General features: G+C 41.5%; 4 protein-coding genes and 1 long non-coding RNA gene across 25 annotated transcripts; 4 read left to right on the forward strand and 1 right to left on the reverse strand.

The window, feature by feature from the left end:
• Positions 1-2,720: 2,720 nt before the first annotated feature.
• Positions 2,721-6,793, forward strand: LOC143438651 (uncharacterized). Its single transcript, XR_013107366.1, has 3 exons — positions 2,721-2,925; positions 6,274-6,328; positions 6,663-6,793. It is a non-coding gene; the product is annotated as an uncharacterized LOC143438651 (long non-coding RNA).
• A 7,230-nt stretch (positions 6,794-14,023) lies between these two features.
• On the forward strand, positions 14,024-46,300 carry Pdcd4 (programmed cell death 4). 8 transcript variants are annotated; one of them, XR_013107408.1, is made up of 14 exons: positions 14,041-14,183; positions 14,742-14,849; positions 17,723-17,829; positions 19,475-19,777; positions 21,285-21,379; positions 23,062-23,175; positions 29,832-30,053; positions 31,425-31,522; positions 32,358-32,472; positions 35,740-35,847; positions 36,070-36,180; positions 36,646-36,785; positions 38,557-38,670; positions 39,210-39,344. XR_013107408.1 is itself a non-coding variant. In XM_076924458.1 (13 exons), the coding sequence occupies exons 3-13, from the start codon at positions 17,787-17,789 to the stop codon at positions 38,615-38,617; spliced, it is 1,410 nt and encodes a 469-aa protein (XP_076780573.1). In that variant the 5' UTR covers positions 14,041-14,183; positions 14,742-14,849; positions 17,723-17,786; the 3' UTR covers positions 38,618-39,344. The 8 variants fall into 8 exon arrangements, 4 of the variants coding, with proteins under 4 accessions (XP_034354517.1, XP_034354542.1, XP_076780573.1 ...); XR_013107407.1 differs by lacking the exons at positions 14,742-14,849; positions 39,210-39,344 and adding an exon at positions 42,317-46,300 and having other exon boundaries at positions 14,024-14,183; XR_004606451.2 differs by lacking the exon at positions 14,742-14,849 and having other exon boundaries at positions 14,024-14,183.
• Bbip1 (BBSome interacting protein 1) lies at positions 38,821-54,198 on the reverse strand. 6 transcript variants are annotated; one of them, XM_076924481.1, is made up of 5 exons: positions 54,017-54,196; positions 53,091-53,184; positions 47,979-48,055; positions 41,409-41,482; positions 38,821-40,792 (listed from the first exon to the last, which is right to left on the reverse strand). In XM_076924481.1, the coding sequence occupies exons 4-5, from the start codon at positions 41,452-41,454 to the stop codon at positions 40,626-40,628; spliced, it is 213 nt and encodes a 70-aa protein (XP_076780596.1). In that variant the 5' UTR covers positions 41,455-41,482; positions 47,979-48,055; positions 53,091-53,184; positions 54,017-54,196; the 3' UTR covers positions 38,821-40,625. The 6 variants fall into 6 exon arrangements, with proteins under 6 accessions (XP_076780596.1, XP_034354564.1, XP_076780590.1 ...); XM_034498673.2 differs by having other exon boundaries at positions 47,979-48,058; positions 54,017-54,195; XM_076924475.1 differs by lacking the exon at positions 54,017-54,196 and adding an exon at positions 53,759-53,896.
• Shoc2 (SHOC2 leucine rich repeat scaffold protein) lies at positions 53,765-135,443 on the forward strand. Of its 9 annotated transcripts, XM_076924446.1 has the most exons (11): positions 54,508-54,613; positions 77,821-77,867; positions 79,201-79,290; positions 91,114-92,041; positions 106,915-107,052; positions 119,199-119,329; positions 127,738-127,926; positions 129,977-130,099; positions 131,697-131,834; positions 132,114-132,231; positions 133,332-135,443. In XM_076924446.1, exons 4-11 carry the CDS (start codon positions 91,339-91,341, stop codon positions 133,538-133,540), a joined length of 1,749 nt encoding a protein of 582 aa, XP_076780561.1. In that variant the 5' UTR covers positions 54,508-54,613; positions 77,821-77,867; positions 79,201-79,290; positions 91,114-91,338; the 3' UTR covers positions 133,541-135,443. The 9 variants fall into 9 exon arrangements, with proteins under 9 accessions (XP_076780563.1, XP_076780562.1, XP_076780560.1 ...); XM_034509091.2 differs by lacking the exons at positions 54,508-54,613; positions 79,201-79,290 and adding an exon at positions 54,437-54,495; XM_076924444.1 differs by lacking the exon at positions 79,201-79,290 and having other exon boundaries at positions 54,507-54,613.
• Positions 135,444-147,481: 12,038 nt separating this feature from the next.
• On the forward strand, positions 147,482-152,111 carry Adra2a (adrenoceptor alpha 2A). The gene is made up of 2 exons (XM_034493691.2): positions 147,482-148,903; positions 149,033-152,111. The coding sequence occupies exon 2, from the start codon at positions 149,340-149,342 to the stop codon at positions 150,735-150,737; it is 1,398 nt and encodes a 465-aa protein (XP_034349582.1). The 5' UTR covers positions 147,482-148,903; positions 149,033-149,339; the 3' UTR covers positions 150,738-152,111.
• Positions 152,112-229,552: the final 77,441 nt, after the last annotated feature.

Raw genomic sequence — 229,552 nt, forward strand, 5'->3', positions numbered from 1 at the left:
AAGTGTCAGGAAGGTGCTTTTATAACCAGGACTTCCCATTAGCCTGGCTGCCTTGTCAAGGAGGCTGGAGATTGTCCAGGACAGCCTTGGGCAGTTTGCTGGGTTTTGATCTCAAACACTGGGCTTGATACAAAGCAGAGATACCTGCTCAGTTGATTCCATTTCTCTAAAAACCCACAGGATTCACACAGATGTAAAGACACCAGATCAACTCATTGAACTTAGGTGTTTGGTCTGGCCACAAATCTTATTTCCTGATCCGCCCCCTCTCCTCCCATACTGGGTAAACCACATGTGTTGGGAGGAAATTCACCTTCTAAAACCATGAGTAAAGGTCAAACAGATTTGCATCCTGGGCCGGCTGATCAAGGAGCATGCTTGTTTGGACTATCCGACCTGTTTGCAGATAGTTGGGCAAGAATATGATTGTCTGTCTGCACCCCAGTGGTTAGCTTGGGTGGCCTTCCTTTTGAGTGACATTCCTTTTGAGTAATGTCTCTGTCTCTGACTTTTTCTATGATCTTTGGGCCACACTTGATATGTAGTCAGCTGACCTAACTGTGGCCAGAACACTGTGAATGAGACTTGCTGCTTCCTGGCTCTGAATGTCAACACTGGAATACTTTAAATACTCAAGCTTTAATACATGGAAATATTTGAAGATAATTTGTTTTCTAAAATAACATTCTGTAAAGTGTTGTCTTGTTAAACTCTGCAGGGTCACCAGTAGAAATGTCCTCCAAACCCCCAGAGCAATCATTCCATTATGACAGTTGAGTGACTGACATATATAGACCTGTTTGTCCCGGAACTAACTGGTCCTGTTGCATTTCAGAGTCTTCCTTCTTCTCTACAGTTTGTTTTCTGTCCTTTTGCCTTTTAACATATCTGTTGATAATCTGTGCGTTTACCTCCAGCAGCCAAACTCTTGCTAATAATCACATGTCACCAAAGGTTGGAAGCCGGAAAACCAAGCCTATTGTCAAGCCTATTGTCAAAGAAAGTACCTTCTCCAGGGGCAAACCTAATGGGACTTTTGGCTGAGTGAGGACTGAGGTGATGGGGGTTCTCTCTCTTGCTCCATCACAAGTCTTTGAGGAAGGGGAATTTTCTTCCTGGTTTTCACAGTGATGAGATATTGTCACTTTACAGCTGAAGAAAGAATATCAGTGGGCCTTGACTCAGGTAAGAACACAAGGCAAGTGAGTGACACACAATAGTGTCTTCCTCAGTCCATGCTCTCTCTCCTGAGGTTGGGGCCTGATGAGGCCTGTGCGGATGGATGCTTGGCTGGAGCAGAGCTCCCTAGAACCCTCCTGGACTATTTGTTGAGCAACACCGGCAGATGTAGACCCCCAGTCTCTGGGAAGCTTAACTAAGTCCTTTGATCCACCTGGATCCCTCCTGCTGATAAGGCAAGGACTGATAAGACTTAGTCAGGAGTTTTCTGAATTGCTGTGTTTACCTCTGGAGTGCTGGTTTGCCGCAGCTGGCTCCTGCAGGGGGCTATTCAAGTTTAGCTTCTCTAGGTAGTCATGTGCTAAGGGCTGTACAAGTTGCCCCAGGCGGAAATCAGCTGCAAAACACCTACTCTGGAACACACGAACACACACACCCCTTACAACCGAGGCCAGCTGCTTCTCAGGGACACATCCTGTCCCCAGAAGGCTCACTTCTTAGAATGTGGAGAGCTGGGCCAAGACATGCTGCTAGGGCAGCAAAAGCCCCACAGGAGTCTGTCTACTAAGAAAGGATTCTCTGGGTGCAATATCCGTTACTTTTACATTTCTCATGCAGGGAGATGGCTGGGTGAGAAAGCAGAGAAGAAAGACGTCACGAGGCTATGGAACTGGCCAGCAACAAGCTGGACAGTCTTAGGTGGCTGGACATTATTTTAGTTTTTTAAATTCTGAGCTATTTCATTCAGGGAACAACAACAACAAAAAAACCCATTGGGAAAATGTTTTCTGGGTTTTTTGTTTGTTTGTTTGTTTTATTTTTGTTTTTCTCAAGTTGGAAAATTCTATAGAGGGCTAACAAAAGGCTCCACCGTGCTCCAACTCCCATGGCCCTGAGCTGCTAACTCTCCATTGGTCCTCTCACGGCTGACCTATCACTTAAGATCATGAGAGATTGGCCTCAACTTTCCCTCCCTCCCCAGCTGTGAGTCCCTCTCTTTGCTTTCGTCCTCCCTAGGCTTTGATCTGTAGAGTTCCTAATGTACTCTTTCCTCCTAACCACACACCATACTTATTTTTGTGGGTCATGTTTTTCCTGCTGGTCTAATCTGTGTGTTCCTTCAGGGTAAGGCCTCTGCTTATCTTTGTACCCAAAGCTTTACTAGGCTATTCACTGTGGGATGCTCAATACAGTTGAAGTAAACTAGAAACAGAGCCACAGGGTTGGGTTCACCCGTAGAGGTGCGGCCAGGCACTCACATTCTCCACTGCAGGAAGAACACCTCCACTCTAGACTGCCCAGAGAACATTGCAGACAGAGACCTCAGTGTCATGTGCCTCAGTTCCTCCAAAAGACAAGGAGACAGAAAGCCAGGGCTGGACAGTTAGTCAGTGTGGTTAGCTTCATTTGTAACCAAGAGAATCAATATTTGGTCAGGAGAAGTCAGGTAGGAGGTGGGAGAGCTGGGATGTAAGCCAGGATCTCCCTGACATAGAAGCCCTTTTTTCCCACTTCCATCAATGAGCCCATAACCTCACACCAGAGGATCCAGCTGCATTGCTGTTTTCCCAGAAAAGGGCTCTGGCTGGCCAGTCCTGGAAGGGTCTAGGCACCCAGACAGGCAGCAGCTGGCTGCAGGCCATTCCTCCAGCTATGTGGCTGGAGAAGCTGTTTGTGAGCTCTGCCTGTCTGAGCCCCAGCCCAGCAAACCCAGCTGGGGCTTTTCACAGATGACCCAGTGGGCAGGTAACTGAACATTACACAGAGCCTTTGTCTGCAGGCCTGTTGTTTTCTGGTGAGGAGTTTGTGTTGGCCAGGGTCCTGGGGAGCAAGGGAAGCGGAGGGTCTCCAGCTTTCTCTGCCTGTGACCCTTTCACTCCAAGAAAGAAAGGGAAGGGATCGGGGCAGCTTGGGCCAAGCAAAGCCTAAGTGGGAATACAGTGGGAATACGAAAGAAAAATGGTCTGGGCTGTATTCAGGGTAAGGGATAAGGGATTCCTTGAGGGCTTGAACTAGGTTTTGTGTCACAAGGCAGCAGAAGACAGCAGAAAACTCAGTGTTGACAGATGGCGTAGAGCCCGGCCCTGCCTGTCACTGCTGGGGTGGGGATAGGCAAGTTGGGGTTTTTTGTTTGTTTTTTGTTTTGTTTTTTAACCTCTTAGCCTTAGTTCCTTTATCTGTTGCATAAAGAGGAGAAGGGCAGCATTTTTCTGGGTTTGGCAAAAAACGCAGACACTGTATCGTGCTAGGCAGTAAGTGGCGGAGTCCCTATGAATTTCTTCTTTAAGTATCTCCTCGGTTCCTAGATTTGTGAACTAATAAAAAGGCCAGGGCTGCAGAGGACGCCCACACAAGAGTGTCTAATGACTATGGATAGAAAAAAGGGAAACAAAATCAGCATGAGCAGACCCACATTTAGAGGAACTATGATCCAGAAGCCGTTGAGTGGGAGACAATCTGTTTCTAGTTAGGGAACAAACAGCCATCGGGAGAACTGTACAGTTGTTGCTTCATAAGTGTCAAAGCTCAACTGAGAGAGAGAGAGGTGTATGTATTGTGCATGATGTACATGTGTGTGGCATATGTGTCTGTACGGTGTGTGCAACTGTATGTCATATGTGCTTGATGTGTGTGTGTGTATGTGTGTATGCATGTTATGTCTACAGTAAGATTGTAGAGACCTTGTTTTTTTTTTTTTTATCACTTTCAGTGTTTAATAATGATGAAAATGTTTTATGTAAATTTTTACTTTTGGCACATGCATGTCTTCTGTAACTCTCCCAATGGCTCCCAGATAAGGAAAGAGAGTCTTAGAGAGGCCACTTGTTGATGATCAACCCAGTTTTCAGGTAGAGGTGGCCCTGAGCCTAGATCTACCCAACAACAGTAGTATTCAGGCTTACCCTCTGACTGAAGGAACTCCTGAGTGCAAATAGACTTCAGGCTTGGCTCTGTGTCTGCTGTCGGTAAGCTTTTCTTGTGGCGAGTCACCTAAACAACTGTGTTCTGTTCTGGCTTCCAGACCCACGACTTCCTGTGCAGCTTGTTGCTACCCTCACTTTTTTTATTTTATTTTTTTATTTTTTTTGTCAGCTCTTCCTCTGATGCAGACCTCACCCCAGTGAGGCAGGCTCACTAGCTGGAAGAAGATTGGCCTCTGGGCTGAGCCAGAACATTCAATTCTGCCTCAGCCCAGGACAGCTGGGTGTGTCAACTTGGTCACCATGCTTGGGATCCAAAGTGGCTAGGTTCCTGGAGAACTTCAGCTTCCTGCCATTCCTGGGGTGGGCCAGCAGAGGAGAGAAAGACCCCAGTCCCTCTCTTTGCATGTTCACAACACAGTAAGGCTTCAACTGCAAGCTGTCTTGAAGGCTGATTGCAGTATTTTTCTCTGAACAGCTCCCTGCAAGCCTAGCAAATGACAGGAATGTCCTGGGCCAAACCCAGAAGTGAAACTGTAAGGAGAGCCCCAGATAGAAAATAGAAGCTTTATTCATTCCTTTACTTTTTTATCAAACATTTATTGACAAGTGCCTATAAGCCTCAAGGTCTGGCCTTTCAGAAATCCACAATTCTGATGGAAGAACCAATGTCAAAACACAAAGCTGAGTCCAGAGGCCAGCATGATGCCACACAGGCAGCTAAGGAATGGTGGAATCTGTCCACCTTGTCTCAGCCAGGGGAAAATCACTCAACTCTGAAGGCTCAGTCAGGATTCAAGAAGTAAATACCTATAGCAACCAAGCGTGATTATTTACTAGGTGCTACAAGATGTCAAGCTTCCCACGAAGAACCTTACAAATATTATTTCATGTAATTAGAACATTGGCCCTAGTGCAGAAGGTGCCGTACTTCTTTCTGTTTTCAGGAGAGGAGACCAAGGACAGTGGGTGTGAGGTAACTGGCTCAAAATGAGGATTTTATTTGTTGAGCAAAGTTCATCTGGGAAGTAACCTGTTTAGATTTCACGAGGCTGAGGTGCAAAGAGAAGATAAGATTGGTGTTTTTAAAAGGTTTCTTGTACGAGGCAGAGGCTGCACCAAGCACAGCCTGCTTGGACATGCGGTCCGCCCTGACTACCAGGTCACATAAACCACCACCGCTGTGGCTGGGAACAAGCTTTTCCATGGAACAAGTGCTAGCTTGTTGCTGGCCCTGCTCCCTTGAGGCCTGCGGCCTCTACTTTCAAATAGGTCTTCCCCCTTCTCTCTGCCTGCAGAAATTTTATAAGGCTTCCTGGACCTAGGATTCAGAAAGCAAACACGGTCTTAATGTACCACCCCAGGCTACTTCCCTACGCATTGTGCAAGAGTTGGGGCTGCTTCACAGGCAGTCATTTTAAATGGTTTCCCAGGCCTGTAGTGTTCCCTGGGAAAGCTGCTCAGGGCTCTCAGTGACTCAGGCATCTTCAAGAGAGCTAGAGTCAGTACCCTGAGGGAGATGTACTTCTAGAGGGTAACAGGAGTTTGGGGAACAACTGCTCCTTTGGAAAAAGTCACATTTGTCTGTTAAGGTCATGTGATCATGTGTGGTAAACTTTGGTTTCAAAGCAGTTATACGGCTTCAAATAAACCGGCTCTATCAATGTCTACGGCCACTAGCCAGCCAGCAGTCACCTTGTGGCTTTGAGCACAAGTATTCACGGCACATAAAGCTGACAGTGTGTTGCAGTGTCGGTTCTTCTCAGGTCTGCTGCCTTCACACTTGCCTTATATCGCTGAAAGATTCTCAAGGCTTATTTTCAGTGTGCATGAGTGTTTTGCCTGTGTGTTAGCATGTGTACCACACATGTACCTGGTGTCTAAGGAAGTCAGAAGGAGGTCTCAGATCCCTGGGAACTGGAGTCACATAAAGTTGTGAGCTGTCTCGTGGGTGCTGGGAATCAGACTCTGGTCCCCTACCTAAAGAACAAGTCCTCTTGCCGGCTGAGTCTGTTCCTGAGGCCTCTAACACAGTGGTTCTCAACCTAATGCTGTGACCCTCCTTATGTTGTGGGGACCCCAACTGTAAAATTACTTTTGTTGCTACTTCATAACTGTAATTTTGCTACTGTTATAAATTATAATCTAAATATCTGTTTCCTGATGGTCTTAGGTGACCCCTGTGAACTGACCCCGGGTTGAGAACTGCTGTCTATAGGGTGTTTAAGGTAAGGAGACTTATGAGTAAAAATTGCCATGTAACCTCCTGGTTGTAAATGTATGTAAATATGGACAAGGGCTGCCTAGAAGCAGACTCTTACATCATCTGCCAACTCAAGAGATTATTTCAGGGGTCTGGAGAGATGGCTCAGTGGTTAAGAATGCACACTGGTCTTCCAGATTATCTGACCTTGGGTCCCTAGCTCCCATAGCAGGAGGCTCACAACTGTCTCTAAGTCTAGCTCTCCCGGATCCAACGTTGTCTTCTGCCTGCATGGGCACTATACAAATGTGCATGTATCCGCACAAAGACATACAAACATACACATTTTTTTTTTTAAGAGCAAGTATTAAGAGAAGATTGTGTGGATGGTGACCTAAGGCCACATACACAAGGAGCCTCCGGTATGAACCTGGAAACATCGTCAAACTCCATTCTCTTGAGTCGGTGCTTTCCAGTGTGCACTCCACAGGGTGTGGAATAGGAAACATGTACAATGAGGGCCAGGATCAGGCGTTTACTCTACACTAGGCAGTAGAAAGTCACAGGAAACCTGTGGAACACTGCGGAGTGTATTTCCAGAGGCATCAAATGATGTTCCTCCCAGGAACGCCAAGGATTTTAAACAATAAGTTCATGTGTGATGTGGTTGTGCCTTTTGTTTAGAAAACTTTCGGAGATTCCACTTCTATTGCCGGCATATTGATTCAGCAGAGGTAGCTGCCATACATAACCAGACTGACTGTTGGGGTGTCCTAAAGCATTTCCACTGTAACGCTAGTAAAGTTGGGGTTCCTTTAAAGATGCTTTGTTGTGATGTAAAATAAATACACCACTCTCGCCTCAAAGGGAATACGAGATAATTTATCCTGGAGGCAAATATGATCATGACCTGAGAACACGAATTTAGGTTACAGTAAATACCAGTTTCAACATGGGAACAGTTCCAGCTAGTTTTTGTTTTGTTTTGTTTTTTGTTGGTCTCAAGACAAAGTTTCTCTATGTAGCACTGGTTATCCTGGAACTTGCTCTGTAGACCAGGCTGGCCTTGAACTCAGAGGTCTGACTGTCTCTGCCCAAAGTGCTGGAATTAAAGTTGTGCACCATCATTGTCCAGCTCCAGGTAGTTTTTTTATGCTGACAGAACAAAGGTCCTAAATTAAACTACTTTTCCAATATATTAGTGAGTTCCTCACGTAAGCGGCTACAGGGAAAGGAAAGCCCTTGATTTAGGTTATGTGATGTCTGAAGGCATTCTCAGCTTTGGGTTGATGGGAAGCCAGGGCGTTGTTTGAACATTCCAAAGAAATTTAACTCAAAGTCACAAGGATGTGCGGTCACACACAGAGGTGGGCAATAAATTGCCACTTAAGGAGTTAACAGCCCGGGACAATTTATCTCTGGACCTGCAGCATTCTAACCTCTCAAGAGTCGCTGGAGAGGAGTTAAGCAGCTTGGTAAGATGTTCACTGTGGGTGCAGCATTTTTCCTGGGAAAGTCAACTACTATTTGGGGCTGCTCCTAGTTTGACCTACAGAGGAAAGGAAAGCATGATAGGCCATGTTGGTGGAGCACTCACTCACCCTGAAACATCCTGGTGGAGCACTAACCCTGAACAGAGGTCCAAATGTTAGAATAGACACTATTTCCCCAAACCTTGACCATTTTGGTGATGTGATTCTTTTCGTTGTCTTTAAAAAAATATTATGAAGCAGCTGTGGCATCAAATGCATATTCATAATTAAACTTGCATAAAATTTAGAATCCTTTTACACTGTTTGAAGTGCATCAATAAATCATTGACCTAGATTCCTTGCCTTCAAAGAGAACTATCTAAAAATTCCACACATATACACTCACATACACACATAGATACAGACACATACATACACACACAGATGCACACAGACACACACAGAGACATACACACTAACAGAAACAAACACAGATACGGACACACACACACAGGCACACACACACAGACACACACAGACACACACAGACACACACAGACACACACACAGACCTAGGCACACACACACAGAGACATACACACTCACAGATACAGACATACACAGATACAGACACACATAGACAGGCACAGACATACATGTACACAGACACACAATCACAGACAGATTCAGACACACACAGACATACATTCATATACAGACACACACGCAGACATATACTAACAGATACAGACAGACACACACAGAGACATACACAGATATAAACAGACAGACAGACAGACAGACAGACAGACAGACAGACACACATACACACACACTGGCAGGGTGTTGCAAACATAAGGAGAGGCACAAAGCCACAAGCAAAGGATCATGTGAGGAAGGAAAGGAAGGCAGCAGCAGTTGGTGAAACCACTCAGTTGCCTGCACTTGCCTGGTGCCATATCACTCTTTCTTTTGGGTTTGGTTTGTTCTTCTGTAATCTGGGCAAATTGTCTTCACTAGGCCACCTCCATGCCCTTCCACTGTGTCTGACCTTCCATGGAGTCTGACATCTAGGGGCTGAGGTTGGTTCAGTCAGGGAAGAGCTTGCTTTGCTCCCATAAAGACCCCAGTTCCATCTCCAGCACTCATACAGGAAGCATGGCATGGTGATATGGCTGGTACTCCCAGAGCTAGGGAGCTGGGGACAGGAATACTGGGGCTTGCTGGCCACCCACCTAGCCCAACTGCTGAGCTCTAGGCCAATGAAAAATCTTGTCTCAAAGGAGGTGGAGAATGTTCTTGAGGATGCCACCTGAGGTTGTCCTCCAGCATGTCCACGTGCATGTATGCACCATGTAAATGCGAGCGCACATACTCATAAAATATGTGTTACAATATAATTTTCTGTCTTTCTTCCTTTTCTAGTCACTAATTTTATCTTTCTCTTCACGATAAATAGATGTTTGATTAACTCTGTTAATCAGCTTCAGTTTGCACCCCTTTCCTTGTGATCCCACCCAGCACCTCTTTCCAGCCTTCTCTGCGTTTCCTAGTAGAGTTGCTTCTTTGAGTCACAACTCTGGGCCATTCATTACTGCTACAAAAAAAAAAAAAAAAAAAAAAAAAAATCTCTTATTTCTCTCCGAGGCTCTCTTGATTTTACTAACCTTATGTTTGGCATGTGGGAGGCGAGGGAGGATAATGGTGACTAAGTGTGCTCAAAAAATGTGACAGAGAGAGGAGAGGGTTAACTCTGAGACAGTGAAGCCTGGCCAAGAACCCACTGTTTCAAATAAAGTCCCCAGGATGCAGTGGGAGGAGCCCAACACCAGTGGCAGTAAACACAGGAAAGCATGGGGTTCCCCAACCAATCATTGCAAGGGCCAGCCGAGCTGAAGTTTGCACAGCCTTGGAAGTCCGGGCAGGTGTAGGTGTAGATGTGGCAAATTTGTATTTTATTTTCTAAGGGAACATGTTTTTCTGGGGTTCCTCATCCCTAGTTGAGCTTGTTTCTAACTTGTTAAGGTAGCAGACAGATTCGGCAAACACGCTGTATAAAAGACAAGATGCCATGGAAGCGTCTCAGAGTCGAACTGCTGAAGTAAAAGCTTCTGGGCTACTCGCCACTTCTGGGTATGCGCTGTGCTGACATGTAGCATCTTACTTACCTGCGCTGTGCTTCTGACCAGACCGTGGTCTTCTTGCCCAGAATGAGGTTCTTAGAAACGTCTGTGAAGGACTTCCTCTCAGCTCCATCCTTCCCTTCACTTCTGGGGCTTTACTTCCGGGAGAAGGCTCTGGGGACCAGACATCTGTCATTTGAAAGACTCAAGGCTGAGCGGTAGAAGGAATCTAGTGCAGCCTGGCTTCCAGACAGCCCGTCTTCCTGTCCATATGATCCCTACATGGGCTGTGCACTGAAACCCTATTTCCTGTCCTGGCTTTGGTTCTAACTGGTTACGAGGGTTTGGACGACTCACTAAATTCCAATGCATGTGTTTCTCTACTCATCAAATGAAAGGTTTGAAGTAGGGAATTCCCCAAACTTGCTTTCCACATAAAAGCCCATGATCACTAGTGACCGACCGGCTTATGCTTCACCTCCATCACCTCTAAAGCACAGAGTGTCCTACCCACATTCTGGGAAGTGGTGAAAGCATTCAGGAGAGGTGCTCAGTAAACCTTAAAGCAATGCAAACGTCGGCTGTCTTCCCTACCATTCTTTCTGCAGCTTCCTCTTCATGCCATGTTTCAAGTTTCACCATTTGTGCCAAAGGAGACATGGCTTCTTGTGGAAATTCCTAAAATCCTGTCTTCCGAAAAAAGGCGGCCAAGAGATCAGTGGGGGCAAGTGGGGCTGGTGCTGATGCCAGTTGGATCTGCAAGTTTTCTGGAAGGAAGAAGACTACTCTCACTGTAGAAAGACAGGTGTTTTTCAGCTTCATGCAAGGGCGAGAACACTGCTAAGAGTCAGATCTCAAATGTGGCTTCATCTTCAGCATGGAAAGGCTGTCAGGAGCCCCGAGGTCCTTGGCGGTCTGCCTTCCGTTCGTCTATCTCTAGGCCGTTTACGCACGTGCCAAACCTAACACCAACCATCTCTCTGTCTTTTTTCTGATTAGGGGATGGCTTCATGTGGTTGCTCAGGCTGGCCCTGGATGCATGGCAGTCCTCTTGCCTCTGCTAACTGCTGGGATCACAGGTGTTACCGCCATGCCTGGCATCTGCTGTCACTCAAGCCTGTGGGATGGCGGGAAGTCTTATTATCAAAGCTTTGCAGCCACAGACAGATCCTAGATTGAGTGTGGTAATTCTTTTGCCCCATCGAGTCCTTTCTGGATACTAGAGGAAAGTTTGGTTGTCTCTTCTTCATTCCCAGGACTTCTGTGGTGCTACCTAAGTTCTTTGCAGAGCCTCTCAAGGTGTCAGGACTTGAAGGAATCCCAGAGGACCCTTGAAGTAGATTATGCCTTCTTTTACAGTCCAGATTATTGGGGCATTCAAGTGATCTGAGGAAGAGAAGTTGAAATACCTAAAGCAATGCAGTTAGGAACAAATCGAATAACTTAAAAGCAAAAATTAGAAACTCTACTTCTCTTCTCACAAACCTTAACAAGCCATATGCCTGCTCTGTGCGTCTTAACACTGTTTAGCCCTGTGGCATACTGGGAAAAGAAGGCATTTAATGCCTATCTGAATACACAGCAAAGGCTCTGCTGTCACTCTGGAATAGGTGGCTTGTCCTTGGTTATTGCTATAGTCTTTCCTTTTCCTCCCTGGAACAAGTTTTTTTAGAGGAAGTGGAAGTTGCAATTTCATTATCCTGGATAGCATGAGTGAAGACAGGAATCTCATCTAACAGCAAACTTACTGTTAAGCTCATAGGCAAAGGGCTTCAAGAGAGAAAAAGTCTGTGAGAGTTTATAACATGAGATGGAAATACACATGGTGGCCCAGAAGTCTGGGAAGTCCTAGGCTTCGGGTACTAGCTCTCCTCAGATAGAAAAATGCCTTTGCCAAGAACACAGCTGGATTAATTCGATGCTTTTCACAGAATAGGCAGCCAATAAATACTTGTAGGTTGATTTGCTAGGCAACGGTTCTTGGCACCTGGTTACTTCCCTATTTCTAGTGCATTTCTTTCATGTTGATTCTTTTAGAACATTTAGCTATAAAAGCACAGGTAGGTGACCAGCGCCCAGTGTGGCTGGAAGGAATGTCGGTGATGGTGGCGGTCATCATCTATATTCCCAAACTGGTTTCTTGCAACACGTTCCAGGATATCTTGAAGAAAATTAGTTCCATGTTCAAATAAATAGAGAGACATAGAGTTTCTTAGGCTGGCCACTAAAGTTGCCAAGCAGTTAGGAGTAAAGGAAAATCTAACTTTGTTGAAAGGTGTTCTTTCCACGATGTGGCCATGAAACAGTTTCTCCCCTATATTTCTTCAGTATACATATTGAAATATCTCAAAATTCATGTATGTCTGAATTTTACTGGTAAAGAAACAGAAGTCTTGAGGAGAGAGAGGGGTTGTTATACAGAGTAGGCAGCTGGGACTAGAACATCATTCCCATCTTGCCCAAACTGGTCAACCACATACTAAGGTGTGTTTGGGGATTTCAGGTATGAGGGTGAGGAGCCAGATGGTGAGCAAAGGAATTCAAATGAATGCTCTCTTCTCTTTTCCTGGGGGGTAGATTTCCTAAACAGACTCTTGAAGGTCTGAGATGCCCTTTTAAAAATGGGAGTTGTATTTTATTCTTATTTACCAATTTTGGGATATTTATCCCATAAAGCCTGGCTGTCGCATGTGCCAAGAGATGCTTCAGATGCTGGCCATGTGATGAAATCCTGAGCAAGAGATGAATGACTGCTGGGATTCTCCGTAAGCTTGCACAAGGCATATTTATTACATAGGTATAATGTATCCACAAAGCACCTCTCAAGCACACGATACAAAGGGTGAGAAAGGCACAGGTCTTGCGAGTCAAGCCAGGACTGGGACTCAGATAAAACAATGCCAGGCAGAACACCATCAGTCCCTGCAGGCTGGTTGGTACTCTGAGGAATCAGGTTTCAGAAAATGGATGATATTCGGCAGGAGACTTGATAAAGACTGGGGGAGGCTGAGAGACTTGGATAAGATAGATGTACCAGGCAGAGAAGGCAGCTAGGAGAGACATTTCAAGATGATACGATAAAGACCCGGCAAGACACCAGGGAGGATGTGGAGCAGTGAGCTCTCCAAGTGGGTTCAGGAGGAGGGGTATCCATGGATTAGGAAGGGTGTGCAGACATGACCTTGAAGCCTGTAAGTCACACTGTGGGTTCTAGGATGTCTGCTGAGAAGCAGGCACCCGAGGGAGGCAGTGAGGTGCTTGTAAAGGTGTGTGTGTGTGTGTGTGTGTGATAGCATTAGATAACACCAGGCTGGAGGAGACTGTGTAGAAGGGCCCACATTATGGTGGCTGCTATTGAGCAGTTCTGAAAAGACCAAGAGAAGAACATTCTGGTATTGTCATTCAGACTAAAGGTAAACAAGGCTGGAGAAAGCAGGTCAGTCCCTTTCCAAGTGCACAGGAAGAACATATGGTACTGCACATAAATTATCTCAGGAGATAACGACCCAGACAAAATGAAGGGTAGAGATGGCAGCCAGAAGGAAAAGTCACAGAAGACAGCTATAGAGGGCTGTTTCAATACACAAACCATAGCCATGGTCGAGAAACCCAGCTTTGGAAAGAATGCAAGCACCAGTGGCCTGGCTGGTTCGCAAAGGGACTTCAGTTTTTGCATCTCTTTATCTGGGAAATGGGAGCGATTTTTATCTCAAAGGGGTTAGGCCTTTGCTGCGAGAAACTTCCGAAGCACGTGGACACACGGTAGGAGCCACGCGGGAGCAAGGGCCAGCGGCAGAAGTAGAGGTTGCAGCTCCGCCCAGAAATGGTGGGGACCTCAGGAAATCCACAGCCCTTGCTTGGGCTGAGACGCCCTGTGGAGAGGGTGGGCCGGTCTGGTCCCCCAGCCGCACCCCAGCCCCCACCCCAGCACAGCCCTCTTTACCTGCCCCCACCCTGGCAGGTGGCCGAGCGGCTCCCAAGCCCAGCGCGCATGCGCCGACGTCGGCGCCCCTCCCCCCGAGCCCCGCCCCTACTTTCCACGTCTCACTTCCCCTGGCTCTGCCTCGCCGCCTCGGCAGCAGCTCCGCCGCCACGATTGGCTACGGGACGTCCTCCTCTCGGCCAATAAACGCCGCGCCGTCGCCCCCGTGTTACTGGGTAGAACAAAACAAAAACAAACAGAGCGAGCGGGGCCAGAGGCGCTCCGAGGCGGCGGCGGAGGCTGAGGAGCGGGGTCGGGGCCCGGCAGACCGGAGACCCGGGCGAGCGGCGGCGGCCCGAGGGGGTCAGTACTGTGGGTGCGGCTCGCACGCTCTGGCGGGCGGCGTCCTCCTCCCGGTGGCCCCGGGTCGGCGGAGGCGGCCGCACGTTGGGAGGGGAGGGGGAGGGGGCGTGGAGGCCTCGCCGCGGAGGTCCGCACCCGCCTCGGAGCCCTCAGGCCACCGGCGCCCGCCCAACGCCCGGGGCTGTGAGGAGCTGCGGGTGCTCGCTTTCCGAGGCTGGGCCTGCCGGGCCGGGGCGCTGCAGCGCGGGCCCGCCCCCTCCTCCGCAGCCCCTTCCCCGGTGGCGGGGCGCGCGTGCGCTCGCGGCCGAGAGGAGCCCCCGGGCGCTCGGCCCGACGCAGTTGAACGCGGGGGCCGGGACGGTAGTAGAGGTGTGTCGAGCGGACGGAGATCCGGTGAGGGGTCTGCGCCACGAGCCCGGGCCCGGCGGCCTCGGTCGGCCCTACCCGCTGCGGGAGGGTCGGGGTCCTGCGGGAAAGGCGCCGGTCGGTGCGAGCACCGGGCGCGGACAGCTGCCCTCCAGGCCCTGTGCCAACCCCTCCTTGCTGTCTCCTGCACAGGGCCCCTTAAAAAAATAGAATACAACCTAGAGAAAACAAAGCCGAGAAGGGAGCCCCCTCTCTGTGAACGCATGCTGTGTCGGCTGCACGTCTGTCCGCTACTGTAATGTACGTAGAGGGCGTGCTTTTTTTTTTTTTTTTTGCCCCCCCCCTCCACCCCCGCCTCAAAACTGCAGACGTAGGTCTTGCCTATCTTCCCCGATCCCCTCCTTGGGAGCTGGCTCGGTAGCCAACCTCTAGTCTCCCATGGGCTATGAATGATTCAAAATGCGGCTCCGGGCCTGGGTGGATGATGGGAGTGAGGCCTACAGTAGGCTGCGTTTTAAGCCATTTTGATAGTTTCACAGTTGTGATATTCTTGATTTAAGAGTTTGAGACATTGGGGAAGGCCCTGTTTATTTATTTCAAAAAACCGAAGTGTTAGCGTGTGTGTGTGTGTGTGTGTGTCTGTGTGTGTATATGTGTGTATGTATGTGCCTGTGCGCGCGCTAGTATATATATCCATAATGGGCTTGCGATATCTATATCTATCTCCTGGTAATAGTCAGGAAAAACACTTGTTACGACTGCAAAAATAAATGCACATGGCTATTCTCTATAGTGGTTGCTTTTGTGTTATTGTCCTAGAGCGCTTTTAGCCTATTGCAAGTTGCTAATTCATGTGACTGTATCCCAGGGAAGAATTAAGGTAATTCTCTAGTTAACATACAGTCTAAACTTGACTTCCAAAATGTCACAGTAATTTATCGGGCATTTAGGAAACGCACTGGAGAACAGTTAATTTCAGCCTCAATCTTTTCTAGCTGTATGCATAGTTTTTATTTTCCTCATAGGAAATGATTTTGTATAGATTAGTGTGCTGCAAATGGAATTTAGATTTTTTTTTTTTTGCTTTGCCTAAGTTTGAGGTGTTTTAAGGATTTTTAAATTAAAAGAAAAAGAAAAGAAAAAGCAAAGCCCACTGAAGAGAGTGTCACATACTGTCTTTTTGAACAGCTGTGATGCTATCTGTATACTGGGTCTTGACTGTTTGATCCAGTTGTTATTGTCAGGATTTAGAACTATTTTTTGGTTGTTATAATTACTTAATAAAACTATATTATGTGTGATAGTTATTTCCCGATAGCTGCTTTCAGTATCATTTTTAGTGATTGAAAAGCAGTATTAACAACTGGTGTACTAAGTCTATGATGTCAAAAGCTTCTTTTTTGTTAACCCTCAGAAGGACTTCCCTAGGAGAGCTTCCTTGTAAGCTCTTGTACTGCATTTATTTACAAGGTCTGAATTCTCGTGGTGGTTCACCAGTGCACTGTGCTGCTGTTTCTCCATGCACAGACCACCCTCTCCTCCTGAACCTCTTGAGTTGTATGCAAAGGGAGTACTCAAATTTCGTAAAATAACGTGTCTAAAATTCATCTTGAATTACGAAGGGTTTGATAAGCACATTATTTATAATATTTTCCCCTTTATTAGCTGGATGTTGCCAAAAATATTTTTTTCAAAGATGATACTTGCATCCAGAATGAAAATAACACTTTACAGTGTAACTTTAGTTAAATCAAACCCCATCCGAGCTGATGGGTTTTCTCTAGCGTGTAATTCATGCATGCACTGAAGGAGAGCAGGATATGGCATTTTCTACCATGGAAGGTAGTAAAAATTTTCATTTCCAAACTACACTTGGCCTTATACTTGTATGAATCTCTATGTATCTATCTTAAAATTCGTTTTTCAAAATCCTAAGTTGTTTAAAATTAACACTGAGAAGTAAGTGGCCAGTTAGACCTACATGTTAGTTAATTCATAATGGGATTAGAGAGTGGTTTTACCATGTTCTGTTTTTCGGGCAGGATGAAAACATCTTGATGTAGCCTAACAGTTATGACATGACTTTAGCATAAGGTGTTATTCTTGTTTCCCAAGTTAATACCCTTTTAGAGAAAAAAACGGTATAAACCTAAAGGGTCCTGCGCATGTTACTGCTAAGTTCTCTCACCTGTCTGCTCTCCACCACAGCACACAAATGTCTCTTATGTAGGTGTTAAACTCCTGACAATCCTTGCTTGTGCTTCCTCTAGTGCTGGGATTACAGATGTGTTTTTACCACATCTGCCTTTTATTTGTTCTGAAAGGAGGTTGTGTGTTTCTCTAAGGAAAATTTAGGATTATAGAAGTGATATGCTGAATATAAAACACACTATAGAAAGGGTTACTTAAAATGTCTTCCTGTCTCAGTGCCTCACAAGAAGACAATGTAATGAGCTGGTTAATGAAATGACAGCTGCATCTGCATTCAGAAAGTCTGTCATGCCAAAGACGCATGCATGAAATACTCTGGCCAAATTTTAGTTTTTGTTAGAGAATTACCCAATACTTATGTCCCTGTATGTGGATTAAATGTGGGCTGGAGAGATGGGTTAAGAGTGTATAATGTTCTTCCAGAGGACGTGAGTTGGGTTCCCAGCATGCATATCTGGTAGCTCACAGCTCCCTGTAAGTCCACCTCTGGGGATCCAGTGCCCTCTTCTACCATGCACTGCTGCCATACACAATGTGGCTGGCGTGTGTGTGTGTGTGTGTGTGTGTGTGTGTGTGTGTGTCTGTGTGTCTGCGCGTGCATATACACGCATGCGTGCGCGTGTGTGTGATGGATCTTAAAAGATTTGGTGTGTGTGTTTTAAGTTAAAAGATATGTGTGTTATAAGCATTTCTTTAAACTTTACATTTAAGGGATTTATTGGCACATACTGAAATCTGATTCATTTTATCTCAATTATTTTCTTTTCTCTCTCTGTCTCAGAAAAGCTTGTGGAGAAATTTGGAGCTAAGTATTAATTGGATTATTTTTGAAAGTATAGCAAACTCTTTAAAAAAGGATTTAGTTTTTTTTTTTTTTTTAACATTCAAGTAAGTTGAATTTACCTTAATTGTGTCAGTTTAGAAGATGTTGAACCTTTTTCTTTTCTCTTTTTACAACATAGATTCTAGAGGAAGACTTCCATTTAGTAATTTGTGTATAATCAGTGCAAGCAAAATTAAGGAAAAATGGATATAGAAAATGAGCAGATACTGAATGTGAACCCCACTGGTAAGTAGCATCCTAAACCCTGTCTTGTGACCAAACTTGAAGCTCTTCCATATTTTATGTGGGAAAATGAGAGTAAAGCTTTTAAAGTACTTTAAGAGGCAACAGAAACTTGTAAAAGATTTTCAAAAGACAAGAAAAGATATCATAGTGAAGTTTGAGTATGTGCATTTCAAAGTGGTCAGCATTGAGTGTGGTGCACTTAGCAGGGACAGGGTGCAGTGACATGCTCACAGTAAGGACTTCACTTCATTCTGAGATAATGTGGAAAGCTTTGAAAGAGTTTTTCAGTAAGGGCATGCTTTAGAAAACCACTCTGTTCACTTCGGAGACTGTGCTGTATCACACTGAGTGTGTTTGTTTTGGATTACAGCATTTTCTTATTAACATTTTTACATTTTTGCTAAGAGTCTAAAAGAATTGAATACATCTGTGCTTTTTAGATTGATTAAATTTTTACTTTTTAAACTCTCAAACTACAATAAAATGTATGTCAACTTTATATCATAATAATTATCATAATTACAATTAGGCACCAGTTTGGGTGATTTGCCTCTGACTTTATAGTTACCCATCTGGAACAAAACTGTTGGAGTGGCAATGAAGTCAGTGGCCTTTCTGACTTAAAACTATTTCCAGAGCAAAGCTGAGGTTTCCATGTGATCTTCACAGACATCTGAGACAGGGAGAGTGGTCTGTTGGGTGCTGTTGACAGAAAGAAAGTGTAGTCTGGTAATAGCCCCTTCTTTGAGGCTGTGAGCCGGGAAAATCATTATAAAAGAAGTAAAGCATTGATTGCTGCAGTGGGCTGAGTGATTGTTGTATGACCATTTAGAGTTCACTGAGGGAATGAGACTGGGGCATCCTTTGAAGAATTCTGATAGCAGGTTAGTTACTAAATGACTTCTAAGCAAAGGACCATTTGGAATTTTAGGTGCTAATGTGCCAACATGTGTAGGCTGTGAACTTTTCAGAGATAGAAGTTTAGGGAAATAATTTAGGAGTTGGAGATGATGACTTTAAGAGCATTCCCTATGTTGAAGGCAGTCAGTTCAACAGTTGTATTTGATTACCTATTTGTCAGATATATATTGCAGACTAATGTCTCCTTAAGCATTTGTAACTGAGCAGGGAATGTTTTGACAGTAGTTTAAATACACTCTGAACCTTGATTTCCTGATTTGTATGAAGTGCTGAACTTGTATTGTCCAGTATAGCCTAAAAAATATGCTAGACACCTTGTGCAGTTTATCTCCTGTCTCAAGATTCTTTATTACCTCTCTCTACTTGATAACTCTTTGCTTACAAATCTACAGTTTAATGTTCTTCATACTAACCTAGATTTTATTATCCAAGCATGTGTAAATAACCTCTTTTTAAAAAACCCTGTTAATTAAAATTCAGTACCTTCATTTACTTTTCTTGGTAATGGGAAAATAATCTTTATTTGTCCTTTATTAGATTATAGATTAAGTCATGTAAAATTGCCAATGTATGACTACTACTAGCTACAAAATGTTAATTTCATGTGAAGTAGCCAAATTAAATTACACCTGACATAACAGTGGATGTTGGAAATACTTAGTTAGTTTTTTTTTTTTTTTTTTTTTTTGTTTGTTTGTTTGTTTTTGTCATTTTCTCTTTTAAGACCCTGACAATTTAAGCGACTCTCTCTTTTCTGGAGATGAAGAAAATGCTGGCACTGAGGACATAAAGAATGAGATAAATGGGAACTGGATCTCCGCGTCTACTATTAATGAAGCCAGAATTAATGCTAAAGCAAAAAGACGCCTGCGGAAAAACTCATCAAGGGACTCTGGCCGAGGCGATTCAGTCAGTGACAATGGAAGTGAAGCCGTGAGAAGTGGAGTCGCTGTGCCCACCAGTCCAAAAGGAAGGTTGCTAGATAGGCGGTCCAGATCTGGGAAAGGAAGGGGGCTGCCAAAGAAAGGTTAGTGTGTGCTGTGCAAAGAAACAACTGGGAGAACCCCAGTTCCTGTGCTAGGAGTTCCTTGTTCTAAACGGACAAAAGCACTAACAGTTCTAGGGCTTTATGAGTTGCTTACATCTTTTTGGTAGAGCTGAAGACCCATACCACATTTTCTTTAGGTTGATTATTTTTTCTTTGGAGTAAACTTTGTCTTTTCCCCTCAGCAAAATATAGTAAACTTTGATGCTTTCAGTTAGGAATTTTATACACACTATGAAGGTAGTCAGGTTTATTATAACTGTTATCAAATGAATCTATGTCCATTGTTTATTTTAGTAACAATGCATTTGGTAACATATATGTAGATTTGGGTCTGAGTTCTTTTTAGTTCTGCTGCTTGAGTGCTGGAGTAGATTGATTTATGTCACTGCTATATCCAGTGCCTAGAATACTGATAGACATTTAAAATTCATTCTGTCTATAGTAGGATTTTGGTAGAGTTTGGAGATTGGACTGAATTTTGAATGGTGTGAGCTTCAGTTATACACTTAAGACACTGATAATTTAAATGGATCTTGTGATGAAAGTGCTTGGAAGGAGGGGGAAACTGAAACATGGAGATTGAATTTTAACATCTTCTATTAATGAACATAGAACTAATGCCAAGACAAATAGTATGGAAAACACTTTTGTTAAGGTGAATAGGAAAAGATAAATATATCAGTATTCAGATAAAGTATAGTGATCTTTGAGAAGTTATTTTGTGACTAGCTGCATAATCATATGAGTTGAAGTGATTCTTAGTTATCTGGTTCTGGTCTGCTGTGTTGGCAAGGATTATACTCCAGGTACAGAATGAAAACTTAAAAAGGGGGCAAGGGCATTATGAAGGCTTTTTAAAAAGTATTATTTTAGACAAATGTGTCCTTGTAAAAATGCCATAGTAAATTGATATGGAAAAGGAACTTCCTGAGTTGAAGTTGTAGTTTTTGGTCTGTTTATAGAAGTAGAGAGAAACAGCTGTCAGTGCTGTTGTCTTTAAAATAGCAATTATTGGTTAAGATACTGCTAATTTCTAAGTATAGTTTAATATGTACTTTTTATGTAAGAAAATATTACATGTTAGCATGATGGTGGTTATTATGGATCTCTGTGGATTTTTTTTAATGTGTTGAGCTTTTAATGCCACATTTGCTGGCCCAGAATGTTTCTCTTCTTTCTTTTTTTTCCTGGTTCCAAGAAATGTCAAAATTTAGAGCTTCACTACAATGTCATGTTCTGTAAGGTCTGTGGTATGGCTGTTGCTCAGATTAAAAAAAATATTTTAAAGATTTCACCTTTGTAGTTTCTATGTAAGTTATTTTGACTCAATGCTTTTGGAAATAGATAATCTATTATCAAAAAAAGTGATCTAAATAGGAGTTTCAAGTGTAATTCTCAACTGGAAAATAATTAGCATAAGAATTTTTACATTTGAAATTATTTCAGATTTCAGTTAATATTTGTGAACTATCAACTGAACTTTCAGGTGGTGCAGGAGGCAAGGGTGTCTGGGGCACACCTGGACAGGTATATGATGTGGAGGAGGTGGATGTGAAAGATCCAAACTATGATGACGACCAGGTATCAGCTATTTTTTATATACTCAATATTTGTAAGATTTCTTAATTTTCACTCATAAGATTGTCAAGTGATACATGGTCATATATCAATACTTCATAGCTATGAAGATTATATATATAACATGTATAGAAAAATAATATATACAGATTAGGGAAACCAGTTTTTTGATAGTTTAGTATACATAATTTCCACTTGGATTTTGAAGTCAAGAGGAGGTCTTTATTGACTTGACTAGTGATAATAAAGCAGGTCTCTTGGGTATCATGGGCTGCAGGTATTAGGTTCCTTTTTAGAGTCACTACTTAACACGAGTACTCGTGTATATGTTGTTCTGAGGACACATGCATTTTTTCTCTCTCATGATAACACTTAGTAAGGAATGTCTTAATGTGTCACTGCAAAGTTTTTGTCTTTTTAGTGGAAAAATTTCAGAAGTACAGTTGGTACAGCGAACCCACTGGTGCTCATCCTGAGCTTCACCACGTCACTGTGTTAACTCACAGGCAGGCTTGCTACTCTATGTCTGTTTACGTGAAAATGTCAGAGTGTGTGTGTGTGTGTTAGCTTGTTTTCTCTGCACATCATTCATATGTATGCATTTATCAGTTTTAACAGATGGATATGGAAAATTCCTAAGAGATTATAAAAATATTTAAAGGCAGTGGGATTGAAATATCATGTACTCTGCTAAATATTAGTCTTTTAATTATATGCTGCAATAAGTGACAAATTGTAGATAAATATTTTAGCTTTTCTGTAGAGGAGACATGGGTTGGTGATAAGCATTTTAATCTTAATGAAATTTCACTTGAACTGTTTTCTCTTAGATTTTCAGTCATTATAGTATTGATCTCTTACTTTTATTATATTAATTTTGAAAATTTCTGCTTTTGACAATGTTAGTACATATTTAAGAACACTTAATCTTGTTTAAAAGTCAAGTTTTAATGAAAGTATATGCGAGGATGCCATCTTAAAGGTTTTGGGTTGAAAAGTTGGTTTTGTGAGGACTATAAAAGTTAACAGGAACGCTGAGATGGCTTAGTAGATAAGGTGCTTGCTATGCAGGCGTGGAACCTGAGTTTGGATTTCCAGCACCTGCATCAAAGCTGGACTTGGTGCTGCCAGCTGTGATCTCAGCATTGGGAAATGGAGGCAAATGGCCTCTGGGGCTTGCTAGATGGGAGTCTCCAGGTTCAGTGAGAGACTGTGTCTCAGAAGATGAGGTGAAAGGGGCAGGGAGATGGCTCAGTAGGGAAAACCACTTTATGTACAAATTGGGCAGCTTGAGTGTAGTCTCCACAGTCAGGAAACCCACATGAAACACTAGCTATGGTAGGTGCATCTGACATCCAGTCCTTCAGTGGGGACATGGGAGGTAGAGGTAACATTGACCTCTGGTCCATGCCCACCACACACATGCATGGCACATACTCCCCCTCCCCACCCAAATAAGTCCGCATGAAATAGACAGTTCGGTAGAAAGTCATATATTTGCTACAGTGAGTGGGCTTAGTCTGTGGCTTGTTGAGGCTTTATAAAGCAGCTGCATGCAGACTATGTGTGATTAAAACAGGAAGCATATCTTTATCTTGCCTTACTGGTAATCACTAACCAGCTGAACTATGAAATGATAATTTCAGTCTATCTGAATATTTAATTTATAATCCCCCTTCTTTCAGGAGAACTGTGTTTATGAAACTGTAGTTTTGCCCCTGGATGAGACTGCATTTGAGAAGACGCTAACACCAATTATACAGGAGTACTTTGAGCACGGAGATACAAATGAAGTTGCGGTAGGTTTTAAGTTGCAGGGGGAAAAAAACAGTTATAAACAAAACCTGTGTAGGACAATTTGGGATTACTCTGGATAAGTTTGTTTTTTCTTTTGTAACAACAACAAATTTTTCAACCAAGACGGGAATGTGCTGGGCATGGTGGTTTACGCCTAAATCCCACTTCTGGAGAGGTGAAGGTCAGTAGGACAGGTCTGTTTTTTTTTTTTTTTTTCTTTCGAGACCAGGCTGGCCTAGAACTCAGAAATCCGCCTGCCTCTGCCTCCCAAGTGCTGGGATTAAAGGCTTGCGCCACCACCGCCCGGCCAGGTCTGGGTTTGAAGCCAGTCTGGGCTGCGTAGGACTTCAGAAGAAAAAAGAAAAAGGGATACAGTTTTTTTTCCTTAAAACATTTTTTTCTTACATATTTCTGGGCTCTGATGTCACATGTATGCTATTTCTTTTTGGAGAAAATGACACAACCACTATTTCTATACATTTAAAGCATCTGGCTTTATAATCTAAACAATTTCCTGGAATTTATAGACCCTGTGTAACCTCTTCAGGGGTCTCAGAATTGTCTGGTTCTTTTGGATGAGATTAAAATGTATTTGTACTCTCTCCAAAAAAACAACATTTATACTGAGATTTGGAAAAGAATGTACATGGGCACCAAGAGAATCAACCTAAGTTTTGAATCGTAGTTTGTGTGGGGATAATTAATGTGTTTGTAGTAAATTGTTCATTAAGTAAATCTTGAAGGGTAAAATAAAGTGACTGGTTTCATTAGAATTATGGGCCTGAACTATACCAGTTACTAATTGGACGTTTGATTTTGTTTGTTATATAGGTTTGGTAGCTTTGGAGTTATAGCAGTGTAGTATATTTGTTTGTTTATTGCATACTGCTATGTGACAGACTTTTTCTGGGGAGACACAACACACATATATCTGCACTCCAGATAGGGAATCCATGACATTCCAAAATACAGGTGCCGCCAGAGTCCAGTTTGTTGAACCACTGAGTTTATTGGGATTATTTACAGGAATATGGATGAGGAGTTACTTACATGAGCAGAAGTGACTCAAAGACATTTGCATCACTAAAGTCCACCCCAACATGAATGACAGCTCACAAAACTGGGAACCTGGAGCACACTGCACAGCCTAAAGGCAGCTCAACAGGTTGGAAAGTGGGTCTAACCCTTATGTAGGGAGGTTGTCTGCTTCTTCCAGTCTGCTGGTCTGGTCACAGAATTCTTGGCAGCTATTCCCTGTGAGTCCTTGCAGCTTGGTTTTGCTTACTCTGGCAGGGAGACATTTAATGAATCTGGTCAGTTTCAGGAACTTTCTCAAGCTGTTTACCTTCTTGCCTGAAGAGCTTCCCTACAGGATGGAATCTTTCAGTCTTAGAGGAAACAGTTACACAAGGCTCCATTTCTTACTCCTGTACCTATAGTCTGTCTGCCTTTCTGTAGTGATCTCTGGGCCTTGGAGGGGTTGACCAGCGATGTCCATCTCTGGCTAAGACGTATGCCACCATAACATGCCACATTAAGTCAGTTCTCAGGAGCTTCGCCAGCGCTTTTGGCTTTTGAGTTAAGCCTGATAACAACAGCAGTCTATAGGTATAAACACAAGTTTAGAAGGCAATTTGACAGACACATTACATCCACTTAGAAAAATCATGTAGGTTGCTTCCCCACTGAAATCTGTGACCTCCTCAGCCACTGGTTTTTGTCCTAGTTTATAGTACCAGAGGTGAACTCCCGTTTGTGGTGAAGGTCTTGAATCTAGTGGAAAATTGTTGGTCTGACCCATGACAGCTGAGGCACTATTGCACAAGCTGGCACATCCTGCCTAGCGTGTTGGTATTCCAGCACACAGGTCCATAACCAAGCAGTAGTGCTGGGGATGGCTGTTCTCCACCAGCAGCCTGCATGCTCCTTGGGCACTGTAAGTGCCAGCCAGCAGGGTTGGGGTTTCCATTTCAGTTCCAGCTTAGTTTCTCCAAGTGCTGCATCAGAACATGCACATGCGGTGTCTTCAGCAACAGGGTCATACCACCTAGTACTGGAATACAGCCAACAGCAGTAGTAATAACTTTAATGATTTGTGGGGCCTTATGGGCTTCCCTAGCCCACTCCTGGCACTGGGGGTTTGTAGTCAGTAATCTTATAGCTTCTGAGAGTATCCTTTTCTACCCCTGCAGGGAACCATTTGGATTTAAACTCTTAGCTGATGGTTCAGTTACTGAGGGATGCTCAGTCCTTCAGATGACAGTGGTCCTAGGGCAGCCTGCATGGCATTTGTGCTGCCACTTGTATATACCATATCGCACTGCAGCAAAATATGCTATCACCTTTATAGAGTTGGATTCTATGCTACACCAGAAAGCAGTTTGGCCAGGTGGCCTTCAGTCCAGCCCTTTATTGGGCAAGCTGTTCTTTATTCACTAGGGTAGTTAGAGGTTCCACCTGCTGCAGTACTTTAAATTCAAGTAAACAGTTGCTTTTCTTTTACTTTCTGCTCTTTTCTATAACAGAGCCAAACCCTATAGGCCCTTTGGTTAGGTTGCTTTTGCCATAGTGCCCAGCTATAGCCTTAACAACTTCTGGTAACTTCTAACAGGAAGAGACGTTGGGTTAATGGGGTATACAGCTGTTTACCTGTCCTACAGTGATCTTAGCCTGGTCAAAAGCAACTTTAGCTTTTCTGTGCTAATCCATGTAACCCCTTTCATTATCAATTTATACCAAGGATGGGCAGCTTGGGCAGATGGACTATGAAAGTCTGCTACTCTTCTCCCCCAATACCTCTAGCACCTTAACACTTACAGGCACAGTCTGTTGTAGGGTTTTGAATGTTGTCAAGTGTCAGATGTATATGTGTCTTCCCATACTAGACCATAGTACTGCCAAGAATTTTACACCTGTGCCTGGTTGGCCCTTGTGTTTGTGGCTTGATCTCTCATCTTCATTGAAGGGACTGGTTGTCTCAGGATCCCCAAGACCAAGTTCTGTAGAGCGATAAAGGTCAGGAAGTAAGAGACGAAGACAGGAGGGAGAGGGAGAAAGGAACAAGAGGGAGGGGAAGGAGTGTTTGTCTGGCGGTGGGGAGTGGGACGATGACCACAAAAGACAGGGACTGGACAGTGGAGACAGATGTGGCCCATAGCAGATGGCAGTTTATAAAGGAAAAGGGAAACTCCATGTTAGGGTGAGCTGTTTTATTTTAATTGGGCATGTTAATTAGGTGAGCCAAAGGGCGATTTTGCTGAACCTCAATACTTTGATAGCTCGACCTTGGTTGTCAGCCTCAGGAGGAGGAAGTGGCCAAAGGTGACCAGACCTTGGTGGTTAGCCTTTGGAATGTATTCTAATGCTTTTTAGTGAGGCAGAGAGAATGGAGGAGAAGGGAAAGGCCTGTCAGAGCCATGTTTGCCATGCTCAGACTGTCTAGAGTCCCTTCACTCGTTCCTTTAGACGCACCTACAGATTGTCTAGGTGCACTCCTAGATGTTCAGAAACACTCAGAAGTTAGCAGTATGTCAGCTATACAACACATGTTTTTCTAGAGGATGGGCGGGACAAGGCAGCATCCTAACGTACCAAGCCAAGGCCCGGGAGGGGGTGGGTGGGTTTACAAAGATAGCCTTGGTGAAGCACTCTGAAAATCTGTATAATCTGTTTTGAGCAAGTGTCAGGTGAGTGCAGAGGTTCACAACTAAGAAGATGTTATAAAGTGTAGCATGAGCAAGGTCTAATACGGAAAGGCTCCATCCCTTCGTATCAGTTGCTTCCTCCACAGATCGAGGTTGGGTACCAAGTGTGGATGGGAGGCGCTAACTTCATTAGCTCTCTGTAATCCTCAGCCATTGTCTCTGAGCCATCGTGTTCCCAGTCCTGGAGCTCTTCCACAAAGTCTCTCTACATTTCTCCAAACCTGATAAACTCAATAGTCTGATTCAGTCTGCTCAAACCTGTTCATGGATAAAGGTGAATGAGGCTCTGCCCTCTCTGCTGTACCTGATGACTCCATAGGTCAGAGTGGCCCTTGGTTGACATGGTGCCTGCAGCCTCCCCATTCACCATACTGGGCTGTTAGGGGAATTCCTGTCTGGGCAAACCATCTCCATCACTAGCATAGCCTTTTGCTGGAGAGAAATATACCCTTCTTACTCTTGGGGATAATTCCCATCCCTGGGGCAGGCTTGATCATCTTCACCTGCACTGTTTTCTCTTGGGTGTCTTCTGTGTACCACTCCTCGGGCTTTAGAGCCTCCCTGAAGCCCCTCAGCACACAGGTGCCTCTTAGTTCCTCTAGGGTGCTCTCTCACATTACAGACTCTTTACATCTTGCTCTTAAGTCACTGAGATCTGTCAAAGCCCCTCCTTCTTTATAAAGATCTTGCCCCACCAAAGGGCTCAGCAAAGCCACTAAAGCTCCACACCAGCCATGAGGTCCCTGCTGGATCAGCCTTTCCTTTGACTCCTCTGTGAACACAGTTCTGTGTGACTCAGTGGACCGGGTTCAAACGCAGCTGCTCTTCTCCTAGTTCCCTCAATAGCACCTTCCCTCCTCTTCAGTCCTCTAGTTCCTGATGTTTATGGGGGCTTCAGACAGAGATCATTAAGTGTTCCTCATGGATTCCGTAAGTCAGTCCACCAGAGACTGGTTTCCATCGCACTGTCTCAGGCCATGCAGCCTTTGCCTTAAGGAGGGATGGGAAGTTACATAACTCAGTTTTTCTGCTTCCACAGCAGCCAGATGGATCCTGTCCACCCCTGTCGTGCCCTCCCCCCCCCCCCCCCCCCCCGTGTCTGACAGCCTCACAAGCCGGGTGGAAACAGGCTCTTTTGTTACTTGTTTGAACTTACCTATTTTCAGCAGTTCAAGTGCTGAGTGTTTCTTGATCACCCTAGTTTCTTGCATGGGACCATATTCTGGATCATAGATTTTTCCTTTTATTCCATTAAAAGTTGGACCTCTACAGTATCTTCTTAATGTGTTTACCATGATCTTCCCCACTCTGACTCTTTCTATGGATCCCAGGCAGGGCTTGAGCGTGGATCTAACTTGCACTCTCTTTTCCTTCTGGCCCCCAACCCTTAAAGAAGTGGCAGGCCAGCAGCCCATCTCATCCTCTTGGATATAATCTGCCAGATTAGTGGCCGACACAGAGGATGGATGCTGCCACATCTTTGTCTTGTTGCAGTTGCTTATTTTTACACAGACAGGTTCCTGTCTGGCAGCCATCTCAGCCTTGGTGCATTTCTAATTCCACGTAAGAATGGCCAGGTAATCTCTGCTGCTGCCTGTCTACACTCCCCACTCTTGTGCTCTAATCTTAAAGACTTCAACTTTTCCTCCAAACCAGTGGTTCTCAAGATTCCTAGTGCTGTGACCCTTTAATGAACTTCTTCATGTTGTGATGATGCCCCAACTATAAAATTATTTCATTGCTACTTGTAATTTTGCTACTCTTATGGATCATAATGTAAATATCTGGTGTGTGGGATATATGACATGACCCCCCAAATGGGTCATGACCCACAGGTTGACAACCAGTGCTAAACTTTAACTGTTTTCAGAGCATCTCCATATTCACACAGTGGACCTCATTTATCAAGCAGGCTTGCCACCTATACCATATAGACAAAGATTGCCATCTGGGATTTCCCCACAGGTATTACTAATTCTGCTGGCTCAGTCTTAGTTGCATGTCTCATAACAAGAACCATGCAACTTCTGGCACATAACCATAGCACAAAAGCACACTAACACTTTCCATAAAGGAAAGGACAGTTGTATGAGAGATCACTGACCAGGATGTCACTTACACGGTTGTGAAAGTAGGCATCTCCTAGTTGTATATCAAGGTTTAAAAATTCCAGGGAAACTTTAAAAGTAGGCAATGTTAAATAACTAAGTTACAGTTAGAACTCTGCCTCTCAGGTTATACTACTGCAAGTATTGGATTATTTTGAGCATTAAATGGAGTGGTATAATGTCTGATAACCTTATTGTGTGGTTAGTAAATGTTTGGTACTATTAATAGGAAAATTTTTTATCCCATCATTTAAAACATTAATCCAAATTAAACACTGGAGATACCGCTTTATATTCACATGAAAGAATAGAGCAAACATTTATTTTAAGAGGAGTCGAGGTCTTACTATGTAGCTCTGGCCGGTTTGGAACTCACTATCTAAGTAAGATCAGGTTGGCCTTGAACTCTGAGGTCTGCTTGCCTCTGCCTCCCTGGGGCTGGGATTTAAGGAATGTGCTACCAAACCCAGTCTTCAAGAGAAAACATTTAAGTAGACTATATAAACAGTCTGTAATATAAAACAAATTTCTCCACAGATGTTCATTAATTATTTGTAGAAATAATCATAATAGATTGTAAAGTAGGGCATTCGTTAGTTGTAGTTGAATGGGCTGTTCAGTAGAGGATCAGTTAGTTATGTAGTTGAATGGGTTGCTCACACTGTTTTTCATATCCTCAGTGTACTGATATTCATGCAGGTAAAGCTTCTATCACTGTTGTACTCCTAAATATGACTACTGATATTTCTAAACTTAAAGGGAGATGTAAAGATAGAGGAGAAGCATGCCTGTAAAAATAAGATTTTACTGAGCTAGAGACAGTAGTCATTTCCTTCTTTCACACAGGAGATGTTAAGAGATTTAAACCTCGGGGAGATGAAGAGCGGCGTGCCTGTGTTGGCAGTGTCCTTAGCCTTGGAGGGGAAGGCCAGCCACCGAGAGATGACATCCAAGCTGCTTTCTGACCTTTGCGGGACAGTGATGAGCACAAATGATGTGGAAAAGTCATTTGACAAGTTGCTGAAGGATCTCCCTGAGCTAGCCTTGGACACTCCTAGAGCACCACAGGTTTGTGTCATTTTCTTTTCACTCCTTTGTCTCCTACACGTACACGCTCCTAGCAAATTAAACAGTTGCAAGGGAATAGTCCACATTTCTTACCATACAAAGATAGCTCTGCACATATTTAGGTCTTTCCGCTTAGCTTTGTTTTTATTTCTGTACTTTGTATTAAATCAAGGGCTACCCACATGGTGGCAGGTGCTCTACCAGTGAGCTGTATAACCTACCTAGGTCTTGATGGAACTAAACCAAACCTCTTTTCTCTCCACCTCTATATAGTTTTTAGGCCATATGTAATACATGTATTTTTGCTCATAGATTTTTTTTTATTATATGTACATTGTTTAAATAGCTAAGAATTTTAAGGATATTATGTTGCTATAACAGATATTGATTTACTTGAGTAGGATTTATTAAAACAGTTATAACTCTTCCTTTTGTAACTTTGAAAACATGCAATTGCTATTAACGTTTGCATAAAAATTTAATTCATAGGGAGTTTGTAAAAGTTGTTTCTATAACAGGAAGTTTCTGAGTCAAAAAGTACTTATTTCCCTTCTGCTGTTTATATATACACTTAAAAAATGGTCATCTGAGTTCATATTAATTATAGAATTTTTGATGAACAAAATCCAAAATGAAGAAAGTCGAGGAACCCCCCTCCCCCCCACAAACCTGTTAACATTTTGTTAACTATTTTTTTTTATTTCTAGGGTTTTTTGTTATTGTTATTTTACTGTTATTTAATTAGAAAATAGAATTGTACTACATACACTGTTTTGTAGAGTTGAATTTTCTTATAAAATGTGACTAATGTTGTCAGTGGCCCCACAGTGTCCCTTGCTTTGTAAGCATATGCATACTTTCACCGTTAGACACTGAAGTTGTTTTCAGATTTTCTAATAAAGTTTGCTGTGATCAGACTTTGAAATGAAAATTTATTTGTGCTTAACTTTCTTTCACAATATATATTTTGTAGTTAGTTGAGAAAACATTCTGGGTATTGAAGAGGAGAGGTTTCTCCTTGACTTTCAGGTCATTTTAACAGATACTATTGAGCATGTGTTGAGAAGGAGGCAGTGTGCAGAGTACTGGGGATTATGTAGTGAGCAAAGCAGAGGTGCCTTTTCCTCCTGATGGCCAAACTAATGGTAAAGGAGTGTGCACCGTGCACTGCACACAGGTGCTTCTGCACATCCCAACACTTGAAGGTCAGTGTAAAGGAGTGCACACCATGCTTAACAAGCAGGTGCTTTTGCATATTTCAACATGTATTTAGGTATTGAGTGTATAATTAGACAGTTTTTATTATTTATGCATTTCAAAAATTGTGTCCAGATTTTAGTTTTTGTATGTTTTTCTCTTTTTTTCTTATAGTTGGTGGGCCAGTTTATTGCTAGAGCTGTTGGAGATGGAATCTTATGTAATACCTATATTGATAGTTACAAAGGAACTGTAGATTGTGTACAGGCTAGGTAAGTAAATTAAGTTTTGCTACTTAGACTTTCAAAATGAGAAATTCTACAATGTCCTGTAAAATGGCATGTGCATGAATCAGACATTGTGAGTGTATATTTGTCTTTATGTATTCTTCATTGTTAAAAGATATTGCTGTGGTATAACAGGAAGATGGCAGTAATAAAAATGCAGAAATCTGAATTAAATCATGAGGTTCCCTCTTTTAAGTCTCCCTTCTCTGGGCCTCAGTTTCCCTCCTTGTAAAATGAAAGCGTTGAATGGGTAGTGTTCATGGTACCTTCTGGTTTGATCAGTTCTTTGGTTTAATGAATTAGAAGCCAAATGTGTTAATTTTCTAAGCTTCCTGGAGACTGATTTAGACAGCCAGACCTCAGACTTTTGATATTAATTTCGAAGGCCTACTTTAGGTCATAGTACGAAAGATCTCTCTGGGTAGGAAGATGTGAATCTATGTAAAAGTTGTATGTGAATTTATATTCCTTCCTGGTTATATAACCATTATTTTACAATGTATTTTGATGAGAAGTGGTTGTAAAAGAATATGAGAATGTTAAACATTTAAAAAAATACCTAATTTTTATTTGAAAAGTTATCTTTAGAACCTACATATTTTTGTTACATTAAAGTTGTCAATACATGTACAGTTTTACAAACTTTATTGACAGTGTGGTAACCATCAGGCATGTCTGTACTATAAGGGAATTTCTTTTCCTTTTCTCACTGTCTTTCAATACATAAACAATCTTGTAAACTTTATTGATAATGTATAACCATCAGTCATGTCTCTATATAATGGAATTTCTCTTCCTTTTCTCACTGTTTCTCTGACAGAGCTGCTCTGGACAAGGCTACTGTGCTCCTGAGCATGTCGAAAGGGGGAAAGCGCAAAGACAGCGTGTGGGGGTCCGGAGGCGGGCAGCAGCCTGTCAATCACCTTGTTAAAGAGGTACTTACTGAGACAAAGCAACTGAGCAACTACTAGATGGTATTTTGTGGGCAGGAATTCAATGTGGTCATACATTTGCAAGTAAAAATCTGAATAACCTATGAATTAGAAAAATTAGGTAGTTGTTCCTGTTTTACTCTGTTTTTGTGATTTAATGGCTCAACTATTAGATCTGTCATGAATATAAGAAGTCTGTGTGTGAACATCTAGGAATGAGTGGTTATAAGAAGTCTTTCTGAATTCTAATGCCCGGAATCTTTTTTATAGTAGTGTTTAGTCTTGAAATGCTGCTGAGGGGAGATCATTTGTAATTATTCAATAAATGTTATTTGTATGAGCAATTTGGGTAATCTGAAATTATAACTTAGGAATTATGGTCTACATTAGAGTAGATCAGAGTGGTAGAGTGGCATGCATGTGTGTGCTTGTCTGGAGGTCAAAATCAAGTCTTATTACTTAGGAAATGTCACTTTGTTTTTTGAGACCAAGTTGGTCACTGAGACCTAACCTATGAGCTAGGCTGGCTGGACAGTGAACCTCTAATTCTGAGATTATAATCATCCCACACCCAGAGTTTTACATGGGCTATGAAGATCAAAGTAAGGTCATTAAGATTGCATAGCAAGCACTTAATTGACTGAACTGTTTCCTCAGTCTCATACATGTAACAGTGTTAAGCAGTTCAAATGGGTAGTTAGAGAAATTAGCATTTTTGCTTTTACCTATGTTAGAATAGATAAGTCAGGACATGAATGCAGTATCTTTTAAACATTTGAAGAATTATAAGGAAAAAATATATGTTTGTTAATATGCCTGGGATATTAGGCAAGGAAGTGCAATAAAGGGCATCCTGACTGGAAAGGATGATGAAGAACTAGCTCAATTCTCAGATGAAGTGATATGTAAATTAGAGGATCCAGGTGATTCCACAGAAGAACTCCAAAAACCCAAACCACGTTATTAGCCAATAGTTTAGCAAATTTTCATGAAACAAGATCAATACATGAAATTCAGTTTTCTATACATTAAGACTGAATGAATAGTCAGAAATCAAAATCATAATAGCATAAAAATAGATTATGATGAGAATAAAGGAAAATTCAGCTAAAATACACTAAAAATAAGATGCCACATTTATAGAGTATTAGATAATACTCTTAATATAGTAATACTCTCTGAAGGTGATATTTTGAGGAATTAACAAACTCTTAAGAGTATGTAAATTATCTCTCAATAAAAAGAGATTTGGAAATAAAACCAACAATATATGACATTGTTTTGTATACTCATTTAAATAGAAACAAAGGTCAAGTGAAAAGATGAGAAATGTTCATGAGGTTTTGTAATTTATCATTTGAAAAAATGCATTGAATCTGATGGGGGACGTTTGTTTCACTTTTTAAAAAATAAGTATTTTTTAAAAAGATTTATGTATATGTATGTGTCCTGTCTGCCTGTGTAGCATGTGTGTGTGTGGAGGCCAGAAGAGGGCTGTGGATCCCGTAGAACTAAAGTTAGGGGCAGTTGTGAGCTACTGTGTGGGTGCTGGGAATTGAACCCAGGTCCTCTACAAGAGCTGCAAGCGCTGTCAGCTACTGAGTTGGCTCCTCAGCCCCATATTTCACTCTCTTAGTGGCACAACAAATAGAATTTAAATAACAAATACACTGTAGTTTTAGTAAAAATACTTCAAATATTAAATATGTGTTATAGTAAAAATACATTAACTGTTCTTTGTGTATGTGTTTAGTGATTGTGTATGTATGCATGAGGTGTGTGTTTTTGTGCACATGCATGAACGTTAGGTGTCTTCCCACTACTCTCCACCATATTGTGTTGAGATAGGTCTTTCTCTGAACCAGAAGCTGGCTATTTTGTCTTAACTTAGTGGCTAGTGAGCTTTTGGGATCTACTTGTTTCTGGCCAGCAGTGCTGGAATTATTTATGCACACCCGTGCCTGGCGAGTGGTGGTCTTCATGCTTGTAGTGCAAGTGCTCTCAGCACTGATACATACATATTTCCTCAGCCTCAGATACATACTGTTTTAAAACAACAACAAACCAAAAGAAAACCAATTCTAATTAGGATATAGTTTAGTGGTAAATTTTACTTACCTTTTATGAAGATATTATAGAAGTTGTAGAGGATATTTAGATAAATAATTTTATTCATCCAGTCAAAATTCATTTAGTGCCACAAGATACAAATGTTTCTTTTCTCAGAAAATTTGTAAGAATATTATTTTTAGCTGAAGCTCTTTTGCTGAAAAAACATTCACCATTTTTTTTCTAGAGCCATAAATGATACCATACAAGTTTTAGTTGGAAATCAAGAATTGTCTCTCTTGTTCAAATACTGAATGTTTTTATTTTTTTCAGGTTGTTGTTTTAATGTGTTTGGGTGGTGTTTTGCTTACATCTAAGTTTGTGTGCCAGATGTGTGCAGTGCTTGCAGAGTCTTAATAGCTAGTAGTAAACCACCATGTGGGTGATGAGAATTGAGCTTTGGTCCTTCAGAAGAGCAACCTGTGTGTTTTTAAGCACTGAACTGTCTCTTTCTCCCCACTGAATGTTTTTAGGTACTGAGTTTTAAATCCTCAATTAATAGAAAAAAGAGAACTGTAGAGAGTCTTGCCCTTGTAGTAATGCCCCATTATCTCTTACTTTTGGGATTCCATTGCATTAAGATTATCCTGATGTTTTGTGGCATTCTAAAAGTGAGGAGACTTTAGGTTAGTGCCCTCTAGTGGCATTAAAAAATTCTCTACTCTTTTTAAAGATTTATTTTAATTATATGTATGTGTGTAGGTATGTGCGTATGAGTTACGGTGCCCATGGAGGATAGAGCTGCAGGATCCCAGAGCTGGAGTTTCAGTGGTTGTGAGTTGTGTAAAATAGGTGCTGGGCACTGACCTCAGGTTCTCTGATGAGCAGTACATGCTCTTACCTGCTGAGCCAGCTCTTCAGCCCCTACATCCCTTATTTTTAATAGAATGCATTGAGCATTATAGTCACAAGCAAGGTCACTCATATTATAAAACCTACTTGGAGATACTAGAGATTCCCTAGAAAACCAAGTGCTGCGTTTACTTGATAACTGAACCGTTTTGAAGCCAGGAGTTTACTTTTAAAAAAAGTTTCTTTTATGACACTACTCTGCCAAATACCTATGTTCAATATTGGTACAAATGTTAATAAATTATTTAGGCAAATTCACATCTTTTAAAAATTAGGAATTCTAACATTGCAACTTTTTAAATCTAATAGATTGATATGCTGCTTAAAGAGTATTTACTCTCTGGAGATATATCTGAAGCTGAACACTGCCTTAAGGAACTGGAAGTACCTCATTTTCACCACGAGCTTGTATATGAGGTAAGGTTATATCTCACACCAAAGAGGATTTTCAAGTGTTCCTTTTACAACACAGTAACCAATGTTTCTTTAATAATATAAAGGGTTTTTTCCTTAAAAATATTAATTTGTAAGTTTATATAATCATTACATGTTAGGGGAGGGATTTGATACATTTTTAGGACCAGTTTCTCATACATTGATTACCAAAATTTTATTTACTCTTTTCTGTTCAAACTTTAGGCAATTGTAATGGTTTTAGAATCAACTGGAGAAAGTGCATTCAAGATGATCTTAGATTTATTAAAATCCTTGTGGAAGTCTTCTACTATTACCATAGACCAAATGAAAAGAGTATGTATGACATTATTTTAAATAACTATATGATTGACTAAGAGTTATGACTTGTTAATGAAACTTTTCTTTTAGGGAATGTGTATAGTATTATGCCTACAGATTTTTTTATTTTAGCTCTATATTTTTGGAAAATAACAGAATTTGATTGTTCAGTTTATGTGATGCAATTTTTTTATGTAGAGGAAACATTTAAATTGAATTTTTTCCTACTTAAAATTGTAGATTTTGAAATGTTGGTGAAATTATATTTTTATACAAGGTGGTTAGGTATAGATGGGGAAGTCAATAGTCAGGTAGTCTGACTTTTGCCTGGAGCTCTTTTGAGAATTTTTAAAGAAAGCAAGTATAGGTTGACTTGTTTTGCCAGATTGCACTGTGACAGTTTATGGTATAGTGCTGGGTTGTTTGATGGCATATACTGTTATACAGGCTAACAATTGGATATGTAATTTTTTGTTCTAGGGTTATGAGAGAATTTATAATGAAATTCCAGATATTAATCTGGATGTCCCACACTCATACTCTGTGCTTGAGAGATTTGTAGAGGAATGTTTTCAGGCTGGAATCATTTCCAAACAACTCCGAGATCTTTGTCCATCAAGGTACTTTATTTAAATACTATTTTCTCATTGAAAAATATTGAGGGAGATCCTTAGGGAGCTAAGATAGCCTTTTGTCATTCTGGCTCCTAAAAACATAGTGTCTTTATTGATGTGACTGGAGATGAAGAACCATCTGCTTAGAAACAGGTGTGACTCTTGTCCTCTTGCAACTGTGGACAGAACCGCCAGTCGTAGGGAACTAACTTCATAGTGTACATGTTTACTAGGATGTACTAAATGTTATTTCAGAGTCAATATTATCACCAGTAACAGAGAAAATTGGGGATTTTGTAGTGAACCTTCAAGGTCTCACAACTAGTACATTGTATAGGCAGAGTTTGAATTCATACTTTTTTAGACTTCAAGGTCTAAACTCTGCTGTACTCGGTAGTAGCTTCAAACTACAGGTAGGAGTGATTTTTTTTTGGAGGGAATTAGATTTGTATTTCTAGGATGTAATGTAAGAGTTGATAAGGGCCTTTCCCCTTAAAATAAATAAGCTTGTAATGTAAAAAGTTAAATATTTAGTTGGAGCCAAACTTACATTTTATATACATTTTTAAGTCTGAAAAATGTAAGCTTTGAGTATTTTTGTTTTGCAAAGATTATCAGAAAAACTATTTCTAGGTAGGCTTCCATGCTCTAAAACATTTAGATGCTAAGAGAAGATGGTGGAAAATGTATAGAAGTATCTGGAATGGAGTTGTTGTCTAGCTGTTGTGTCAGCATCAGTCTTTCGTTCTTCACTGTTCAGCCTGCTCCTGATGTAGTCCCCAGCCTTTCTGTTCACGAACACAGTAGGTTTCTCTCAGTACCTTGTGGTTGCTTTTTAAGATTTTTTTTCCTTAAAGCTCATGTTTGAAAGTCGTCATCTTTATTGAAGAATCATTTGAAGAGTTCTTACCGTTGTATAATACCAAACACTTTGACTTTTTTAGCCTCTTATATTTTTGCTTTTCTGTGCTGAGTGTACAATTGTGTGTGACGTGCATGCTTGTACATGTTGTAAGGAGGGAGAGAACAAGGGGTAATCCTGGAGCAGGTCTCTTTGCCTACTAATGTAGGCTGCTGGACAGTTGTAGAGAAAGGTTTCTTGAGTTTTCAAATGACAGTCAAGAATCCCCAAATGGGGCATATAGGCTAGAAAAAAGTAGATTCTTATTTGGTTGTCTACACTTTTTATTAATCATCTATTCAGCCATATTATTTAACACTAATTTGCTATATGTGGATTTGTGTGCTTATGTCACGGTACATGTGTGGAGGTCAGAGCATGCCTTGTGAGAATTCATTCTTTGTTTTGACCATGTTGGTCCCAGGATGGATCATCTGGCTTGTTGGCAAGAGCATTTACCTGCTCTGAACCATCTTGCTGGCCAAATGTGGGTATTTCGATGTTGTCAGTTCCAGCTTTCCTAATTCTCATTGCTGTTTAAAGTTTGTTTGGCTCACTTGCTTTCAAATAAGGTAGAAATAAATGTTAAAGTCTAAAATGTCTTCATTTTCTATTTTAACTTTTACTAGTAACTCCAAGTAGATGAAGAAAGTTCATTAGTAATCATGCATTTATCTACTCATACATGCTTGTTATTTGATGTTTTATAAAACATCTAATGTGTCTATTATGTTAAAAAAAAAAATCTTCAAATAATTCAGACACATTGGCCTTAAACAGAAAAACCCTTTGAAAAGTCAAGGCTTTAGTGTTTTTCAGTAAGTGAGATTTTTAAATGCTTTTTTTTTTTTTTTTTTTTTGTTCTTTTCATTACAGGGGAAGAAAGCGTTTTGTAAGTGAAGGAGATGGAGGCCGTCTTAAACCTGAGAGCTACTGAGCACAGCAACTCTTACAGTCAGTCTTAGGTGTTACCAAGAACAGAGCTCAATTGTAAGAGTTGTCAGCACAGGTTTTCTTTTTTTCCTTTTTCTTTTCTTTTCTTTCCTTTTTTTTTTTTTTTTTTTAAAGAATTTGTTTTGGGTACAAGGCATTTCTAAAATTTTATAAACTTACATTTAATGGGAATTTTTGAAGGATGTATTTTCTTTTTTTTTTTTTTTTTTTTTCTTTGAGGGGAAATTAAAGGAGGGACAGAAGAGTAACCACCTAAGTGGGATGTTCTGATAAGCTACTTTTCTAAGTGCCATGTTTATGACCTAATCATTCCAAGTTTTGCATTCATGTATGACTGCCACTCCTTTCTTTCAAAGACAGTGTTTTTTGTAGTAAAATCACTGGTTTATACAAAGCTTTAGTTAGGGGTGAAGTGAAGCTACTAAACCCCATGTTGGCTGCTGCTGCTGTGGAAATGCTGTGCTTTGAGAGTATAAACACACACACACACACACACACACACACACACATACATTTTTGTTTTAAATAATTAAAAAAAAAAACGAGTTAGTCATGAGACTTTTTCATCTTTCCAGGGAACATATTGATTGGTCTTAAATATTAGACAGTTAAGTAAATGGTGGCTGGAACATCTATTTTTCTACAAAACTGGAAAAACGAACCCGGTTCTACAAGAATGTACAACAAAATAAAACATGTGAAACACTGTTGATTCTTTAGTGGGAGTACATTTATTCTGTCTTTTGAAAGTTCTTTTAGGTTTCCTGTCTGAACCTTACTAGGCCTTGTGTTCAATCCCAACAGTGCAAAACAAGCAAAAATGTTTCACTGTTTCTTGAGACAGAACCTCTCTCTATAGCTCTGGCTGGCCTAATAACTCTTTAGGTAGTGCAGGCTGTCCTCAAACTCACGGTAGTCTTTCTGTCTTGAGGATAAAGGTCTAGGGGATCAGATGTCTTCTTGTGCTTCCATGGGCACCTGCACACATGTGGCATACACACAGACACATAAATCAAAATTTTAAAAAAAGTGTAATAGTTAAAGGCCTTTTAAGGTTATCCTAGGGAAATACACATACACGTTAATCTTGTTTATTAGTATAACTAGAGGTTTAATGAGTGATCTTATCCTTATATTCTGTTAACATGTTTAAAAAATTCTCTTAAGTACTTAAAGCTTTGCATTTAACTAAATAACCAATATATAACTACCAATGAATAAGTTACCTTACAGGGATCACATTACTAGCCTCTTTTATAAAGCCTCATTAACTTAGGAAGGTTTCAACATCTGTGGTAACTGAAAGTGTCTGGTGACTGCAGCAAAATCACTCTATAATTTTCAAAACAGTTCCTTGGTTACAGGGTTAGGTACCATTGTTTAGAAAGAAAACCCTCTGGTGTTCAAACCTCATGGCTCTTTTAGGCTCATATTACTTGAGTTTTTTGCTATAATAAGCATTTTCATGTTTTTGTATGTGGTACTTGAGTAGCAGTTATGTAATTCTCTCTTTCTTAAGATAAGTGTAATTGAGAGCTTAGTTCCACGAGCTTTTAGTTTATAGACAAGTTAGTTGTTACTGCTGTCATTGGTCAGGTTACATAGCAGTAAACATGATGTGGCACACAGTTGGTTTATTTTTGGGTAATGTACAAGCCCAACAATCTATTCACATTAGAGTTTATTTTTAGATTCAGGTTTCTAATAAACAAAGAAATCCTTCATCCATAAAGGATGCATTTAAGTTTTTATACTCATAACAATAGGTACGGTGAATAAGGTGAGAAACTTATAATTTAAAAACTTTCAAAATTCCATAAAACTTGGTTCAAAGATTTCCTTTTAACACAAACCAATGTTTAAACACCCAAATTTTGTGTTTAAAAATTTTGAATGTCCAGTTTAAGTATTTCTAGCCTACAGATGCAGAATAGTTTCTAGTTACTGAACAGTTAAGGGTTAAAATGGGGCATCCTCTAAAGTGGTAGTGGTTAGTGGGTTATTTGCTGGTTGCCTTTTTCTGTCATTTCTTGTTGGCGGACTGTATCCTGTGCTGCTTGCTGCATTTTCTCCAGTTTTTCCAGAGTCAGAGATTTTAAGGGTAAAAGCTTGGGTTTACACAGTACCATTGTGGTTACATCTTCCACAGACAACTGCCCTATTAAAAAGAAATAAAAAATTAATTAATTTGAGGAAGATACCTGGTGATTTAGATTTGCAATTAGAATGTAAGTCTAAAATTTTACTGTCAGTAAAAAAGTGTCTGCTCCTGGACTGACAAAGCAGTAGTCTACAAGCCACACTCTCTACACCCCAGGGCCAGGCAACAGGAGCTGGACTTGGATGCTAGACTCTTCTGTTACCATATAATATAGCTGTTTGGGCCAAATGTTTAATTGGAAGTATATATACAACATAAAAATACAGCAAGGTGCAATATTTAACATGAATGCTCAACTTAAGTTTGACTTAGATTACTTTCCCCAACTTTTAATCTTCCTTTGAATTAATTCCACTTGACAGTTTCACATTGTACATGCATTAAGAATAGAATTTCTAAAAAGGAATGGCACTTAATTTTAATAAAGATAGCCCTTTATTGAGAAAAGTCAAGAGTGTTTTACAGCTTCCTCATGAATAGTGTGGGAGAGTACAGTAGCTGAGGCAAACACCAGCATAGCACAGCTGCAGGCACTTAGCTCCTAGCTATGTCACACTGTCCATCCCCTTGTAAATCTCCAGTAGCCTATGACTCAAACACTTGTGAGATATACCTTGTTTTGGAAGGACTTCTCGGAACATCGACTTCACTTCTGCCATCTGTAAGCTGGATACAGTGTATTTGCTCCTTCAATGAGAATCAATTACCAACATTAAAATTCTCAAAGAATACTACTGGAGACCATAACTGAAACCACAATTCCTGTAGAAAGTGAACTACATTATATACATGAATTTCTCATTAGTTTTCTGTGATCCTCTTCCCAGAAAATCGGGGTAAGATGTTTTATGTGTGTATAGATCTTGTCAATTTTTATTGAGTAGTGAGTAACTGGGATTTCAAGCATTGCCACTTCCCATCCTAGGAAAAATTTTCTTTTTGCCTTTGTTTTTAATTAGTTGAGAAAAGACATTTTATATATAAGTCATGTTGGTTCACTGATTGCTTTTCTTGAAACATAATTACCATCTGAAAATGGAGGTAGCTGGCAAGCAATTCCTAACATTGTTTTTCAGGAATATATTTGAAATGATTTATTTATCTTCTGGTCATCGGTGTTTTGTCTGCATGGCATGTCTGTGTGAGGGTGTCGGGCCCTCTGGAGCTAGAGCTACACAGAGATGTGAGCTGCCTACCATGTCGGTATTGAGAAGAGCAGTTCCTGCTCTTAGCCACCGAGACATCTCTCCAGTCCCAACATTCTTTTTCTTAAACAGCTTATTTCTATTTTGCAATTCCTTTGCTATATAGCAGGAAATACCATAATGCTCACTTCCTGGATGCACAGCTGTAATCTGTATGGAAGCAGCACAGTGGGCCAAAAAGCTACAGAGTGTAGTAGTCCTACTGAGATCCTAGATGATAAAAGGACAGGCTATCCTCTCATGGTAGTATTGTTAGGGCTATCTAAGCACATGCTGTTTGCATAAAGTAACCCTTGCTCCATGTGTTCTATCCCAGATTACTGCTATGCTGTATGCTCTAAGTCTTGTGGATCAAGTTGTAGAATGATGCCTTCCTAAATACACTTTTCCAGACAATGCCACCCATTTAGTGATGTTTGACCACACTGATGCAACCTTACTGCAGTGTTTCACAATGTTACCACCAAGACTTATTATTTATAAAGTGGTGATGCTGGCTCGGTGCCTGCTTTTCCTACCCACTGCAAATTAATTACAGCCAAGTGAAGCTGCTTCTGTTTTTTGTCATTCTTGTTCCACTACTTTGACATTTCTAATAAAAGGATACTTTGTATCCTTCAAGTTGGTTATCTTCTCATTCAAATTACTTTGGAATGTCTAAGAAACTCTCTGCTCTGTAAGGGAGAGATGATGATGTAAGGAATAGGCCAGGAAAGCAACTCCTCATAAATTGAGTATGAGGTAAGTCTACTATGCAATTTCTTTAGAATGTGCAGCTCCTATGACATTTCTTCCTTGCTGTTTACACCTGGCACCTAATCACTGCGGCCTTTTTTCTTCCAGGTTGGATTGAAGGCTGATAGCATTGCATAGCACCAATTAAATATAACTACCGAATATTTTCCATTAAAAATATTTCAGTGTAAACACTGTGCCTGAGCTGGTCAATGGCAGGAGGTATACTCCTTTAATTCCAGCACTTGGGAAGCAGAGGCAGGTGGATCTCTGAGTTTGAGGCCAGCCTGGTCTTTAGAGTAAATGCCAGAACAGCCACAGCTACAACAGAAAAACCTTGTCTTGGTTTAAAAAAAAAAAAAAAAAATCCTGTGCCTGCATCAGGTACAGATCTTCTATGCCACTGAAAAGCATGGGATGTTACTGATTTTGAGAAAAGTAAAGCATAGTAACTATTTTCACACTTAACCAAGATGCTACCTATCATAATAGGTTAAGTTGTAACTGTTTATAGAATGAACAACTCTAGCTTTGTACAATTAAATCACTACCCGTTGTTTTCCTTTAGTTTGTACCTCTTACACATCTGAAATAACAGCCCAAGGCAAACAGTGAAACTTGATGTTCATTTCTCTGTCTGACCAAGTGGAAAGGATGTGGGGCTAAAGGACTGGGAGACAGTGGGTTGGGTCTGGTGTGGGTAAGATCAGTGCCCTCATTTGCTTAGGCAGCTTGACAGGAGAGAAACAGGAAGGGAAGGGCTAAAATAAGCAAGGTGGAGATCCGATGGCCAGCACTGGCCAGGATCCATAGTTTTCATAATTAACTGCCTTGGGAGTCTAGAATAGGAAGGGACACTCATTTTTTTTTTTTTCTCCTAGCAGTCTGCTATTAACCAAACAGAAGTGTTTTTAGGAGTTGTGGCTACTTTTAAATGTATTATCAATGTAGGTGAGATATGTACTAAACCAGAGGCAGATGGATCAAAAGAGAAACATCACAAACAACTATTACTGAAATGTGTATTGAAAAACTGCCATGACCATTCAGTAAATGAGGGCCTATCATGTGCCAGATGAATGTCCCATCAGTGAACAAATAAAAATCTGTTGCCATTTGGTCTCTACAGCCAGGGACAAGGGAAGAGAACAGCAGGAGGTAGTTAAGTACTGCAGATAAAAGTTTAAACTGAGCAATGCTGGAAGAGGGTAATCCAGCTGTAAGAAAATCATGATGGTCTCATTAGGGTGGCCCTTAAGCCAAGCCTTTAGTGTGTGGGTATATGTGCTATGTCTTGGAATTGTAGACAAGTCAAGAGCCTGTTATTTTCTATAGTGAGAAGGTTTAGGGAAATGAGCAGCCTGTTTCAATAGAGCTCCTTTCCTGTATTCTACTAAAACTAAACATTCTATTCAGTAAAACTGCAGTATAATGCTTGAGATAGGGATGCCCATTCAGCACTGCATTAAAAATGACACTGACTAGAAATCGTTGAGCAATACTGAGCCCGCTGATTCACCAATTGGCCAAGAGTTAAAGTAGGGGCTATGTACTGACTAGAATATTATCTTAGATGAAAAACAATCATCCAGATTGTGATGGATTATTAAGAAAGGAATATTAAAAAGCAGGAGTAAACCCACTGTACTGCAACCTAAATTTTTAATACTCAAATAAATGTGATGTCACTAGATCACTATTTGAAGCTCTTAGGGTGATTTTTTTAAAAGTTTGTGATCTACTTTAGAGAATATAGTTCTGCTTCTGTGGTACAGTTCAAAATCCTGAGACAGTATACAAACTCCCATAGTACTGGACTGTCTAAGGTGAATGTAAGAGAAGACGAAGCCTTTGTCATAGTCTATCTTACTGTTGTTAGAGTGTTGAAAGACTTGTCTAAAAATCAGTCCTGTATGTGGACAAGTTGGAAGTCCTTCAGTAGAAAGAGAAGATCACTTCAGTTCTTCCTAACTCCATGAATGTGTGCTGTCTTTAAACTCTTACCTGCAGTCTTAGTATTTTGGAGAAACTAGATTCATCACTTACTTTACACATTTTACATTTTTCATTTGTAATAGTTACAAAGGGAATGATTTCTACACATTAGAGTTTTTAAAATATTCAATGTAAACACTGCAATTTGGTAGCTAACATTTTTTAATAAAAATGAGGTTCTTTCTTAGAAATTTTATATTATTCATACCTAGACCTCTTTATTTCTGTCACAATTTTAATATAACATTTTCATGCTTGATATCTGATCACACTATCTTATTATCTAGCTACAAAAAAATCTATACATTTAGCTTTAAAATATATACTATGCATCTGTTACTAAGGAGACCTTTCTCAGTAAGTTCATGTATGCATGGCTGAGAATTTATTTGGATTGCCACAGTCGGGTTTTTCATTTATACCTGCATAAGTTCTAAGATTAGAATGCAAACATTTTTTGTTCAGGTTTTGAACATTATATATTTAAAAGTCATAGTGATCTTTCATGAATAAGTAGTTTTAAAAAAAGATTTATTTTTATTTTTATGTGTATTGGTGCTTTGCTTGTGTGTGTGTGAAGTTGCCAGATTGCTTGAAATTGGAATTGCAGACAGTTGTGACCTACCATGTGGGTGCTGGGAATTGAACCCAGGTTCTTCTGGAGGAGCAACCAGTGTTCTTAGCCACCGAGTCATTTCTCCAGTCCCATTAATAAGTAGTTTTAATGAACAGCTAACTAATAAATTAAGCTTTCACCATTATGCATGCTAGGCAAGGTTTCTACCATTGCACTGCATTGCTAGTGCAGTTCTATGTCCTTCAGTAGTTCTGGAAATAGCATTCAGCAGTCTTGTAAAGCTCAGCCTCCTCTAATAGCCCCAAGTCCTGTCTTCTTAAGAGCTTTATTTACTTACTGTCTATGGCACCTAAGAGACGTTTGGTCCTTGAAACATTTAATCATAGTAAAATTCTACATTGAATAGAAAATGCCCCCTTTTTTGGTTAGGTGATTGTGAAGGGAGGGGTACGTGAAATGAGACGTACATTTTCTAAAAAAATCTAAAAGATGCATTTTCTCAGGGAATCCAGCATCAGAGACTGAGCATAGAAGTTAATGTCTGCACATTCATTATTCTTAGCCTTGCTGCCTCCTTTCTGCTCTGACTGTCTTTAGGTGTCTTGAAGCATATGAGTACCCTGGCATACGTACTTCTGAGTTGTACAATAAATCACATTATGCTGTCTTTAGACATATTAATAGAGTACCTGAGAGAATAAATTCTGAGATAACCTGGTAAGAAAAGCAGTTAGATTCCTTTTTAACATTAAAACTTTCTTAAAACTTCAACATGACAAAGTATGTAATGAATCTGCAACAGGAGAATTGAAAATGTATTTTTTTCCAAACTTATTTGAACTTGGACTTGTTTCAGAATGTTTATATGGTACAGGATCTACTGTAACATGTTATATGCATGTGTGATAAGACATATCACCATGACTTACAAACAAAGCTAATTGAAAATCACATTTTTTCTGAATAATTAATAAAGATAAATCCAAGATGGTTTATTGTCTTACCTTTAGTGAGATTCATATATTTTATCATTTTATAAAGTGTTCCCTTTGGGTGATAAGAAAATGATCAAAGATGGCTGAAGATGTTAAAATAATTGGATTTTGCAGGTATTAAACACTGGAAGGAATAGTAAAGACCATGTGTAGTGGTTTGAATGAGATTAGCCTCATAGTGTCATAGATTTGAATACTTGGTCATCAGAGAGTGGCACTATTTGAAGGGCTTAGGAGGTGTGGCCTTGTTGGAGGAAGTGTGTCACTGTGGGGTAGGCTTTGATGTTTTAAAAGCCCACGTTAGGACCAGAATCTCTTGGGCAGCAGATACTGACAGTAGCTCTCCGCTACTTCAGCACCATGTCTGCCTGCATGCTGCCATGCTTTCTACCACGATGATAATGGACTAAACCTCTGAAACTAACGAAGTCCTCAATGTCGTGCTTTCTTTATAAGAGTTGCTTTGGTCATGGTGTATCTTCACAGCAGTAGAATACTGACTTAAGACATCACAGTGGAGGTTAGGCTCATTAAGTAGGTAAGTCCAACTGGAAGAAAACAGTGACTGAGGTACAGAGAGTCAGTCGCACACCAGAATGAATGATAGAGTCGCATTGAATTTCTCAAGAGGGTGGACATGGTGGGTGGTGGGATCAGTGCTAAACGACAAGCAGTTAAGAGAAGCATCTTATTTTCTTTTAAAGCACAGTTAGCATTTTGCTTACTTTGTATGTGTGTTGGTGCACATATGCCATAGCAATGCATGGCACTGAATAAAGAATTCATATTACATCAATTTCTAGCACATAAGAGCCCACCGAATATAAGCAGTTCTTACTGTACTGTAATGATGATCACTATAATGGCACACAACTAGATTCTCAGGAAAAAGGTCTACAGCTATGGGGCTTATTACTAATATTTAATGGATAAAAACATACCAACCAGTATGGAGGAAAAACTCAGAATTATTCATCCATTGTTGCATCCATTATCAAACAGACCAGAGCATACATGGCTTCTGAGATCAGTCCTCTTTACAGTGCTACATCTATGGACTCCCGCCATTCTATCTAGAACCATACTCTCGTAGTGATCTAATCTCCAATGCAGATTAGTTTAAATGTATCTAGCTGGGCTGGGGGAGCATGCCTTTAATCCCAGTACTCAGGAGGCAAGCAGGTCTACAGAGTAAGTTTCAGGCCTGCCAGGAACACAGAGAAATGCTGACTTAGAAAAACATCCCCCTCCCATCTCTGTCTGTCTGTCTGTCTGTCTGTCTGTCTGTCTCTTAGCTTTAAAATAGCAGTGTTTAGTGGAAAGCTGTATTATCTAAGACATTTGAACTGTGCATGTGTGTGTGTGTCAATATTATCTCAAAATGCAATTTTAGAATTGAATTAGTTTGGGTATAGCCAAAAAATAAAACTGGAATTACCCACCTCCCATTAATCCCCTAAAAATACATATATTGCAAATGTACAAGACTAGAGAAAAGTAACTATGTCTAAGATTACATAGTTGTTAAGTGAAGCAAAAGGACTTGGATTCTGGTCCACCATACTCTGTTACCTGGTCCTTTTTTCAGCTCTCTATGTTACACCTGGGCAAACAGCTTGGAGACCCTCCAGAAAAACAAACATTCCATATGTTAGAAAGACAAGAGAAGCACTTACAATGAATAGGAACCAATGAAGGCCAAAGTAATGCGCTCTTCCCAGTTGATTGGGATGGGCAGCTCTGATGTCACTGACTGCTGTTAGAAAGTAGGTGAAAAATGAATCAGAAGGAAGTTTAAAAAGGAATGGTGCGGTACAAACTAAAGAATACCTTTTTAAAAATCTCATTAGCAACTGTCACAGATGATATATGTAGCACATAGTGTTCTTTCTTAACTTTTAAGTTGAGAATTCTAGTTGTCATAATTGATACCACCCTGAAAACAGCACAGGATGGCAAGCTGATTTTTGGCCATGGGTTTTATTTACAGATATATTTTTAGTGCTGGTGACCAAATCAGGGTCTTGTTATGCTAAGCAAGTGCTCTATGATGGAGCCTCAGTCCTTAGTGTTATGTTTTAAAAGAATGTGCCATGGGAGTGGTCACATTTTAAGCAGATATATAATATGTTAAATAGATAAACAGGGCTATAAGCTTTATTCATATTTTTGTCTAGCTACTTTGAAAATGCAAATTGTGGTTAAAAGTGGTAGATAGAAAGGGGACTGTTACTAAAACCTAACTCCAGTTCCATGCATATGGGTCAGAAACACGACCCAGTTAAGACCCAGGACAGGGCTTGGATCTGTTTTTAAAACTGTTCTAGCTCACAGGAGTGTTTGTTACTCACAGGTAAATGTCTTTTCTCCTTATTCTGTGCCCAGGACTCCTAACTTGTTACCTGGTCTTCACCATCCCTCCTTTCCCTGTATTAAAGATACCCATCGGCATATTCTAAGCCACATCTCTTAAGTCTGTGATGGAATGCTTCACAGTTTAGGTGTCCACATGTTTTAAACAAAGTTATGACAACAAAAGCTAATCTGTGATTGGGATAAATGAGCTTGAGCTGGAAGTTTTTCCTCTAGTAAGCTACTGTAAAACGAAACACAGACTTGTACCTGGGCTAATGAGCTGGTTTGTTCTGTTGTTTCAGTGTAGACTTTAAATGGGATTCTGAAGTTACACCGATGGGTAACTTAACTGTGTGACCCTGAACACATCTTAACCAATCTGCAGCTTCATTTCCTCATGGATATTATCTATCCAAGATTGTAAGCGTCAGATACAGAGTAGAGAGAAAAAATGTCTGGAAATCCAGTATGGTTCACTATCCTAAGTCAGATTTTCATGTCATGATGGACTTGCTCTACACTGCCATTAAGGGATTTTCCAGGTCCAAAAGTTGTCATCTTTATAGACATCATATCCTATAAGATGGCATGATTTGTTTAAACGTGATTTAACACTTTTTATAAACTTATTTAAAGCAGCATGCACTGCCAAGTCCTTAAGTGTTTTTGAATGTATGATAAAGCAAATGTACACCATAGTATATATAACTCGAGGCTGAAATCATGTCAAAGGTTTTAAGTGATCTGCGAAGAGGAGAAACCTACTCAGACTGTAATCAAGGGAGCAGGAGTCTGTTGTATGTTAAAAATATATCTTGAATTTTTGGTAGAGATGACAAGTTACTTGATTCTTACCAAGAGAAGTAACAGTATAAAGTATTTTGATTGTCTTTATCAAAGTCCTAGTGTTTTTAATGTAAGAAATATAGATATCATAAAGTTATAGCCCTACAGTCCCAAACTAGTTTCATTTTCTTCTGGTCTGCTGGACATTTAAAAAGTATTTGAACCAATTTTGAAAACTTGAAGATTATCTGGCAGTATTTTCTAACTATGTGCTCTCACATTCCCCAGTCCTTACTGTCCCCACTGCTCCCCTTCCCTTCTCAGCTCAGCTGTTAAACATATGTGACACTGACCTGCAGTAAAATATAGAGCCTATGCGATATACGCCCAATTGTCTAACTGCACCAGCTGTACACTAACTGACCCTTTTTTGAGATAGGATCTGGATGCAGTTGCTTAGGTTGCTCTGGGACCCCTGGGCTCAAGGGGTCTCCTGCTTCATCCTCAACAGTAGCTGGTATTACTGGTGCAAACCACTGGATCTGGCCTACTCGTCACTAAGAGTTAAATCCTAAAGACTTAAGCACCAGAAAGAATTCTATAATATAAAGGCTTTTTGTTGTAAGTGCTTTTAAGTAAATTCTTTTGTGAATATTAAGTCATCTCTTTTAAACTAAATTCAGTTTGGTTAGGTGTAGTTTCAAGTGGGCATGGCATAGGATTGTAGGAATAACAAAAATTTTGTTTTAATTCAAAACTTGCAGTTGAATGGTAGATGAATTTTCAAAAGCATAGATTTTGGGTAGTACAAGGGATTAGGGCCTTGTGTACACTAGCCAAGCATTCACTTCTGAGCCACAACCCTAGTCCCCTATGGACTGTCCAATGTAAGCTAATAAGAAAAAGGGGAAAGTGTAGAAAAAAACGTGTTTCCCAGAAGATACACAGTAGTAACACCCAGTTTTACTCAAGGAATTGCCCATATGCCAACAGAGTATTGACTGATAACATTCATGTGGAGAAGCCAACTGACATCAGATATCAGACTGTTGGAGACATAGTAGATTTTATTCTGCATTGCTAGCTGGCATCTGCTAGTATAATTGTGTTGCAACATGCTCAATTTGGTTAATTAACTCAGACTCATGCTAATAAAATGTGTGGTGTCTAGTTTCTGAAATGTGCCCAAGCCTCAGAACAGGCATTGTTCATGTGATATCTGGATGATGCCATAGCATATTCCACTGTTACATTCATATTCATCTCATGTAAAATACTGCTCTTTAATAACCTGCTTCAAAATTCAGTTCTAGGTGACAGTCTTAAAAATACTAATAGCCTTTGTGAAGTTAAATAGTGGCTGAGATAATTGGTTAGCTGTTTCTACAGTATATAAGGAAGAGAACTATTCTGATAGTTTACATTGTTTTCCAAAGCCCAGTCCTCAAATCTCAGAATTTCTGATAAAACCTTGTGTCATCATTAAAAATGTATACTTTCCCCCCCTAAAGCCCTCCAGAATCACTGAATGACAATCTTTTTATGTGTTTGACATTGAACTTGGAGTGCTCTCTCACTCACACACACACTCATTCACTTTCTAAGTATTTTAATGCTCAATATGTGCCTAAAGTAGACACTGCTTTAGAAGTTAATAACAATAAACTCTGACCACATTCTATATGCTATGAGGCAAGCTAAAGTAGTTTACAGAATACTTGAATTCTGTTCAATTTAAACAGCCCACAGACACAGCTAGTGAATGAGCATACTCCTGAAGTCCAGGTCTGATTCTAAAGCCTAGTTTTAGCCTTCCTGAATTTGGTATTAAGTTAAAATTGTTTCACAATTATAGAGGAGCACACTTCCTCTTACACAAAGAATGCAACTATTGAAACATGTTATTTTAACTTTCAGTGTGATGGCTAACAGCATTCTATGCTAACCTAAGAGATTCCTTTTACCTTTAAGATGAAGTGAGTGTGGGGTAGCAGGACTACTCTGCGTTCTTGGAGCTTTCCTCTTGTGATTATAAACTATATCTCACAGTTCTTGATCCACTGGGCAGAGCATGTTCCTAATGAACTAAGGGTTAAGTTTAACCTTGATTTTTGCAATTTTTAATAGGCAATCCTTACTACCAGAAAGCTATCACAGAAACAACAGGACCAATGAGATCTTGTAGAATTTCAGGGACAAAATACCATTGCCTACATTGGATTGTAGCCAGATGGACAATAGTTACCTTGGTATCTGCCAAGATAGCATCAAGATTCACATATTTGAATTACAGAGCCATACATCTTTCAACAACAGTCTGCAGGGTGCCAGGACTTGAAACTCAAGAAACTATGCTGACATCAGTATACTTTGCTGTAGATTTCATTGCATCAGCTTAAAGCATAGGCAAAGTAGCAACATTTATTAAAGGGAGACAGTCTACATTGCCAGCCTAGGGCACTAGTAAATACTCTATACACACAGGCAAATGAAATGCTAAACCCTCAGCTTGACAGGTAGGATGGACTTTACTAGCAACACAAGGCAAGGGTATATGGAGCAGCATTTGAGAACCCAACTGGAAAAAGTTACACAACTATGCACAAAAAAGAATTAAACTTAATCAAGCCTCCAGTCTAACTTGTGGTTTCCATAAAATAAGAAAAGGGTTCCCTTTTCAACAATACCTCTGGGTTGACGTCTTCAAAATGTCAATGTCACAGAGAGGAAGAAGAATGGTCCATGTACAATACAAAACTTTTGATAGGGCTTTATTTGTATATTCTCTGTATTTTATGTTATAAAATTGCTACTTTTCTTGGTTGTGATAATACTATATTTTGCAGTTTCTCTACTTGGAAATTCTTAGGAAATTCATGTTACGGTCTGCCTAACTGCAGACCTATAAATTATTTCCAAATAGTATTAAAGTAGGCATATAAAGAGTAAAGAAATGTGAATAGCAGAATCTTAGCAACCACCAAACATAGGTCAAAGGGTGTGACACTGTGCAGTGTCTTAGCTTCCTGCCTGCCTCCTATTCTGAGATAGGAGTTCACTATGGATCCCTGTGGCATTGAACTTGAGATTCTCTTGCTTCAGCCCCTAAGGGCATCACACCTAGCTTTTTTAGCTTTGTAATGTCTGCACATTTTCACAAACAAACAGTTGGGAGGGGAATTAAGTTGTAAAGACTTCAGAGGGTAGACCTAAGGACTGAGTACCAGGGACTATACTCAAATTTCTGCTACTGAAGGACATTGCTAACAATGTAACCTTTTACTAAAGCACTATTATGTGCAGAGCAGGTGAATCCCACACAAATCATTTTGTTCAGGTGTAAACATATTCATGAAGCGAAAACCACAGAAGCAGCTGATACATGAAATAGTGACTATTATAAGATGTGTAAGAAGTGCTGTAAGGTCAGAGGAAATCACTTCCTGTTGGAGAGACTTTACTACACATCTCCAAGGATAACGGAATAATGGACACAAATCACAAAAGGTGACAGTAATTACAATACAATACAATAATTAACCTCAGGAGAAATAAGATTATTTCATTTTTTTTGTGGAACATAGGTAGAGAAGGTAGATTTGCATTTTAATTTTTGATTGGTTAGGTATAAACATATTTTAATTTACCTGAAAATTGTTATCTTTTTCTTGCAGCTTTAGTAATCCGATTTGTAGTTATCAGAACGATTGACTTCTTGCCTCGAAATACCTACAGAAGGAACTACACGAGACAATGTCTTGGAGACACATCAAACATTTTAGATATTTTAAAATCTTCTTTAAAAGGATATCCACAATCGTAGACACTCAGGACTAACTACTACAATATACCCTAACCCAGAACTCTAGTCAAGGCTTATAAAGAGCCCAGAAAGGTGAGGCAGGACAAAAAGGGAAGACAAGGTTTTGCTTTTGTGGGTTGGTTCAGGGAAGTCATCTTTTTTGATAGGGGTGGAAACTGGTTCCTTTTGGTTCCCGAAATTGAGAGTTTCTAAAGGCCAGGGAGTGAAAGTGCCGTGCTTGACAGGAACTCGTGGAGGCGTGTCGCCTGCCCCACTGTGCAGACCTAGGGTCTGCGGGCCCTCTGGCCCGGCCGGGCGGTGGATCCTGCAGCCTCGCCCTACAGGGAACCTCAGAGGGGCGGAGGGAAGGCTGGCCACCGCCCCACCAGCCGGAAAAGAAACCCTCTGCCGGCGGAAGCGGCCCTGGGCCTTAGCTACTAGTCTTCTCCGAGCTCCCTCCCTGCGGTTCATCCGGCCGGGCCGGCCCCGCTGTAGGGCGTCAGGGACACTTACCTCACTCTTCAGCTCTAGGCGGAGGCAACCCCTGGGGCGCAGGCTGGGGCGACTACTCCCACCTCCTGGCCATGACCCTACTAGGAAGTGCCAAGCGCAACTTCCGGCGCGAGGGAGTTTTGAAGCTCTAAAGTGTAGTTCTAGGTAAGTGATCAGGCGGCTCAGTAAAGAGCCCGAAAACCAAATCTGCAGTTCCTGAGCGCGAATTAACTCGTCCAGTGTGGACTGTCTGTGCACATCTTCCGTAAGTATACTCACAGGTGCATCGCTTTCCAGGCGGCTCTGCTGTTGCCTGGGGTACCGGGGAACCGAATGCAGGAAAAATATACGTCAAACCGGTGACAGGAAACGCCTCTTGCCATTATCAATTATGGCTGCCTGGGCTTCAGCTGTAACTTCCGATTGGGAGTAGTTTCTCTACCCGGCTGGAGGCTTTCTCTGTGGCGGAGCTAGCCAGCGGCGCCCAGTGGGCGGGAGACCGCGCACTGCCGCGGGAGGAAAGGAAAAGGGCGGGGACAGGGAAGCTGGCACCAGTGTTTTGCTCTGATTGGGCAACTGCATTTGCTCTGGCTCCGCCCATCCCTCCTCCCTAGCGAATGCCCAGGCTCGCTCAAGAGGGCCGGGGCGGGGCGACTGGAGCCAGAGTGTGTGGAGGGGCGGGGCGAGTGGGGGAGGGGCGGGGGGGCGGTGGCAGGGGAGCGTCGCTCGGGGAGCGGAGGACGAGGAGGAGGAAGGAGGTGAGCGGGGATGGTGGAGTCAGGGCTCTGGACCGCAGCCTGGGGCGGGAGCGGCACAGGGGCGCCCGCGGGCCGGTCCTCTGCCTTCCTGCCTGTCGGGGGGCCCGGCCGTCCGTCGGTAAGGGGAGGCCCACACGTCCTGACAGGCGCGAGCCGCCGGGGCCGGGGCGAGGCCTGAGGGGTCCGGGCCCTGGGAGGCGCCGCGGCCGCTTTCCGGGGTGCCACGGCCCGGGGCGCCGGGGCCTCGGAGCCGCTGCCCGCGCGGGGCCGGCGGGCGGGGCACGGGGAGCAGCCGGTCGCCCCTGACAGCGCCGGGCTGGGCCTACTGCGGAGCGGGCGGCTGGGACCGAGCCGGGGCTCGGGCGCGGGCCCGGGGCGGCCGGTCAGTCGCGCTCCGGCTGCTCCCGGCTCTCGGCGCTTCCTGGCCGGGACTGCGGGGCTGCCCGGGTCGCAGGGACGCTTGGCGCCGGGCGGGCGGGCGGGCCGGCGGGCGGGCGCGGCCGTGGAGCTGTGGGGCTGTGGGGTGGGGTCTCTGCGCCTCCTCCCCAAAGTCCTCGGCGCTGGGCGGTCTCCTCCGCACGGACCCTGCGGGAAGAGTGGTGGATCGGCGTTGGGTGTGTTGCCGGGTGAAAGGAGTTGTGGCGGCCGAGACCGCCCTGCTAAACACGCCTGATGGCAATCTCCGTGTCGGCTTTGAGGGCTGGAGGAAAAGTAGTGTAACTCCCCGCCCCCAGCCCGGGACGCAGGAGGCTGCAGGGCAAAACGATTTTCCCCCTAGCCCCTCGGTATGCATTGTTTTGTACCATCCCCTCCCCCATGCCTAGGTAGAAGAATAAGGACTCCAAAGCCGTAATTCGCCCGCCTCCCCCTCTCCTCTCTCATCCCCTGTCCCTCTCAGCAGAGGTTCGTTTAACTCTGCAAGTAGGGGTTTACAAACAGGTGGAATGCTTGTCTATTTGGGAATCGGAAAGAAGATGCTTTTGGGGTGTGTTTTTTCATTTCATCTCACCTTTACACTTGGGAGATTCGATTTCCTTCCCACTGATTTGTATCATTATGAGAGTGATGAAAATAAAAGAGGAAACCCTGTTTTGTGACCTATCCCCTCAGATATTTTCGAGGACTCTGGGGAAGTTAAAATCAGCTTGCAAATGGGGACTCTGTGGCACATCGGTCTCCTGCAGGATAATTAGTCTGGGAGCTTACACCTGTGTAATGTAATCTTGTACACTCTTCGTGAATGTCAGAAGTTCTAGCATCTACCCGGAAGGGTTGCCGAATCAAAAACTTAGCTGTTATTCAGAGTCGAAGGGTAGACTTGTGCAAGCAAGTGTTTTTGTGTTTAAGTCATCAGCACTGGCAAAGATGTTTGATTTTTAAAGACCTACATTTATTAGTACACTCATTGGGTACGTCAGTCACCCCTCCTTGGCATGGTCTTTGTAACTGTTCTTTGCTATGTATTTGAAGAAACTTAGAGGTTTAGCTATTCACAATTTGTAATATTCAGTAAGTCTACAAATTAAATTACAACTATATTTGAATTTTTCAAATGTTTTTATTTTTCATATGAGAGTTAAAGATAAACTACCTAAATACTTAAATCATTCACCACAATGGAGCTTAAGCTGAATACTTAAAAAGTCTTTCAGACTTATTAAGACACAAATCATTTTTATTTTAATTTGCGTATGCTTTTGCGAAGTAAAAGAGACAGACAAAGGGCTTTGTTTAAGGTTTGTACCTTTCAAAGGATTAAATGTAACATAAAGGTAACATGAAATCACACTTGAAATCTCAGTTTGGAGTTAGTCTTGACCTCTCTCAGCCAAGTGTATTCCCCCCAGATGCTTGTTTAGTTTCTGAAGAAACTGTATTTATCACAGTTGGCATTTCATTTATGTAAGTCTCAATGTTTTTCTTTAATTATTCAGAAGTTAGTATGGATTGAAAAAGAGATGCATTAGTATTTTGAACCTGGATTACATTTTAGTTTGTTTTTCTAAGATGTCATAATAAGAAATTAGATCAGAGCTGTTTTTGGTAATTGTAGCAAGTATAGATCATAAGTCAGCATGTGAACTTCAAGGCAGTCATAAATTTGAAGCACTTTGTGTTTAAATAGGAATAGGAAAATTATTATTTTTGGTGTGCTTGTAGCAATTTATTTAATATATTATCATATTGGGCTGAGGATGTAGCTTAGTGGTAGAGTGTTTACATAACATGTACAATGCCCTGAGTTTGATTTTTCTTAGCCCTGCAATAAATGAATAAATAAATAAATAAGTAAATAGCTGTTCCTTATGTGACTCGGGACATGGCTTTTCCTCTTCCAGACAGTAACTAATTATATTCTCTATGAAATAATCTCAAGATGGCTTCTGACTTGTTGCTGAGATGTGAGCTTGTTTATTTTTATGTGCACGAGTTTTGCTTGCATGTGTTTATGCAGCACAAGCACACTTGGCAGAGGCCAGAAGATGTCAGATACCCAGGAACTGGAGTTACAGAGGGTTGTGAGTGGATACATGTGTGCTGGGAATAAAACTCTGGTCCTCTTGAAGAGCAGCCAGTGTTCTTAAACTGCTGAACCATCTTTCCAGCCTCAAATATAATTCTTTTTGTCTTCTATTGTCAATATCAATTGTAGATAAAATTGGGATGTTTTGTGCAAGTAATGAAATTTCAGTCATACTTTTTTAAATTTGCTTAATTATCAATATTTTTTGTATATTATGTTTCTGAAAGATTCTTGTTTTTTAAAAGGTAATTCACATATAAAAGTGCTCTTGGCATTTTAGACCAGAACAAGAACTAGACCTCTTGTGTATAGATGTAAGGGTTTGATGTTTGAAGATGGAATGGATGAACTCTGAGATCAGTTGCTATGTCCTTCATGTGTCTTTCATGTATGAAGAAGAATAAAACTTTGCTTTAACCAAGACAATTTAAACCAGAAAACAACCAAATAAGTTCCCTCAGTGAGTTGTGAGTTTTGTAGCTTAGACATGGTGTAAGACTTCTGGAATTTGTTTACAAAACTATCTAAATTAAGGGAGGGGATTTGGATATTAGGAAGTGTCAGTGTTTATTTTTATTAGAGTATTGGTGAGTGGGTAAATGTTTTCTTGTAAATGAATTGACATTGGCTGTATGATTTAGCAGAATGATATGTAAAATGATACTTGAAATGAGTCTTGTAAATAATTGGATTGGTAGATAATATTACTTAATGGTAGGCTTATCATATTCTATGTATTAGACATTTTGTATTATACAGTTTATAATTTAAGGCTAATGAACAAAGCATGAACATAACCATCTGCTAGTTTTACATTTCTCTTAACTGCTGAGCCTTCATAAACATGGTAACACTGCATCAAAGCTGTGCCCTGTAGGTCTTTTCACAAGTATTTTCTCTTAATGAATTCAACTCCCAGTGTTCTTACCTACTTGTCTAAACTTGACTTTTAAAATTTGCAGTTTCATAAGTTACAAGTGTGCTTGAACTTGGCATGTTGCATAGTATCTGAAATGTGCTTGTTAATCAGTACAGGCTGGAGAAAACATTTGTTAAGTCTGAAAAAAAAGTGTTCTAAAATAGGTACTGATTTTAAAGTAAAATAGTTTTTATTGAATGTATTCTCCTTGTCCCCAACTTTTTAGCAAGGCATTGTTAGTTCAGTGAAGCAAAGTTGGAACACATAAAAAGAATATTATAATTACAAAGCGGTCTTAAGCTTTTGAGATGATAACATGTGTTTCTTGAGTAAGTATGTAGTTCTCATTGTCAAGATTGAAAGAGAACTAATTAGATTTCATACTATCTCATTACAACTTAGGACAGTCAGAAATGATAACAAAAAGAAGTGCATTTTGTACAAGCAAGGTTTCTTTTCTAGGGAAGAATGAACACACTGCTTGTTTCTAAACTAAAGGGTGAAATCGGCCCATTTAGTATACCTGAGAGTTTTATGAATTGTTTTTGTGACGTCTTTATGACACTATGAATTTCTAATGTTTCAATATATTACTTACTCTCCATTGCTATCCAGAAGGTCTACCATTTTAATTATATAATTTTATAGCTGATAAATTTTTTATTTGGGTCTAGGGAGATGGCACAACCTTATGTAGCCCAAGTTAGCTTCAAACTCTGAAGTAACAGGTTGGCCTGCAACTCAACCCTTCTGCCTCAGCTTCTGGAGTGCTGGGATTTTATAGGGTGAGCTACTATGCCTTCTTTAAATTTTTTCAATGTTCTAGAAGTAATGATTAAATGACATGTTCTGATAAAAGTAGTTCCTAGATTTTGAAATTAACTTTGTTTCAAATTTTTCAGTTCGTATTTCTTGTCCACTTTGTTTTCAAGCCTTTCTAGTAGTGCAATCTTTAACTTTTCTGTTATATCAGATAGTTCTTAATTATAATGCAAATTATAATTTGAGTATGTCATACTTGTCTTAGGTGCTGATGCAGAGGTAAATAGTCCTTGTTTCCTGCTTTCCTTAAATTATGGTTTGTTGCATGAATTGGAAAAGCCACACTTGCACAATGTGACAAGTGCTGTAACAGCTGAATCATGGCAAACTCGGCTGAGTTCAGATTGAGACTGTCTGTGTGACTGGCAGTGGTCACTGGAGGATATGCCCTGTGTGTGGTAGTTGAAGGTAGAAAAGAGCAAGGGTTAGATATTAGACCTGTTTGAAAATTAGGAGGACTAGTTGTTTGGATTCCAGTAATATCTTTTTAAATCCTTAGAATTTATTTGAGGTGTGTGTGGGTACAGGCGGATGGATGTCACAGTGAAGTGCATATGTGAAGGTCCAAGGGTTACTTGCCATAGTTGGTTCGCTCCTTGCACCATATGGGTTCTTGGATGGAACTCGGGCTCTGTGGCCACCTGCCTTACCCCATCGTACATGTCCTTGGTATGCCATCCAAGATTTTAAGCCTTACAGTAAGTAGATTTTCATTAAAGTTCATATTTTGGTGGTTATTTCTTATGTACCTAATTCAGTTTGGGCCTTGGACTATAGTATAGACCTGTATTAATGTTAAGGGGTACTTAAATTATTACTTAAACATTTACCTAAGTAAATTTTTGGTTAATATTTTAATGAAATACAAAGAGAACATATCAGCCTAGTATGTGATAATTTTGGGGTTTACTGATGATGTTCTTTAAATTTATATTTAAACATTTTTATATATTTTATATATTTTTAGGCAATATATAAAGAATGATATTTATATACTTAGAACATGAACTTAGAACTTAGAAATTTTATTATGTAAATATTCCTTCCGAGTATTATAAAAACCTTATTTTTATATTTGGTGGACAGTGCTAATTTTTTTGGTGACTCTGATTCTGTGGTCAGCAGTGAGATCCTGATGGAGAGCTTTGTACTCTTACTGTTTGAACTTGAGGACTGAGTGATTTTGTTGTTGTCTGAGAAAGGATCTACTTAGGTACTATACACTGCCCTGGAATCCCCATCCCCCACCCTACCCCATCCCCAGTACTGGGATTATAAGCGTGTGCTACCACATCTAGCAGTTAAGTAAGTTTTTATACAGTCTTCCCTCCTCCTCCTTTTCCTCCTTCTTCAGTCAAGTAACATTTTTTTTATAATATTCTTTCCTCTTCCTTCTCCTCCTCCTCCTCCTCCTCCTCCTCCTCCTCCTCCTCCTCCTCCTCCTCCTCCTCCTCTCCTTCCTCTTCCTCCTCCACTTTCTTCTTCTCCTTCTCCTTCCTCTTCTCTCTTCTCCTCCTTCTCCTCCTCCTTCTCCTCCTCCTCCTCCTCCTCCTCCTTCTCTTCTTCTTCCTCCTCCTCCTCTCTCTCTCTCTCTCTCTCTCTCTCTCTCTCTCTCTCTCTTTCTCTCTCTCTCTCTTTGCTTTGCTTTGCTTTGCTTTGCTTTGCTTTGCTTTGCTTTGCTTTGCTTTGCTTTGCTTTGCTTTTTTGGCTTTTTACAACAGGGTTTTTCTGTGTAGTCCTGTTTTGGAACTTATTCCATAGACCAGGCTGGCTTTGAACTCAGAGATCCACCTACCTTTGCCACTATAGTATTTTAAATAAAGGTTTGCACCACCACTGCCCTGTTCAGTATTATTTCTTGAAGGGTATAGAGAGACTTGCAGAAATTTTTTTTTTTTTTTTTTCATTTCAGCAGTCACCTTAAAATGTTATATATCTCATGTATTTCAAAGTTATTAGGGAAACTAAAAATTTCTGATAGTATATGCTTACCCCCAGCATACCCCCCTGCCCCTGCCTCTTTCTGGGATGAACTTGAGGCCTTAGTTTGATATGTCATTTGGAAGATTTTGATCTCCAGATTTAAAGAATCTATATTTTCTCTTTTGTAACATTCATCACTTTTGAAATGATTTGCTTAACGTCTTTTTGCTGAAATATAAGATTTATGTTGAGCACTCACTGTTTGTCTTTATTGTTTTTTCAATTTATTAACACAGTGTTTTGACCTTGTAGCCTTTTAGTAGAAAATTACTTTTAAGTTATTAATAATGCAGAGCTTCAGACAGACTGAATAGGTCATTAAAAGGACAAAGAGAGTTTTGCACATTCTTGTTCTCAAATACACAATTTCTAAATCCTTAGAACCCCTCAGACCTTAATTTAGGCCTTTTTTGCTCTCATACAACTAAAATAAATACCAAATGGTAAAAAGACTGAAATTAATTCCTATTGGCTGTGAGAGAGTTGACAATAAGAGCCTGGGAAACTACTTGTAAACCAGTTGGAAGCTGGGTGTGGTAGCTGCAATCCCAACAATTAATTGTCTTGAGTTCCAGGCCAGTTTGTGCTTTAGAGACCCTGTCTCAAAACAAATAGAAATGATAGTTGGAAGACATTTTAAAAAAGATAGTATTTTATAGTAGCTTAATTTGTAAGCATGTCCAATCTTTCAAGGTACCATTTGTTTCATACATAGAATAATCCAGGGATAGTCAAATTCTATAAAGAAGTCAACTGATAAAATTTGTTAAAGATTACAAAATGTTTATTTCAGAAAGATTTCCAACCTGAATGATATGGTTTAAAGGTTTTAGTGTTAAGCTGTTGTTATTAGCAAATGTTGCTTACTGAGGTCAAACATGACCGGTATCAAGGAGCATTTAGTGGACAGTGAATGGAAACATTATCTGGAAGTATTGGACTAGTACAATAACATATTACTACTGGAACATTTTCGAAGGTGGAATTTTATATTTAACCTCTAGTTGTTTGGTTATATGTGAAATTTTGTAGCGTGTTTTTCTTGATCTGTGTTGTTTGAAAATGTAACCTGTTACAGTAACAAAGTGGCCAAAGTATTTGTTGTCACAGCTTCTTTTGTTTACTGGGAGTGAGCTTTATTTCTCTTGTTTTCTTGGCAGTCATCTGATTGGGAAATTTAGGTTCAGTATTACAGTTATTTGTTTACCAAAATTTAGAGCTGTATAAGAGATTGGATAACCTGGTGGAGAGAGTATTTAATTGTGAAGCTTTAGTTTGTATATGTTTGGGACAGTGGGTTTGACATTTCACTCAGAGCCTTTATGTCTAGTTCAAATATTTGCATTTATATCTTAATAATAATAAAGTATCTTAAATTATGTGACTATATATGTGTAGGCAGAAGAAAAGTTACTTTTTGTTGTTATGACAAATACTGGCTTATCTCCATGTTTTAATCATAGTTCTGAGTTCATAGAAGTGATATGCTTATATACTAGGCAGCTTAAAATAGTAAATTTTATGATTTAACCTTGAAGACATGTATTTCTTTGCTTTGGGAGTAGTGTTTTAAAAAATTCTTAATACTAGAAATATAGCCTCAATTCACAACACCTACTAAGCACCGGTGGGAACTTAGCATCCTAAGTGACTGTAGTGCTGCAGCCTCCTAAAGCTTTCACCTTTCTGTTATATAATAGCTTATAGTAGAACATGCAGAACATGGGATAACAACACAGTATCTAATAATCAAAGACTATATAAGGCTACCAGGTTTTGTTTTTGAGTGCTAAAGACTGAAATATGATCGGTGAAAATTTGCAAAATATTGGATGACAGATGTTTTATGCATGAAATATAAAAATTATTTTGGAGCTTGAGGAAAAGTTTTCAAAATTAGGATCACTATTTTCAAAACAGTTTTAATGTTTTTTGCTAAACCAGGTGCAGTGGTTTATGCCTTACTGCCAGCACTTGGAAGGTGAATCAGAGAAGTCTGGAAGTCCAGTGTCATCCTTGGTGTCATAGTAAATTCAATGCCAGTGAGCCCTGTCTCAAAATTTTTCCTTTCTCTCTTTTTTTAACCAAGGTAATTTTGGTAACTGCAGTGTAAATATTTTCACAGTGCTGTGTAGAGTACTTAAAAAGCTTAGTGAGCAATTTTCATTTTACCTTAACTTTAAAAAAGTATTTGTATGTGGCATGTGCTTGTGAGTGTGTATATCTGTACAGAGACCTGAGGGTGAAGTCAGGTGGTTTTCATCTCACTCTCTAACTTATAGTTTGAGATAGCATCTCTCACTGAGTCTGGAACCTAGCAGTTCAGCTCTGCTGGCTGGCCAGTGAGCTCCATGCTTTGCCTATGTCTGCCTCCCAGTGCTGGGATAATAGACATACCCCTCCATGTTGACTTTTTACTAGAGTGTGGTGGATCTCAACTAAGGTCTTCATGCATGCAAAGCAAGCACTTGATCCACTGAGCCATCTTCCTTCTCTGTGATCTAATCAAATCACATTTACTTACTTACACAGCTTACTTCCCAAAGGCTCCTTCCCTGAAGATGATCATATCATTGTGGGTTAAGCATAAGACACAGCAGCGGGAGCTTACTTCCTAGTGGGGTGGGAGTTGGGAGGGGTGGTTTCTTTTAGAAGGTAGCATGTCCAATTGAAAATTGTGTGGTTCTGTTTAACGTGTTAAATTATAAAGTTTGTAAAATGTCTGTTGCCTTTAAGTATTTTGAGTATCTTTAGATGAGAGAAATTCCTCTTAACCTTGTTAAGTTACTCATGGCTGTTGGATGTTTCTTCTAATCTTATATGAGTGGTTTTGCTTTGCAATATTTGGAAATACACAAATATTTTCCAAGTCTAAAAGATGTCACGTATGTTATATTAATCACTGGGCTTAAGAAAACTCAGCAGTTATGAGCATACTAGCTGCTGTTGCTGCAGACTGGGGATTGGTTCCCAGCTCCCACATGAGTGAGTTCGCAGCCATCTTTAACTCCAGTGCCAAGGGATCCTACACCCTCTTCTGACTTGTGGGCACCAGGCATGTATATGGTGCACGTACATATGGCAAAACACTCATATATATGATTTTTTTTTCTTAGAAAAGTTACATTAAAACCATATACTATACTGTTAGGATAGTGGGCAAATAAAATAGTTGAACATACAATTTTTTTAAAGTCTCAAAAGTGTACTATATAAATGACTGAAAGGCCATTTGTTTTATAGCCATGGCACATTACCTATAAGTTATGTACTTTGAAGACCATATGCTCTGGCCTTTTTGTTTATGGTACTTAATGTTTTTGGGAGGAATCTACACAGTCATTGACATAGTGAAGGACCATGGGGTTATGCATATACAAATGAAACACTAAATATAATTTAATAGCTTAAAAGTACTGAAAGATCTATTAGGTATTAGAGTGACTTTAACATGTGTAATAAAATAGTAATTACATTTATTTCTCTTGTTTTACATTCATCTACCCTCTGGGTTCTTGGTTGGTCTATGAATTAAATTGACATAGTCAGATTAACACGAAAAAAACCCAAAATTTAGTTACATGTTAAAACAGGTATTTTACAAACTACAAAGACAGACCAGATGATTAAAGACATAATAGCATTTTTATATATGGAATATATGTAGAATGTAGAAAGGAAAAGAAGTTGTGGGTCTCTGGAGGTGGTAGGAATTTGTGTTACAGGTATGTGAATGGAGGGATTGTATAGCAATAATAACAGCCTTGCTAGTAAATAGAGTCAGGTACTAGTTATATGAGAAAGGCCTTGGCCTTTAACTCAGTGTTCAAAAGCTTGTTCAGCATGCACAGAGTGATTAGTTCAGTCTCCAGCACTCCAAATAAGCAAGAACATCTCTTCCTGATACTGATAACTTGTCAGTCCTCAGAGTAATCTGATGAAAATATGCCAGTGGAAATTTATTTTAGGTGGCAAACACTGGCCTCCAAAAAGTTATGTTTGGGTCATGTGTTCTGAGCCTCATTGATAAGTGATATTTTAAACTTACTTGTAGTTCATAAGGGAAATTTTGGCAATATGTAGATTGTCTTGGCAAGAAAGACAGTTTAAACAGTATTTATAAGAAATCTTTTTTATAGTGCTTCTGTGGCATAAAGACTTTTTAGATAATGTTTGATTAAAGTATCTGATGTTGAGACTGCTGGGGAAACTTTACAATTTATATATGTGGTAAATTAGCTGTGCAAGAGAGCTGTGGGTCCCAATTAAGGTTATGTTGTGGGTTGTTAAATAGGAATTTTCAGCTCTTAGTTTTAAATCTGTGTGTCTGCAATCTAAGTTAATATATAAAGTAATCTAAATTTCCTGGAAAAACTTCCACATATTTATAGCAGTATGAAATAAATCAATCCTGTCTCTACATCTGCCTAACTATTAGTATTTTATCTTGCTTTTTAAAGAAGGAATAGGGAAAAAGTAAATTTGAAGGTAATGTATATATGTACTGTTGACATGATTCTAACTCATATGGACATGTAGAGGAAACATTCACGGGCAAGAATTCTTTTAAACCGTGAGATGAATCCTATCTCAGATTCACTTAGCTGTGTAAAGAAGCATTTCTTCAGGTCTCTTGAAAACAGTAGTGCCTTTTAAAGCACACTACTATTATCACGTATTTTCTTGTTCTTTGGACTACTGCTTTGGCTTTCTGATTTGGAGGATTCTATTTTTAAACTCTTTACCTCAAAAAATAGTTCTGTGTCATTTGGAATTAAGAATTGTTTATTTTTATACTTAAGTTATTTAAAAGAATAAATAACTTTTCAGATCTTCATAAACAGTGACAAAAAACTACACCTGCTGTCTTGCCATGTTTCATAGATAAAAATCTGAGTGAAAGAGTTGTTTTAAGTAGCCTATAGAAAAATATTATATAAGAAATTTTTTTGTTCAACCACATCCAACAAATGTTTATTGGTATATGCATATTTATGCCAAGCAAATCTATATCTCAGGTTATGAAGTGCTTCATTTGAAAATGCTTCTTTGTGTAAGGATTGAGGTGTCTAGTGTGGTATATAAAACATAGCAAAGCCAGGTGTGGTGGTGCACACTATGGTACATATCTGTAATCCTAACACTGTAGAGACTGAGGGAGCAGGATCATGAATAACATAACCTGCCTGGGTTACATAGCAAATTCCAAATTTCTATATCTTGAGATATAGAAAAGGCCTTGTTCTAAAAGACCCACACAGAAAATCACCACAACCACCAACAAAAATCACAAAGCTTAAGCTGAATATTGTTACTTAATTGATAAAACTACTGTAAGTAGTGTAACTCCTGGGATATAACTGAAAAAGATAGGTTGGTTCTTATTTACTCATTACCTTTAAATAGAAGACTCTTATGTGAGAAGGATAATACAGGGTGCTCAGTGTTCTGACAGTGGGTTGTTATTGTCATTATTATTTTATTAGTGTTTGAGAAAAGGTCTCACTAGGTAGTCCTGGCTGTCCTGGAACTCAACATAAATCTTTAAGTCACTACCTTCCAAGACCTGGGATTAAAGGTGTAGGCCACTGAGCTGTTTTTTTTTTTTTTTTTTTTTAAAGTGGGAGGACAGAAAGGACGGAAAGGCTTTTCAATAATTAGAGTTTGCTTAGTGAAGAACTGTATATATTTCTAGCAGAAGAAATAGTTTGTGCAAACTATTAATTACAAGAAATGGTGAGCCCCAGTGTGGTCTGTGAAAGAGACCATATGACCAGTGTCAAGTGGGAAATACTAGGGTTGTGGCAGAAGTAAGCAGGGGCCAGATCATAAAAGGATTGCAAATTACTGCTGAATTTCTCAGATTTATCTTGAGGGCTGTCTCTAATTGTTTTACTTTGCAGTGACCTCTTAGGTTTGAGTGTTTGAAAGAGCACTAATTACAGTATTATGTTAAGAACTGAGTGGGGGTGGACATGGTGAGGAAGGTAAGAAAGCCATTGTAGGTGAGAAATGCCTATACCTCATTGTGAGTAAGATTAGAGTCTATATTGTGGGCACTGGCTTTGGGAATGCATAGAGGTTGATGAAGTCAGAAGTTTTTGGAGAAGAATTAATAGGATTTGGTAATTGTGGAGATGAAGGAATTGAAGGAGAGAAGAAATCATGATGGTTCAGGATTCCTGGCTACCTTCTACCTTTTTTGGAGGGTGGTTGTGGGGGTTGATTTCTGTTTAAATGTTCTCTCTCAGGAAGACTTTCCTGATCCCCTACTTTGAGGCTTCTGTTGATTACCTTCTCTTTATGCTTATGGATGTATTGTTGCATTGCTTTACCTGCTTGTCTGTAAGTGTATAGGCAATACTGTGCATTGAACTCAACCATAATATGTAAAGAATAATGCAATAAATATTAGCTGAATGAAGATTGTCTTAGTTTGGGCTTTATTGCTGTGAAGAGACCACAGGCACAACAATTTTTATAAGGAAAAACATTTAATTGGGGCTGTTTTAGAGGTTTAGTACATTATCGTCATGGTGAGAAGCATGGCAGTGGGCAGGCAGACATGGTGCTGGAGGAGCTGAGAATTTTAGACCTAGCCCCACAGTGACATACTTCCTCTAACAAGGCCACACTTACTCCAACAATGTCATACGGCTTAATAGTGCCACCCCTATGGACCAACCATTCAAACACAAGAGTGTATTCGGATCATACCTATTCAAATTCCCACAAAGGTATAATTTTTTATTAAAAATTTAATGTTTAAATTGTTTTCTAAACTGTTACTGTCTCCAAACATATTTTGTCCATGTATGAATTACATCATTTTTTGACTTTTAAACACTACTTGTAGAAACAATGTGTATAATTGACTTGAAGTATTAGATAAATTATTTAATTTAATAAAATTCCTATAGACTCTATTATATTGACTTTTATTATATATCCAGGTTTTCTAAGTTTTATTTGGTTTTCTTTGTCAATTTAAAAATCAACATACACAACCTTCAGACTGTAACTTAAGCATAAAGCTTTATCTGTTCCTGTTCTAGTTCCCAAATAATTGAGACAAAGACATTAAGTTTATTAATAAGCTGTAAGCCTAGGCTGGGCAGGTTCTGAGCTATTCTAACCCCCTAAGACTGTTAATACAAGACAAATGTCCTGTTATTTACCAGTCTGGTCTTGCCTGTCTCCCTCTGGTTCCTGTGTGTTCTCATGTCTTTTCTCTCATCTCAGCCATATGGTGAATCCTCCTGGCGGTCTCTCCATGTGTTCACTCTACTTCTTTTTCTCATGGTCCTTTTCCTACTTCTCTCTCTGAGACCCCTGGCTGGGATCAGACGTCCAGCCTTCTGATTTCCTTTGCCCAGCTAATTGGCTGATGGAGCCCTTTATTGACCAATCAGAAGGTGATGGAGAAGAATGTTTACAAACCACTAAGACAGGTGATGCTTCATAGAAATAAAATACCAGAGCCCTGGCTTTCATTCAACTCTCTGCCAGTAAAGAAACTAGCATTTGAATAATATAAGGATAATCTTTACACAGGACATAAAAACATTACTCCCAACACAGCTGGTATTGGATTATTTGTTTAGGAATTTAAAAAGAAGTGTTGATCATTGTAATCTATTTAACAAATGTTCATATAGAGATAAAAGCAAAATTCTTCCTTAATTGAAGGATAATATCACTAACATTTGATAGGTGTTTTCTGCACTTAAAATTTCACATATATTTGTGAATGATTAAAACAGAAATCCCAAATGAGAATGCTTACATGTATGCAAGACATAGTATTAACCTTTCATGCAAAGAATCCTGATAAACATTTTGTAATGAAGTAGGCCAATATAAATGAAGACCTTCGGTCTGTAGAGGCGGCTCAGTAGTTGGCAGTACTTGTTGCTTTTCCAGAGCATCCAAATTCACTTCTCAGCATCCTTGACAGTCAGTTAACTCCATTAGACAGCCATTAGAACTCCAGTTCTAGAGGTTCTGACACCCTCTTCTGGCCTCTGCAGGTACCCACACATCTATAGCATACAGTCATGCAGACATATAAATTGAAAAAAGAAAAAAAAAATCTAAAAGGAAAACTAGGGGGCTCTAACCTTCAGTTCTAATAGGAGAGCAGGCACATTACATAGACATGCATGAACACAGAAAACCTGTATGATGTGAGTCAGAGACCACTCAGGATAGGTTTTTGTGTCAGTTGATTGTTGTCATTGAGAGATATGGACCCAGAAAACCCCAAGTATTTTGATGTTTTTAATGAAAAGAAAGAGTCTAGGTTCTTATGTAAGGCTCTCTGATTAAGCTGTGGTGATTTCAGAAAAATTAAAACTACATTAGATGTTAAGCAGAATGTAGCTATTAGGCATATTTTCTCTGAATATTGCAAAAGTAGGAGAATGAAAAGATCTGCTCATTAATAATATAGATTAAAGTAGTATTTTATCAGGTTGATGATGATAAATAATTTGAAAGACTGGGAATATAAATTAATGGGGGCTCTTTGAAGAAAGAGAAGATACCACCTATAAAAATTTTTTTAAAATGCATATTGGTTTTTAGTTCAACTTTCAGCCATGTGCCTTATAGTGTTTTTTTTTTTTTTTTTTTTTTTTTTTTTTGGTTTTTTTTTTTTTTTTTTTTTTTTTTTTTGGTTTTTTGAGACAGAGTTTCTCAGTGTAGTCTTGGAACTCACTCTGTAGACCAGGCTGGCCTCGAACTCAGAAATCCGCCTGCCTCTGCCTCCCAAGTGCTGGGATTAAAGGCGTGCGCCACCACTGCCCGGCTTGCCTTATAGTTTTGATGAAGGCAGGTTTATGGCCAGTGATGGCATTACCTGTCCTGGTAAAGTATTTTTTTAATATAAATGAAGAAAGTAACTAGAAACAACTTATACATGGGTTGATAAAGGAATAAATTGATGTAACCATATCACAAGCCATGGTCAGCAATAAGAAAGGATGATATATATATATATATATATATATATATATATAAATTTATTTATTTATTTTGAATGAAGTGGGTCCAGGATTTACTGTTTATCATTCACATATGAAATTCTAATGTATTATACTATGTATGATATAATTATATGATGTCTATATAATATTCCAGTGGATTGTACTGTGTATTAATATCTTAAATTTCCAGTGTTTTATTATTTTTATGTACACCATAGTAATAAGTTCCTTTTAACATAGTGACATATTAAACACTCAGCTTTTATAGTTTGAAGAAATATATTTGCATCTGAGAATTGGAATTTATATGACCTGTGAAATACAGAAATATACTTTTGTGCATGGTGGTCAGAAAAAAACTACAAAACAGCACTGTGTGCAACAGCAGATTCCTTAAGGTTTCTAAAGGTACTTAAGTAGTTTTTTTTTTAATCAACACATAGTTAATGCACAATATTCAAAGGAAGAAATGTAAAATCTTTCCTACTCAGAAATTTCTGCTTAGTTATAGTTTCTTTTAAAGTCTAAATTAAAAATATATTTATGTGTATGGTTGTTTTACCAACATGTATGTTTGTGCACCATGTGTATGCTGGGTGCCCACAGAGACCTAAGGAGGGTATTGGATTCCCTGGACCTGAAGTTACAGATGGCTAAGGGTGCTGGGAATGGAGACAGGTCTTTCAGAAGAGCGACAGGTGCTCTATGCTCTAACACTGATATCTCTTCAGCTATCATTTTATTTACTCTGATAATTTCTCATGTGACTACAATGGATTTAGACTCCTCCTCCTCTACAAATCTTCCTGGACTCCCATGACATTTTTTCTTAATCATGTTTTGTTATTTCTCTTTTCTCTCTTTTTTTGCAACTAAATTTACTGAATTTAGTTAGTGATGCCTAAATATGCAGGGCATAGGGCAGCATCCACTGGAGCATGGCTACTACTGTGGCCTGGCTATACTGCAGAGGAAGACTGACTGTCTACCCCAGGACTCATCAGCTGCCAATACTACCTCCAGGAAATGAAGGGCTTTCTGAACATTTTTGCTGGTGCTGGACTGTTGACTGGTTAAGTCTTGTGCAGGTCTTTTCCTAACAACCATAAGTTACTGTGATTTCATGAGTAAGACATCCTGTTAGGTCTTAGAAAACAGTTTTGTAGCAGTCTTCCCTACTCTCTGACTCTTAGAGTCTTTCACACCCTCTTCTGTGGGGGTGAGCCATGTTTGGGAGGAGGTGTGACTTAGGGCTGAGTACTCCACAGACACTTATTCTGTGCAGTTTGGCCAGTTGTGATTCTCTATATTAACTACCATCTGCTGCATAAAAAGCTTCTCTGATAAAGGGTGAGAATTGCACTAGTTTGGATGCAAGGATTTAAATGGCAGTTTAATACTGTGTCCACTGGATAAAATAATAATAGCAGGGTTTATGGTCTCCCAAGCTGTGGGTTCTTGATCAGGTTTATAGTTACAGGTGTGAGTTCCCTCCAGTACAGTGGGCCTTAAGTTTGATTTTAAAAAGATCTCTTGGTTACTCCTGCAGCATTCATGCCACTATTGTATTCAGGAGCAGCTCTTAGCAGGCTGGTCATTATTGTAGCTCACAGGATGTTTTAGCAGGATATGAGTTGGTGGCGTTTTTCTTCCAGTAGCCTGCAAAGCATGTTCTAGCACTGAGAAAGCTACCCAGCAGGGAGGAAGCTTTCAGAACACTTTGATTTTCTATATACTATAATCAAAATCATATGATGTCTTACCATCAGGTGGGTGACCAAGAGCAATGGCAATAGCCTGTATTGCTGGGGCGGTGGTTCTCTAGGACTCTCCCCACGACTAACAAGCCCTGACACTAGGCTTTTGTTTACTAACCTATAGCTTCTGTACAGCAACAATTAATCAGGTAAATATATATTTTTTGCTTGTAAAGTAGTTGGTTTCCTTACACATTTTCAATCATCCTTATTGTTAGTTATTTCCCCTTTTTGCCCTTTCTCCGTTGCATTTCTCTCTCTCTCTCTCTCTCTCTCTCTCTCTCTCTCTCTCTCTCTGTCTCTGTCTCTGTCTCTGTCTCTCTCCTTCCTCTCTCTATATGTATGTGTGTTTATGAGAGAGAAATGACATATGTGTGATCTAGTCTGAGACTTTTAAAATGAGCGTATTAAACTTATCTATATTAGGGCATCTTTTATAATTGATAGAGATAAACTGTAACAAATATATTTAAAGGCATAAAGCAGTTTATCATAAATATGTGAACATGTATCAGTCCCTTATCCTTTTTTTTTGTTCAGCATTCAACATTGACAGGGATTGTAGCATTTACATTGTATTTGGTAGTCACGACTTTTTAATAATCTTGAGACCAATGCTCACAACTTGTCTTTTTGCCTTGGTTTTTGCCTGGTTGAACTTTCAAGGTTAGCTCATAAGAACAGTTTGAGTTTTTCATAACTGCTAGTTTTTAACTGTGTTTACATATCTGTTAGTTTTTAATTGTTTTTAATCATGAACTATAGTTAGTCTGGATATAAATTCTTGGGGCATACTTTCTTCCTTGAAGTGTTTGTAGATATTTCTCTACTGATTTTTATCACTAATTACTCTTTCCTTTCTGTGTTTATAAACTTTAGATGTGTATGAGTTGTTCTTTGTCATTATACTCCTGACATTGTAGTCGGGATTTTCTCCAGTTTATTTACTGAGCAGCATGTCAGAGTCTTACAGTTCGTTTTTAAACACTACCTGGAGTTAGTGTCAGATCACATAGGTTAACAGGGCTCAGTGCCAAAATATTGCCTCCACTTTAAGCACTCAGACTTACAGCCAATTAGCTGTAAACTCTGTCTTTAAGTAAATGAATTGCTAGAAGAGTTCATAGAACTTGGAAAGTTCTTTTTTTGATTACTGGTTTAGTGTAAAGGATATACAGCCCAGAAAGAGTTAAAATGGAAGAGATGTGTTAGACAATATGAGGAAAATGGTATGAATATTTTATTCCTTTATAGCACTTTGGTGTATTTGCCAAACTAGAAATTCTGCAAGCCCTGTAGTTTGGAGATTCTTATGGAGGTGTCATTACAAAGGTGATAATTGATGAAGCTCTTGGCCATTTGTTATTAAGTCAGTACCCAGCCCCCTCTCGTGTATACTCGGAAGTGGCTAGGACTGTTTCAGTAGTAATTGAAGGTGTTCTGTGATACTTCATCAAAACTTGACAGAAGTAATTTCTTGAAGTTTAATGTAGTGTTTATAAGACTGTACCAGTGAACTACTTCTAGCTTCTTATTTAGAAAGAAGAACAAGCTTGTGGGCAATTACAAAAAGAGTATATCACTTGACTTCTCACATAATTATTGGCAGCCTACATAATTATAGTACAAGGTCAGTACCAGTGCAAAAATTGACATCAGTAGCACTATTCATTAAATTATAAAACAACATAAGTTCTTTCATGTACTCATTGGGTGTGTGTAGTTTTACCTATTTTTATCTCATATATTAATTTAGCTACTACCACAGTCAAAATACAGATTGGTTTTTGACCAGAAACCAATTTTCCCTTTCTTGCTTTGTTCCTTCCACTAGGAACCACTACTCTGCTCTCTATTTCTATAGTTTATCATGCTAAGAATGTTCTATAAATGGGATTATAAAGTATACCACCCCTTTTTTTTTTTGATTGGTATTTTTATGAAGCATGATGCCCTTGAGATTCAAGTTGTTACATACATCAGTAGTTTGTTCCTTTTTATTGCTCTGTGGTGTTCCCTTGTATCACTCTATCGGGGTTTGTTTAACTGTTCATTAAAAGACATTTGGGTTATTCCCAGTTTTTGCCATCATAATTAAAATTCATAACAGCAGTGGTGGACAGATTTTTGTGTCAATGTGTTTTAATTTCATAGGAATCAATGTCAAGAGCTGCAGTTACATGTATAAGATAATGTGGTGTGCACAGCTGCAGTTATATGTGTAAGATAATGTGGTGTGCACAGCTGCAGTTACATGTGTAAGATAATATGATGTGCAGAGCTGCAGTTACGTGTGTAAGATAATGTGGTGTGCAGAGCTGCAGTTACGTGTGTAAGATAATGTGGTGTGCAGAGCTGCAGTTACATGTGTAAGATAATGTGGTGTGCAGAGCTGCAGTTACATGTGTAAGATAATATGATGTGCAGAGCTGCAGTTACGTGTGTAAGATAATGTGGTGTGCAGAGCTGCAGTTACGTGTGTAAGATAATGTGGTGTGCACAGCTGCAGTTACATGTGTAAGATAATGTGGTGTGCACAGCTGCAGTTACATGTGTAAGATAATATGATGTGCACAGCTGCAGTTACGTGTGTAAGATAATGTGGTGTGCAGAGCTGCAGTTACGTGTGTAAGATAATGTGGTGTGCACAGCTGCAGTTACGTGTGTAAGATAATGTGGTGTGCACAGCTGCAGTTACGTGTGTAAGATAATGTGGTGTGCACAGCTGCAGTTACGTGTGTAAGATAATGTGGTGTGCAGAGCTGCAGTTACGTGTGTAAGATAATGTGGTGTGCAGAGCTGCAGTTACATGTGTAAGATAATGTGGTGTGCAGAGCTGCAGTTACGTGTGTAAGATAATGTGGTGTGCACAGCTGCAGTTACGTGTGTAAGATAATGTGGTGTGCACAGCACAGTGTCTGGGGTGTTCTAGAGTGGCTGGACCTGCACTGCTTTACCTTCAGATCACAGCTAAAGGTAACATTTGGCTGTGATTCTGATTTTACTTTAGGTGTTCTACTAGATATGTAATGATGTGTCATTATGATTATCATTTTTATAAACTGCTCTGAGTTAGTGTTATGCATATGATTGATACAAATGAGTTCCTTTCTCAGAAAGAGCATCACATTTGTAATAAGGTGTATACCCAATTTCCAATTAGTGCTCTAATTTCGTGTTTTCTCTTTCTTTTGCTGCCTTTTCAACTGTTTTCTTCTTCAGTCTAACCTGCACAGTGTAGTTAATCCTTTATATATTTTTTCCATACTTGGCCTTCTAAATCCTCTCAACTTAATTAATTTAGGAATAAAGTATAGATTACCAAAGACAGTTTGGGAAAAATACCCAACTATAGTTTTAGAGGAGATTGTTATTACAGGTTGTTACCCGAACTTCTCAGCTGCTAAATTTATTTGCCTTTCTTTCATGTCTTTATGTGTTTCTTTTTCTTTCTTCAAAAGCTCTCATCTTGTTGTCAACGAATACGTTTGCTTCTGCCCTTCCACTGTGTATAATTGGAGATAATGATATCTCAACTGCTTTCTGTTGCTCTTATCTCCAAATAAATATGCTTTCTCTGAGTCCATTCTAATCTACTTGAAAAGAAAAAGAATCATCTTTTTTCTCTAAGGCTAAGTTTTATGCTAGTACGTATACCTTGTTCACTACTCCTTGCAAGCTGCAAGTAGCTGAACTGACTGCTTTAAGAATTACTATTACTGTTGTGTGCACATGATGTGTAGTAGAGGATAGAAGTGCGTGGACCATGGTGCATGTGCAGAGGTCAGAAAACAGCTCTGGTAGGCTCTTTGCCTTAATGTGTTGTGGTGCTCAGCTCAGGTTGCTGAGCTTGTATGACAATACCTTTGCTTACCTGCTCCTGTCCCTGCGTCTTTGCCGGTATGTTTACTCAGTCCATGTGTGTTTCTTTATGAGCTTTCTTCATCTATCCATCCAAGGTGTTTACCTTCTCCACAAGTACCAGTATTTTAGTTTTTTTTTGTTGTTGTTGTTGTTGTTTTTTGTTTTTTTGTTTTTTGTTTTTTTTTGTTTTTTCGAGATATGGTTTCTCTGTGTCCTGGCTGTCCTGGAACTCACTCTGTAGACCAGGCTGGCCTGGAACTCAGAAATCCGCCTGTCTCTGCCTCCTAAGTGCTGGGATTAAAGGCGTGCGCCACCACCACCCAGCCATTATTTTAGTTTATACTCTATGTTTATACTTTTTAAAATTATTTGTTAGCAGTTTCATACATGTGTGTAACACACTGTGGTTACACTTACACCCCTGTTCTCTTATCCCTTAGCAAACACCATTAACTCTTCCCACCACTGAGACCCCAGCCTACTTTCATTTTTCTTAATTAAATTTTTTTTTTGAGAAATTCATGCCTGACTACTGTATTTACATCATTTCCACCCCTCTTCCCTACTCCAATTCCTCCCATATGTCAAAGCTTGGTATAGTTGGTCAGTAGTAGATGTATTTTTAGCTTTCTGAGGATTCTCAGCACTGACTTCCATAATGGTATCAGTTTGTAGTCCTACCAGCAATGAACGGGGTTTCTCCTTTTCCTGTATCCCTACTAGCATTTGTTGTTGGTTGTTCTCTTCTCTGACTTTTGTATGATAAACATCTTGAAGGAGCTTTAATTTGTATTTCCCACATTGCTAAGGATATTGAACATTTAAAAGATATATCCATTTAATTGTTTCTTTTGAGAACTCTGTTCAGACCCATAGTCCATTTTTGATTGCACAGTTTATTTAATTTTTATTTTTTAAAACTTTTTAATTGATTCTTTGTGAGTTTCACATCATGCACCCCAATGCCACTTAACTTTCCATCCCTTCATAGCCACCCTCTGCCCTTGCAACCTCCCTACAAAGTACAATAAAAAATAAAAATAAAACAAAGCATGAAAAACACCTTGTCTTAGAATCTGTAATGTCCTGCTATACATTTATACTTGAGATGAGTAGTTTATTTTCTTGATTAGTTTTTGAAGATTTCTGTATATTTTGAATGTAATCCTCCATCAATTGATAGCTGGCAAAAATCTCCACTCTCTGGGCTTTTTCTTCACTTAATTGATTGTTTCTTCTGCTATACAAAAAGAAGCATTTTAGTTTTAAGTGGTCCCATCTATTGGCCTTAATTTCTGAGTGAATGGAATCCTATTCAGCAAATCCTTCCATGTACCTGTATCTTGTGGGGGTACTGCCTGCTTTTTCTTCCAGCAGTTTCAGACTTTCGGATTTCACATTGAGGTCTTTGATCTACTTGGGATTGGTTTTTGTGCAGAGTGATAGATATGGATCTAATTTTATTCTCCCAGATGTGGGTATGCAGATTTTCCATCACCATTTGTTGAAGATGCTGTTTTCCTCTAGTGTATATTTTTGGCATCTTTATCAAATATGAGATGGTTATTGTATGTACTCACTTTTGGGTTTTCTATTTTATTCCACAGACTGATGTCTGTGTCTGAGCCAATCTCATGCTGTTTTTGTTACTATAGCTTTGTGATAACTTGAAATTTGGTATAACAATTGCTCTGTCATCCCCCATTCCCCAAGATTGTTTTGACTACTTGGGGTCTTTTGTGATTCCATGTAAATTTTAGGATTTTTCTTTTTCTGTTTTCAAAGAGTGATTTTTGTTGGCTTGTATAATATTTGTTAACAGCTTTTGGTAGGATGGTCATTTCTACAATTTCTATTGGCATTATGAGCATGGGAGGTCTTTCCATCTTCTAGTGTCTTTCTCAATTTCTTTCTTCAAGACAACATTTTCAATGTAGAGGTCTTTATCTTTTTAGTTAAGTTTATTCATAATAATGTAAATGAGAGTGTTTCCATAATCTTGGGAGTGTTTCCTCCTCAACTTGTCTTTGGTCCTGGTGTTTGATCACAGCAATAGTAATGCTGTCTGTGGCAATATTGTATCCTGCCACTTTGCTGAAAGTATTGATATCCTTTATGTTTGTTTTGAGTCTCTATATAGCCCTGACTCTTCTGGAACTTATGTTGAACAGGCTGGCCTAGAACTCAGAGATTCTCCTGCCTATGCATCTTGAGTGCTGGGATTAAAGGTGTATATCACCATGCCAGTGAGAGTTGATCATTTATAGAAATTTTCTGGTACAAATTTTGGGCTATTTTATGTATTATCATCTGCAAATAGGAATAATTTGACTTCTTTTCCTATTTGTATCCTTTTAATTTTCTTCTCTTATACTAGGTGGCACTATATACTAAAAGGCAAGGGAAGAGCGGCCAGCTGTATTTTGTTCCTGCTTCTCATGAGATTTCTTTGGGCTTTTCTTTGTTTAGGATAGCGATGGCTTGGATCTGTCCTATGGAGTCTTTAATGTGCTGAGGTATGTTCTCTCTAGTTTTACTTTTTACTGTTTTTGTCATGATGGTGTTCATTTCCCACCATGATTGATCAGACTTGAATGATCAGGCAGCCTGTGGGCATGGGTGTAGAAGGAATGTGAATGTTTTACCAGTGGCTTGCCTCTGAAGGCAGTGGCCTCCTTTCTGCTAGCAACAGTCTACTGCTCTTAATCTGTGAGCTCTGATATAACTCTAGGTCTGCGTCATACTTCTATTCAAAAACATCTCATGAAATATTCCCATTTTCTGTTATTTTTATCTGTTTATTTTAAGCCAGTGGTTTTGAACTATATCAAACCTAATATCCCATGTATGTAGTAAACTTTTGTAATGTAACTCTAATAATTTAAAAAAATCAATATAGTAATCCAATTAATTAACAAGTGAAATATAAGAAAATTTGTCAGCATGTGAATGTTTCGACACAGTAACAAGGAACAATGAAACATCTGGAATATATGTTTCATGTTAATATGAGAATGCTTAAGCACAGTACTAGAAAATAATGAAGAACACAACAGTGTACATATATAACCACCAATAGCTGTAAATATAAACTGGAACAGAAGTATTTTATTTGTGACTTAAACTCCAGTGTTAATATGATTGTCAGTCACTGACAGGTAGTGACTAAACCTTAAGTTTCAAGTTCCAGTAGTCTCTCTCTGGATGACCACGTTACTTCTTATAACTTAAGAAGTTCAAAAATAGCTGAAGCTTATAGGTAAGATGGAATTAGGGTCTATGTGATTATTATAAAGTTTTTCATCTAGTTGGCATCTGAAGATTATATAGTATACAAAGAAAGTCTTCGTATGCTTATCTTGTCCATTAAATCCAATTCCTACATATGTCAATGAAAAATAATTGGATTATATACTCTTATTATATTTGACATGGACTGTTGAACTGATTTCCAGACTACTCGTTACCACAGGTACTCATTTGGTTAACATTCTTGGGTTAGTTTCTAGGATCACTAAGATCCTCAAATGGATATCACTGATTGGCATTGAGGGGACATTTGTGAATTTATTATTAGATTATTTTTTTCTTTAACTATTTTGGTGCTTGGAGAATATCTGACTTAGGAAAAACAATTTTGAATTATTAGATATAAATTTAAAAGTATGCTTGTGATTACATACCATTTTTACTTTAGGAAATATATTTACTCTTCTTATTTACCCATGATCATTAGAGTTGGGAGATGATACTTGGAAAATCATAGTGTCTGCAAAAGAAAGTCCAAATTATAAAACTTGTATAACAAGCTTTTCAAGATGTGACAACCTATATTTCCCGTCATTGTAGGCCCTGAGCTCCAGTTGTGGAAAAGTTACCAGTGATTCCACAGTGCTTTCTTGGGTCCTCTCCTGCCCAGGAAGCTGATGCCTGTGTAGGGTGAGCCCTTTGCGTCCTGGGGAGCTCCCCCTCATCCTGTTCCTCATGCCTGCTGGGTTTTCTGTTCTCACAGTTTTGTAACTTGTCGGTTTCTTTTCCTTATTTAAAATCATTGAAAGTAAGAATTTGATCTTTTCCAGTAAGCCCCAGATATAATTTAGTATTTTCTCATAGGTATCTGGTAAACATTTCATATGTGTGAATTGATGGTTGGAAGGATGATAGGTTTGTATTTTTTTTCCTTCCTGGCATTAGCTTGATACATGGTTGCTGATTTTTTTTTTTTTTTAACCAAGAGAAATTAATACGGATTGATTATTCTTTTAAAATTTTTAATGTACAAAAATGGATTTGACTGACACTTTCATGCAAAAATATCATTGCTTCATATTTTCCTTTCTGCTACTCTTTCTTCTTTCTTTCTTGATCAGTTACTTTGCTTTTTGGGGGTGGGAGTGTCAAGACAAGGTCTTACTATGTAGTTTTGGCTGTCCTAGAACTCACATCTACCTGCCTCTGCCTCTCTTGGGATTAAAGGCATTTGTCTCTATGCTTGGCTTGATCAATTACTTTAAGATTTTTGACTTACATAATAAAGCTTTTAATATAAAGCAAAGTGCCATATGTATATGTGTACATATGCATGCCCATATATATGGCATATGGTTTGAACTTTTATATAAATGATTCTCACTATAATGAGCCATTTCATTGAAGTTCAGTTAAGACAGAATATATGAGAAAATCTAGAAGAAAATTCAGCTCTACTTGATGAGAGTTTAGTGTAACAGTTTACCTCTACTTTACATTACAGGAGGCTGCTTTAAATATTTGATGGTTGAGGGTTTTGCCGTTGTGAGTTAGAAGGATTCTGTCTCACCTTTTGCTTTGGTCCTCAAGTGTTTCTAGTTATGGCTAGTGGGAAGAGAGTGCATTCCCATTTTCAACTTTGTTCCCCCCAACCCCCAACCAATCTTTCAGTTTGTGAGCAGAAGGTGAACCCAGAAGTTTCTCAAGTTTCCCTTAGTCACAGCAAGGAAATTTTTCTTACCAATTTTGTTATGTTGCTAGTGACTTTCTGCTAAAGTTTTAAATTATTATTATTATTTTAACCTAGCAACCAGCTGTTCCAGTTTCTTTTTTTCTGATGTAGAAGTTGACTCCATAGATGCTCAAATGGGAGAGTATATGCAGATTTTTCCAAACTTTGAAAATGTGTTAGTAGTTAAACTACTGGTCCCAGGCATTTCAGTGAGGTCTGCTATACTAAACCTGTACGACACATTTGTCAACCAGTGAGAAAACCACGTCTAATGTTGGTATACGCAACAAAGAGACATTATTTTGAATAAAAACTGAAAATTGAGATACGGATGTCAGCACTTTAAGCAAGTGGAACTGAGTTTAAAGAGGGAGTATATCCGGAGTGAGATGAATATGTATATCTTTATAATGTTTGGAAGAAAAGTGGTTGGAGGTAAAGGAAAAGAAGGATGCCTTGATATAATATTATAATTTCATATTTGATTTGTACTTTAATAGATGCCTATAACAACTTTGGGGGCTGGGAATGTAGGTAGTTCAATGGTAGAATGTCTGGTATGTGGGAAACCTAGGTTTGATATCTAGCATAAGAAAAATACAACCCCCAAAACGTACCTATTGTTTTTTAAAAGAAAGTTGAAACAGTGGCCTTTATAAGTTGAGAGGGGTAGGATAAGAGGTAAGTAACAATGAGAATCAAAGTTATATCAGAGTAAATGTGACAAGATTTTAACTTAATTTTTTTTTAAAAAAAGAATAGGCACTTCCCAAAATGGGGCTAAGAATTCACATTTAATGTCTGGTTTAAAATATAGACTTATTATTTTACGTGATAGATTTCAAAGATGATACAGTTTACTCATTTGTGGCAGTCTAGTTTAGTGGATGACATGCAGTTCTCTTTATACTGTCTCTCACGTTTATTTATTCAGTAGGTTAACCACAAGTTTTGAAACTTGCCACTGTTAAAGTTTAATTTTAATCTGTAGGTTGTAACAGCTCCAAAAAGTTCTTTTAAGGTGTAAAGGAACTTAATTCCAGTATGTGACATCAGTGTATGATTTAGGAACTTAAAAAACCTTTGCTGGGGCTCATAAGGAGAAAGAGAAAGAAACAAAATCCGTGGAACACTGGATTCGATCTACTATATGCACACAGAACTGTCTTCTTTGTAGATGAAGAAAAAGATGCCGAATTTACTGAGTTTAGTTGGTTCTTGCTTTTTGTTTTGTGTTATGTCAGTAATGGCTGTGTCCCTGAACACCATTGCCAGCACATGCACATGTTCACACACATATCCTTGCTCCAGCATGCTTGTGGAGGCCACAGGTCAGCCTCCGTCGGGTCAGTCCTCACCTTCCACTGTGTTTGAGATGGGCTGGTGTTGGGGTCCACACTAGCCCCATGTTGGGGCGGCCAAAATAATGTTGGGGTCCACACTAGCCCCACGTTGGGGTGGCCAAAAAATGTTGAGGCCCGGGCCGACCCACGTTTGGGCGGCCACTGTATCCCGGCCCAAGCTGCCGCTCCGATCCGCGGGTCGGGGTTCAGCAAGAGCGAGGGTGAGGGCAGACTCGAAGAATGGAGACCAGACAGGGTGTGATTCAGTCCCGTTTATTCTTCAGTCTCTCTTCCTCTAAGTGTCTCCTCTGTCTCCTCTGTCTGCTGTGTCTGATTCTGTCTGGAGCCAAGTGTCTTCTACCTAATGTCTGATGTGTCTGATTCTCTGATCTCAGTCTGATTCTGATCTGTTCTGTCTCTGCCTTTTATATGTCTCACTTCTAAGCCACGCCTCTAAGTTACACCTTTAATCATGCCCTTAGGTCTTGTCTCTAACTCTGATCTCTATACTTCTAAGTCATACTCTTAAATCACACACCTTTAATCTCACGCACCTTTAATCTCACGCACCTTTAATCTCAAGGTATCTAAACCAAGATTATCGGAGTGTGCTCAGCTGTTGTAGGCTGTTGTAATCCAAGTCTCATGTCAGGGTATATGGCTCAAGATGGCTGCAAAGCTGATAGCCGCTTTCTGCTAAAAGTCGGACCCCAACAGGCTGGTTCTTTACTGCAATGGCAGCTGGGATTGTGTGCTTTTAAGAAGACAGTTCTGTGTGCACGTAGTAGATTTTTTTTTAACAAGTATTTTATTTTCAGAGCTATTGCAAGTGAAATTATCTTTTAAGTTTTGGTATATGTATTTTGTTTCTAGTTTATTGAAATATGGTTTCTGTTAGCCTGGTTTTTAGGGACTGAGGTGGAGTCAGTAGTTTAAGAAGTTTTAAAGATTCCCTTTGCTGTCATAGACAGTATGTCTGCAAAAGAAAGTCTGTTTGCTTGGCATGTATGATCCTGCTCCTTCTCCTTTTTCCTCCCTCCTTTCTTGTGCCAAGCTAGGACTTTCACAGCTGTGTAGAAGTATGGTAAGAGGTGAATTAATTGTCAACCATGTTCTTAAAGATTTTTATTGCTGTTCATTTAAGGTTGTTAGTCTGTATATCTCCCTATATGTGTGTGTTTTTAAACTCATTTGTCTACTTTAAATATAGGGTAATATGTTCTCAAAGTGACTATTTCTTAAAGGAGGCTATATAGAATTGATACTCTTTTGTTTTTTAATTTTTTCAACTTTTTATTGGGATATCATGAAGTGGAACCATCATCTTAGGACATACTCCTGAGTTGATAATATTATTTATTTCTCACAATTCATTGGCACATGTAGTTGATAGTTTCCTCTTTTGGAAAATTTTAAACTGCTTTCAATTTCCTTTTAATTTAGGATTATTCAGATGTAATTAGTCTTGAGTCTTTGTTTATCCCATTTTTTTTCTGTTGTGGAACATAGTTACAGAGTTGTCTTCAGTGTTCCGCTGTCCCTTTAATGTGGGATAAGTGATATCTCCCATGTGCCTGTTTTTAATTTTTGTCAGAGTTAATATATGTTTATCAGTTTTGTGAATTTTTAAAATTGAGTTTCTGCTTTTTTAGTTTTGAGTCATAGGTGTGTTCTTGCATATTTTATTCTACTTTCTTTGGATTTCTTACTTTTTCCTAGCATCTGGAGGTGGGAATTTAAATTACTGGGCTTATATAGTCTCATGTCATACAGGTGTGAATGTTCTCCTCTAATCCTACTAGATTTTGATATATTTTACTTTACTCTGCTCAATAATCCTATTTGAACCATAAATTATTTATTTAGCAGTGTATTTATTTTCATGTGTTTGAAGAATTTTTTTATCTTTCTGCTACTGCTTTTAAGCTTATTTTTTATGGTCAGAGAACATAGATTGTATGATTTTAGTTTTTTAACATTTAATTTTTTTTATGTTTTAGGATAAAGTTATTTTGATATATTTGTGTGAGCCCTTGAAATAAATGTGTATTTTCTAATCACCTAGTTCCAGTTAGTTTTTTTAATAGCTTTTCTGTAGTTGAGGTATTTGAAATTCTCTATATGTTTGTGTGTGTGTGTGAGTGTGTGTGTGTGTGTGTGTGTGTGTGTGTGTATGTATCTGTGTATGGTGGAAGCCAGTGGTCAGTATCAGATATCTTCCCCAGTTGTTCTCCACATTAAATTTTGAGACAAGGACTCTGGCTGGACCTGGATCTTTTTAGCCAGACTAGGATCTATCTTATCCGTGCCAGCACCTGGATCACAGAGTGGATGCTGCCATTTCTAACTTTTATGTAGATCTGAACTTTAGTTCTACTGCTTGGGCAACAGATACCTTACCAACCAAGCCAGCTCAGGTCTTTCTTTTATCATAAATAATGTATTTTAAAGTGATATGATTTTGAGGATATGCATTTAGTAAGTTTTTTAGAGAATTGACTTTTCATATCAACTCTCTTTTTGTTCCTGATAATACTACTTTGATACTAATTTTTTTATTCTAGGTTTCCTTTGATTAATATTTCCATGCTGTCTTTTCCCTCTTTTTTTTTTTTTTAAAAAAAGCAATGTATTTTATTCTTTGAGAATTTCATACATGTATCCCTTCCCCACTCCAATTCTTCCCAGCACTTTTCCCATTTTTCCCTCTCAACTTTTTGTCTTTGTTTTTGTTTGTATTTTTTACTCACAGTCCAATTAGTACAGCTTGTTTGTCCTTGGGTGCGTTGACATCCTCTAGAGCATGGGGAGCCTACCAAGAATATAGCTGTGACAAAAACGGATTCTACTTTGCCCAGCTATCTACTGCCAATAGTTTCTCAGCTAGGGATGGCGATTCATGAGCCCTTCTCCCATTTGTTGTGGCTTGATTGTGTGCTGCTCTTGTGCAGGCAACCATAGCCACTGTGAATTCATGGACAGTGGCTCTGTCAGGCCCAGAAAATACTGTTTCACATCTTCCAACCACTGGCTCTTAAAATTTGGGGCTCTCTCATTTTTAATCGTCCCTGAGTCTTGCAGGGATATAGAGGTTATGGTGTAGATATCTCAGTTAGGGGTGGGTACTCTGCTGGCATTTGTTCTGTGCATAGTGAGTTAGTTGTGACTCTACACTAACTACCATCTACTGCCAAAAGAAGTTTGATCAGGGTTGAGAGCTATACTAATCTTTGGGTATGATAAAAAGCATATTTAAACAGGCAGTGTGCTCCCGTGTTCATTTCTGTGACCTGTTCAGTCACAGAATCCTGGCCCAGTTTATGGTACCAAGTGTGAGGTTAGTCCTCTGTAGTGGGCCGTAAATCTAATTTATAGCTTCCCTGTATGGCTGTAGTGACTTTTTATAGATTATTTATGGTACTTTAAAATCATCCTGTCTTTTAAATTGTATATTGCTATGTTGGAACCCCTTAGATTTAACATTGTTGTTGTGCTTGGATTTAAATGTGCTGGCTTTGTATTATCTTATTTCATTTTTTATATTCTCTGCTGCTTTATGGATTACCTGAACATTGTCTTAAGGATTTCATTTTATATGTATTCATTTTATATTGTCTTTATATTGTCACCACTTCCTCATAATTTATGGGTTACAGTATCTTAAAATTTAATTATTCTTACTTATGTTAGAATTTTACTGATGTAAGTAGAGTGTATTTAACATAGGCTAAGTCTTTTTCTTTTCACTTTATGATATTGTCATACTGACTATTACAGTCCATGTATTAACTTCCATCCTTTTCAACAGTCAAACATAATTTATAAAACTGAAGAAGAGAAGTGCAACTTTATATTTTATCTTCTTCATTTATTTTTATTTCTTTTTAAATTTATTTTTAATTGAAAAATAGATTCTTTCATACAATATATCTCAGCCAGTTTCCTCTCCTTCCACCCCTACCATGCTACCCATCCTCATCTCTTTCAGTTAATTTTGGTTTGAAGTCAGTTTTGTTAGATATTAAAATGGCTACACTAGCTTGCTTCTTAGGTCCATTTGCTCTGAATATCTTTTTAAAAGTCTTTACCCTCAGGTGATGTTTATCCTTGATGCCGAGATGTGTTTCTTGCATTCAGCAGAAGGATGGATCCTGTTTTCACATCCATTCTGTTGATCTGTATTATTTTGTTGGGGAATTGAGATCATTGATACAGAGAGATATCAACACTCAATGATTGTTAATTCTTGTTGTTGTTTTGTGTGTGTGTGCGCGCGAACATGCATGCACACAACTGAGCTTTTCTTTGTTTGGTTTTGCTGCTGTAAGGTTATTTCCTGTGCTTTTTATGAGGTGTAGTTAATGTCCTTGCTTTAGATTTTTTTCTAGTTCCTTCTATAGGGTTGGATTTGTAGATAGATATTTTTAAAATTTGATTTTATTATGAAATAACTCATTTCTCCATCTGTGGCAATTGAATGTTTTGCTGGTCATAGCAATCTGGGCTGGCATCTGTGATCTCGTAGAGTCTGTAGCACATCTGTCTAAACCTTTTAGGCTTTTAGAGTCTCCATTGAGAATTCAGTTGTAATTTTAAAGGTCTGTCTTTATATGTTATTTGATATTTTCCCCTCACAGCTTTTAATTTTTCTTTGTTCACATGTTTAGTGTTTTTATTATTATATGCTGAGCAGCCTTTCTTTTCTGGTCCAGTCTAGTTGGTGTTTTGTATGTTGCCTTTTGTACCTTTATAGGTATGTACTTTATTAAGGTTAGGAAAATTTTCTTCTATGACTGTTGAAAATATTTTCTAGGCTTTTGAGCTGAGTTGTTTATTCCTCTACTTTTATTATACTTAGGATTGGTCTCTTCATAGTGTCCCAGATTTCCTGGGTATCTTGTGTCAGGAATTCTTTCAATATAACATTTTCTTTGACCTATGTATCCACTTTCTCTATAGTTATCTTCAATGCCTGCGATTCTTTTTTGCATCTCTTGTATTCTTGTTTTGCCTTTGTAGCTCCTGTTTGAATTGCTAAATTTTTCATTCCAGAATTTTATTTGTTTCTTTATTGCTTCTATTTCCATTTTTAGATCTTAAACAGTTTTATTAGCTTTCTTTAAGGGATTTATTCATTTCCTTTTTCAGGATCTCTATTATCTTCACATAGTTGGTTTGAAGGTCTTTTTCTTGTGCTTCAGCTGTGTTGGACTATTCAGGATCTGCTGTGGTAGGATAGCTGGGCTCCAGTGGAGACATACTGCTCTGGCTGTTACTGTGTTCTTATGCTGGTATTTAGATATCTGGGTTTGGGGTGATTATAGGTCTAGGAGGTGCTGAATTCTGGGTTTGTCTTTGTTGGTTGGTTGTTTAGTTTCTTGGTTTCTGTTTGCTCTCTGGATTTTCAGAGAGTGTGTTGGCTGTTGCTTGTTTTATTGACCTGTTTAGCTGGTATGTTCAAGGGGGAATGCTTGCTAGTGTTAGAGGCTAGGGAAAGGAGAGGTCCCAGGAGATGGTCTGTTGTAGTGTTAGGCGTAACCCTGAGGATTGGATCTGGGACGACGGAGCAAATGGAGAAAGTCAACAGGCAGCCTACCTGGTTATCTGGAAGGCATAGTCTGTGATTGAGCAGGGGCTGTTGGCACAGCAATGAGATGGGAGGGGAGGCCAGAGCAGGGGTGGTCTACTGGATTCACATAGATGTGGACTGGGTAGTGGGGGCAGGTGGGTCGGGAGGCTGCAGCTGGTTTTCTGTTGCACTCTTAGGAGCAACCTTTAGAATTTGGTGTAGGAGAATAGAGTGGAGAAGGTCTGTGGGTAGCCTAGCTGTTGGTTTCTTTTATTTCTTATAGTGTAAGTTGTAGCCTGTAATTCTCTTCGTTTTGCTTCACCTGAATGCTTCTTCATTTATTTTATTTACATTTCCAGAGGCTGTGTCTTTTAAGTAATCCTGGGTTTTGGGTCTTTTAATACTTGAAAAAAATTTCCACTTCTTTTTGACCAGTATGATTTCTGTTGAAAAGTTTGCTTCTGCTCAAGTCATTGTTAGAGCGTAAGTTTGCATTGGCCAAGAAATGTGATTTTCATGTTCATGCATAGATTTCTTTGAATTTCCTTGGTTTGGAGAGAGTTATCTCCATATTTTCTCTCAACAGATTTATGAAAATATCAGCCATAATCTTTTCACGTATGTTTTAGCCCCCATTCTTTTTCCCTGCCTTGGGTCTTGTTTTCATACACTGCTTGAGCGTCTGTTACGTGTTGAGTTTTACAGAGGAGTAGGGGAGGGGGAATGGGGAAGGATTGTAGGAGGGGTGATTGGGAGGAAGGTAGTGAGCAGGATGGATGTAAAATGAATAGGTTAAAAAAATTAAAAAAATGTTGAGTTTTAGAAATCTTTGTTGAGTGCCAGGTGGTGGTGGCGCACGCCTTTAATCCCAGCACTTGGGAGGCAGAGCAAGGCGGATTTCTGAGTTCAAGGCCAGCCTGGTCTACAGAGTGAGTTCCAGGTCAGCCAAGGCTATACAGAGAAACCCTGTCTCGAAAAAACCAAAAAAAAAAAAAAAAGAAATCTTTGTTGAGATTTCATTGAGCTTTCTGTAATTTCTGTTCTTATATTGACCAGTATGGTAAATTTTATAGTTTTTATTTATTATGATTTTTAATTGTAATTTTTTCAGCCAAGGCTATACAGAGAAACCCTGTCTCGAAAAAACCAAAAAAAAAAAAAAAAAAAAAAAAAAAGAAATCTTTGTTGAGATTTCATTGAGCTTTCTGTAATTTCTGTTCTTATATTGACCAGTATGGTAAATTTTATAGTTTTTATTTATTATGATTTTTAATTGTAATTTTTTCAGATTATTTCTTTATATCTTTTGTTCTGGGCTATTTAATATGTTTGATTTCAAGAGCATTTATTTGTTATAGCATTTTTATTTTAACTGAAGCATTTTATTCTTATGAAATTATTCAACAGGATCTTTTGAGATCTGCTGGTCATCTTTTCTCTTTAGAATCAGTGTTTTCTTAGTTCTTGGTATGAGAAATTTTAGATTGTGTCTTGAACATCTTGAGAAACTAATTTTTATATAAATCTTCAGTTTTCTCAGAGAATCAACCTGTTTGGTTCAAAACAAATGTCCTTTACCCCTTTATGGCCATTGGCTCACTTAGTTTTCTGAGTACTGTTGGTACTCTGCTCTGTCCTGCTAGGTGCCATCCTAAGACTAATCCCAGGTCCTCTGAGCACATGTTTGGATTTTGTTTTTATGCATGAATTACTAGGAGTTATACTTGGGAGTACCAAACATATTGACAGAATCTCTCTGTGGTCTATTCTTCTGTTGAATGTTCTCTGTTGCTGGGAAAGGGTAATATATGGTGTTTTAAGCAGTAGTACCAAAAAATATTAACAGTAATAAAGAATTAGTCACAAAATATGAATTATTTTAAACTATAAAATATTTGAGGTGAATGATTCATTCATAGAGTTTGCCTGTCTTTTCTGTCTTTGTGAATTCTTTTTGCCTGTCATTTCACCAGTAATCTGTACATGCGTGCATGCATGCACATCCGTGCATGGCAGAGGTTGGCTGACTAACAAGTCCTAGAGGTCACTTCCCTAGTACTGGGATTACAGTGTGCACCATCATGCCTCCTTTCACATGGTTGCTGAGGATTGAATTCTGTGTATATGATGTGACAAGCTCTGTATCGACTGAGCTCTCTCCCCAGGCCCCTTTGTACCTAAATGAATCTTGTGCCATTAGTTGTTTGTTTCTAGTTCTTAAAATATAAATATCCACAGAGATTACTTTTTGTTACTGTTTTTCAAAGGTAGTTCTTATATCTATGTGCATCAGAATCAACTACTATGTTTATTATAACTCTCCTGAACTATCCTTCTCCCTTACAAATCTCACTTCATTCATATTGTACTTGTTCTTTCTGCTCTCTACTCAGAGTGTTAGCTTTGAGAGCTTTCCTGTTACCTGAAGCCATTGGTTAGTCATGTAGGTAAAGCAGATTCAGTGTATTTGTTAAGTCTAGCCTATAGATATGCACTACTTCATTTGGATTCTTTAAATTTTTTTTTAGTATTTTATGTGTATGGAAGTGAGCATCTGTACATGAATGCACATGCCCACAAAGGTCAGAGGTGAGAGATCTTCCTGGAGCTGGGGTTACAGGCAGTTGTAAGCTGCCTGATATGGGTGCTGAGAATTGAACTTAGGTTCTCTGGAAAAGCAATATATGCTCTTAACCACTGAGCCATCTCTTCAGCCCCCTAATTTGAATTCTTGATTCTGTTAGTATCCAAAGATTAAAGGGCTAGCTAGTTAAAATACTAGAAATAAAATATTTATGTGCTTTTGTGTCTGTTTGTATAAATTGGCTCATAAGAATTCTCTTTTTTCTTTTAACTAATTAATCTATTTACCTTACATCCCAAATGCAGTGCCCTCTCCCCTGACTCCTCCTGTCTACTCCTTTTTCCTTTCTCTTCAGAAAAAGGGAGGCCTCCCATAGACATCCACCAGCCTTGGTGTATCAAGTTGCAATAAGAGTAGGTACATCTTCTATTTGGGTTAGACCAGGACTCCCATTAGGGGGATTGGGTCTCAAAGGCAGGCAACAGTCAGAGACAACCCCTGCTCCCGCTGTTATTAGTCCCACATGAAGCTATGTAGCTGTTATATATGTGTAGAAGACCTAGATCAGTACCATGCATGCTCCCTGGTTAGCATTTCAGTCTCTCTGGGCCCCTATGGATCCTACAATTCTTCCTACTCCTCTTCCATAAGATTCCCAGAACTCCATCTAATATTTGGAGGCTTCTAGATTGTCCCAGAAGTGCCCCCCTCCCATCCTCATTTTAGTTGTCTGTCCTAGTATTCTTTCACTCAGTCTTCCTGCCACCTGCTCCCTCCTGTTTCCTTCCCTCTTCACCCAATTCCCTCTACCCCCCACATCCATCCACCATGTCTATTCTATTTCACCCTTTCAGGGGAGATTCACATGTCCTCCATTGAGCTCTCCTTGTAATCTAGCTTCTTTGGAAACAATTTATTCCTAAAAGGACTATTTACATATATTAAATGAATAACTACTTTAAAGTCATTGGAATAATCTTTGTACATAGAAAGTACTTAATTATTAGCTACTGTGATTTTATTTACTTTTGAGCTCTCAAAACTTTGTACATAGTTAACTAGAATTTTTTTAACCTTTTCCTTTGAGATTACAAGTTTTATGAAAGGAGGCCTGATGTGCACTGCAGTTTTTGTAGTTTGCAGTGGATGTTTCATGATATAGGGAAATAGAATAATATATAAGGTATAAGGCAAATGGCCAATTCTATAATGATTGTTTTGAGAGACTTTACATAATGTAAATTATAACTTAAGGTAATTTACCACTGTCTGTGTTATGTTTCAGGAATCCTAATGAACTGACCGGCACCATTTTTACCAGCTGGCATGAGTTCTCAGAAATGAGCATAGTGCTTTTAGAGCCACCATGTAACAGACGGATGCCACTCCAAGCCATTACTTTTCCATGCCAACACTCTTGATTGTCCAGGATCTTTGTCTCTTCATCTTTGATCTGGATTGCCCGAAATAACAGGAGTTCATGGAGTGTTTTCTTTAAGCTTGAGTCACCATGAGTAGTAGTTTAGGAAAAGACAAAGACTCTAAAGAGAAAGAGCCCAAAGTGCCGTCTGCCAAGGAACGAGAAAAAGAGGCAAAAGCCTCTGGAGGTTTTGGGAAAGAAAGCAAAGAGAAAGAACCTAAAACCAAAGGAAAAGATGCCAAAGATGGAAAGAAGGAGTCCAGTGCTGCCCAACCAGGTGTGGCTTTTTCAGTTGACAATACCATCAAACGGCCAAATCCAGCACCGGGAACTAGAAAAAAATCCAGCAATGCCGAGGTAATTAAGGAGCTTAACAAATGCCGGGAGGAGAGCTCAATGCGCTTGGACTTATCCAAGAGGTCTATACATATACTGCCACCATCAGTCAAAGAGTTGACTCAACTCACAGAACTTTATTTATACAGTAACAAATTGCAGTCCCTCCCAGCAGAGGTGGGCTGTCTAGTCAATCTCATGACGTTGGCTCTCAGTGAGAATTCACTCACCAGTTTGCCTGACTCTCTTGATAACTTGAAGAAACTGCGGATGCTTGATTTACGGCATAATAAACTGAGAGAAATTCCTTCCGTGGTATATAGGCTAGACTCTCTCACTACTCTCTATCTTCGCTTTAACCGCATCACGACTGTGGAAAAGGACATCCGAAACCTGCCGAAGCTCAGCATGCTCAGCATCCGAGAGAACAAGATCAAGCAGCTCCCTGCTGAGATTGGTGAGAGGACGGGTGGCTATTGCAGCATTTGTTAGCTAGCTAAGTAACTTCCTTGAGTGCTTTCCATGTCAGAAACCTCTCAACTGTGGGAGAACATCTTATTTCTATTTTTTTTCTCATTTATAGTTTATTAACTGAATAGATAAGAGATTATTAAGTGAGTTTCAAAACAAATATAATTAGACTTTTATTAGACAACTGAATCTGCTTTTTCATTGGAGAAAGAATATAAATGAGGTTTCCCTAATTTTTAAGTTGTTATTAATATTTTAATACATGTTTTTATTAAGTATTTTTATAGATATATTTTATGTTAGCTATGTTGTGTCAACTTTTCTATTCTGACTCTCTCTTTGTATGAAAAATGTTTATTTAAATTAATAACACTTTCCACCGAATTACCATGGTCAGTTGTCACATTACAGCTTTGTTAAAGAACACTGCCAGAGGAAAGTAGTGTCCCACCCCCATTTTTGAAAGTACTTACATGCTCGTTAAAAATAAAGTGTAGCAGCTGGGCACCGTGGCGTGCAGTCCTCAGGAAGCCCCATTCTAGGATGACTACAGGAGCCCAGGGTTTGGGTACGTCCTGACCACAAAGCCTCAGAAACAACAAGAAGCAAACAGAAGCCAATATAGAGAGGCAGAAGAGAAACCTATAATACATACAGACATTGCTGCTGGCAGTTTGATACATTTCACTCTAGTCTTATGTACTATACTGAAACAAAGGAAGAACTTAAAATGGTGTGGGAGGAAAGGAACAGAGATGTGCACACAGATCAATAAAAAGAAATCAACTCTGGTCCTTTTGGAATAAATTTTGAACATTTTTTTAAAATGTGGAATACATTTCTGAACAATTTGTAATATATTAACTCATTAACAGTTTTTGAGAAATTGAAAAACATAATGTCTTTGAGCCCTTTTGATAAGATTTTTAAAATATCAAAATAAATAATGGAATTGGGAACTTCAAAGTTTTTCATGTTGTTATAGACAGCTTGTTTGTTTATGAATAACCAAAGATGAGTATTTTGTTGACTGAAGGATTGTCTTATAGTGGATGATACAGGAAACTTGCATATTAGGTTTTGCAGCTTCTTGGTGATAACAGTGTTCTATGTTTAACATTAAAATATTATAGTTAAGTTTCAGATATGTTTTATTATATTTCACTCTATACATTTAAAAGTTGATTTTGTCTTAAATGGCTTCCAGCCCTGATACGCATTCTTACAGTGAACACTGGAGTTGTCCTAGTCAGTGTTCTATTGCAGTGGAGAGACACCATGGCCATGGCATCTCAGTATGGCAGTTTAATAGTTCTGCATCTAGATCCAAAGGCGGCAGGAAGAGACAGACTCTGGGCTTGACATGGGCTTTTGAAACCTAACTGCCCACCTCCACTTCTTCCAACAAAGCCACACCTCTTCCTAATTATTTCAGATAGTGCCATTCCCTGGTGACCAAACCTTCAAATCTGAGCCCATGGAGACCATTCTTATTCAAACTACCACAGGAGCTTACAGAAACTCATTATTGCTGAGGATACAGAAGCCACTGATGGTAGGCCCACCTCTAAACAAATCACTTTACCACCCCTCTTAAGGCTCAGTGAACATAGTAGAAATGGGGTCAGGAAGTCTGTAAGAACCAGAAGACAGGGTGAAGGGCTACAAAAAAGCCATTCCCTGGATTAGATACAGCTGCTGTAACTAAGACAACTACAGTTCCCAGCACTGGGTCCAAACAAGACTGTACTGTGAACATTTAGTCAAGATTCACACTCCCAGCAGATCCTGGGAAAGGAGAAATCACTGTCTTAGTTGTGAGCCCTCTGCTTGATCCACTAGGCTCCAGTGGCTAGTTCCAAAGCCATGGTCACACAGATGGCCCTGGGTATTCTTTTTGGGTCACAAAGCAAACCAAATAGACAAGGCTGAATGAGAGAGATTTGTGGGAAAGGGGAGGATGGGCAGGGTTGGTAAAGACAGAGAAAAGTGGTCAGTATTCAAAGAGTACATGTGCCAAATTAAAATGCCATAATAATAAAAAAGAAAAAAATAACTTTTTCTTAAATATATTTAGACAATCCAATATAGATTTTCTCAAGTAATGTGCATACATGAGATGACTCACTCCTGAGCTATTAAAATAGTCTCAAAAAAAAAAAAATCAGTGGGTGGACATGCTTTATTCCACGTGTCCTATAGGAAAGTAGCTGTGGAGTGACTTGCTTTAGTACTAGCTTCAGTCAGAGTCTGATTTATGCATATAGCTCATTGTCTTTTAGAAGTTTAGTCTTTTAGAAAAATAAATACTAATTTGTTTCTAGAAATATAAAGCATTTTCTGCCTACATCCTCATTGTTTGATCTTTTTGTTATACAGGGTCCCCACTGTTTGACTAATTCACAAGTTTTCTCTCTTAGGACTTGCTTCCATAGCATTGCTATCAGATACCTTGGAAATGAAGAAATCCGTTTTTTTCTGGGCATGGTGGTGTATATCTGTAAGCCCAGTATCTAGGAAGTATTGCCTTTTGGAGGTTGAGGCCAACCTGGGCCATATAGTAGACCTTATCTCAAAACCAAGCAAAAGTCGAATGTTACGTCGGAATGAGAAGCTGGGGGAGGGGAAGCACATGACCTGGAGCAGTTTAAGGTAGGGGCAGGGTGAGAAGAACTAAGAGGCCCACAGGTACCTACCAAGTCAGCCTGGAAGTCAGCACTGGCTTTTGTATACTAAGAGGCACCACAGTCATTTGTCCTGAGTTTTTTTTGGACCTGACACTTTTCTCATTTTTAACCTTGAAACAGACACTTTATTGTACAAAGAGTAATCAAGAACTCATGTTTCCAGAGAGAAATAGGAAATACTAGCAGTTCCCTAACTTTCTCATTGGTTGCTTTGACTGCCCAGTTAAAAACAGGGGTTTGAACCATCATTTACTGGAGGTATGTTGAGGTGGAAGTAAGAGTTAGATGTCAGGTTGAATAATTGGTTTAGCTGAGGATGCTCTAGACAGTGAACTTTTATAAGATGTTATTTTTCCGGGAAAGCCATGGTTATTTATGCTTTGAAACCAGAGATAAAGCCCATCTTTGTGTCATGATTTCTTTTCTCTCATTAAATGAGTTTGGTTTAGAGTTATTTAAAGTAATTAAATAAATTACAATTTTCAAAATAATTATTCTCTAAAAACAGTTGAGTTAGAATGTTTATAAAAGTATTTTTGTATTGCATAAAATGTTACATATTTATTAGTATATAATTTCATATGAATTTGATTGTCAAAAGAACTTTTTTCTGCTAGTAGAATGATCTAATTGTTAAAGGGTACACTTTAAATTATTTGCCTCATTTAAAAAAAATTGTCATAGAGCTGAGGAGGCAGCCATCAGTGAGGACTCCCATGAAAAGGCATGATGGCACTGGCTTGAAGTTTCAGTGCTGAGGAGGCAAAGGTGTAGATCTCCGGGTCTTGTGAACAGCCAGCCTAGCCAAACAGGCTAGTGAGAAATCCTGCCTTAAAGAAGACTGGGTGGGTGGCACCTGAGGAGAAATGACACCCAAAGTTGTCCTCTAGCCTTCATCTTCTTCACTCCCAACCCAACCCAACCCAACCCAACTCAACCCAACCCAACCCAACCCAACCCAACCCAACCCAACCCAACCACCAAACCAAACCAAACCAAACCAACAGCCGTCACATAGATATGTGAGAACATAAAGTCAGTAATATATTTTTTTTACCTGTTTGACATAACATGTATTGAAAACAGTCAATTCATAGTTCTTGGCAGGATTATAGTTTATCTAAGTCAATTGATATATGTAATCAATATGCAATAAATATGTAATCAATTATTTATTCATAGTACAAAATAAACAGAATCAGTGGCTTTTAAAAAATGAATGAACTTAGTATAGATTAACTGTTTCTGATGTGCAATTTTTCTTTGAATTTTTTAGATGCTAAATGTTAGGCTTTTAATACATATGGCTTGAGGGCTGGAGAGATGGCTCGCTCAGCAGTTAAAGGCTGTGCTTACCACCAAAATAATAATAATAATAATAATAATAATAATAATAATAATAATAATATAATGGTAACAATAATATAGTAATACATACGGCTTGAATAGAATTTAATTGAAACTCAATATTTACTTTCCCCCCACTATTTTGGTATTTTATATTTTAGCATTTTTAATATTTTAGTATCATATATTAATATTCTGTATTATAATATTTTAGTATTATTTTCAGTATTACCTTAAATAGTAAGCTTTAATCCCTAAAAGTTTTCAAATTCTTTAAGTTTCCAGGAGCAATAGGATTGCTTTTATGGATCTAGACATTATTTACTAAAAATCTCATTTGAGTGTTTTTTAACAAATGTCAATAAATAACTTTATAGGAACTGGAGAATAGTAAGAAATTTAGACAGTAGGAAGTGAACTATTACGGATTGTCAGGTCTTTTACCAAACAACAAATACCTGGAGGATATCCAGGTATTTATCTCATTGTCTCCTTGTTCAAAGAGATAGAAATAGAAACAGTATGTGAGCCAGAGAAGCATTAAGATTGCCGGTTTCTGTGTTGCCTGAAGTAAGTGGGAGGGAGACATCAATCATACCTTTAGAGCATGTTACCCAGTGAAGGGTGCAGTCCTTGCTACTATTCATGCCCCTTCTTATACAAGTCCTTGCTTAAAGGAGCCCACAGACTAAGTCTTTAAAAGGGGTGAGGAGTGAGGGTTTATCAGATTGTAGATTTCTCTAAGTCTACTTGTTGGTTGATCCTATTTAATCAATACTTCAAACTGTTTTATGTCTGTGTATTATATTTGGGTGAAATTTTTGTTTCATTTTTTTTGTCTTGTGGAGCTCATTTTTTTTTTCTTGGGGAAACTCATTTTTAGTAGTGTTTTCGGTATTCTTACTGTTCTGTTATTTCTTGCTTTTGTTTCTTCATCAGGGATCATACTTTTTATATTTGGATGCTGGGTTACATTTTAATTGGATGTCAGAGCATTGTTACAGCATTGTTGGATCTAGATTTTGTTGAATTACTTTACTTTAGTACTGGACATACAGTTCAGTTACTTGGGAATCAGTTTGATTCTTTGTGTTTTCCTTTTAAGCTTTGGTTACAATTGTACTTTTGTTTAGATCTAAGTTATTTTCAATATGCCTTGCTCAGGACTCTTCCAGATAGACTGTATTTAGTGAGGGTTTTTCTAAATGGCAGATATTTAGACTGTTCCCAGCCTTGCGCCACTACTATTGGGAATTATTGGGTTTCTTTTTATTGGCTCTTTGATACCATCCCTCATTTGCTTTCTATATGATGATCAGAGTGTAGGCAAATTCTAGGTGGGACTTCCTTTCAAGTTGCATGAATCTTAAATACTGCTGTGTGATTGTCTCTTACACTCTGCCTTAAAGCAACTTGTAGGTACTTCAGTTGTCTTGACTAGTCATTTCCTGCTTGTTTTGTAACTTGTATTACTCTTGGGCAGTAACTTGATAAACAGAGGATTCATACAGTTTTCCTTGGTTTTGGAGAACATGGTCATGTTTAGCTCTTGTCTACTGTCCATTTTCCTGTATATTGTGTTCCTTGTCTTCTAGTTCACTGTAGCCATGGTGGTTCTACTGATACCGAGTCACTCTGATTGAATGGCTTGAATGGATTCTGTGTGATGACTGGGGATGAATTCTCTTATCACCCTCTCCTAAGTGTTAACAGTTTGTTTTGCTCCGTAGTTAAATTTCCTTCAAGTCATTGTAATGTTATAGAGATGTAAATTTAGCTCTTAGGGGTTTTTTTAGTTGTGCCCTTAAAAACCTCATAAACATCTTGTATTCTTAAGCTGTGGTTATTTTTTTCCTCTCCTCTGTTATATAGCTCTTTTGATACTCTGTTTCCTAATCCTTCTAATTTGGCAGGGCTAAAGTTCAAAACTGTTTGGTACCATATTAAGTCTGATCTGCTCTTTCTGCTTTTAAACTATTGTTTTCTTCTCAGGCTCCTCATAATCTCCTCTCACACATACTTACTTTTATGTACTGCAAATTTTGGGACTCATTCTTTGTAATTTTTTTTTCCTCTCTGCTACTAAACTTCCAGTTTCTTTAATAACTCTGAACCTTGTCCTCTGGCTTCTCAGACTAATAGAACTCTGGCTTTTGATGAGATTATTTTCCACAAGCATCTTTATGAGAAATGTCATAATAAAAATTGAGGATTTTATATAATTCTTATATTAATTATCTCTTATATAACAAAGCATTATTCTTAAAACAGCAATAATTTGTTCATTAGAAGAAGTATTTTCAGTGGACTTCTGAGTCAAGGTTGTTTTTGCCAGGGTGTCTCATTAGGCTGTTAGCCAAGGTCCTGGGTGGTCTCTGAAGGCTCACTTGAAAAAGGTTCCACACCTAAGTTCAAGATGTCATCGTCAGGATCAGCTGACAGTGGGACCTCATTTCCTCAAGGATGATAGCTTTGAGAAATCAGAAGAGTATAACAAGATAGAAGCCACAGTCTTTTGGCGTGGCATGTTTTACTGTATTTTGCAGTTCAGTCCACTCAAAGGAAAGGGGTAATTATGAATCAGTCTAAAGGAGGAGTCACTGTGGGTTGTTCTAGAAATCTTGTTAAAGTTCTGTGCTTTTGGGGGTTGAGTTCTTTCTACCTCTCTCAGTAGCTCTTATAATAAGTACTGTGTTGATTGCTACCTAGTTGGAATGACTTACCCTACACTCTTAAGGTTTCCCGCCTTCCTGCAGAACATCCATTCAAATCTATGAGAAAATGGGCTTTTGGAACAATTTTCTAACCATCTGTTTGAAAGTCTTATACTTCATTATTTGGTCAAAATAGCTCATATTTCTTAGTTGATATTTAGTACATGCCAGATTTCCCCCTTTCCCCTCCCATGCCCTAAGTTCTAACGTGTACATATTTATGTTGTTTTCCATCCTGACTGTCCTCATCGTTTACATTCTCTATTTCTTTGCCCCATTTTATGTTTGCAGCAGTTACATCCTGTTCTTTTGAGTCCCGATCCCATGCTCTCTCTAGTGTAAGTTTCTGAATATGGAGACTTGCTTTTTTTACTGCTGACTTTCAGTAGATACACAATAAGTTTTTCTTTTAAAAACAAGTTAGTGAAGTCATAAAGTTAAAGATCATTAACTAGTTGGCTGTGTTAGTACATCATGTAATCCTAACACTCAGGAGATCTTGGGCATAAGGGTTTGAGGCCTACCTGGGGCAGCACAGAAAGATTCTATATAAAAACAATCAAACCTAAAGAAATCTTTACCATAAATGGCCCTGAAGATCCAGAAGAATGGCTCTAATGATGAAATTTTATAAGGAAGCAATTAAGGGCCAATTTGGAGTACAGGTTAGCACCCTTTAATAATTTATATGTAGTCTTACTAATTTCCAGTTTCAAAAGAACACCCATTTGATGTATTGTAGTCTGTTTCTTTAGTGTCCAGTGTGGAACCCAGAAAAGAGAATATACATGATTATTGTTTGAATTAATGCCCAGATAATAGTAATTTATCTTCTGTTAAGTTTTAGAAATATGCGTGATTGTATAACAGTCATTAAACTTGTTACTTGAATGTTCATGTGTAAATGTGTGTGTATGAATTAAAGTCAAAGACTATTAGGAAACTGGAAGCCTGGGGATCTGCCAGTTCTCGGGAACTGAGTGTTCAAGCAGCTAATTAGAGGAAGTAGGACTTGTCCTCACTTTTCCTTTCTGCTTGATGGGCGTACGTCTATAGTCTACATCCCGGTTGGTTACCCTTGGACAGCAGAAGTCACATTACCATTGTCTGGATGCTAAAACTGTCTGTATCATAAACTGTCATTTACATTACAGTCTAGTTTGAGTTACCACCTTTGGGAAGAGATATGTCTGGCTTATTTTATTGTCTAGTCAGTGTCATGCTTAGAAAGGACAGAAAACACTTTCTAATTCTTCTCTAGAGAAATAAATCTAAAAAAATATTTTTTAAAAATTGAAATGCAATTATTTTATACTTTAGATAACTTATTTAGAATAAAATATGCTGTAGAATAAAGTGTTTCCACTAAAGTATGTTGAAGATTGTTCATTTTTACAGGTTTTACAAACCAAACCCTCATGTAGTTTTGTTGTCATAGTTTAGATTAAATATTCAAAGCAAAGAATTGAGCATCTCAGTTAAACAGAACACCAGTTCTAACCACTGATGCTGGCCTCAATCATTACCCCAGCTGCTGTGCCTGTGAAGATAACGCAGCATGTGGACTTCTACAGAAGTACATTCATTTTACTTGATTGTATGGGGAGGAAATATATATAATATAACACATACACACACACACACACACACACACACACACACACACACGCCTTCTTGTGTCTCACCTCTTCTACTGGCATTATTTTTCTGTTGTATAGAGTTAGAGCATGTGTATTTTCATTCTTACCTGACCAACAGTATGAAAATACCAACAGTTAATCCTTTTGCCTTTCTTTAGTAGTTTCTAAATAGCAGTTAATACAAATAGTACCCTTGCATAGTAACACTGATTTTGGTAAACCTATGGACTTATTTCTGTTAAACTTAGCAAATAACAATGAAGTTGCTGAGCCTGTGATTTACCCCCTTCCCCTACTTATTTTACTTCTTTTTCTTGTGCTCTCTAGGTAGTTTTTGCTCATTTTGTATATTCTAGCCTTTTAAAATCCACTCAGCCAGACTTGTTTTTCTCTTAACTCATAACTATGTGTATATGTTATATGTGTGTTCTTCAAATATTCAATTCACAATTTGCCACAGTAGATGTTTAAGCTTTTTGAGAACAAACACCATCACATCACTAGCTCCCCTTAGTAAACCCCTTATATCTTATGATTTCCACAATCAAATTGTAAGCACTGCACAATCAGAATGTCAAAAATCAAAAACATGGATAATCTTTAATTTAGCTGAGGATTTTTATCCGTTGTTAATAGGAATGCAAAATGGTTTGACCATTTAGATGACAGTTATCCATGCATTACAAAGTTAAATGGTGTCATCGTATTTAGCCATGTATGCTTCCAAGTGTATACCTGAGTGAGTTAAAATTTATGTTCACATTAAAACTTATATATGATTGTTTTAATTAGCATCTTTATTATTGCTAAGAATAGGAAGCATTGAATAGGAACAGCTGCTCCAAAGTTAACCATGTTCCTTGATCTAACTTGCTCTATTTAGTTGCCCTGTTCATTTTAGATTCGGTGTGCATCTTCCTTTATATTAGTGGAAATTTATTTTAGTTGAAGTTGAAACAACTTTTGAGCATTTACTATTACAAAAGATAGTGACAAGCCAACAGTGGTGGCTCATGCCTATAGCCCCAGTGATTGGGAGGCAGGGGCAGAGGAATGGAGAATTAACAACGGATAATTCCAGGGGAATGGAGAATGAACCACATGAAGAGACTTTGTGTCACACTGCGGAAAGAATGAAATAACAAAAAGTTAAAATAATAATTTGCACTAAGTACTGTAAAAGGTGTATATTTCTGTCTTCTAAGAGTTGTCCCCAGGGAGAAGGAGGGAGAGGATCAGGAGGGGAGGGGGAAAGGAGGACTTTTCAGCTGCTCTTAGCTGCTGCTTACACTTGTGCCATTTTTTCTGGGGAGATCTGGAGGAAAGAACCTGGATCTTGGAGAGTGATAGTAGTTGAGAAGCAAGAAAATGATGCTTCAGATTGAGAACCATTCTCCAAGTGTTAGAATGGCTATTATGATTACTGCTGAATGAAAGGTATTGAAAGACTGAAAAAATAATAAAAGAATTGACCCATTCATTTAGCATTATGTGATACTTTCCTATATCCCTGATAATTTACTTTGTTTCGAAGTATGCTTTCCATGCAGCTGCTCTAGTTTCTTCCTGGTTGTTATTGGCCTTGGGTTTCTGACCATATTTAGTGCAGGCATGCATCACCAGGTCTGGCTCTCAGTGGTTTTTTTTGAAGGGTACTGCTTGCACGTTGTAGAGTTTTAGTATATTTAGGTTAATATTAGTCTGCTTCCAATGAGCACTGTTTGACTCTGTGGCGAGTTTGGATGCCTTATAGCAAATAGGTCCAGTTTCTTCTGTTTTGCCTAAAAACATTTCCATTTCTCATGATCTTACTTACTACTATTAATGTTTTGACCAAACTGATACCTCTTATATTAATTATGAGTTAAAAAAAAAAGTTAGCTGTGTTTTTTCTTTGTTACCTTCTTCATGTCGATTAAGTTTCTGTATATATTATTTTCTTTTTTCCTGAATTTATTTTAGTATTTCTTGTAAATCAGGTCTAGTGAGTACAGATACCCTCAATTTTGTTAGTCTTACAAGTCTTTGTTTGTTTCTCTGTTACTTTTGAAGGATAGTTCTGTTGGTAACAGACCTTTATAGGTGGATGACCCCCCCCCACCCCCCGTGTTTTACTATTTCACTCTACTGCTGTCTTTGCATGGCTTCTGAAGAAAAATCTAACACAATTCTTAGTTTCGTTCTTCTGTATGTAGATTGTTTTTTCTTTTCTTTCAAGACAAAAATTTACTTACTTTCCCTTCTTTGAAAAATTTGCATAATTCCATAAATGTAAACTGGTAAGCTGTTCAATAAAAGCTGTTTCTATTTGTACTTACACACACACCATAGCAAGATACACAAGAAGTACTTTTTTTGCAGTAGAAGAAATCCAGATAATTCCTACCATGTTAGAAGTATAAAGTTCCCCTGTTGCATTATCATGTTCCTTTAAAGCAGGGGCTGCTCAGAATCTTTGAGTTATATATTTTAAAAGGTTCATGCATAATTCTGCCTATATATTCAGGAAAAATAATATTCCTGGTTCAATTCTGTCATGCAAAGAAGCCTTAATTTTCTAAGATCTAATTAAGTTCTATGAACTAATATTGAACAGTTATTTCACCAAAGTGTTAATGATCAGAGAGATGGAGCAGTCAAGTAGCCAAGCCTCACTTCTGCCTTAGCACATCTATTGCTTAATCTGCTTCTTCTATGTATTAGAACTACCGGATATTGACAAAATGAGATTTGTTTTTTTTTTTCTGCAGCAAATGACAGAATATGTTGATAGAGAAAGTCCTAACGTCACAATGACTTTTGGCATCCTGTAATACAATCCTCACAATGTTATGTGTGAATATAGGTGTAGAGAGGGGAACCCTGAGATAGCCATATTGTATTTATTAAAAGACTCACTTGAAGTCTGCCCACTGTACCAACACAAGCAGAGCAGATGTTGTGTCAATTTAACCCAGTAGATTGTGGGGGGACATTGTCTTAGATTTTCTATTGCTTTACATGCTTAGGTGAAATAAAAAACTTTTCTGCCGTCTTTGTTCTGAGAGCCTTCATGAGGCCTGGAGAGAGAAGGGCTGTTCTTGGGAGGCTTCACTCTTGCAGACTCCTCAGTGATCTCATCTGTATCCACAGTCTGGAGCAGCACTTATCTTTGAGCTGCTCCTTCTAAGCTACAGCTTTTATGTTTGCTAAACTGAGTCTTAGAATTCACATCACGTCAGTTTTTAGTCATGAATTTGTCCTTTGTCCTTAAGTCTCTGAAGATTGTAACAGGAGTTGTCAATCCACAGCCTTTTAGTTAGTATTATGAGGACAGGTATGTTGACTTCAAGTTCCTTTTATGTATCAGATTGAAAAATCAGAGCTAAATTAATGTATAAATTCTTTCTCTGTTCTTTATTAGGATTTTTTAACATTAAAAGTATTTTTAATTTTGTCAAGTACATCAGTCATTAAATATTTTTTTGAGTTTAGAACTGTTGATATGGTAAATTACAATTAACTTTTCAAGCACAGAACCTGTAATTGTATATGTGCAATTGAGGAGTCTAACGTTATGTCTCTTAAGTGTCACCTATACATAGTACGCATGATGTTATATAAAGAGGGTATTGGTCGTTAGTGTATAGGTTCCTTTTTTTGTATTGCCTTTGACTCTTTGATATCAAAGTAATGCTGGACTTATAAAATGCTCAATTTGGAAATGCTTCCCCTTTTGCATCTTTTTGTGATAGCGTAAGGGTTAGTTAATTCTTGTCTAAGCATTTGTTATGAGTCTCCAGAGAAACCTTTCGTGTCTGAGGTTTTTAGAAGGAGAACTTTTCAGTTACACATAATATTTATCTAATGTATACAGTATCATTGAAGCTTCATATTTGTTGGGTTTTGGTAATTGAATTTTTTTTTTTTGTGAGGAATTGTTCTGTATAGTCTTAAGTTTTGAATTCACAATTCATGATTATTTTCAACACAGTAGTCCCCCAACCAGAAACAGTAACAACACCAACAATACAAACATCAAAACTGTAAGAACTGGGATGAATATGGTGGTGTATTCTTACAATCTCACCATGTGGGAGAGTGCAAATCATAGGATCACAAGTTCAAGATCAGCTTGGACTATAAGACAAGGTTTATCTCAAAATCCCCCAAACCAAAGCTTGTAGAATATACTCTCTTGTTCATTGTTAATATTTGTAGTATGTGTCTTCTCTTTTTTATCATTTCAGTTTTACAAGTATCAATATTAGTTTTTTCCTAAGCAACCAGCATTTCCACACGTTGATTTGTGTCTAGTCTTTTTAGTTTTATTGATATATATTCTTGTATTTTGATGCATATTCATATTTTTATTGTACTTGCCTAGGTAACCTCCTACCCCCAAGATGAAGGCTCCTTGAGACTCTTCTTACCTAATACAGAAATGAATCTGGCTTTTAGGTTGACCATATATTTTATGTTGTTACATAGTAGATGTGACATAAAATTTATTTAGAGGGTTAGTGGTCTTAAGTGTATTCATCTTGTTCAGCTATCATCATTTTCTGGCTACAGAACCTTTTCATCATCTGAGAACAAAACTGTGTGCCTGTTAAACTGCCATTCCCTTCCTCCTCAAAGCTAGTCCTCTTCGAGCCCAGTAACCACTGTCCACTTTCTGTCTAGAAATAGGGTAGTCTAGGTACCTCATTAAGTAGGATTTTATCATTTATAGCCCTTGTATATGGTTTATTTCACTTAGTATATTTTTTTAAATTTAATCGGTTTTAGCACATATCAGAATTCTGCTCTTCTGTAAAGCTATAGAATATTTACTATTCATATATACAACATTTTGCTTATTCACCGACTTCTGGACATATGACGTTATACTCACTTTTAGACAGTTAATGAATAATGCTTCTATGAGTGCTGTTGTACAGGTGTGCGCTATAAATTTCAGTTAGTCCCTGCTTCCAGTTTTCTGTTTTTTAGGTAGTTCTAAAATTCCCAGAATTTGAATTATGTGGTAATTAAATATTTATTTTCATAGTTTTAAAGAAGCTACCCTACTGGTTGCCACAAAAACTGTACCAGTTCTTATTCCAGTCAGTTGAATCCGAAGTTGTAGTTTTTGTACATGCTCAGCAGTATTTTCTGTTTTCCAGTAATAGCTATCCTAATGGATAAAGTGGTAAATTGTATCTCTTTTAGTGACCTGATATTTAGATGATATGTTGACTACTTTTACCTATGCCATGTGTCTGCCATTTGAACATCTAAACAGTACCTTTAAATCTTTTCATTTTTTATTTTTTTGAATAAACTGGAGACTGGCTTTAAACTTGCAGACTTTCTGTCTTTGTCTCCTAAATGTGAGATTACAGGTTGTGATATTGTGCTCAGCCTGAGCCAGTTTTTAAATTGGCTTCTTTGGGGACTGAGAAGGGTGTTTTATAGTGGCTTCTTATGTGTTTTAAGTATGTATATATTCTGTATCAAATCCACAACCTGTAAATGTCTTCTCTCACTTGGTCTCTTTTCTCTCTCTTGATAGTATCTTTTGATGAGATCAAACTTTGATGTTTTGTTGCCTTTGTCTATTAATGTGTAAATTAGCAATCTGCCCCCCACTCTACAGACTTAGTTTTCCTTTCTTCAGTATCTCCAACCTCTTGCCTCTCAATGTTCAGAGACAGGTGGGTCTCTGAGTTTTAGGCCAGCCTGTTCTACTTAGCAAGCTCCAGGACAGCCAGGGCAACATAGAGAAACCCTGTTGGTTTGTCAAACAAACAAACAAACAAACATTATGTGAAGACCAACAAATCTATTACAAATAGAAAAAGATCTTAACAGATTGTTAGGTGAAATCTGAATTCTCAGTGTACTTCTTCTAACCCAGAAAGGGTGGGGGGAAAAAACGCCTCATTTTCTATTATATTGAGAAGGGATTTTTATTTGAAATACCGATTTAACCATTTATAGAATGTTGGAACATGCATTTTGAAAGCACACATACATTGATGTAGAAGAAGCCTCTAGTATATAGTGAATTTGGTTAATAAGATTAGTCAGTTTTTTAAAAATTTTAGAATTTATTAGCATTTGTGGTCAAAATATCTGCTTAAAAGGAATTGTATAACACAAGCTTAGATGGAGGGTGGTTTGTACATAGCTCAGTGACAAGAGTGCATGCTTAGTATGAGGCCTTGGGTTTAATCCTTAGGACCGAAAGACAGCACCAAGAACACACAGCACAGAACGGTGATGCATTAGCTTATGAGCAGCGTTTTCAGTTCATCAGCTGTCAGTTACTGAAATAATAGTTTGGGATTCTGTGCTTGAGCTGAGCTTTCCACAGCATGAGTGTCTTCAGTAGATAATTTGCCATTTTGAAGAAGTTGAATTTAGAAATCATAAATGTACTCCCTTGCTTACAAGAATTACCTGATATATTCTTTAATGCCTATTATTATGTTGATCAATTTACAGGTGAATTATGTAACCTCATTACCCTGGATGTAGCTCACAATCAACTTGAACACCTTCCAAAGGAGATTGGAAACTGCACACAGATAACCAACCTTGACTTGCAGCACAATGAACTACTAGACCTCCCAGATACAATAGGTATGAGGGGAGGAGGAAGATACTGAGATCTGTTAACTGCGTGCTTATGACAAGGACGATTTTTGGTCCATTTTGGTAATACAAAATCAGAGTTATCAAAGTAGTAATACAACTTTTAAAATAGTCTTTTAAAATCACTGTTCTATTTTTTGATAAAGCAAATAAGTAGATCTTAGGAAATGAACTCATTTGGGATTATAAAGAAGATAAAACATTGTGTTAGTGTATATTTACTGCCGAATGGAGGGATTTCTGTTTAGCTTATTTTACAATGTCACAGGCCATTAATATGAATGTGATTCTTTCTTTATTAAAGTACCTCATTGCAATATAAAGTCATTGCTGTCTAGGTTTTAAAACATGACAGTATAACTTAAGAGTTGTTCATCTGTAATGTTGAGTTGGTGAGAGATGCTTTGAAGATTTTTCTGTATATTGGTTAAAGTATATTCTGAGAATTTTCCCAAATTGCAAACAGTAGAACTAAGCTTTGATAATATTCTATGCTTGCGTAGACTTGTTTCTTTCTAATTGCCTAGACAGGTATATAAGCCAAGAAGGATATTTTTATAAATTCTTTGTTATTTAGAGAAATTTCATCTGTTCTTGATTTATACAATAAATATAATTATATGAGAGGTGCTGTTAATAAAACGTTTTAGGTTTATGGTGATGCTGTCCTTTCCAGTAATCACTGTTTGCTTCTGTCAGGTACTTAGAGGAGCCTTTTTAATACTTTTGTGTTCAATGCATGAGGATTTTTGTAGTCTCTTAGATGACACAGAGGTCTGTTGGTGTCTTGCTAGAGGACTAGCTCACCTCTGGTTCACTTTGTTAAAGGAGCAACCCTGAAGGGCTCTACCTTGGCAGGACTTAGATTTTTAACTCTTCACAGAAACATCCAGCTGCAGCTTCTGTTTGGGGAAGTTCTTCTGGGACAGAATCCCCGTATTCTGATTTTTCTCTGGGTTCTGAGTTTGTTTCCAGGCTACCACTTGTAGCCACTGTTTTGTTGTTTATTTTGGAAGATGTTTTTAGTTTGTTTTTTTGTTTCTGTATTAAATTGGAGGGAGATGTTGAGTTGCCAACCACCAGGTAGTAATCTAAGTCAACAATTTCTTTACAGAAAAACAAGCTGAGACTTAGATATTACATATAACTATATATTGGATAAAATTCTGAGTTTTATACCTTTCTGGTTCTTGGCCCATGGATCTTCCTATCATAATTGAATTTGTATTGGTATTAAGTATTTTGTCTTTAAACTGGAAAGGCAAAATTGTCTGCATTATGTAACAAGTTATAGGGGTGTTGTGTCAAACTTAAAATATAAAAAGAACAGATTGATGATTCAGGATATTGGAAACCATGGTAATTATTTTCTACTTTTTGTTTTTAAAATCACTGAAATCACTAGGATAGTCAGAGCAGTGATCCCAGATGAGAGATCATAGAGGAGCCTGTTCTGTGCTCACATGATCATGTTCAAGCTGATGCAAAAAAGAAACAAAACCACAGTTTTTAGAGATGTCTACCAAGGAGCTGGGGAGATTATGCAGTGGCTAAAGTACTGTACAATTGTGAGGTCCTAGGCTTGGATTCCCAGTACCCATATGTCCAGCTTTTTGCTGGACATGGTGGCACACTCCTGTAATCCCAGTGCTGGGGAGATGGAGACATGGGCATCCCAGAACCTCACTGGCCAGCTGCTCTAGCCAACTAGTGAGAGATAGGTTCACTGAGAAACTGAGAAAATGACAGGGAGAGTATGGAACTCTGGCCTCCAATGGCCCATGGATGGTATATCCTCCTCCCAACATACATGTATATGCAAATTAAAAGGTGTTTAGAAAGGTATGTTCACCAAGTGAAATTAGTTGGAAAATGCTATGTAATACCGGAAACAGAAACCAAAATGTAACCTGTAAGCTAAAGTACAAGAACTACCCCCAAACCAAGAACAGAAAGATAGAAACAATATAAAATAAGTAAAGTTTAAAAGCAACGACAGAGAAAAGTTCTGGAAAGAGATTCAGTTCCCTTCCCTTGAGTAACTTATAGAATTAGGAAGTAGCTCTGCCTTTTGGTTCTGCCCTTTGGAATTTAATGTATTTTCTTTTACATTATAAGTGACAGGTTTTTTTTGTTTTGTTTGTTTGTTTTTGTTTTGTTTTGTTTGTTTTTTTGCCTAACCGTTACTTCTGAAATTTAAGAACTGTATTTTTTTCAGTGTTAATCTTTTATGATGACATTTCCTTAATATACTTCTAGGCCAGCTTAACAGGTGTTTGAATTTTTATCTTAATATCCAGTTTTAAAAATTGCAGAGTGACATAATTAGTTTCTTTTATTGGATATTGCTACATTGAGATAATATGTCTTCAAGTTGGCTTAGTTTTGAACAACTGATTGAATAGTAAAGGGAAGGTAACTGCCTAAGTTTAATCTCTTTTTTCCCCATGGGTTTGTCATGTTAAAAATAATCTTACAAGAACAAACAAAACACAAACTTTCCATAAAATCCAGAAGTTTGTTTAGTTGTAGAAAGAAAAAAGTGTTGCTTTACTCTACTGCAAATAATGCAGGAAGACCAAAGTGTAGCTTAGCCCAGGCTGTAAAACTGTGTACAGACCTCAGGCTGCTGAGTCCCTGGGTTTCTTAGGTTGCTAAATTGTTTCTAGTCTTCTTTACTCATTCCAACAATTAAGTAGATATATAGGAATTGGTCATTGATTGTTTTTTTTTTCTCTCAGATAATCTTAGCAATGTTTAGTGTCTTTATGAATTTATGTGTATCCTGGTTTTGTTCAGGAGTAATAAGCAGATGTTGTGGTCAGCATACTGCAGTATCCTTGCATGTGGAAAGAGCACAGATTGCTGGCTGATAAGAATCTCCTGGGAAGTAGGGCTAGGGTCCCTTTGACACACACACACTTCCTCTGAGAAAGATGATGACCCATGTAATCTTCTTTCTCTTAGTTTTCTTAATTTTACTTACATGCCTCTTTTTTTTTTTAAACAGGTAATTCTGGGTTTTAATTTGTTTGTTGTGTGTCACTGAGAATTTGAACTCCAGGGACTTGCACATGCTATTTTAAAAAAAATCACAAGCAAGTATTATTATAGATATGAAGGCATTTGACTTCATTATGATTTTGTTTTGTGTGGGGGTGTTTTTCCTGGTCCCAGTGGAGGCTGGAAGCGAGGATCAGGTTCCTTGGGACTGGAATTAGAAGTTGTGAGCTGCTGTGTGGGTGCTGGGAATCTTCCAAAAAAGCAGGCAGCCCTTGACTTCATTATTAATCTTTTGCAATTAAGATGATATTGTAGACCTCATGCCTCACATGTTCTATATGATCAGATCACAGGTACGTATTAGAAATCAGTGAGAACGGAAACACTAATAACAAGAACTTAAAATAATACTGCATTTATATGATAAATTTGTTAGTTGCTGGGAGATAAAATAGTTGTATTTTGGGGTGTAATCGAAGTTAAGTATGCATTAGAAGTTATATATTATAACCATTTCTTATGTATTGTTTATTAAATAATTTATTTTGTCTTCTATGGTCCCTTCTATCCCAGTATGTTGATAGTTTATGATTGAGTAGCTAAAGGCTGAGATTTAGTGAGGGACTAGAGATTTGGGTTGTGATCTGTTATATACTTGAATTTTATGGTTTGTTTTGTTTTGTTTTGTAAGTAATTAGGCATGCTGAGGCTTGAAGCCAGGGCCCCACACATGCTAGGCAGGAGGTCACTCATCGTCAGCTCTCCTCAACTGACATTTGAGAGTCTTCTTATTTATTGGAGAAGAGCAACTCACTTGGAATAGTCAACGGCAAGCTTGATCTAATTATGAACATTTTCATTATTTATTATCGTCAGAGCTCATTCTTAAAATGTAGCTCCAGTGAGAAAGCAGAAAAGCTATCCTCTGTCCTGTAGAGTTGCTGTTTTTGTAGCAGCTACCCTCCCTTCTGTTTTCTTGACTAAAAAATCTTGCCCTAAATTCACTTCTGAAACCACGTATCACCTTAAATTTCCAGCAGCCACTCCCACTCCCACCTTTAAGTAGCCAGCTGTTCCCCTGCCTTATTTAATATCAACATTTGTTGTGAGACTGTTCCTTCTTGTCAGTAACCACTGCCATTTGGTTCCTGATCAGCAATGCCAGGGTCACTGCAGCTCCTCCTGAGATGGGTAAAGAGATGGAGGAAGTGGGAAGGGTAGCTGATTTAGTTATATCAGAGTCTTCAGTAAGGCTTACTGAGTGAGTCAGACTACACTGGATTGCTAGAACCCTCATCTACTTCCAGACCTCTCTGGGAACAAACGGAAAACCTTAAAAGACTTAAAGTGTCTTTTCTCTAAAATATTCTGGGATTTCTGATAACCATTAGGAAATTGGAGGAGAAAGGGTCTAAAATAGGATAAACGTTCAACTTTTTATTCCTTTTCAAAATTAGATAAAGAGAGAAGGATGCAACAAAACCTCACATTCAAGGCTGAAGCCTAGGCCAGTCCATAGAGGTCTTTTTGTTGCCATCTGAAGAAATGCAGAGTGATTATGGGTATAGAAACAAAGGCTGTGCCTAGTGTGGTGATACACACCTTTAATCTTAGCACTTGGGAGACAGACAGGTAGATAGATCTCTCTGAGTTCGAGGCCAGCCTGGTTTAGTGGGAGTTCCAGCCACCATACATTACAGCCAATGCTATCACACGGAGAAACCCTGTCTCAAAAGAAAACAGACAGCAGCAGTGACAAAAGAAACAAAGATTATAAGTGACATTTCAGTGTACTGTTGTCTGTAACAAATTTGCTGGATTTTGAAATAGTTGTATTTCTTGTTTATTTTTTTATTTTTGCATTCAAAAATTAAAAAATTTTTTCTGATTTTTTAGTTTGCTTTAAAAATGCACATTTGATGTTATTTCATCTTTAGCATCATAGTTTGTTCTTCCTACTGATTCTTTTATCTACTTTGTTACAATTGAGACTGTTTGGATTAGTCTTGCTTGCAGAGCTAACCTAAAGATGCTGTATATTTGCTGAAACCGAAAGTATCTCGTTTTAATTCCTACCCTTATAATTTCACCATGTTTTAAAACTTTGACAGCATAAGAAAACAAACTGTCAAAGTGGAGCACAGAATAATTTATAGACAAAGCTAAGCATTTAAAAGCCAACTATTGGCCTATGTTTATACAGAGACACTCAGCTCTGGTGGTTTTCTTAGTCTGAATGTCTCAGTATTAAAGCAGACCATTTCTTGGCTTCAAGGTTGTAGGTTAGCATGCAGTTAGAACCACTTGTGAGGAGATGTGAGAGCTGGAACCGCTGCTAAAGAGTCACAGTAAATGTCAAACTCTGGTACCACCTGCCTTTCTCCTGCTCTTCGTATAGCTGGGTTTTGGTATTGCCTACTCTGCTGGAAGTAATAGGACCGTGGCTGAATGCAGACACATCTTTGACATTAGCCTAAATAAGTGGTAAGGCATTTGCAAGTGTAGATTTCTCACAGGCCATGTTTGTAGAAATCCATCTTTCTAACCCTACTGTAAAGGAGAAGGTCAGAGCTTAGGTGCAGGAAAGGCGGAGAGAAGGCACTATGGTGGTCCTAGTTAATGCTGTCCATTAATTGGGAAGGCACTATGGTGGTCCTAGTTAATGCTGTCCATTAATTTCACAACCGTTTTATTCTGACTTTAAGGGTGGGATTTAGTTTGGTTTTATTTACTGGCTTTTGAGATGCTCAGCCTTTAGAAATCCATCACTACACTAACGTTTGTCAATAAAGAATGACTGGGTTTCAGTGGGATTAAGAGAGACTTGAAGCATTGTGTATGTTCTGCTGTGCAGTGATTAGAGGAGGCATGCCAGTTGATGGAACAGAATTAGGACTCTTTCTGTTATTAGTCCTTTCCTCTTCTGGTAGACTTCAGACTCCTTGGCAGATGTTTCTATGGTAGAGAATGGCTTAGTAAGGAGAGAGAGATGCCATATTGACTTCTAGTTCTTTAAAAAAGGTTGGTTGCCTTTTATAGACAGTCACAATCAGTACTTGAAGAAAACTTCCCGTCTTTCGCTAGCTGTGTTGTAACAATGGCTATAGGCAAGCAACACAGTATATTATTACTTCATGTCTTTCAAAGAGTGAGTAAATTAACATCATCTTTGACTTTGTGGAAATAAACTTGATATAGCTGTGTGATTATCATATTCTTAACAGTTTAAAATAACTGACCTCTGACAAACCATGAAATACTCTGATGTGTGCACAGATGTATGAATGAAGGTTTGCATTGCTGAATTCCTTTTAACAGTTAGAAACATGACATTAGTTGAGTCATAGTTGTTAAATAGAATGATTGAGATATATATGTATATATGACCAAATATATCAGCCCTTAATTTCTTTACATATAAATAAGTGTTGAGAGAAAACTCTCAGTAGATACATACTGAACTTAGTACCCATGGTAATCTGGAGAAGAGAATAAGGTTTGTTTATGTGTTTTGTGATTTTAAAAGTATGGCTAAGTAGGAAGAGTGCAGAAAGTGAGAAAAATGACCACTTTCTGTGTGGCTTATACTGGCATGTTTCCTTGTAGATTTTGTAGAGAATGATATTCACATGGATCAGGTAAATATGACATGTGTTTGAAGACCAGGCCCAGAGAAGTCTGATGTTCATTGACCTTTGTTATTCTATAAAGTGAGACTTAGTCAAAGAAGAGAATTTTTTAGGCCTTTTGTAATTTTTTTTTTCTGTATCTTGTTCCTAATAGAAAGAAGGACAGATGAAAGTTTAGCTTTTGTAACTATTAACAAGTATAAATCAGTACTTTTTGTATTCTTAGCACTAAAGTGTATTCTATGATAGGGGAAATATGCCTACTACAGGCCCCCTTAAAAGACTTTCAGTCAATTGAAGGGAATAACCCAATATATGAAAGAGTAAACAATGTGCTACCAAGTACATTTAAGTACCAGTTTGTATGATGCAGACTCTGGCTGAAGTGATGGTGAAAAGCTCCATGAACAAAGGTGGTCACTGTAGTCCCTGAGCTCAGCAGTGTGGACTGGGGAGCAGTTGGGAGTGAGCAAAGCATTCTTCTGTGTCAGTGAGGGAGCCAGAGACCTGAAACACGGTCAGTGAAGATGCTTTTGACTGTTGACTTTCAACTGCACACAGCCTGGAATCACACGGGAAGAGTCTCCATGGGGATTGTCTGATCAGGGTGACCTATAGGGAGTGTCTTAATTAAGCCTGCTGGGCACACTGTTTCTTGTCAGGGAGTCTTAAACTGTGTGAGTGGAGAAACTGGTCTGAGCACAGGCAAGTAAGTGAACACACAGGGACTTAATTTCCCTCTGCTTCTGAATGTGGGTATAATGTTTTACATTTCTGCTGCCCCAACTGCCCAGGAATAGTGAGCTAAAATAAACCTCTTCTCTATTAAGCTGCCTTTTGTTAGGGTATTTTATCACAGCAACAGAAATGAACTAGGACAGCCTTGAAGAAAGATTTGTTGATAGGAAGGAGCCGGAGTTTGAGTTTTTTTCTTTGTGATGTCACTTCACATACCTTATGCTAACTAAGCTCCACACTGATGACTGTCTATGTCTATTGTTCTGACTGGGATGTGAAATGTCCCTACAGTATATGCATTTGAACACTTGGTCCCCATGTGGTGGTGCTGTTTTGGAAAGTTGTGAAACCTTTAAGAGAAAAGGCCTAGCAGAGTAAATGTGTCATAGGGTCACCAGGACACAGGGGACATACTTCTGGTTTATCAAGATGTAAGCAACCACTTCTGTGCTCCTGTGGTTACAGCTACCTCTCTTGCTATCATACCTCCCTTTGCATATCTTCCCTGCCTGAAGGTATCACTAAACCTTCAAATTGTGAGCCAAGATCACTCTGTCTTTCCCTAAGTTGTTTCACACTGGCTATCTGGTTTCAGCCATGAGAAAAGTGACTAAATGCTGCTTCTTAGCTATTCCCACTGAGTGTCATGGAATGGCTGCCTAACGCTTTAGCTCTCGTGTTTGGCCTTCAAGCTCCTGTCTTACATGTAAACATCTCACATCTACATTTTATTTAACAGTTTGTAAATTTTCTCATTCATTCATTCATTCATTCATTCATTCATTCATTCATTCAATGTGTGTGTGTATATACAATGCCTGCTCATGCATGGACACACGCACAAAAGAGGTCAGAGGACAACTTTCAGGACAACTTCTACCATTGTAAAAGATTATGGCTTCTCAGGCATGGTATCCTGTCAGGCCGCTCTATGTTGATCTGGCTCACTGATCCCCTCTATATTTTCACATTTCCTTCTTTGTTCACTTCTTCCATTGTACTAGCCAGGGATGTTCCTTTGTAATAATAACTCTCCCACCTGGTTTATAAGGTCAGCTTTGGTCTTTTCTGCTAGGAGTTGTCCTTTACGTCTATGAATATGCAAAGCATTTTGGTCAGACTTTATCATAGTCTGAGCATAATAGTCATTTGTGGAAGTAAGCATCTTGAGAGCGAGGACTGTGATACTTGGCATTTTATATAGCAGCATCTGGGTCAGCAAGTGAGAGCCAGGAGCCTTAAAATGAGTTGAGGAACTAATGTGAACACATCTGATAGATTAGGGAAAGAAGTGGTAGTTTAGTTTTTCTCAGTTACATGAAAATAAAAGTAGATTTATATCAACTATTATGCTATAAGGCTGAGTAAGAGAAGTTTATCTTCAAAGACAGCATAATAACTTTGTTTTGAGGTGATGAGGGAGAGACTGGCAAAGAGACAGAAGAGAGGAGTATTTTAAGGGTATAGAATTTGAAGAACTTATTTGGAGAAGATAAAACTGGTTAGAAAACATTTTCAATTAATGAAGTAAGTATATGTTTTTATATAATAGTTTTTAGAATTCAGTCTGCCACTTTAGTGCTCCTTGGTATGTGCTTTGCTATGATACAGCTTCCAGTTGCAGTCAACCAACCATGGGTATTCTGTGTCTGACTTTGCACTAGTGTTGCGATAGTAGCATTTATGAGGGTCTGTAAAGGGAAACAGAAGTAGAAGTAAGCATTTATAATTGGTGTGACCCCATTGATCCTAGGAAGGATTAGCACAGTATGAGGGATAGTGTTACAGATACATCAGGAAGCCTGTCAAAGCTGTGTTGTCTCAAGAATAAAGTTGAGTTTTAGGTATCAAGAAACTATTTTTGTGGCTAAAATTGGAACTAAAATTTGTAGATGATTTTACTTTGTTGACTATGCAAATGTATACTATGTACAGGGTTTCTCCTACCCTTGGCCTCACTTTTAGGGCACTGCATATCCAGCTGGAAAACAGATTGACGTACAAGACTCAACTAAATAAAATAGCTATAACAGTTTAATCTGAAATGTTTTATTATGAGTGTTGCATTCTTGAAAACAGATTGAAATGTAAGACTTACAAATGTGTACACAGATTTAACCTCAACCTTGAGTTTAGTGGTCCTGTGGGGTACTATGTAAAGAAGCAGTTTCAGTAAACTGCATGACGAAGATTTAGAACTGGTCTGTTCTAGGATCAAAGGTGGTAATCACTAGTCTATGTGAGAAGAGAACATTTTAGTTCTGAGCATAAAGAGCTGCCATCTGTGATCATACCTGACTCGCTGGGAGATCAGAGTGGCTTGAGGATGTGCCTCAGTTGGTATTAGGGAAAGAAGTGGTAGTTTAGGTTTTCTGTGTACACATTTGTAAGTCTCACCATCTTCCCTTGCATTGAAAGCATGAGGACCTGATTGTGTCTGCAGCGGGTCTAGGTGCAGCAGAGTGTGCTTGAAACCTGGGAAGGTGGAGACGTCCATATGCCCAGGGCTTGCTGGCTATGCCCAGGGCTTGCTGGCCGGCCAGTAGAGTTAAGTCAGCTGATTCCAGGGTCATTAAAAAGCTATCTTTAAAAAAAATGATGTAGGGAATGATTGAGGAAGATACAAAACATCAACCTTTGGCCTACACAGACAAGCACAGGCAAGCCTGTGAACCCATTTGCATGTGTCAGCACATACAACATGTACACAATAAAGTAAAACCTCAAAGTGTGCATAGTTTTTAACTATTTGAACTAATAATTAATAATACCATACTTAAGATTGTCTGTCTTTGAAACATAATTCTTCAGGCTTACTTACTAATCTTATGAGGTTTAGTTTGTAAATGTTGCCATCTGATTACCCAGTTAATTGACAGGCTAAAGGAGGAAAAAACAAAACAAAACAAAACAAAATGCAGCAGTATTTCTGACCCTTCAGGGTTACAGAGTTTATAAGTACATTTTCACTAAATGGTGTATGTTCATGCTGCACATGTTATAAATAATTAAAATACTTTGGTTTTCCTATTGTATTGTGCTATCTCTGATTTTTCTTGTACATGTAGATGTTCCCATTTTTTACCAGTATGTATACAACTTTAACATATTTAGTTATAAAATAGATTCTTTTATTTTTCACTAATCCAGTGTTTTTAAGTAGCAAAAAATATCTTAGTATCATAGAGCAGTAGTAACAATAGTAAAGATTGGTTCTTATTCTTTTTCTGATCTCTGAATTGTCTGGTGCTTTGGAAAATAGTCAGTCCTGTTTTCTTTATTGTTGTGTTTTGTCCCTCCAGCCCTCCTTTAAGTTGATATGTCTTTCAGAGTACCATCAGAAAGATACCAGTTAAGCATCTTGAGTTAATATAGAAATTACTTCAAGACAAGCTCAGCTTATTTTTGCTAAGTGGTAGTTTTTAGTGTTGCTTTTATATTCTATTTTACACCTTTTGGAATCTTACTTAATTAGAACTACAAATTCTTAGCCCAACATCCCAGCAGGATTGTAGAAAGGAAATGTACATGGTGTACCTATAGAGTAGTTGATGTACATGGTGTACCTATAGAGTAGTTGATGTACATGGTGTACCTATAGAGTAGTTGATGTACATGGTGTACCTATAGAGTAGTTGATGTACATGGTGTACCTATAGAGTAGTTGATGTACATGGTGTACCTATAGAGTAGTTGATGTACATGGTGTACCTATAGAGTAGTTGATGTACATGGTGTACCTATAGAGTAGTTGATGTACATGGTGTACCTATAGAGTAGTTGATGTACATGGTGTACCTATAGAGTAGTTGTGCTCTAATGCGAAGGCAGAGATACTTGCCAGGGTTTCTGTGCTATAGTTTATTAGATTTAAGGAGTAGACTCAAAAGACAGTGTAAATGGCAAGAACTGGCTTCAAGTGTATTTACTGAGAAGGGAAGCAGCATGTGAGGACTGGCTGGTGAGGATTGTGGCGTAGTGACTGCTCTCTAACAGTGTCAAGGCTAAGTTGGTGCTGTTAGCTATGCTAATTATCGTAGTAATGTTGCATCTAGAAAGATGGACCATACAATGATGATGAGAGCAAAAGGAAAGAAACAGATGTCAGTAGGCTGAAATACATGCAGTCTCAAATACTAACACATGAGACAGGTATCCATTTCTGTCATTTCTAACATTGGGAAAACTGTTTAATGTAGAAAGAAGGGCAACAGTTGCCATTTTAACCTGACTCACCCAGAATGTCAGAGCATTTAATGGTTGTTACTGATGTCCTTTTAAGTATCAAAACAAATTTATATGTGTTGTTTAGTAAATATTGGGTGAGTGTTTTATGATAATAGACACCACATTCATTCAGGTAGCTTATATGTAGCTTTGTATATTGTCTCGACAATAAAACTAGAAAATAGCTGGGGAGTAAGATGTTTCACTTTGTATTTGCTCAGTAGTGTCTAATGTGTGTTCAAATTGGATATGCTTAGATATCATTGGATGTCATGGTAGCATTTGTGTGAGATGCTCACAACCATGTGCTATAAGTTAAAGATGAACTTGTTAAGTGATGCCAAAGCTTTCTAATAGTTCACTTAAAAATTAACTCAACGTTGTGTATTTCATTATTTTTCTAGTAAACCTCTTGGTTTAAAGATCCACTGAAATAGTACCTCAGAGTGATTAATGAATATCTAGGTTGTAGCTTTATGACAGTGAAAGGCTCATCAGATTTTCTGAATGATAAATTCCTTTTTCTTGTATTTACAGGAAACCTGTCCAGTTTAAATCGCCTTGGCCTGAGATACAATAGATTGTCAGCAATACCCAGATCATTAGCAAAATGCAGTGCACTTGAGGAGTTAAATTTAGAGAACAATAACATTTCTACTCTACCAGAGGTAAGCAGTAGCTTAGAGGAAACAAGGGTAATTGAAACTAATTTGCAGGATAATGGAGGGAGATCTAGGCAGTCTGACAGCTGGATTCATAATTTAGTTATTGGGACTGTTTAATGACTATGCTATCAATGTACAGCTAACCACCACTGAGGTAAATTCCAAAAAAGAAAGGTTGTGTATAAGAGCATTCTGTTGTTTTAATGTGGAGAAGAAGGGGGGACCGAATGCAATTCTCTCTGTGGTCCCTCTTTCCTACTAACAAGCAGTAGTAACTTATGCATCCAAGGAACAGCTATGTGACTTGATTGAGACCTCAGCTTCCCTGTTTAGCTAGAAACAAGACACATCTGATAAGTGGAAAGAATCATCTGTATAGCACTATTTACTATCATGATTAATACTGGCTGCAATTCTTTGTGACCCTAAATTATTACCCTATTAATGCAGTAATATCAAAGCCTATTTACTGTATGACAGCCAACAAATCAGGTATTTTAACACCTTATTTTTAACGTGAATTATGCTGATTCTGCTTGAGAAAACATTTGTTTAGTAGGGAAAAGTCGGTTTTTATCTTGCTATCTGGTCTGCCTGCTCTTGATTGCTTCAGGTCTCAGTAGAAGACAGTTCTTACTGACGTTTGGGCTCTGGAGCCATCCTCTTTTCTGTAACAATGAGTTTGTAGAATAATGGATTTCAGTGTGCCATGTAGTTTACTTCTTGTCTTTCTTGTATTAAACAGTATGCCACTAGGTCTGCATCCTTGGCAATGTATTTGCTTATTATATTCAAGCATACTATAATAGTGTAACAAATGAAATCCAGGAACTCTGGGCTTACCCATTGACTTTTACACAGTCTTTTCTTTTAAATTTATTCATTTATTTACTTATCTCCCAAATGCTGCCCCCTTTACTTCCCCCCAGCTTCCCTCCCCTTTGCCTCTGAGAAGGTGGGGCACCTCCTGGGTATTTCCCCTACCCTGCCTCATCAAGTCTGCAGGATTAGGCACATCCTCTTGCACTGAAGCTAGACAAAGCAGTCCTCTGCTATACATATGTGCCAGGGGGCATCGGTTCAGCTCGTGTATGCTCTTTGGTTGGTGGCTCGGTGTCTGAGAGCTCTCAGGGGTCTAGGTTAGTTGACTCTGTTGGTCTTCCTGTGGGGTTCCTATCCTCTGCAGGGCCTTCAATCCTTCCCCCAACTCTTCCATAAGAGTTCCTGAGCTCCATCTAATGTTTAGCTGTGGCTATCTGTATCTGTTTCAGTCAGCTGCTGGGTGGAACCTCTCAGAAGACAGTTATGTTAAACTCCTGTCTGCAACCATAACAGAGCATTTGGTAGTGTCAGGGATTGGAATTTGCTCATGGGATAGGTTTCAGGTTGTGTTTGTCATTGGTTGGCCATTCCCTCAATCTCTGCTCCATCTTTGTCCCTTCATTTCTTTTAGACAGGACAAAGTTTGTGTCAGAAGTTTTGTGGGTGGGTTTGTGTCCTTATCCCTCCACTGGGGGTCCTGCCTGGCTACAGGAGGTGGCCTCTTCAGGTTCCCACTGTTAGGCATTTTGGCTAAGGTCACCTGTGTTGAGCCCTGGGAACCTCCCCCATCGCTGGAACTTTGTAGAGATCTGGCCCTATGGGGCCTCTCTTGTCTCTCCTCACACCTGATACTGCCCCTCTATTTCTCTCCCCTCCCCTCTTCCACATAAGTATCTTTCTCGGCCTCCCATGACTTTTGCTTCCCCCTCTAAGCAAGATTCAAGCATCCTCTTGAATGGGCTTTCCTTCTTACTGAACTTCTTTGAGTCTGTGGGGTGTATCCTATACTTTATAGCCAGTATCCAATTATCAGTGAGTACATACCATGCATATCCTTTTGGGTCTGGGTTACCTCACTCTGCACAATTCAGTCCAAGGTATCAGATCCAGTTCTAAGAACCAGATTGTCTGGATTTTTATCTTATAATAGTGATAATTCAGAATAGTCAAGATGGAAGAACTCATAGTATTTAATGTTACACGCTTTTTAAATTGTAATACACCCAAAATTGACAACTTAGCACATTAATTAGGCTTTTTCTTCTCAGTACGACTTTTTTTTCCTTTTACAAATAAGACCTTATAGCCTTTTTTTTTTTTAAAAAAGGATTTTATTTATTTATTTATTTATTTATTTATTTATTATATTCGTATGAGTAACTGTCACTGTTTTCAGACACACCAGAAGAGGACATTGATCCCATTACAGATGGTCGTGAGCCACCGTGTGGTTGCTGGGAATCGAATTTAGGAGCTCTAGAAGAGCAGCCAGTGCTCTTTAACTGCTTAGCCATCTCTCTAACCCATATTGTAGCCTTTTTGACCTGGTATTTGCTATGTAGCTGAAGCTGGTCCTGCAAATGTAGCTGGTCCCTTGCCTTAGCTTCCTGACTGCTGAGACTACATGTCTGCCGCTATGTCCAGATAGATTCTAGAGGAGATTCCTTTTTTTTTTTTTTTTTTTCTTTTCACCATATTAGATAAAGACTGAGTCCCTATAAAGTTTAAACATTTGAAAAATATGTTATTTTATATACAAATTTATTCTTAGTGAAGGAAGACTAATCTTGAGCTGCTAGGATATAGATACTATCATAGGTGCTTATTTTTATATTTAATATTTTATAACTGAACTCAGTCAATTTATTGGCATTTATATTATTATATTGCAAATAAAGTAAAATGTCCCACTATCCCTTTCCTTTTGTAATCTCTGATGAGAACTGATCTTTTATCTTATGTTTTTAAATGGACTGGGATCCCATGAAGCTTTTTCCATGTTCTGGTCATGGGAGTGAGTTTTAAACCCTCTTTTTTACTTGTGATAAGAGGATTATTAAAAAGGACAGCTCTCTTTGGACTAAATATGAGAGGTTGTGTGACTATGTATACTTGTGCCTGTTTTCAGGTAGAGACACTGGGGAAGCCTTTGATTGGCCTTGTCCAAGTATGGGAAATCATTAAGTCTTGCTTAAAACCATCTCTATGCTTTTTGGAAGTAGCATATTTTCAGTGTAAATGTGTGATTCTGTTTGTAACATGGATTCAATAGGGAAAACAATAAGATCCATTAGATGCCACTTAGGAAACTTGCAAGCTGAGTAAGAGACATGAATCATGATAGCAGTTTCTAGTAGAGGCCTATTTTATTCTTGAAATCGGAGCTGGTAAAAGTGAGTGCATTTTCTACTTGAAAACATCTGAGACTGTACTAGTGTTGATGCAGACATATAAACAAAAAGAAAAAGCGTTACCAACACTGAGCACATGTGCTCAAAGTCTGAACCTGAGAGCTGTGCACACATGGTTTCATTTGCTCTTAAATAGAACCCTTCAATTTGAGGGCAGACATTGTATAGATAGGAAACATGAATTAAGGGAAGTTTAGGGCCAATTTCAGATAAATTAAGTATTTATCTGAAAATATGAAGAAAATGGATTATCTAATTATCTTCTTCAGAGTTAACAATAGCTGTTAAATTATATGTAAGATTGGAATCTACAGCCCTCAACATTTCCCAGGTGACATTAAGAAATGGAAGTCTGACCAGCTTCTTCTTGCTCCTTCCCAGGGTCTTAGATACTTTTTTTTCCCACTTCAGTAAAGAAAGTCAGTTGTTAGAATAACATTTGTGGCAAAAACCCAGGAAAACTTTAGTATAATAGATTGAAAATGTTTTTCTTGAATTGACAATCATGCAAGGCGTTGTTAATCACCGCTTTTACCAGTTCATCTACAACAGAAGTGTCTAGAGTAGCTTTTTATATTGTATATGAAAAGCAAGTGTCCATTTCTGCCCCATTCCTTCAGTACAGAGCTGTTTCATGCCTTCTGCTGGCCTTGCTGTTCACACCAGTGCACACGTCAGACACCATCTTCAACTGCTGATGTCCAACTGCTTCAAGTTTGAACAAACACATAACTCAGTCCAGAGTTTTTCCTAAACTGTAGTCCAACAATTTTGTCTTTAACTGTCTCTTCTTGACTTCCTCTCTGTTTGCAGGTATTCCAGTGTCTTTACAGGGGTTTAAAGTTTAAGAATTTATTACAGACCAGCAACTCCTTTGTTTTATGGCTTCTAGTCCTCACTTTGGCTTATATGACATCATTATTTTACAGTGAACAAACCATGGTTCAGAAGAATAACTGGTTAAAATCACCAGGTGTTAAAGGTAGAGCTTGGATTTAGAACTGTGTTAGCTGGCAGCAGAGTTTCTCATGCTAGGGAGCATACAGATCTCTACTGAACCTCACAATGAATATTATAATCCTGTGGGTGTGGTCCAGAGCCTATCCACAGGCTGCAGAGGATGCTTGTTTAACATCTCTTGACCCAGACTTTGAACAGCAAGAACATCCTCTGTATACTTCATCACTAGTGATAACACAATTATATAGTATTTCTAATTATTTTTCTTAATCAGTATGATTTATGTATTTATTTTTAAATAGGATTTAGTATTAAATCCAGAGATTCTTTTGTGTCTTCATGCTTGGCACTTCCCTGACATAATAGGAAGCCAAAATAGGAACTGATGGGGTTGTACACCTAGTAAATTTTGTTTGATACTTGCTTGCTACAAATTTTATCATGTAGAAAAGCATCATTATCAGAAAGTATATTGATATTTACATCTACTAAATTTAATATTCTTAGAGGAGCCATTTGATTATTCAGCATCTCACCCAGAGCAGGTATTGAGTTAATCTTACACTAACTTAGAGATAGATATGTTAGGGTTTTTGATCATACAGTGGACTCGGCCCATGTCTTTCTTACACTAAAGTATGTATTGAATTTATAGAGGTCTCAAACTGACTACCCATAAGCACATTACAACCACAAATATGCTTTCTTTACTCCAGTGTTTCAAATAAACTAAGACCAAATAATAAAAATTGGTAGATTTTCCTGTTTCTTATGAAATCTGGAAATCTGACATAGTGAACCCACAATTTCTTTAAGGTGAGGCAACATTTGTTTTTTACATGACAAAATAAAATATGATAAGATAAAACAGACGAACAAAAAAACTAAGAAGTTCCATAAAAACACTAAGCTGAAAGCTAAAATACACACACACACACACACACACACACACACACACACACACACACACACACAGTGGACCTGGTACAGACCCATGTGAGCCTAGCATTTATTGTGAGCTCATGTGAGTCTTACTTAGTTGATAGAGAGGGCCTTGTTTTCCTGGTGTTTTCCGTACCTTCTAGCTCTTTCTGCTCTTTTATTTATTTTATTATTATTATTTCTTAACAAGCTCTTTCTGCCTCCTCTTCCACTGTGTTCCCTGAGCCCCAAGGGTAAGGATTTGATGAAGACACATCCTATTTAGACTTTGTCTGCATCATGTCTAGCCGTGAGTCCCTGCATCTGCTTCCATCTGCTGCTGGAGAAAGCTTCTCTGATGATGGCTGAGGAACACATCGATGAGTATAGCAGAATATCAGGAGGAGTCATTTTATTGATACTGTTATTTTTTTTTCCCAGACTAGTAGTGTTTGGTTTTATCCTGAGTTTTTGGGCTATTGACTATCTAGTTCTTGGTCACCAGGCAGTGTCAGGTGTGGGTTTTGTCTCAGGCAGTGGCCCTTAAATCATACCAGACATTGGTTGGCTGCTTCCATAAGCTCTGTGCCACCATTGCCCTAGCATATCTTGCAGACAGGACAGACTATAGGTCAAAGGTTTTGTGGCTGGGTTGTTGTTTACCTTTCTCTTTCAGTAGCCTCCAGATACCTTCCCGCACCAAAGACACTAGAAAATATAGTGAAGGCTCCATGTGGGCACCATCTTCTCTGTGTGAGAAGTGAGTTGTGTGGGTGTTGTTCTTGGCAGTGTGGCCCTGCTATCAGTTTGAGAGGAAACAACCCCATTGTCTTAGCACTAGCCTGGGTCATTTTGGGGTTTCCATGGGATCCCTTTTGTCAACAACTCAGTTGAATACAACCTAGTTCCTAGTACTGGAAGTCTCATTTGGTGACAGGCCACTTGAGACTCTGTATCCTCCATTATTTGGAGACCTTATTAGGATTTCCTTCATATAGTTTAGAAAGTTTCTACTGCACTAGGTTTCCATACCACTCCTTCAGTGCCCCTCAGTTTTATCTTTCTCTCCTCATTCCCTCCCTCAGCCCCATCTCCTTTCCCCTCCCCTCCAGTTCCTGTCCCAGGCTGTCTTCAGTTCTCCCATTAAATCGATTCTCCTTTCCCCTTTCAGGGAGGTTCATGTGTACTCCCTGATTTTTCCTCTGTATCTAACCTTTCTGGGTCTATGGGTTGTAGGTTTTTTACCATTTATTTGATGGGTGGTACCTCACATATTTGTGAATACCATATAAATCTTTCCAGATCTGGATTATCTCAGAATGATTTTATTCTTGTTCTATCCTATTTGCCTGCAGATTTTATGATGTCATTTTTAAAAACAGCTGAGTAATGCTCATTGTGTAAATGTACCACTTTTTTTGTTTTTAAATCCATTCTTCTGTTGAGAGACCTCTAGGTTGTTTCCAGTTTCTAGCTGTTTACAAATAAAGGTGCTATGAAGATGGTTGGGCAGCTGTCTCTATCGTAGAGGAACATCCTTTGGGTATATACTCAAGAGTGATATAGCTGGATCTTGAGGAAGATCAGTTCCTGTCTTTGAGAGGAATGACTGTTTTGATTTCCATAGTGGTTGTATAAGTTTCCACTCCCACCAACAATGGGTGGGTGTTCCCCTTATTCCTCATCATCACCATCATGAGCTGTCAGTTGTGTTGTTGAGTTTAGCCATTCTGACTGGTGTAAGAATCTCCATATTAGGTTTTTGATTTGTATTTTCCTGATGGCTAAAGGATGTTGAACATTTCTTTAAGTATTTCTTGGCCATTTCTTTTTCCTCTGTTGAGAATTCTCTCTTCAGATTTGTATCCCATTTTTAGTTGGGTTATTTGGTTTTTTGATACTTAGTTTTCTGAGTTCTTTATCTATTTTGGGTATTAGTCCTCCATCAGATGTGGAGTTGCTAAAGATCTTTTCCAGTTCTATAGGCTGCTGCTTTGTCCAGTTGATGGTGTCCTTTGCCTCACAGAAGCTTTTCAGTTTCACGAGGTCCCATTTATCCAATGTTGATCTTAAAGCCTGAGCTGTTGCTGTTCAAGAAGTCTTCTCCTGTGCCGATGAGTTCAAGGCTCTGCCCCATGTTCTCTTCTGTCTAGTTCAGTATATCCGGCTTCATGTTGAGGTCTTTGATCCATTGGGGCGTAAGTTTTGTGCAGAGTGATAAATATGAGTCTATTTGCATTTTCTACATGCTGACACCCAGTTTTAACCAGCACCATTTGTTAAAAATGCTGTCTTTTTTTTTCCAGTGTGTATTTTTGTCTTCTTTACAAAAAAAATTAGGTGTCCATAGGTGTATGGATTCATATCTGGGTCTTCAATTCTATGCCACTGATCAATGTGTCTGTTTGTATTCCAACCCCGTGTGATTTCCGTTACTATAGCTCTGTGGTACAACTTGACATAAGGAACAGTGAGACCTTAGCAGGTCTTTTTTTGTACAAGATTATTTTAGCTATCCTGAGTTTTTTTCTTTTTCTGTATGAACTTGGAAATTGTCCTTTCAAAGACTGTAAAGAATTGTGTTGGAATTTTGATGGGGATTGCATTGAATCTGTAGATTGCTTTTGGTAGGATGGTCGTTTTACTATGTTGATTCTTACTGATTCATGAGCATGGGAGACATTTCCATCTTCTGATATCCTCAGTTTCTTCAGAGAAATGAGGTTTTTATTATATAACTTTTCATTTTCTTGGTTAGAGTTACCCTAAGACATTTTATATTGTTTGGGGCTATTGTGAAAGACGGTGTTTTCCTGATTTCTTTCTCAGTCCATTTGTCAGGAGGGCTTCTAATTTTTCTGAGTTCATCTTGTATCCACCCACTTTGCTGAAAATGTTTATCAGCTGTAGAAGTTGCCTCGTGGGATTTTTAGGGTCCCTTATGTATACTATTGTATCATCTGCAAATAAAGATAACTTGACTTCTTCTTTTCCAATTTGTATCCCCTTGATCTCCTTCAGATGTCTTATTGCTCTAGCTAAAACCTTAAGTCCTATATTGAATAGGTATGGTGAGAGTGGACAACCTTGTCTTGTTCCTCAGTTTAGTGCAATTGCTTTGAGTTTTTCTGTATTTAATTTGGTTTTGGCTATAATCTAGATGTGTTTAATGATTGTTCCTGAAGATAGCCACAGAACCATCCTGACCAGGCTGTCATTATTCCCTATATGGCTACTGCTTGGTTTAACGTGAGTATTGGTTCACTTCTGAATCTTATACTTATTTTGTTTTTACAGAGTCTTTTGTCCAGTCTTGTAAAATTGAATAGTTTGACCTTAGCTAGAAATTGCTTCCAGTTATATCCAGTGGGAGGTCCGTCTCAGTTTTCCACCATTTATTCCCTCAACATGGAACACAATCGAATCAACAAAATCCCATTTGGAATTTTTTCCAGAGCTAAAGTGTTAAGTAAGCTGAATATGAAGGTAAGCATCTGATTGTGTGTGTGTGTGTGTGTGTGTACATGTACATGCTGTGATTCTCATTCATGGTTTTCTACTCTGCATATGGAAAGTAGGTAATGCCTTGTTGATGAAATGTAACAAAGATGCTAAGGCATCCTTAATATCTCAGTAGTTAACAGATGTCTTCAAATTGACACACTTAACAGCTTGTCCTCAAAGAACAGTTATGGATGTTTGTAGAAGTGCAACTGTCAGGATATATATATATATATATTAACCATATATCTCATAAATGCCAACTTACGCCAGAAGTTTAATTTTTTAAAGTAATATATCTAATGGAATAATTTAGAACCACCAAAATTGATACTTTATACTAAGACACTGTTAAATATCTTTTGCAGTATTCTCAGTTTATTAAGTAAAAGATAAAATATGCAAAAATATCTCCCTACACAAGTTTAAGCTGTCTTAAATATGCTGGTTATTATGTTAAATTCTAAGGTGTTACATAATTACAATGAGCTGGCTGTCAGAGTGATTGATGCATTCCTCGCAGGTTCTTTGCCTGTCCATATGCCCTACTGTGAGCAGCTTTCACATTCATAATGAAATCTACTGTGGAGGGAGAAAGAGAAATGGAAAATTATTAGTCCTGTGATTTAATTTGTAGTGAACTAAATTATAGAAGCTAAGGGAAATGATTGCATATCTAATCCTGACTGCATCAGGGTAGCAATCTAGGGAGCCTAGGTTTCTTCAGATCCAGGTAGAATGTTCTGTTATAGCATACTGCATTCTTTTGTCTTCAAACCATGCACCATAATTGTGATCCTTTACAGTCTAATCTGTGATTTCTTTGTTTCTATACTTTGTCATGATAACTCATTGGATGCATATAAGTAAAGAAGTTAATTCAAGAAAATCTTAAAGCCCACATAAAATTTTTTAGTTTGTTCATGTGATAACAGATGCAGTGGCGTTAGGCTTCCTGCCCAGGGGTCATTGCGTAGCAGTGCTGGTGGCTTAGCTTAGTGTCACATTTTTTGCATAGTGTGCCAAAGGCCCTGGGCTTAGTCCTCAGTATGAGTAACAAGAATTGTCTCAGTTTCTAGTAGGGCTAGAGTGCAGGGGTTTGCTAGTGTTTATACATTTGATTAGACATTTTTATGGCTCTAGTGTTTTTAGAGTATATCTGCCTACTCAGTTTTGTCTAAGGTTTCAGTAAAATAATGGGAAACTAGAAGTTTATCTTAAAATTTCTTCAAATGTGATAAATGATCAACAAAACATTTTCTTGGAAGAAGCAGTGAAACTTGACAGTTTCCTCCTTATATATGTACAAATACGTTTTAATTAATTTAGTTAGTTTGGTTTTTCAAGACAGATTTTCTCTATGTAGCTTTGACTGTCCTGGAACTTGCTTTATAGACTAGGCTGGCCTGAAACTCAGTCAGAGATTTTCCTGTCTGTGCCTCACAAGTGTTGGGATTAAAGGTGTGCACCACCACTACTTGGCATTTTTAAACAGTTTTTTAAACTACATTTATTTACTTGTTTGTGTTTATGTGTATGCTTGAGCAGCATGGCTCACACGTGCGGATCCGGGGCAGTTTTTGGCAGTTCTCTCCTTCTGCTGTGTTTACTGTGGTGGTCTGGCTGCTGGCAAGTTCCCTTATCCACTGAGCTATCTTGCCAATATTCTGTCCATATCTTAATTTGAACATTCTTATTTTCCTCAGTGTTTTCTGCACATTATTATAAAGTGCAAAAAGCCCATTTGACACTAGGATCTTTGAAATTTTGAGCAATTTCTCTGTATGATATATATGTATAAGTAAAATTTTTATTACACATACCTACATAAGAAACTTTAGTTTAACCTAAAAATAAAAGCCTAATTAATTACAACTTGGGAAGTTCAGAAGGTGGTTGGTTTTTTTTTTGGGGGGGGGGGAGGTTGTCTTTTTGTTTTTGGTATTTTCTACATTTTGCTCCTGTTTTCAAAGGGAAACATAAATGGTGTCTTTGTTTCTATCTTTCAACCTGGGATGCTTCTTGTCTTTACCAGGACAATCAGTTAACATCACTTCCTTTGGATTTTGGAACTTGGACCAGTATGGTAGAATTGAATTTAGCAACTAATCAGCTCACAAAGATCCCAGAGGATGTATCTGGTCTGGTTTCTCTTGAGGTGAGTAAAGAGTATGAGTACTTTTAAATCCTGAGATTCACCAGAGAAAAAACCAAACCTACCATTTGGGCCAAATTTGAAGCAAGCTTTATTAAATATTAAATACTGATCAAGAGATGGACTTTGGTCAGGACCACTCCCTGGAATTTTCCAGCTGAGTGGTCCTGAAACAGTGTGCTGTAGAGGTTTTTATGGAGAAAATATCACTTTCCCACAAAAACAAAAAAACAAAAAAACCCAAAAACCTATAACTCTCAACATTCCAGGAAGTTACCTGGTCTTTGGGTATATGGGGCTTACAAGTTCAAGCTTTGTGTTAGTGTCAGCAGTTTCTGTTGGTTAAAAATTAGAATTAGAAAAGGTCACAACTAACTCCATTAGATGCACAAACCTATTTAGGAGAGTGAGGTGTTTGCACTGAACCATCTCTGCCTAACAAAAACTTAGAGATTTAAATGCTGTATTTCTGAAGAGAAGGGTATCAAAAATTCAGCACCTTTAAAACATTTTTCCTTAATTCCTTTTAGGAAAAATGACATTGTCAATAATTATGGATTCTTCATATTGACATTCAGAGCCTTTGACCTAATTATATCACTCCCCTGTGTTGGTAATGTGTTGTCCATGTTTCTAGCTCTGTGTATAATCCTAGAGTCTGATCTGGAACATTTTGATTTTTTTTTTCTTTTAAAAAGCTCTTTTTTCCATAATTAAAGATCCATCTTTAGTCAAAATGGCTGCCACCTTGATTAGTGAAGTTTTTATCTTTAATGAACAGCTTACTAATATAGTAAATATGCTATTTGAAAGATTTCTAAAAAACTTTTAATAATTGGGTTTTACTATATCATAATATGGTGGTTTTAACCTTCCTAATACTTGACCCTTTAATGTCTCATGGTGACTCCCAACCATAAAATTATTTTCACTGCTACTTCATAACTGTAATTTTGCTACTGTTATGAATTCTAATGTTAAAAATACCTGCTATGTAGGGTATCTGCTATGCGGCCTCTGTGAAAGGTTGTTTGACCACATCACATCATCTGCCAATGTACTGCTCTTTCTCCTGTTTCAGTTCCAGTGTTGGCTCCCCATTTTGATGCTGAATGATACCTTCTCTGAGACAAAGGACTCTTAACTCCCTCAGCCCTTTTCAGCCTTTAGTGGTTTTAGGATGCATTGAAATGAGATGTCTAAAGAGTAACTCCATTGGGTTGATCTAGACAGTTGTAAGTTAGTTGCTTGCCTTCCTTAAGAGAATATTTTAAGGAATTTTGAGTAATCAGGTTCTTATTAATAATCAGGTTCTTATTAATAGTTATAATTATTCACTGTCAAAATATTTTAATTTTAAGGCAAATAGTTTTGTTTTTCTTTTTAAATTTAGTTAAAAGTAAAGTATTTCTTGGTTTCATTAGTTTTTAAGTAACTGAATTAAAATCTTTTTGTAGTAAGTGTTAGTTTTAAAATGTATTAGTTATAACTTATGCTTAATACTCATTTTTGGAAATTAGCATTGCTTAATAAACTTTAATCCACACAACATCATATATAATGTTTTGAGTGACAAACTTTTCCTAATCGTTTCTGTTAGGTTCTAATATTATCGAACAATCTTCTAAAGAAGCTTCCCCACGGTTTGGGAAACCTTAGGAAGTTACGAGAGTTAGACCTGGAGGAGAACAAGCTGGAGTCCTTGCCCAATGAGATCGCTTACCTTAAGGATTTGCAGGTGAGGCTCTCCCAGTGGCTTTTGCACTGTATAACTGAAGTTCTTATAAACCATTCCAAATCAAGTTTTTCTTTGGATTCTGATATAATTCCTGAAATAAAGAGTTTGTCTTATTGTCTTTATACGAACATGAAATACACTATCTGCTTTTGTTCTAACAAATAAGTCTTACTCAACTCAGTTTACCTAATTTATTGCATTCGTTAGAGACATCATTTTAAGTGCACATCAGTTGTAGGAAATGCATGTGTAACGTTTTTTATTTTGTTAATCGTTTAGAAATTAGTCTTGACAAACAACCAGTTGACCACTCTTCCCAGAGGCATCGGTCACCTTACCAACCTCACGCACCTTGGTCTTGGAGAGAACCTGCTCACTCACCTTCCTGAGGAAATTGGTAGGAACCTATGGATTTGAGACACTGCTGGTTGATTCTCTGCTTTCAAACAGATAGGTTTGGTAAATGCACTGCTTTGCAAATTCAGTTATAGCAAGCTCAGGAATTTTAATGGAGTGCCAGTGGTTTTACTCATGAGTTGTTAAAATTCATAGTGTATTTGAGAATGGTTTAGAATGATGTCCATAGTCGTAATAAATCTCAATTTATAAACAAATGTTTTTCAAAATTATTTTCTGTTCTTCCAAACTTAACAGTCCATGGGCCTGAGTTAAATTAGCAGTGTCTGTGCTGAAAGGACACACTTGGGTTTCCTTTGTCCTCGTTAGATCTTGTTTATGACAACAGTGCTGGCCATAAGCCTCTCTGCATAGCTTCCAAAAGAGCATTTCTCAGAGGGCTTTTGGGTTAGTAGTAGTACTTGATTTGCTATCAATGCCTAGGTTTACTTTTAGAATTTTTCCAAATGTATTTATATCTATTTATATAATTAATACATTTACTTTGAATTTTAGCAGTGCAAGTTAATTGAATAGTTCCTAAATTAGTAATTCTATGGATTATGGACTGCTTTCTATAATGTCCTGTTCTGGAAGCAAGAGAAAGCAGTAAAGAATGTTTTTGGAATGTAGACAATTTAAAAATTGGGTCTTAGCCATCTTTGTAGCTTTGAATAGAGACTTTCAGCCCTAGTGTCCCGCACATAAATGAGGACAGTAACTTAACTTCATATAGGCTTTCCTGAGATTAAACATTCTACATCTAGACACAGCTGTCCTGCTGGCTGCTGGCTTACTGCTTTCCTACTGTCATTGGCAAGGAGTCTGTATTTTGACTTTTAAAATAAAGGTTTACATATCAATATGTGAACTCCCAACTGTCCCAGCAGAGCTTCTGAGTGTTTCCAAAAAAAAACAAAAACAAAAACAAAAAACCGCTTCAGCTTATAACCATTGTGATTTCATTGGTATAGAAAGTGACCTATTCAGTGGAGTTTTAAAAACTTTCTTCACTTGATTTCAATATTCTGCAAGTTTAAAATCCAGGCTTGTCAGACTTTTAAGAGTAGTAATTAAGTTTCTTTTTCCCTTCCTAAACAGGTACACTGGAAAACCTAGAAGAACTGTATTTGAATGACAACCCCAACCTTCACAGCCTCCCCTTTGAGCTTGCTCTTTGCAGCAAGTTGTCAATCATGAGTATTGAGAACTGTCCACTCAGTCACCTCCCACCTCAAATTGTTGCTGGAGGGCCTTCGTTCATTATTCAGTTCTTAAAGATGCAGGGTCCGTATCGTGCCATGGTCTGATACAAACTGCTGGTCCCACACACTGTTCAAAAACAGACTGCCATTAATCTTTCGTATCTGTATCTGTATCTGTGTGGATATTGATCTATGGCAGATTTATAAAGACTGCATTATGTGTTTCTGCTAATAGAGGAATCATAGCCATTTAGATTTTTTTAATTCTGTAAAAAAAAAAAAAAGGCTTATATAAGTTTTCTTTGCTAAATTTGATGGATGTTTTTCTGTATGTAATCTGGTATGCTAGTTTGTTTAAAAATCTTCCAACAAATTATAAAGTCATTAAATTTAAGGGACAAAATAGTATAGTTAAATACATGTTTCTCTTAGGAAAATGTGGGCCAAAAATTTTGTTGCATCTTTCATATACATTTCCCCTTAAAATTGTCAGATCTTTATAACAGCATAGGCCCTGAAGGTAGAATTTTTCTTTAACTTATTTTGAAATTTGAAATTTAAATTTTATATATTGTTTACAATCGGAATGAATCACTGGATTATTTTGATTTGCTCTGTTTTAATCAGTCAGATAGAGTTCATATTCTGTTAAAGAATTTGCATCAGTTAGTTTAAATATTAAAAGATACTTTGTCAAAACAGCTGGCAAACAGAAAATATACATTTAGAAATCAAAATTTTCACTAGTTTTATTTTTCCAGTGAACTTTAAAGCAAATATCTGAAGTGAATCTTTGGGGTGGGGGTATCGAAACGTTTCCTAGAATAAGTATGTTTTACTGTATAGGAGCAGAAATCTGTGGTGAAAGCTTTTCTTTTTTCTCTTTTCTTTTCTTTTCTTTTCTTTTCTTTTCTTTTCTTTTTTCTTTTCTTTCCTTCCCCATTCCTGAAAGTTGCAGATCCAAAAAATTTAACAAAAATTTGGCAAGTAAATAACACGTAAAGACACATTCTATATATGTATATACAATGCTATATAGATATGTATTTATTATATCATAAACTACAATAGGTAACTTTAAAGACTTCTCCCTTTACTTGTACAATGAGATGGATGTCTCTCTCTAAAGACTGCAGTATATGTGCATTCGGGATTATTTAACAGTGTCCTATGGTTTTATATCTTGACTCACCTTGTCCATCTTTCTGTTCGGGAGTATCTGTGTCTAAGCACAATATCTTCACACTGTGCTGTATTGCTGCTGAACTAAATGCACTTTCCCCATACATGGGGCACTGGCTTCAAACAATTCAGTTCAGTACCGTTGCTTTCAATCTCATCTTTCCTTGGTTAGTAGGTGGTAGTCAGTTATGGAAAACGGCACATTGCATTGATGCCATTGGTAGTTCCGTGGAAGTTATGTAGGATGTGCATGGACTTGTTGATAATATTTTCTTTTGCTTTTCTGCCTTTATGAATATCAACTGTAAATGTGTGCCCCGTACATAGTATTCTTATTTTTGGTAGTGTTTGTCTAGGTCAATTTAATTATTGAGAACACCCTCCCCCGCAGAGCAGGTGCAGCCTAAATACAATCCTGAAACACACTTTCCATATAACGAATGACTATTATACATAAGTAAATATTGCTGCTTGTTATTTTATTTTGCACCCCCCCCCCCATTTTTGGGTATTTTGTTCTAAACTGTTTTTAAAAATTAAAACTGTAATATCAAGATAAAAATTTGGGTTTTTGCTTTTCCTGGTACTCAAATCCAAGACTGGGTTTCAGATCAAATCTCTGTTCATAATTGGCAAGTTTGTAAGGAGCAGCTAAGAAATGGAAGGCAGGTAAAGATATAAAACCCTAGAATGCCTAAATGTGCTGTAAAACTATTGTAGATGTTCACTGGATTTTACGAAGTTAATAGCCTTTCTCCTTTTCCATCTACTGTGGCTTTTCAGTTAAGATTTTGTTTATAAAAGGAATTTATTACAGTTCTACCTAGAGCTTGTGTGTGTGTGTTTTTTAAATCTTATATCAATTGTTTTGATAGTAAGATCATAGAATTTAAATTTGAGAGGTAGTGGTTTAGTGTCTTTTCTTGTAAAAACATGGTTTCTTAAAATGAAAATATATGAAAAATGTTAAACAATTTGGTTTCCCTACATTTATTTAGGTTATTCTACAACAGAGGTGGGAAATGTTCACAGTCTTACACGTAGCACTAACACTCAAGTCCATACTGTATCATCAACACTGCAGGGTGTAGCTCTGGATCGTTCAGATTCACGCTGTCTTGGAGGGTTCCCCTACTTTCATTACTGTTTCTACTAATAAACCAAGATGGATTCCAGTTAGGAGGAGGACTCCTTGTGAAATCAAGATACTCAGGACTTGAATAAGGGTGATGACTGACTAGGAACGAGTTAGGTTTTTCATGAAATGCCTGTAATACTAGCCGCCATATTTAAAAGTTGCCTTTTTTTTTTTGTTTTGTTTTTTTTTTAATAATGTTGAGACTCTCCATCAGATTTGGTTAGTAAAATAAGAATCATAGACTGTTATCTTAAACATAAAAGTCTTGGGTTGTTAATCAGTAAAATGGAAACATCAAAGGTTTTCTTCTGTAGGAGTTTATTTAGAATCTTACACAGAAAGGAGAGGTGCTGACTTATAGATGAATACTAATGAAAAAGTAGAGATAGAAACTCTTGGAGAGAGAAGAACATAAATGTTAATTCACACTTACACAGAAGATGGGGAATGCAGTTGGAATGGATTCTAAAAGTTTAAATTACAGATTTCTAGTCAACTTTGTGTAGTCTACACTATTTAAAGAAGACTGGAATATAGCTAAATATGAGACGTAGCCTAGCATTCACAAGGTCTTCATTTAACCTCGGTACTCCCACCCCAATAATACAAACAAAAGTAACTACATCATAAAAAGAAGAGGGAGAAGGAAGAGAAAAGGAGAGAGAGGAGGAAAAGAGGAGGAAGAGGAGGAAGAGGAAGTAGAAGAAATGGTCTGGAGATGGCTTAATGGTTAAGAGCATTGACTGTGCTTGCAGAGGTCCCAAGAAGTCCTAAGTTCAATTCCCAGCAACCACATGCTGGCTCACAACCATGTGGGATATGTAATGGGATTTGATGCCCTCTTCTGGTACAGTGTACTCATACACATAAAATAAATAAATCTTAAAAAAAAATAAGGCTGTCAACAAAAACAAAAAAAAAAAAAAAGAAAGAAAAAGAAAAGAAAGGAAGGAAGGAAAAAGAGAAAAAGAAAGAAATGAATACTCAACTTGGCATGGTGGTTCAAACTCAAGGCTGATAGAGGATGATTTCAAGTTCAAGAATAGTCTGGGTGAGAGATCTCTTGTTGCCTGCAAAATATTTAAAAATAAAGTTGCCACTCAAGAAGTAAACATGTCCTATTCAGCTGTAGCTGCAGTGACCTTGTGTGTGTTTGTTTAGCTGAACCGTGGGAAATGTCAACTCTGTTCCCTTTTAGTGAAAGGCATGGGAGGGTTATTAGCCGTTTTGTTGTTTTTAAAACCAAGCATCCTTAAAGTAATTTTTGACACCCTAGAGTTTTTGATGGGTGGGGCCTTGCCTATATGGTCTCTGACCTATTGCTCAGTGCCTAGCGTCTCTTAAATCATGCATCATCTCTTAAGTTCACAGTGGATATATCATCAGTAGCTGTATGCGAGCTTAATATTTCTCACCACACTCCATGTTTCAGATCCTCTGATGTTTTTCCTTTCAGCTAACATTGTAAACTTAGGTAAAAGCTGCAAGCAGTAATCACAGCAGCCTAGGTGTTACACTGTGTTGAGCTTTCTTATTAGTCCATTACTTTTAAATCCAGCTTCACTCGGAATTTCAGCATATAGAGCATAGCCAAATTCTCTGTCAGGATGCCACCTGCGTGGCCTCCAGCACACACCCCACCTGACAGATAAGCAACCTGTGCTGTTAGCTGTCTGCTCTTGTAAGTTTTCACCAGAACTATCAATTGATAACTGACACTAGGGTTGGCACTGTCCTCTTCCATGTTCCTTCCCAAACCAAAGTTCCAGATGCCTGGCTGGTACCGATTTTGTGTGTTTTCTTGTTACTACAACAAATTATTTAATAGAAACAAGAGAGGAACAGTTTCTTTTGCTTCTGTTCCAGAGAGACTGAAGTCATACAGTATGGAAGGCAGGATGAACATGCTCTGTCTGGCAGTGGGGTGTGGTCATGGTGGACCCTGAAGAAGAAAACGCAGGCCAGAACTATAGGTGCATGGCCTACCTTCTATAAGTTCATTCGCCTTCAAAATAATGTCACCAGCTAGAGGGCCTGTGGAGTGCTTTTGGATACCATGTAGTGACTGACTGTCAGCCTTTAAAGCAAGCACTGCAAATTACTTTTCATATAGATAGACTACCTTCAAGTTTAATGTAGTGAGTTTCTTTATACCTAATTATCTAAACAAATTTAATGGATCTTTCACTGTTACTTGTTCATGTTTTTTTTTTTTTTTTTTTTGTCTGTTTTTGAGACTTTGTATTAGAATTTCACTTTGTTCACAGACTTTTGAGTATGCTGCAGCAGCATCTGGCCCTGTAAGCAGTATTGTTACTCCACTGTGTTTCTTCCCTCACTAGATCCTAACACCTGCCCAGCTCTGGCTGAAATCAGTTAAACGGGAATGCTCATCTAAGCGGTGGGGCCTGGTTAAGCTAACAGTGAGGATTCACTGAGACCCTCCGGCCTGCGAATGCATACACCAAACTTGAAGTTTCACACTGTTCTAAGCCAAGTTCAAGTTCAGGGCTCAAGTCCGCTATATGTCATTTATACACTCTCTGTGCCTATTTGTGTTTGTGTAGCTTTCTTAAAAATTTTTTCTTTTCTTTTTTTTTTTTTTTTTTTAACTTGTTTTAATTTGGGAGATGGCTTTAGGGGGTTGAAATTCCGTTTCAGGTAAATCTACTAGTTCAGAATAAGTCAGTGAGACTTTCAGTGCAGTCTTTTGTCTGTCACGTTGAAGGTAGGACCAAGGTGTCACTCACATGGCTTCCTTTTTAAAGTTTCAGCTTTGGAAGAGGTTGTTTTCAAGCTGTGAGTACAACCTCCAAGAAGGGGGCTTCTTGGCAATAATTCTGAATGACCACAGGGAATCTAGCAGAGTAAAGGAGTGGCCAATGTTGTAGACTAATTGCATTTCTTTTCCAGGACCCAGAACATGTCTAAACATAAATTAATAGTAGTTGTCTTTTGTAGGATAGTTAACTTAATTCTGTGTTTCTTCATTCTCTTATATCCTAAGTTTGGAAAGTATATCTGCATCCTTGGAAAAATCTAGGTCATAGGTATTGTCTGTCATATATCTTGGGGGAGAGATAGTAGACAACCCACTACCAGATTGGTCTTTCTGCTTTCTGGTTGAAGATGTGGTTTTTCAGCTTTCTGATCCCGATGCCTGCTGCCAAGGCTCTTCCTACCATGATGCACTCTGCCTCTGAAGCTGTGAGCCAAAATAAATTCTTCTGTAAGTCATTTTTGGCTGTGGTGTTTTATTACAGCAACGGAAAAGTGACCAGTGCATACACTGCCAAAGCTGATCAACGTTGGTCAGCTATGTTGACAGTAGACGTAGGAGAAGGGAAACTGTCAAGAGGTAAAGGGACAATATCTGGTCAAAGGCAGTTCCTAAAGATAATCTGCAGTGCAGCCAGTGACCAAGAGCAGGCTATCAAAAGATATAAGAGGTCAGGTCAAGGTCAGTTTGCTGCTCCTCTATTAGAAATTAATTGTTTGGACTCATGTAATCTTGAATTTTCTTTATAAGTTTTATGCTAAATGAAAATAAAAAGTACAAACTTGTCAAAATGTTTGACATGTTGAAGGCAGAGCCCAGAGAAGCATTGAGAACATCTTGTGCTATATTTAAAAAAAAAAAAAATCTAAAATAAAGTGAAGTTTTTAACCTAAAAAGAAAAACTTTAAAAAGCAAATGTAGAACAATCCAAAGAAAAAGGAGAGTAGACATCAGTGAAATATTAAAAAAAAAAAAAAGTCAGTAAGAAGACAAGCTATTTGAAAATATTAGTAAACTCATAAGCATCTACCCAGGCTTATGGCTTCTACTACCCTACTAATTCTTGTTATCACAAATGAAGGCAAGGATGTCACAACAGCCTTTGGATAAAAGGATAATAGAAATCTCTGTGCCCACAACTTGATAACTAAAACAAAATGGGCCAATTCTTTGAAAGATAAAACGTGCCAAATTTTACACACACACAACCCCCCCCCAAGTTCTAGTTAAGAAACTGAGTCTGTACTTATATTTAGTAGAATTAATCAATCATTTTTAAAAATACATGGATCTTTAAATGGTTTATACAGCCAGTTCTCTACATTTCCTTTCAGAAGATAGAAGTGGGTAGGTGTGCTTTCTTTTCATTCTTTGGAGTCAGAATTATCCCAATACTAAATTCAGATAAAGTCCTTACAATGAAAGATAGCATACAGATAACTCTTCAGAACACTGATGCAAAGGTCCTCAACAAAATAGAGGCAAATCTTATCTGATAATGTATACAAAGTTGTACATGACCAAGCATTGTTTATGCCAGATACAGAAGGCTGTTTCAACATTATGTATTACACCACCAGGTTAAGGGAAAAAATGTCACATGATCATATCAATGTGAAACAAAAACAATTGATAAGATTTTTTTTTATCTTTGTGGTAACTTAGCCCATTTCCAGAGGAACAAAGACAATACAGTAATGATAACCTTTTCAGGGATATGGAAATATGACTGTCTATATAATCTGTATCTATCATCTATCTATCTATCTATCTATCTATCTATCTATCTTTGCCTATCTGCCTGTGTATCTAACAAATTCAAGTCCTAAAATCTAGAATGAACTATATACACAAACGTAAGATGTATATCCAACACAACGTTGACAGATAGAAGTTAGAAAATGGGCCTAGAGAAACTGGGTCTGCCAATCGAGTTTTAGGTATAACACCAAAGGAAAAGCACTCACAGATTAAGTATATTTTTTTTCTCTGCAAAGAAAAATGGCGTTTCTCCATCTTTTTCAGTTGCTCACACTTACTGCTGAATTCCAGCCTAAGGCCCAGAGGGCAGGATCTGAGGGATGAAGGGAAAGACCTCTGATGTGGGTTTCTTTAATTTTTGTCTTTTCTTTTTAATCTGCCTACCAATGTTTACTTTTTAGGTTGTTGCTTTTTGTGTTTTCTGGATGTTTTAATTGTAATGCTTAGTTTTTCACTTGAATGTTTGGTGGTAGAGAAAGGGAGGGAGGGGCTGTTGTGATAGGTTTGCTTCATCTAATGTCTATTGCAGGAGGAGGTACATCATTTAAAATTTCTCTATTTTGTCTCTTATTTCCATATGATTCGACAAAAAGTTGTAATCTAAAGAGTATCATCATTGCTGGAAATCCTAATCTTCCTCTTTTCTCTTCCTCCTCCTCCTCCTCCTCCTCCTCCTCCTCCTCCTCCTCCTCCTCCTCCTCCTCCTCCTCCTCCTCCTCCTCCTCCTCCTCTTCTTCTTCCTCCTCCTCTTCCTCTTCCTCCTCCAGATAGGATCTTATTATCTAGACTAGGCTGGGTTTGAACTTAGGAGAAGTTGGCCTGCTCCTGTCATGGGAGTTCTGGGATTAAATGTGTCTGCCCCACTTCTTTGCTCTTCAGAAAAGTTCAGCTATATTCTGAGTATCCAAAAGAGTCCTCAGGATAGACTGAGTTGTGCTTTGTGCATGATTTTCCTCTGGACCTGACTCACTGAGATGCTCAATGTGGTTTTACTATTAAGGCTTTTACATCATTTCAGTGAAGTGTTCTGATTGAACAGAGTGAAAAACCAACTGGAAGAGTAAAGTGGGGAGTAGCTATGTGGGCTGTGGAGTCACACCATCTGAGGAAGAGAAAGGGGTCCGTGAAGCAGGACACAGAGCAGGGACAGACAGTGGTGGCTTCTCTCCAGACATGCTGAGAGCTGTTTGGCTCCTTATACCTATTAACCTGTGCTTTTGCTGCTGCTGCTTTCCTTTAGGGAGGGGAGGAGGAAAGGAGAGAAAATGAGAACAAGAGAGCCAAGAGGATGGCTCTGCCCTCAGTGATAGTATGAAATGCTGCATTCACCTTGCCGGAAAGCCATCTCTGCCCCATGGATGGGACCAGATGTCACCTTAATCAAGCCAATTACTGTTCTACTTCAAGTAGAGTTAGTGCTAGTTGTGGAAGAAAACCCCTTGAAAGTGTCTACGTCTTTATCCAGCATAAGCTTCCTCAGCTTTAACGGCTGGATTCCCCTCCTCCTGGCTTCCTCCTACTCCTGCAGTCTAGTCTGCACCGGATTCTAGATCCAGACACAACTGTCAACTTTTGAGTTGCCTCCAAAAGAGGTGATTCCTAATTTCCATCTGTTACAGATTTTATAGCATGGATGACCTGCTGTGAGGCTTTCCCTGCCACGCCCGGTGTCACTGCTTCTCTGGGTTTTACCAATGTTTGTATGGCTTCTCTGGGGTAAGAAGCCCGTGCATCTCCTCCTTGATTATGAACATCAACTGTCATTCGTACACAACCTTACCTCACACACAAACATAACACCAGTGTAACCAAATGTGTTAAGCCCATTAGCACCACTTGTATTTACTTTTACTTCATATTTCTAGTGCTAGTTTGGTGTACTAACAATCTAAATTGCTAAGACTGTCAGATCCTAGGATCTATTTGCATTGATATTCAGATTAATAAAGGAGAAAGTGTTGCTAGACAAACAAAAAAATACAATGTATATTTTGCAGCCATTAAGCCAAACTCTAAGGTGAATATTTTCTATGCATTCACACATTTAATCTCCATTTAAAAGTGTGTGTGCGTGCTGTACAACTATGTCCCGTTTCCCACATTCGGAAACTAGGGTTCAGCAAAGTCAAGTAAATAGAATTGTTAAATGGCAGAAGCAGGGCTGGAACTTCTGCCTTTTCACTCCCAAGTCCACATTATCAATGGCTCGCTTGAAGTGCCTCCCAGGACCTTTCAGGCAGGGGTTCCTGAGCAAGGAAGGGTTGTTCTTGGTGCTATTGACGGAGGACAATGGGAAACGATCATTTCAGTGATAGTCATAGCCAGAATCATATTCTCTCCCTCCATTTCCCCATCTCTCCCTTCCCTACTCTCTTCCTCTGTCCCCCCTTCTGTTTCTCCCTGTTTCAGGCAGATTGTCTCCATGGTTCTTTAAGCAAACATGAAGGGTGACTCACTTTACCTAATTAGATTAATGGACTGTTAGCTTAAGAGTTATTACTGTTGGTGACAAATGTCTCCTTTGTACCCATGGGCTGGTGCCCTATCTCACGTGTCAAGTGCAAGGACAAATAGCCATTGCTCACCATAGCCAGTTTTGGAGTTGCTTTTCCTTGTGTGTCTGGACAAAGCAGAACATTATTCCTTAGCTGGTTGGGGTGGGGCAGTCACTTACCCTGAGGTAGGCGGTGGTATGCTTTGTGTGTGTACAGACACACTCTTCAGGGTCACACTTTTAGTCAGGGCACAACATACTGGGTAGAGTAAGGTTGCAGCAAAGAGACTGCAGAGAGCTCAATCTTCCTTTGCATCCTTACAGCAGAGCAGATCCTGGCACCCATTGATAGCTTTCTGGTCTTGGCTGGAGGCTTTCAAGATAGGAAAACACCTGGCTCCAGTTTCCAGGCCAGGAAAGACAAGGGCAGAGGCGGGGCTTCTTGCTTGAGCTTGTTAACAGCCAGAGATCTGGCAATCAAGGTGAGACATGACAGCTGATGAAGACAGCTCTACACAACACCCCAGGAAGAGGCCCTTTCCTTCTGCCTCCTATCAACTTGCAATAATCACAGGATGCCAAAGGGAAAGTAAGATGATGGGGGAGTTAAGAGAAAGCTCAGAGAAGGCATGAGTCTCCCTCTAGTGAGTCCTCCCTCCTCCTCTCTCAGGGAAAGTGAGTGGACAGATGTTTGTGGCTCCAGCTGTGTGTACACCATGAATAATAGTTGAGAACATTGTGTTTCATACCTGCTCATCATGTTCAGATGGGTGAGAATCTTGTGTCCCATCTCTGGGGGTGTGGGGAAGGGTTGCATTTGTCTGAATGTGTGGCAGAGTTCTCCTTGAGAGAGTTTTGACACTGCCTAGAGTACAAGCTAATAGGGATACAGTTCTTTCCTCCCTGAGACAAATCTTCTAAAGCAATAAAAATCCCAAACCAATAAAATAAATAAATAAATAAATAAATAAACAAAGTAACAATAGTAGTAACAATAACATTCTCTCTAACTCACCTGGCCATTTCTGTTAAATTCAAGTTGCCATCAAAGTAAGTGCACTAGTTGCTTTTCATTGCTGTAACTACATACCTGGCAGAAACAACTCATTAGACTCACAGCTCAGAGTGAGCCATGTTTACTTAGCTCATGGCCTTAACAAAAAGAACACAATGGTAGCAGGAGTGTGCATAGCAGACAAGGACCAGGTAGGACCTTCAAAGGCACCTTAGTCACATTGTAGCAAGAAGCAATGTAAGGAAGAGAGGGTTTATGTGGGCATACAGTGTGGTGGAATGCAATCCATCATGGTGGGTGGCTGGGCCTTATCCACAATCCAGGAACAGACTGAACAGGAAGTCAGGCCCAGTTATAAAACCTCAAGGGCCATCCTCAGTGACTCACTTCCTGCAATGAAGCTCCACCTCTTAAAGGATCCACAACTCCCTAAACATTGCTGTCTACTGAGGTCAAATATTCAAACACGTGGGGCCTGTGGGAGACTACTGCTTTCTAACCCCAGCAAAAGGCATGCCCCCAGTGACTTCCTTCAGTAAGTCTCTCACTTCTTTACGTTGCCACAACCTCTCAAAATAGTGCTACCAGCTCGGGAGCAAACTGTCAACACAAAAGCCTATGAGGAACATTTTGTATTCAAGCTGTAACAGTAGGACTGAGATGCCAAGGCACATTCGGGTCTTGCTTGACACTGGAAGCAGCTGTAACTTGAAGACAGATTGTTTACCTCAAGCGGTGTTTATTTTTTGGCAATCCTCTAATTGACACAATTAAAACACCTCTGTTAACTTAAATATTTCTTTTAGGAAAAAAAAAATAAAAAGAATGAGAGGGTCTTTGTCTTGGGGTTTTATTGCTGCAAAGAGACTATGACCAGCAACTCTTATAAAGGAAAACATTTAATTAGGGCTGGCTTGCGGTTCAGACGTTAGGTCCATTGCCATCATGGAAGGAAGCATGGCAGCATGCAGGCAGACTTGGTGCTGGAGAAGTAGTTGAGAGTTCTGCATCTAGATCCAAAGAGAAAGTAACAGTGGGCCTAGCTTGAGTTTCTGAAACTTTGAAGCCCCCCGCCCCCAGTGACAGACTTCCTCCAACAAGGCCACACCTCCAAATAGTGCTGCTCCCTGCGAGCCTTTGGGGGCCATTTTCATTCAAAGCACCATAGTCTTATCCCTATATCCATGGGTTAGTTAGTAGCATAGCTGAATTCTGTTTTGGGACTGAAATATTAGCCATTTTGGCTGTCTTCTTGCTGGCCTGTTTTGTTGACAGCTCAGTCAAATGGGGAATCCATTTTGTTCATGTCACGAACATTTATAAAGTTGTGTGTGTGTGTGTGTGTGTGTGTGTATGTATGTATGTTAAAAATGCAAGTACCAAGACCCCACTTTAATACTAGGAAACTCGTATTCTCAAGGGGTCTGTTCCAAAAATATTTTGTGATGCTGCAGATAGAGCCTAGGGCCCAGGGCCTCATAAAAACTAGACATCTCTGCCCTGAGAAATGTGATTTGTAAGCACCCCTCTTCAGGGATGCTCTACGGTTAAAAGATGAGCCCACCATAAGTGAGTGGGAAGGCCTGAACAACAGTTTATTCAAGCTAATACTGATACCCAGGAGAGGGAGGGAGGGCTTCTCGTCTCTTCATGTTCCATAGCAGAGAGTATAGAAATAATATTCAGTCTCTCATAGAGTACTATACCAGGACGGTGAGCATCGGAAGCAGAATGAGGTATACACTGTACCCGACATGGGTCCTACTGTATAGTAGTATGTGGATGTGTATGTATGTATAGTGTATGTAGTCACAACTGGAGGGGAAGACTGGATAGAGGGGCACTTCCCTACTTCCCAACACTCTTTCTTCCTCCTGACAGGATCAAAGTCATTATGTAACAGGATGGCTTGTGACCGCCATGCCTGTATCTCCCATGTACTGTCCTGCTCAGCCTATGCAGTGATAACGAAGACTGAACCCAAGGCTTTGTACATGCTGGGTAAGCACTCCACTCTGAGCTACATCCAGAGCTTAATTCTCTGCATGAGCTTTTGCCAGTATCCAGAGGGCAGTGCCTCACAGTTGGTGGGGTGGTGGTAGAAAATTTCTTGGGCTTACATTTAAGAAATGTGGTCCAATAAATGGCTGGCAATGTATACTTAACATATCTAACCTTATTTATGTAAACAAAAGATTCAACAAAATAATATATAGCTTATACACTGCTTAGCATTATGCCTGGCCTGTGTTCAGTGCTAAGTAGTGGTATTTTGGTATTTATTTATTTTTTTTACTAATAGTTATAGACCTTCATGGGTAAGTCCAGAGGTGAATCTCCCTCAGGCCACCAACGACAACATCCAATGTCTGATGTGCCTCGGCTCCTTTGGGGCCTGTGGTGTCATTCTAAGAGTCTGCATATCTGAGATTCAGGGCTGTGATTCCCAACTTGAGCTCATTCTTTGTAGCTTTCATTGGTTTTTCAAAAATCTTCACATAATTTGGACACATTCCCTGATGACCACTTTCAGTTACATTTCCAAATCACACTGACAATGGCCCTGTTCCCGCCAAGAGGTTCAGAGCAGAGGGTTAAGACAGGAAGTAAGGGTTTCAACAGAGAGGGGACAGTCAGCCATCTTGGTTTTCTTGAGACTCTGAGGTCTCCTTAGTATGATGCCTGGGGGCAGAGGCTATCCACCAGGGAAGGATTAGGGGCAAAGGTGTTGAATTCAGACAAGACATCTGAGACATACTTACTGGCGCCATCAAATCATGAGTGACTAGTCAGGATTGAAACTTATGGCTAAGGTCATTCACTTAGCCTGCGGTCCTCAGCCACACCTGAGCCTGCATTTCGATGTCCAGGGAGGCATCTGCTCAGATCTGCTCAGACCTTGGATCCTGGCTTGAGTGACTGCATGTGACATTTAGATTTAGTGATCTCTGAAGTGTGACAGATGCTCTCTTAGGTCTTATGTCCACCCTAGTGACGTTTTGTGCTCTCTGGGACTTCATGATTGTCCTGCTGCTCATGTGAAGAGTTCAGACAGCATAGTGGATCTGGTGTGACAGGCACTCCCGCCCGGGGTGGGACATCCGGCATGCTTGCCATCTACTGCCAAGCTCCTACCATCCTCATCAGAGAGAGCATGGAAAATGCCTTTTCTTCCTCAGCTAGCACTCTGCCCTCACTGACAGATGTTGTGCAGATGCGCGTGTGTGTGTGCCTGTGTGTCTTGGGGATGTAGGAGAAAGGCCCATGTAAGTGGGGTAGAGTCTAACAAGATGTTTTTCTTTCACGTTTAATTGTACAAATGTGTAAGATACTATATTTTGATTCAATATTACACGCAGTACGTAATGATCAAATCAGGGTAGTTAACTTTTCTATTTCCATAAACATAAAAACCTTTTAGACAAACACGTAATAATTGTATACATTTGTGGAGTACAGTGTGATACTTTAATTCATGCACACAGTAGGTACTGATTAAAACAGAGTGAACAAGGCTTACATCTACTTATAATTTCGTGGCGCTTTTTTTTCTCCTAGCTCTTCATAAAATAGCGGTGCCTCAACAAATTGCTTAATGGTTCCCAGTGGTTTAAAGCTGGGCCAGCAGAGAGGAAGGTCCAGGACTCTCACATCTGTAGAAGGTTCCGAGCCTTCACTCTCATCGGAGGTAGATATATACAACCTGAAGATTTCTGCATCATGACATAGTGCAGTTTGAAATCTGTTCCTGCTCCCCCCGACCCCCAGCTTAGTCCAAACGTGCCCCCAAGACAGGAGAAAAATGGAGGATAGGACTCTAGATGAGCCTGGAGCCCTTGAGTCGCTTTCCAGCCGTGACGATCAGCGGCCAGCAGGTGTCAGTGCGCTCTCGTTCTGTCGCGGCTCAGGGCCTACCCCTCCAGGACCCTTCCCCACCCCAATTCACAGGGGCACAGTGCAGACTCTAGGCCTTGAGAGTCCCGCAGACAGTTTGGTGGCTGCAAGGATACGTGGCCTTCTCGTCCTTAAATATGGAACTGCGGCCTGGTCTGCTTGCGTGGGTGCTGGTCCATTCCGCTCCAGTGGTTCCTTAGGAACCTGCACATGCTTACCTCTCCAGGATCCCTTTCATCCCAACCACCAGGAGCACCTGCGCCTGGCCTGGGGCGGGGCTGCTTCGCCAGCGACTCTTGTGCCACTCTGCATCTCCTAATTCGGGTCCCAGCATCCTGGCACCCTCTCCTACTAAAACCCAGCTAGATCCGTGCACCGCTGGGTGCCCGCTACTGTCTCCTGGGCCAGCTAGTAGCTGCACGGCCAACTCCCAGCAGGGGCCGCTCCCCACTCCCTGGCTCTCTCTTAAAGCCCCTCGCTCCCGGTACGCGCCTTTCCAAAAGGCCAGATCAGCCTGCGAGGCTGCGCTCTCTGGGGTCCGACGCGGGTGCGGGCTCTAGACCTAAGGAGGGGAGGCGCGAGGGGCGGAGGAGGGTCGACTTCCCACGTGGGGGCTGACGCCGGCTGCTCGGCAACGCCGGCTTCATCCTGGGGCTATAAAACCAGTCCAGCGGAGAGCGGCGGAGCAGCCTCGGCTCCCGCTTCCGTGCAGACGCCCAGCAGCAGGCGCACACCGCCCAGCCACCCCAGCGCCAGCAGCCCCAAGTCCTGCGGTCCTGCTAAAACTCCCGCGGTCCTCGGACCCCCACCGGATCTGCGGCGCTCAGCGCCCACCCAGCTCGCGGCTAGCAGCCACCCTTGGCTCCGCCGCGGCTCCTGGAGAGCCGATCGCTCACCTACCTAGCTTGGCTCTGAGGACCGAGGTGGGGGGGGGTGGCTTCATGCGGCCCCCACACCCTTCACCCCCCCAACCGCCGCCGCCCCCGAGCTCCGTGCGTAGCGTCCAAGCCCCAGCAGGGCGCACAACTTTGGAAGTCCCGTGGGGCTCCTAGAGGAGGCAGAGTCCGCGCCTTCGCCCGAGGTCCGGCCCAGCCCGCGCCACCGCGCCTAGTGGGTAGCGACAGAGTTGGAAATCTCTTCGAGGGTATAAGAAGACAGACCTAGGACCCCGAGCCCACACCAACACCCTTCGGCTGCCTCTTGGGGTAAGACTTCCTGCTTTCGCTTAGCTTGAGAGTCAAGGTGTAGATGGCTAGCTAAATGCATTTGTATAAATTTCTGACATCTTTCCAAACCATCAGGCCACCGATAATTTCTTTTCTCTTTTCTTGAAGAATACATCTCTAGCCACCAGCTGGCCCTACTCGATCCTGCCGTTTAGAAATAAAACTTGGCGGTGTTTGAGGAGCTGGGAGAGAGAAAGCAACCACCCGGAGCGTCGGAAGGACGAACCGCTGCCAGTTCGCAGGCTCCGGTCCATGGACCACTAGCGGTCCCCAGCTTGGGCCCGGGCTCCCTGCGGCCCTCTTCCTTATGTGAGGCTCGGCGGGACGAGCCGCGCACCGGAGGAAGAGGAGGACCCACGGACGCGGGGCCGGAAGGCAGCTGGCAGCAGGCCCAGGAGAACCGGCACCCGCGTTCATGTTCCGCCAGGAGCAGCCGCTGGCCGAGGGCAGCTTTGCGCCCATGGGCTCCCTGCAGCCGGATGCCGGCAACAGCAGCTGGAACGGGACCGAGGCACCCGGAGGCGGCGCCCGGGCCACCCCTTACTCCCTGCAGGTGACACTGACTCTGGTGTGCCTGGCTGGCCTGCTCATGCTGTTCACGGTGTTTGGCAACGTGCTGGTTATTATCGCCGTGTTCACCAGTCGCGCTCTCAAAGCGCCCCAAAACCTCTTCCTGGTGTCCCTGGCCTCAGCGGACATTCTGGTGGCCACGCTGGTCATTCCCTTTTCTTTGGCCAACGAGGTTATGGGCTACTGGTACTTTGGTAAGGTGTGGTGCGAGATCTACTTGGCTCTCGACGTGCTCTTTTGCACGTCGTCCATAGTGCACCTGTGCGCCATCAGCCTTGACCGCTACTGGTCCATCACGCAGGCCATCGAGTACAACCTGAAGCGCACGCCGCGCCGCATCAAGGCCATCATTGTCACCGTGTGGGTCATCTCGGCCGTTATCTCCTTCCCGCCACTCATCTCCATAGAGAAGAAGGGCTCTGGCGGCGGGCAGCAGCCGGCCGAGCCGAGCTGCAAGATCAACGACCAGAAGTGGTATGTCATCTCGTCGTCCATCGGTTCCTTCTTCGCGCCTTGCCTCATCATGATCCTGGTCTACGTGCGTATCTACCAGATCGCCAAGCGTCGCACCCGCGTGCCACCCAGCCGCCGGGGTCCGGACGCCTGTTCCGCGCCGCCGGGGGGCACCGATCGCAGGCCCAACGGGCTGGGCCCGGAGCGCGGAGCGGGTCCCGCGGGCACCGAGGCCGAGCCGCTGCCCACCCAGCTTAACGGCGCCCCGGGGGAGCCCGCGCCCGCAGGGCCGCGCGACGGGGATGCGCTGGACCTAGAGGAGAGTTCATCGTCCGAGCACGCCGAGCGGCCCCCGGGGCCCCGCAGACCCGAGCGCGGCTCCCGGGCCAAGGGCAAGACCCGGCCGAGCCAGGTGAAGCCGGGGGACAGTCTGCCGCGGCGCGGGCCCGGGGCCGTGGGGCCGGGGGCTTCCGGGTCCGGGCAGGGAGAGGAGCGCGGCGGGGGCGCCAAAGCGTCGCGCTGGCGCGGGAGGCAGAACCGCGAGAAACGCTTCACCTTCGTGCTGGCGGTGGTGATCGGCGTGTTCGTGGTGTGTTGGTTCCCGTTCTTTTTCACCTACACGCTCAAAGCGGTCGGCTGCCCGGTGCCCAGCCAGCTCTTCAACTTCTTCTTCTGGTTCGGCTACTGCAACAGCTCGCTGAACCCTGTTATCTACACCATCTTCAACCACGACTTCCGCCGCGCCTTCAAGAAGATCCTCTGCCGCGGGGACAGAAAGCGCATCGTGTGAGCGCACGGGCCGTGCCCCGCTTACAGACGCTGGTCCGGTGCAGGCCCTGGGCTTCGAGGGGGCGCGTCCACGCATGCAGCCCCTAGCACTCTGAAACTCCCGGGCCTACCTGCTCCGTGTGATACCCGGCTTGGAGGGAGCTCGGTGGCCTTTGAGACCTTTTGTTACCATGTGTAAAGTTCTGGCTGAGAGGGACACATGAGCCCTTTTGCTGGATATTGTGGTTGTTCCCAACCCACAGCCAGTTTCCTGCTGGGCTAAGCCCCCATCAGTATTGTTTCCTGATGATATTGCCATCTTCTCCCCAAGTCTGACTCTCCCACAAGCACAGTACTAGAGAGGGCATGGCTGCCGAAGGGTTAATGAACCAAGGTTTCCTAGCTCTAGCTAGTTATCACTCCCCTCCTCCCGCCCCCTTAAAAATCATTCAGGGCAGCCCTGCCTGCCCTCCCTTCCCCCCACTGTAAATATACATTATTTTTGATAGCATACTTTGGGTTCCTCTGTGTTGGCCTTGGTGTGATATTGGAGTCATGGCTGTGGAGATGCCCTCCAGTCACAGACTGTGGGCTCTCTGATCCAGACCAAGCTCCTTTACAATGCAACCCCCTTTCTAGTGTTACTACATCGCTCTCAGTGCTTTTCGGCAGTAACTGGTGACTGTCCCCTGGACACGGACCTGCTTTGACATTTCCTGACAGGGAAGGGATTTCTGTTCATTTCCCCCTGTGCCTAACAGCATAATTGCCTTTTCCTATGTAAATATTACAGCGATGGACCAAGACAGAAGGAAATGAACCTTCTGCCTTGCATCAGCCCTGTGTATAAAGCCATTATCCGCTGAGGCACCACTTGCCCCGGTAACTCACTTTAGAACTGACTTTGCGGTTCGCCTCTCCTCTGGGGACAAGGCTTGAAAAGGAGTGTGTATGTTTCTATCTTGTATGTGTGCCGCCCCTCCCCCCAGAAAGTGCTGAGTAAGGGGAATCTTTTAGCTGCTGTTTATAGACACACGGGAGGGGAAATTATGTGGAAGAAACCAACCCGATACAATTTGCCAAGTTAAACAGTGTGAGAAGACAAACGGGCCTGCCGCACTGTACAGCGCCAGCCCCAAGAGCTCTTGGGTATCAAAGTGTTACCTCCCCTTGCTTTTCTGGCTGAGATCATGTCACTAATGAATTGCCAAAGTCAGGGAGTAGGCGGAGACTTCGTGTTTACAACCCGGTTTCTACTTATTTTAGGCGGACTGTGGAAGGCCTATGATCTGACGAAAACTAAATGTCAGCACTTGTTGCTCATGACGGTAGATTTTTAAAAAAAAAAAAATAAAAGTTTACAGATCAAATGTGAAATAAACATGGATTAAGTGGGTCCTGTCTAGTAATTGAGTTTTTGAGTCTTGGAACTCTGGGATTATCTGATAATACACACATCGTGAATTGTCTTTGACCACCTGAACACTCACCCACTACCATTCACACCTTCGATGTATGTGGGAGGGTCTGCCTATTCTATGTGTTACCTTCTTTAATCTTTTCAAGAACTGATGAGGTGAATTGTGTTGTTATCCCCATTTTACAGGTAAAGAAGCCGTGCAGAAGGCAACTGGCTTACTTAGGGTTAATAATAGGTGTGTGAGTTCATTATTTTCCATTTCATCTCTGTGAAGAGTCTGTGCTCCTAACCCCAGAGTTTCCAGGTTTGTGCTGTCCACACTCCTCTGAATGTAAGCGCATTGCACACACAGTGTACGATATGCACACACCCTAAAGTTTCTTTATGCCCCCAAATATGTGTATTCCTCAAAGCATATATCTATCCTAAAGTATGCATATACAAAGTCTGGAATACACTTGAAAATGTGCATCAAAGAGTAAAATGTGCTAATATGGTAAATACTCCACAGGTTGGTATAGGCATCTAATGTATTAGTTGGCAGTTTGAAGTCTCTCTAGCTAGAGGTATGCTTCCTTGTTATTTCTCTCGCCTGTCAACATCTGTCCCTTCGCTTTGGAAGCCTTTAGACCCTCAGTTATGACTCTTTAATGCCAGGAGGGTCTTAGGGATCTGATGGTCCCACCTAATATGGAGGTGGGCCGGTGGAAGTGGCTTGCTTTGGGTCCTATTGATGTAAGCAATGGGGCCTTGGCCACAGGCTGCCCCCAGTTAGGAAGATGAGCCCAATGCATGACTGTGGAGAAGGTTTCCTGATGCAGCTGAGTGGAGAGATCTCAGTAAGGAGCTGGGTTTGAGGGACAAATACACATGGCAGGATTAGGTTTTGATGGAAGAGCAACCTTTGTAAGTACAGACAGATATCTTGTGTGCGGACTAGCTCTGCATACTGTAGAGATGGGTGCTGAGTGCCTATTGGATGTGCTTGCAGCCTCTCGTCTATGGTGACAGGGTATGTGCTGGGATGGAAGGTGAGTGGCCCTTGGACTAAGAAGCCTAGGGATTTTAGATGAGGACCTTCAAGCCTAAGACAGGAGGGGAGGCAGGAGGCACTTAGCACCACTAACTCTTGTTCAGGGGCTTCACAAATCACCCCTAACTCCTGGCCTGTGATGCCAAGATTGTCTTTCTGGGTTGATGCTGAGATCTGCTCCCACCCTACCTCGCCCAGGCTCCAATCTCTATTTTAGGGCACCCAGTGCCCCAAAGGCAAACAGTGCTAGACAGTAGGCCAGCTTGGCAGGCCTCCAGGACCAGAGCTGTGTGACCTAGGAATAGAGGCAGATAGACACATAGCTCACCACTGGTTTTGTTCTGCTCTGCTAGCTGAGGAAGTGTTTGCTTTCCCTGTATCCCCAGAGTTGCTGCCCAGAAGAGGGGTGTGAAGAGGGTCTGGGATCTTGGCATCTCACATCCAATGTATTAGTAGAGAAGCCTTAAGCATGAGTTTGCTCAGAAGAGGAGCCCATGCTGGACTGCTGGGTTTCTGAGTTCACAGCGGGGCTTGCTATTCATTTGAAAGGGCTCAAGCGGCAGTTTGTGAAGGTGTATGTGGGGGTGGGGTGGGATCAAAATGAATCTTACCATAGGGAGAAAAGATTGGATGATACCCCCCACCTTTCCTCCCCATGGTTCCTGAGAGTCACAGTTGCTTCATGCAGCTTGCTAGATTGCTTGCTGTGAGGACAATGGGTTTGGGAGTGTCTTAGTCTGGGAAGTTGCATAGCCTCCTCCCACAAGGCTTGGTTCAAGGATTCAGGTGAGATGGTAATAACGTGGTCCAGGTGTTTCCTTCTGCATGACTCAATTCAATCAGAGTTTGAGAGCCCAAATGTGGCCTCTGCCTCTTCAGCTCCCATAGTGCCTCGCCATAGATCCGGAGAGCTGGCTAGTTATGCATTCTCTCGGGCTTGCTTCACCCTTGTCCTCTCTTGGACTCTCTGTCTGTCACCATCCAGCCCCACCACAGATTCTGTGTGCTTCAAGAGGAACCAAGAAAGAAGTCCTGGGACTGGCCCCCGCTCCACAGCGAATTTCAACAGCCTGTTCTTAGGGGTGGCAAGGGCAGCTCCTGGCTCTACGTGGGATATCAGTTAAAAGAACTGTCTTTCTTGTCCAGGAATCCAGGTGCTGTTTTCTCCAGAGTCAGGGCTCATTGCCTGCTTGCCTGCCCTCAGAACCTCACCCTGGGTTCTGACAATCTTCAAGTGGGCTTGGGAGTCTGGGATGTAAAGAGTCCCACCTCAGCAAAGGGCATGTCTGTAACAGGAGTCAGGCCACTGCACTGCACAGAGTTACAAACGTCAGAGTTCAGGTTGGACATAGCATTGATCACTTCAATTGACAGAAATCCTGGGGTTTTAGAGTTCGATACAGAGAAGGGAATGGCTTGTTGAAAAGACAGGAGATGTGGGATAAAGAAGCCTGCTTCCAGGTCATAGTTTTGCTGTTGACTGGCTGTGGGACCTTCAGCATGTATGTGTGTGATTCCATGGGAATGCATGGGTGTATGCATACTCATGCATACTTGTAGGAATGTGTCTGTGCGTGAGCATGCTTTCTGTGTGTGGAAACACAGAAGCTGGCTCATCTGGGGTGGAAGGTCTAGACTATAGAGAGATGAGCACGAGTGCCAGAGGAGAAACTTGCAAAGGGAGGCCAAGGGGAGTGTGAGGATGGCTCACAGATCCTGTGAGGAGCCTCCCGTCAAGCTTAGAGCAGGCTCCCTGTGGCCACACAGTTGCCCTTGACTAGGGCAACAGTACTGAGCTAGGTCAGCAGTGATGGATGTCGGCGTCCCGGATTGGCCAATACTAGCTCTCAGTGCCAGGTTCTTAAGCGCCCATACCTTCCTGCTTTCTATGAAAGAGAAGAGTTATCCTGTTACAAGGAATTTCAGGGAAGGAGGGAGGCCAGGCTGGTGAGGCTCTTAGTGTGCTTTCCAGCCCCATCAAAGTTAGAAATGTTGGTCCTCTTTGAAATTTAGACCCGAGCAGAAAAGATGACGTGCTGAGAAGGGATAAATAAAGGGAGTCTGAAGGGTTGTTTAAAAGATGCAGACAGGGTTGAGAAATGCCTCCAAGGGACACCGTTGGTGGCTTTAGCCATTGCCAAGCTGCCTTGAGCAGGAAGAGAGGCAGGGACTCTCTCTCATGCACCTTGATCTGCTTGTGGTATGAAGATTCAGAGTACAGGGAGCTCCCAGGATCAACCTTCCAGGGAGGGCCCAGCTCAGGGTCCATGACAGAGGCAAGTACAGAACATTTAATATCAGACCTGAAACAAAGCCAGGACTAGGCAGTGTGATAGCTCTTGGTGGGATGAGCCAGAGGGAGGCGAGTGGCCTAACTCCTGCAGATTGTCCAGGAGCCAGATGCTTAGATCACTGGGCAGCCAGCTGTAGAGAAACAAGCAAGCAAGCAGGCAGGCAGGCAGGCAGGCAGGCAGGCAGGCAGGCAGGCAGGCAGGCAGGCAGACAGACAGACAGGCAGAGAAGCAGAGAGGCAGGCAGGTAGGCAAGCAAGCAAGGAAGGAAGGAAGGAAGGAAGGAAGGAGGCAGGCAGGCAGGCAGGCAGGCAGGCAGGCAGGCAGGCAGGCAGGCAGGCAGGCAGGCAGGCAGACAGACAGGTAGAGAAGCAGAGAGGCAGGCAGGCAGGCAGGCAGGCAGGCAGGCAAGCAAGCAAGCAAGCAAGCAAGCAAGGAAGGAGTCAGGCAGGCAAGGAGGCAGGCAGGCAGGTAGGCAGGCAAGCAAGCAAGCAAATAAAACCCACACATAGAGAGACTTCCTTTCCCCTTTGTGGATGTAAGAGTCTGTTTCTGTTAAGCCCAGTTCTGGGGTCCCCACAGACCACAAAAGACCACCAGGGAGTCCAACTCATATGCAAAAGCAAAGAGTCTTTGATCAAGCTCAAGCTCAGACCTCTCCAACCTCTGGAACCAATGCATGGGTGTGGAAGGTGCTGAGCTGGTGTCAGCCTTACCTTTTATACAGTTTAAGCTGGTAAGGGGATTTCTAACCTTGCAATTACATGATTGTTTGACATTTTAGAAAGCATAGCTTGCATGGAATTCTAGCTAACATCATAAGCTTTGCTGTAACTCGAGTTATTTGCCCCGGACCTAACACTGGGCATTTCCCCCGGACCTAACACTGGGCATTTCCCCTTGTTAAGGGTGGAGTGGCTGTTACTTGGAGGTGTAGGGGTGGGGGTGGGAACTTGGAACCAAGCTGTGGTTTTTCTACTTACCAAGTTCAAACTGAGGACAGGCTGGACATAAGATGGAGTTTGAACACAAATAGAATTATCCGGCTGGATCCTTTAGTATTCATATTGTAACAAGCATGGCTTGCTCTCTGTGTGTGTGTGTATGTGTGTGTGTGTGCACAAACACACAGAGAGGTGTGCGCACACCCACACCTACACACCATCCTCTTATTCTCCTTCCCTGGTGCTTGGGGAGGCCCTGAGAATCCTAGCCAGACTTCTCTGGGCTTTTTCTACGTCACAGCCTGAGCTTCAGGGGCCAAGAAGCAGCAGCCGAGTTGCATAGAAAAGATGCCATTTAAGGCTGAGGCCTGGTTGCAGAGAAGTGGGGACTGGCTCAAGCCAATGTCATCAGATGTCCCTGAATACATGGGGGATTTTGCTGCTCACTCCTCATCTCTGGGTCCTCACTTGCTGTCTTAGCACATTCCCTGGACATAGGTTAAGAAAACTAACTCTCTCTCTCTCTCTCTCTCTCTCTCTCTCTCTCTCTCTCTCTCTCTCTCTCTCTCTCCACTCTTGTCCAATGGAGGCATGGAGACACCAAAATAAAAATAATGGTAGATTCTCTTCTTCAATCTTCATTCTTTCTTTCATTTAATAGTTATATACTTTTAAACTGTGATCAAACTGGTAGAGTTGGGGACAGAGTAGTGAACTCGGAGATCAGAGCTCTTGCTTTTGTGAGGGAGATCGATACCAACAGCACCAGGACAGTGACAGGTGAAGACACAGTTTCCCAGTGGGAGAGCCTGAGCTGGGCTAAGGCACTGAGAAGAATGTGTGGGGAAGTAGACAGCTGAGAACTGAGGCAGAGATTGGAATGAGTCAGACAAGGAGATGGGGAAGGACGGCTGGATGGAAGGCGGGAGTCCTATGTTTGAGCAGGTTTCCTCTGGGAGGGTATGCTGTTGAGAGTGAATGGAGAGGGGCAAAGGCTAGACCATGCAGCTGGTGCTGAAAGACTTCATCCTGGAGGCAGTGGGAGCTATTGGGATGGTTTTTAGATGAGAGAGGGCAACGGTTGAATTTGTTTGGAACAATCATTGTGGACATTGGGTAGAAACTGACTAGAAATGTGTGTCAGTTACCCAAGCTAGAGATGCCAGAGGGCCAATATAATGACACTCAGGGAAGCCTGAGGCCCCCCTCCTGCAGAGATCACCTAGCAGGCATTGCTAATCTCTGTGCAGACCCAGAGCTGTCCCTGTTTGCACCATGGTTCCCGCCTATGTGAACAGACATCTTTCAGGGCAGTTTTTGTCTTAGAGGTTCCTGTTTGTGGCTAAAAGCAAACATCCTTTTGGAGAATTACCAGTTGGCTTTGGTGATGGGGAGAACGACCTGCTCATGGAGCTGGGTTTCCCACCTCAGCAGCCTTATCTACTCCTGGGCAGTGGAAGGGGTGGGTTAAGGTGGAACAGGGTGGTGGGTGGGTGGGAGAATTACAGGAGAACCCCTGGACATACATTGCATGCTCATGATGTTTGCAGGATGTCTCCACCCCAGGGTTTCTCTTGAAGTCAGAGGATCTGGTAAGCTGTATGTCTGACTCTTACCCTATTTACTCCAGCGCAAGCCTATCTAGAATGCTCAAGAACAGTCATTTGTTTCTAAGCATGTTAGGAAACCTGTGAAACACTCTACTATCAACTCGTTGCTCTGGGACACTCTATCTGCTATCAACTTGCTGCTCTGGGACAAACCTTTCCTACACCTTTTCATATTTGCTTCTCTGCCTGCACCTAATCTGAGACTTGATGGAGTGGGGTGACTCTTTCCTCAGAGTCTACAGAAAGGTGCCTAGGGAGGGAAGGTTGTTCTAGTTCCACTGCTGATGCTGTGACACAAGTCTCAAAAAAAAAAAAAAAAAAAAAAAAAACCCAACAAAACAAAACAAAACAAAACCAACCTGGAAGAGGGAAGGGTTTATTTGTATTACCGTTCCAGGTTATATAGCTCATTACTGAGGGAAGTCATGGCAGACACCCGAGGCACAGGACATCCACAGTCAGGAGGAGAGAGAATGAAACATATCCCTGCTGCTCAATTAATCAGCTAGCCTTTTTCATAGGGGATGTTTAAATAGTTTAACATCCCCCTGCCTAGGGAACTGTGACACCCACAGTGGGCTGGGTCAAGTAACCATCAAGATGATCCCCACAGACATGCTCACAGGCTAATCTGATCTAGACGATTCTTCACTGAGAGGCTCCCAGGTGACTCTAGGTGTGTTAGATTGACACTAAAACCTAGACAGCACATCTAGGTCCTCTGCATGTAGCTTTGGTTTTTGCCTTGAACAGATGTAAGTTGGACAGGAGTCACTGGCAGTTTGAGGCAATTGCTTGGGCTGTGTGTAGCATCGGGAGCATTGGCTCAGTGGTGTTGCTCACCTTCCCCTCTCCATTTTGGGAGCTGGGAGGCCTCTGCTTAGGAAGTTGTTCTGAGAAATGGGATGGACTGGCAGGTTTGTGTGGGACCCTCATCAGCCCTGAAAGCAAGTGCTTTAGAGGGATTTTCAACAGGGATTTGATCTCTTGGGCTATTTCTCTTGCAACCTTCCTGCTGAAAGACCTATGCTCTCCAGCAGAGCAGGAGGATGGGACTGGATGAACTTCAAGGCCTGACAAGTTGCTGGTGGCTACAGGGTTTCTAAGAAAACATCCCCCAAACTAGGCTTCTGGAACAGGTTAGTTCTCTTGCTGCTCTGTGGCCCTATGCTGGATTTGTCATCTCCTGATTGTAACATCCTTACTTCTGTTTGCATAAGGCCGCTGTCGTTTTGCCTGAAGAATCACATACACTATTTCTCTGCTACCTTGAAGAAGGTATAGGACTGCCTGGAGAGGGGACTCTGCGGAGGACAGAGATACCCATGAGTCCGCTGTGGAGATCTCTACCTCATTCCCTTCCGACCTCCCCCATCCATCCCCCATGCTCTCCAGATTTGTGAGGGGAAATCTACAGAGCCACAGACTCTGTAGTGTCTGCTCAGGGTTCCTTGCCTAGCATGTCTAGGTGGAAGTTCTAAGATTTGAGAGATAATGGGGAGCAAAAGTGAACTCATTGTAATGAGTTTAACTGTGCTGTGCTTTATTCACTCCCCTTAAAGAGGCTCGCATGTGACGCATGTGACGTTTACATAACAATGGAGGCAAATGGCAAACTGCTTGGCCAATAGTGTTAACGATTGATTGTCTACTTATCTGATGGCTCACACAGCGTTTGCTTCCATTCGAACTTCCCAGGGTGAAAGGGCCTGGTGGCCCCCTTGCCAGTGATGGAGAGGATACAGGAACTGATGTGGTAACACTGCCGTGAGTGTGTGTGTGTGTGTGTGTGTGTGTGTGTGTGTGTGTGTGTATAGATAGAGAGGAACTAGAAACAGTAAAGTCTCGCCGGAACTCTGAGTATTAACTCTGCAGCATTTACACAGTGGAGCACTTTACACATTCAAAGAGAAACAAACCCACTGGGAAAAGTTACAGAGTTTTATGGCGTGTGTAGACGCGTGTTTGCGTGTGTGACTGCATGTGTATTTGGAGGTCAGTGACCAATGTCCACTGCCTTCCTCAAGTGTTCCTTATTTACTGAATCAGTGTCTCTCTCTGAATTCAGAACTCACTGGGTTCCACTCAGCTGCCAGCCAGATTGACTCATGGGTATCTTGTCTGCTTTCTCAGTGCAGGGACTGCAGATAGGAGCCATTTCTACCTAGCCCTTCTGTAGGATCTGGCTACCTCAACTTTGGTCCTCAGACTGGAGTGGCAAGTGGCTTATCCGAAGAGCCACCTCCTAGTCCCTTAATTTTTCACATAGAAAAATCTTGATTATAAGTGGTCAAATGTGATCACATAGAGACCAAACAATAACAGCAAAACCCTGTACAAACCAAACGATTCACGATTACCTGAAGAGGGAGGGTTTGGGGGTAATGTGTTGTTGTTGTTGAAATATGTTTATTCTTATAGCTAGCTCATAATCTTAACATTTTATTAACATTTTATGCATTTGGTTAGCAGGTTTACTTAAAAAACAATGATACTATATCACAGTTCAGAGGCTAGGACCAAGCATGGCTTTCTGAAACGGTAAATAAAAATGTTCAAACCTTAGTAACTAAAGGACAGCATTTTCAGTATCTGACTGTAGATATTTCTGGATGCCCGAACCATTTCTAATAACAGTAAACAAGATAAATACTCACCTGTACAATAAAATTGATCTTATATAGAAATTAACAGTGCTTATGAGTGTGCACTATGGGGTTTCATTCTGCAGTTAGAAACTAGCAAATTAGGGCAAGGTTTGTCGCTCAGTGGCAGAGCATCTGCCTCATGTGCATGGCGCCCGAGGTTCTATGCTCAGTACTCTGGGAGGAAAAAAAAAAAAAAAAGAAAGTAGCAATTATTACTCCTAACCATGGACTCCACAGGCTTAAGTACCTCCTGCCATTCTGAAGTAGTTTAACCTTCCTGGCCATTATAAAATTACCAGACCATTAAGAAAGTCTTATTAATTAAGTACAAAGTAAAAAGAGACCTTCTACATACCAAGAAAACCTGCCTATGAAATAGTGTAAAACTCACTGGTGGGCAAGTCTTATCCCTATTTTTTTCTTGCATACATTTAAATATTTTCCTACAATTACTAGGCATCACTTTCATGATGAAATTTTCTATATGTCAGAGGGGACACATAACAGGGCTTCCGGTCTGAACAGAAGACGCGCTTTGGCGTTTTAAAGAATGCAAAGCTTCGAGGAGGGAGGGTGAAAATAAACATTTAAGAAAATTACAAAAGAAATGTTCACAGCTGAAAATGAAGCCACCAAAAGGAAACAAATGCAATGGGAAATGACAAGAGGTAAGAAACACAATTAAGAAGATTATCACATCCTGCACATGGGCGATGTGCTAACAATAATGAAGGAATTTGATATCCTTGCTGAGGGCTGACATGAGGAAGTGAGGACATTTTCATCTGGCCAGCACAACAGTGTTCTAGCAATGTAAGAACCAAGTTGGAGAACAGTTGCGAGGCTTTGGCAGTGCAGTAATGGAAAATAAAAAGAGGAATTACAAAAGCCAGTGCTTGGGAGATTGCGGCAATTCAGGACGGCCACAGCTGATACCTCTGCTTTCCGGTGACAATGTTCTGGATACTACCCTGAAAATATATGTCCATACATAGCCGATGGCATGTGTACAATGGGCCCAGAGACAAATGTGGCATTGAGTAGAGAGAGTTATGTTGATTATATCATTTATTTTCATTGCCAGGTTTCTAAAGATATACTAAAATACGTTAGGAGAAAAGTGGGATGTTTGTTCAATGATATCTGTGATAGTCTTTTTAGTGTGTGTGTAAGTGATTGTGTATACATGTGCAAATGCATGTGTATGTGTGTCAGCACATACTTATAGACTAGAAGTCACTGTTGGATGCATTTCTTATACACACACACACACACACACACACACACACCCTAGAGGCTGATATGTATTACAGAAAGAATGTCTTTTGGAGCAGGGCAGTGTTGTCCTGTAGAGGACTGTCCTGTTTCCAGGTGGCCACTGTCTCTGCTCCTTAGATAGTCCCCTAAGGTTGATCCAGTCACAGGGGTAAGAGGAAGGCTTGGTAGTGCATTCTATAACCCCAGTACTTGGAAGGCTGAGGTATTGACAGTATCGAGAGTTCCAGGCTAGCCTGAGCCATGGTGAGGTCTTTTTCAAACAAGACAAAACAAAACAAAAAAAAAAAAGGAAAAAAAAGAAAAAGATTGAACCCAGTAGGACCACAGGGCTTTTGACTTCTGAGAACCTAAAACAGTCAAAGACTAAGATAGTAGGAGCAGTCAAGAGTCTATCTTTAGTAAAAGACACGATAGGACAGTCCTGATGGCTGACGAGTCCAAGACAGGCCTGAGACTGCAAGGTCATGGAGGCATCCTCTGGGAAAATAACTGTGTGTTGTACACAAGCACATAGCAGGAGATGTGTGTACATATGTGCATTTGTGTGTATGTTTGTGTATAAATTAATCACTTAATGTCTATGATAATTGATTCCAGAGTCTGCTTGGATACCAAATTCTGAGGATGATCAATTCCCTTGTATGAAATAGTATATAATCTGTATCACCTTCCCATGGGCTTTAATTTTTCTCTGTGTTCCCTATAACACTAGATATTATACACACACACACACACACATATATATGTTTAGCACAGATGTAGTTTATTTTCTGAACATTTTTCACGTTTTTGATCCATAGTTGTTGAATTTGTGGGAGGGGCTGACTCATGTGCCTGCATGCCTTGTGTGTGTGTGTGTGTGTGTGTGTGTGTGTGTGTGTGTGTGTGCATGACAGTATAGTGCTTATTATGTCATAGATAAAACATGCCTTCCATTCTTTAAGGCTGGCTGTGGCATGGTAGGCAGCACCAGAAAGCCGTCTGCTTGTACCATTTTATGAGGAAGGCTCAGAGCGCCCTTATCATCCTCATGGCAGCTTCCTCTGTGTGCAACAATAGGTGCTACTGAGCCTGCTGAAGGATAACATCAGGACCAGTGTTGCTCTGGGCACATGGGAATGGTTCCTCCTGTGTCCTGTGTCCTGTGTCTTGTGTCCTGTGTCCTGTGTCCTGTGACCTGTGACCTGTGTCCTGTGTCCTGTGACCTGTGTCCTGTGACCTGTGTCCTGTGACCTGTGACCTATGTCCTGGGTCCTGGGTCCTGGGTCCTGGGTCCTGGGTCCTGGGTCCTGGGTCCTGGGTCCTGGGTCCTGGGTCCTGGGTCCTGGGTCCTGGGCCCTGGGTCCTAGATTCTGTGACCTGAGTCCTGTGTCTTGGGTCCTGTGACCTGTGTCCTGTGTCCTGTGTCCTATGTCCTGTGTCCTTTTTCCTGTGTCCTGGGTCCTGCGTCCTGGGTCTCAGCTCTGGCAAGGCCTGGAACTCCTCACTGACATTGCTGCTCATGTGTGGGCAGTTATGCTGCACTCCACGTTCTCAGTGATCACCTTGACCCTCTCACTACTCACTTACTTCATGCCATCATAGCGCATTCTCTGTTGTTATGGTGATCTATGACTGCTGTGATTACTTTCTCGTATGTTTTAGTTGTCTAGGCTTTAGATTTGACATTTGATATTGCCTTATGGGTTCTGGTTCCTCTTGATGATAATTCTTGCTTAATGACACCAGTGCCCTGCTTTCTGTCCCAGCAACAGTGGTGAAGATCTTAGGAATTCCTCCATTGACCCAGTTTCTGGGCCTTCCTGTAGAAAGTAAGATGACTCATTTGGCTGCTTTCAGCTTTGTAGATGAAGTCTGAGCCCCTCCCGTGGCTGGGGAAAGACCATGGGAACCAAATGGAGGACACAGAATTCACGTGATCCTTTTTAGTCGGCTGCGCCTCTCACGTTCTTTATGGGGTAGGACACTTTACTTTCCTGTAAGCTTGGATTTTTTGAAACCTACTTTAATAAGGGTGCTTAAATGCTTTAACCTCCCTGCTGGCCCACCACCCACCAGAGGTAATGGAAAGAAAAGGTTATTAGGGCAGAGGGCATGTAGACCTGTTTGGAAATAGTTCTTGGGTGGTGATTCTAATCCTCATTGTCAGTTCAGTTCACATGACTCAGCAGCAGTAGCTCGATCTACTAGTAAACACTATACACAAATCAGCAATGCCGTTCAATCCAGAAGAAACCGCAAGGCTCTGCTAAATCTGCCCATCTCTTCGGAAACTACAAGAAGCCACTGGAATATCACAAGACATTCTTTGGTGCATTTCCCTCCGTGAAATCACAATGAGTGATGATCAGTGAAGAGAGCTTGTAGACAGTGAAGACCAGAATCAGCAAAGCCCAAAGAAGACCAGCAAAGAGTGGCAAGGTGAACCAATGCCACAGCATCATCTATTGTCTGTTTGGTTACACTCATATCCTTTCCAAACATCGCATGTTCTCACAAGCATCTCCTCTAGCAAAACATGTCCCCTTTCCAGGCAGCTTCCAGAAAACACCACATCTCTGTTCTCAGCAAAACTTCCACATGTCTGCTTCAGCAAAATGTCCTCTGATAAGACAGTCTCCAGAGAAACGTCACATGACACAACTGAGTCTCCAAAGAACCCAAAAATTGTATTTCACCTTCTTTATATCCACAGCTTTTCTTTGGTACTTCTAGAAATTGTCCACACTGGAGCAGCGGAAAAATAGCAAGATGGCTGGCTTCTCTCTGTGTCGCATCAAGGTCATGCATATGATGGAGATTATATGCAAATAGATCCTTTGCCATAAGCCTCATGGTGCACAGCTATGGTCTGCCTACCAAGTATATTTCTTTTATAACAACACCACTTCCTGTATATGTTCAGACCCTCGTGGTTCATCTTGATTGTTGACTTAAAAGGATCGAGAGACATCTAGGAAATTAGTTAAAAAAAAAAAAATACATCTCTGGTTGTGCTGTCATAGTATTTCCAGAGATTAAACCATGAGGATTCTGTCCCAATATCCATTGATAAATTCAGAATCTATGCATATCATAGGTTGGTGGAATTGTGAAAGGCAGGCTCTTGTGGGACAAAGGGAGTTGTTTAGGGAATGTCCCCGGAGGATATATCTAGACCTGGCTTCTTTCTGCTTCTCCTCTTTGCTGCCAGGGCACCATGGGCTGAGCAAGGCTTGTTTTCTATGCCCTCTCTGCTACAACGATGCCTCTCTACAAGCCTGAAAGCAATCCAGTCAGCCCACCATGTGCCACAAACTCTGAAACCATGGTCTAAAACAAGCCTTTTTTTTTTTTCCTTTAAGTTTTTATCAGGTGATTCATACAGCGAAAAAAAAAGATGAACGTTCTGACAAACACAGACACTGACAAACCAACACTCTCTCAGTCCATGAGTTTGGGATGGGCTTCATGGTAGCCTGAGAAGCTACATCCAGGCTGGTAGCCAGTGAGTTCCCAACCCTGACCACAGTGATTAGGTAATGAGGTGCCAAAGGCTGGCTGGGATTGTTAGGAGGGAGAGAGAGCAGATGTTCTTTGCCCCTGTCTATGCTGAGCACACCCATCATCCGAAATCATCACGGGGGATGAGAGAACTCTGACAGAGGAAAGAAACACATTTTAACAATACTGATGGAGCCCCAAGTCTGATCGTGTGTGAAGTGTGACCTATCCCTAATTTAAAAAGGTCCATGAGATGATAACTTCCCTTTCTTTTACTTGAACTGATCTAAATTAGGTCCCCAGTCACTTACAACCAAGAAACCTCTGGCAGATATCGCCCCACTGTTACTAATCAGCTGAGGTCTGTTTGCTCTGTTCAGACACTCTGACCAGATGTGAAGAGTCTCTTTTACCGTTGGCAGACCAGTGTCTCTGAGAGCCAAAGGCTTATGGACTGACAGACCCTGAGGCTTACAGCTCTGAGACCTCAGGGCTAAAGGCTCACGGCCCCAGGCTGCATAGATCAGGGACTTTGGCTCTCTGTGCTCATGCTGGAGGTTTCATTTCTAGTTGCCTGGCACTTCAAGCTAGTGTAATTTCCCATTCCTAGTAGCAAATAGTAGAATTGGCAGTCGGGGATAGCTAGTGCTATGGTACCTAGGCCTCGAGTATCAGATCATGGCAACTATTATTGCTATTGTTATCCTTTCTGCCCCTAGGGCTTGTCAACCCCTTTATAACTCTTCTAGCAACTAGAGACTTGAGTCTCTCATCTTTGGCACTTCATAACTGTTTGTCTTCTCTAAACATCTGCTACCAGTTACCTTTGCCCACTCTGCTCCCCACCACCTCTGCCCTTGCTTGCCTTCTGGAACTAATTAGCACTTTTTGGAGAGGCTTAGGTGTTTGCTCAAGTGCTGCTGGTTCTTATATTATGATCAACTTGCTACACTAAGGTCTTCAGACATGTCTGTGGCACAGCAATCCAAGATCAAACATGCTACCCTCTAGCAGTCATAAGGTAGAGTATTTGATACAGTTATTTAATACAATTCAGGAGGAACTTGCAGCCATCTGCCTATTCCTGGATTATGTAGGATTATGACTAAGAAGATCCTTAGTCATCTGGGTCTTTAATTCCCAGACTCAGTTTACCCTTCCTGTGTTTCTGCAGAGGACAGACTAGCAGTTTTCACAGATGGTTCCTGATTTCAAAAATGATCTAACAGTTACAATCATTAGAAAAATGACTTAAAGAATGCCCATATCTGAACAGGACCTATGGCTTCCTAGTGATTGGTTTCATGGTAAAACTTAGGAATGGGTTCAAGGTTGTTGAAATAACTTTGGAGTATATTCTTCCATCCAGATGTGAAACAGACCAGATGAGCTGACAGCATGTGTCACTGGAGCTACCAGCTTTCTGCAGCTATGTTCTGTCTCTTTGCATGCCTAGAGAAAATCATGACTTTGGAGAACTGAGAGACTGGAGTCCATTGCATGCTGAATACCAGAGAGAGGGATGGAGGGACAGAGGGAGGGAATGAGGGAAGGAGAGAGAGAGAGAGATTGCTAAGACTGAATGGGAAGAGAGGATCAACCACAGTGGACAGCTACTGAAAGCATGTCCTCTCGCTGCCCTTGCCTGTATGTAGTCTATGAGCTTAGGAGCTGGAGTTAAGTACAGAGGAGCATCCAATGTCTCCAGAGGGACATTGAGAAAAAGAAGCCAATGTCATTGGGTATCACTGTAGCATTCAGAAAGGAGGGCCTGGACCGTGAGCCAAACTCCTGGGTCCACGAGATAGGCAGTGATCTTCCTTTCATACATCATCTGTATGATGACATCACCTCCTCATTCTCAGTCTCAGCTTACTCATCTGGAAAATGGGTATCCTGCCTCCCCTTCCATGGGTAAGTCTAAGGAGGAGGCTGTACCATGTAAACAGTCTGTGTCTGTGGCCAGTGCAATGATAGAACAAAAGGCATGTATACTAAAGTGCTGTGGAACTTCATACTAAGTACTTTAATACTTTTATACTTTTTATACTTTATACTAAAGTACCTGTGGTATGCACAGGTACAGGATAGACAGGAAGGGCACTCTGAGAAGTTTCAGCACGATTTTATGGTGATGGATGTCAGAGCAGCTGGAGTGGATGGAAAATCCAGACGAGGGCACAAGTCTCACGGGCCTCAGGCTTGTTCAGTCACTTATCCCTGGTCCCAGACTGGTTCCAGACTGGTCCCAGACTACAGCGGAAGTGATAGGCTCTTAGACTTCCGGATGTGACGTACTTACGGAGGTAGCATTTGGGCACATGGGAGGGAACCTCAAGCTCTGGTACCGTCTATGTTTCCACCACCCGTTGGTGGTGCATGATGCAGCTAATGAGAAATAACAATGGCCTTGCTTGCATGACCTAATATAGCCTGGCATTCAAGCTCGGACCAGGACGCAAGTGGAGGCTGTTAACTGAAACCACAGAATCAGTCTGACGATGGCAGAGAGCCTGCCGCGATCCTGAAGTCAAGACACAGCTCAGAGAGCTGGCCGAGGGCCTCTGGGGTCTCTGTCAAGTTTCTCAGTGTGGGTGGGATGGAGTCCTGGCCGAGGGCACGCTCTGCAGAGCCTGCTCTGCTTTTCTACGCAGGCCAACATCAGGTTGGCTGGTCCACTGAGCAAGACAGTGGTTGGTTAATGTCACTAGAGCTGTGCTTCTCAACCTGTGGGTTGTGACCCCTTTAGGGGTCAAATGACCCTTTCACAGGGGTTGCCTAAGACTATTTGCATATCATATATTTACGTTATGATTTATAACAGTAGCAAAATTACAGTTACGAAGTAGCAACAGAAATGGTTTTACAGCTGGGGGTCACCACAACATGAGGAACTGTATTAAAGGGTCGTGGCACGAGGAAGTTTGAGAACCACTGCTCTAGCTGCTGTCAAGTGTCACCACTCTGAAGTTGGGGAGTGGTGGCCACCGGAGACCTAGGTCTTCGGAGAAGAACTTCGTTGTCACTGCAGGGCATCTGTCAGTGACATTCAAGAGGCCATAAATGCCACTATTCTGACCTCTTGGAAAGCAAAGTTCTCCAGTTTCCTAGGCCCAGGTCCTGTAAGTGCCTGGGCTGCCTCACATCTGCCCCTCATGGAATCCCTGGGAGTTGAAGAGGTAGTGAGGTAGATGGTGGAAGAGGAGAAAAAGGCACTCAGTCAGGACAGATTTTCAAGGTGACCAACTAATGTCTGTGTGCCTCAGATTGTCCAGGTTTGGGCATTAAAAGCCCCAGATCCTAGAACCTGTTTCATGGCAGTGAGAACCAGTATTGGTAGCAATTGTACTTCACCTCCAACAGTCTTACCCAGTTGTACTTCATCAACCCCCCCTAATTACACCCTACCCCACCCCATTGTCCTCCCCACAATTCTACTTTACCTCTGGTTAACTCCCTGTCCCCTCTATCTGCCCCTCTCAGGAGTCCAGTGAGCTGCCTGGACTGCACTAAGTGGCACTAAGTACACTAAGTGTTACCATGTGGCAGAGCTGGGACTTGAACTCAAGTCCTTTGGCCCAGTCTGTGTTTCTCTACTTGCTCCACAGGCAAGTCTCTCCAATGGATTTGTCCCACATTTCTCCCGGGTAAAAGTGATGGGAAAGCATAAGAAAGAGAGAAGGGGAGATCTGCTCAATCTCGGAGGAACCAAGAAATAAGACCCTTTAGTCCGTCTCAGGTCTGCGGGAGCTCGCCAGAGCAAAGATGGCCACTGCCCTCAGACGGCTTGGCCATTCTTCCTGGGAAAACACGGAGGCTTAAGTACCACTTGGTACCACCTATGGGCACATGCCAGTGCTGGACTAGCTAGAGGGTGTGGCTTGAGAGAATCTCTCTCTCTCTATCTCATTAATTTATTGTCTCATGTATTATGTATTGACTCGAGTTTCTCCATTTCTCCTTCCTTCACCCCCCCTCCCACCCCCTCCCCTCCCTTTCCACCCACTCCTCCTCAGTTTCCCTTCAGAAAAGGGAAGACCCTCAGGGATATCAACCAAACATGGCATCAAGTTCCAGTAAGACTAGGCATCTTCCCTCAAATTAGGGCTGGGCAAGGCAACCCAGCAGGAAGACAAGTGTCCCCAGAGCAGGCAGAACCATCAGAAGCAGCCCATGATCGATCTATTAGAAGTCTCACAAAGATACCTCCCACACAACTATGACATACATACAGAGGCCTAGGCTAGACCCATGCAGGCGCCCTGATAGTCAGGTCAGTCTCGGCGAGCTCCTATGAGTCCAGGTGTGTTGATTCTGTGGGGTTTCTTGTGTATCCTTGACCCTTTGGTTCCTACAATCCTTCCTCCTCTCTTCAGCAGGATTCCCTGAATTCCACTCATGCTCAGCTGTGGGTGTCTGCATCTGTTTCCGTTGGTTGCTGGATGGAGTTCTCTAGTTCTCTGATGACAATTGGGCTAGGTATCAATCTAGGAGTATAGCAGAATACCATTAGGAGTTATTTCACTGACTAGTTTGTTTGTTTGTTTGTTTGTTTGGTTCTATCCTGGCCTCTGGTTTCTAGTCCTCCAGACAGTGTCACGGGTGAGCTCCTGTTGTTCAGAAAGGGCCCGGTGGGTGAACACTTTTTTAGTGAATAAGTGAATAAATTGGTGGATGAGTCACTAAAGGGCCTCCAGGACCACTGGGGCTCAGAGACTGCGGTACTTGGATATAGGGTCTTAGGCATAGACAGATCCAGGGGAGATTTCACACTAGCAGAGGAATCTGTCTCAGACACCCCATCCCCACTGCAAATTCCCCTCTGGTGGTGAGGGGCTTTGGGGAGAAAGTTTGAGAAAGGTTGCCTTGAAAGTGGCTGGAACTCATGATGTGGGCAACTCAGCCTGAGCAGAGGCAGGGATGGGCATGCGCATTCCTTCTCCTTGCTGCCAGTTCCGGAACAGCGGTGGGTCAGGGTGCCTGCCTCTGAGGGACACATAGCTATTGGAAAAAACTCCTTGCTGCTGAAGCACTACTCCACCCTCATGAAAAGCCTCACGCTATTTTTAGTCCAATTGGAAAAAGGAGCCATCTCCTTTTCCCCACCAGACAATTCACCGTTGATCTCTGCTTTAAAACACCCGACTCCTGTCAGGCATCGTAACTGACTGGCATCAGCCAGCCACGGGATGTGGCCCCCACTCCCTCTCTGTTCTCTATTTATGTCACTGTTCACATGGGCGAGTCATAGCTTGTTCCCGTTTGGGGGCCTGGATAGCCTGGATTTGTTGTGTGACGATGAGATCATGTGGGATCTGACATTAGTAAAAGATCGGAGTTCCAGGAATCGGAACTGGGTGTGGCTGGGGAATCTACAATTGTTGTATGCGTTTGTAATTTCAACTGGCCCTGGTACATCAGACTTGGCAACACTGTGTCCAGCCACCAGACAGAAATGTAGCAATGGAAGGGGCATAATTCAACTCATAGTTTCAGGGGGCTTGAGCCACAGGTTCTAGGACCCATGTCCTGAGGCAGAACATGATGACATCAATAACTTGTGGCAGAGGAGGCTGCTTACCTCACGATGTGTGCAGAAAACAGCCAGCTAACTGGCGGTGGCGCAGCCCGTAAGGCGTCTGCCTGCGGGCACAGGTCTGTCCGCGCCCCCTCTCTCTCTCTCTGTGTTCAAATCCCGCTAGCTCCCGCCTGCCTCCTCCCATGTCTCGTGGGGGAAAAAAAAAACACAACAAAAACAGACAGCCAAGAAGGGATGGGGAGGCAAGTCTACCTTTAGATTTTTATTTTTAGATTTTTATTTTATGTGTACAGGTGTTCTTCTGGAATGTATGTCTATGTACCAGCTACATGCTGGTGTCTGCAGGAGGCAGAAAATGGCATCAGACTGAAGTTATAGACTGTTGTGACTCACCACATGGGTGCAGGGGATCAAACCCAGGTCCTCTGGAAGAGCACCCAGTGTTCTTAATCACGGAGTCATCTCTTCAGCCCCAGGCAAGTTTAAGTTCAAAGTCATGCTTCCAGTGACTTCCTCTAGCTAGGTCCTCTCTCTCAAAGCTTCCAATGCCATGTGACACTGAACCGCAAGCTGTCTACGTTGAACACCTGAGCTTGTTGGGAACAGTTCATATGCACATTATACGACACTGGCTGATGGGCTGACAGAGCGCTTCCTCCCCGGAGACCTCACAAGCTTCCTCATGCCTGATGGGAAAGTGTGGGGACTCCAGGCCTCTTGTTCTCTCCTGCAGTGTACTCCTTCCCAAAAGCCTGCAGTTACTGTAACAGTCCCCATTTTACAGAGAAGGAAACTGAGGATCGGGTAAAAATCCTATCAGCTGGAGACCCTGAAGGTCTTGAAGGACTTCCTGTAGTTGTGTCTGAAGGCCACACTGTTTAGATCTTTTCTCGATGGTGGGGTCTTTGTGCCAGGAATGTCAGGCCTCACAGACGATGGTGGGTGTCATATGTGGGAGCGGCTTTCTTCCTCTGGCTTGGTGCCAGGTTCAGAGTATCTTATGCTCATAACCACTTGGAGCTTTGCACAGGGGATCGAATAGCAAAGAGGTAGCTGTCTATGGCACCCTGCCAGGGAAGGAGGGGTAGTTACAGGAGGGAAACTCCTTCACCCTGCACCATGCAGGCTGGGTTTTAGTGATGATGACCCGTCCACCCCCACACCTGATAGAGATTTCCTTCTGCTCTCTCAGATGGGGCTGAGGCAGGAGAAGGAAGTTCAGGCCTGGACAGAAGTCAAGAGAAGGGAGGATCAAAAGACTCTGGTGGTGTTTGCTTGTCCTGGTGCCTGCCGGAAGGTGAGTGGAGACAGTAGGAACATGGAGCTGAATTCTCTATGGCACTAGGCCTTGCTGCCATTCTGGACTCACCAGCTGTGGTAGGACAGAAGGAGATACTCAGCTCTTTCCCAGCTAGGACAAAAGTCGCGTCGGTAGGATAGACCGGGAGTATGTCTGCTCCATCTCTTTAGGAATCCCAACTTGATGTCTTGTCTGCATCAGACTCCACCTTTGTCTTTGTGCAGGTGAGGGTGGGAAGTGGAAGGCCAGCACTGCGGTAGGTAAGCCTTGAAACTGCTTATATTTTCTGAGGTATGGTGGACAGACTGGTGACAATATTTTTCTTTTGAATTGGAGTGAAATTAATCCCAAGCTCCCCTCCCCCTGTATCTATTTTGAGTTCTACTTCTTTGGAACCTTCACACGAATCTTATGTTGTTTCGTTTAGACTAATGTCAATATTGGCTTTATTTCCCTGGGGCAAGGATGGAAAACAGCCTTCACTTGGTGTTCTACCTTAGAGCTGGTGCCCACCTCGGATGAAATCTGTGGCTAAGACTAGACTCAGCAGAAAACAGTGCTATCATTGATTACCAATGCCTGCCCCATTGGGAGATAAAAGGAAGGGTGCCCATGTTGTCCTCTATTTGGGGAATGAGTGTTAAATGTCCTCATTCCTACCTATCCAGTTTGTGGTGAGTGAATGTGCAAAATACAGTATCTGTTCTCTCTTCTAGGGGTCCAATATCTATCATATCATTCATATATATCATATATATATATATGTATATAATATATATGTATATCATATATCATATCATTCATATATCATCATATCATATCATATCATTCCACTCAGCTTCTGAAGTGGATTTCCTTTAACAAGGACACAGTCTTGCAGCCCAGCTATGCACGTAGCCCTTCAAGGCCTGGACCCCACTTCCATTTTTCTCTTCTTTCATCAGCAGTACTTCAGTCCAGGCATGATAACCCCTTTCTCACGGTGCCCTGGATTCTGTGCTGCTTTCTCCCTTTTGCCTCCAGAGGTGCTGGTTCTGGTGTCTGAAACATCTCTCCCAGTTTCCTTTCATCTAAGACCCAGCTAACCCATCACTTCCTTGGTGGGGTCTTTGTTTCTGTCTCCAGGTCATCTGCACCTGTGTCATCTGTTTCCTTGGGGCATTCTGTTTATGTCTGTGTCATTGTCTTTGGCCCTACAGACAGAAAAGTAAAGACACTGAGAGCGGTTTTCCATTAGGTCATCACCCAGTAGAAGGCAGCGATGGTGTGTGACACGGTAGCTTGACAGGGACCCTGGTTCTCTGAAGTGGGGGACACTCAAGGTTTTCTCTGAATCCCTGTGAAGATGAACAAATCTGGAAAAACACTGTAAAGTGATTTGAAAAACATTTTGTTTTAGAGTTTCATTTAAGATCCGGGACTGACCTGAAACTTTCTGTGAAGCATAGGTTAGCTTCCAGTTTGTGCATCCTCCTGCCTCTGCTCCCAAGTGCTGGGATCACAGGTATGTGCCAACACACCCCAGACTTAAGTGGCTTGACGTTTGGTTCCAGCTTGTCATGGTCGTGGCTTAGCAGGCAGCTGTGATGAAAGCCGAGGAGCATGTGACTGAACGAATGTTCCTTAGAAACCTCACAGGGGCCAGGGTGAAACAATGTTGCTTTCTGAGCTGAGCTGCCTTCTCCATGTAGGAAGCCTAGAGTGGGGGCAGTGGAATGGAGCCAAGCACTGCTCTGGAGGGCAATGCTGAGGTGACAGAAGAGGTTAGAGAGGATCTGTTGCTGGAGATTTGGGGGACACAGATGGCTACACAGAAGAACAGCTCAAGTTGGGTCTTGAAGGAAGGGTGGGGAGGCTGTTCCAGGCGTGGATCAGACGTGGATCAGCACGTGTCTGCCGTGGACCACACTTAACCTTCAGAGAAGAATCTCTTACATGTTCCTCAGCCAGTTCTTCAGCTTGTGTGGTTAATGGTATGAGGGGTCACTGGGCTTCTCTCTTTCTTTTCCCTTAGTGTCTGTTGACTGTGTGATACAGGATATAATCCAGTGATGACCCAGGCCAGAGTTTTCTCAGGGACTTGGCTCTACCCCTGTCTTATTCTCCTATCCTCCCAGCTGAAAAAGCACAGGAGGGAGGCTCTGGTGAAACACTCTTCTGTGGCTGTGATGAAATATCTGAGAACAAGAGCATAATGTATAGAGAATAGAAGCTTATTTGGCTTATGGTCCTGATGTTGGGGAGTTCGGGAGTGTGACAGAGGTGGTGGTTCATCTCCGAGGGCCTTCCTTGAAAGCATGATATTTTTATTAACTTTTTGAGTTTACAACTGCATACAATGTATTTTGATCGTATTAATTCTCACTCTTCCCATGCCCATCCCTTACCCCCATCTAACTTTGTGTCTTTTCTCACTTTTCAAATAGCCCACTGAGTCTGAGTGGATGTGTGCATCTACAGGTGCATGGCCACACCCTTAAAGGGACTGGAGTCTCCCTGGAGCCCTTGTCTACTTTGGCCTGTGGTGGGAGGGATGAGTTTGCTTTTGTAACAAAAGCATTCCTATAATAACCTTAAAGCCACCAGTCCATGAATGGAAGAATTTGTTCCTCAGGGAAGAGCCCAGTCATTCCTCAAAAGGTCTCAACTCTCAACACTGCATTGGAGGTGAAGTGCCTATATGTGAACTTTCAGGGAATCATGGTAGAGGGAAACCCTTCCTTGTGAAGGTACCATTGTTGCCCAGTATCTAGCTCACAACTAGGTTGGTCAAACAGGGAGTTTGTACACACAGAGGGAAGGGGAATCATGAGTTTCCCCAGAGCTAGCGCACACAGAGAGGAGAAGGAGCTCAGGCTACCCCAAATATCCCCAAGAACTATCTCTCCCCAACAGCAGATCTGGATTAGATACTTTACAGGGATGAAGAAGTACAACCCACCCCCCTGGGCCCTAAGCACCTCCTCCCTGGAAGAAGGAGACTTTCTCATAGCATCTTCTATATGAAAGCAAGGTTTTTTGTTCTCTTACCACCCACCCTACTCTGGTCTAACTGAGACCATTCTGGGCATCTGACACAAGCCCTGGTGTACATCTCCTCTGTATGCTCAGGGTTTGCTGGAGAGATGAGACCAACATTTTGGAGTTAACTGATGCTTTGGATATAATCTCAGCAGACATACTGATAACTACTGCTGCAATGAAACACCATGACCAAAGGCAACTCGGGAGGAAAGGGTTTGCTTCACTCACAGTTCCAGAGAATAGCTTATCATCAAAAGCAGTGAAGGCAGGAGCTCACGGAGGCCACGGAGGGGTGCTGCTCACTGTCTCGATCCCCATGGCTGCCCAGTCGGCTTTTTTTTCTTTTTTTATTAGATATTTTATTTACACTTTAGATGCCATCCCCTTTCCCCATTCCCCCCCTTAGAAAACCCTATCCCATGTTCCCTTTTCCTTTTTGCATTTAAACATTTTTTAAAAATGTTAATCATAGGCTTTATAAGTTTGGTATTGCTCAATCAGAGGTGTAACCCACTACCCAACCTAGATATATCAACTATCTTTGACTGGTGGAGGTACATGAACATCTGCCTCCCTGTCTCCCCCCTCTTTCTCTCTTTCATCACCTAGCTTCTCCTCTCCTTCTTCTTCTCCTCTTCTTACTCCTTTTCTTCCTCTCAGTACTCCTCCCACCTTAGCTCATCCTACATATCACCCTTCCTGTTAAAATGAAACTTTTCTCTCAAAATACAATTAGAGCATAATTATCCGATTTGTACCAGTGAGGTACAAGATAGTCCTAATACCCAGTCCATCATTTTGTTGACTAACCAGCACCTCTGTCGTCTATCCTAACTAAAACATTTAGTTCTGACCCTGGCTTTAGGATGAATGTCAGCTGACGACCATCCACTCAAATCTTTTCTCTCAAGGTAAATAGCCAGGATTGGCTATGAGGCTATAAGTTTTCAACTCCGTCAGAGATCCAGAATGACTGAGTTAACTATAATTGTGGGAAGCACAAAGCATAGCTTCTAAAACTTAGCCAATTTATAGAGACCTCTGAACACCTGGACAGTCCCTCTACTTCAAAACGTTGGAGCATCTGTTCTTTCGCCTTCTGGCCCAGGACCATCTGACAGACCTTAGTGCTGCAGAATTATTAAGGGTTGATTACTCTGTCTAGGCAGATATAATCAGTCGACTATTCTGCAAGTGTGTCCTTTTCTGGACAGTAATTTGTCTGTAGAAGGAAAGAGGCAATTCTTGCCTAGTGGCTGTCTCACCACAACTGGAGTAACTTCAAGGATGCTCAATTTCTTCTTAGAATTCAATATAGGAAGCTCTCAGGAGCAGACAGGTCTCTAATGAAAATGAACATTAATACAGAAATGTTTGTCATATCAATTCTGTGGATTTCTGATGTTTTGAAAACCAACTATCCATGTAAGGTAATCTGGACTGTTGCCTGTTAACTCCACTCAGCTGTTTCTAAATAAAACATAGAAAACACTCTAACAATAAATTCCAAGCCATGAATTTGCTATAGTCCCTTAACTCACAGGCTGACCATCTCAAATCAGTTAAAAAAGTTAAAGAAGGACTGGGTCTAAGCCTTGTATTCCTAAATGTGTTATACTGGTACAATGCCTATGAGAGTAACAATATTCATCTCACTCTTATATCAATAAGAAGCTCATACCAATGAAAACCTTAAAATTTGTAATCAAAGTAAATTGGTGCTGTTTAAAAATTTATATCTTCATCTTGATACTAATTATACAGATTTCTACTAATAGGTTATGGCTATGCAATAAACCCTAGCTAATCCTCTCTATTCCCACAAAACCACTACTTTTCCCTAGAAAGACAGCTCAACATTTACCACCTTAGTCCCTAAGCCCAGGGAATAGGGGCGCTAACTCTTCATTAGCTTCTTCAAGCTGATTATGGGCATTGAGATATTAGAAGAGGAGTGGGGGGAAGAGCAAATTGACAATCCTCTGATGCTGTGTCTTTGCTGCCTCCAGATGGAATTCCCGGACCTCAGAGGTTTTAGCAGGTCTGCCCAGCTTACTTGTTGAGTAGATACACCAAGGCTGATCATTCTGCAATATACAATTCTCAAAACAAATTTATGTATCAAGATAGTTTTTTTTAAAGAGGGCTGATATTTTATTAAGGATGTTGGTTCTAACTGCTTTTCTTTTTTCCCCTCTTTTATTGGATATAATATTTACATTTCAAATTTTATCCCCTTACTGCATTCCCCCCACCACCCAGGAACCCCTTATCCCATCCCCCCTCCTCCTGCTTCTATGAGGGTGTTTACCCACCTACCCCCCAACCCCCTCCCCACCCTCAGATTCCACCCCCCACTCAGTGCTCAGCCTTCAAGGTACCAATGACCTCGTCTCCCACCTATGCCCAACAAGGCCATCCTCCCCTACATGTACAGCTGGAGTCATGTGGCTCTCCATATGTGCTCCTAGGCTGGTGGTTTAGACCCTGGGGAGCTCTGGCTGGTTGGTATTGTTGCTCTCCTCATGGGACCACCAACCCTTAAGGCTCCTTCAGTTTACTCTCTTACTTCACCATTGGGAACCTTTGATCAGATTAATGGTTAGCTTCGAGTATCTGTCTCTGGGTATGTCAGACTCTGGGGGACCTCTAAGGAGACAGCCTTATCAGGCTGCTGTCAGCTTTCCCTTCCTGACATCCATATCAGCGTCTATTTTTGGTGACTACACATGGAATGAATACCCAGGTGGAATGGTCTCCATATAACCTCTCCTTCAGATTCTGTCCCACACTTTGTCTCCATATTTGCTCCCTTGAGTATTTAGTTACTCTTTCTAAGAAAGACCTAGGCATCCTCCCTTGTTCTTTCTTCTTCATGAGCTTCATGTCATCTGGTAGTTGAATCTTTGTTGTTTGAAACTTTTGGGCTAATCTCCGATTATCAGTGAGTAAATACCATGTGTGTTCTTTTGTGATTGGGTTACCTCACTCAGGATGATATTTTCTAGTTCCATCCATTTACCTAAGAATTTCTTGAATTCATTATTTTTAATAGCTGAGTAATATTCCATTGTGTAAATGTACCACATTTTCTGTATCCATTCTTCTGTTGAAGGACATCTGGGTTCTTTCCAGCTTCTGGCTATTATAAATAAGGCTGCTATGAACATAGTGGAGCATATGTCTTTGTTATATGTTGGGGCATTCTCTGGGTATATGCCCAGGAGTAGTATAGCTGGGTCCTCAGGTAGTGCTATGTCCAATTTTCTGAGGAACCTCCAGACTGACTTCCAGAGTGGTTGTACCAGCTTGCAACCCCACCAACAATGAAAGAGTGTTTCTCTTTCTTCACATCCTCGCCAGCATCTACTATCACCTGAGTTTTTGATCTTAGCCATTCTGACTGGTGTGAGGTGGTATCTCAGTGTTGTTTTGATTTGCATTTCCCTGATGACTAAGGATGTTGAGCATTTCTTAAAGTGCTTCTCGGCCATTCATGTTTCCTCAGTTGAGAATTCTTTGTTTAGCTCTGTACCCCATTTTTAATGGGGTTATTTTGTTTTTTGGCGTCTAATTTCTTGAGTTCTTTGTATATATTCGATATTAGCCCTCTATCAGATGTAGGATTGGTAATGATCTTTTCCCAATCTGTTGGTTGCCATTTTGTCTTGTTGACAGTGTCCTTTGCCTTACAGAAGCTTTGCAATTTTATGAGGTCCCACTTGTTGATTCTTGATCTTAGAGCATAAGCCATTGGTGTTCGGTTCAGGAACTTTTCCCCTGTGCCTAGGTATTCGAGGGTCTTCCCCAACTTCTCTTCTATTAGTTTCAGTGTATCTGGCTTTATGTGAAGGTCCTTTATCCACTTGGAGTTGAGCTTTGTACATGGGGATAAGAATGGATTAATTTGCATTCTTCTACATGTTGACCTCCAGTTGAGGCAGCACCACTTGTTGAAAATGCTGTCCTTTTTCCACTGGATGGTTTTAGCTCCCTTGTCAAAGATCAAGTGACCATAGGTGTGCGGGTTCATTTCTGGGTCTTCAATTCTATTCCATTGATCATCCTGCCTGTCTCTGTACCAATACCATGCAGTTTTTATCACTACTGCTCTGTAGTACAGTTTGAGGTCTGGGATGGTGATTCCCTCAGAAGTTCTTTTATTATTGAGAATAGTTCTCGACATCCTAGGTTTTTTGTTATACCAAATGAATTTCCCAGTCGGCTTTCTTACAGCTCCCAGGACCTCCAGCCCAGGGATAGCACCACCACAGTGGATCGAGCTCTTCCCCCATCAAGCACTAGTTAAGAAAATACCCCATGGAGGCATTTCCTCACTTGCGGCTCCCTCTTCTGGGTTGATTCTAGCTGTATTGACAAAACCCAGCCAGGATGCATGCCCTCATCAAATTGTACAAAAGAAGTTTCTGCTCAACATCAAGTTTTGCCAAAGCTGAGTCCTTTAGTTATGCTGTTGAACTGGGCTGCCCATGGGAATATAATGTAAGCCATACACCTAACTTTAAATTTTCTGATAGCCTTTAAAAACATAATAAAAAAAAACCCAAGTGAACCTCATATGATATATTTTATTTTATCCAAGTGCTCCAAAATTCTTCCATTTCAATCTACAATAACAGTATTTTACTTAAATTTCCTAGTCACTATAACAAAATATATGGCAAAGGCAACTCTAGGTTCTCACAGCCTTGCAGTGTCAGAGGTGCTGGTCCCTTATGGGAAGGTGTGTGAGAGCAGAGCAGTTTCCATCCTGATGGCGGAAGCAGAATAAGAGGATGCCAACATTAGGCTCTCAGACACCAGCTATGATAGGACACAGGGCTCGGGACATAGCTGAGTGATACAACTTTTGCTTGGCATGTGCGAGGCTCCGAGGTCAGTCCTAGATCAACAAATCAAACCAGAAAACAGGAACAGAGCAGAGCCACATACCTGTGATCTCCTCAGGGGCTGTTTTATTCATCGGGTTTGGGTCAGAGGCTCTGGGTTTATTTGAATCTTGAAGGATCTGTTGAGGACTGATACATTGTTCTATAATAAGAACAAGCTGAAATATTGCTGTTCTATTTCACAGGTGAAGCCGGTAAGATCAAGAGACACTAGGTCCAACAGTGGATGAAATGATTGGTGGGGTCAGGGACTATGTCACTGGAGGATAAAAGCCAAGAAGACAAAGTGCAGGATATCTCGTGTGTGGTGTCTTTCATTTGGCAAACTTCTGTTGTGAGCAAATCTGGGTTTTATTAGATACCCTAGAAGGGATGGCGTCCAGAGAAAAGACCCCAGCCTTGCTTCCTTCCTTTCCTTGCAGGCGATATCTCCTGCCATTCAGAAAGCCGCCAGAGAAGCCATTGTGTGTGAGGCTGAGTATGTCCTCAGTTCTTGGTGGGATTGATGGGTGGCTCCTTAACGTAGCCAAGATAGGGGAGGGCCTCTTTCCGAGGGCTGCTGGGCCTAACGGGGTTTCACTCAGAACCCTTCAGGGCCCATCTCCCTGTAGCCCTTGACTTACCATCTCTCCCTTTTCTCTGCTTTGAAAGCAGATCCCAGAATTCATTTGTCCGTTTAATCATCTAAAATATATTGAGCACCAACTGTTTGCTAGGCACTTGTTCCACCGAGGTGAGCAGAGTAAATACAGCGTCTGCACCTCTGAGTTTCTTGTTCAAGATAGCGAGCGGTTAATCAAACACACACACACACAAACGTGCAATTTCAGCTGTAACCTCTGCCCGCCCCCTGAGAGCCCGTATCAGAGGGAAGTCCAGCTGATTTGACACGGGTAAATGTTTTAAATTGGTAATTGGTGTCACTAAGGCTTCCCGGGTGTTTCTGAGAGCTGGCAGGCTGGAGAACCACCATGGAGGATGGATCCTGGAGTGGGGGGCAAGGAGGTAGAGGCTGTGGGTTCTGCTTCTGGATATTCCGCAGTTTCCTGTTTCTGGAATCACATAGAGTCATTTTGATACAGACCCAAAAGAAAAAAAATGCTGCTTGTGTTTGCATGCAACACACCCAGAGGTCAGTTATCTTTGACCCCTCCCACTTCAACAGTGCCCAGTCTCAGTGCAGGATCTGAAATAGGAGTAGGCTGAATGAAGATGGCAGAACACTGTTCTTCCGTACTGTTTGGTAGGCCGTGAAAGAAGTTGAAAGCATAGCATCCAATTTAAAAAGTTTTAATGTTTGAGTAGGTAAAATCATTACATTATTTAAATAAAAATGCTTAGAGGCTTGGGGCATAGCTCTGTTGGTTGTTTTGGAAGCACCAGAACAAGAATTCCAACCTAGAGTTGGAGTGAAAAGTTGGGGGTGGGGGTGGGGCATGCACTCAATTCTAGCTGGGAAAGGTAGAGACAGGCAGATACCTGGGGTTTGCTGGCTAGTCAACCTCATAAGCTCAGAGAGAGAGAGAGAGAGAGAGAGAGAGAGAGAGAGAGAGAGAGAGAGAGAGAGAGAGAGAGAGAGAGAGAGAGAGAGCTGTGCAGGTAAACCATACGCCCTGCCCTGAAAGGTTCTAAATGAGACCCCATGGGGCCCAGCATTCCTCAGAGAGAGGCCCTCCCCTATCTTGGCTGTGTTATTATGTCTGTGATGGAATGACATATAAGTTTGACCTCTGGCTTCCACACCTGTGTATATGTGTGCACATGTGTACACATGTACCTTATAACACGCAGTCCCCTTCTCTTGGAACAAGGCAACCCTCAAAAAGATTTAGAGTTTTTTAAAAAAAATCCCCATCCAATTTCCCTCCACGTATTCACTGACTCACAGGGTCAAAAGGAAAACATATTTATTTGTTCATTTAGTTTCCTTTGAAAAGACAAGTATATGAAGAGAAAAATCCCCTCTGTCCCCAGTTATTTTTATAAAGCAAAGGATGGTTATTCACACAGGCCCCCACTTTCCTTTAAAGACTATGTATCTTGGAGATCTTTCTGCGGGCATGCATGAAGCTTCCCCATTCTTTGGGTTTCCAAGCAGCCGAGCAACTCTTTGTGTTGTGGGTGAACCACCAGCTCATAATTTACTTCACTACCCTGGTTGGTCAACGCTTGTCTGTTTTCTTGCCTCTGCAGTAATAAATTACACTGTAGCAACTCACCTTGTAAACAGTCACTTAAGTCATTGGCAAGTCTATCCTAGGAAGGGTCTTGGAATGGGGTTGCAGGATGAAGTCTATGTGCCCACTGCCATGTGGAGAGAAGGCACTAGTCTACATTCTCTGGGGGTTCCTAGCTGCCTTTGATACCCTGCTCTTCTATAGCCTCTCCAGAGAGGCACGTGTGGCCGTGGAGGACTTGCTAGCCACAAGACACAATGTATTTCTGTGTCAGTTTCACTTGCATCTTGCTTTTTAGGAACACAGCCGAGCAGCTTTTCGTATCCTAAAGAGTCATTTGCCAATCTTGTTTCTATTCGCTCATTTGGGTCGTTTTTTTTCTCTTTCTGCTATTGTAAAAGTTTGCACTCTTAGAGAGATCAGTCCTCAGTCTGTGAAATGGCTTAGCTAGAGTCCCCCTGGATTTGTCTTGTCGTTTTTCCATGTGAAATTTTACATTTTTTTGTACGTGTGTGTGTGTACATGCATGAGAGACCTTGAAGGCCATTCCTCAGCCATCAGTGACTTTTCCTATTTTTAGGTCGGGAAGGGCTTCTTATGGTTTCTTAGGTGCCAGCAGCTTACCGAGCCCCAGGATCTGCCTGTCCCCACCTTTTCAGCCCTGGGATTAGAAGTGTATCCCATTATGCCCCGCCTTAGCATTTTAATGATTAAGCCCAGAAGTTTTAATTTTTATCAGCCAAAACAATCTATGCCTTATTGTTTACGACTTCTGTAATTTGATCCTCAGAGATGGTGATCACGGCTGGATAGGGGTTCCACCGTTGTTTTTTTTTTTGTTTTGTTTTTTTTTTGTTTTTTTTTCTAGTCTTTTGTAGTCCCTAGCATTTTGGTTCTAAAGTTCTGGTCCCTTTGGAGTTTATCTTGATATGTGGCCCCTACATTGTCTTTTCTCTAGATGGCCACCCTGATAGACCTGTATACTCACTGGTTCCTCTACATTTCCCTCCACTGACCTGGGAGGCCACATTTATCACACACACAGTCCCCCTGCCCCCAACCCGACAGCTGGGCCTATTTCTCACTCTTCGTGTCTCATTGGGATGTTATTCTGGGCATTTTAGCCACAGGCTGGCTTAATTACTGGAGCTCGATAGCATGCACTTTTCCCATAGTTCTTCAGAATGGCTACCAGTATGTGGTCTGTTTACTTTTCTTTATGAACTTTAGAATTGGCTTGTCTACTCCGGTGCCTTCTCTCCATGCCCCCTCCAATCCTGTTGGTATTTTATAAGCCAGTCATTGGTTAAAAACAGATTCTAAATCGAGATTGTCCATGTTCCAATCCCAACTGCTATCCTCCCCCAGTGGAGTCCTTACGGGGGGGATTGTCATATCCCAATGGGTGTGACACAGCAACTATTGGGGCTTGTCCTGGCTGCCAGCTGTGTTTGGGGAACAATGCTTTCCTTGTTCTTCTGCTGTGTTCTTTTACTTGGGGAGCCTATTTCTGTATTTCTATATAGTCTATATATTCTATTGCAGGGAGAGTAGTTAGTGCAGACTGTGGGGGCAAAGTTTATATCAACTTGACACAACTCGACATTTGGGAGGAGGCCACCTCTACTGAGAAAAATGCCCCCACCACACTGGCCTCCGAACAAGCCTGTGCAGCATTTTTTGCTTTTTGTTTTTATTGTGTTTTTGTTTGTTTTTTGTTTTTAGTTTTTTTTTTTTTTTTTGATTGATGATAGATGTGTATGTGTGGATCCACCCCACTGTGCTTGATACAGGCCTTGGCTAGGGATCTGGATGGTGTAAGAGAGCAGGCTGAGTAAGCCACTAAGTGGGTTCCTCTACGGTTTCCTGCTGCCAGGTTCTTGCTCTGTTTGAGCTCCTGCCCTGACTTCTCTAGTGATGATGTGTTGCCTGGAAGTGCTTTTGATCATGGCGATTTTCATCACAATAGAAACCTAAGACACAGGCCAAAGAAATGATTCTACACAAGTTCAGATGAGTGAGCCGGTGAACTTATTGGGGTTACTTACAATGCATTTATTGGGGTGACTTACGGGTTCATAAACAGCTTATGGGTAGCTGCACTATCAAGGAGCCTTCCTCTCATGAGGACACTGTTATCTGCTAATGCCTTCCCACGGAGGGCTTGGGCTGTGTGACTCTTACACACTCTCTGGTTCTTTCACTTGACAGTGTAAATGTGAAGTCTCATGCAGGTAAACACAGCTGTTTTTGGTATAGAGACACCGGTGGTTTCACCTGCAGACTCATGCGGAGGTCTGAACGTTACAACACGCTCCCTGCTCTGAAGCTCTTCCTGCATAGAGGGAGCTCAGTCATGCACAAGAGACCAGGGGCAGCTTAGCAGGCTGCTTGTCGATAAAGGCAGATCCTAAAGAGGTGAGGTGATATGAGAAGTTTCCCACAGCTGGGGCCTGGAAGCGTGGCCCACCTAGGCCTCTGCTGTCCTTGGTGTGAGTTCTTTATTTGCTGGTGGCAGTCCAGAGAGGTCTGGAATAGCAGCTGACGCCGACTTCCATAGACTAAACAACAGTAGCTATAGCAATTGATACAGAAAGTATTCAATATATGACCAAGGCTGGTGGTCGAGTGTCCTGGCCACATGGTGGCCCTGGTCTGGGAAGCTGGAGGTAGTAGGTCAGTGTTTGGACAGGGAGTAGGGATGGAAGAGGCTGTTTGGACACTACTGGTGTCCTGGCTGGCACATTGTGTCATCTGGCTCCCAAAGGGCTTGGTAATAGAATTGAAGAAATCAGAATGGAAGTGTTTAACATGTTTCAAATGGAATTTGCCAGTATTGTCCACAAATGACTGTTGAATGGAGGGGCTGGGGGGCCAGGACTCTAGTCCAGGATGGCCCACCACTTAGCTATCCTGGGTGCTGAGGTACTTGCAGGGATGGGGCGGCATCGCATGCATCTGTGGTGCTGGCCTCTCGGCTTTCTGCACAGGGAGGTGAGGCAGATTGTCAGCAGCCTCAGAGGCAGGTGTTTAATCAGGCCCTAGCACCTACTTCACTTACTCGGGCTTTGTTTACACCCAGGCCTTTGGATTCCCATGAAATGCCACACCCTGAGTTTTGTTTAATCCACAAAGCCACTTGAATGGTCTAATTTCTTTCTGTGGACACACATTTCAAGTTGGTTCCTGTCTTGATCCCTCTCTGTCTCTGTCTCTGTCCTGCTTTTCTCTCTGGAGAATGTTACTTTTGTTTTGTTTTGTTTTTTAGATGAGTTTAGCATTTAAACGAGCTGATTTCAGGTAAAGTAGACAATAGCACACAATGTGGGTGGCTTCATCTTATCAGTTGAAGTCTTGTCACTAGGTAAAGGCTAACCTTCCTCATAAAGCAGGGTACCAAAGAGGGATTTCTGTTGGACGATGCCGGTCAGACTTGAATTGCTTCCTGCTCCCTGAAGCTTTAGGCTTTATCTTAGACTGAAGGCTTTGACTTCCCAGCCTCTATCATTATGAGGCGAGGGCTTTGCATTGGTGGAGAGACAAATAGGGTTATCTCAAAGTAACTGTATTCAACAGACATTGACTGATCTCCTAATATTTTTTTTCATTTGTGTGTACTCTGGTGAGTGCACATGTGTGAGTGCACCTGCATGTGTGTGTGCCCATATGTGCTTACATATATGTGTGTGCACACATGTACAGATTTGTGTTCACGTGTGTGTATATGTGTGTGCATGTGTATGTATATGTGTATGTATGTGTGTATACTCACACATGCATGTGTGTATATGTGTATCTGTGTGTGTATCTGTGTGTATGCATGTGTGTGTACCCATGCATACATGTGTGTATATGTGTACCTCTGTGTATGTGTGTGTACATGTGTAAGTATGTTTGCATGTGTGTGTGTCCTGAGGGTTGAACTTGGATCCTCATGCTTGTGTGAGTGCACCTGCATGTGTGTGTGCCCATACATGCTTTGCATATATGTATGTGCACACATGTATAGATTTGTGTTCGTGTGTGTGTGTATTTGTGTATGCATGTGTATGTATATGTATGTGTGTGTACCCATGCATGCATGTGTGTACATGTGTATCTGTGTGTATGTGTGTATGTATGTGTGTGTGTACCCATGCATACATGTGTGTACATGTGTATCTCTATGTGTATGTGTGTGTACATGAGTAAGTGTGTTTGTGTGTGTCCTGAGGGTTGAACTTGGATCCTCATGCTTGTGTGGCACTTTGCTGGCTGAAGTGTCTCCCCCAGCCCTTACCAAGCATTTCTCATGTATATGGTTGTGTAAGGTGGTGGTGTGTATGGTGGTGAGTCTCTATACATTCGTGTCTGTCTTCAGGAGACTTAGAATCTGAATAGAGACACTGCTAAGTCACAAGTCCAATTTATCATTGTGCTCTGGAGAATGGGAGAGCCAGACTTAATTCCTGGTTCACTGGAAGACAAGATGAGCTCCTGATTTTGCATCCTGGGTGTGTATATGGACTGGGTTGGGTTTTGGAATAGAAATTTTTAGGTCTTCCCCATGTATCCCTGCCATCTCCATTTCAAAGTGTGGCCATCAGGGTCTGACAATGTGTTGGTATAGACTCTTCTGTTTATCGTGGATATATTGGATGTGCAGAGACACTGGCCTGCAGCATCATTATTCTGTGGGCAGGGTTGATGGAGCAGATGCCCATGTCTTAGGAACATGCTTTATCAAGTGGTAGCTCCTTTACACTTCAGAGAGCTCTGTGAATACCATGGGTCAGGCTTCTGCACGGAGATCTATCAAACCTCCACCCCACGTCTTAATGGCAGAATCACGAAAGTAGGTAAGATATATTGTGCTTGTTCACATTGCAGGCACTGCATGAGGTCCCTGTAAGCACCCTTACACTTTTACGGCAATCTTGGGAAGCAGTCTGGAGGAAATTCAAATTAAAGGGCTCCCTAAGATCATACTGCTGGCCCACAGCAGTCAGACTTCTACTCAGTGGTCCCTGTCTGTGGAATCAGAATGTGGGTACTGGGAGTGATCTCCTATCTGCATCATTCAATGTCAGGAGGATCAGAATCTCTCCTTCTGAGTAGATGGTGAACTCCCTGATCTTTCTAGATACTTCTTAGAACCCAGGGTTCTTTTCTGATATAGAGAATGCCTGAGATGGCAGAATAGACCCCTGGAGGGTAACCCAACTAAAACAAGCCCCTCTACAAAGCAAGATGAAAGGAGATGTGTGACCCACCCCCAAACAATGTGAAACTTGACCATTCAAATCTCTTCTTTTACCAGATGCCCCAGACTCCCTTCTTTCCCTTCAAGCAGAAGGAACTGGAGGGCTGGTGGACTGGAAATCAAACATGGCAGGAATGAGCACAGACACCTTTCCCTGAAATGTGATGCTGGTGTTATCCATGGCCTTTAGTCTGGCTTGTCCTCGTAGGAAAAGGATAAGTTCACCCAACTCTAGCTCACATTCTTCTCCACTGAGTGTGGTGTCCACAGAAAAATGCCAAGGTCTGTTAAGCTGGATTCACCCAGCCACTTGGAGTACAGTTTATGGATGTGCTTCACCTGCCTTTCACGATGACTTCAGTGGAAGGAGCTCACACTACTTCTCACCTCGAGATGAGGAAAGTGAGACCCAAAGAAGTCAGGTCACACAATAGCTAGTGACTTACTGCACAAGCATTCATTGAGCCCTGGTCAGCTTTAGGTGCCACGACAGGGATCTGGACATACAGAGGGAGGAGCTTCCTAGACAGATAGATGTGGGCGTGCTCATGGGTAACAAAGTCACTTGCTGACTCTCTCACTGAGTCAAACCCCTCCTGAGCTCTGCTCCTGTGGTGGGGACTCTGGTGTGTGCATTCAAGGAGCGCTGGTTCAGCTGCATCCTTCTCGGCTCCCAGCAGCCTATGGTTCCCTTGGAGAGAGAGGGATTCAGTGAGAAACAGTAGCCCATGCTGCTGGGTCAAATTAGTCCTGTGGTAGAAGAAATCCAGAAGAGGCCAGCTGCCACTAGCTTTAGATGGCTTTTAGAATGTTGCAAAGACGGGATTAAGGCCTTTTTCTTTCTTTCTTTCTTTTTTTTTTAAAAACAGGAAGTGTTGTCTGTGTATTGGTGGAGAGGACATGGAACAGAATTTTAAGGAGGACCATCTGGACATAGGAGGCCAAACACTCAGCTGAGCGGGGAAGAGATAGAGTAGATCTTGGTTGTAGAGAGATGAGTAATCTGTTGAGCTCTCAGAGGGAGCTCTCAGGTTATGCCTTATAAGGAGAGACACGGAAACTAGAAAGGCTGGTGTTTCTGGAAGGTTTTGTCCCCTAGGCTGCTGGGTTTAGTTGTAGGGTTACTTGTCTCAAGGCCTTGAGGAAGGACATCCGGGGACCAGGGCCAGGCAATGTGACTAACAGGACTGAACTATCTGCTGACCTCTCTAACCTTACCTACCAACTGATCGCCTACTGCTGCCCACTGCACCCAGCGAGCACACAGCACCTCCCGCCTTCTGCCCTTTGCCCTGGAAACCGACTCCTTGCTGCATGCATTTGCAATAGCAGTTCCCTTTACCCAGGACCCTTTATTCCTAGTGTGCCCCACTGGCCCTTCTCATCTTTTGCTTTCTCCTTTTAGAATGGCTTCCCCTGACCTTTCCATCTGAAGGAGGCCTTTTCTTCTTGACTCCCTGTTACCTCACTCCACTGTCCTTCAGTCTGTGGACATTCTGTGTCCACTGTAGTTCCTGACATTTCTCCTCCTGCCATTTTCCCTGCTTGTGTTCTATAGAGTGTAAACACTATAAAATCATGAACTTAGTGTATCTGTTTTTTAACATGTAAATGTGTGTGTGGAATGTACATGAACATATATGCATGTATGGACACATGCACATGTGTAGAAACCAGAAGTTGGTGGATGTGTCTTCCTTGGCTATTGTCCACCTTCTACACTGAGGCATGATCTCCCACTCAAGAATGGAGAATTTGTTGACTCAGCTGGTCAACCTACTCTTCTCGGTCGGGTAATTCCTAGCTCTGCTTTCCAAGTGCTGGTGTTTTAGGTAGGCCACCAGGCCCATCTGGCATTTATGTGGGTGCTGCTGTCTGGACTCTGGTTCTCATATCTCCACAGCATGTGCCTTACCCACTGAGCCATATTCCCAGTCCCGGTCTTAGGAGTATCATGTTGTCCCCACAAAATGTACAAGGTACAGTAGGTCCTCAGTCCACTGTTTTGGGACTTGTTTTGGTCTCAGAAACAAGAATGGAAGAGACGTTTAAGCATGCTGTAAGGCCTCGTGTATAAGCGTGTAGTTTAACGGGGTTCTTCCTCCCTCCGTGATGATCATGGTCTTGTGTGTTGAGATGAAGCCTCTGTAGTTTGGTCATAAGTGAGTAAAGACCTCACACTGACCCATCTCACATTGTAGAAGGACTAGGCAATACATCTTGGTTGTGTTAAACCATGGGTATTGTGGGCTCATTCATTCATGTTGCATAGCTTAGTCTGTTCTGATGAAGAATCCTAGATTCTCATATTTTCAGAGGGATCCATGAATTAAGCAAGGTCAAGAGCCACTGGCTCAGGGGACAGTGGCTGGATTGGGAGTACAGGGAAAGTTCAACTCTTGTTTTAGCACATGCTTCTTTAGGGACCAGGCATATTGGAAAATTCTTCATGTGCTATTCCTTGAAATCTCCAATAACCTTAGAAGGAAGCTAGTATGAACGTGGACCATACCTGGTTATACAGAGGCTCAAAAACAACAAACAAACAAGCAAACAAACCAAACAAAACCATAGGGTATTGGCGCTGGAAGAGGTCTGCAGGCCAGCAATACGAGTGTCTTCTGAGTTTTTTCAGACATGTAAACCAGAGAATTCTCACCAGACCTACATCCAAATCTGCACACACTTCCCCAAGTAATCCACGAATACACTGGTGAATGAGACATACTGATGGAAGGAGGAGTCATCTGGTGGAGGGAGGACTCATCTGGTGCTCTGTGGTACATAGGCAGGAGACCAGGGTGATCTCCTCCCTTGAACCCCTTTGTCCTGTCCTTGTCAAGAGAGCAGGAACCAAGGTGTTCAGGACTTGATTGAACACCTAGTCTCCTTTGGCAGGAATATCTTCATCCAGTTTGAATGGTTGCTGGTAACCAAAGCTATTTATTGATTCTGAAAACTACCCACAGAGAGTGTCTAGGCTGTGTTTTCCTTCCACTTGTGCGTCTGTTGGGAAATAATTGGTAGTGGGCTTGGCATGGAGTCAGACATGGTCCCACTGGGGACAGCTGATGTAATGATAGGCTGGGATAATCTCTCCATAATGGCAGCCACGTGTTGTGGCCCCTCCGTGATGGCAGAATACAGCTCCCTTGGTGATGATTTTGTGTCTGTTCTGACCTGAAAGAACCCTGACTCCCTGCTGGGTGCTGAACCTTCCAGAAGATTTCACACAGGTCTTAGCAGCCTGTAGTTCCTGCCTCTGCTACAGGGGCTAAGCAAGCCTGCTCTGTTGTCAAGCTGTAGACGAGGAAATGACCAGGAAGCTGTGCCAAGAGAAAGATTAAAGCTCCCCACAGACATGGCCAGTGCTGGGCATCTGGGAGAGGAAGATTCCAGTGGCCCATGGCTCTCGACACCCTTATCATCCTGTGACATTCATCTCTGTGGAGCCAGCACGGCTCAGAGAACTGGAATTCTGAGCAAAGGGGTATAATTTGCTTTCTCTCCACTGGAAACATCAACTCGCTCTCAGCTCTGTCCTTGTCTCTTTAGAGTTTTCCATGAGAAAGGTTTAGTGTCCTCTTTCTTGGTCAAGAGTTGGTTCTCCATTTAGCTTAGAGTGACACCTCACATTACATAGTGGTTAATGAATCCCACAGATATATATTGGGTTTCCGGAGAGAGACAAGCGCTGGATAAAATAAAATACAGCATTGTTGGTTTTCTTTGTTTTTGTTTTGCCTCCTGACTAGTTAGAATAAGGCAACAGTGCCTTGTGTTTGGTTGCTTACAGTCCTGGGAGACAGGGTTTCATACGAGTGGGCCTTGGACACTTGAGGTTGGTACAACATGGCAAACAGGGATGGAGGCAGCAGTTTGGGGCCATAGCTTAGGGCATCAGCTGAACATTCAGACTTGGACTTCTGGGCTGGCCCATCATGATCCCTTAGAGCTGTGTCTGTGACTCAGAGAAGCACTAGAGGGTGATGGGAAGAGAACAGAGTTGTGGACCCGATTCTAACTCTTAGCCCACTGACCCCAAAATATAGGAGTCGGTGGATGACTGGGGAAGTTGGGGTGAGGGGCATCTTCATTATGGAACCTCATTTGTTAGCTGGGAGGGAGTTACCAAAGTGCCAGGCCATCCAGCGGCAGAGCTGGCTGCAGCTCTCCACCTTCTTTCTCTCTCGGGCGCAGACTGGGCACTTGCCCCATTTTCCCAAGCTGGGCTCAGTTTTTGTTCCCATTTGGAAATGTAGCTGCAGAGGGGCCGAGAGTGGCAGAGAGGCTCCTCAGGACAGTCGCCAACTTCCTTCCCGTGGATAAATGGAGCCCGGGTCTACACTTGGCAAAGTGCAGAGAAAAGAATTAAAACAGTGAGGCTCTCCTCTCCTCTCCTCTTCCCGCTCCTCAGACTCTGACAGATTTATTTTGGAAAGCGACAGGAGGCTAATGGAATCACTTAATTTCCCCAATAATAAATTACCCCCAAGTGCACTAATTGAAAGTTTCAACACAAGCAGTTTCTTTCTGCCTGGCCTCCTTGGTAGGCTTCTTTTGCTCTTACAGCCTCGTGATTCCCTGTCCTCATCCCCTGTCCCTGCTCCAACCCAGGGAAGCCTGTCTGGTAAAATTTTCTGATTTCTGGGCTAAAAGATACCGACCTTAGTAGGGGTATCCTTGAGACTTCTGAGGCAGAAAAGTAAACACTGTGAGAACCAGTGGGGTCAGGGTTCGACTCCTGCCTCTGTCACTTCCCAGCAGACTGATTGGGGAAGTCAGACATTTTATTTGCCCCAGCATTTGCAAACTGGGGATCACAGTGCTCAGCTAGCTGTGTGCTGATGGAGCCCAGAGCCAGAGCCAGAGCCAGAGCCAGAGCCAGAGCCAGAGCCAGAGCCAGAGCCAGAGCCAGAGCCAGAGCCAGAGCCAGAGCCAGAGCCAGAGCCAGAGCCAGAGCCAGAGCCAGAGCCAGAGCCAGAGCCAGAGCCAGAGCCAGAGCCAGAGCCAGAGCCAGAGCCAGTGGAATCTCTAGCACCAGATAGGTCTTTAGCAAACAATATTTGGCTTTTAAAGATAGTATTTGCAGTCTAATTTTGAAACATTGTATATTTCCCCGACTTGTTGGAATCCAGGAGAGAGATGGAGCAGAGGTGAGACGGTGGTAGAGAGCAATGGGAAAGCAAAGACAAGTAGGAGGAGGAAGGCGTGTGCAGAGTTGAGCCAGAGAGAGCAGGCCTACCTTTGTTCATAGGGAGTCAAACCCTTATGTGATCCTGCCTGCCACAGCCAAGGGACCACACTGTCGCCAGTCTTCCTATCTAGATAACTAAGGTTTTATAGCCAGGGGACAGGGCCAGCTGGAAGTGGAGACCCATCTCTATTGCCTCGCAGCTCAGAAACTAAACGCCTGTCTGGATGTTAGCTGAAGAGTTGGAAGCAATGGTGACACTTTCCCCTGTGATGCATGAATAATGTACAACTGGCAGTGGATCTCACAGCTGTTGGGCATTTTCAAGGCAAATGACTACATATGACTAAGAAAATACATGGTTTGTACAATCAGAATCTGGCCTGGGTGTGGGTTACAGCAGAAGTCAGGGATCAGCTGGCTGCTCCATTGACTTGAGGAAGGGGACAAGGTGCATAGTGGTCTCCATGCCAGCATCTCAGGGAATAAGCATCTGATATCCTTGTGGCTTTCTCTTGTGACATCCCATATATCATTAGAGGCATCCGGTTCTAGCACTGGGCTCAGCTTGGATGGGATCCAAGACAGATAAACCATGTCCTGATGCTCACTATACACCAGGATAGCAGGGTGTCACATTTGCACAGAAAAGGCCAGGGCTAGAGAAAGTGCTGTCCTAGGGTGGGGGCTGCAGAGACGACCACATCTTGTTAGAAAAGTGAGATATACTTTATAGATGAATGAACCAGTATATGAATGGTGTAGCTCTCAGACATTTGTTTGGAGTCAAGGGCAGCTGCAAATACTTTTTTTTCCTTCATAGTCAGTGTGTGTCTGTGTGTCTTGGACCCCTCATTTATAAAGAAGATGCCAAGACTGGGGACATATCTCAGTTGGTAGAGTGCTTGTCTGGGATGAGAGCAGCCCTGGATTTGATACTCAGCACTGAATAAGTACTGTGATTTCATCATCCAGGATGGGAGACAGGAGGATCAGAAGCTCAAGGCCAGCCTGCGAACATTAGGCTGTATTAAAAAGAGAATGCCAAGGAGGAGGAGGAGGAGGGAATGGAGGAGACATACTTGATCTGCTGTCGGTATTTTGAAGTAGTAGCTGCCGCCATGTTCATGTGTGGGATTGTTTGGTTGAATAAGTGTACAGTGTAACTCCGTGACTAGGTCCAGGGTTTCTTATTTAGTACCCACTCTATCCCATTGTGCTGGAGTTGATTGTAAGGCCTGGCCTGTTGAACCATCAGAGCAGGCAGGAAACAGTAGGAACAAGGCCCTCTTGAAGCCCTCATGTTTCCTGGTCTTCTTCAAGGAAGCCAACATCTGGGCCTCTTCTTGCCCAAAGGCTGAGTTGGGAAGAGATAAAATTGCCTACAGGCATGATGGGAAGTTATCCAGCTTTCTCTCACTCAGCACAATGTGTGCTTTCTGGGATCTGTTACATTTCACTTGGGGATGAGTTTCAGTTTGTTTCCAAGGTCCAGTTTTGAGTTGAGGGAATTTATCTGGGAAAGTTGTGTTGTGAAGTCAGTATTCTCACAATGTCAAAACACAGAGGGAAAAACTACAGATATTCAGCCTTATTCCGTCGACTTGTGTGATCACTTCAGAGGGAATCAGAATTATTTACCTACTTGTCTGTAGTTTGAAGTGTGCTACAGGTGGGTGTCAGCGAGAGGCACATCTGATTAGGGCTGAGCCTCTGACATTCAAAACCTAGGGTCATTCATGTAATCTGGAATTAGAAAGGTCATTGGTGAGAGACTGAAGCCCAAGGATCTCTCTCAGAGGTAACAATCAGCATGCAGAGAGGAGTTTTCTGTCATTCTTTCTCTTGGGACAGGTTAATTCAGAAATTCATTGTTGTCCTGAGATGTGGAACCTGGCCACCCTTATAAATTCTTCTGGAGAAATGACACCCAGAAGCAACAGATATTTGTTGAGAGAATGGATTTGTGTTCATTCCTTTGATTCAACCATTGTCTCCAGAAAACCCAGGGAAATGCAAATATGTGTTCTGGGAGAGGCAGCAGCTTAAGTCTTTAAGCATATAACAACAGTGTGTTGGCTTTGTTTGGTTACCTAACTCTGTCCCCAGGATCCATCTGGGTCATTTTGGTGATGGCGTATGGTATACGGGATAATATTAGAAAGATATACCACATTCATCGAGGAACAGCTAGAGAGTCCCAGGCTTTGGAAAAAGAGTGGCCAAGTTCTACATTCTTCCAGCCTGTGTCAGGATTTGGAAGAGGAATTGAAAGCCATGTTCCCTCTGTTCACTTCCAAATGCAGGTAGCCAGAAAAGAACCCGAGTTGGCTCCATCACCAGCTCACCCACTGTAGCAGTTACGGGGCTGAGAGGTTGCTCAGTCTCCACACTGCATCATAATATACTGGAAAATATTCTCTCTATATTTTGAGGTTTAAAAGGTTGTAATAAACATATATAATGCAATGAGCGCTTAACCACTTTTGAGAAGTTGACATGCTAACTTAATTCCCAGTGTTGGGCTCCCATCACTACAATCCATTTTCAGAACTTTTTGGGCATCTCAGATAGGCTTATATCCTTGTCCTCCAACCCCTGGTAACCAGTTTTCCCATTTCCATCTCCATGAGTTCAACCACTCCAGGACACATTGCTAGACTCATATGCTATCTGTCCTTCAGTTGATTTTTTTTCTTTTTGCACAATGTCTTCACATTTATATGCGTTGTAGTGTGTGTCTGGGCTTCTGATCTTTCTAAGGCTGAATCCTATGCCACCATGTGCCCATGATGAATCCTCTTTGCCTTTTGGTTACTGTGCATGCTGCTGCCTCAAGAGTTGACACACAAGAATTTATTTCAGTTCCTGTGTCTTATTTATTTCAGTGCATACCCAGAAGAAGGATTGTTGGGCTACATGGTATTTCCCTGCTTAGTGTTTTTGGGATGTTCTTTCCATAATGACTGTACCATTTTACATTCCCACTAGTGATGCACACAGGTTTTTATTTTTTTCTATATTTTTCTCCAATATGTGTTAATTTCTACCTTTGCTATTGATAGTAGCCATTCCATGACACGTCTTTTTAAGTTTGCTCATTCTTTGGTCACAGGTATAATAAAGAATAGGTACCTATGTAATCTTTAATTGTTAGAGGTATGTAAATGGTTCACTTCAGCAGCAAGTGATGCATTATGAGGATTCAGCTTGCATGAGGACCAGAGTCATACGAAGTAAACAGATGTTTAACTAAGTATGTGATCATACATCAGGCATACAAAGCTGAGCATAGATAGTAAGTGGTTTCCATAAAGCAGAGTATGCTGTCAAATTTTACACTAGCAGAATAAGTAGAGTAAAAAAAAATATGTCTTTAGTATCCTGCGTTTATGCATGTGTGTATGGTTTTTACGTACACTGCCCTTCAGGTTAATACCTGTGACTGCAATAATGGTGTAAATGTAATAGAAGCAATCAACCATTTTATGGTTGGATTTAATGCCACTCTGGGAGGGACCGCATGTCTGATGCTATGAATATGGCCAACAACCCAAAGTTGGGGAGCCTACATATTCTATGGGGTGAAGCTACTACTACTATTATTGTGCTAATTTTGGACGAAAAACTAATACAAATATTACAGTTAACAAAAGATAAACAGCTAGACAGGCGATATATCTGTCCTAGACTCAGCCCTCTAGTTCAGCTCTGCACAGTTCTAGATCCCAAGACTGATGGTCAGGAAAGATATACAACAAAGGAATGGGCCAATTCATTCCCTGCAGAAGGCCCTGATGGTCATGCTAGGTCTATGTCCCCAAACCAGAGCAAGGGAAATTATTACCCTTTTAGCCATAAGGAAATAATTGCCCAGAGACAAGTTGACTTTCTCAAGGTCACGCAGCTGGTAGATGTGTGACCCAGGACTTAAACCTGGGCCTTCCACTTACAACCTTCCCTCCCTGCCACATTGCTCAGGCCTTTGCTTCCCTGGCAACTGGATGAGAGGCATGTGATCAGTTACCTTTTATGTTGGCATCATGTGAGTCTGTGTGAGACTGTAAACACTCCTCATGGTGCCAGGATTGACCATGAGTCCTGTGCACACAAAGGGAAGGACAGGTCAACCTTTGAATGTCTTGGGCGCTTTGCCATCAGCTAGTGAGCAGTCTGGTTGCCTGAGGAAGGTCGTTAGAGGTTGTAACCTTTTAAAGATCTTTTGGTGCTGACTCTCTGCCCAGGACTGAGAGTGGAGACCTCCAGTGTGGGAATTTGCTTCAGTAGAGAGGTGTGCAGACAGAGATGGTGTAAAAGAGATGGAGCAGCAGTGACTTCTCTCCCTGAGATTAACAAAGTCTCTAGTGAGCAGAGCATATCAGAGCAGGTATTATAGCGTGCAGAATGGAAGGTTAAAGTGGGAGGAAACACATTTGACCAAAAACGTAGCTTGCTAAGGTTCCTATAGGTTCCTATAGGGCAGGTTCCTATAGGGCAGGTTCCTATAGGGCAGGTTCCTATAGGGCAGGTTCCTATAGGGCAGGCAGAGGCATTGAATTTCTGCCTGTGGATGCTGAGGACTTGGTACAGGAAAGGTTTTTAATGACTGAGAACTCAGGGTTCTTCTTATTGGCTCCTCATGTCCTGACAGGCATTTCCCATAGGAAAGCCACGCCCATACAGTGGGGGAGCCCCGTGTTTCGGAATGGGAGATGGTTATAAGCAAAAGGTAACTTACAAATTCTCTACATGATAATTTTGGTGTCTTTGGCATGTTCTCCAGGGCATCTTCTAAGTGGTAACCTTTCCCCCACAGTGAAAGTGATTATGCTGTCCCGAGGCTCTAATGAACTCATTGCCATGAGGGACTTGGCAGACAGGGCTGGTGAGCCGGATGTCGTAGAGCCACATTGGCATTCTGCAGCGGAGCGAAGATAAAGAGAAGCTCGTCCCAGCTGCTCCACAGCAGACTCAGGACTTAAACCCAGCTGACCTGGCTGCAGAGTTCTGCTCTTAACCACGTAGCCTTCCCCCAATCAAAACACCCACGTACAAGTCAGGCACTCACAGACTGCTGGGAGAGGGCACAGGGACCAGAGGAGGGACGGTGAATTCCAGTAATTAGGTCTTTGGCCCAATAATGAGCTTCCTCATCCTGAGATCTCCCACTTCTAACTCAGTTAGGATTTGTAACATTACTGCTAAGATTAGAAGGAGTCAAGGCAGAGCTTATACAACATGGCACTGTTCAGAACAGCTGTGGGGCAAATGAAGATGGAGGGTAACGAAGCTACGACCAGCATTAATTACAATGTTTCTTTACAAAGTAGAAGTCTTTTCCTACCCTCAGACTTCAGAGCAGGAGGAAGGCGTGTGTGACGGTGGTTGCTGGGACTCATGGCAAAAACACTTCTTTTCTCACACATCATCAGATCTCAGGACTCAAGTTCATGTGCACAGCCCCGGCAAGAGGTCTCATAAGAGAGCAGGGCGTGGGCACCTGTCCGGTCTCCCTGTGAGAGGTGATACAACTTCTAAGGCTCCCGGGAACGCCCTCACCTCACCCTCACTGCCTGTGAAATGGAAAGCATTTTGTTGCACCTGTGAGAGTCTGAGGACCAGAGTGAATCCCAGCTTCAGCTGGCTGAGGAGATGTTTCCAGAAGGTGGTTCCAGTGCAACCCTAAAGAACAGGGAGACAGGTTGCAATGCTGGGAGGGATGCAGGGAGGGGAAATCAGGGGTCTAGGGACCAGCTCCTTTTATCTTTCGTGGGAGTTGTCACTCCACTGGTGAGGAAGGCAAGTAGCCCCAAAGAGAGAAATGAATGGCAGCGATCCATACGACTGTCCATACGACTGTCCATTAGGACAGCCATTGCTCCGGACAGCAGGAACCATGGCATCTTAGTTGAGTGGCTCAGAAGTTTTCAGGGTAAACACCCAGAGACTGACAGAACCTGCCTCTAATGCATCCAGGGGACACTAAACACTTTAGTATATTCTCCCATGGATAATTTCTCCAAGTCTAACCACATTAGGCCCCTGAGGGGAGGTGGTTTGGGTCTCTCTGTCAGATATCTTTGCCACTTAAGTGAATGATGGAGAGTGGACCAGCCACAGTGCCTGGGTTTGCGGATGAGGCAGGCAGCCAGGAGAGCTGGCCCCAGAGGTTTTATTTCTTTGGCTGTGTAATCAGATTGGAGGCAAATGTTTTTCTGTGTCTCCTCTGTCTAATCTTCGTTTTGGTACCATTCTTCCTCCTCCATCCTTCTACTCTGGATTGGTCCTGTGGTTGTCATGGCAACAACTCTGACCCCATCCCAGGTTCTCACTCTCAAGAACAGAGATTGAAAACAATCCCACCCCAAGTTCTGTACCCTTGGAGGGCAATGGGAGAAGAGTGCTTATTAAATTTCCCAAGGATTCAGAGCAAGGAAGCAAAGGCACCCCAGGACAGAGACTGGAGCCAAAGAACCTCATAGGCTGGACGCAAAGGAAGGAGGGGCTCGGATCTTGATCCAGGAACTCAACTTTGCCAGAAAACAGAAAAATTAAAACAGACTTTGTTTTACAAAAGACTTAACATGGGCTAGTTATTTTGGAAGGCTGCTTTCAACACAGTTTATAGCACAAAACACTGCAGCAAGGACAGGAAGTTAGCCACTGTAGAGAAGTCAGGAAATCACAGTCTGAATGACAGGCAACATGGATCAGGGAGAGAAAAAGGGAGAGTGAGAGGGAGGGAGAGAGGGAGAAAAGGAGGGAGAGGCAGAGAGAGAGAGGGAGAGAGGGAGGAAAGGAGGATGGGAGAGAGGAAGAAAGGGAGAGCAGGAGGAAAAGACAGAGGGAGAGGGAAGAGAGGGAAGGAAAGTGAGAGGGAGGGAAAGAGGGAAGGAGAAAGGGAGAGACACATAAAATGACACAGAGAGAGACACACACAGACAGAGACACAGAAAGAAACAGCCAGACACACACACTTTTTGGTTAACACATTCGTTTATAATCTTCTGTTTCATCCCCACCCCCACCCCCAGGAAGAAATACTTTATGACCCTATTTTTGGCTGAACATATTTTACAACTCAGTTTTAAAGATTATACTCAATACTGTCATTTACAAAACCATCAAATTCTTTTCTGAGCATTAGTTTTAAGTGTTGTAAATGGTCTGTTTGAGAGATTTAACATACTTACAAAGTTGTGTTTTGTGTATTGGCTTTTTTCTTTCAGTTTCCCCTCTACTACAGGAACCCTGGGATAAACACCCTTGGTAGGGGGAGGGGCACACTCTCTTGACTCTGGTGCCCTATGCAACTCCAATATGAGAATACCCATGTTTCCCTAGAACTTGGTATTTTATTTTAAAGCATTTTATTCTGTTTATAACTGAAATATTGCATCTTCTTTAATCTGTATGTTTTCTATTATAAGCAAAGCTAATTTTTTTCTTCCACAGTTGACATTTTAATCTCCTATCAATTAACTATTCATTTTTGTTCAATTTTCAGCTGGTAATGTTTCTTATTTGAGAATTTTTAATGTTCATGCTATTTAACGTTAGTGCATCTAGTTTGCAAATATTTCCATTAAACATGCTTCTTGCTTTGAGTTTGTTTACATTTATTTTAGATTTTATATAGACAAATCTGTCAAACTTTTTCTTTCATGTCATACCTAGAAAAATATGTCCTGACCTGTGATTATGTGTTCAACTATCCTTTTGTGTTCCATCCTTTAAAAAATTGCATTTTAACATTTAAATTCTCATAATTTAATTATAGTGCAGTTTAAGCCAGTATGCAATGCAAAGGAGATAAATTATGGGGAAGAAGATTTTGATTCAGTGTGTGAATGAGATTTTTAAGTAGTAAGAGCCGCACAAAACGAGGAGACTGTCAACCAGGGAAGTAAGCTGATCGCATCAGCTGACCTTCCAGTCTTTGTAGTCTGCAAGTGCTCAGCTAACATTTGCTGAGTGGCACAGGGGATCTCCACAGTTGTCATCTGCTAATACTGATTTCCTGACTTTGTTTTTGTTTGTTTGTTTTTGTTTTTCCCTGGCTCAGTCTTTGATTCACTCCATCTTCCATCTCTGTAGATCATTTCAGAACTGAGAACTACGGCTCCCAGGGGTGAATCAGGCGGGGAGACAGGAGGTGACCCAGGAGCATGCTTCTTAATTCTCAATGCACAGCTTTAGAGAGAGGGCTTGCTGCGGCCATTGCTGTTGCCTGCATTGGGATGGGAAGGGAAGAAAGGAATGGGTGAACTCCTGAGCCAACATTTATCAGCAGGCTGGATAGGTGAGGCAGGACTCCCAGGACCTTACTGGCACCCACGAAATACATGCATTAAGTCTCGGAGGCTCCTGAAGGCTCTCCTAGAAACTTCTCTCCTCAGCCCAGCTGAGGAAAACACCACAAGGGGGTGAGTTTCTGCTTCATCAAATGACTCAATCATTCAGAGGGAGGAAGCTGCAGGCATGCAGTGCACCGAGTTCCTGGATGAAGGAGATGGGCCTGTGCCCATCTAAAAGGAGATCTACAACACGACCCAGCTGTATTGCTCCAGGGTCTTTATCTAACAGGCTCTAAGCTGCAGGCATGCAGTGCACCGAGTTCCTGGATGAAGGAGATGGGCCTGTGCCCATCTAAAAGGAGACCTACAACACGACCCAGCTGTATTGCTCCAGGGTCTTTATCTAACAGGCTCTAAGTTCACACATCACAGGGATGCTTACATGTCAGTGTTTACTGCAGCCCCATTCACAAGAGTTAAACTATTAAACCAACCTAGATGTCCAACAACTGAGGGATGGGAAAAGACAATGTAGTATTCATATGCAATGGAGATCTTTTTCCCCAGCTGTAGAGAATGAAGTCAGGCATGTGCAGGAAAATGGATGTAATGTGGAGATAATCACGTTAAGTGTGGCATGCAAGTCTCAGGAAAACAAATGCATGTTTTCTCTCATTTTCTATTGTTAGATTTTATATAAAAACAATACACCCACCCATACATACACATACATTGTGTATGTGTATATATAATATGAAAGTTGAATCTGCACCATCTAGGGGAACAGAGTCAACTCATTGGAGGGGTGAGTAAGGAGAGAGCTGAGGGTATGTGGGGAAAGGACCCAAGGCACAATATGTGTGACAACGTCCCCACAGAGCACAGTAGAATGGACAGTGAGTATACATGATGTAAATTTAAAAGGAAAAGGTTTCAAAGTGAAGATGCCAAAAGAAGAGATTTACCAGGGATACCTATCACAAAGTCTCTTGCCAGGTTTCTCCCGCACCCTTTAGAGGACGTTTGTCAGCAGAACACGCTCAAGTACCCATGAGTTCTGCCATTGGTAGCAGAACATCAAGGTGGCAGTTTACTCACAGGTGCTCTGACTCCTAGTTCTGACAGCCGTGCCGTGACGTGAAGTGAGTAACTGACACATCTCCCCATCTGTTTCCCCCACCCCATAGTGGTATTTTTAGGATGATGGTTAAATAAAACTCAACCTTCAAAAAAAAAAGAGTAATTATTAAATCTCCTTTGCCATAAAATTGAGGTTGTGTGTCATATACAACCCAAGTTCGGATTTCATTATTATTTTGACTGAAAATGACCCTTTACTCCTTTTTAGAAAGTCAAATGCCCCCATGATCAGCTTTTTTCCCCCAGTAATGTAATGGTTACTTTCTAAAGCTTTCTCTGACTGAACACATGCTCTGCTGTTTGAGCCGCTGTGCTGAGGGCCACCAAATCACCCAGCGACAAGTCGTTACGGCAGTAAGCTTTGCCACCGTAAGACACAGTGTTTTTCAGTTCATTAACTTTTCATCTCTAGAGCCTGACATGTAGGTTTCAGAAATACACCTGCTCCTGTAAGGCCAGGCTGGCTGAGTTGCTGGGTGACTGAATTGGTGCTCTGGGTAGCTGCCATGAAGGGACCGCAAATTTGCCTGGTGTGAGCAAGGGACAAATGCTTTAAATGCATGATTTTGTTTAAGGTTCCTAAATGGCAGCATTTGTCAAAAGCTTCCTACACCAGGTGCTACTCTGTGATTGTATGACACTTCCAAATGATGCTTGTATTAAAAGGTGCAGTGACTTATTTAGTAGGCAGCTGACAGTAACTCAGCTCCGTTCTCTTTGATTGTCCAAGCTAGTTTTGTGGGATCACAAATCTGAAACCTCTGACTAACCTTGGGTTAGATCTAGATGACTTTAGGCTTGGTTGGATCCTGGTGGACAAACAATATAATCAGACCCCCCCCCCCCAACCCCTCTCATCTCTCTTCCTTTTCTCTTTGTCCTCTCCCACCACCACCACCACCACCACTCCTTCTTCCTCTTCTTTTTCTTCTTCTCCCTCTCCCTCTCCTTCTCCCTCTCCCTCTCTCTCCCTCTCCCTCTCCCTCTCCTCCTCTTCTTCTTCCTCCTCCTCCACCTCCTCCTCCTCCACCTCCCTTTCCTCTTCTTCTTCTTCTCCATCTCCTTCTTCTTCTCTTTCTTCCTCTCCTTCTTTGAATTTCTTTATATTGACTTTGTTCTCCAAAGAAATTCAATTCATGGTAGAGAAGAGTCCACCAGTAACTCCAATTTGCATCCCACCTGCTTCTAACCTAAAATCACATTAAGGTGTGTGGTTTCCTGCTTATGCCTGAACCAAGAAAGAGGATGAGACTGATTGTATCAGTCAACACCAGAGACATCCTACTCTATCTTGGGGAGTGACAGTGGGTCTGCTGAGGCTGTGAAGGAATAGTAATTGTGTGCACACTAAAGCCTAGAGGGGGAGGAGCAAGGTTCACCTCAACGTTCCCACCCATAGCACACAGTCTGAGAATGGGGATAGCACATCTAAGGAACAGCAGGGTCATTTGATTCAAAGGAGACAAAACATCAGGCATCTACTGCAGTCCTGTTGCTAGATCCACATCCCAGATGGAGAGCCAAAAGGTCAGAAATAGGAAATTTGCTGGACCCTGAACACTAGATTCTGGAGTCTTCTTTCCATTATTTGTCCTTTATTTAATTTAGCTAAACACATTGTATTTCCTTCTTCAGGAAGACCTGAGAGCCTACTATACAACTGGAGCCAATGACTCTGCAAGAAGTTGTCCAGTAATACAGAGTGGGTGTAGAGAGAATATCTTGTGTATTGTATGGATGCATCCATCACTTGTCAATTAAAAGGCATATGGCCTATGGCTTAGGCAGGAAATGGAAGGTGGGACATCTGGGAGAAAGAAGAATTCTGGAATAGAACCAGGCAGGAAATCTTCCTGAGATGTGAGGAGACATATGCAAGGTACCTGAGCATAGGTAAGCAGCCACTGATTCAGAATGTAGGTTAAAATAATTGGGTTATTTTAGTTTTCCTCTAGTAAGAGAAGAGCCTAGCTATAAGGCCAAGGAATTTGTAAATATATTTTGAGTCTGAGTCTTATTTCTGGGAGCATGGGACTGGGAAGAAGAATCAGGACTACAGAAAGTAGGGGTTAGAAAATTGTTCTGAAGAACATCTGAACGGAGGGTGAGGACAAACATCAGAGGCATCAGAGGCACAGAGCCTACACTGCTTAGGAGACAGGACAGTCACAGGCTTTTTCCTTCCGACATTGCTTTCCTGGAGTCTTTTCTTTGGTGCATGGAATCACATACTCTGGAAATCACAGCCTTGAGAGCTTTGAGATGCTTGCCCCTCCAGCTTCTGAAGGAAGGGCTCATGGTGGTATGTGTGCTTCTGAGAGAGGTAAGAGAGCACATCAACTTTTCATCCTCATGTACTTCCTTAGAACCCTACTATGGGGCTGGTTGGGAAAGTCTAGAAAGGTGGGCAGGAGTGCTCATGTGTGGGCTGAGGCCACAGCCTACAGTGAAATCTCATCTTGTCAGGGAGGCCCCAGTGTTATGTGGAGGCTTGGATCAGCCATGACTCTTTATCTAGAATCACCTCCCCTACTTAGCACAACTGATGTTGGGCTCTTGTCACACCTACAGCAGCACACTGTATTTGATAGAATAACTGGGGCCTATCTAAATCAAGTTGATATGGGAGATGCTTCTTCATTTCACAGCAAGTAACAGGATTTGCCTGAGTTGTAAGGGGAATGAGGAAGTCATAGCAAAGTGGGACCAAGTAGGTCTAATGAACAGTTAGGATGTTGAGTCAGATTGTAGGAGCTGGGAGTTCAAGGTTAAAGATGAGGCCTTCTAGGCTAGTGGGTCTGTAGGTGGGTCAGGAAGAGAAGAACACAGCAGCATCCATTTCCTGCCACCTTGTTTGAGTGCTTAGCTTCTGCTGGCTTCTGTTGCTGTAATTTTTGTCTCTTCTACTTCACAGAGTTATATTTATTCTTCGGGTCTCACAGAAGGTCAAGCTCCAGTCAACTGCATGGGAGTTGCAAAATTTACAAAGCTTCATCTGCTCATTCTCAATGAAATTCTCCCTAAATTATTTCTTTATTTTATATGTATGGATGTTTTTGCATGTCCGTTTGTATACCATGTTTGTTCCTGGTGCCTGTAAAGGCCAGAAGAGGGCATCAGATCCTCTAGAACTAGACTTAAAGACAATCATGAGCTACCAAGTAGGTGCTGGGAATCAAATTCTAGTCTTCTGGAAGAGCAGCCAGTGATCTTGATTGAACCTTCTCTCCAGCCCTGCAATGACCCCCTTTTAAAATTAAAGACTTAGCTGTTAGACTTGTTGACAGGCTTCATGCTTGTAGCTCTGAGGTCACTCTGTCTAATGACAGTGGTCATTGACTGGAAATGTACTTATATGGTCATTAATCAAATGCATTTTCTCCAGATTGATGAAATATCTAAAAAGGACCAGGGGGACTTTTTCCATTAAAGACAACCAGAATTGTATGTGGAACTTGGTTTCTGAAGGTTGACGTGGCACAAGTCTTCTATGAGGAGAAGAAGGAGCCAGCTTTAGTCATTAAACACCAGAAGTTTTCTATGTCCTTTGGTAGCTTTAATTAATTTTCCAGACTGTGAGCTGTGCCTTCAGGAAGCACAGAGGGCTGATCAGATTTCCAGTGCTTGACCTGCTAAGTCACGCTCTCTGCTGACATTCTGTGATTGACATGTTGACGGGTGAAGTGTAGCCTCCAGAGCTCTTTTCCATCACTGCAAGCTGTACTGTTTGTCACAGTAATTGTCTTATGCTTTTATTACACTTGGACAGTGGGGCATTTCCCCCCCCCCCCCAAGGTAGACCAGTTGGCCAGATGGGATGAGGGAAAATGGGTCTGGGTGTTTGTCTTACACTTAGTATCTGAGGAAAAGCCATTATCTAGGAATCTCTAGGAGTAACTTGTCTTAATTATGTTGGGATAAGAGAAAAAAAAAAGTATTCTACTTGTCCTTTGTGTGTGTGTATGTGTGTTTGTTTGTATTTATGTGTGTACGTGTGTGAGTGTATGTGTGTGCATGATACTTTAAAATGTAGTCCTTAGAGTTCTCAAGGAAAAAAATACAGCTCTCACCTAAAAGTGGGTAAAAAGAGTTTATTCTAAAACCAAATATGAGTAACCCTGGCCTGGGAACACAGAGTCACGTCATTCCAAATTCCATAGTCCAACGTGCAAACAATTTCATGAAGTTTTCATACTGATGGAACAAAGTTAGTCATAAATCAAAACATTTTAGAATTACACTGATAAGAACATTGAAAAAGGAAGTTACAGCCATGAGAGGGAATGTCAGCCATAGGTCTTGGAGGCTTTCTGATAGACTTTGTAGACCTTTGAGTGACGGAGAATAAAATTTTATTGAATTAGTACATTCCAAAGGTTTTTATTTGTTTGTCAGGATATTAGATTTGGCTTTATCTACCAGTCACAGGATAATAGCTCTGAAACAGAGGTGGGCAAGGAACAGCTCTAGGTGGTTGAACATAGCCCAAGATAAACTGTAAATTGGATCAGTATCACTGACGAGATTTATTTGACTTTTTATTTCATCTTTTATTTTGTAATATTATAGTATTTCACCCTTCCTTTTCCTCTCTCCAAACCTTCCCATCTACCCCTCCTTGCTCTCGTTCTAATTCATGGCCTCCTTTCTCATTAATTGTTGTTAGATGCATATATGTATATGCATATGCACACATTTTCCTAAATATAACCTGCTCAGTCTGTATAATGTTTCTCATGTATGCTTTTGGGACTGAAACCCATTTGGGTTTGGATAACCAATTGATGTGCTTTTCCCTGGAAAAGACTATTTCTCCTACCCCTGGATTCCTTAGTTGCTTGTTGTTCTTTGTGTAGGGATGAAGCCTCAGAGCTTTCTCTCATCCACTTTGGCATGTCTATTGATATTGTCCTTGTTCAGTTCATGTTCAGGCAGCTGTATCAGTGGGACTTTATAGGTTTAGCTTCTGAAATTACTAGGAGATGTAGTTTCACAGTAAACTTCCTGATCTTCTGATTTTAACTTTCTGCCCCCTCTTCCATAATGTTCCTTGAGACTTAGGTGCAGGGGTTGTTTTATAAATGTACCAATTAGATTAAACTCTACAATTCTGCTCTTGGATTGGTTGTAGTTTTCTATAATGGTCTACATCTGTTAACAGAGATCACTGAAGTTTTAATCCATCAGCTAGCCTTTGCAGACACAGCTTCATTTCAGGAATTCTTGTTCATAGAGTGAAACTGCCAGTGTCTTCATGGGATCAGTCATGCCACCTTGCGAGACTCCATCTGATCTTGCATGTTGATTGATGACGTTCCCTCATAGGAGTAAGTAGGGAGAGAGGGACCTTGAACCCTCATCTGAGTTCCCAGCCCCTCCTTCTAGCCAGTTGAAAGGGATTTTGCCCTAGTTGTGTTCTTGAGGACTAGGGCATATAGGTTGGAAAGGTTAGCCTAGGAGTGGGTTCCCCCTATGAGGAAGCTATCATCCATACTGGGTATACCTTCCACTCTGGCTAGCTTAAGGTTGCCCACGCACCCACCTATAACCCCTACCATGCTCTGTAACCAAGCCTAATAAACTCATTGGTTACCCTGTGTAGAGTGGTTTGTCATTGAGACCTTATGAGTAGGGGACAGATGGTTACATCACTCCAGGGAAGGAGTGCTTACAATGGTTATAAATTTTTTAAGTTTGCAATTGACATCAAGTCAGTTAAATAGACCTCATTTGAAGAGCTAAGTTCATATGGGTGCTAGAATGCTAGAGGTTGGTGGGGGGGTGGGGGTGGGAGGGGGTTGGCATCAATGGAGAAGCAAGTCTTTTCTGGTAGAAGTGGAAAGACGCTACTGCTGTTATTGCATTTCCATGGAAAGTAAGTGTGTGTGTGTGTGTGTGTGTGTGTGTGTGTGTGTGTGTGTGTGTAAGAGAATGGCTGGAGGATGTAATGCTAAGCCAGCTTTGAATAAGTACAGAATATAAAGGTTATCAGAGATTAACATGGAACTTCTCCGCCCTGTTTTCTTCCCTGGCTTGCATCCTATGTGAGTGCAGAGTTGGGACTTGCCCCTTTGTAGTACAGATGACAAACTCTTTCAGAGTAGTTTCTTCTCTGGCCCTATATGCACTTTAAAGAGAGTAACCTCAAATGCCCACTTTTCTTTGGGAACTCCCTTGCTTTCAAGGGTATACTACAGCACTGGTTAGTCCTGTTGATTTTACTGGATGTCATATGCCAAGATGGAGGAAGCATCCGTGACTGGTTTCAAAGATGTCCTCCATCTGAATTTCCTTTGAATTGCTTAGACTTGGGTTCTGGCTACACGTGATGCTAGCTTGGCTTCATAGCTGAACTCGAAGTTTTGTTTTATAATATGGAGTCTATATATCTATGCCTACATCTATATAGTTATATATAGGGTACATTCTATTATAGGAATTCTGGTGTAGAATATTTGCCTTCAGCTGCCCACCATGTTGCTGATTTCCCAAGCTTTGTCTGTCTCTGAACTCCATCATCTCTGGGGTAGATCCTATTCTCAGTCATATCATCACATGGGAGTATGCTTCTTCTGCCTGACTCAGGTCCATGTTCTGGAAAGAGGAGAAGGCAGGAAGAAACCAGCCACATGATAATCTATTTATTTTATACCAGGAAAATACAGAAGGTTTATGCTTCCATGTTTATGTCTCATTGGCCAGTACTGGGTCCTGGGGCTGCTGCTAGCTGGGTTTGTGCTGAAACAAGAACAGATAGAGGACAGAAAGTCAGTGTAGATGTAGTCCTTCAACCAACTCCTGTCTTGCCTTGGTGTTCTGCAGCTGTTCCCCACCCCTGCACACACTGGTTCCAATCTCCCGAAGACCTCCTACTCCTTGCCCCTCAACCTAATCCCACTGCCTCAGGAATTATAGGAAGCCCTGCTCAGATCTCCTTGACATGGGAGCATGGCTGACCTGAAAGTTTCAGTTTTTCACATCTAGATCTGCTGTGATATTCATGTGATGACTGCACTTGTCTTGGGCCTGACTGGCTGGTGACTGTGTGCAGCAGAGACACTGGAGTTATCATTGCTGCTTAGTATGGACTCCTCCAATGGGGTCATTACCCAAAGCCTGTCCATCTACCTAACCCCAGTCTTTCCCAGAGTTGTTCTAAACTCTTCAGACCCTCTTCTTCAATCTTCCTTCCATCCCATCTCATTGCTATTAGAATTGCCTTGTGAGAACAAGTGTCTCTCTTTCCACTTCCTCTCCTTTACAGGCATTTCCTCAAGCTTCTTGCCATTTAATCTTAGTCTTGGCTTCCTGGGGAAGTGAACCCAGCATGCTTCCATCCCTGCTGTAACTGCACACTGGTGTCGTGTCCAGTGAACATAGGGAAGTCCTGATTGATGTCCATGGAGAATGGTGGTCCTTATGCCGTGAACTTTTGTCATGTTCTGGATCTGCCTTGAGCTTGCTAAACAAAGCCAGATGGGCAGCTTTCCTTTTCAGCCGTGGGAGGCCCCTGAGGTATCTTCTGTAAAAAACATACGTGTGACATGGTCAAGCACATGGATAGGGTACCCAGTGAACCCCGTCCCTATCCCCATTCTGTTCTCCAGTCTGCAAAGAGGTTTTACTTATATTTTTTTCTGAGAGAGAGAGAGAGAGAGAGAGAGAGAGAGAGAGAGAGAGAGAGAGAAAGAGAGAGAGAGGTAGATTCTTTGCTCGAATTCTAAGAATCCTCTCACCTCACCACACAATGAACCAACTATGTTTATTGAGCACTTGTTCTATGTGTGGGATCTACCAATATCTGTCAGTCAGGGTCTCTGTCCTGTCGGATCTCAGGAGCAGTGGCTTTAGGAAGGATAGAGCCTTCATTTTTCTCACTGGACAAGACCTCTTCCTAATCACCCTCCCTTAAACACTGGGGACCTGTGTTGCTCAGCATCTCTACATTTTTGCTTCTCTGCCATTTTCTTGACAAATTATATATATATAAAAGCGATATAGCTGTTGCCCTAGTGTCTAGCACATCAAGAGTCCAGATAACACAGACCCATTGTAACCATGGCAACCCTAATGGGGCACAATGACCCAGAATAAATCCTGGTCCCAGCCTTTTGTGAAACCTGAGCTCTGTCTGCTCCAGACTGTTTGAAGGGAAAGGTGCCTTGAACCTGGTAGGTGACAGAGGAAAGGCTGGGGGTGCTGTGTCCAGTGAACATAGGGAAGTCCTGATTGATGCCCATGGAGGACGTTGGTCCTCGTGCAATGGACTTTTGTCATGTTCGGATCTTCCTTGAGCTTGCTAAATAAAGCCAGATGGGCAGCTTTCCTTTTCAGCTGTGGAAGGCCCCTGGGGTATCTTCTGTAAAAGAACATATGTGTGACATGGTCAAGCACATGGATAGATTAAGATTCTTGTGTTCTTGGTTTGTTGCAGTCTCTGCACTCTGCACAGCTGGGAGTGGCTTAGGGGCGTGGCCTCCTAGTCTCTGCACTCTGCACAGCTGGGCGTGGCTTCAGGGAGTACCTTCCTGACGAAGTTGTTTTTTGTTCTTCATAATGGAGATGCTCTTATTACACTGTTATCCTGTCCTCTGTTCTGCAATGCTTTGCTTATTTCCTTGAGAGCTTGTTTTTTATGTAGCCCTTTCATGAACACAGGGCTTCCTTGTCAATCACATCTTGCCTCTTTGAGCATCTAGCAGAGGTCCTGGAATGAAGCTGATGTTCAACAAATGCCTTTTCAAGGTCAGCTTCAAGGTCAGCTTCATGCTTTTTTTTTTTTTTTTTTTTTCTTTTCTGGTATTCGAGAATGTACAATCAGGGCAATACAGAGACACTTCAGATTTCTTTTTCTCTTAGAAGTTCTTTTTTCTCCTTCTTTTTCAGCTGCCAGGATGATCATAAAGACTGTTTATCCCAGATAGCTCATTGCTATCCCTGCCAGGGCATATGTCTCTGATCTTGAGGAGCATGGCTTGAGGGGAGGCCTGAGAGGATAGAAATTTCCACCTCCACTCTCTGTCTTTCTGTGTGTGTATGTCTTTATGCGTGTGTGCACGGGTGTGTGCGTGCACGTGCGTGATGTATCTCTGTCTTGTTGATTTACTTTAGTTTGTGGTACTTGGGATTGAACTGGTGGCCTCGTGCATTCTAAACACCTACTCTACCACGGAGCTATACCCTCACATCCTCCTACTGCTTTATTAAAAACAATCTGAGCTATGTACAGCGAACTGAGAAGTCCCTCAGGTAGAACCACACAGATGTCTCTTTTAAGTGATGAGTTGATCGCTTTATGATATTTTCTTAAAAAAATAATGAAAAAACTCTTTGAGTTTGGTATACTTCTGTCTCCATCCTCTGGTAACTGTGGAATGATGCACAGGTTACCTGGCACCACTAATCTACTGCATGATCACCTTCCTGATCCCAGCGAGGACTACCTCACCCTTGATTGCCTGCTGGCTGGAAGATAATTATAAATGAATGATACACTTCTGTCTTGCCTGACTAGGGCCGTGTGTGCACTGTTGCTGAGTACGTCCTAGAGTCAATGCTCTTTGGAAAGTTTTCGGGAGAGGATGCTATGATTTGGTCACCTTCAGCTGTCCCGTGAGTACAGTTGTGATAGATATTTCTACTTGTCCCACTACTGTTGACAATGCTTTGAGCCCACGGTGGTTCTCGTTCTGATGGGAGAGGCTGCTGCCCAGACAGTATGCACGGGAAGTCCAAGGATGTCCCACAGGACAGACAGGAAAGCATGGCAGCAGCTTCCGCACCAACTCAGAACATTGGATGTGCACTCCCTCCCAGTGGCTTTCTCTCTTTGTGAATGTGTGTGCAGGAGTGTTTATGGTGGATATGGGTGAGTGTGAGTTGTGCGTGTGGAATGAGTGTGAGGGAGCATGTGGAAAGCAAAGAACAGCCTTGGGTAGTTCCTTACGCACGACCCTCTCTTTTATTTTGAGGCAAGTTCTCTCACTGGTCTGAAGCTTGCTGAGTAAAATGGAGTGGCTCACCAGCAAGCCTCAGGGATCTGCTGGATTTTGCCCTTCCAGCACTGGGACTGCAGTTGCCAGCACACCTATCCTCTTCCTCTCCGTTTCAATGTGACTTCTGAGGATCAAGAAGCAAAGCAAGTATGATGGTTTGTGTATGCCCAGCCCAGGGAGTGGCACTATTTGGAGTTGCGACCTTGTTGGAGTAGGTGTGTCACTGTGGGCGTGGGCTTTAAGACCCTCACCCTAGCTGTCTGGAAGCCAGTATTCTGCTAGCAGCCTTCAGATGAAGATGTAGAACTCTCAGCTCCTCCTGCACCATGCCTGCCGGGATGCTGCCATGTTCCTGCCTTGATGATAATGGACTAAACCTCTGAACCTGTAAGCTAGCCCCAGTTAAATACTGTCCTTATAAGAGTTGCCTTGGTCATGGTGTCTGTTCACAACAGTAAAACCCTAACCAAGATAGCAAGCTTTTCCATCATCAATTGCAACATGGCTGGATGGCTTGTAGCTCCTTGCCCACCTTCGGTAGAGCTCCTGTGATTTCCAAAGGCTTCCCTCTATATAGCTTGCCACTCTCTGCTGTGCTCCTGGCATACTGGTCTTGATTGCCCCTGCCGAGGCCGGTGTGACAAACTCCTCCTCCACAGTCTCATTCATGTAGTTCCCTGGGTGGGCCTGCCGAGTAGAGCTCTTTGTCTGGCTTCACTTGCCTCTTCCACCCGGGGCATCACTTTCTTGTTCATCTGACAGCCAGCGCTTTTCCTGTCAAGGCCACCATCACACGAAGAACAACTGCAGGCCTGAGCTGTCGCATAACATCAGGGACAGCCATTGGAAATATTTTGCTTTCTCCCTAGTGACTTTCAGATTCCTCCAGAGAACATTTTTGAAATTGCTCAAGTCCTCCGAGCCCATCAAACGTTCTCCTTGTGCAAACAGGGCGTATTTTAGAGCACATTAAGGCCTTTTAAATGCTCTTAAGGGATTTTATTTCCTGGCCATTTCCCATTTTATGGTCACATGGCAGGCTGGTCCTTTGGCTCGATGATTCTGAGGGTGAGACTCTCTTGGATCTCACGAGTAGTACTGGGAAACTTTAAGAAGTCTTGTGGGTCTGTGGAGGGGACACATGGGAACAAACTGGAAATAAAGCAACAATATGCAGGGTTGAGGGTTTACAAACTGCCTTCATGTACAAACCTATAGGGCTATAATTCCTGTTTTTAAATTTTATTTATTTTTAGTTTATGAGTATGGGTATTTTGTCTGCTTGTATGTCTGTATACCTCATGTGTGCAGTACCTGTGGAAGTCAGAGGAGGGGTGAGATCCCCTGAAGCTGGAGGCACAGATGTCTGTGAGCTACCACGTGGGTGCTAGGAATAGAATTCAGGTCCTTTGGAAGGGAACCCAGTGCTCTTAACTTAAAAAGCCATCTCTCCAGTCCCAGGACTGTACTTTTTATACTTCTGGATAGTCCCTGCGAACGAGCAGAACAAAGAAAATGGCTGAAAAATGTGATGTCTGCTGCTCCACACAAGAACTGGGAGGAGGCGGAGGCAATGCTTTCTGAAGTTTCTGAAGCTCAGCTCACACGCTGGTGGCCTTCGGTTCGGGTTTGAAGGGGAAAAGCACAGTGACAGGCACTCGTCTTGCATGTGTTCAGCAGACCAACCAACACCTTGGCATTTTATCTGCAGCAGCAGTGACAGTGAAGATAAAATGCACAAGTCGAATCCTGCCATGTTTTCTGAAGTGCTTTCTGCATATCTCTAAAGTCATAGTGGAAGCCGTGCATCCAGACGGAATATCCTCAGTTTACAGATCATACTCATGCTGCTGACCGCGCGCACAGGCTTTCTTAGCTCTCTCCACTCCTCGAGGGTGGACTCATTAGAGGAAACAACCCTGCTTGCTACCAGGCCACAATCACATATTGACTTTGTATACTGGTATTAAGGACCATTTTATGAGCCCTTTCCCCAGCCTCCCCCTCTACCTGCCTTGTCTGGTATCTAGTTAAATAGGCCTCTTTTCTGGTTAAATGAATCTCGTTTCTTCTCTTGGGAGAGGGGGTCCTCCCATTCTGGAGGCTCTTGCATCCAAACACTCAGATGTTTTCTTTTCCTGTGAACATTCATCCTTTGCACCCCCCTCCATGGTGGATTTAGTTTAATTTCTCCCTAGGTTTATGGTGCTGTTCAGATACTTGCATTTTAACAAACTCCCACAATTCCTGCACAGGTGATTCACAGCCTGCTCTGTCTTGGAAAATATATAAACAGTTTCCCCTGTACTAGAACATCTCAGGACACTACTTCTGGAGGCAGCTGCAGAGAAATAAAGTAAGACGTGAGACTTCTTGTCATCACATGTAGTGGGGATATAGGATCCAATAGGATCGGGTCCTCACATAGCCCAGGTTGCCCTTGAACATGCTACCCGTGTTCCTGGATTACAGGCTTGTATCATTATACCAAGTCTGACGTGGTGCCGGGAACTGAGTGCAGGGCTTCATGCATGCTAGACAAGCACTCTATCAACCGACTTCCATCTCTAGGAACAGTGGGTGTTTTGAAAACCAAACACTGTTACTTTGCAGCTTGTTTGTCCAGTTCACACACTGAGCCAAATGTCTTGTAGACATGTCTTTAAACCTTATTCTCTGAACTGCAGTAGGCAAACTGAAGATCTAAAAGGAGTAGTTGCAACACTGATTTGGGTGGCAGCTCTGTACCAGAAAAATAGGCTTAATTTTTCAGGAGAACATGGAGAATGGCAGGTATTTTAGCAATGCAGGAGCCGTGAACCCAGGAAACACCAGACTAGTCCTACGGTGTGGAACTCTGTGGCAAAGATTTTGGGTCAGCTATCTCCATGTTCACTGGACAGATTTGGTGGCACACAAGGAATGTGGATCCTAGAGTTACACTGATGTTCCCAAAGAATCTGAAACTTTAACATCCTCAGGGGTCAGGTGCAAGATTTGGAAAGAGGAGAGAAAGGGTCATAAGAAGATCAACACACTGAGGCCAGTGAACAGCACCAGAGAATGTCATCAGTTCATTGTTCCTTGTTCATCCCAGCCATCGTGAATCTGGGGAAGGAGGGGTTCGCCACAGCTGACAGAGTTTTCCTTGTATAGTCTTTATATCTTAACCAGGTTTTTATATGTTAGTTTAAGCTTTGGTTTTTCTGATCTCTCTTAGTAAGAATGGAAAAAGAAGATAAATCTACACACACACACACACACACACACACATACACACACACACACACACACACACTGCTTCCCCAAAGCAATAGCTTCCTTTCAAGTCATCAAAGAAATTATTCTTTCTTGTGTTCAAAGCATAAAGGGGAATAAGTTCAAAATAAGCCTAGACTGCAGTCCTCTCTCCTTCCCAGCTTGTTTCCCAGCTGCCCGTCCAGTGCCGTGTACTGAGCATCTGCATCCTCTCTCCTTCCCAGCTCGTTTCCCAGCTGCCTGTCCAGTGCCATGTACTGAGCATCTGCTTTGGGCCCTTCCTTTTACGTTTCACATTCAGGATGTAAGACTATACCTGGCAGCCTCTGCCCTTTCAAGCTAGTGGTTTTAGGTAGGAGTCAAATGGAGGGAGACAGTCATTCAGCAAACAGGAGTTAAGTGCCACTGATATAAACCCTGCCTGTGAAATGCAGGATACCATGAGAAGTCACTGCAGAGCATCAGGAAGCACCTCTGAGTAGGTGGTGCTTGAGCTGAGACTGGAAGATGAGGAGGAATCCTATGGGTGGAGCTGGGTAGGTTCAGAACATCCTATAGTGACAGGGCAGGAAAAGACAGGGTGGCCGAGCAACTAGAAGAAGGAGAACATGCGGCAGAATGGGGAGACATGAGACTTGGGACCGCACAGACCAAGCCAAGGCCAAGGCTGTGACCTTAACAGCAAGAGCAGGGAGAATCCGCTGCAGTGTTCACACAGTGGCTCGTGTTCGTCCACGCTCACTCTAAAAGTTAAAACTGACATGAGGGAGGTAAGAACTGGATTGGGAAGGCCATTAAGGAGGCTAGAAGAATAGTCTAGAACTGAGGTCATGGTGGTTTGAAGGGACAATGGTGGTGAAGTTGCAGAGTAATAATGGGTGGGGAAGCCCTGGGAAGCTAGAGTTGTGTTATCGACCTCAAGAAAGGGGACTGAGGCATGATGACGATGGGCGTGTCTGTGAGCACCACACATGCTGTTTCCTGAGACGCTGAAGCTGGAGTGAAGGGGACAGGGACAACCAGCCATTTGTCTGTGCACTTGCCAGGTTGAAGATGCCCCAGGGTCGTTCTAGCAGAGGCCTCAAGAAGGCAGGCTGCTGTTGCAGGATATTTGATCCCATTGTGAACTGGAAAAAGCTGGCTGTGGTGGGGCTTAGCCTCAGACCGCACCTTTAGTACAAGAGCTAAGTAAGGTCAACCCTTCGTGAAGAGGTAGAGCAAGCAAGCAGCTGACAGGGAGTGAATATAAATGAAAAGGGGTCACTTTGAGTTGAAGGAGATTTAAGACGGCATGGAGAAGAAGGAGCCTTTTCTTTCTGGGACATCGGTGAAGTAGGAGGGTCAGCTGGGTGCTTCTTCTGCCTGTCTGAGCTAGCAAGTTTTCACCCCAGCATCTAGCATCTGAGTCTTCATTTTTTTAAAACAACAGGCTGCCAGTGGGACTAGCCTTAGAACATAGAAGTACCCCATGAAAGATAGCTTTACAATTTTGCCATTTCCAAATACATTTTTTTAAGACTCTAAGTATCCCTGATATAACTAACATTACCACCCCAGCTTCTCTTCAGGTCTCCTGAGAGTGCCAGACCCACCAAGGTACTGAATTCCTTTCTCACGCCTTCTGTTGTTTAGTTGTGATTTTAGTGTTCAGAGATCCCGGAGCCATGGACAGTCACCGCAGGTGCTGAGGAACTAGGCTCCTCACAGGCTGGAGCGTGGATGGGATGGTGCACCTGAAGGCGAACGCTGGAGAGTGAGCAGCAGCTTCAGAAGTCCCCGGAGATCAGGGCAGCCAGCCCCGAGGAAGGAGATCAAAGATGTCAGAGATCAGTGAAAAATGGAATTGAATATTAAGAGAGACTGCGAAGAAAGTCAATAGGAGCTAGCCAGAGAAGTGTTGAGGCTGGGCCATAAACACATGGGTTCAGGGAAGAGGGGCAGGGCATTGTGGGCTCTCCGGGGAGTGCAAACTCCTAACTTCTGTGACACTAATAGAAGAAAATAACAAGAAACCACAGCAGAAATAGTTAACTATAGCCAACCTGTTTGCTTAGGACTGTGTAAGAAGCTTGATTCTCCCTCCTTATACAAAGCTAAGGGGGAAAAGGAGGACTTTGGTTTGCATGTTGAAGCTGTGGGGGGAGGGGGCAGCTTCCCACCCAAGTCTCCGTTTTACTGTTCTCTCTCCCTCTTATCAGCTCTCTTCTCCTTTGTCTCATGACTTGACACCCCTGAAGAATTAGGCCAGCATTAGATACACGTGAGAATTAACTGTGTCATGGTGCATGGAAGATGTGCTGGTGGGATAGGCGTGTCCCGGTGAGATAGGCGTGTCCTGATGGGATAGGCGTGTCCTGTTGGCAGGGGCAGCTTTCGTTTTGCTCCTAGGCTGACACAGAGCCAGACTCAGCCGCCTCTCAGTTAGTTCTTCAGCAGTTTCTTTGTTTACTCAGAGAATGAGGGGACATAGACCCCAGGGAGAGGAAAGTCTACAGAGCCATAAAGAAGGGAGGGGGACGGATGCTCACATGACTCAGCCCAGCAGTGCCTTTTCGTCTGTACATCTGTATGTCTTAAGCCATGAAATCGCCAGTCCTAGTGAGAGTTGCAAATCTGTCTTTTGCTGGCTGAGCTGTTCAGTGGATCGCCCCTTCTTCTGATCTTCAGTCAGTGATGATCATTGTCTCCCTTCACTTGTGACTTAAAAAACGAAGTAAAGCAGCACACACAAACTCTTCATAAAGAAATTAGCCACTGCTATTACCCTTGACACAAATCCGTGGTAGTTTGCAATAAGATGTGTGCATGCACCCACAGACCCTGGGACTCATACGTGTTAGGCAGCGCCAGCCACAGGACTGCACCCTCACCCTGCTGTGGAATAGCAAGTAGAACACCTGCATATAGCAAGGATCCCAAGTCAAAAAGTGTTGAACTTCCCAGCAGACACTGCGAGGGGAAACTAAGAAAAGACTGCTACTTCACTGGAACTATCAACTTAAAAAAACACTCATAAATTACTGCTGGTATTGTTTCTAATTTAGAATATACTTAGAAAATATTTGGCAAATTGAGCAAATACTGATATGATGTAATCCTCCCTGTGAGCCCAGGGGGGAGTAAGTGCTATATCGTGTTTTACAAAAGGGACTGAGTTCAACATCTAGACCCAGTCTTAAAAGCTACCTTACCAGGAACCAGGGATAGCCTTGTCAGGGCTGTTTCTTTTTACAGAATCCTGTTTGGGCAATCAGCAGTCGTTTCTGGGAGACGTTTTGGTGTAGAAACTTCAGCAGTTCAGCAGAGGAATGAAAGGGGGCTGTAAGGACCTAATGTTTCAAATCTAGAATGTATCCTTGAAAATGTCCCCTTAGAGGCACACAAAGCTATGAAAAAGCTGTGCACAAAAGCTCTCAGTGACAGACTGCAGAACAAGGAAAGCCCGTGTGGCCCACAGATCTGTCCACAGAAGAGCTGTCCACAAACTATGCACTCTCTCACGATGAATTCTCCACAGAGGTAGACAACATGTTCTCCACAGCTCTTAAAAACCAGGCGGACAATATGGCTGCCTAAGTGTGATCTGAGCAAGGATGACGTCAGTAGACGTGTTAATGGGAAAATGGAAAGTTCAACTCTAAAACTACAGCAACTAAGGAGAGTTGAGAAGGTCTTCCCTAGGGAGAAACACACAATTGGAGGTGTACACACACACACACACACACACACCACACACACACACCCACCCACCCACACACACACACACCTGGACTAACAGTTTGGTAACATAAATGTATATACATATAATGTTTGTGTGTGTGTGTGTGTGTGTGTGTGTACGACAACAAGAAACAGAGGCCATGATTGTGAAAGACCAGGCTGAAGGAAGTACAGGGGAAGTTTTGAATAGAGGAGAAGGAAGGGAGAAATCTTAAATTACAGTCTCAAAAGATTAAAATAATCAAGGTAGAGGCATGAGTTTCCTGATCCACGTACATATCTTATGATGATCGGTAATAAATTGCAAGACAGCATGTAGACAATGATTTAATCTTTAGGGAGCATTTCGACGTTAATAATTTATATTTTCATATGCAAATTTTTGGCAGGATATGCGTCAAATTGACTAGTTACCTTGTGACAGTGGGGACTGGGGGCAGTGCCGCAGCTGCTATGGAATGTCTGCCAGAGTTGAATTTTATATTGCCTCATATTCTATGTGTTATCAACAAGAGTAATAAAGATACTAATTGGTGTTCAGGAAGGTAGGGAATATAACGCATAAGTATGGCCTCCACCCTCCTGGGGTCAAAGTCTGATGGAGCGGAAAACCATATCAACTAATATACTGCCATGTAAGCCCTGCAGTAACAGAGCCATGGATAAGGGGCAGCAGTGTTGCTGGGAGCAGTGCTGGAAGGTACTGTAGAAGGGTGTTACAATTACTCTTCTGCTGTGATAAACACCGACTAAACACTTAGAGAAGAGAGGGGTTGTTTGGCTAACGTTGCCAGGTCACTGTCGATTACTGAGGGAAGCCAGGACAGGAACTCAGAGCAGGAGCTGAAGCATAGACTATGGCGGGATCCTGCTCACTGGCTTGTTCTCAAGGCATGGTCAGCTGCCTTCCTTACCCAGTCTGTCTATAGAGGGTCCACCCTCCTGCACCAATGAGCAATTGAGAAAATGCCCCACAGTTAAGGATACAGGGTCATCTATTGGAGACTATTCCTCAACTGAGGCTTCCTCTTCCCGGGCGTGTCAAGTTGAGAAGATTAGACATCATGAAAGGGCTCTTCATCTTGGTCTGGAAGGACGTTCACAATGGCCATGGCAAGGCAGTGGGTTAACAGATACCAAGGGAAGATTCTGTCCTGGTGCTCAGAAAGCAGTCCTGAGGCCATTCTGACTCACAAAATGTCACAGGAGTCCAGTTGGTGCAGTGGACGTTTGATGACAGATGATCTAAGGGAGGCACAGAAGGTCAGCTGAAGTCACATGCTGTTGCTTGTCTCTCCTCTCGAACTTGGCATTAAATCAGAGCTGCTTCATTGGTGATCTAAGGACCAGTTCCAGACGATTCAAATTAGCCCCCAATGTTCCTACTTCACAGGATTCTTAAATCTTGACTTTATGATCCGGAGGCAAGACGTCCATGTCATCAGAGGAATTATTTATCAAGGGATGAAATCACGGAGCTGCTGTAATTGATACCAGGGTGAAGAGACAGAGCTTCGTATTTCTTGTTGACAAGAGGAACTTTGTGTTTGTACAGTGCTCTGACCATTGTTCACCCCGAGGAAGGCATCAATGGTGACCTGCTTCCATTTTTTTTTCCCTGGCTCTCGAAGTTGGGCTCTGGGGTCTTACCTCCCTCTCGTGCTCCCATTTGGACTGCAGTTTAGGGTAGACAAAGTCCAGGGTGAGTTTTCTGTCTCTAACTTCATTCTCATGCCGAACAGATAGGGACTGGAAGGGGGGGGGGGATAAAGATGGAGAGGAGAGGGCTGGAGAAGAGAGATTGATGACAGACAAATGGTAAAGAAGAAAGGGCTGGGCAAGGACTGGCTGCCTCCAAGGAGCTGCATTTGCTCAGAGACATCCATCCCTGAGGACTGGAAGACCATTCCATACTATTTGTTCCCACAGACAAGCTCTACCCTGCAGGGCTCCTTTACAACCTTTAGGGAAACGTATGTCATTTTCACCCCAGGTGTGCGTTGCTCTTAACATGCATTCAGGAACAGACACAGGTCCTAACTATCGCTTGAGGACAGAACACACTTCTGTATGTACTGCTCTCAGAATCCCAGAAACTGTCCCCACTCCCAAACCCTAGCCATCCCCATCCAGCCACTGCCCCGCCTTCTAATGCCACACATAGTTTTGTTCTACTTGTTTTTAAAGATGCAGTCATTTAAAATACATAGGTTTATTTATCCTATTTTAGGTGTCTGAGTTTGCTTTCCTGAAATTGGAGTTACAGGTGGCTTTGAACCACTATGTGGGTCCTAGGACCTGAACCCAGGTCCTCAGCAAGAGGCACAAGTGCTTTTATCTGCGAATCTATTTCTCCATCCCCCAAAGATTTATTTGTTTTTACATGTACGAGCATTTATTTGTGTATATGTATGTTTGAATCCCCGGGATCACAGAAGAGAGATCAGATCTTCTGGAACTGGAGTTATAGGCAGTGTTAAGCCAGTATGTATATGCGCTAGAAACAGAACCTGGGTCATTTCTAAGAGCAGCGAATATTCTTAACTGCTGAGACATGTCTCTAGGCCACAATAAACACAGAAGCATATATGTTTATGTATGACTTCCTTGTTTCAACATTATATTTACGTGATTCACTTGCAGGCAGAACATTCTTTTTAATTTTTTTTTTTTTTTTGTCTTTACGATTTTGTTTAGGACTACAAAGCTTAAGCTTTATGACAGGAACAGTAATAAACCACTTACATTCACATTATACCTAGTTATTCCAATAAATGTTCTAAACTTGTATCATAGAGGAAATAACTGAGACACATCGGGTGTTCTGTCTGTTTTGTGGGGTGAGAGGTAAAGTTTATAGCCATCATCCAGGGAAGTCAGGACAAGAGCCTGGAGGCAAGAGGGGATGTCCAGGTGTGGAGGAGTCCTGTAGAAACATTTTTTTAACCGCTGAACAGCATTTTAATGAATACTTATTTTACTGCTTATGGGCATTTTGATTATTCGGATTTTGGAGCATTACAAGTAGGTCACTATGAGCGTTTTTTTTGTGCAAGCTGATATGCGAATATACGCTGACTTTGCTGCTGGGGAGTGAGGCTCTGGTTGCAGGAATGGATATTTCGATATAGCATCCGCAGTGGAATGACCTTCAATGTGGCTGTGTGAATTTACAGTTCGTCCTTGGAATCATTGACAGCATCTGTGTTCCACATCCTCAGAGACTCTTGAAATGTCACCTCTTCTCCACTCTGGGAGAGACACTGTGGTCCCCGTTTGTGGCATCTTAATTTGGTATTTCCCCAGTGATGCATGAAGTCACAGGCCTTGTGTAGGAGCCAGCGGCTTCCTCTTCAACCACCCGCACAGTCCATTTACCCATTTCTTGCTTGCATGCCTCTCCCTTGTTTACTGATTAAAGGTTCTTTGCATAGTTCTAATATTTTAATTTTTTCTGAAAAAAAAATCTTGAAATCTCATGAACAATTTTCAAAAACTTTTAATGTAGTCTAACTTATCAAATTTGTGGCTAGCGCCCTTTGTGAACATTTGAGGAACTTATGCCTACACTAAACACCCTCCTAGGTCCTCTTGCCTGTTTTAGACCTTCAGACTGTCTACAACTGGTGGTTGGGATTCCTGTATGGCCAAGACCAAGGCTATCCTTTTCTCCACAGAGAGCTGTAGTTGAACTGGCCCTGTAGTGAGAAGCCCAGGCTTTCCCCAGTGCACTGAGTGTGGTTAAACTGTGCTCACACACTACCCAACTGCATCATTCTGTGTTGGTGCCTCCGGGTTATCTCCCACCGCACTGTTCAATTCTTCCACATTCTTACAAACGTTTGTTACTTTGATAAGAGAGATATGTTGCCGTCTGGGACAGAAGTTCTAGTTTGAACCGACTTCCCTTTGTTCGGCTATTTTTACATTTACATAATTTGAAACTTTGTATACTAGGTGCACAGCACTGAGGTCACATCTGCTTGATAAATGCTAAGTGTGTCAAGTAGCCACACCTCGTCTCTTATTGTTGCTATTTATCTGCTCACAAATCTATATCACATCTTATATTTGACCTTTCTCTTTCACTGGCTTGCCGATCTCTGGATTTTAATATAATTATCAATGCGATTATGTTTAAAATCATATTATTTCGAGGAGTCCCATCTATTCTCTCTCCTCCCTTTCTTGTGGATTTATTTTAGTGTTCTACTTATTCCCTCGTAAACCAAAAATCTTTTAGTTAATATTTTTAGTTGTTTCTGTTAAGTTTACAAATTCATGTAGAAACTAACAAAGTACATTTCCTTTCCTCTGGGTCAACTACGATCATTCTTTTCACTTCTAAATGTTACAGGCACACTGTATTTCTGTACTGTTAAAAAGTGAGCCATTTTAAAGATATTTCTAAAAGGAATTCTTTATATTTATATTAATAATATTATTTTAAGTTTTAAGAATTTTCTATTTACCTGCTTTGAGGAAAGCAGGCTGCTTTCTGTAATGGAGGGGAACTCTCTGTGGACTCTGCTTCCACTGTCCTTCATTCTCTTGGGCTCACTTTAGATTCTCATGTGGACATTAGCTTCCCAATTTCTCCATCGCACATGCGGAATGTGCCTCACGTGTTCTTCTTTGTGGGGAACTTCCCATGCCTCTTCTTGACCTGTCAATAAAAACCACACAGGTTTCCTCTACTGTCATTCTTTTGCCTCTGCTCTCTTCTCTTTTTCCCAGAATGGTGCAGCTAGGACCCAGACACGTGCACATGCTAAGCATATGCTCGCCCACTGAGCTACCCCTAACTCTGCCTTCCTTTTCTTCCATAACGTTCAAGCGTGACTCTACCTCGGCAGGCCATTTATTTATTTATTAACTAATCTCACTCCTCTGTGTCATTTTGATTTTATTGCTTTTGACCAGGTCCTTGCAATCCTACCACCTCATTTATCTGTGCATCCTGCCTCCCCCAGGGCCCCTGTTCAATGCATCCTTATCACTGTCTTTTGACAATTTTATTGTATATCATCATGCAGTTTTCTTCATGTTCATATTGCTCTGGATTATCAAGGGTGTGAGATCTGTAGGTTTATAGTATTTTTTAAAATCAGATTTAGAAAAATTTGGGCTGTTATTCTTTAAAGATATCTCCTGCTCCCTCCTGCTCCCTCCTGCTGATTCTAGTTACAGGAATGGCGGACGCTGGCTTTGATGTCACAGTTCACACTTCTTCCCTTCCTGTTTCTGTTTAAGGTCTTTTGTTTTGCTTTGTTTTTGTTTGTTTTAATTATTGAGTCTTTCAGCACTTTGGTCCTTTCTAAGTAGTATCTAAGCATGATTAAAAAACAATGACTAATTTGATGTGTCAGTCTGTCTGGGATTTGTTGTCCAGATATTTGGTCAAACATTATTTTGGAGGTTTCTGTGCAAGTTGTTTATTCCTTTTTGTGTTTTGTGGGTGGGGAGAACATTTCAGTTTTAAGTCGGTGGAGATGAAGGGAAGCAGATTGACTTCTGTTATAAGGGTGGGCCTTATGTGATTAACTGAAAGATTTGTAGAAGACTGACCCCTGCTTCCCCACAGCTGGAGTTCCTGAGTTGCTTCTTCTGGACTTGCCTGCAGCACGAGCGCTCCTTGCATATCCAGCTTGATGCTCTATCCTGCATGTTTTATACCTGCCAGCTCCGTAACTGTGTAGACCAACTCCTGACAACACATCTCTTCTGTGTCTGTATGATTCCTCCTGAATCCACCTCCTCCACCAAGTGACCCAAGTTAATACAGGTCTATCAGAAAGATTCTTACTTTGATGTGCTTTTGACCTTTAAAATACTATTTTCGTTCTTTTATTATTACCTTTAAAATATTTATTTATCTACTAGAGCTGCAGAGCTGACTCAGTGGTGAAGAGCACTTGCTGCTCTTGTAAAGGGCCTAGGGTCAGTTTCCAGCACCACATGGTACCTCACAGCCATGACAATTCCAGCTTTAAGGGGTCTGATGCCCTTTTCTAGTCTCCTTGGCCATAAAGCATTAGGTAGCATGAATATACACATGCAGGCAAACACTCATGCATCAATTAAAAGTATACAACTATCTTAAAATATTAGTTAATTATATGTGTGGGTGTGCATGTCTCAGTTATTTAGTTATTTATTATATGAGTGGATATGCATGTCTCAGTTATTGGCTTGTTATATGTGTGGGTATGCATGTATTACTTGTTATTAATTGTATGTGTGGGTATGCATGTTATTTATTTCTTATATGCGTGGCTGTGCATGTGTGTTATTCATGTATCTATTATATGTGTGGGTATGCATGTCTCAGTTATTTGTTTATTATTCTGTATGTGGCTGTGCATGTCTCAGTATGTGTGTGGAGGTCAGAGGCCTTTCTGCAGTCAGCTCTCTGGGGATACAACTCAGCTTCATGAAGCTTTCAGCATCCATGGCTGCTGCCTGTACACCCCATCCCTGCCAGTCCACCTTGCCAGGTCTTTCTTTTCTTTTATTTCACTATGTTGATGTAATTCTTTATTACGAGTGTGTGGATAATGGATTCAAAACTCAACACTTGTCTGCTGTTTCCACTATCGCTGGATCTGCTTCCCTTGAGTTGGTTTTCTCCATTTATAGATCTTACACACGTTTACCAGAAGGGCGCTATTGATGAAGACTGCTAAATTGCCATTTTCACCTTCCTTATAGTATTCTGGCACAGACAACCTTCTCTTCTTTCTCACATGCCTGTTCTCCTTGGCAGTGTTGTAAGTCTCTTCCAGCCCTTCCTAGCACCATCATGAAGTCTCCATGCATGATGAAGGGTGGGAGCCTTTTGAATGTTTTATGGCCACCTTCCAGGTGCTTATCTGAAAGATCAGGCTTTGGTGGTCAGGAGGAATTCCCTTCCTCATCCTGGATCTTGGCCTTACACTCTCTATAGTGTCTGGGGATTCAACTTCAAGTTCGATGGTCTTCTCTATAGGGCCCTTTTGAAAATCTGCATCTTGGCAGTAATTCTGCTACAGATGGTAGATCGGAAAGCTCTCTCAGCCTTTCGGTTTTAGGATGCATTCAGCTTATAGGGCCTCTGAGCCTTTGGACTTTTCCCTGCTAATGCCTGCTTAGTACTTGGTAATGGACAACGGAACCCTGTGGGTTTTCTGAAGTTCTTTCTCTGCCTCCCAGAGTACAGCTGCCCTGTGGATTTATATCTGCATTTCCTGAGCCCATGGGGGATGAGCACAGATTAACCCTGTCTCTTCCACTTTCTCAGTGACATGGTCCTTTAGTGGCTGCTGCTTAGACATTTTGAAACCATCATTGGTACAATTTTTTACCTTCTATCATTGATAGCAATAACCATAACCAATCCTTTTCTCTGTTGAGACACATGGTCATTACATGTTGGGGACCCCTGTATCTAGACTGTCATTACCTGTAAAGGACCCTTGTGTCTAGATTTTGCCTCTGATTTGCTTTCCTTACTTTGCTTCAGCAAATGTTTCCCTCTCCATTAAAAGCTACACAAAGCACTGTTGGAAACAGTCACTTGCTATTCTCCGAGAAGCCTGTATATTTGGGCTGAAGAACAAGGCTAGGAATGGGTTCTGGACCTGGAACTTGGCTCTTATGGGGCTGCTGGCCCCAGGAAAATGAGATCTAGGGCTCTGGGCTGTGGGGATCAGGTGGCATCTTCCCACAATTGTTATTCCCTCTTTCAAGTTATGTCTCAACTTTTCACTTTCTCAAATAACTGTTTCCGCCGTAGGTGAGTATCTAGCCTTGGAATACAGGTGAGAAAAGCATGGCCACTGGAGGCTAGGCTTGCTTAGCCCCTGCTTCTTCATTCAACAGCTAGGCTAGTTTCTCATAGTCTGTCTTTGTTCACTGGAGGGCAGGGAATGCTCAGACTTGGCTCCAAGACTATCTTCAGGTGCAATCAAGATGCCCCCTCCTCTTCACCAGCACCTTGGTGTAGTGCCTAAAGCATGCTAGGTTCTAGTTAGTTAGTTACGGGATGGTTTTCTTCTACATAATCTGGCACTGGACTATGGGATAGAGATGTCCCAGCCTGAGAAATGCTACAGGAGGACTCTGGGGCATTCCCTTACCTCTTCTTGCTCATAGACTGGAAAACAAATTTAGCATCACGTTCATAATTGTAAAAATGACTCAAAGCCATGAGTGAGTCCAAAGAGGTTTATCTTTGTCTGGTGCTTCTCAGACCAGCTGCATGGCCATTGTGAACCCATTACAAATTCTGTCTAGTCAGTGAGTCAGCCTTTCTTTCTAGTCTGCCACCAGCTGGGTCCTGGCTGGACTGTGTCAAGCCCATGGGCACGAGCACAGATAAATCTGGGTTTCAGTTATATACAGTTGGGTCCCCAGACTTTCCCTGAATAACTCATTTGCCTCAGTTTCAACAGAACAGCCCAGCTGGTCATTTTATCAATAAAATCCATTTAAGTATAAAAACAAAGACCAAACACGTAAGTGTTAAAAGCACTGTGTCTACAATCGACCTGAGTGTGGCCAGGCTCCTCATGCAGGTAGTCAGGCAGTGCAGTAAACATGAAGGAGGAGCAGCCAGGGTTGTGTCCTGTGGGTTGTGTAGGTCAATGCGGCAGAGCGAATTTGCTGCACCTTGCACACAGTGTAGACTGCACATGTGTGTGTGAGCATCCTGGACTTTGAGTCCCGTCATGAACATGGGCCCTTCTCCATGTTGGTTAAATTGAGAAGTTGGTCTTCATCAGACTCACATTTTCTTTCTCTTTTCTCTGTTCTTCGTCTTCTTGTTGACTAGCCCCCATCTAAAGTGCAGTCTTCTGAGCATTTGGGCAAATATCCACTTATCAGTGAGTGCATACCATGTGTGTTCTTTTGTGATTGAGTTACCTCACTTAGGACGATATTTTCTAGTTCCATCCATTTGCCTAAGAATTTTATGAATTCATTGTTCTTAATAGCTTAGTATTACTCCATAGTGTAAATGTACCATTTGCATTTCCCTGATGACTAAGGATGTTGGACATTTCTTTAGGTGCTTCTTGGCCCAGATACAATTCACAGACCACATGAAGCTCAAGAAGGAAGACCAAAGTGTGGGGGCTCTGGTTCTTTTTAGAAAGGGGACAAAATATTCATTGGAGCAAATACGGAGACAAACTGTGGAGCAGAGACTGAAGGAAAGGCCATCCAAAGACTGCCCCACCTGAGGATCCATCCCATACACAGTCATCAAGCCCAGACACTATTGTGGATGCCAAGAAGTGCATGCTGACAGGAGCCTGATATAGCTGTCTTCTGAGAGGCTCTGTCAGAGCCTGACAAATACAGAGGAGATGTTTGCAGACAGCCATTGAACTGAGCATGGGGTTCCCAATGGAGGAGTTAGAGAAAGGACTGAAAGAGCTGAAGGAGTTTGCAACCCCATAGGAAGAACAACAATATCAACCAACCGGCCCCCCTCCCCAGCTCCCAGGGACTAAATTACCAACCCAGGAGTACACATGGAGGGACCCATGGCTTCAGCCGCATATGTAGCAGAGGATGGCTTTGTCAGGCATCAATGGGAGGAGAGGCCCTTGGTCCTGTGAAGGCTGGATGCCCCAGTGTAGGGGAATCCAAGGGTGGAGAGGTGGGAGTGGGTAGGTGAGTGGGGGAAACTCTCTCATAGAAGCAGGGGAGGGGGATGGGATAAGGGGCTGGGGGGCAGGAAAGGGGATAACATTTGAAATGTAAATAAAAAAAATATCCAAAAAAAATACTACTGGACTCAGGTTTTAGCAAACTGCTGTAAATCTGAAATTTAGTTTTCAGTTAAATTAATCAATTGCATTGAATTTCATATTTAATATATTATGAGTAAAAAAAAAATAAAGTGCAGTCTTACCCAGGGATGTGTCTGAACCTTGTGGCTGTTTCTTCATTGTGCCTTCATGAACTTGAAAGCTGATGATAATGCTACCGCTTTAGCGCTTTAGTGAATGGGAGCTGGGGGCTGTACAGCTGGAGAGGGGATGGGCGGAGCTGAGGCAAGGTGGGTGGAGCCGAGGCTTGGTGGGCGTGGCCTTGTGTTGCTTTTTATCCCTCATAGTTGTTCTCCCGCTTCCTTCCTGAAGCCTGGCTCCACCGTCTTCTTGTCTATAACAGTCACTCCAGGTCTGCATACTTGGGTTCTCCCAGATTCTAGTTCCCTTGGAAAGTACTTGTCCATTGTCTCCTTTGCTCAGAAGCTACTTGGTACACTCTGACTTGTCTTGTTGACTAGTGGTTACTAGTAGGCTAGGACGGAGCTAGCAGATTAAAACCACCCTCTGAGGTGG

The sequence above is a fragment of the Arvicanthis niloticus genome, chromosome 1, assembly GCF_011762505.2.
Source record: "Arvicanthis niloticus isolate mArvNil1 chromosome 1, mArvNil1.pat.X, whole genome shotgun sequence".
Classification (NCBI taxonomy): Eukaryota; Metazoa; Chordata; class Mammalia; order Rodentia; family Muridae; genus Arvicanthis; species Arvicanthis niloticus.

Excerpts from the sequence above, each read along its gene's own strand:
- Pdcd4 (XM_034498626.2), top strand. The coding sequence starts at position 17,787 with ATGGATATAGAAAATGAGCAGATACTGAATGTGAACCCCACTG. Across the intron at positions 23,176-29,831 it reads GAGATACAAATGAAGTTGCG|GAGATGTTAAGAGATTTAAA; the intron begins GTAGGTTTTAAG and ends TCTTTCACACAG. Across the intron at positions 35,848-36,069 it reads ACCACGAGCTTGTATATGAG|GCAATTGTAATGGTTTTAGA; the intron begins GTAAGGTTATAT and ends TTCAAACTTTAG.
- Shoc2 (XM_076924448.1), top strand. The coding sequence starts at position 91,339 with ATGAGTAGTAGTTTAGGAAAAGACAAAGACTCTAAAGAGAAAGAGCCC. Across the intron at positions 119,330-127,737 it reads ACATTTCTACTCTACCAGAG|AGTCTTTTGTCCAGTCTTGT; the intron begins GTAAGCAGTAGC and ends TTGTTTTTACAG. Across the intron at positions 130,100-131,696 it reads CTGGTCTGGTTTCTCTTGAG|GTTCTAATATTATCGAACAA; the intron begins GTGAGTAAAGAG and ends CGTTTCTGTTAG.
- Adra2a (XM_034493691.2), top strand. The coding sequence starts at position 149,340 with ATGTTCCGCCAGGAGCAGCCGCTGGCCGAGGGCAGCTTTGCGCCCATG.
- Bbip1 (XM_076924493.1), bottom strand. The coding sequence starts at position 41,454 with ATGGCAGAAGTGAAGTCGATGTTCCGAGAAGTCCTTCCAAAACAAG. Across the intron at positions 40,793-41,408 it reads AGAAGTCCTTCCAAAACAAG|GGCAGTTGTCTGTGGAAGAT; the intron begins GTATATCTCACA and ends TCTTTTTAATAG.